Consider the following 271,330-nt stretch of genomic DNA (forward strand, 5'->3'; position numbering starts at 1 on the left):
TTTAATTTGGTTCTTTTGTTTTATGTTTTATATGTGTACGAAAAATGTCCTTAAATTTGAGCAGAAAATTCCAAGTCAGAACGTAGAGCAAGGCCGTATCCGGCGGGGTGTTTTAGGGTTTGAAGCCCCTCCCAGAATTTTGGTCTGGCTCATAAAAGCTAGCAAAAATGGATATAATCTAATTTCTGGTGCATTTTATAAAGTTTTTTTTATCCCTCCGAAATATTTCCCCCTGAACAAAAATCCTGGATATAGCCTTGACGTAGAGTATGTCCAACAATTCCACTTGGCTTACGTCCTATGTTCTAAATCCTGCCTTAGATACGGTCCACCTAGGTGCATCATTGGGGAAGGGGACAAGTGGGCAGGATGTGATGCCCCCCCTAAATCTGGAAAAACTCTTTTTGTTATTTTCATTCAAAATAAAAAGAACAATAAAATTTCTCTGCCTTGATTTCGGAAAGTACATTTGGCACTTGTTAATTATACAGAACATGCTCAAGAATTTTGATCTGCAAGATCTGACAAAAATCGGTTTAGCTATAAGTTTTCGGAAACAATTAGCTAAGGCTCAGTGGAAAAACTACGGGTAGCGTTCTATTAGCTGGGAGACCCGCAAGATACCGCATAGCGAAGATGATAAAGAAAAACTAGTCAAACTGGTTCTATAAACGGAGAATTCCTGTGCCGAGCATTGCAAACAGCGGTTTCTCACTGCGTTTACAAAATCTAAACTTTAGTTTTTTTGGGTTTAGGGGGTGGGGGTGGGAAGGTACCTAGGTTAGGTTAGGTTACGTATTTAATATATGCTATACTTTACCCCCCACCATCCCCCTAATGTGCAAATATATAGCCGAAATTTGTTCCTAAACTATTATATTTTCATTATATTTTGTTTTATTTCATAAGTATTAACCAAACTTCAATTCTCGCGGGTCTCCCAGAAGTACTAGTACTTTAAACGGGCTCTTTTATATACCGTATATGGAATGTCAAACGAGAGATGCTACAGATACCGGGACAAATACCCGGTACTAAAACAGTTGTTAGAGTGGAATTGAGTGAAACGGGTGATCTAATACGAATGTTGAAATTGACAATTTTGGATTTACCATTTATGTAGTTCTTATAATTTTGTCCATAAACCATTATAACCGGGTATCTGTCTCTGGTTAGGTTGCGCATTTAATATATGGTATGATTTACTCCTCACCACCCCCCCCCTAGTGTGCAAATATATAGCCCAAATTTGTTTATAAACTATTATATATTCATCCTATTTCATTAGCATTAACCAAAATTGACTTCTTTGGCAGTATATAGAAGTGTCCATATAATGCACCAGTACCCTCCCAGCTAATAGACCAGTGCCAAACTACGTTTTAGGTACATTTTAATTAAATATTTAATATATAGAATTGGTATTTTGGTTAGGTATTTAGTATAAAGCGTTCTGGGTGGCCAATTTTTCATATTTTTCTGCTGTAGTCCCCATAAAATTTTAAAATAGTGTTATATTTTCATCATATTTTAGTGTATTTTATTAGGATTAATCTAACTTCACCTCTTGGGTATGTTCCGTATAATTAACAAGTGCTCTACATTTTGTCTCTCTCCCTATGTTTTCATGGATTGACGCCCCTGAGTACACCTAATAAAACGCTTCTTTAGGGTTTAAAAATGATAATTTACGTCGACCGAATATTACACAGAAGATACAGCTTCCTGTCTATCGTAATAGAGTAGGCTATTTTGTACGGAAGATGCACTTAAATTTGAGCGTGGCATTCTAAATCGGGATGTAGAGGATGATTATAGTGTGTCTCGATTTTTAAACAAAATAGCAGCCTTTAGCTATTGCGTCAGTTTGGTGTTTTCACTGTAAATTACCAGCAGAGCTGCTGATCCGAGAACAGAGCTACTGGTTCCAGCAGTAGTGATAGTGAGTGTGTATGACGAGCATGTGAATGACTGTTCTGTGATGAGCTGAAAAGGATAACCAATATTGTTACGGATGTCATATGATGAGCAAATTATTGTTTCTAACTCTTTTACTAGGTAATTAAATGGCCGAGATTTTGTCTAATTTAGCACGGATTTACCGACATGACCAATTTGTTCTTTCTACATTGACCATAGGTCTTTTTTCGCGAGCTGGATAGCTTTCCATTGATCGGGACTGCGAAAATATGCAACACCGTTACCCTAGCCGAGTGGTTAGCGCTCCGGACTTGATTTCCTGAGGTCATGGGTTCGAGTCCTGCTATCGCTCGTTATTTGCTTTGGAACGGGGTCAAGGGTGTGACCCTGCAAGCTCAGCGAGAGTCGACCCTGCTCTAAACGAGAACCTGGTGAAATCTTGGGAAAAAACACGGAAGCATCGGATGATTTGCCCCCAACCACGCATTGCAGTCCCGCCCGAAGGCATCAAATCAGGTGATCGGTAACTGTGCAACGCAGACTCTTGGTCAGCATGTGATTTTTTTTTAAGTTTTAAGTTTAAGCTATTCATGAGAAGACAAGAAGTAAATAGACTTGGAAAGCGGACCCAGAACGCTAGTGAAAAGTGATTCTGGCTTTTGGGTTTTGGCGCTAAGTTTAAATTATTAAACTCAAGAATATTGCGACACTTCTAACTTTAACTTTTCTTTCTGTATGTTCTTATTAATTAAATCGCGGTTTTTTTCACTATTTTTTGTTTTTGTTATTAATGACTTCAAGTAATCAATAGAATTTTTGAAAACATTGCAAGAGAATTGTTGAGACCAATTATTATTGCTGGTTTATACACAAAAATCATTATAACAATAGAAGCATGGTCAGTTTCTAAATAACTTGCTTTTTCTGTCGATATTTGCGACATGCCCGTATAATTTTCAGTGGCCTTATAAGTCGGCTCTAATTTTTGTAATTAGCAGAATATTGAGATAGCTAAAAAAGGACATACCTTTAGGATCAGAATTCCATCCTGAATCTGAACATAACATTCATTTATGTTGCAAATTTACTTTACCCCCCCCCCCCTAATAGTCATGTGTTATATCTTTTATATTTTTTACACTCTTCACACTCTGTAATGATATAGCTAAGAAATAGCCATACATTTAGAGTCAGCATTTTATCCTAAATCGAAATATACCATCCATTTGCAACAACAATTCCTTCCCCCCCCCCCATGAATAAAAAATATAGCATATAACCATTAGGGACGGGGACAGAGTAAATTAACGCTGCAAATGAATGCTATATTTGGATTCAAAATGAAATTCTGATCCTAATGGTGCTTGATCCTAGTGTTTGTTTGGTACTTGTGTCTTATAGCTACCACACTCAAGTTCTGTCGAGAAGTGAAGTTTGGTTAATGCTAATGAAATAAAACAAAATATGATGAAAATATAATACTTTATCAACAAAATTATGAAAACTGCAACAAAGAATTATGGAAGGGGGGCCACCCAGACTGCATTATATTAAATACGTAACCTAAGCTAACTTAACCAAAATACTAACTAAATACTTAATTAAAATATAGCTACAATGTAGCTTCCCACCAAGCCGAAGCTAACATTGTCTGGTATAAAGACCATGAACACCGGTTATTGTCTCATGGTGGCTATACAAGATCTTGAGTGTGGTGGCTGTAAGACAAAAGTGCAGTTTGTTTCATGGATATCTTAATATACTGAGATAAAACCTGTTATCTCAAAGAGCTGAAAGAATATAAAAGATACAACACATGACCATCAGGTGGTAGGGGAGGGGGAGTAAATTTGTGATCCAAATGAATGTTTTTTTATTCAGGATGAAATTCTGATCCTAAATCTATGTCTAATTTTGGTGCTTATGCACTATGCGGTACCCACCGCTATATACTGTTGAGGAAACCAGACATGGAGACCCGTCAAACGGGTGTTTGTTATCTTAATTGATTGCAAAGCGTGGTTTCTTATCGAGTTTACTTATCTGTTGTATTTTCCGGCAGGAAAATACTACTTGTCTGTTAAACATAACATCCTAGAGAACTGAAGTTATCAGATAGACTAATCATAATGAAACACTTTAGTTTCTACAATGCTTTTGTTTATACAATAATATAATTTGGGCTATACATTTGCACATTATGGGGGCAGGGCTAGGGGTAAAGTAATCTAACCCCCAACCCCTCCTAATGTGTAAACATATAGCACAAATTATACGAGTTCAATGCATTTTACGACGCGTCATTTGTCTTTGTAGCTATGAAACCGGTTTTCTTTGATGTTACATTCAGCAAAATATACGTAATCCTTGAGAATGTTCTGTTTAACAGACAAGCATGGCCGTATCCAAGGGGGTCCCCCCCCCCGAAATGTTTGTCCGACTCGTAAAAACGTAAAAAAAATGAACATGAACAAATTTTGTATGCGTTTTTTGTGTTTTTTTTTTGTGTAGCGATATAGATATTCTAGGCGCTTCCGCTTTCACTCACTTTTTCTAAATTTTTTCAGGTTGCGAATCTAGATTCATTTTTTTCTTCTAAATTTCCACTTCTTCGACTTTAGATTTCATCGAGCAGCCCATTATACGATAATATGCATAAAAATTGTAGCCAACAGATATTCCAGGCACTTCCGCTGTCACTCACTTTTTCTAAATTTTTTCAGGTTGGAATCTAGATTAATTTTTTCTTTTAAATTTCCAATTTTTTTTACTTTCGGTTTCATCGAGCAGCCCGTTATACGATGCAACCCGAATCCAGCAGCACGTTATGCGACGCATCACGAGATGAAAAGCAGCAAAGAATTTTATAATTTAGGACTATATGGGACTTTCAGGGGGGTATACATTATCAGTATTAAAACTGTTACACTGAAAAGTTGCATGAAATAAGGAATCTAATGTTACTACTTTTATTAATATTAATTAAAAAAAAAAAACTTTTTCCACAAAATAGGTTTTTCAAAGAAAAGTAAAGAACTCCATTAAACAAAAAATGAGCAAAAATAAAATAAAATAATCTACCAAGCATGAAACTACGATAAATCAGCATCGATAAATAAATGAAACTCCAAAAGGACAGAAATTACAATAAATAAACGAGTCGAACTCAAAACGAGCAGAAATTAACATAAGTTGGGCTCAAAACCTCTATGTCTTTCCAAGCCTTATTATTCTTTGCGTTTAAATGAAAAAAATATAAATGAGTTAACCTTTATAACTTTAATACATCAAATAATACTGAGTTTTTTATTACTAATTATCAGTTTATGCATATTCAAGTGACATTGTATGTTCAATTGTATATTTGTCAGTAAAAACTTTCAATAAATATTTCAATAAAAACTTATATGCCCCCAGGGCATAACTTATAACCCTTGCTCTGAAGACTGTGAGCGGAGTGTCCTGCTCAAAGGGTATAATTTCTTGAACTTTAACTGCGTGGAACAAAAGGCTATTTCAAAATTTTGATTGGATGTGTTTGGGGAAATGGTGGGCGTGGAAGGGGTTTTAGTTCCCTTCCAATTATTTTCAACTCTTAAAAAGGGCACTAGCCCTTGCAATTTCAAATCGAATGAGCCCTTTTTGAATTTTCTACGACAACACTTTCAATAAGAACCTTTTGTGCCCCCAGAGCAAAACTTACAATCCCTGTCTTGACGGCTGTGAGGGGATTGTCATCCTCAAAGATCTAATTTCCAGAACTTTAAACTACGTTGAACAAAATGGCTATCTCAAAATTTTGATTGGATGTGTTTGGGGAAATGGTGGGCGTGAGAGGGGGGTTATTTACCGTCCAATCACTTTCGACTATTAAAATGGGCACCAGCCCTTAGAATTTCCACTCAAATGAGCCATTTTTGAAGTTTCTATGACAACGCATTCTATAAAAACGTGTATGCCCCCAGGGCATAGCTTACAACCCTTGCCCCTAGGGCTGTGGGGGAGTGTCCTCCTCAAAAACATATTTTCTATCTGGAAATCAACTACGATGAACAAAATGGCGATCTCAAAACTTTTTTCGTATGTGTTTGTAGTAATTATGGGCGCGGGAGGGGGGCTAATTGCCCTCCAATCACTTTTTACTATTAACCAGAGCACGAGTACTTTTAATTTCCAATCAAATGAGTCTCTTTTGAAGTTTTTACGACACTAGCTTCTTGCATGACCGTATTTGTACCCAGGGCACGAATTAAACCCCTTGTCCCGAGGGTTTTGGGGGAGTGTCCTCCTCAAAAACATATTTTCTATCTGTAAATCAACAACGCTGAAAGAAATGGTTATCTCAAAATTTTGATTGGATGTATTTGGGGGAATGATGGGCGTGGGTGGGGGCTAGTTGCCCTCCTGTCACTTTTGAATTTTGAAAAGGGCATTATCCTATAAAGTCTACATTTTATAGAGTCTTTATTGTGGTTCGTGCAATAACGCCTTATATAAAACCTCACATGCTCCCAGGGCATAACTTAAAACCCTTGTCCCAAGGGTTGTGGGAGAGTGTCCATCTCAAAAACAATTTTTCTCTCTGGAAATCAACTACGCTGAACAAAATGGTTATCTCAAAATTTTGATTGGATGTGTTTGGGGAATGATGGGCGTGGGGGGGCTAGCTGCCATCTAAACACTTTTGAAAATTAAAAAGGGCACTAGCCGATGCAATGCTAGATCGAATATACCCTTTTCGAAATTTCTACGACAACTCCTTCGATACGAAGTATCCGGGTATGGAGAACCAAAAAACAACACATTGTGCCCACATCGTTCTTTACTTAGGCAGCCCTAGCGCGCTGCATATGAAGTTTGCTTCAAAAGAGCCACTGAACTGCATTCTTACCAAAAATAGTAATGAAAAATTCATAAAACTGCTTTAACATAATCATAAATACTTCCTTAGGTCAATGTTAAAAGTGTATTGCTCTGCTTAACCCCCCCCCCCCCCATCACATGAATAAATAGGCTACACAGCCTAGCATAAATACTTAAACTAGTCGATTTTCAAACAGTTGTAAATAAGTAGCGACGCTTCTTAATATTAACCGAAAATATTAAAAACGGAAATTTAATAACAATAGATATATAAAAAGAATCGGCTTATTATGTTGATAAAATAAAAACAAGTTTTTTAACTGAAAGTAAGGAGTGACATTAAAACTTAAGACGAACAGAAATTATTCTGTATATGAAAGGGGCTGTCCCCTCCTCAACGCCTCGCTCTTTACTCTAAAATTTTTAATGGTTTTAAAAAATAGAGTTGCGAGAAAGAGTCTAACTTTAGCGTATGTTGGATGTGATTGTTGGATGTTGTTTCTTGATGATTGTTGGATTTTGGTTGATGGTTGTTGGTGATTTTTTTTGTTTGTTGGTTATGTTTGTTGATATTTGGTTATGTTTGTTGGTTATGTTTGATGGTTATCTGGTTTGATGTTTATGATTGCTGGATATTGTTTGTTTGTTACGTTTGATGTTTGTTGGTTGTTGTTTATTGGTTATGTTTATTGGTTGATGGTTATGTTGGTTGTTGGATGTTGCTTTGGATATATTTGAAAATAAATGCTGTTACTAGGCAATGCCACGCCTTGTTTCTAGGCAAAATTCCCTGGTGTTTTCCTCTTATACATGTCCAAATTGGCCTCCCCAGATAGTAGAGTCCCCCTCAATGTTTTTCTATTGAAAACCATAGAAGGCCATTATGGAACACGCCCAATATTTCCCCTTAGCCACCGCTATTTTTTAGCACATTAAATAAGTTGAGCTACCAGCCCTTCAAGCTGTTACATCTATACAATTTCGGTCAGCTGGCAATATTCCGAGCAGAGCCCTCTAGTCATCACACCTACGCAATGTGGTCACCGGTTCTATTAAAGGGAACATTCTTGGCCAGACTCCCATGACACACCCCTTTACACACCAATAATGTCACAACACACCCCGTTTCAAACGGTCAGGTCTAATATGCTTGACGCAATTTTATGTAACCCTACGTCAGGAGCCCATGGGAAATCCCCGCTTATAACGTAACGAGAGACATTATGCAATGATTGTGCATCACTGTCACGTAATACCTCTTCGACTTTTTTATTTTTCGCCTGAAACGCTCAATACATTTCTCTTTCTTTCATTAGTTGTCTTTTTGTACCCGCTAGGACTCGAAAGGTCAATTTTCTTCCCATGGATTTGTGCCCTAAGCAAGTCGTCCATGAAACCATTTCCAGTATTCTATAGGAGCTGTCGTACCTGTGGGCCATCGAAAATGCCGGCCTTCAGCTTCTCAATGGTCAGTCAAGGAAAGGCTCAGCACAGGTAGGTGAAGCACCTTCCATCCTTGTCCAGAGCGTGCGTGAACTGCTTCATTCTTCAAAGGTTTAATGTGTAGCGGTAATCCGCTACACATTGCATTCCAAGCATTAATCCAAGTTTCATGTGTAGCGGTGGGATTAATATCTTCTCCCAGTCAACAAGAGGTTCGTTTATGATGTTTATCGCCCCAGTTACTAACTGCTCTGGTGCCAGCGACCCTTTCTTTACATAGTGCCGGGATCTGTCTCGACTGCCCCACATACATATAAATCATGGTTACTTCGTGAACCCGGACTGCTGACCAAGTAGAAACTTCATCGTCTTAAAGTAGACACAGATGATCCATTGGTGAGGCTCATGTTGGATTTTGTAGTGCACGTACTTAACTGCTTCATATTTTTCTTTGAGAGGTGTGAAGTGCACAAGAGGGATTGAAGCGAATTGGTTACCGTTGTGGAGGATCACACACTTCAAAGAGCGCTTGTTGCTGTCAATAAAGAATTATCAGTCCCTCGGATAGTATTGAGGAGCGACGAGTGTATCAAGAAGACTGGCGACATCTCAGCATTACACAAGGTTTTACTCATGGCATAAGTACCCCATATAGTCCTCATGTCTTCTACGAAAGAAAGTGGTATGTCCATCTTCACTAAAAAAATTTTCTCATTGAGTCTGGACGCTAACAGCTCTGAGGAAATCTTCGACAAGCTGAGATCCTGGACCAAATCATTAAGCTTACATTGTGAAAAGGACTGCAGACTATCTTGTGCTTTATACCCCTCTTCTATTTATCCTCCCTCATCTGCACGGGTGGCCTTGCCGCCACTGTCGGGAAGCTCTGTGAACGCTGGTATAGGAATTTTTTGCAATGAGCAACTGGACGGTGAGCAGATGGAAGGTCGGGGTACTGGAGGCTGTGTCGATTCTTCTGGTTGATTCCAGTAGTATTGATGGCATAGAAGCAACAATCCGATGCATAGTCTAACGGCTCCCTCCAAACCATTGGAATTTCAACCTTCAGTGAAGTTTTCGACCCTTTGTCAACTGCTGGAGGTATTCCACACACGTCTTGCACACCATTTGCGGTGCCCAGGACTTATCTTGGTCACCCAGTTTGACTTCAAAGTAAGCCTTGTAGGCGTGCTTTACAAATCCTATGATGTTTCTCCTGTCCACTGACAGCGTGCAATCTCTGCAGATGTAGCAGAAAATGTCAGAATCATTCCTGCATGACCGTTGTTCCGAAGCCATATCGATCAAGTGAAAGAAACAGAAAAATGCTGGTTAATGTCAGGCAGTGAAATTTAGAATCAATTTGATTGGTTAAGGGTTAATCAGATAGCTTTGCAGTTACGTATACACGTATGCAGATACTTTAGAGAAAAAGAATAGTGTTGTAATTCGATATATTCTACAAGAAAAATATGATTGAAATAAAAACCCCTGATATTAGCATATGTATAGCTCGTTAGATTGGTCTATGGCTGTATCTCAAAAAGTTGACCTGATAGAGAAAAATGAATGTGATATTCAGATTCAGAACACCAAAATTAGGCTAAATCAGATGAGAAACCCCTGGCGATTTTTTTGCTGTTACCCTGTGTAATTATACCTATTGAAGTTTGGGCTTGCATAAGAAATAATTAATCGTTATTCCATTATGGAACGTAAATTTTTATTTTTAAAGTAAAAAGCTAATTTTTTATCATTCAGTGACCTAGAACTCATTTCATGTATATAAAAAAAAAAAAAAAAAAAAAAAAAAAAAAAAAAAAAAATGCATATTGTGACAAGGGAAACACCCCAAGGCTAGATCCGAAACTAAAGTTTCTTAGTAATTAATAACCCAATTAGAGGCTATATTTCTCACCTAAAATGTTTTTGTATCAATCAATAGAAAATTAAAAACAAAAGTAATGTATTTAGTTTTTAGTGTTGACAAGTACTTTCAAAGTTAAAAGACTTTGAAAACTTACCATGTACATATAGCAAGGGCGTATTCATGATTTTCGTTCGGGGTGGAGGGGATTTTTTTTCCTGAGAGGGGATACAAAAAGAAACGCATCAAAATTTGCTTATATGCAGTTTTGCTACGTTTTTACGAGTTGGACAATTTTTGGGCTAGGGGGATTAAACCCTGAAGTCCCCCCTGGATACGACCTTGACACTTGGCTATAATAACTGGAGAAATTTTACTAATATTTGTTATACCGTAACTTTTCCGTTTACTGACTAACACTCCATTTTGACTTGTAATTGAGTTAACTTGCTACCACTAACGTCCTAGATCTGGAAACAGTTTGTCTAATTAAAAGATTAAATATAAACAAAACTCAAATATTAACGTTTAATTATTTCCCGGCACTTGCGTTTTGAACAACACCAAAGATATTGGGTAGTATTTAGATGTAAATCACATCTTAATTTTTCAAACATACTCCATGCAAGCATAATCGAATGCAAAGTTGATTGGTGTTTAAGGACACCCTAGACGGTCAATCATTTTGATCAAAAGCTTCCGTCAATCAATTGATTAAAGCGTGATTGACCGTCTAGGAACCGATTGAGTCAGTCAAAATTTCTATCAAACACCATCAACGCTTGACTTACGCTTCAAACAGGCTCCTAGACGGTCAATAATGCTTTAATCAATTGATTGATGGAAGCTTTTGATCAAAACGATTTACCTTCTTGGGTGCCCTGTCGCCTAGGGGGCACATTCGTGTGCGAGCACAACAACATAAGTATGTAGTTGGGACGAAAGCGACTGCTAATCGGCCGTCTAGTGCGTGTTCAGTTAAGCGATGAGAGAAGTCTTCGAGTGCTGGGTATCGGTAGACTTTAAGACAATTTCAAGAATATTAGAAAAAGCAAAGTATTCAGTAAAATAAGAAGGGAATAGTTTTTACTAGTAGTAATTAAACAGAAAAGAATAGTGGTAATTAATTAACCAAAAAGTTCCGTTAATTTATTACAACATCTAACTTTTTCTTAGTTTGAGTCGTTGACTTTCTGAGTTTAACCTACAAGGAGGCAATAAGGTAATTCCGCTTGAAGAATATATACAGATAAACTATTTTAAAAGTATCTTTAAAATGGAAAATTGTGTTTCCATAGCATCAACCCGGTGGTGTCATAAATATCGGTTGTCTCCAGTTTGTCTCATTAGAGCTACAGCCTTGTCTCTACAATCATTCATCGTCAAAATTGTGACTGCTTAAAAATTAGTATTCATGAGATTAAAGAATTATTTGTATCCATACTCCGCCATTCCTTTATTATAAAACTGTGTTCAAATTGTGAAAAATTCTGGCTCTTCCCAATTTCTGGTGGTGTCCATAATTTAGTCAAAAATATTGATTCTGCTAAGCGATGGTGTTTTGAAAGATTATGAGGTTGCTCTTTGTCAAACATGACATGGACGACATTTTTTGGGGAAAATGACATTTTCCCTAAATAATTTGACGTTGTTTAAACTTGGGTTCTTGGAAATTCTGCCTGTTTCAAAATACCTGTCGTGAAATTTAGGAATTTGGTTGTATAACAGGAAAGGAAGGTGTTGATAAATACAATGATAAATTGCAAATAGGTATTGATAAGAATGGCAGAATTAGCAGTTGATCAGGCAACAACAGTTTTGATCGCAGAAACGTCAGCGTCGTCGAAACAATGCTCTATTCTGCACATAGTAGCAGAGTGGCCAGATTGGGCGCATTTGCGCCATTTTAGCGGTTTTTCAAGGCGTTTGCGTATTAACTTTTTCAATTTGGGAATATTTGTTTTTTTTGGGGGGGGGGGGGTGGTCGTTCACTCGGCGCATTTCCATTAGAAAAATTGAACTTTCGGCGCATTTTAACTTTTACGGTGGCGCAACTTTAAACCAAACATATGGCAACACTGCCTAGTAGACCTCAATTTTTCAGTTGCTAGATTAATATTTTTATATTTTCGATGTTTGTTTCTCAAGAATTTTCTTTGTTCATTGCTAACTTATTTGACGAAAGAAAGTCGATTGTCGGAAACTTCAGCTGCTAAAACTGGACACATCCTTTGGTCGGGGGGTCCTTAGTCGTCTGAATCGAAAGCAATGAGCACTTAGTGAAATGAGGATTTTTCGATGTTGGTTACCCAGGTCCTAGCTTCTTTGGTACATCGAAAAACAATCTTCCATGGAAACTTACTAAGCAAGGATTATGTACATAGATCCAGTGCACACGGACAAATTCTAGGAAGGAAAATCAGAGGAATTTCATTTTCAGGAAATTCTAACCCATTATTTTCCAATTTTCCAGGGTAGGGAGCCCTTCTGGCCAGTCTGAGGAGCAAAGCCCCACCTCGCCATTTGTGGGTACAATTATGTATATATCTTTAAAAAAAAGGCGTGCTGGTGTAATTTATCTTGACTTTTCGATAGCATTCTGAATTTTCTCTCCAGTTATTGTTTCTTCCGCTCTTGTGTGACCGACCATCAACTTATTATACGAACAACTTTGCCAATAGCTTTATTATTTCTAGTTCTCTTGATCTGCAAAGTTGTTTGAAATTTCTGGCTTAATGTAGAGCTGATTTTTTTTTTTCAGTATTTGGTCTTCTCTCGCCTGGATTTTGCATCTTTTTTCAAGAATCATTTCAAAATTCTCAAATCCAAAATATCAGTCAGTTTCGTCATGGTGACAACACCCTTGACAATGATCATGAAAATGTCGAAAAATCTCTGGAACAGCATAATGAAAAAACGATGGAAGTAGAAGATTTGAACAAAATTCTTGACACTGACCATGAGTATTTAGATGAGGAGGACGACATAGTTTTATGGAAGGCAGTTGTAACGAGTTTGGCAGAATGGAATTACTTAAAGCTTTTAAACAAAAAGAACGGAAGAGAGTAAGTAAAGAATTTTGTGTTTTTCAAAGGCATAATGTCACTACTATGCTTAAAGGTCGTAAGTGGCAGTATAATAGAGGGGGATCAATTGGGACGGAGGAGGACAGGGAAATATCATAGAAATAAAGGTCGTAGAAATCCTAATTAGAATTAAAATTTAATTAATTGAAAATGACAATATAAAGGGTGAACCTATCAAACAGTTTGGGGTAGCGAACTGTAAGTAAGGAGTCCATCAGCCAAATAGTAATAAAAAAACAGGATTTTGATAACAAAAGATACATCAAAAGAAGAGACATTTTATCAAGATTCCAAATTTGCAAAACTTATTAAGTTTAACGTTACTCGCCAAAAGCTACGAGCATGAGGAAATTTGCGTAGTTTTAGAAAAAGGGGAATTTTCCATGGGAGAATTGTTTCCCAGGGGAATTTTCCAAGGCGTAATTTGAATTTTCCAAATCCTGGCATGATTTGAAAAACGGTAGAAATTCAAAACGACTTTTTCCAGCTGAAAGCAAGGAGCAGAATTAAACTTAAAACGAACAGAAATTGGTGGGGGGGCTGCCCGTTCCTTAACCCTCACTCTTTACGCTACATTTTACCTTTTTGACATAATTCATTAAGAAAGACTGCTCAAACACCAGGGCCATTGAATTGGAATGAGAAGTATTCACAAAAACCTTTAAAGTTTAAGCGTAAAGAGCAAGGGTTGAGGAACGAGCAGCCCCCCTCAGATACGGAATGATTTCTGCTCCTTTGAAGTTTTAATGTTGTTCCTTACTTTCAGCTGAAAAAAACTTATTTTTTTTAATTAAAATTTAAGTGCTTTTAGAGCTTTCTAGCCTTCGCTTTTAACCTTAATCACCTATTTCCGTTTCTCCCTGAACAACGCCCAAAAATTCACTGTTTGGGTAGGCTAATCGAAAGCGGAAGATATCGCTAGGATCTGAACCCTAAAAGGGGCCAAGCGTCATTTTTAGTGCGTGCAGAAATATATAACTCAGTGACATATTTAGCCTACTACTTAAAATATGTGTAACTCACTGACTAGGCCTATATAAGTTATATACAGAAATATATAACTCAGTGACATATTGAGTCTACTACTTATAAATATGTGTAACTCACTGACTAGGCCTATCTAAGTTATATACAGAAATATATAACTGAGTGACATATTTAGCCTACTACTTATAAATATGTGTAACTAGATGACTAGGCATATATAAGTTATAAAAATAAATATATAAATGAGTGACATATTTAGCCTACTACTTATAAATATGTGTAACTCACTGACTAGGCATAAAGTTATATACAGAAATATATAACTCAGTGACATATTTAACCTACTACTTATAAATATACATAACTCACTGACAGGGCCTATATAAGTTATATACAGAAATATATAACTCAGTGACATATTTAGCCTACTACTTATAAATATGTGTAACTCTTATCTTATAAGAGGAGCGTGCGTAGCTGTGTTGGCCTCAGGCGGCTTGGTGCTGCGATGAGTTGTTAGTAGTAGTAGTAAATACATTACAAGCTTATTACGGTTTATTTGACTTACAATAGAAATATTTTTCTTTCACGTTTTAATGATATTTTATCCACTTTATAGGTTCTTAAAAAATCAAAAGGGGTATGTTTTCAAAACGTTAGAAAAGATTTACTCGATTTTATACAAATCGAAAAGTGTTCCTATATAATATAAGATAATATATATAATTTCAAACAAAAACACAAATAATTCAATGAGTAAAATAAGTAATCCCATAAAACCACATAACATTATTTGAACATTAAACTATTGAGCATTTAAACACATACAATTTAAGTTATTTTACTCTTAAACAGTAAATAAAAAATGACGGAGAGAGAAAAAAAGAGACTTCATTTAAATATAACAAACATAAATCTCAAATCAGGCGATATGACGATAAGACTCCACATACCTGGCAAAATATTTCACACATACAATTACGTATATAAATATGTGCATGCATATGTAACGCCTCCCCTTTATAATTGGCTGAAAATGAACCAAATTAAAAATAATCAATATTTGTGTAAAAAAGGAGTCATAATGAAAAATGTATCCAAATTATAAGAAGGAAAAATAATTAAATAAATAAATATAATTTAACTGCAACAATTTATAGATTAAAATAAGTCCTTAAAAGATACCACCAGACGTTTGAAGAAGCAAAAGGAGTGACAGCACCGTTCCATAGCTGGAAGTGCATTCCATACTTTTGAAGATGCCTCCAGAGGGCTTAATTCGGACCGAACGCAAGGTGGGACAGAGACTCATGTGATCTTTTGTAATTATTTCTTTTTTTTCCGTTGAATTGAATATTTAACGTCAAAACAGATTTATTGTTTCAAAAAATACATTGTTAGTTACAACCCAAACATATAATCGCAAGAGAGATTCAGGGTTGTGTTGTGTGTAGTTCTTTGCTTCCAATACCCAGACCCATTGATTTGTTACCCGTCACAATGGATTGTATTGGTACTGTATTACTCATTGGTGTCGATTCACAGAAATGCAGGGGAGGAGAAATGTGTTTTCCTTTCAAAATCTAGGGGAGGAGCAATTTTTTTTCAGTTTTTGACTGAAAATACTAAAACATGCATTTTAAAAATCTAAGAGGGAGCTGAAAATCTAGGTAGAAATCTAGGTAGAAAATTGCAATATTTTGTACACCCCTGTACCCTTCTTAAGTTTTTCATACCTGGAAACCACGATTTTCTAAGATTTTTCTTTCGTTCCTTCAAAATTAGGGAGATTTTAGGGCAGTTCCACGTTTTCTTCAGTGTTGCCTTATTGAATCGTGAAAACAACAATACAAATTAGTTAGATTTTGGCAACATTTGTTGTCTGCAAAATTAATGTATAAACTAACTATTGATTCCCAAAAACAACTACACACTTCAAAAGAAAGGCACGCCATCTTTATGTGCTATATATTTTTAGCTTGTTTTTGCTGACTTTCCATCAACATTTCTTATTTTTAATTTGGCACCCGCCAGGGTTGCCAACTACTGACGTCCAAAAAGAGTGCAAATCAAGGCAAAAAAGAATGATTTTTGCTAAAAAAAGAGTGCAAGTCAAAAATTTGTAAGCGCACGGCTGCCAAATCTTATGTATCACCTCTGAGGCATAAAAGGGTATATTTCAAATGAAAAGAGTTCAAGTTGGTAACACTGTTCCTTGGGACAAACTGAAAATTTACCAAATCCTGAGATCCATCTCCCGATTTTCTCCCGAATCCTAATAGCCATCTCTCGATTTTCTCCCGAAAATTGTCAAGATTCTACAGATTCTTTCAAAAGATAAGTGGAAACACTGTTAGAGACCCGCTTTGAGTTGCAACTCATGAAACTGATTATGACTGAAGCCAAGACGATTTCACGACCAAACTCCAAGGCTTAATTTTTTAGCAGCAAGATTTCCCACTCACTTTAAATACTTGATTCGAGGAGTCACAAACTTTCAAAAACTGTGTAGCCTACAGCAGGTAGCACGTGTCTTGTGTGGTGGAAGTATGCATCGCGTGGTTAGAAACGGTTTTGGTGTAGTGCGGAGAGGGGTGGCATCGCAGAAGTATGTCTCGTGGCAAAACTAGTGGCTCTCTTAATGTATACCAGGTGGCAGAAAGTGGGTGACCCATTGATTTGATTATGACTTAAATTCTTTTTTTTTATCAGGTAATTGTCAAACTTACTATTACATAAAAAAAAATTTTAATGATCCCTTTCAAATTTTCTCTATAAATTCAACTAGTATATTTATGTTATGATTTAAGTGTTTTTCAAAACTTTCGACTATTCTGCAATTATTAAATGATTAATTTAAACTTTAATTATTAATATTAATTTTAATGAAAATACTGAAAGTGCGTTTTGGGTTTATAGTTGGACATTGACGAACAGTTTTTTTTTTTTTTTTTTTTTTCAGTTCTGCCTACCCTTCAAGATATGGCCACGTAAGGCGTTTGAAGTCCTGTGGCAAATATCGGGAAACTCGAAAGTCAAGAACTTGTAGTCTAAACTGACGACTTGAACTAGTGACAGCAACCAAGGCTTTTCGGATTGTAGTCAACACAGCCAAAACCAAAGTTATGAGGGGTGTATCGTGACCCTGCTACAAGAGCTGTGCAGCTGACAATAAAAGGAAAACCAGCAGAAAATGTTAAGTCCTTTGTCTACTTAGGGAGCCTCATAACTTGTGACAACAACAGTTCAAAACTAATACGAAGACTTGACCTGGCAAGTGGCAGCTTCAAGAAACTTTTGCCAATTTGGAAAAGTGAGCGTCGTGTCTGTCAACTCCTCTAAAGATGTGGTTCTTCATCTCCCTCATAATCCCCATTACTTTATACTCAAGACAAACATGATAAAGGCTGATGAAGAGTGAAGAATTTCCTCATTTGAAACTAAATGCCTTAGACACATTGTGGGGATTACCTACGTTGACTGAGTCTCAGACCTCCAAAAACTGCTCTGTTGCCCCTGAGCCATCATTGACCGGATCAAAAGTCAACAACTCCACTGCCTTGGCCATGTTCAGCAAATATCAGCCAGTCAGCTACCAAACATCATCTTCAAAGGACGGATACACTTTCACAGCACTCGCCCCCGAGGACAACCTTGTAAGAGATCGACTGACAATTTCCTGGCCCATAACCTCCCCCAGATACTACGTGTAGTACCAAACAGATTGATTTACCGTCACCAAATTCATCGTCTGCTTAGAAGAGAACAAGCCCCAATACACCCACAAACGTCAGACCTAAGTCAAGTTAAGTCAATATCTAAAAATAAAACAGAAGGAGATTGTATGTTGTCTGCTGAAAAAAGGCTTTAGGAGTACATTTTCCTCCCAAGTTAGCATGCTCGCAATATTCTACGATCGACCGCTGACTCGATACAATTATATCTATACCAGTAAAAAATAATAATAGTAAAATAAACAAATCAAAAACACAGATTTGTGACCATGTTTTTCAGGAAAATATTATATTTTGCGTTTTTTGTAGATAGGGTCGTGAAATCCGCTCTATGGTGTTGGAGATGTTTGAATTGATTATATAATTTTTGTCAAGATTATACCCCTTTGATGGTGTTTCCCCCTTTTTCATATTTTTGTAATTTATCTTATTCTAGTAACTTTGTCAAGCTGTACTTTAATTAGTGAGCGTTGCATTTTTAGAATCGGCATAAAAATCAATTTCTTTTGATGTAAGAGTGTGTACTGCGAACTTCTGCTCCTTTCGAGGTCTGGTTTTGGTTCACAAAGCTTCCTCCATATTTCCTGCTCGTTCCTATGAACTGCTTGACTCATCTCAATATTTTGAAAGCCATTAAAAATAAGGAACTGTGAAAATGAAAGAGTAGGTCATCTTTTGACTCTAAGTTTACTTAGAGTCAAATTTAATCCGATGCCTCTTCTGTAAGAGCTCTGAGATGCATTGTTGAGCGTTATTCGTCACTTCCTCATTTCCTCACGTTATTTCCTCATTCCCTCATTTCCTTCCTCAATTCCTCACGTTATTCCTCACATGGGTGATGATCCAGCTTCTCTGACTTTAATGTTAGTTTAGCTACTTCATTTTGTATCGAGTTTATTTATTGTAGCGAGATTTTAATTGAAAACACCGTAGAAGACGCAGCCGGTAGCACTAGCATAATACATGATAAATAACAGTTTGAATAGGAACATACGATGTCTGTTCCTCTCTGTTTAATTTCGATTGAAATGCAGTCTCAAAAATTTTGAAATACTATCTCCAGAGTCTTTGGATCACTTTCGGAGAAGCGTTTGCTTTAATTTTCTTTAATTGCTTTAATTATCATCATATAGCGAAATATTTAATTGCTTTATTTATCATCATATAGCGAAATATTTCATTTACTGTTTTGAAGTGATTCGATGAAGAACACCATTTCTGTCTTTGATATCAAACGAGGCCAACCAACCGTCTGATCTTGACATGTGTCATCAGAGAAGTGCCATGCTGTTTCTAAATGCTGAGAAAAATATCTTTTTATTTGTTTGTAATTCTCCCAGAAGGAGGATTGGGGGCTAATACGATGTCTGTTCCTCTCTGTTTAATTTCGATTGAAATGCAGTCTCAAAAATTTTGAAATACTATCTCCAAAGTCTTTGGATCACTTTCGGAGAAGCGTTTGCTTTAATTTTCTTTAATTGCTTTAAGTTTCTTTAATAAAAGGTATCATGAAATTTGGTCGTAATGATTTACCGATGTCTAGTGCTTTTGTTTTCTGGAATATCTGCAATCTGAATCATCAATTGAAAATAAATATTTATTAAGCTGCATTAGTTAAGCTGCTGCCTATTTACGGGAGAAGAGATTGTAGTCTGGATACGTTTGTACTCCAAATTTCAATACATGTTTTTACCCCGAAATTTGGCATCTGTTCGACTAAATACCGGTAAAACTTGTTAAAAAAAATAATATTGTCTCATATAATGTTGATTATAATAATGTAAACTAATATTTTCATAACCATAATGTATGTTGTAACTTTTTTATTAAAATTTAATGAAAATTCTTTCAATGCAATGCCCCTGGCAATTCTCAACTAATTGTGTGAAAAGCAGCATTGTCAGACACTGAATTTCCGTTTGAAATAGTCTCCTATCGGGCGTCATCTTAGAAAACCCGTCGCGTGATTCCTTGACAAGGAAATCCGACAGACCCAGCCTTTTATATATAAAAAAAGAAAATATAGAAGAAGTTGACTAGCGACCCATAAGTCTTAAGCCTTAGCATTAAGCGGTCTTGATTTAAAAATAATGTCATAGAAAAGTCGTTTTTTAGATTTAGTTGATGAAGTTAGTTCAATAGTTAAATACTTAGTTAAATAATTTTTACTTGTAAAAATTAGTCGTGGGACCCTTCTTGGTTTTATTTTGCCTGCTGTCTGCATAATTTCCTCCGAAAAGTAAAAAAAAAAAATTATAAACGATTCAGCAAAATAATATACTGAATAATCGCCCTCTTTAACGATTCAGCCTCTGTAATGAATGGTTGATCCCACTTGTCGCAGAGATATGATAAAATCAATGGTTAAATCCAATTATTAGGATTTTGTAAGTACAATTGTTTTGATTGCTATTGACGAACAGTATTTTTTTACTAGGGAGGTTTTATCTAACCTTGAAATTATGAAGGACACGATTCTGATGTCAAAAGCTTGAAGTTCAAATTATTTCTGCATTTTAGAAAAGGACTCCTGACATATTTTAGAAAAAATATAGACTAAGCCTACTAAATTTTTTAGGACTCAAATAGGGTATGCTAACTTGGATTCGACCAATCAGTCGAGTGTACTTTCTTGCACAGGGTGAGGTACTTTCCCCTTTTCACTAAAGTGCCGGGTAGCGCCTTTTGAATTGACTCAAATGAATTATGGTTTGAATTTATGTGTTTTGCGGAAAATTATGGTAAATACCGTGTTTTAAACAAGGACGAAAAAAGGAATAAGTTTGGTGATGAAATACCTTAAGATTTTGGAAGGGGCTCCCTCCCAAAACTCCACTTCAACGTATACGCCTGATCACCAAGTCGCATATGGCTCGTCCTATTTGGAAACTCGAATTAAGGGTGATAGGAAATGGATGTGTCCCATTTGTATCCTTGTATTAAAAAAAAGTGACAAGTCACTCATTACGTTATGCAGGAAAACCCAAAAATTCTACTGATTTCTCTCCTTTATGCCTTTCACTTTCTTTGTGTCATGTCATTTCCGTCTTTTAAATCTTATTCTCCAGATAAGTTTGATTTAGTCCCTTCTTCTTAATTTCTTTTTAAGCTCTCGTGATGGGTTTATATGGAAAGGAATTAAAAAAAGGCATATGATATGAAATTTATGCTAACAACTCTAATAGACCATGGCAACAAACAAAATAGAAACAACAATTAATAAATAAATAACTCCTTTATAATAAATAACATAGTTAGATTAACCCACACACTAGCCATGTGTGTAGGGCTCCGTCCCACCTCAAATCCTAAATTTTCTAGAATTGCACGCCATTTCTTATTTAAATTATCAAATAAAATGTTTTTTATTGACTCCTCACCTCAATCGAAAAAATATCGAGCATACGTACGTACCACCTTGCTTAAAAGTGTCATGTAGTGCATTTTGAATTGCCCCGCCCCCAAGATTGCAGTTTGCATTTTGTGGAACATTAAAGTAAATGCTATGTTTCAAAAAAGGAAAAAAAGAATACATCTGATGATTTTGCAAACCTTACTTAAAGCAAATAAGCCAGAATTTATTTCGGGTAATCAAATTTTGGAAACGCAGAAAAATACGAAATAGACCAAGAAGCGGGGGAAAGTCGCGTAACTCTTGAGGTTTACCCCCCAAAATACTTATATCTTGAGACTTTGGAAGGGGCTCTGCCCCAGAAACTCCATCCCGTAAACCCCGTATATGCTTGGCCACCAAGCCGCATAGGACTCGTCTGAACTGTTGAATTGACTCAAGCTATTTTGCGAGGAAAATGTTTTGATGGCGGACAAAGTGACTTTAAACCACATAAGTATTAATTCATAACAGACCACAGACAGTTTGAGTTTTCGCAAGCTCCCTGCGCTTTTTTAGCGCAGGGAGCTTAAAACCTTAAAACAAACTCTAAAATTTGTTTAATGTAAAAAGTTTAGTGTTGATTTTAAAGTGTGCTTTTTTATATTGTTCTGTGGACTCTTATCTGTATTTCTTATTATTTTATTCGGCACCGAAGACAGTCGAGCGAAAGTCATGACCAAAACATTTGCATAGTCTTCTTCTGTTTTTCACTGGCTGTTATAATCCTCGTTTTCTCTTTCTTAAGATTTTTGTCGTTTTATGTTTTCCATATTATCTGGTGCAGCGTTACTAAGGCTTTGAAATAAATTGTGCTAGTTTTCAGACCAAAACTTTTATACCAACTGATCGACATTTTAAAAATTTGCGGTAACCAGAAGAAACTGGTGGATAAAATATAACTTGGACAAGATATCCGAATCAGAAAGGAACAAGTAAAGTGAAAATGTACCCGAAAATTTGTATTGTACCAAAAAATTTACAAATGTACCACGTTGTTTCAGGACTTCTAAACTGTATCAAGAATGGTACGATTGTACCGCGTTACAAACGCTCACTTTTAGGGCTAAACATATTTCATTTCCGGACGGAAACGAAACATCCGACTTGACCAGCCGATTTTAAAATTTAAATTAACTCTAATTTAGCGTGTTAGAGGTCCTTTCATATGAATTTTCAAACTATTTCCTGCGTCTAAATACGGATATTCTTTGTTTACATTATGAAAATATATTTTCTCTCATGGGCTGATGGCATTTTCAGATAATAAAGACACGGTTATAAAATCTTATGACATTGAATTCTGTCTGTCCCAGCTACCTAATTTCGCCCAGAAAAAGCTTGTGTCCCATTTGTATCCTTGTTTTAAAAAAAGTGACAAGTCACTCAGCAAGCTCTGCACGAGAACCTAAAATTCCACTGATTTCTTTCCTTTATGCCTTTCACTTTCTTTGTGCCATGTCATTTCCGTCATTTTCTTTCAAATTTTACTCTCGATATGAGTTTGACATAGTCCCTTCTTTTCAATTTCTCTTTTTAAGCTCTCGTGTTAGATTTATTTGGAATGGAATTTCAACAAAAAGTATATGACATGAAATATATGCACCAGGGCTTGGCAGCAAACAAACTAAAAACAACAGTTAATAAATAATTATATTATCAACATAGTTAGATTAACCTAGACACCAGCCATGTACGTAAGGTGCGGTTAAGAACCCCTCTCAAATCCTAAACTTTACTGAATTTCATGCCACTTCTTACATAAGTCATCAAATAAAATGTTTTTTTTAATTCCTCCCCCATCGAAAAAATCATCTGTACGTGTATAAAACTGGACATTAACACTCATACACCCTCGCACTGGGCCTGAATAAGCGCCTTTTTTCTCACATTTCTCGTGTATTTTCTCAGTTTTCTGAGAAGCAAGCCGTCAGCCTGTCTTTTTAATAGCCCAGCTTAGAGCATCCCTGTTTAAAATTAAATAAAAAAAAACAAGTTTAAAGTAAGGAGCGACATTAAAACTTAAAACGAACAGAAATTATTCCGTGTATGAAAGGGGCTTACCCTCCTCAACGCCTCGCTCTTTACGCTATTAAAAAAATAAAGTTGTGAGACAGAGTCAAACTTTAGCGTAAAGAGCGAGGTGTTGAGGAGGGGACAGCCCCTTTCATATACGGAATAATTTCTGTTCGTTTTAAGTTTTAATTTCGCTCCTTACTTTCAGTGTAAAAAACTTGTTTTTTTTTATTTAATTTCTGATCGTTTTTTAGTTAATGCAGCTTTTATTTTGGCTAACCGTCATTGAATAAGTTAAATAAATTTGCATAAAAAATTTGCTTTTCTTTTGATAAATGGATGTCTTTACAAATTAATTTACATAACTAACTTCTATATTCGTATATTTTTCTTCTGGCAAAAAATACAAAGTTGCAGATTTTTGCAGATATGAGCTTGAAACCTATGTAATAGGGTTTTCTGATACGCTGAATCTGACGGTGTGATTTTCATTAAAATTCTTTCACTAAGTTTCGATTACTATTGAGCCGTATCGCTTGTTTTTTTATTGTTTTTTTTTTATTACGTATATGTTATTACGTATATTAGTGTGTTGTCCCCGTAGTCAATACCACGCTCTTTACGTTAAAAGTTAAAAAAAAAAATTATTCAAAAACCCTAGAATAACAAATGCCGTTAAATTATAAAAGATAGCTCTTTTGAAAGCACTAAAAAAAAATGTAGCGTAAAGAGCGAGGTATTGACTTGGGGGAGAACCCCCTCACATATGTTATAATTTCTGTTCGTTTTAAGTTCTAATGTTCCTTATTACTTTCAGTTGAAAAAACTTGTTTTTTTTTATTTAATTTCTGATCGTTTTTTAAATAATGCGTGGAACTCAGGCACCTCCGTCCTAGACCTAGTCTGGATCCCAAACAAACATCCGCCCCGTAAAGATTCTCCAGAGGACTCCCAGCCACTCTCCCCCTCCCCCCGCCCGAAAAAATCCTTCCGGAAATGTCTGTATAATTACTCAACAACAATACAAAATTCAGTCAAGTCCGACGCCCCCTAAATGGCAAATTCCCTACCCCCAGGAAAAATTACTTCATGGAGAGATCCTCCAACATAACCCCCACCCCACCCTTCTCTCCCACTACCAGAAAAAAAAACCTCCTGAAAACTTCTGTATACTTCCCAATAACCAATACTATATGTTAACATTGGGTAAAGTTCATAACTTTTAGCCCTCCCCCTGGGGCCTTCGGGGAATTAAGTCATCATAAAAGACATATTTATCATATTTTCGACCATGTTGAACAAAATGGCTATCTCAAAATTTTGATCAGGTGACTTTGGGAAAAAAATAAGCGTGGGAGGGGGCCTAGTTGCCCTCAATCCATTTTTTTTGGTCACTTAAAAAGGGAACCAGAACTTTTATTTCAGTTCCAATGAGCCCTCCCACGATATCTAGGACCACTGGGTCGATACGATCACCCCAGGAAAAAAAACAAACAAACAAATAAACACGCATCCGTGACCTTTCTTCTGGCAAAAAAAGCAAAATTCCACATTTTTTTTTGTAGATAGGAGCTTGAAACCTATACAGTAGGGTTTTCTGATACGCTGAATATGATGGTGTGATTTTCATCAAGGTTCTATAACTTTTAGGGGGTGTTTCCCCCTTTTTTGAAAATCAGCCAAATTTTCTGGATGGGTAGCACTAAACTTGATGAAAGTTATATATTTGAAATCAGCATTAAAATCTGATTCTTTTGATGTATCTATTGGTATCAAAAACGCGTTTTCTAGAGTTTCGGTTACCATTGAGCCAGGTCGCTCCTTACTTACAGTTCGTTAACACGAACTGTTTGATCACTTAAATTCTCCTCAAATATTGGTGACAGCAATATCTTTTCAAAGATTCAGCTGCTTGCTTGTTTGCTTGCCATGCCTGATTTCCCGATCTCTCAAATATTGTCAACCTTTTTTTTAAATTAACCTTTTTAAAAGTTCCAATGAAGAAGCTTTTTAAAGAAAAGTGAAGAGCTATATTAAAACCAAAGATAAGCAAAAACAAAGTCAAATAATAGTCCAGACTTAAAACGAACAGAAATTACTCGAAACAAACAGAAATTAAAATGAATAATCAGATCACAATTAAAAGGAATAGAAACTACCACAAACAGGAATAGGGCTAACGCCCCTTAGCCCTTTCAAATACCAGAGCGTCATTTGTACTTTGAACGTTTAACTGGTCTTGAACATTTTTATTTGGTAATCTGTTTACCGCTAAATTGTTTTGCCGTACTTGGTTTTGTAGAACAAAAGATCAAATTACAGTATGGATTTTGAGAATTTTTTGCCTTGAAAAGTGATTAAAATTCTTTGTCTTCAATTTTTTACTCTCTATCAAGTGCGTCAATAGGGGAAGAGGCCTCTTCTTTGTTGCTTTACACTTTGAAAAATACTTTTTTGGTATTTTCATTGAAAAACGATAAAACAACAGAATTAACCCCTGAGATTTGAAAAACACCCCCACCTAATTTTTCGTGAACTGACCCCCCCCCCCCTCTATACTTTATCAATTATTTATTACCGTCCAAAAGATCCAGGGGGCAAAGAAGAGTTTGAACTGGAATACAGTTTTCTTTCGCGTTTTTATAACTACTACTTATGCTAACAACTCACCGCAGCACTAAGCCACCTGAGGCCAACACAGCTGCGGACGCTCCTCCTCCATCCCAATTTATTCAAAGCCTCCCTCTTTACACACTCCCAGTAAGTTCTCATTTCCTTTAAATCTTTATGACGTCCTCCCACCCCAGACGAAGACGACCTGCTTTTCGCTTAGCCCTAGATGGTTGGCCAAAAAGAACAACCTTTGGCAATCTGTCATCCTTCATCCGCACAACGTGCCCTAGTCATCTCAACCTTTCTTTCATTATAGCCCTAGAAAGCGGTATTTATACACTTTCCGTACTGCCTACTGTTTGAAATACCTTCAGTTAGCCGGGTACCCAGAACAATCCGTAAGCAATTTCTCTGGAAAACATCTAGCAAATCTTCATCCGCTATTCGGAGCGCCCATGCTTCAGAACCATATTTGACCACTGTCATCACTGTAGCTTCCAATATTCTAATCTTGGTTTGCAGACTTATCTTCCCATTCTTCCTAACTTTTTTAACTGTGAAAAAACACCCTGAGCCTTGGCTATTCTACGTTTAAAATCTTCACTGCTCCCACCGTCTTTACTAATAATACTACCAATGTAAGTAAAGCTGCCCACCTGATCAGTTTTTTCATTGCCCAACGTCACCTTTTCATCTTCACTTATTCCTAGCATTGGTGAATTAGTCTTCTTAACATTAATGTTCAAACCTAGTCTAGCACCCTGGACTCGCAGAACCTCTAAAACTTCATTCATTTTACTCGCGCTGTCATCTAGATGCTTAATTCATCAGCATAATCAAAGTCCAGGAGACTTTTTCCTCACCATTTGATTCCGTGGTCTCCCATTGCCTTTCCTGTGCTCCTTATAACGAGATGGTTGTAATTAAAAAAGGGAGTTCTTATTGCAAAATATGGAATAAAAGTTGATTGAATTTTAGCCTGTTTCCAACTAGCAAATACTTAGGTTGCCCTCCTATCAATTATGATTCTTAAAATGGGCACTAGAACTTTCAATTTTCAATCGAATGAGCTCCTTTTGAGGTATCTATCACAACTCCTTCAATGCAAAGTGCCTAAATAAAAAAAACATGATGAGCTAAATCTCGTTATTAGTAAAATCTCACTGTGAATTGGCCCTTAAACAATGTGAAACCACCATAATCCAATAATAGTACTGTAAATACTTAGGAATTCAAGTAATTAGTTTGGCTTACTTGTTTTCACGGCTCAACATGGTAACACTGACACAAATCTGATACTACCCCTAATAGATTCACAATTTTGAAACAACCTTAACAAAAATCTTGCAACATTGGAAAATCTTAAAAAAAATTATACTTTTCACGAATAGACCTTAAATGTTTCTTGGGGGGCAAAAACTATTTTTATTCAGATATCATTGGTACTTTAATCTCATTTAGAGGTTACACACTGTAAGCTTTTTGATTAAAGCTGCATTATTCAACAAAAGAATTAATAAGATAAATAAACCATGGCGATTCAAATTCTGATTCGAAATTCTGAATCCAAATCAGATTTAGTTTAAATGTCAATATAATTTATTGATTATGAAAATTTACCTATTGGCGCTGTAAATCATCAAAAGATTGGAGTTACAAATAGAACATGTTTTTTTTTTTTTTTTTTTTTTTTTTTTTTTTACAACGTTGCAAACAAACCAGTCATTATTGATAGTAATTGCAGATCGAAGAATATTTGACAACTACGCTATTAAATAAAAAAAAATCAACTGAAAGTAAGGAGCAACATTAAAACTTAAAATGGACAGACATTATTCGTTATATGAGGGTGGCTGCTCCTTCCTCATGCCTCGCTGTTTATGCTAAAGTTAAAAAAAAAATTTATTCAAATTCAACGGTCCTTGTGTTTAAGTAGTCTTTCTTAAAGAACTTTGAAAACATTCAAACTTCTTTTTACAGTCGAACTTTTGGTTTATTTTTTTATAGAATATGTTTTAAAATATATAAGTGATTTATTTATTTTATTAGTTTAAATATATTTAAATAATATTAATTTTGCAAACTATGCACGACCATTATTAATTCAGTCGACAAATTGCGGATGCCTAATTCCTTAGTAATTTTAAATGAAAAAAGGTTCAAAAAATTCCAAAGAAAAGTAAAGAGTTAAAGTAAAGTAAAACCCAAAGACGAGCAGAAATAAAAACGTGATAATTCAAACTTGAAACAAAAACAAATTATCATCAATGAATAAGTGGCGCCCAAAATGAATAAAAATTAAAATGAGTAATCAAGTCAACCTTGAAACTAACCGAAATTACGACAAACAGGAGTAGGGAAAACCCGTCTTAACTTTTCTAATGGCCAGAGCGTCACATAGGAGCTCACAGTGCAACAAAAAATTATTAATTTGTTTGGATTCGATAAGAAAAAAAATCGTTTAGCATGAAATTGAAAATTTTCATTTCCTTTTTTTCTCCACCCCCTCTTTCTCCAACAGTTTCTGAAAGTTTCAACTCCTTCTTGCAAGCAGTTCCTAAGATATAACTGACATGAAATTCCGGTGGCCTGAATACGCATAATGCCGTTTGACCTCCCCCCTCCTAAGTCAAACTATAAATCCACTTGGTGCTCCAATGCTCCTTCATAGTTTTAACTCCGTCGCTTAAGCCACTCCGAAAATATAATAAATAAGTTCACATATCAGGTACGCATGTTGTTTCCACAGTACACTTTTGGGGAACTCTGTGAATCTTGTGCTAGAACTATCTGTTGTAAAAAAATATAACTATGGGTCTACATAGCTTCAGTTGATTTACCTCCCTCTCCTAATTAAAAATTCAAAATCAACTTGAACTCCCTCCCCCTCCGGTACTCCCTCATAGATTCTAAATTTGTAAATAATTTGAAACATCAGGTGCGCATTGGATTTCTACACTACTAAATAAAAAAATTTTTTTTTTTAACTGAAAGTAAGGAACGACGTTAAAACTTAAAACGAACATAAATTATTCCGTACATAGAAGGGGCTGTCCCCTCCTCAACGCCTCGCTCTTTACACTAAAGTTTTTCATTGTTTAAAAAAATGGAGTTGCGAGAGAGTCAAACTTTAGCGTAAAGAGCGAGGCGTTGAGGAGGGGACAGTCCCTTTTATATACGGAATATTTTCTGTTCGTTTTAAGTTTTAACGTCGTTCCTTACTTTCAGTTAAAAAAACTTTTTTTTATTTAATTTTTGAACGTTTTTGAATTAATGCAGGTTTTGATTTTAGTAGAGGAGGGGGTACCAGTCGTGACATGACCACGTGGTTTATGGTTTTCTCAGTGAGAATGAAAAAACAGAATTTTTCTCACTTGAAAAACCATGAATTTTGTCACATTTATGGTTGTTTTCATGGATGGTTATGTGTGTTGGTCGATTTATTTGATGTTTTTCTCGGATGTCAACATCAAATTATGGATGTTTTATGGTTTTTGTCAATGAGAATTTGAAAAACATGAATTTTCTCACATTTATGTATGTTTTCTTGGATGGTTATGTGTATTGGTCGATTTATTTGATGTTTTTGATGGGTGTTTAATGGTTTTTGTCAGTGATAATTTGAAAAACAGGAACTTTGTCACATTTATGGATGTCAACAGCAATTCATGTCTGTTTTATGGTTTTCTCACTGAGAATGGAAAAACAGGAATTTGCCAAATGTCTATTGATACAAACAGGACCACGTGGTTTATTGTTTTCTAAGTGAGAATGAAAAAAAATGAATTTTATAACTTGAAAAAAAATTAAATTTTTAACATTTATGGTTTTTTTCATTGATGTTTATGTGTGTTTTTCGATTTATTTGATGTTTTTCATGGTTTTCAAAATCAAATTATGGATGTTTTATGGTTTTTGTCAGTGAGAATTTGAAAAACATGAATTTTCTCACATTTATGTCTGTTTTCATGGTTTTTGTCAGTGAGAATTTGAAAAACATGAACTTTGTCACTGAGAAAACCATAAACCACGTGGTCCTGTCAGCATTTTTAATGCTGAAGGGGCACCATATATGGGCATGGAATCCCCTGGGAAATTGATTGCATAATCGATGGAACACCTGTGCTGTCGACCTCAATTCACCTATTGTGAATCAATAATTCCCCTTAGAAACAACAAATTAATTTCCCCTTCTTGACAGATCAATCAATCAATGACATCATCTGTCAGACTTTAAAAATTTCCGCCTAGAAACATTTCTCCAGGAATAGATCCATATCATTAATGTCTTTGCCTCGGGAACAACTCTTTTGGTCGAACTCCAAAGGATATTAATAACCAAAGGCCATGGAAACAATTAGGCAAGAAACATCTTAGCGATGAATTGTTTTAGCGCGCGAGAAGGTTTCCTATTAATTTGAAATGCGTTAGCACAGAGATGCCAATAACAAAGGAACACTCTGAATTTACGTTTAGTGATTATTTGGGCGAAACCGTTTTAGACAGGTTATGGAACTATTTCGGCGAAACAGATAGAGACATTTTAAAAGAAGATTTTTGAAGATATTTTGGAGGAGGTTTTGAGTGTGGTCGTTATAATACACAAGTTTCATTTGAACAGTGTTGTGAGGTCCTCTAACCCAACCCCAAAGGGTTCCGATCCTCCTACCCCAACCCCGAAGGAAGCCCCCGGTCCTCAAAGCCCCCCAAGCTCCCAAAGGGACACCGGCGCCCCCAAAAGCCCACCCAGACCCCCAAAGGCCATCCCCAGGCCCCAAATGTCCCCCAGGCCCCCAACTGGCCCCCGGACCCCCAAAGGCCCTCCCTATGCCCCAAAGGTCCTCCTCCGGTCCCCAAAGGCCCATCGAGCTCCCAAAGGGCCACCGGTGCCCCAAAGGCCATCCACCGGTCCCCCGGCGCCCCAAAGGCCCACCCAGACCCCCAACTGCCCTCTACGGACCCCCAAGCCCATCCCAGTAGTGTTTGGTTGTGGTTTACCTTGTCACAGTTACATTTTCTTGATTTTTCAAAGTTCATTATGAATTTCTTTCGTTGAAATGCAAGAGTTGGACTATTTCAGTAGTGTTCGGTTGTGGTTTACCTTGTCACAGTTACATTTTCTTGATTTTTCAAAGTTCATTATGAATTTCATTCGTTGAAATGCAAGAGTTGGAATATTTCAGTAGTGTTTGGTTGTGGTTTACCTTGTCACAGTTACATTTTCTTGATTTTTCAAAGTTCATTTTGAATTTCTTTCGTTGAAATGCAAGAATTGGAATATTTCAGTAGTGTTTGGTCGTGGTTTACCTTGTCACAGTTACATTTTCTTGATTTTTCAAAGTTCATTTTGAATTTCTTTTGTTGAAATGCAAGAGTTGGAATATTTCAGTAGCGTTCAGTTGTGGTTTACCTTGACAAAGTTACATTTTCTTGATTTTTCAACGCTCATTTTGAATTTCATTTGTTGAAATGCTAGAGTTGGAATATTTCAGTAGTGTTTGGTTGTGGTTTACCTTGTCACAGTTACATTTTCTTGATTTTTCAAAGCTCATTTTGAATTTCCTTTGTTGAAATGCAAGAGTTGGACTATTTCAGTAGTGTTTGGTTGTGGTTTATCTTGTCACAGTTACATTTTCTTGATTTTTCAAAGTTCATTTTGAATTTCTTTAGTTGATATGCAATAGTTGGACTATTTCAGTAGCGTTTGGGTGTATACGACCGTGTCACGTTGACTTTTTCCTGATTTTTCAATGTAAATTTTTAATGTAAGGATTAGAAATTATATATTTGGAAGATTAGATTTGCGGTCTAATGTTGTTTAAATATTCTCTTTGCCTAGTTATTTATTGTTATCTCTTCATTTTTAATATACTTTTTTTACCAGAACTTTATGTACTATAGAATACGTTGTTGTTTGTGGTTTACATTGTCACACTTAAATTTTCTTGATTTTTAAAAGTTCATTTTTATTTCATTATTTTAAATTCCATTTGTTTAATATTTAATTATATTTTGTTTGGTGTTTAAAATTTAAATGTTACAATTTATTGATTTTTTCAAAGTTCATTTTGAATTTCTTTCATTGAAATGCAAGAGTTGGACTATTTCAGTAGTGTTTGTTCGTGGTATACATTGCCACAGTTACATTTTCTGGATTTTTCAAAGTTAATTTTGAATTTCTTTCGTTGAAATGAAAGAGTTGGACTATTTCTGTAGTGTTTGCTTATGGTTTACCTTGTCACAGTTACATTTTCATGATTTTTCAAAGATTATTTCGAATTTCTTTCGTTGAAAAGCAAGAGTTGGAATATTTCAGTAGTGTTTGCTGGTGGATTACCTTCTCAAAGTTACATTCGCATTATTTTTCAAAGTTCATTGCGTATTTATTTAATTGAAATGCAAGAGTTGGAATATTTCAGTAGTGGTTGGTTGTGGTTTACCATGTCACAGTTACATTTTCATGATTTTTCAAAGTTCATTTTGAATTTCTTTCATTGAAATTCAAGAGTTGGAATATTTCAGTAGTGTTTGGTTGTGGTTTACCTTGTCACAGTTACATTTTCTTGATTTTTCAAAGATAATTTAGAATTTCTTTCTTTGAAATGCAAGAGTTGGAATATTTCAGTAGTGTTTGGTTTTGGTTTACCTTGTCACAGTTACATTTTCCTGATTTTTCAAAGTTCATTTAGAATTTCTTTCGTTGAAATGTAAGAGTTGGAATATTTCAGTGGTGTTTGGTTAGAAAAAATGCAAAATGTTCCTTTATTACCTCTGCAATACAGCTAAAAATGACGAATTCATACGCATTTTCAACTAGCTAAGAGACATTCTGAATTCTATTCGAGTCATGCAATCGTGTTCAAAGAGTTCGTGTTAACGAATTGTAAGTAAGGAGCGCCCCAGCTCAATGGTAACCGAAACTCTTGAAAACGGGTGTTTAACTCCATGAAGGTAAAGCAAGTTGACATTTCTGTTAAAGAATCAAAGGCCCCTTTTTAAGTGACCAAAAAAATGGAGGGCAACTAGGCCCCCCTCTCACGCTCATTTTTTTTCCAAAAGTCACCTGATCAAAATTTTGAGATATCCATTTTGTTCAGCAGGGTTGAAATTATGATAACTATGTCCGTTAGGATGACTTAATTCCCCCACAGCTCTCGGGGGAAGGGCTGCAAGTTATAAACTTTGCCCATTGTTTACATATATGGACCATTCTGTTGCGGAAAACACACAAAGTTATAAAAAATACAAAATATTCCTTTAGTACCTCTGAAAAACGTCTAAAAATTAATAATTCATACACATTTTCAACTATCTAAGGCTAAGTTTTTTAAATATGAGCCACTCTGTTGCGAAAACACACAAAATTTAGAAAAAAATACAAAATATCCATATATTACCTCTACAATACGACTAAAAATTAAGAATTCATACACATTTTCAACTAGCTAAGGGTAAATGTTTTAAATATGAGACATTCTATTGCGAAAACAAGCAAAGTTAGAAAAAATACAAATATTCCTTTTATTACCTCTGAAAGACAGCTAAAAATGAAGAATTCATAAACATTTTCAACTATCTAATTTTAAATTTTTTAAATATGAGCCATTCTATTGATAAAACACACAAATTTAGAAAAAATGCAAAATGTTCCTTTATTACCTCTGCAATACAGCTAAAAATGAAGAATTCATACACATTATCAAGTAGCTAAGAAACATTCTGAATTCTATTCGAATCATGCGATCGTGTTAAAAGACTTAGTGTTAATTAATTGTATGTAAGGAGTGTCCCGGCTCAATGGTAACCGACACTCTTGAAAACAGGTTTTTAAATCCATGAAGGTAAATCAAGTTGACAGTTACGTTAAAGACTCAGATGTACCTTTTTAAGTGACCCAAAAATGTAGGGCAACTAGGCCCCTCTCCCACACTCATTTTTTCCAAGTCACCTGATCAAAATTTTGAGATCTCCATTTTGTTCAGAAGTGCGGAAATTATGATAACTATGTCCATTAGGATGACTTAATTCCCCCACAGCTCTCGGGGGACGGGCTTCACGTTATAAACTTTGCCCATTGTTTACATATATGGGCCATTCTGTTGCGAAAACACACAAAAGTTAGAAAAAATGCAAAATAGTACATTATTACCTCTGAAAAACGGCTAAAAATGAAGAATTCATACAGAATTTCAACTATCCAAGTGTAATTTTTTTAAATATTATCCAGTCTTTTTCTAAAAAACACAAATTCTCGAAAAAATGCAAAATATAACTATATTACATCTAAACAAAGTATAATATTTAATAATTAATACACAAAATAAAATATATCAGGTTCAGAGTTGAATATATTCTACGTAATAGTTATAACCCATTAACTAATTTTCAAAAATTAATACGTAATACACATTTTCAACTATATTAGTTTAATAGTTTTAACTATGTGTCAGTCCGTTGTGAAAACACACAAAAGTTAGAAAAAATTCAAATGTTCATTTATTACATCTGCAATACGGCTAAAAATGAAGAATTCATACACACAGTCAACTAGCTAAGAGACATTCTGAATTCTATTCGAGTCATGTGATCGTGTTCAAAGACTTCGTGTTAACGAATTGTAAGTAAGGAGTGCCCCGGCTCAATGGTAACCGAAACTCTTGAAAATATGTTTTTAGCTCCATGAAGGTAAAGCAAGTTGACATTTCCTTTAAAGAATCAGATTTCAATTCTGATTTTAAATATATAGTTTACTCCTACCCATCAAAAGTTACGCGCCTGAGAAAATAAAGTTAGAAAAAATGCAAAATGTTCCTTTATTACCTCTGCAATACAGCTAAAAATGAAGAATTCATACACATTTTCAACTAGCTAAGAGACATTCTTAATTTCTATTCGAGTCATGCGATCGTGTTCAAAGAGTTCGTGTTAACGAATTGTAAGTAAGGAGCGTCCCGGCTCAATGGTAACCGAAACTCTTGAAAACAGGTTTTTAGCTCCATGAAGGTAAAGCAAGTTGACATTTCCTTTAAAGAATCAGATTTCTATGCTGATTTTAAATATATAGTTTAGTCTTACCCATCAAAAGCTACTCGCCTGAGAAATATGTCTGATTATCGTACACTGGGTGACATACCCCCTAACAGTTATCAAAACATAATTAACCTCACATCATAAGATTCATCGTACCACAGGTTCAATCCCTGAACTTATCTAAGATTTTTCAATTTCATGAAAATATTACATTTAGACAAAATATGAAAATTTACCAAATTTTAAAGTGTTTGTGAGACAATATTGTATGAATTTTCATCATATTTTGATTATTTTCGTTGGAAAACACACTGAAATGACATATTATTGGACTCACATCAAACATTGTCGGATTTACATTTGAAGAACCTTCCATCATTTTCTATCTTGTCCTCTATTTCAACATATACTGACTTTCAAAGCTTTTCAAAGCTCTTAAATATACTTACCTAACGGTTATTTATTTACGAAATCGTGCAAACTGTTGATTTAGAACAATAATTACCTTTCTATATATCAATTAACACTCACTAGAATTGCAAATTTTCACTCGCTGAGAATGTTTTCAAAACAATACTTCTTACATCGCATAGACTAATTATGCCAAACGAGACACGAGACATCTTCAAAGCAGATTAATCAATTGCTACGTTCGATTTTCTTTGGACATAGGAAATCGTCAATGAGGGTGAGAATTTCTGTAAAACTATCAAAGATTGATCAACTCGATGATCTCACACTTCTTGTGAATCAGAAAGAAAAAAGAAGAAAAATTGATAAAAGTTATTTTGAAATATGCCCCAAAATCAGTGCTATTACAACTTAAATGACGCGAGGGGGGCATGAAAACTATGGTTTTTAACTTTGATATACAAGACTAGACAGAAAAGTCTATAGGAGTGGGGGTGCCACCCACCTCTACCATCGCTCTCGAAATCCCCCACCCCCCCTTCCCCCCCACTCCCCTTTTACCGCGTCGTCTAACATAACCTCGTCCCCCCCCACAAAAATATTTATAGTACCTACTTTTAAATGTATTTAATTTTTGTAGTTGTAAAACCTGCATACCGAAAATATAAAAAACGGAACTTTAGTAGCTAGTACGTATTTTCATCGTAGTTTAAATATTTTCATTGTAAAACACACTTAAAAGCCATATTATGCGATTTATTTGTAATAACAGTTTTGTTTTGTTTACCCTCTATATTTAATTCATCACACCCCAACTCCCCCAAACCAAAAATATATATATAAAATATAAAAAAAAAAAAAAAAAAAAAACGGAACTTATTTAGCTATAAAAAGAGATAAAAATAATTTAAAAAATTTCTGTTTAAAAAAACATTACAAGACAAAAACCTAGCGAATTGTTGTATAGTTGTGTATTCGATTAATAGGATTAAAAGTTGTGTGTCTTGTACAATCTCAATTGAAATCAACAAACACCACATCCAATCCAAATAAAATTGTAACTATTAGTTTATAATAATAACCTGACAAGAACGCGGAAGATAGCGCGGTGTGCTGGTCGGGGCGGGGCGAGGCTTGGTTGTTCTTAATCGAAATCGAAGTTGCTTTGATGGGATGAGGTACAGATAACTACACCAGTGCCACCCGGCAGACGGCTTCTGAGACTGTAGATAACTCACCAGATGTGGGTAGGTTACGTGAAGTGGTCTTAAACTATCCCAGGAGAGGTTAAGTGGTCTTAGCCTATCCCCGGTTAGGTTAGGTAACCTAACCTAACTAGGGTTAGCAGGTTAGGTTAGTTTAGTTTCGGTTAAGTGGCCGGCCACTTAACCGAACCTAACCTAATTCTTTATGATTCTTTAAAGGAAATGTCAACGTGCTTTACCTTCATGGAGTTAAACACCAGTTTTCAAGATTTTCGGTTACCATTGAGCTGGGGCGCTCCGTACATCCAATTCATTAACACGAAGTCTTTGAACACGATTGCATGACTCGAATATAATTAAGAATGTCTCTTAGCTCGTTGAAAATGTGTATGAATTCTTCATTTTTAGCTGTATTGCAGAGGTAATATAGGAACATTTTGCATTTTTTCTAACCAAACACCACTGAAATATTCCAACTCTTACATTTCAACGAAAGAAATTCTAAATGAACTTTGAAAAATCAGGAAAATGTAACTGTGACAAGGTAAACCATAACCAAACACTACTGAAATATTCCAACTCTTGCATTTCAATGAAATAAATTCGAAATGAGCTTTGAAAAATCAAGAAAATTTAACTGTGACAAGGTAAACCATAACCAAACACTACTGAAATATACCAACTCTTGCATTTCAACGAAAGAAATTCAAAATGAACTTTGAAAAATCATGAAAATGTAACTGTGACAAGGTAAACCACAACCAAACACTATTGAAATAGTCCAACTCTTGCATTTCAACGAAAGAAAATCAAAATGAGCTTTGAAAAATCAGGAAAATGTAACTGTGACAAGCTAAACCATAACCAAACACTACTGAAATAGTCCAACTCTTGCATTTCAACGAAAGAAATTCAAAATGAGCTTTGAAAAATCTTGAAAATGTAACTGTGACAAGGTAAACCATAATCAAACACTACAGAAATAGTCCAACTCTTGCATTTCAAAGAAAGAAATTCAAAATGAACTTTGAAAAATCAAGAAAATTTAACTGTGACAAGGTAAACCACAACCAAACACTACTGAAATATTCCAACTCTTGCTTTTAAACAAAAGAAATTCAAAATGAACTTTGAAAAAATCAAGAAAATTTAACTCTGACAAGTTAAACCACAACAAAACACTACTGAAATATGCCAAATCTTGCATTTAAATGAAAGAAATTCAAATGAACTTTGAAAAATCAAGAAAATGTAACTGTGACAGGGTAAACCACAATCTAACGCTACTGAAAAAGTCCAACTATTGCATTTCAAAAAAATAAATACACAATGACGTTTGAAAAATCAAGAAAATGTAACTTTGAAAAGGTAAACCACAACCGAACGCAACTGAAATAGTCCAACTCTTGCATTTCAACAAAAGAAATTCAAAATGAAGTTTGAAAAATCAAGAAAATGTAACTTTGACAAGGTAAACCACTACCAAACACTACTGAAATATTCCAAGTATTGCATTTCAAGTAAGGAAATTAAAAATTAAGTTTGAAAAATCAAGAAAATGTAACTGTGACAAGGTAAAACACAACCAAACACTACTGAAATATTCCAACTATTGCATTTCAACAAATGAAATTCAAAATGAGTTTTGAAAAATCAAGAAAATGTAACTGTGACAAGGTAAACCAAAACCAAACACTACTGAAATAGTCCAACTCTTGCATTTCAACAAAGGAAATTCAAATTGAGCGTTGAAAAATCAAGAAAATGTAACTTTGTAAAGGTAAACCACAACGGAACGCTACTGAAATATTCCAACTCTTGCATTTCAACAAAAGAAATTCAAAATGAACTTTGAAAAATCAAGAAAATGTAACTGTGACAAGGTAAACCACGACCAAACACTACTGAAATATTCCAACTCTTGCATTTCAACGAAAGAAATTCAAAATGAACTTTGAAAAATCAAGAAAATGTAACTGTGACAAGGTAAACCACAACCCAACACTACTGAAATATTCCAACTCTTGCATTTCAACAAAGGAAATTCAGAATGAACTTTGAAAAATCAAGAAAATGTAACTATGACAAGGTAAACCACAACCGAACGCTACTGAAATATTCCAACTCTTGCATTTCAACGAAAGAAATTCAGAACGAACTTTGAAAAATCAAGAAAATGTAACTGTGACAAGGTAAACCACAACCAAACACTACTGGGATGGGCTTTGGGTTCCGGAGATGGCATTTGGGGGTCTGGGTGGGCGTTTGGGGCGCCAGGGGACCGGTGGATGGCCTTTGGGGCACCGGTGGCCCTTTGGGAGCTCGATGGGCCTTTGGGGACCGGTGGAGGACCTTTGGGGCATAGGGAGGGCCTTTGGGGGTCCGGGGGGCCAGTTGGGGGCCTGGGGGACATTTGGGGCCTGGGGATGGCCTTTGGGGGTCTGGGTGGGCTTTTGGGGGCGCCGGTGTCCCTTTGGGAGCTTGGGGGGCTTTGAGGACCGGGGGCTTCCTTCGGGGTTGGGGTAGGAGGATCGGAACCCTTTGGGGTTGGGTTAGAGGACCTCACAACACTGTTCAAATGAAACTTGTGTATTATAACGACCACACTCAAAACCTCCTCCAAAATCTCTTCAAAAATCTTCTTTTAAAATGTCTCTATCTGTTTCGCCGAAATAGTTCCATAAACTGTCTAAAACGGTTTCGCCCAAATAATAACTAAAAGAAAATTAAGCGTGTTCATTTGTTATTTGCATCTATGTGCTAACTCATTTCAAATTAATAGTAAAACTTCTCGCGAGCTAAAAAAATTCATCGCTAAGATGTTTCTTGCCTAATTGTTTCAATGGCCTTTGGTTATTAATATCCTTTGGAGTTCGACCAAAAGAGTTGTTCCCGAGGCAAAGACATTAATGATATGGATCTATTCCTGGAGAAATGTTTCTAGGCGGAAATTTTTAAAGTCTGACAGATGATGTCATTGATTGATTGATCTGTCAAGAAGGGGAAATTAATTTGTTGTTTCTAAGGGGACTTATTGATTCACGATAGGTGAATTGAGGTCGACAGCACAGGTGTTCCAAATTCCCAATCGATTATGCAATCAATTTCCCAGGGGATTCCATGCCCATATATGGTGCCCCTTCAGCATTAAAAATGCTGACAGGACCACGTGGTTTATGGTTTTCTCAGTGACAAAGTTCCTGTTTTTAAAATTATAAATGACAAAAACCAAGAAAAAAGACATAAATGTGAGAAAATTCATGTTTTTAAAATTATAACTGAAAAAAACCATAAAACATACATAATTTGATGTTGACAACCATGAAAAACATAAAATAAATCGAACAACACACATAACCATACATTAAAACAACCATAAATGTGACAAAATTCATGTTTTTACAAGTGATAAAATTCCTGTTTTTTCATTCTCACTGACAAAACCATAAACCACGTGGTCCTGTTTGTATCAATAGACATTTGGCAAATTCCTTTTTTTTCATTCTCAGTTATAAAAACATATAACAGATATGAATTGCTGTTGACATCCATAAATATGTCAATGTCCATTTTTTTCAAATTCTCACTGACCAAATACATTAAACATCCATGAAAAACATCAAATAAATCGAACAACACACACATAACCATCCATGAAAACATACATAAATGTGAGAAAATTCATGTTTTTCAAATTCTCACTGACAAAAACCATGAAAACATCCATAATTTGATGTTGACATCCGAGAAAAACATCAAATAAATCGACCAACACACATATCCATCCATGAAAACATCCATAAATGTGACAAAATTCCTGTTTTTTCAAGTGAGAAAAATTCTGTTTTTTCATTCTCACTGAGAAAACCATAAACCACGTGGTCATGTCACGACTGGTACCCCCTCCTCTACTGATTTTGGCTCACCGTACATGAATAATTAAAAAAAATTGAATATTAATTTTACTTTTATTTGGTTAAATGGCATTCTCGAAACCTGTTTAATTTTATTAACGAACATTTTTATTAGTAATAAATATACGTAACTTACGAATTAACTTACGTAACGAACCTCTATATTCTTATATTTTTAATACGTATATTAGAGGGTTCGTCCCCTAGTCAATACCTTGCTCTTTAAGCTTAAGTTCAAATTTTGTTCCAATTCTTTAAAAATGACCCCTTAATCACAAAGGCCGTTAATTAGAATAAATAGCTCTTATGAAAGTACTAAATAATCTTTGGCATAAAGAGCGAGATATTGACTAAGGGATGAACCCAATCATATACGTAATGTTTTCTGTCGTTTTATATTTTGATGTTGCTCCTTACTTTCAGTTAAAAAACTTATTTTTTATATATAATTTCTGATATTTATTTTTAAAAATTAAACACGCATTTGTGATCTTTCTTCTGGCAAAAAATACGAAAATTTTTGATAATTATGACATTTATTGAGATGATTATTTGTACTATTTTTAAAAACTAATTTAGATAATTATTTTAGGCAAAAAATACTTTCTTCTGGCAAAAAATACAAAATTTATTGATAATTATGACATTTATTGAGATAATCATTTGTAATATTTTTAAAAACTGATTTAGATAATTATTCAGCTCAGCATGGGGATTTCTCACTTTCATTATGCCATCTTGTCTTAATTACGCATTTGAAGAACAATGTGTTATTCTCGGATGTTCAGCATTCGAGAACTAAACTCAAGTCGAAGACTACCTATTCAAAATAAATAAATTTTGGATAATAAATAAAAAAAATAAAATAAGTAAAATAATAAATAAATAAGATAATACAAATAAATGGAAGAAATAAATAAAATAATATGATAGCATTAATAAATGTAATAATATAATAAAAAAATCATATAATAGAAATAAATAAAATAAGTGGATCGCAAAATAAATTTTGCAATCTGCCAAAAGACACAAATAAAATAAATACAAAACATGACAACTTAGAGCAGGAGAAGAAGAAACAGGGGCGTAATTTGCTATGGGGCAGGGGGGCAACTGTCCTTCCCAGACCTCGCTTTGACTCCCAATCCCAAGACTTCAGTTTGCCCCCCCCCAGCTGAAATTTAGTTTCTTATTAAATCTTGTCAAAACTAAGATAAGCTTGCATAATTAAAGCATTACCGGAAACAGATCCGTTTTTTTAGTACATATCTACCTTTACCTTTTTGCTATAAGTTACCTTTATATAGTACTATTAAGTACCTTTATAGTATTTTTAAAGTACTAATTAGTACCTTTATGGCACCAAACGGCTTATTTTTTTAAGTTTTTACTGCCATTTTCACTTGATATGGGAAAATTGACTCCAACTTTGCCCCCCCCCCCCCCCCCAGGATTTTGAGGAAATTATGCCCCTGGGGAGAAAGGGATAAAAGAGCCTACCCCAGCGTAGCAAATTCACAATATTATACTTAAAAAAAAAAGAATAAGAAGCCCCTGTCATCAAGGGGTAAATAATATATTTTGTTAACTTTTTCTTTAAAAGAAATCGACTATTCAGATTTTTAAATTCATTATTTAAATCAAGCCTATTTGCTTTAAAAGGGGTTGGCAATTTACTGGGAAAGCCTACATGTTCCGAAACGAGCCGAATTAGTTGCAAGGGAGCAAGAGGGGATGGCAAAAATATGTGAATCATAAAAAAAAAAGATGTTGGGACTGAATATCGTAATGCCGAAAAGATAACTACAAATAGTTAAAGTAATAATCAATATATTTTTAGAAAAAGAGACAAAGAGCCTGTGTGCTACCAAAATGTTGGTTGCTTTCTCAACGATGGTCCTTATTCCCACCTAAGTCTCCCTTCAGCTCCTGAAGAGATAGATACTAAATTTTATCTCTACACACGGATGAAGGAGCAACCAGAGTTAATTTCCTACATGAACTTAACGTCTATAAGAGCCTCAGCATTTAATGCTACACATGCAATCAAAGTTATAATTCACGGATTTGGGAGCTCTTGTCGCAGAATTTGGGCGAAAGAGATGAGACTTGCCTTGCTTTCTGTGGTAAGTTTTGTGAAAGCTTTCTTTAATGTATGGGTATGAAGCAGGGCATTTTTTTTCAATATTTCTTCTTTTTCAGTTAGTAGTGATAGAGATAATCTTCATTTTTTAAGTTGAAAGATGCTTTCAGTGTTTCGATTTATTTATTTGAGAGTTCTTGTCGCAGAATTTGGGCAAAAGAGATCAGACTTGCCTTGGTTTTTGTGGTAAGTTTCAGGAAGAATTTCTTTATTGTATGGATATGAAGTGGAGCATTTTTTTCAATAGTTATTCTTTTCAGTTAATCATAGGCAACGCAATCGCACTGCCTAAGTGTTGGCACAATGAATTATTTTTTTCTTTAGACCAGGGCATTTTGTATCGAAGGAGTTGTCGTAGAAACTTCGAAAGGGGCTCATTCGATTGGAAATTGGAGTTGCTACTGCCCTTTTTGATAGTCGAAAGTGATTGGAAGGCAACTAACACCCCTTCCATTCCACCATTTCCCAAAAACACATCCAATCAAAATTTTGAGATCGCCATTTTGTTCAGCGTAAATGATTTCCAGATAGCAATTATGTTTTCGGTGAGGACCCTCCCCCACAGCCCTCAGGGCAAGCGTAGAAAGTTATGCCCTGGGGGCATATAAGGTTTTTATAGAAAGCGTAGTCGTAGAAACTTCAAAAAGGGCTCATTCGATTCGAAATACAAAGGGCTAGTGCCTTTTTAATAGTCGAAAGTGATTGGAGGGCAACTAACCCCCCTCTCACGCCCGCCTTTTCCCCAAACATATCCAATAAAAATTTTGAGATAGCCCTTTGTTCAACGTAGTTGAAAGTTCTGAAAATTAGGTCTTTGAGGATGACAACCCCCTTCCCACAGTCCTCAGGGCAAGGGTTATAAATTATGCCCTGGGGGCATATAAAGTTTTCATAGAAAGGTTTGTCATATAAACTTCAAAAGGGGCTCAATCGATTGGGAACTCAGAGGGCTAGTGCACTTTTTAATAGTAGAAAGGAAAAGGATAGCAACTAACCCCCCTCTCGCGTCCACCATATTCCCAAGCATATTCATTCATAATTTTGAGATTGCCATTTTGTTCAACGTAGTTTAAATTTCTGGAAATCATGTCTCTGAGGATGACAACCCCCTCAGAGCCCTCAGGGCTAGGGTTATAAATTATACCCTGGGGCATATAAGGTTTTTATTGAAAGCTTTGTCGTAGAAACTTGAAAAGGGCACATTCCATTTGAAATTCAACGGGCTAGTGCCCTTTTTAATAGTCGAAAGTGATTGGAGGGCAACTATCTCACCTGTCACACCCACCTTTTCCCCAAACAAATACAATCAAAATTTTTAGATAGCCATTTTGTTCAACGTAGTTGAAAGTTTTGGAAATTAGGTCTTTAAGGATGACAACCCCCCCCCCCCCACCACACAGCCCTCAGGGCAAGGGTTGTAAGTTATGCCCTGGGGGCATATAAGGTTTAATAGGAAGCGTTATCGTAGAAACTTCAAAAAGGGCTTCATTCCATTGGAAATTGAAATGGCTTGTGGCCTTTTTAATAGTCGAAAGTAATTGGAGGGCAACTAACCCCCCCTCTCACGCTCACCATTTTCCCAAACACATACAATAAAAATTTTGAGATAGCCAGTTTTTTCAACGTAGTTGAAAGCTCTGGAAATTATGTCTTTGAGGATGACAACCCCCCACAGCGCTAAGGAAAATGGTTGTACGTTATTCCCTGGGGGCATATGAGATTTTTAAATACAGTAATGTCGTAAGACGTCAAAAAGGGTTCTTTTATATGAAAATTTAAAGGGCTAATATCCTATGCAACTATTGACTGTTATCTAAAGGCCAATGATCCCCCTCTCACTTTCACACAATCTTCTCATACATCCGCTCCAAATTTTGAGATTTTTATTTTGCTCAACGTAGTTCAATGTTCTAGAAACTATGTATTTTAGAATGACACCCCCCTCAGAGCCTTCAGGGCAAGGGTTGTAAGTTATGCCCTGGGGCATATAAGGTTTTTATAGAAAGTGTTGTCGTAGAAACTTCAAAAAGGGCTCATTTGATTTGAAATTGAAAGGGTTAGTGCCCTGAAAGGGTTACTGATGTGTGTTAACTTTGTTTTTAATTACAAAGTTAAATATGCCTAAATTTTACGTCTATGTATGAATTTAATGTCATAGCCGAGTGGTTGGGGCTCCGGACTTGAAATTTTGAGGTCAGGGCTTTGAGTCCTGGTGTCGCTGATTATTTGGATTGGAAAGGGGGTCAGTGGTGTGACTTTGTAAGCTCTGCTAGAGTCGATCCAGCTCTAAATGTCTGCCCGGAAATATCTGGGGGAAAACACAGGAAGGGTCGGATGATTTGCCGCCAACCACGCATTGTCCTCTCGGCCGAAAGCATTGAATCAGCAAATCGGCACACAGAGGGGTCTGAAGAATAAACTAAGGTGCATTTACAAAATTGATCTTCGCTATGCGTATACATCACTGCAAACGCAGTGGGAGGATGCATTTTGACTCATCAAACCCATTCGCTGGACTGAAGTTGGCTGAACTTCTTAAGACCTCTTCCAAATGACGTTTTGCAATTTTTTGAATTAGGAAAGTATTTTTCATAGATTTCCTCTTTCAATTCCCTTTAATTATCACGTGATTCACCTTTTCAAATGAACAATTGTGTTTTTCTCTGTCTTGATTTTCAGCCTATTTTGGCTGCAACATTAGAAGTAGGCTATATTTCGTTTCGCTATATAGCCAAATAGTACCATGTTTGAGGAGGAATTGTTTCATTTTTTCTTTTTTTTTAATGTGCCCTACTTTTAATTCTTTAGGGACATTTGAAGTCTAATAGTAAATCAAATAGCCTACTATACGCTTCGAAAAATGACGTCCAGCATGTAAATATTAAGGCAAAATTTGATTTTTAATCAAGAAAAAAAAGGTTTAAAGTTTCGTTTGCTTAACCAGAGAAAAAGACAATTAAAAGAAAATTAATTTTAGGAAACTTTTCCACAAAAGAAGTACAAATTATGTTCTGGTCTTTAGAAGGTATGGGAAGCGTCAGCCCTGCTCTTCCTACGTTCTGTTTGTTTTGAGTTTCACCCGGTTATTTATTGTAATTTCTTTTTGTTTTGTATTTTATTCTTTATCGATGGTAATTAATGGTAGTTTTATACTTGAAAATTTATTTGACCTTTTTTCTGCTTATCTTTGGCTTAATGTAGCTGCTTAATTTTCTTTGAAAAACTTGTTGTGTGAATTTTTTTTTTTAAATTAATTCAAATGAAGGGAACATGCTCCGCATTTAAAATCAAGGGTGTTGAAAGGGGTACATCTTCTTGGGTACATCAAAGGGGTACATCAAAGGGGTACAAAGGGGTAAAATCAAAGGGGTTCGTCTCTTCTTGTTGGCTCCTGTTCACCCAAAATTATCTTCGGTCATCCTACCGAAGTATTAATCGTCGATTTATTGTATATAGCCATAATAGCCATTTTGTTCAGCGTAAATGATTTCCAGATAGAAATTATGTTTTTGAGGAGGACCCTCCCCCAACAGCCCTCAGGGCAAGGGTTATAAGTTATGCCCTGGGGGCAAATAAGGTTTTCATAGAAAGCCTTGTCGTAGAAACTTCAGAAGGGGCTCATTCGATTGGAAACTGAAATGGCTAGTGCCCTTTTTATTAGTCGAAAGTGATAGGAGGGCAACTAACCCCCCTCTCACGCCCACTTTTTCCCCAAACACATCCAATCAGAATTTTGAGATAGCCATTTTGTTCAACGTAGTTGAAATTTCTGGAAATTAGCTCTCTGAGGATGATAACCCCCACAGAGCCTTCAGGGCAAGGGTTATAAGTTATACCCTGGGGGCATGTAAGGTTTTTATAGAAAGCGTTGTCGTAGAAACTTGAAAAGGGCACATTCCATTTGAAATTCAACGGGCTAGTGCCCTTTTTAATAGTCGAAAGTAATTGGAGGGAAACTACCCCACATCTCACACCGACCTTTTCCCAAAACATATTCAATCATAATTTTTAGATAGCCATTTTGTTCAACGTAGTTGAACGTTTTGGAGATTAGGTCTTTAACTAGCTTGTGGCCTTTTTAATAGTCGAAAGTAATTGGAGGGCAACTAACCCCCCCTCTCACGCTCACCATTTCCCCAAACACATACAATAAAAATTTTGAGATAGCCAGTTTTTTCAACGTAGTTGAAAGCTCTGGAAATTATGTCTTTGAGGATGACAACCCCCTACAGCGCTCAGGACAAGGGTTGTAAGTTATGCCCTGGGAGCATATGAGACTTTTATAGAAAGCGTTGTCCTAAAACTTCAAAAAGGGTTCATTCGATTAAAAATTGAAAGGACTAGTGCCCTTTTTAAAAGTTGAAAGTAATTGGAGGGCAACTAATCCCCTTCTGACGCCCAACATTTCCCCAAACACATCCAATCAAAGTTTTGAGATATTCATTTTGTTAAACTTAGTTAAAAGTTCTGGAAATTATGTCTTTTGGGATGACACCTCTCTCACAGCCCTTATGGCAAGGATTTTAAGTTGCGCCCTGGGGCATAAAAGGTTTTTATAGAATCTTCTGTCATAAAAACTTAGTAGGGATCCATTCGACTGGAGATTGAAAGAGCTAGTTCTCATTTTAATAATTGAAAGTGTATTGTGAGCAAAAAACCCCCCTCTCACGCCCACCTTTTCACCAAACACATTCAATTAAAATTTTGAGATAGCTATTTTGTTCAACGTAGTTGAGCCTTCTTGAAAGTAGGATTTTGAGGATGACAAACCCCCCAAACCCTCAGGGCAAGGGTTGTAAGTTATTCCTGGGAGAAATAAGGCTTTTATAGAAAGCGTTTTCGTAGGAACTTCAAAAAGGGTTCATTCTATTGGAAATTGAAAGGGCTAGTGCTCTTTTTAATAGGCTAGTCGAAACTTATTGGAGGACAACTAACCTCCCTCTCACACCCATCATTTTCCCAAACACATCCAATCAAAATTTTGAGATAGCCATTTTTTTCAACGCAGTTGAAAGTTCTGGATATTATGTCTTTGAGGATGATCAACCCCCCTCCCCCCCCATCCCTCAGGGCAATGGTTGCAAGTTATGTCCTGGGGGCATATAAGGTTCTTATAGAGCGTTGCAATAGAAACTTTGAAAACTTCGAAGGTCTAGTGCCCTTTGTAATAGTTAAAAGCGATTGGAGGAAAACTAACACCCCTCCAACGTCCACCCGCTTTCAAGAAGTCTCGAGTCAAAAAACAGAGACAGCAATTTGCCTCAATGTAGTTCAGCGGTCTGAAAATTATGTCAGTGGGGATGACACTCCCCCTACAGCGCTCGGTACACGGTTGGTAAGCTATACCCTGAGGGCATGTGAGGTTTTTATAGAAAACGATATAGTAGAAGCTTTAAAAAGGGGCCCATTCGATTGGAAATGGAAAACCCTAGTGCCCTATTTAATAGTTGAAAGGGATTGGAGGGCAACTAACGCCTTTCTCAAGCCTACGCTTTCCCCAAACACATCCAATCAAAATTTTGAGATAGACATTTTGTTCAACGTAGTTGAAAGCTATGGAAATTAGGTCTTTACCAGCGTTGTCTTAGAAACTTCAAAAAGGACTCAATCAATTAGAAAATGAGAGGGCTAGTGCCCTTATTAATAGTCAAAAGCGATCGGAGGGCATACGCTCCCCCCCCCCCCCACGCCTATCATTTCCCCAAACACATCCGATCAATATTTTTACATAGCAATTTTGTTGAACGTTGTTGAAGGGCCCGGAAATTATGTTTTTCAGTATGACCACCCCCAAAGCCATCAGGGCTAAGGTTGTAAGTTATGCCTTGGGGGCATATAATGTCATATAGAAGCTGTTGTCGCAAAAACTTTAAAAAGGACTGTTTCGATTGAGAATTGAGTTGGCTATTGCTCTTATTCATAGCCGAACGAAACCGGAGGGAAAATACCCCCCCCCTCAACGCCCCTCATTTTTCCTAACATAGCCGACCAAAAATGTTATATGACCATTTTGTTCAACGTAGTTGAAAGGTCCGGAAATTATGTCTTAGAGGATGACAATCCTCCCCAATAGCCCTCATGACAAGGGTCGTAAGTTATGCCCTTGTGGCACATAACGTTTTTATAGAAAGTTTTGTTTTAGAAGCTTCAAAAAGGGTTCATTCGATTGGAAATTGAGAGGAATGGTGACTTTTTTATTAGTCGAAAGTGATCAGAGGGCAAATGTATCCCTGCATGCCTATCATTCCCCCAAACACTTCCAATCAAAATTTTGATATAGTCATTTTGTTAAACCTATCAGAAAGGTCTGGAAATTATGTCTTTGAGGATAACAAATCCTCCCAGCCGTCAGGGTAATGGTTGGAAATTATGCCATATGGAAATACAGGGTTTTTACAGAGTATGGTCATATAAACTTTGGATTGGATTGGTGATCAGACGCTCTAGTTCTTTTTTTAAGAGTCAAATTCATTAGAGGGCAGCTACCCTCTCCCCTTACACACACGTCATATTGTCCCGAAATGCGTCTAATAGAAATTTTGAGATAGCCATTTTATCCAAAATAGTCTAAATATCATATAACAAGGCTTTTGGGGTTGAAGCAAACCCCACAGATTAGGGGCAAGGGTTGTAAGTTATGCCCAAGGGGTATTAAAGGTTTTTATGGAAGGGATTATTGTTTAACTTCAGAAGAGGCTCAGTCTTTCTCCCTGAAAAAAGACTGTATCAATATAAAACGAAAAGAAATTAATCAAAAAAACTTTTTTCCACAAAATAGGTTTTTCAAAAAAAGTAAAGAACTCCATTAAACCAAAAATGAACAAAAATAGAATTGAATAAACTACCAAGCATACAACTACCACAAATCAGTATCAATAAATAAATGACACCCAAAACAAACGGAAATTAAAATAAGTCAAACTCAAAACGAGCAAAAATTAATCTGAGTAGGGTTCTAAACCCTATGCTTTCTAAAAGCCAGAATATAATTTTACTTGACTGAAAATAATTTTTTTAAATGTTTTCATTTATAACTTCAAGAAAACCAAAATTAATTAAGATTTTAAGGAGTAAATATCAGCACACGTCTGTTAAACTGACAATGCACATTTTTTTCAGTAAATTCATTTGAATTTTTCAGTAAAGTACAAATTATATTGTGGCTAATTAGAAAGCATAGAGTTTGATTGCTTCGAATGAACTCATATTTGTAAGTTATAGATTTGACATTTTGTACCTCCTGTTGTGGAATGTTGGTGCAATATAATAGACTTGCCTATATATCAGTAGTTGTTCTTTTCTTGAAGGGGGTTGCTTATTTGGATATCAAATGGAAGGCTTGTTTAACAATGTTTCGGGCTAAGTGTTTGGTAGTAATGAATATGTTTTCGTTATTTGTAAAGGCTTTGCACATAAGGCTTCGTTATAAATATGGCTTGGCACATAGCCAAAACTGTAAACTGTGGATGTGGGGGCTGTTTTTATATATTTTGGTTAAGGTTGCCCTAGACGGTCAATGATTTTGATCAAAACCTTCCGTCAAACAATTGATTAAAGCATGATTGACCACCTAGGAACATGTTTGGCGCCAGAGTCAAGCGTTGACGGTGATTGATAGAAAGTTTGAATGACTCAATCGGTTCCTAGACAGTCAATCACGCATTAATCAGTTGATTGACGGAAGCTTTTGATCAAAATAATTAATCGTCTAGGGTGTCCTTTAAAAGTTAAAAGGTTGGGCTAACGCTGCGGGGGGATTTTGAAGGGAGAGGACCCATTTTATTTGGATATCACGAGTACTTTTAAAAATGTTTTTCAGCGTGCAGCCTACACAGGTAAAATAAGACTTCATTTAAAGAAAAATAAATAAATAAAATATTCTAACGAAAAGAAAAGGATAAAACCATAAGGCTCACCCCACCCTTAGAGGTACTGGACCTTTAGACCATTTTGAGTTAAACGACTACATTGCAATCGTGATCCAGTGCCATGGGGAGGGGAAGGGGTACAGGGAAAGTGGGTGTCGGGGAAGGACTAAAAACGAACCTGAGAGGGGGTAAAGGTGCCCTCCTGATGGTTTCGATCCTTGATAAGGGTGCTAGAAATATTAGTGTCCGATCAAATGATCTCCCTCCAAAATTTCAACAACCATCCGCTCCATTGACGTCTGCAGGTGGGGCCAGGGAGGGGTTAATGTCCTTCCCTACCCCGAGGGAAAAGGAACACAGTAATATAATTTACTTTGGGATAAAAATTGTTGGGTGTTTCCTCCCCATATATCCTCAAACCTATATAAAACCAAATCACTTCCATTTCAATGAGGACCTATACTGGAAGTTATGAACAGTAGCAGTTTATCAAGGAAATTTAAGTTTCTCTTCCCAATTGCTGTTCGCGTGTCAAATTGGAAATTAACTGACTTGTCACCAATTTGTTGCTTATGATTTTTCCTCTGGCATTGCTCAACTTCTGTATCAAGCTCTTCACACGGATTTTTAGCTAAGTTTCTCACAAACAATAATTTTTTGTTGTTCTTAAGTATGCTCGTGAGCTTCCTGTTTTAGTCGCATAGAGGTGAAAATCCAGCCGTTGTGTTTGGAAATATTGCTGTGCATTGTTGACCTCTCGAAGGATTTCCGTATCATAGGCAGCGCTAGCGCGCTGCCTAAGTAAAGAACGATGTGGCCACAATGTGTTTTTTTCTTCTTCTTCTTCTTTCTTCGACAGGTACTTCGTATAAAAGAAGTCGCCGTAGAAACTTCGAAAAGGGCTGGTTCGATTAAAAATTGGGATGGTTCGGACTCTTTTTAATAGTCAAAAGTGTTTGAGGGGCTACTTGCCCCCCCCCCCCCACGCCCATGATTCCTCCAAACACATCCACTCAAAATTTCGAGATAGCTATTGTGTTCAGAGTGGTTAATTTCCAGATAAAAAATATGTTTTTGAGCAGGAAACTCCCCCACAACCTTTGGGGTCCCGGTTTTAAGTTAAGCGCTGAGGGCTTCTGAAAACAATATTGGTACAATGTACTATATATTATTTTTTTACTGTAAAGCAGGGCATTTCATATGGAAGGGGTCGTCGTGGAGACTTAAAAAGGGGCTCATTCGATTGGAAATCGAGAGTTCTAGGGCCCTTTTTAATAGTCGGAAGTGATTGGAGGGCAACTAGCCCCCCCCCCCCCCCACGCCCATCATTCCCCCAAACCCATCCAATCAAAATTTTGAGATAGCCATTTTGTTCAGCATAGTTGATTTCCACATAGAAAATATATTTTTGAGGAGGAAACTCCCCCACTACCCTCAGGGCAAGTGTTTTAAGTTATGCCCTGGGGGAATGAAGATTTTTATAGAAGGCGTTGTCGTAGAAACTTCAAAAAAGGCTCATTCGATTGGAAATTCAAAGGGCTAGTGCTCTTTTAATAGTCGAAAGTGATTGGAGGGCAACTAGCCCACCCCCCACGCCCAACATTTCCTCAAAAACATCCAATAAAAATTTTGAGATAGCCATTTTGTTCAGCGTAATTGATTTCCTGACAGAAAATATCTATTTGAGGAGGACACTCCCCCACAACCCTCAGGGCAAGAGTTTTAAGTTATGCCCTGGGGGCATATAAGGTTTTTATAGAAGGTGTTGTCGTAGAAACTTCAAAACAGGTTCTTTAGATTGAAAATTCAAAGGGCTAGTGCCCTTTTTAATAGTCGAAAGTGAATGGAGGGCAACTAGCCTCCCCCTCCCCACGCCCATCGTTCCCCAAACACATCCAATAAAAATTTTGAGATAGCCATTTTGTTCAGCGTAGTTGATTTCCATATAGAAAATATATATTTGAAGAGGAAACTCCCCCACAAACCTCAGGGGCAAGGGTTGTAAGTTATGCCCTTGGGGCATATAAGGTTTTTATAGAAGGCGTTGTCGTAGAAGCTTCAAAAGGGGCTCATCCAATTGGAAATTCAAATGGCTAGTGCCCTTTTTAATAGTCGAAAGTAATTGGAGGGCAACTAGACCCCCCCCCCACGCCCATCATTCCCCCAAACACACCCGATCAAAATTTTTAGATAGCCATGTTATTCAATTAGGTCTTTAAGGATTACAATCCCTCCCTCAACAGCCCCCAGGGCAAGGATTGTAATTTACGCACTGGGTGCATATAAGGTTTTATTGAAAGCGCTGTCCTAGAAACTTTAAAAGGGCTCATTCAATTGGAAATTGAAAGGGCTAGTGCCTTGTTTAATAGTTGAAATTGATTGGACAGCGACTAACGCCCCTCTCATGCCCACTATTTTCCCAAACACATCGAATTAAAATTTTGAGATATCCATTTTGTTCAACGTAGTTGAAAGTTCTGGAAATTTTCTCTTTTAGGATGATAACCCCCTCAGAGCCCTCAGTGCAAGGGTAGTAAGTTATGCCCTTAGGGCATATAAAGTTTATATCGTCAGCGCTGTCGCAGAAACTTCAAAAGGGATCATTCAATTGGAAATTGAAATGGATTGTACCCTTTTTTAATAGTTGAAAATGATTGGATAACGACTAACGCCCCTCTCCCGCCCACAATTTTCCAAAACAAATCCAATCAAAATTTTTAGATATCCATTTTGTTCAACGTAGTTGAACATTCTGGAAATTAGATCTTTTAGGAAGATAACCCCCTCAGAGCCCTCAGGGCAAAGGTTGTAAGTTATGCCCTGGGGGTATATAAGGTTTATATAGAAAGTTGTTGTATAAATCATAGGCAGCGCGATCGCGCTGCCTAAGTAAAGAACAGGGACACTCGAGAACGAGACAAGAAACGGGGAATAAGTAAAGAGGAGGACACTCACCCAAAACCCTCAGGGCAAGGGTTTTAAGTTATGCCCTGAGGGCATATAAGAACGATGCACAATGTATTATTTATTATTTTTTCCTTTAGAGCAGGGCACTTCGAATCGAAGAAGTTGTCGTAGAAACTTCGAAAAGCGCTCATTCAATTGGAAATTGGAATGGCTTGTGCCCTTTTTAACATTCAAAAGTGATTGGAAGGGAACGAACACCTCTTCCACGCCCACCATTTTCCGAAACACATCCAATCAAAATTTTGAGATAGCCATTTTGTTCAGTGTAGTTGATTTCCAGATAGAAATTATGTTCTTGAGGACAGTCCCCCACAGCCCTTAGGGCAAGGGTTGTAAGTTATGCCCTGGGGGCAAATAAGGTTTTTCATAGAAGGCGTTGTCGTAGAAACTCTTAAAAAGGCTCATTCGATTGGAAATTCAAAGGGCTAGTGCCCTTTTTAATAGTCGAAAGTGATTAGAGGGCAACTAACCCGCCCCTCACGCTCACCTTTTCCCCGAACACATCTAATAAAAACTTTGAGTTAGCCTTTGTATTCAACGTAGTTATAAGTTCTGGAGATTAGGTCTTTGAGGATGACACCCCCCCCCCACAGCCCTCAGGGCAAGGGTTGTAAATCATGCCCTGGGGGCGTATAAGGTTTTATTGAAAGCGTAGAAACTTCAAAAGGGCTCATTCAATTGGAAATTGAAAGGGCTAGTGCCTTTTTTAATAGTTGAAAGTTATTGAAGAGCGACTAACGCGCCTCCCACGCCCACCATTATCCCAAACACATCCAATAAAGATTTTGAGATAGCCATTTTGTTCCACGCAGTTCAAAGTTCTGGAAATTATACCTTTGAGCAGAACAATCCCCCCACAGTCTTCAAGGCAAGGGTTATAAGTTATGCCCTGGGGACTTAAAAATTACTGAAATTTTTCTAAAAATTGCTGAAAATATTTCAATATAAAACGAACAGAAATTAATTAAAAAAAAACTTTGTCCACACAATAATTTTTCAAAGAAAAGTAAAGAACTCCATTAAACAAACACTGAGAAAAAATAAAATCAAATAATCTACCAAGCGTAAACTACCACAAATCAGCATCGATAAACAAATGAAACCCAAAACGAACAAAAATTACAATGAATAACCGAGTCAATCTCAAAACGAGCAGAAATTAACATAAGTTGGGCTCAAAACCCCTATGCCTTCCCAAGGTCAGAATATAATTTGCACTTTACTGAAAAAAATGCAAATGAATATGCATTGTCAGTTTAATATACATATACTGATATTTAGTAATCAAAATGTTAATATTATTTGATTTATTAAAGTTGTAAAAATATTTATATTTTGTTCTGAAATTTTTTATTTATTTTTTCAGTAAAGTGCAAATTTTGTTCTGGCCTTGAGAAGGCATAGGGGTTTTGCGCCCAACTTATGTTAATATCTGCTCGTTTTGAGTTTGACTCGGTTATTTTTTGTACTTCCTTTTCGTTTTGGGTCTATTTTATTTGCCAATTTTGATTTGTGGTAGTTCAAAGCTTGGTAGATTATTTGATTTTATTTTTGCTCATTTTTGTTTAATGGAGTTCTTTACTTTTCTTTGAAAAACTCATTTTGTGGAAAAAGCTTTTTTAATTAATTTCAATACAATAGTTGTCTTTCAACGTTATAACTTTCTGTATCGTAATTTTCATATTATCTTTAACCATTGTAATTGCTATGTTTAAAAAAAAACAACAAAAAAAACAATGGGTCCCACGCATGTTGGTTAGGGACTAATAACTTCTTCTCAAGTCCACACAAAACAAAACCTGGCTTAGATGCGGAGAGCAAGAAGTACCTGGAACCTCCAGGTTGAATGCAGAGTAGGGTTTGTTCAAGCCATGGAAAACCTTAGTGAATGCATGGTTCTCCGCAATTGGCAATATGAGCTCATTAACAAGAGTTGACGTCCTGCATAAGTAATTTCAAATCTATTACCTGCGGTTCGCCATATATTTATGCCTGCAAATATTATAGTACACTGCAGAATCAGCCCAAAAAAGGACCAAACCATACAAAACCCGGAATAACTATTCCTCAATCAAAATCTAACACAATGCTATGTCGTTTACTCTGGTATAAGTTCCTCGAGGGCGCCACTCTTCAAGGTCATCCAGTAGTGCCGTTTTTGGTCACAATTTTAGTTTGGAAAACTAATGAAAGCCTCACTCCAGCTCAAATGTGAGAGCACACAGGCTGGTTTTCTCTTCAGGAGAGATAGAAGGAGGAATGAGCTTATGACAGAGTGAACACCGAAACTATTTCACAACACTGTAACCACCCCAACCTTTTATGCCAACCTACACTCGTCAGGGCATTTTCCAGGGTGACAATTGTCCCGGAATTATGTTTTTAGGAATTCCAGTTTTTTTTATGTTTTCACGGCAAGAATTTTTCAATTGTGCTTCAGCTTTAAGGTGCAATCTCTTTGAAGAAGAAAATGCATCCTTTTGAACAATCTATTTAAATATAGTTTGGTCCTTCTACGACACTAGTAATGTTACTCAAGCTTCAAACCTACAATAAAATAGCTGTTGACCGGCTGAAAATGCTGATAGGTGACTTCGTATTAACATTCTAGTAAATCAAAAAAAAAATCTCAAAGGCAAATTTTGGAGTTTGTTAAACCATGCTTCTGCCATCTTCCAGCCAAAAAAAGTTAATTTTTCCATTAATAATTGAGGATATTGTCTAGGACAACTCAAATGTTATCTGCGTTGACTGGGAAAAGGGTGCTGCCTTACCAAATTATCCTCGTGCAACATCGAATACAAGACTCGTTGGAAGGCAAGTGGCCATATTGATCAACAAAATCCACGAAATTTCTGGAACAAATAATTCAGCTGTTCATCTGATTGGCTTTAGCCTCGGCGCACATGTTTCTGGATATGCTGGTGCAGAGCTGAAAAATGTTAGCAGAATCACTGGTAAGTCTTTTCTGTTTTATATCGCCTAAATGTAGGCTATGTTACTTTTTTTGCAGAATTTATCTGCAATTTCTATTTTTATTTGTTTTATATTGAAAACCTTGTGAAATTAACACAAAACAGGACAGAGGACTTAAGAAAAAAGAGAAAAGAGACAAACTACAACAATTAAACTGACAGAGAAACGAAAAGAGAAACCAAAAATCGAAATGAAAAAGAAGTTATTGTTCAGCAGATGGGACCAGTCGGTTAAATCAACTTTCCTATTGTGCTTCGCTATCCGTCTAGTTACGGTGAAGTCAGGATCAGCGACCCTGATTTTGGAAGTTACTTGTGTATTCATGTAAACAAAATGTGAGGAAGAGCCAAAGCGTTGTATAGGCTAAAAAAAATCGATCACACCTAGTTGTCAGTAAACCTAATCAAAATCAGAAATTATGTTGTGTTTAAACTATTTCATGGGCAGAGGCTCCACTTCTGAACAATCGGGCTCCTTCAAAATACATTCCCTGTTTAATGGTTGTTACTATGGTACAATTCCATTGTCGCCATAAATCTACCTCCCCCACCCCACCCCGAAAGTTTCTTGCTCACGATTCCGTCTGAAAAATTCTCCTTAGCATACTCTCATTCGTAAAAAACACTTGATTTCATTTAATTTGTGATCGTTTTTCAGTTCATACCGGGAATCACCCCTATGTGGAAAGTTTTTCCCGGACACCCCCCCCCCGCCCGCCCCCTTCAATGGAAATTTTCTCCATGGAGAATAATTCCTGTTGATAATTCCCCAGGGAGAATTTCTCCCGCGGAAAATGAGTAAATTTTGTATATGAGTTCTGGTAAATTTTTCTCCGTGTAAAATTCTCTCTGGAAAATTCACCCCCGAAAACTTCCTTTCCAACGGAAAATTCCCCCATATAAATTACCCCTCCTCCACAGAAAATCCCTCCGTAAAATATCTGTATACTTCCCAATAACCAATGTTATATATAAACAATGGACAAAGTTCATAGCTTGAAGTCTTTCCCCTCAGGGTTTTGGGGGGTCAAGTCATCCTGAAAGACATAGTTATTAGATCTTACGACTATACTGAACAAAACGTCTATCTCAAAATTTTGATCGGACGACTTTGGGGCAAAAAGGGCGAGGGAGGGGGATAGCTGCCCTCCAATATTTTCTGGTCACTTAAAAAGGGCACTAGAACTTTTTATTTGCGATTAAATAAGCCCTCTATCGATCTTCTAGGATCACTGGTTCGATACGATAACCCATGGGAAAAACAAATAAACAAATAAAGACACGTCCATGGCCTTTATTCTAGCAAAAAAAAAAAAAAATACAAAAGTCCACTTTTTTGTACATAGAAGCTTGCAGCCTCTATTGCAGGGTTCTCTGATACCTGAATTTGATGGTGTGATTTTCATTCAGATCACTTGATGCTTGGGAGTTTTCCCCCCTTTTTCAAAAATTAGGCAAATTGTCTCAGACTCGTAACTTTTGATGGGTAACATTAAACTTGACGAATTTTATAGATTTTGAATAGCCATCAAAATTGAATTCTTTTGCTGTATCTATTGTTATCAAGACTCTGTTTCTTAGAGTATCTGTTACTTTTGAGCCGCATCGCTCCTTACTTACAGTTCGTTACCACGAATTGTTTGATTTTATAAAATTGCACAACGGTTAGTAACAGTTATAGTAACAGTTATGAAGCTTATAATATGTGAATGTAAATAATTTGGTCTCTCAACATTTTCACTATTCGAAAATTTTGCCCAAATACCAATTCTTTTGACCATCTGATTGCTGAATATGTATTGTCAGTGCTAATCTGGAATGTGAAGATTTTCTTTTCTTTTGATAATCACTGGTCAAGATTGTTTAGCAGAAACCCCGTAGGACTGTACAACAAAAGAAAAAAAACTTGAAAACCTGAATCTTTTTGTTCTGTTCGGAGTACGAATGAGCCCTAGAACTGCCATTCGAAGCCATTCATTTTTCTCTGAAATTGGAGCTTCGCTGGATTTAGTCAAAATGTCCAGAACCCAAAATTGATGATAAGCAATCTCTAACTAATCCTGACCAGTTTTTCACCAAGTGATTTACATTTTGTCGAAACATTTTCCACCAGTCTCGAGAACAATGTCACCCCCCGGGGGGGGGGGGTTACCGGGTTTATAACCTCCCTAGAAATTTTGTCCGAGTCGTAAACAAGTAACAGATATGTATACAAACAAATTGTTGAAGCATTTTGTCAATTTTCGTACCCCATATGCAAAATCTTATATATCAGATGCAACCTAGTAAAGAACCTACGATAAAGAGCAGTAATGAACCTTCTTTTTAATTTTCTCTTCATTGTTCATTCCTATGAACTTGGTTGAATTCACCTCTGAACGATTTAGTTGATAAATTTAAAGACACGGAGTAAACAAAAAGCTGAGTTAAAAAAAAGAAGCAGTGATTATATATTTGACAATGTAATGATTACCTTAGACCTTAATTCCTCCAACGCCATCTAGGGTGCAAAGGGCATCAGTTGGACTCTGCCATTCTTCTCGAAGCTGGGCAGCGGCTAATACATCCGCCCAGTATGGCACAATAGCAGTGTTTATTACTGCCTAGTCTTTTTGGTACGTCCGGCGTAGAGTATTCATCGGCCTGCCTCTGCTTCTTGAGCCCCCTGGATTCCATTGGAACGTCATCTTCGGTAGTCTACTTTCTGGCATGCGTAATACATGACCAAGAAAGCGCCAGCGTCTATACTTGATTACTTCTGTGACGTGTGGTTGCATGGTGCGGGTTTGTATGTGTTTGTTGGTAACTCGGTGGTACCAGCGGACATGCAACAATCGTCGGAGACAGTAGTTCTCAAAGGGTAGCAGACGTTTCTCTAGAGTTTGGTCGTGTTTCCAGGTTTCACATGAATAAAGCATTATGCTCATCACGTTGCTGTTGAAGAGTCTTATTTCAAGCCTTAATGAGAATTTTGGAGATTTCCATACTGATGAGAGCCGATTCAAGGCAGTCTTTGTCATCCCAATTCTGTTCTGGACCTCTTTAGCTATGCCGCCTTTCTGTTCAACTATACTGCCAACGTATCGAAAGCATGATACTTGCTCGACTCTGTCGCCCTTATGGAAAATCTCGAGAGGTTGATCGCTGAAAACAGCCATACATTTTGTCTTCTTTACGTTAACGTGTAGTTTCGCTCTTTCGGCTCGGTCCGTTACACAGTTAAAGAATTCTTGCAGGCTAGCCTTGTCTTCAACTAGGAGGGTTAGGTCGTCAGCAAATTCTACATCTGACAGTTGTTTTGAGCTGTTAAGGTCTTACTCCTTTGCCGTTAGAATTTTGGAGGATGAAGTCGATGACAATGATGAACAGGAGGGAAGACAACACGCATCCTTGCTTAACCCCGGAAGCAATTTTGAACCATCTTGTGTAACCAGTACTAGTACGAACACAGCATTCTGTTTCTTTGTACACGGCCATGATCAGATTTACAATTTTCTCTGGCAATCCATCGTGGGATAAAATATTCCACAGGGTTTCTCGATCTCGATTGAATGCTTTTTCTAAGTCTATGAATAAAATCAGCGATTTCCTCCTCCGTTCATTGCTCTCTTTAATCGCCATTTACATAATGAAGATAAGGTCAGCGAATGTTCTCCTAGGTCTAAAGACATTTTGTTCTTCGCAGATGTTTTGGTCGATCTGATTGATAATTCTATTTAGTAGTATCAGACTGAACAGCTTAGCAGCTACAGATGCAAGGGAGATTCGTCTTTAGATTCCACAAGACTTGCCTTCTCTTTTCTTACATAGTTTTACTATAATGCCTTTGCTCCAATCTTTGGGAACTCTTTCCGTTTCCCAGACTGTTCTGAAAAGTGTGAGGCAAACTTTCGTACATGTGCCCAATGGAACTTTTATCATTTCAGCAGCTGTGCCATCGGCACATGGTGACTTGCCATTTTTTTAACTTCTTGGCAGCACTTAAGATCTCAGTGGGAGAGATTGGGTCTAGGTTAATGCCTAAATCGAATAAAGGTACTTCTGGGATATGGGGTGTCTGAGGCGCTCTAGATCGATTAAGAATATACTCGAAATCTTTTGCCCAACGTTCCTTAACGTGCTCTTCGGAAGTTGGGAGGTTTCCTTTTCTGTCTTTCAGTGGGCCTTCGGCATTTTTTGCACACCCGACAGTGTCATTCGCTATATTGTAGACGAGTCTTAAGTCACCTTTTTTGGCAGCTTCCTCTGCTTGTTCAGCTTTGGCTTCGATAAATTTACGTTTGTCAATTCATGTCTGCTTCTTGGCTTCCTTGTTCTTCTGAAGGTACAGCACTAAGAGGCGAGCTTGGTGATCACCTTGTGCGCTATTCTTCTATCTCTTTAAGGCGGTGCGTTCAGCTATGGTCTTCCATGCTTCATCGGAAATCCATCCCTCTTTAGGTCTCCTTCGGGTGCCTAGGATCTATTTTGCAGATTCTGCATAGGCATACGAGAGTGCAGTCTATATCGATTCAACACTTCCTGCGTCTTCCGTGGTGTGGCTTCCCAGTACTTCAAACTGATTTTTTAGAGATAGGCAAAACTTCCTCTTCGTTGCTGCTTCTTTCAGTTTGTTCACATTAAATATCGTCTGAGTCTGTCTCCTTCGTTTCTAAGCTCCAAGTTAGATCTGGACCTTGGCGATAACTAGTTCATGGTCTGAACCTAAGTCAGCATTTATCATGGTTCTTACATCTAAGAGACTTCTTCTTCGAGCTTTACTCCAAAGAATATGGTCGATCTGATTTTGTTTCTGTGGTCCAGGGCCGTCCAAATGTATTTGTGAATGTTCTTATGTGGAAATAATATTCCATTGATCAACAACCCGTATTCAATAGCAAGATCGATCAATAGGGAGCCGTCTTCATTCAGGTTACCGACGCCATGCCTCCCAATAACGCTGGATGCGTATTTTGTATCGTCACCAACTGTGGCATTAAAGTCTCCGAGAACACACATGATGTCATGCCGAAGTGCAGCTCTTATCGCATCTTTCAAGGGATGGTAAAATTCCTCTTTGATATCGCTTTCTGCGTCATTTTTCGGCTCATAGACTGCAACCATGAGCGCCAGGCTGAATTTTAGGGGGGCTTACCTGGTCTAATCGGCACTTCCAGTGCTGTATAACTGGAATCCCAAGATAAAATATCATAAGCAGCGCGATAGCGTTGCCTAAGTTAAGAGCGTTGTGGGTCCAATATATTGTTTTGTTTTTTAGACCAGGACGCTTTTTATAGAAAGAAATGTCATAGGAACTTCAAAAAGACCTCATGGAGGGCAACCAAGTATAGTGCTTTTTTAAGTTATAGTGTTAGTTATAGTGATTTGTTGAGAGTTAAAATGATTGGAAATCAAATACCCCCCCCCCACCCAAACACGCACACGTAGCATTTTCCCCGAAGCGCATTTAAAAGAAATTTTAAGATGGCCATTTGTTGTCGTAGAAACTTTGAAAAGGGCTCAGTCGGTTGGTAGTTGAGAGGGCTAGTGCCCTCTTTAATAGTCAAAAGTGATCTACTATCTTCTCGCAATGTCCTTAAATTCCAGAATCCAAGACGTATGTGTTTTTTCGCATTCATATATATATATATATATATATATATATATATATATATATATATATATATATATATATATATATATATATATATATATATATATATATATATATATATATATATATATATATATATATATATATATATATATATATATATATATATATATATATATACATATATATATATATATATATAGAACATTGCGAAAAGATAGTAGATTTGATGAACTTGTCGAGCATGCATTGAAATTTAAGTTGGACCTCTTTGCAACGAGCGAGGTTGGTCGGCTCAGCTTCGGAACAGAAATACTGAAAGGACATAAATTCCTATTTTCTGGACGGGAAGACCACCACCGTGAGGGAGTCGGTCTACTTTTGAACACCAAAGCTTCCAAGGCTTTACTAGAATGGAAACCATTTTACAGCCGTATCCTCACAGCCAGGTTTGCTTCCCAACACGCTACAATGACACTGGTTTCAGTCTATGAGCTGACAAATGACACAGACAGCGATATCAAAGATGAATTTTACCATACCTTGAAAGATATGATAAGAGCTGCACTTCGTCATGACATCATGTGTGTTTTCGGAGACTTTAATGTCAAAGTTGGTGACGACACAGAATTCGTATCCAGCGTTATTGGGAGGCATGGCGTCGGTAACCTGAATTAAGACGGCTCCCTATTGATCGATCTTGTTATTGAATAAGGGTTGTTTATCAATGGAATATTATTTCCTCGTAAGAACATTCACATATACATTTGGACGTCGCCGGACCACAGAAACAAAAATCAGATCGATCGTATTCTTTGGAGTAAAGCTCGAAGAAGAAGTCTACTAGATGTAAGAACCATGAGAAGTGCTGAATTAGGTTCAGACGACGAATTAGTTATTGCCAAGGTTCAGATCCAACTTAGAGCTCAGAAACGAAGGAGACATACTCACTGAACGAAGCAGCAACGAAGAGAAAGTTTTGCCTATCTCTCAAAAATCGCTTTGAAGTACTGGGAAGCCACTCCACCGAAGACACAGGAAGCGTTGAATCGATATAGACTGCACTCTCGTCTGCCTATGCAGAATCTGCGAAATAGATCCTAGGCGCCCGAAGGAGACCTAAAGAGAGATTGATTTCCGATGAAGCACGGAAGAACATAGCTGAACGCACTGCCTTAAAGAGACGGACAAATAGCGCACAAGGTGATCACCAAGCTTGCCTCTTAGTGCTGTACCTTCAGAAGCACAAGGAAGTGAGGAAGCAGACACGAATTGACAAACCTAAATTTATCGAAGCCAAAGCTGAACAAGCAGAGGAAGCTACCGAAAATGACTCGTTTACAATATAACGAATGACATTGTGGGGCGTGCAAAAACTGCCGAAGGCCTAGTGAAAGACAGTTAAGGAAACCTCCTAACTTCTGAAGAGCAGGTTAAGGAACGTTGTGCAAAACATTTCGAGAATATTCTTAACCGATCTAGACCGCCTCAGACACCCCATATCCCAGAAGTACCTTTATTCGATTTAGGCATTAACCTAGACCCAATCTCTCCCACTGAGATCTTAAGTGCTGCAAAGAAGTTAAAAAAATAGCAAGTCACTATATGCCGATGGCATAGCTGCTGAAATGATAAAAGTTTCATTGGGCATATGTACGACAGTTTGGCTCACACTTTTCAGAACAGTCTGGGAAGCGGAAAGAGTTCCCAAAGATTGGAGCAAAGGCATTATAGTAAAACTATTTAGGAAAGGAGATGGTGTGGAAACTGGAGACGGATCATCCTTTCATCTGTAGCTGTGACCCATATATATCTTGTCAAAAACCCCCTCTGGCTACCTTGTATTATTCATCCATAAAATATGACCAAACTAATTAATATTTTTGTTCAGCTTATTGTTTGATATAGTCTATGAACCATAATTGAGACTTATCTCTTGAAATGTAACTCTGCAAACCAAAATTAGAATATTGAAAGCTATAGTGATGACAGTGGTCAAGTAGGCTTCTTGAGCATGAGCACTCCGAAAAACGGAAGAAGATTTGCTAGATGTTTCCAGAGAAATCGCCTACGGATTGTTTGGGTACCCGACTGACTGACCGAATTTCAAGCAGTTGGCTGTCCGAAAAGTGTGGTTCAATCCCGCTTTCTAGGGCTACAATGAGAGAACTGATGAGATGGCTAGGGCACGTTTTGCGGATGAAGGATGACAGATTGCCAAAGACTGTCCTTTTCGGCCAACCGTCTAGGGTTAAACGAAAAGCAGGTCGTCCTCGTTTGGGGCGGGAAGATGTGACAATGAACGATTTAAGTGAAATGAAAACTTCCTGGGTGTGTGTTAAAGGGGGCTCTGAATAGATTGCGATGGAGGAGGAGCTTACGTAGCTTTGTTGGCCTCAGGCGGCTTGGTGCTGCGGTGATTTACTAGAGGCAATAATAGTAGTATTTTTTAATACACGGCGTTCGAACTAGTAGGCCTATCCATTCTAACAATTCCTCCGGAAAACATTTAGCATACCCTCTTCAACTATTTGGAGGGCCTACATGTCGCCCGACAGCTGTCATTATCGCTGTTCCCAATAATCTAGCATTAATTAGAATACTTATCTTTCTATTTTTTAAAAACCCATTTTCCCCTGCAAAAAAGCACGAGGGACCTTGGCTATTTTACTTCTTACATCTTCGCTTCATCCACCATCATTACTAATAATACTCTCAAGGCAGCATATGAAATACAAGCACTATCAAATGTAAGGCTCAATTATAACTTTAGTTGTTTTTTTTTACGTATGGAATAGCACAAAGAAAATGTTTATTATGATTGCTTCATCTTCTTAGGAAGACAATTCATAAATTCGAGGGGAAAAAATGCATATTTTTTTGGATTTAGCAATGAAACAGATCTTTCCTTGGCCTTTTCTGATATTGTCTTGAAATAAATGTGACATATACACATGGCTGAATGATTTAACTATTCACTTTCTCGTGTGCTATCACGCGAAGCAGAATCAATATCAGCTTGATTTTTATTGTTTGCTTCGCACGAACTATGTAACTAAACGCTCTCGTTTAAAATGCTTCATTGGATTCCTCAAAACTTAGCAAATTTGCAAAGAATTCGAAAGCTTGTCGGTACTGTTTCTTTTAACATCACTGATAATCTTTTCACATGGATAATCGATGCGAAAAAAAAAGTCAAATAAAATTTGAATTGAATAGAGCAATGTTTCAAACAGTTCGTGGTAACGAACTGTAAGGAAGGAGCGACCCGGCTCAAAAGTAACCAAAACTCATAAAAATCGCAATTCTAATACCAATAGATGCAACAATAGAATCATGTTTTTATGCTGATTTCAAATATATAAGTTTCATTAAGTTTAGTCTTACCCATCAAAAGTTACGGGCCTGAGAAACTTTGCCTTATTTTCGAAAAAAAGGGGAACAACCCCTAAAATTCTTAGAACTTTAATGAAAACCACACCATCAAATTCGGCGTAGCAGAGAAACCTGCTGTAGATGTTTAAAGTTCCCATATCCAAAAATGTGAAATTTTGTGTTTTTTGCCAGAAGAAAGATCATGGATGCGTGTTTATTTGTTTGTTTGTTATTGTTTTTTTTCCCAGGGGTGATCGTATCGATCCATTAGTCCTAAAATATCGTGAGAGGGGTCATCTGAACGGAAATTAAAAGCTCTAGTGCCCTTTTTAAGTAACCAAAAAATTGGAGAGCAACTTGGCCCCTCCCACGCTCATTTTTTTCCCGAAGTCACCAATCAAAATTTTAAGATAGCCATTTTGTTCAGCATTGTCGAAAATCTAATAAATATGTCTTTGAGGATGACTTAATCCTCCGCAGTTCCCGGGGGAAGGGCTACAAGTCTTGAACTTTGCCCATTATTTACATATAGTATTGGTTAATGGGAAGTATACAGACGTTTCAGGAGGGATTTTTTTCTGGTGGGGGGGGGGCGGCGGGGGAGGATCTTTCCATGGAGGATGTTTCCGTTAGGGAAGGGACATTTTTATGAAGGGGGCGCCGGATTTCCCAGTATTATTTGAAAAACGATCAGAAATTAAATAAAAAAACAAGTTTTTTTAACTGAAAGTAAGGAGCAACATTAAAACAAACAGAAATTATCACGTATATGAGGGGGTTTGCCGCCTGGTCAATACCTCGCTCTTTGCGCTAAAGTTTTTTTTTAGTGCTTACAAAAGAGCTATCTATTATAAATAACTGACCTCTGTGATTCAGGGGTTTGTGATTCAAACAAAATTTGAACTTTAGCATAAAGAGCGAGGTATTGACTAGGGGTAAGCTCCACAATATACGTAATAAAAACATACAAATATAGAAGTTCGTTACGTAAGTTAATTCGTAAGTTACGTCATGACAAAATTTCGAGAAAGCCATTTAGCCAAAACAGCAAAATTAATATGTAAATTTCGTTATAATTATTCATGTACGGTGAGCCAAAATCAAAGCTGCATTAATTCCAAAACGTTCAGAAATTAAACAAAAAAAAAAGTTTTTTTTTAACTGAAAGTAAGGAGCGACATTAAAACTTAAAACGAACAGAAATTATTCCGTATTTGAAAGGGGCTGTCCCCTCCTCAATACCTCCCTTCTTACGCTAAACTTTGACTCTGTTACACAACTTTATTTTTTAAAACAATACAAACTTTAGCGTAAAGAACGAGGCGTTGAGGAAGGGACAGCCCCTTTCATATACGGAATAATTTCTGTTCGTTTTAAGTTTCAATGCCCCTCCTTACTTTCAATTAAAAAAACTTGTTTTTTTATTTAATTTCTGAATTTTTTTGAATTAATACAGCTTTGATTTTGGATCACCTAACAGGAATAATTACAATGAAATTTGCATATTAATTTTATTGCTTTGGCTAAATGGCTTTAAAAAATTTTTGTTATGACTTAAATTATGGATTAACTTCTGTAACGAACTTCTATATTTGTATGTTTTTATTACATATATTAGGGAGTTTACCCCTAGTCAATACCTCGTTCTTTACGCTAAAGTTCAAATTTTGTTCGAATCACAAACCCCCTGAATCACAAAGGCCGGTTAAGTTTTAATGTCGCTCCTTACTTTCAGTTAAAAAAAAACTTGTTTTTTTTATTTAATTTAAAACAAAAATTGAAATCAAAACAATAATGCCACAAGGGAGTTAACGGTGGGGCAAATCTTACTGCAAAATGTTTGTTATTTGGAAGATAAAAGTTGATGTGAATAATTTAGAAGACTGTCATTGGCATTATGACGTCACTTAGTTTTCAACCATGAAAACTAAATCAGCCATGATAAGGTCTTCCACACGCCGTATGACCTCCGGGGTCATCATTTCCAAAGGTGAACCGGACCTTGGGTCGTCTTCCAGGGATTGACGGCCCCACTTGAACTTTGCGGCCGATTTGGCGACAGTGGAATACTTGGGAGCATCTTGCTGGTACACCTTGGCCAACCGATCTGTGATTTCTCTAGCCGAAGAACCTTCTTTGACAAGGAATTTGATCACTGCTCGGTACTCGATCAGTGACAAATCCATTTCTACAGTGATTCAACGACTTTGGAGTCTTCTTATATCTGAAAGGACAAAGCAAAATGAACAGTTTTCAGGCTGTGAATATTATTTACCTAGATCAGCATGCATGCTGGGTTAGAACTTATTTCGTCATTTCTAAGTGTTCTTTTCTACGAACTTATTGAACGTCCCTCGTAAGTCCTGTGGAAACTGGAGACGGATCACCCTTTCATCTGTAGCTGTGACCCATATATATCTTGTCAAAAACCCCCTCTGGCTACCTTGTATTATTCATCCATAAAATATCACCAAACTAATTTTAACGTTTCTTTCATTGTAGCCCTACACATTAGGAGCAAACCATATTTTTGTTCAGCTTATTATTTGATATAGTCTACGAACCATAATTGAGACTTATCTCTAGATAACAAAATTAAGTAGGCTTCAAATTAAATAAAAAAACAAGTTTTTTCAACTGAAAATAAGGAGCAACAATAAAACTTAAAAAAAAAAAATTATTGCAAATTTCATTATAATTATGCATGTACGGTGAGCCAAAATCAAAGCTGCATTAATTCAAAAATCTTCAGAAATTAAATAAAAAAACAAGTTTTTTTTTAACTGAAAGTTAGGACGACATTAAAACTTAAAACGAACAGAAATTATTCCGTATATGAAAGGGGCTGTCCCCTCCTCAATACCTCCCTCTTTACGCTAAACTTTGACTCTGTTACACAACTTTATTTTTTAAAACAATACAAACTTTAGCGTAAAGAACGAGGCGTTGAGGAAGGGACAGCCCCTTTCATATACGGAATAATTTCTGTTCGTTTTAAGTTTTAATGTCGCTCCTTACTTTCAGTTAAAAAAAAAAACATGTTTTTTTTTATTTAATTTAAAACAAAAATTGAAATCAAAACAATAATGCCACAAGGGAGTTAACGGTGTGGCAAATCTTACTGCAAAATGTTTGTTATTTGGAAGATAAAAGTTGATGTGAATAATTTAGAAGACTGTCACTGGCATTATGACGTCACTTAGTTTTCAACCATTTTGGCATCAAATCCATGCATGCACATGTTAAGGTGTGTTCTTAGTACTATCTCCCCAGTGGCGGACCCAGGGGAGGGGCGAGTGGGGCACCCTCTAGCGTAGTCTAAAGTAGTGTAATTTACTTAATTAACGCAAGTTTGCCTTAATTAAACTTGCTCCTAAAGCAGGTTTATTGAATCAACCTATTTTGCCCCCCCCCCTAAAAAAATCTTGGATCCGTCCTTGTATCTCCCTTTGTTTTGTTTTTCTTTGAATCTGCCCCCTCCTCCACGCTTGAAATAAATTATTGTGCATACGTTCACATATTGGTTTATTACTCGATTAGAATTGAAGCTTTGATAAAAATAATTCCATAAAAAAATACATTGAGTTGCATAATTAATTTCCTTCGAACTTTTTTCCTCACTCTTAATGGGTTTCTGGGTTTTCGTTTTACTTCTATTTTCCATTTAAATCCCTTTGTTCATTTTATTCTTTACTTTTTTATATACGGGATTTATTCAAAAAACATACAACAACAAAAGACAAAGAAAACACACATAAAAGTCAATACAACAAAACACTTAACCCTACTTCAGCTCTCGCTTGCTTGGAGTAAACCTCTTAAACGCAAGAATAAAATTTAAAGAAGAGAAGAAAAGAAAGTAAGAGAAAAAAATATGCATTTGCATGGTACTGGTCGCAACAACCCTGCCTAACAACAACCCATTCCACCTACCAACGCACCCAAAAAAAAGCCATCAACTTAACAGGATGATTTAAATAAACATATCTATGCTTGCTGCCGGGCATGTGTAGTAATTTTTTATATAGTTTCATATTCATATAATTTGGAGTTAGAATATCAAATGTAATTAGATCACCTAGGGACCATGAAACAAAAATCTAGGGTTGAATTTAAATTTGGCCTATTTGTTGTTTGCAAATTTTGAAGCCCTTAATCAATTTCGAAGTTTGAGCGTCTTCATGGAATTTTCCCATGGTTTTCAGCTAGTTTATTGCATTGATTTTCATTTTGGCTACTTTTCTTTTCCCCTATTTTTGTTTGTGTTTTATAGTGGGTTTTATAGTGGGTTATTGCATTGATTTTCATTTTGGCTACTTTTCTTTTCCCCTATTTTTGTTTGTGTTTTATAGTGGGTTTTATAGTGGGTTATTGCATTGATTTTCATTTTGGCTACTTTTCTTTTCCCCAATTTTTGTTTGTGTTTTATAGTGGGTTATTGATAAATCACTACTAAACTGATTCAGCCACAGTAATAATATGGCTAATTCTGTTTGATTTAAATACGAACTATGCAAATAAATTTGATTTTATTTCATTGCATTTACTCCCCTCTTTTTTGTATTTATATAAATAAAATAGTATTAAACTTCTTTGGTCGCAGCAAAATTTGCTGCTATTTTTTTTTTTTATTTGCCTAAATTAACTTTATTTGTTTTATTATATTTACTCCACTTTTATTTGTATTTATATTTGGTTGTAAATAAACCACTATTAAGCTTATTAGGCCATAACAAAAATTCATGGCGATTTTTATTATATTTAAGTAGATCACCATAACTTTCAAAATCCTTAGCGTGATGAAGATTTTAAGAAAATAACCGTTATAAATATCCGTGAAAATCACGACTATTCTATTACTTGTATTATTATCAGGGCTTCTATCACTAATTTTGTCACTTTTAAGAATGATTGTGAATCACTTTCTCCACGGGTTGATTATCTGTTTGGTTGTATTTGTGATGGATGACTTAACCCCAGTTATCATTAACATTGTATCAATCAGTTTCTACAACCAGCCAAAATGTAATTGTGTAAATTCCTGCCTGTATAGGCTATTCACGCTGCTCTACTTTATACAATGTGATGTCACTTAGGTAAATTTCGTTTGAACAGGCTGACTTTGCACCTTTTGATTTATTCTAAACCCTTAAGGATCAGCGTTGCCAACACGGCACAATCGTACTGTTTTTGATACAATTTAGAGGTCCTGGTACATCACGATCACAGTATGTAAATATTAGATTATCTTTATACAGTGATCACGATATATATGGAAATTTTGAGGTAGAATCAAATTTGACAGTACATTTTGGTTTTACTTGTTCCTTTTTGATTCGAATTTCAGCTCAAGTTTTAGTGCATCAAAAATTCTCTTATTGCTGTGGTAAATTTTTAACCTGCTGCTCGGATGCTACAAATTGATCTCTGACAGTACAATTTTAGTCGGAAAACTTGTATAGTATATTTCAAGTTTTGACAACGCAGATAAGGATACAATTTAAACGAAAGACAGCTTGTCTCATTTACGCCCGAGTCATACCCACAGTAGAGAGAATATACAGTATCGACCACAGTTTATATAGTTATCCAGTATGATCTTTCCCTATCTCACCCATTATAAAAACCCGGACCAAGGTGCGAGTGCTCCAGAGAACGTTTTTGCAGATAGAAACATAGGCGGCATCAGATCTTTTCACGGGTAGACAAGTCAGACTGTGATCTAATCAGAAACAAGAGGAAACCCGCTATTACGAATAATTCACTTTGTTGGAAACAATCGGAAACAGACTAACCCGCTAATGCAGAAAGAAGTGGGAGGAGCTTTTTGTTCGTACCGAGAATGAAGACCAGAAATGATCTGCGATAAACTTACTGGATAATTCTATAAACTGTGGTATCGACAAAGGCTATACTCTCCGTTGAAAAAAAAAAACTGTAACACATTTAAAACTGCACAAGATTCATACTCCGCCTTCGCGTATGCGCGATTTTGATGTACACATCACGGTCTGCCTATGGAAAAACCTATTTTTTGCCAGGCAGCAACTGAACTAAGCTTGTGACGTATTTGCTCAGACCCTATACGCGTGGTATGAAATGTGTATTGTATTTGGAAAAAGAAGACGCTACAGTATACAGTTACAATGGTCGTACCATAGTCAGCATGTCTGTTGACAAAAACAAGGACAAGATTTATGAATAATATGTATTTTTCCTTGATTTCAACATCAGGCTTATGTTACAGAAATAGGAAATTGATATAGCAAAATTTTGAATATAAAGGTGTCAGCAACAATTTGTTCCCAAGTATTGCCTGCTAATACCTTGTATTTGCACCTTTTGCCAGATTCATCCAACAGATAAGAAAAGTGATGTTTCCATCTTTCTAAGCTTCCATCTTTTCTAACTAAAACAAAAATCTAAAGTGTTGACTCTGATGGGTATGAGTCAAAATGATTTACGCTTGAAAGTTGAGCATTTCTTAACTCAACAAATTACAAAGAGGAGACGTTATTGGTGCTGTAGTCAGGTTTGGTTTTTAGTTTATCCCAAATTTTGAGTATAATGAGGCGTGGCATTACGCTCCTGAAAAGTTATCTGATTAAGGACCGTTAATTGATTGCTAGATGGTTGCATGATGGGTGCATGATCTCATGATGGTTGCAGGGGTGGCTTTAACCTCTCATCATGGTTGTAGCCGTAACTGCAAGCTAGTAAAAAGTGAAGTTTTGTCTGTAGTGGCCGAAAAAATAAAATATATAAAAAAGAAGACTGTCTAGTGTCAAGCAATGTCTCTAATTTTCGTCACGGTAAGGGCAAAAATGCAGCGGTGTATTTTCATGGGAATTGGGGCGGGGGGGGGGGTAATGTATTTATCAAAATCTATGGGGGTCAATATTGTTATTGTTTCAACAAAAGTACCAAAAACCGAATTTTAAATAAGAATACCGGTATTTTAAAAATTCTGGGGGAGTGGACAAAAAATATTCAATAGGGGCAATGCCCATCCCTAATATACGCCACTACCAAAAGGTCGTCGCTTAAAAATTTGTCAGATAGCAAATTGATTCAAGATTATTGAAAAGCTATGTATTTCAATTCACAGGTTTTATGTATATGCTGAAACATTATGGTGCAGTAGTCTTGTGGTGGATTAGCAGGGCGGTGATTGCCCCCTGACTTTGGTGTCAGGATGGCTTTGGTGACTTTGGTGGCTTATACTTTCAATTATATGAATATGTCGAATAAAAAAAAAATCTGGGCAACTGTCTCCTTTCTTCTCAAGATTCTGGATCTGACACTTTGTATCATTGAAAGAAGCAAAATTTTGAAAATGCTATTTCTTTTTAATGTTCTAGTTGTGTCCATTGCAGTCGAGTAGGATTTCATTAGTTCATTGCAGCTGAGTCTGTTACGCGCTGGCCTCTGACACCATTTTCGCAAGGATATAGCTTCAAATCTGATAGAGGGCAATTTTTTCAAAATTTGTATTTTTCAGATTTTTTTTTTTACATTTTCAGGTTGCGTTTATGATGTCCACATGATAAAGCAAACCAAATATCGACCATCAGTTTGGAACATGAGACAGAAAATTATATTTATTTGGATTTTCTTTGCGTAAAATTCCCGGTTTTGAATTGCACTGCCTAAAATTCAAAATTAAATGAAAAAACAACCTACTCAAATTAATACCTATATTTAAAATAGGGAAAGAGGGACAATTTTGTGTTCGAAGTGTAGGGTTAGACCTCATAAAGGAGGGTAGTCCCTTTCATTTATGGAATAACAAAAAATCATATGCGCAAAATACTCAAAATTTTTGTTCAAATACAAGCAAAGAGTGACGTTAAAATTTCTAACAATCAAGATTTACGCAGAACGGAAGATGAGCCGTTGCTTCCTCCAACTCCCCAGTCATAACGCTCAAGGGATTGCTTGCTTGAACTTTACTGAAAACTTGTCTCACTACAGCAGATGCCCAGTTGGCAAGTATAAATGTCTTACTGGTTTCCAAAAAATGAAACTTTTGAAAATTGTCGATGAAAATATAAAAATATTGTTATCAGTAAAGCACCACAGCTTGGGCTTTGCTTTTAGGAAAGGAGTCTAAACCCAGACGCCCTCTGGGTGTCTCGAAAAAAAAATCCTAAAAACCTCGTTAGTTGTATCAATGCTGCATCCAGCGGGGAGGGGGGGATTTGAACATTCCGAAATGTTTTTGCGACTCGTAAAAACGTAAAAAAATGAATACAAACACATTTTTGATGCGTTTTTAAAATTTGTTGGTAGCCCCCCCCCTCCAAAAAAAAATTCTGGATACTTTCTTTAAGATCTTCTATTTGCTGCAATGTCAAGCGATGATTATTGTTTAATATTTCAACGACTATGTTATTTATTCACCCTTACCTGGGGCGGAATATTATATGGAATTATCTGAAACAGAATATAGCCTACGCCTAACTGTATCTTTATGAGGCATAGGATAATAAGACAAAGCCGTATGAGGCCTGGAGATATTTTATTTTGAATACTTAGTAACAAATTATGGCTTGAATGTGCTAGGTGCATCACAGCTGCCTTGCATTTGTGTCGGCAAGCTGTTAAAAGCTAGTGGGCCAAATACTAGAACAATGGCTATGTAGCTTAATAAATGATAAATGACTTTAATAAGCTATTTAAAACCTGCTATGTAATGTCCCAATTTTACTAAATTCAACAATCAACATGTATATATTTTTAAGGTGGGTTTCTTTTTAGACACTTTTTCACCTTTGGTGAAACCGGGACGTATTAGGGTTTAAGGAAGCCGTATTAGGGTGCAATATATCCAAATTTTACTGAATTTAGCTATCAACATGTATGCTTTTTGTGACACTTTTTCACCTTGGCGGACACCTGGACGTATTTTTTACCTTTGCACGTATTAGGAATACGTGACATCGGCACGTATTAGGAAGCCATTTATTAATTAAGGATTCTTACCCGTTTCGATAAGTGCTCCTTTTCTTAATTTTTCTTAAAGTGACAGCCTTCTCAAAAAGTTCGAATTTTAAGAAACCAGCGTCAGCAACTAGATAGAGCTGACGGTCATGAACTTCAGCTCGATCAAACAGTTCGTGGTAACGAACTGTAAGTAAGGAGCGACCCGGCTCAATAGTAACCAAAACTCTGAAAAACAGATTTTTGATACCAATAGATATATCAAAAGAATCAGCTTTTTATGATGATTTCAAATATATGTATTTCATTAAGTTTAATCTTTAGTCCAGTAAAAGTACGGTTTGTCCGGGACAAAATTGCAACAAAAGATTTTTTTTACACCAAAATGTTCAAGAAAAATCGTTCAACAACATATCCAAAATCCGCTAAAATCGCCCGTCAGAAAAACTTTTTGGGGCTGCTTAAAGAGGGTGGAAAGGGGCAAAAAAACAGGTTTTTCCATTTTTGACATTTAGGAAGCTTTTTTACACTAAAATGTCTAGAAAAAATCATTGAACAGCGTATCCGAAATCTGCAAAATTTCCCTTCAGAAAAATCTTCAACGGCTACTTATAAAAAAAGTCGTTTTTTTCTACTATGACAGTTAGGAAGCTTTTTTTTACACTAAAATGTTCATAAAAAATCGCTGAACAGCAGATCCAAAATCCGCAAAAATCGCCCGCCGGGAAAACCTTCTGGGGCTGCTTAAAGGGGTGAATTGGGTGAATTTTTTTTTTTTTGATTTTTGTTATTTCTGTACGTCCGGAGACTCGATTCTGGTATAAATCAACTCGCTGAAACCGAAATGATGTTACTACACGTCTGTAACTTATATTAAACTATAAATAAGATATTAATAACTCCATCGCAAAAATAAAGGAAATAGCTTTTCTTCCGAAGTGCTAGAAAGATCAGATCAATGAAAGCCTGAAATACTTCAAACAGCAACACAGGAAAATCTCGAACGGCAATTTAAAGGAGCAGAGAAGTGCTCCACTCTTTGTTGCTTCGCTAATCGTTGGAAACCTGGTTATCCGATGAGAATCAACCGTGTGAAGACCAGACTGCAGAAAAAGGAAAACTATAGGCATAGACGCATAGAAACTTGAAAAATCATTCTTATTATCGGCTTTGTTTACAATTGGAAAACAAAAACATTAACACGTCTATATATAAATCACAGTTTTGAAAATCATCATCTTTAGATCACATAATATTGAGAATCATCGTTTCATTAATGAGCACTACAAAAGAGCACAACCACCGTTATCGCAAAACACTAAAATTCTTCTTCTTCTAGAGATGTTGGTCCAGAGTTATTACAGCTTGTTCCCATCCACTCTTTGCAAGCAAGTGTGCAGGGCATGCCATTCTTACGGCAAGTGCATCTGGCTGTATCGCAACCTGATTTGCATTTGCAGCGGATAATTTGAAGAAGACTTTGGGAGCTGATTTCTTCTCCGTCATTACTGGAATGTAACTATCAGCAGAGAGTCGCCATCCCCAGTTCTCCGGTTTCATCGCAGTTGCCTCGCTTTTCCATTCCATTACCTGCAAATTTACGTGAAAAGAATGGAGCTTCGCAGCTGAGGGTGTGGGAGGCATCTGATCAGGGCAGACAAATGCGGAAGAGGAAGCGAGCTTGGCCAAGAACAGACGATGTCTCAAGGACACGAGAGTTTCTTCAGGCTTTCCTTTATAAATTCTACAATGACAGTCCGACAGATTTACCAATTCCTTGTAATCTCGAAGTGGTGTCACAGCCTAGGAACGCGTGCAGAAATAGAATTGCACCACACATGTCCCTTAGTTTTTCTTAGATGGAGCAAATACTCCATAGCTTATGTTCGTTTGAAGCTTTCGCCTCGGATCTGAAATACAGGCCTTTGTAGGCAGCAGTGACATGATAGAGGAGAAGGATAAGGAGGTCAGTGTCGTTGCCCATGAGACACTTGAACTGAGTTCTTGCACTATGAATGGCTGTGGTTGCAATCAGGAGATGCGCGTCAGCAGAGGCATGTTGTACCGAACAACCTGCTGATGACAATTTTCCTCCTATTGCTAGAATTATCCTAGATATATAGTATGCATGGCACACTTCATACAATGAATGGTACTCCCTGTTATATGTGGTACTCTTCTGTCACGTCACCAAAAGAATAATCGTCAGGCTATCCGATATAATATGAGTTGTAAGGATGTAAGGGATGGCTGAAGAAGAGTGTAAGGGAGGATATAAGGGAAGGACTTAGTAGGCAAAAATGATATGAGCATTATATACAAATTATAGAAAACTCAAAATTTTAAACTGGAACGGACTTTTTCTTTTGAGGACAGGGCCTTGAATATTAAATCCCCCGGCACACACAACTTTCTGTTATTAATGATTTGTACTAATTCAAGTAATCTTCAGTCCAATGTTTGTTGCTTACCAAAAATAAATGAACGGAAGACAACAAATCATTAACTATAAACAGATATAATATAGATGATCAAAAACTAGAAATAAGAAATTATTCATTTTTTATCGGTATTTTTAATTTTATTATTCTTCGCTTTTATTTGTACATATAGTGTTATATTTGCTTATTTTGTTTGTATTTTATTTCTATTGTTTTCAGGCCTGGATCCTGCAGGACCCATGTTCGAGAATCAAGATCTAGAAGCTAGACTCGACAAGACTGATGGAACCTATGTCGATGTTATTCATAGCAATGGTGAAAGCCTAATTATGGGGGGTCTAGGAGCCTGGGCTCCTATGGGGCATATTGATTTTTACCCAAATGGAGGACGGATGCAAAAAGGATGTTCTAATCTGTTTTTGGGAGCCGTAACTGATATAATTTTCTGTAAGAATACCTTTTTTTCAAAAATATTGCAAAGCTTACATTCCAGTGTGCAGCAGAATGTGCAGCAGTCCACTTTTTGAAGTGGTTAAAGGCTTTTGAGATAAATCTTGATGTGATGGGACGACCATTACCTCTTTGGGAGATAAGTATTGGATCATAATCTTCCAAATCATAAAAGCCAAGTATAGAAAATAAGAATATTGATTTAGGTGGCAAAAGTAAATACGTAGCCTCGCAATACCAAATTACTATAACGCTTTTCATAGTCATAAATGAGCTGTGATATCAGTAACTTTCAGTATATAATTAAAATTATCTTAAAAATTCAGGCATAAAATTAATTAGTTTAAATACATTACACAGCATATAAAATGATGGATTGATTTATCAGGTAACATCTTGGTCTCAGCTAGTATTACTCGAAATGAAGAACATATCAACCGTAATATGAACTCTGGAAATCCAGTTATTTCTCTCTATAAAAGGGAGAATTTTAAGTTGTTCTTCAAATTCTAAAACGAGTCTGTTGTTACCATTCTAACTTGTCTACAAAATAATCATGAAATGTCCTTTTCAGATCCAAAACGACTCTCAATCATTGAACTGAGCTCATTGTGCAGAAGTGATGCCAAATTAAACGAAAAAAATAAATATAGCAACAATCTAAAAATGCTTTACTTTTATACTATTAAAAGCGTCCTTAAAAGGTTCACTTTTACCGTATCAAAACTCCTATATTGTTTGGTGTTTTCAGTAAAGCGCTAGTTTTCTCTAACGTTACAAACATAGGGAAATATCACCAGTTGATTTATTTGCGCTAGTTTTATTGATAGATAGGCTGTGATAGTGATAGGCTGTGTTAGTGATAGGCTGTGATAGATAGATGTTAGATAGGCTGTGAAGTAATAATTTGTGTTTCTTTTTAAGTTTCAACTTCGCTCTTTACTTCCCTCGGAAAACTTTGTTTTTTTAATTAATCTTTCCTCATTTTTGATTAAAACTTAACTTAGAAACAATACTGCAATGGCCTCTTTTATTTAGACGGAATAATTTCTGTTAGTTTTAGATTTTAATGTTGGTCCTTAGTTTCAGTTAAAAACTTATTTTTTATATAATTTCTAGTCATCTCCAATTTCAGTGGTGGATCCGGGATTTTTCTAGGGGGGGGGCACAAAATAGGTTGATCCGATAAACTTGCGTTCGGAACAAGTTTAATTAACGCAAACTTGAGTTATTTAAATAATTACACTACTTTAGAATATGTTAGGGGCACCCACCCCCTCGCCCTCCTAGATCCACCACTGTTCAATCAAGGGGAGATAAGACACATCAACCCTTATTAAGGAGCGGAACAAAGAAGACGTACAAGAATTGAAGGCAAAAATAATCTTTAATGCTTTGTTTTAAAAAATTAAACTTAGTAGCTCTTAAAAAAGTAGCTCCAGGCGATTAGCTACGACACAAAAGGTTAACTGAGCGGACTGGTCCATGTATCTACATGCTTGCGGAAAATTTGGCTAGCTCAACAGAAATGTGCCTTTAGGCTTAGGGATTTATTTGACTTGTCCCTAAATAAAAAGCCACTCATTACTCAGAAATGAACGGAAATTTCAAAACAAGATCTTTTCTTGTGTAGGTACGATATATGGTATTATAAACTAAGTTTGTTTTCATTTAAAAAATTTTGGGAAAAATTACCTGAATTCCTAAAGAACTGTTTTCATTTGTCTTTGTTCCTCTTTGGATGCACAATCTTACGTATGGAGAAAATATTACTGTGGAATGTTTAAGTAAAGAATTTGAATAAGTAAGTGTAACAATAAGTAATCCTTCTTGTAATATACAACTTTGAGTGGTTCCAGAACCACATGCCTACAGTTCTCCAGCCACTAAGTGGTAGGGGGTCGGGTTCAGGGACGTAATTTGCTACGGGGCAGAGGGGACAACTTCCCGTCCCAGACCTCAGTTTTCCTCTAGACTCCAGTTTACCCCCCCCCCTCCCGCTCTCAGCTGAAATTAAGTGTCTCCAAAAATGTTGTTAAAACTAAGATAAGCCTGCATAATTACTATACGGCCCGTTTTTCAGTTTTCTCTATCATTTCACTTGATTTGGGAAAATTGGCTCCAACGTTGACCCCACCCCCCACAGGATTTTGACAAAATTATGCCATTCGTGGGGGTATGGACTTAGAGATCTACTTTGAATGTCATTGCAAACCATGGACTTACCTTAGATCTTAAATCCTCCTGTGCCTCCAGAGGCGCTTAGGGCATCCAAGAAGAGTCGCCAGTCATCTCTCATTGCTGTAGCTGCCCAGACATCTTCCCATTCAGGTTGGATTGAGGCATTGAGGTTTGCGAGGTCAGCCCGGTAGCTGCGTCGTATGGTATTTTTGGGGCGTCCTCTTCTTCTGGTACTACGTGGCTGCCACCGAAGGACGACATTCGGTAGTCGAGTTTCGGACATGCAGATAACATTGCCAAGGTATCTCCACTTCCTATATTTGATCACTTTGGTTACCAGTGGCTGAGAAGTCTTCTGTCGTATAGTAGCGTTTGTTACTTTTTCGGGCCAGTGGTTATTTAGAATGCGCCTTAAGCAAATGTTTTCGAACGCGAGAAGTTTCTTTTCAAGTATTTGATCAATGTGCCAAGTTTCAGAACCATAGCAAAGCGTTGAGAGGACGTTGCTGTTGAACAGCCTCAGCTTGAGTCGGAGAGAGTACTTCTGGCTGCGCCAAATTTTTAGACGATGTCCTGAAAGATGTATTAGCCTGGCCGATTCTTAACTTAACTTCTCGCTGACACGATCCTGAATTGTTGATGGTACTTCCTAAGTACTTGAACTCTACGACTTGCTCTATCGTCCGGTTATTGCATCGTAAGTCGAGTGGAGATCCAGTGTTCGCCATACTTTTTATTTTGTTGGTATTTATCTTAAGGCCAAAAGGTTCGGCAGCGTCCCTGACTTGGTTAAGATAATGCTGGAGCTTTTGTTTCCAGGAATCTAGGAGGCTCATATCGCCAGTGAAATCTACATCTCCGAGTCTTTTAATATTCAACTGGATTCAACGTCCGTCGCAGGTTCGAGGAATACAATTAGTGATAAGAATAAATAGCAGTGGTGACACCACACAACCTTGTCTCACACCTGTCATAATATGAAAGTACCGGCTACTCCTGTCACTTGTCTTCACGCAGCATTCTGTGTCTTTGTAGAAGGCTTCAATGATTCGAATGAGCTTACCAGAAATGCCGTAGTATTGGAGAATCTTCCAAAGCGTTTGGCGATCAACCGAGTCGAAAGCTTTCTCGAAGTATATAAAAACCAAGTAAAGCTTATTGCGCCATTCACTCGCTTCTTCTAGCAGCATTCTAAGAGTAAATACAAGATCAGCGCATGATTGGTTTGGCCGGAATCCATGCTGTTCCTCTTGGAGACTTTCACTTCACGCTGGATGGATTTTGTTAAGGAGTATAGTCATCAATAGTTTCCTAGGTATATATACACAAAGCCGAACCTTTCCCATTTTTGTACTTTGCAGCATCGCCTTTCTTGAATACTCTGACGAAAGTACTTTTTGTCCAATCCTTAGGAATTTCTTCTGTTCTGTTACGTTACGTTTATGCATGCATTTAATCATTTCAGCCGCAATTCGGTCCTCCCAGGGGACTTTCCAGACTTCAGCTTCTTAGCCGCCTTTAGTATCTCCCCACCAGAGGGTACTTTAATATCGACGGCTAGGTTTGGAAATGGCGTGTCTGGTATATCTAGAGGATCAGCAAGTGGTGGTGTACCGGGAGTAAAACACGATATATTTGAAATACCAAAATAAAGTTCCTTCTTTAATTCGGACTCCTATAATTAAGCTAAATCTAGTTTCGAAAATGAAAAAGTCTTTAATCAGCAAAGAAAAGAAATTGCAATATTTGGATTTCGCTAAGACAGTGAGCAATAAGAAAAGTGCTACGCACAATATTTTTAAGGAAGTTTAAACGATAAGAACCGTGTGAACGCCTAAATCATCAAAAATATTTAAGACGTAGTATTGGACGAGGGTTCGCGTCCTTGGGGCCCGTGAGCCAATGGCAGGCAGTCCCTAGAGCGCAGGACGAAAGAACTGCGTTTGGGAGTAGTTAAAATGTGTTTTTTAATTTTAATATGAGGTGAGATCTGAAACGTTTAGTACGAAATTATTTTGGTCACCATTTTTGTCTTTGATGTGACCCATTTCTGTACAACTGAGCATGTAAGTTTAATAAATCTATTGCCCTTTTTTATAAGTGTTCGTTTCTCTTGTATGTCTGAGTCTAGTCCGATAATAGGTAACTAGTTCGCCAGTCTCCAAGGTAAATGCTCCCAAAGGAATCTGATCTCCAAGTGGCGCTATAGGAGAAATCTCTATCGCCACGAACAAACCTTTTCAACCACCACAGACAATTCTTCAATGGTACAAATGGCGCGTGTCGGAAATTGGAGGAAAACTGCGAACTAGTTAGGCCATTTAAACTTTGTAATTCAAATTTAATTTTTGGAAAGATACAGACATATAATAAAATTTATTAGGCCTAGACCCGCTTGGATACTATTGTAAACCCCTTATATATATTTGTATATATTTGCAAACCAAAATATATTTTTATTAAATTTTTATTTTTAAAAAAACGCAAAAAAAAAAAAAAAAAATGGACGATATAAACTAAATAAAAAAATTTCAAAATTTATTAGCAAAAAAAAAATAGATTTAAAAAAATATAACGGAAAAAAATTTTAAAAAAGATATTGACGAATTTAATATCCAATTGACCCAGTTTGTACAATTAACAAAAACAGACGTTGGAGCGTTAAAAGACATGCTGCTTCTACGATTAAGAGGCCAGGCCTTAACCTTTCTAAAACAAGTCGAACATACCATAGTAAATAACGCCAACGTGACAATAAAGCCGGTTGATAAATTGTTAAAAGCATTCAAAGGGAGATTTATATAAACCAGTTCAATAAATAAACTAAAACATGGAGTAGTGAGCTTTGATTTATCACAGAATATAAGGGAAAACCTGGATAATATACGCATTTCTGTAGAAGCAAAATACGGAAGTGGTTCTGGGCAACTGTATGAAAAAGTCATACTAAATAACTTTTTGCAAGGGCTACCCCCAAAACTATATAGAGAAGTAATATCCAAGAATATTCAGACGTTGGATCTTGCAGTCCAAGAGGTAGAACGACTAATTGAAGTTGATAAAATGGTTGCTAATCATAGTAATACAAAAATAAACAGCCTAGGCGACTCAAACGCTAACATAATCTTCAAGGGCGATCAGACATCCCCCAATTTCTTTTCAAGGGATAACTCCCCAGTAGCAAAAAGAAACAAAACGCCAGAACCCGCTAGGCAGAAAACAGTACGTTTTCAGCCCATTAACCCTACAATAATAAGGTGCTATAACTGCAATCGTGTTGGCCACATAGCAAGAAAGTGCCACTACGTCACCAATCCCATCCCAAGAAATGCTGTCGGTAACACGCAAAATTACGGTAACCATTTGTTCAGAAGAACAAATTTTTGCACCGGTCGTGCAATAGGCTATAGCCGGGGGGATTGCGCCAATCAGTACCTTATAATGCGTACCAACCAAATTTGTATAGCCCTTTCCCCAACAGGCAAATTAATTACCGGATTGAAAACCCAAATATTCACCAAGGCCAATATAATGCGAGAATGCAATATAAGAATAATGAAAATTTGCCGAGGAGAAATGAAAATTTTACAAGCCAACAGCACTGGCACACATCGCCAGCACACGGCACTGACACGAGACATCCACGTTACCATAATAATACCTGGCGAAGACAGGCAGACGTAAATCATTTAAATATGCCTACGGAACCTAATACGTATGAATACCTGTTACAGGCAAAGAGAAATGATATAAAGTCTCAGGTAATCGCGTCAGGCCCCTCAGAAACAGACGTTGGACCCCGAGGTTGCCTGGGATATTTAGTAGGTCCAGACCAATACTAGTGCCTTCTGGTAGTGATATTATTAACAAGTTACCTATATTTAATGATTTTTTTGTAGAAAACGTTTACTTTACGGCCTTAGTTGACAGTGGTGCTACTGTAAATATCATAAACTCTTGCGTATTTAATACGTTGCCTCTGCACATTAGGCGACAAAAAAACCCTAATAATCCCAATTTAACAAGTATTACAGGCCATAAATTAAACGCAAAAGGGTCAATTTGCCTAAACGTAAAAAGAGACAACAGAACCTTCATGACAAATTTTATTATATGTGATAATCTCCCATATAAAGCTATTATAGGGGCAAATTTTCTAAGGTCTAATAAAATACTATTAGACATAGCCAACGAGAAGGTTGTATACCCAGCTAAGGTGGGGGAAAATATTTCTACCTTAAGAAATCGTAACAGAAGTTACGAAGATAACATAAAAGTAAAAAAAACTTCCAGTAGTATAATGTCAAAATACTTTGAAACTCATGTCTTGCAAAGGCAGATATTACTGGTAAAACTATCAAATTACCCCGAGAAATATCGCAGAAATGAATTATATTTAAATAATAGCAGTCTTGAATCTGCGAAAATAAAAATAGGAGATATGAGCCAGAATTGATCACATGAACGCAATAAAATAGTGGAATTGTGGAAAAACATAGTAGAACCCAACGTGACGCCACAAGATGCCGCAATGGCGCAGCATAGCGCCAGCATGAATCTAATAAACAATGAAAATGAAGAGAAGTATTACGGATTTGCGATAAGGAAAACAAAAGTCCCTCCCACAACTATTCAAAAAATCCAAATATCATAACTGGTCGAGCCAATAATTATCAAATCAGATATATGGTTTGCGACACAGTCTGAAAGTCCTGAAAATCTTTTATGATATGACCAAAGAATATCTGCTAAAAACGTGTACTTTTTTAGTTTTTTAAAAAACATAAATTAATATGATAATCTGAATATGATTTATTTTAAGTTTTAAGTAAAAATACATGTGGGAACATACAACGATCTACATAAATGTAACAATTATCAAAGACAACTCATCTGATGTCTTACTACTTAAGATAACGAATACCATTTGACTAAATCGCAATTTTTAAAAAAATTTAAAATGGATAATATTACGGATATGGAACTTAATAAAAAATTATACGAATTATTTTGTAATTTTATGTATTTATTTTCTGAATCTTAAAATGACATCGGTATGATCCAATTTTACCAGATTTAAATTTTGACGACTGGTAATCCCGTAGCAAAACAGCCATATCGTGTGCCGTATAAGCACAAAGAGTGGTTAAAAAATAAAATCTATGAATTAGAAAGGAACGAGATTATACGCCCAAGTATAAGTCCGTATAGTGCAACAGTAATCTTAGTACCAAAAAAGAATGGAGATCTTAGACTCGTAGTGGATTATAGGGCTCTCAACAAACCAGTAGTTAGCGACAAATTTCCTCTACCAAGAATAAATGAACTTCTTGACTCAATTTCAAGCAAAAACTAAATTTTTACCTCTTTGGACCTTACCCAAGGCTACCACCAAGGGAAAATAGCCGAAAAGGATGTCCATAAAACTGCATTTTCAGCATCTGAATATGGATCTTATGAATACTTGAGGGCACCATTTGGGCTTAAAACAAGTTCAAGCGCAATATGTAGACCCCTATTGCACCTGTTAAGAGGATTAAGGAATATAATTCATTTTGTTGATGATATTATATGCGTGGGGGAAAACACTGAGCAACACTTAGCAACTTCACCTAAGTTGTTCGAGAAGTTCAGACAAGGCAATTTAAAATGCCGGCACGATAAGGTAAATTTATTTCAACCTAAGATTACATTTCTAGAAGTATTAGTTACCCAAGGAAAGATATCCACAGACCTTGATAAAATAAGATGTTTTGAAAACATCAAGACCACCAGAACTATTAAATAAATAAGTTGCATTTTAGGACTTACAGGCCATTTTAGAAAATTCGTACGCAATTATGCCCAAATTGCTAAGCCAATCACGGACTTAAAGAAAGGACACTCCCATAATGTTACCTGGACCCAGGAAGCTCAAACTTCCCTAGACCGGCTCAAGAAGGCGCTCTCTTCTGAACCAATTTTATCACTCCCTGATTTCGAAAACGGAAAATTCATCGTTACCACTGATGCTAGCTCAAAGGGCATAGGCGCTATCCTTTCGCAAACAATCCCAGTAGAAAACCATAACCCTCTACAGGGAACACCTAAACAAATAGAAAAAGTTATATGCTATTCAAGTGAAACCTTATCGAAGGGCGAAAGCATCTATTCCGCCACTAACTTAGAATTGCTATCTATTATCTACAACTTGGACAAATTTAGGCATTATTTATTTTGTAGAAAATTTATATTGCGATCAGACCATAAAAGCTTGCAGTACCTTCACACATTTAAAAACCCCACGGGCATTCTAGCTAGATGGAGTATGAAAATCCAAGACCTAGATTATGAATTTGAACATTTAAAGGGAAAACAAAACGCAGCTTGCGACTTTTTGAGTAGATATCCAGAAAATGACCCGTCGGAAAATGAAAAAAATGAAGTTAATGCTATCAATGCTAAAAGCAAACATGGATATAAGAAAAACAAAGTCAAAGACGCAGTAAAAGAAAAAAAGATTAACTATTGTCCCTTGTCCTTGGAAAATATAAAAATAAAGCAAAAAAAGGACGAAATGTGCGTAGCACTAATTGATTATTTTGTGAATGATGAGGCGTTACCGGATAAATTCAAAACTATTAGAAAAGAGATAGATAATTTTTACTACGACCTTGATGAAGAAATACTGTGTAGAATTGTGACTGCTGAGACAAATAGAAACCAAACCTCGATAATACCTGTATTACCTCAAAACTTGATAGGGCCTGCATTTGAATATTTTCATTCGGACACAGGTGGACATTTAGGAGTTATGAAAACGTTCCATAAGTTAAAACAATACTTTTACGTACAATCGGCACTGACAAAACTTAAAGAATTTGTAAGTACATGCAAAGCATGTAACTTGAGAAAAACCCCCCCAGCTTATCCAAATCCTCCAATGGGAAGGGTCCCAGTAGCAAAGTACCCCTTCGATATTATCTCATTTGACCTATACGGGACAAGTGGAGGCTTACCTGTTTCTAGCAGAGGCCATACTTGTATTCTTTCGGTTGTAGATCATTTTTCCGGATTTACTTTTGCAAAAGCATTAAAAAATCAAGGTGCTTATGCCACAAGTAAGGCATTAGCAAAATTATTTTTACAATTTGGCATTCCTAATAAAATTTTGAGCGACAACTGGAGCAATTGTGTTGCAAAAGTAACAAAAGATTTAATGTTTTTCCTTAATATAGAGAAAATGGTGACAGCGCCGTACCATCCACAAGCCAATGGAAAAATAGAAAACAGACATAAAATATTTTCTAACGTTCTAAGTATTTATACAAAAGACAATAGGAGTGACTGGGATAAATTCTTACCTTACTTAAATACCTTAATCAACACTGCTTATTCCTAAGCAACCAGATATAATCATTTTTATTTACTTTTTGGTCGATATTTTATAATTCCTTATGATGATATTTTTGAATCTCGGCAATATTATAACGACTCAGAAGATTATAAACAATAATTCATAAATAGGATGAGGAAAACTTATAAAATAGTTAGGCAAGAATTGGAAAAATGTAAAATAAACCAAGAGCTAAGAAACCAAACCAAAGTCAAGTGGACTACTTATTTCAAAGTAGGAGACTTCGTTTACCTAAAGAACGAGACAAAAACGGAATGAAAAAAACTTTCCAACAAATATTCTGGGCCGTACAGAATAGTCAAAAAGTAAGATAATGAATATACGTTTAAAATGGAGAACCCCGATAGTGGAAAAACTTACAAGGCGCATGTTAGCCGAATAAAAAGAGCAAAATTTCCAGAGAGGTGGATGTCACATCCCTCTTCTACTGATTCGTCAGATTCGGAAAATGAGCCCCCTAGGTCAAGACTGGCAGAGCTAAAACCCTTTAATTTTAAACAAGATTATTTTGAAATTGACAGTGATGAACAAAACTTTGAAGAATTTTTAGCAATACAAAATCTAGTTGTCCCTAAGAAAAAATCCCTAATACCAGGATTTTTTCCTGAAATTAGAACGCCAAAAAGTACAAAAAGTTATCAATCGGTGAGCACTGGAGATTTATATTCTACACTATCTCCAAAAACACAATTCTGACCCGAGAGAATTCTGACCCCATATCCCTCCAACATATGTCCAGACAATATGGTTTCCCCTGCACCACCAATCTAAAGGCACCTGTCATTCCCGGCAGACTTTAACAGAGCTGTGGAACCCCCCGGTATTACTGTAAAGAAAACTCCTCCCAAAGATTTAACTAAAACAAACCTGCGAGAAGCTATGGAATTAATAAATTTTCCCATAAAAACGAGTCAAAGTACATTGCCCGGGAATAAAACTCCAAAGGACGACCAGCAAGGTCAATATCATGATATAACTGTGTCCAAGGTCAAACCTAAACACGACTGGACGTGGACTTCACGGAGGGAATCCCTATTGCAAAGAATGCCCCATCCCCCTGAAGACATGGCCTTCAAACAATGGAGGAACCCCGCAAAAACTATTGATTCCTCCCAAAGCTCTCAAGAATCTTTCAAATCCCCCGAGTTGAGAACTCAAGGCGAGGACTTAGAGAATAAACCTTCTACTTCCAGAGGAGCAGAAATTTACGAAGGAATGGCAGGTGATACCTCAAACAGTGCCACCTCTAAAATTTCTAATCCGGAGTCGTCGGACACCAGTTCTGAAGAGTCTGATGGAGTATCAGACCAAATAGTAGATAAAGAACTAGTGAAATCTAAGCCGACCTCATCAGCTGCACACGGTAAAAAAACTAAATTAAACGGGAAAGATTTTTTTAAAAAGAACTAAAAAAAATTTTACATTATTTCGATACACAACCCTAAAAAGAAAAAACCACAAGAACCCGCGTAGAAAAACACGACACAGTCAGGTAGAACGGTTAAAAAACATTAAAGATTTAAATATCAATAATTAACTAAAATAAAAATTTAAAATATAATAATTTACAACAATAATAAATTAGAAATTTTTAAATAAAATTTAACAAAGAAACTTTAAATGAAAAAAAAAAAAAAAATAAAATAATACGAGTAATTAAAAACAGTTTAATAAAACACAAAAAAAACACCGTTTGTAAGCACTTGGTATACTTAAACCGACAAAGCGCGTTGGACCAGGTGTTGTGGGAAGCCCGGGGCGTAAAAAACGCCCCATTATTTTTTTCTGTTTTTTTTTGTTAACAAGACAGCAGAAAGGGATATTTCTCAGTCCTTCAAGTGTAAGAAATTAGTATTTTTATGCCAACCAGGGCCAGTCAAAACAATACTTAAAGGTTGAATAGAAACTTCTGTGAGCTAGTTAAGTTTTCGTTTTTGAATCAGAACGCTTTGAAAGAGAAACAGAGAGTTTACTTTCTTATAGCTCCGAGAAAAAAAAAGTGTTTTAATATCATTATATTATATCTATGACGTATGCTGTCCTACAGCTGTGTTAAACATTACTTTCATATAGAAACAAAGGCATTTACGTCTTTAGCTACTTGTCGAAAAAAAAAAATTTAATTTCATTAGTTTATATCTATGACGTATAAAATAACAAAGAGATCACTGTTCTATAGTTCTGTGACAAAAATGTTCTTTAATTTAATTGGTCTATCTATGACATATATTTTGCTCTATTTTTTGTGGTATTTTTTCGAAAGTCAGTCACGTTATATATTACCTACAATAACTCAGGTCCCCCTCGTATTTTCTATGAAAAATCGACCCATTTCATAACCAAGATTGATATTATCAAAAAAAAAAAAACAAGAAATTATCAGTACGGAAGCGTCTAATTATATTAAATATTTTATATAATTGCAGATTATAATTATTTTAGGCCTACACATTGCTCATTCATGTGTTTCTTACTCGAGTAATATATGTACCAATAGCAAACAATTGGTAACTATAACTAAACAACCTATTGGTACGTTTATATGTAGAATTTCACGGAGGATGTGAAATTATATCTCAATAATAATACGTAAAATTTTAAAACCATTTGATCGGTTAAGATACATAGATTGAAACCATGTGTATGTCCAATGGCGACTAAGTAAAACCCACATGGACTTCCTTTTTAATGTGAAGGTGTTTCTCGCTTAACGGATTCTAATAAGACTTTAATATAATATTTATTTATTTAGTTCTGAAGGATTTGCTCAAACAATAGCCTTCTAAAAAAAAAAAAGATATCGATGCCAGTTCTTCATTATGCTTATATTCTTTGCCAAGCATTAACTGGAATCTACGGAGGCAAGCTTGGAAATCCTGCATCTAATGACCTTATCGAAAGGCGAATAAGAGGCACCAATGTTGACTTGCAAATACGGAAAATCCTGAGACTAAGAACCTCTGCATTTCAGCCGTTAAACCCGGAGCCCCATAAGAACATCTAAGCCAAGAAATAGGGAAGACATCAGAAAACTAGTGGGTATAGAGGTCTCCACTAGTCCTTGTTATGTCTGATTCCCTCATCGTAGTACCGTCTGCGTAAAACCGTGTGGTTATGACGCTGCCCAGGCGTTTCTTAAACAGCACGGACTTGTGTGAACAACGCAGGCATGAAAAACATCGTAAAAGTAGACCTCAAACTTAATAATGTAGGGTAAATTATGTTTATTTAATATCGATATTTTCGTTATCAAAACAAATTTGAAGAAATTTATGTTTTAGATTTTCATTGTGAGTACCAATATTAGTGTATTTACTTAATTCTGTCTCATAGCTAAGAAGTTATAACCCAATGAATGCGTGAATCATTGCAGGTGTATTTACTTAAAAGAACATTTGATTCTGCCTAACTATCTTTATTGAAGGACAGTAAATTGACTTTTTGGTCATCGAGTATTACAATAAGCTGACCATTACAGATACGTCCCAGTAACATCTAGTTTTATCATATCTCAAACAGCGAAGAGTACTCACCATAACTTCAGGCAAGTTCCATACCAGCTTCGTCTACGAAAACTACAGTTACCTTCTATCGTCGTTTCTACAACTATGAACCATATTATGTATCAGCTAACACTATACTTGAACCGCAGTATCGAGTGCTTTAACGAACTATATAATCACATGGACATTGAGACACCCATCAGTCAGTACAAGATATAAATACGTAGATATCGCTGTTGATACTCACTATGGACACCATAATAATTTGACAGTATAGTGATGATATTTGAAGCTAAACGATATTAAACAATATTTAAAGTTAAATGATACTTAAAGACATTTGAAGATATTTGAAGATGAAATTAAAGACAATTTGAAGTTTAATTCTGAGAACTCCATCGATCAGCACCTTATAAACTATATTTGAAGTTAAATGATACTTAAAGACATTACAAGATATTTAAAGACTAAATTAAAGACAATTTTAAGTTTAATTATGAGAACTCAATCAATCAGCAAAAGATAGACGATATTTGAAGTTAAAGGACACTTAAAAACATTTGAGGATATTTGAAGAAGAAATTAAAGACAATTTGAAATTCAACTCTGAGAACACCATCGAGCAGGGCAAGATAAACAATATTTAACGATATTTGAAGTTAGATGATAGTTGAAGAGATTCGAAGTTGAATTTAAAGACAATATATTAAGAGAGTCACTATAATATGACGACAACCCATTTCAAAAGGCACAAATGAACAATTTTACGCTAGAATACATTCTCTATGTGCCTCAAAAATCCTAAAAACGACATGCTGAGAAGAAAAACACCAACACCTATAGTGGGAAGAATCATTTCCCAGTTGACCAATAGAACGGTATTTAACGGTCATTTCCCAGTTGACTATTAGGGAAAACTTACCGTGTAAAGACAACTAGACTCAAACTGTTCCATGAAGAAACCATAACGTAAGTGCTTCGAAGTTTTTGCCACAACAAAAGGAGTGAAGGACAGTAATTTACAACAGAAGGGTGTAGTACACTAAGGACACGAAAGGTGATGAATAGATGTGAAGCTACATGTGTTACTTCCTAACAGCTTTGACAATGCAAAAAATCTAAATAGTGAAAGTGTTTTAATGTCATCTGTGAATATGTTGAACCAAATATTGTATGTTATAAATCATTTATGTTAAACCACAAGTAGAATCAGGTGTAATATTATTATGTTATTCATTTAACGTTGTGTAGATAGTATTTATTACGTCATATATACAGCAAAATCAAAAAAAAAAAAAAAAAAAACTAATGTAAAATTAGAATAGTCCCAACCTTATTAGAAAAGTAAAAGTAATCAGTGTTAGATATAGAAAAAAAAAAATCTTTAGTATAGTAGCTAACCTAGAACCAAAAATAATCTTAGTCCGGTAGATGAATTTTAGATAGGGATATAGAATAAAATAAGAAAAATAATTGAAAAATTTTAAAACTCCTGATGGGCAGTAACTAATGACGGGGCGTCATTATTTCATGGGAAGGGTGATATGTACCGGGAGTAAAACACGATATATTTGAAATACCAATATAAAGTTCCTTCTTTAGTTCGGACTCCTATAATTAAGCTAAATCTAGTTTCAAAAATGAAAAAGTCTTTAATCAGCAAAGAAAAGAAATTGCAATCTTTGGATTTCGCTAAGACAGTGAGCAATAAGAAAAGTGCTACGCACAATATTTTTAAGGACGTTTAAACGATAAGAACCGTGTGAACGCCTAAATCATCAAAAATATTTAAGACGTATCATTGGACGAGGGTTCGCGTCCTTGGGGCCCGTGAGCCAATGGCAGGCAGTCCCTAGAGCGCAGGACGAAAGAACTGCGTTTGGGAGTAGGGAAAATGTGTTTTTTAATTTGAATATGAAGTGAGATCTGAAACGTTTAGTACGAAATTATTTTGGTCACCATTATTGTCTTTGAAGTGACCCATTGCTGTACAACTAAGCATGTAAGTTTAATAAATCTATTGTCTTTTTATAAGTGTTCGTTTCTCTTGTATGTCTGAGTCTAGTCCGATAATAGGTAACTAGTTCGCCAGTCTCCAAGGTAAATGCTCCCAAAGGAATCTGATCTCCAAGTGGCGCTATAGGAGAAATCTCTATCGCCACGAGCAAACCTTTTCTATTACCGCAAACAATTCTTCAATGGTACAGTGGTCCAGGCTTCGTCCACATTATTAGGGTCAGTAAGAAGTCGTCCAAGCTCATCTTTGACAGGTCCATCTGTTTTTGGACGTTTTCCGACTATTTCATTGGTGATGCGGTATACTGACCGAGAGTCTCCCCGTCTAGCAGCTTCTTCAGCCTTCTGAGCTTTCTATTCAAGGCTACGGCGTTTATCAGTACGGACGCTCTTCTCTATAGCCTTATCAAACATAGCATACTCTAGTTCAAGAGGGTGTCTCGCATCAGGGGAAAGAGTGTTGAGAAGAAATTTCTTCTTGTCAGCCATCTTCTCGACCCATGGACTGGATGACCTCTATTCCCTTTTGAATCACAATGCTTGACCAAATACCTTCCTGGGACATGCGTTAAAAAATGAGTGCATCACATTTACAGCAACAGTGAAAATATCTAAAAATAATCGTATAGAAGGGATGAAACCGTGATTGAACAAAAAAAAACATCACGAGTCGAACAAAGGCCACTCGAATTCGAAGTCGAACGCTTTACCAAGAAAACAACACATCTAATAATCTAATTTGATCTATTAGTAGCTGTACCTTAGTTGGGTAGCTTATTAAGAGGGCTTGGAGGAGGAACATACGGGAGGTGTTTTTGAAAACCTCCGGTTAAGGGTTTTGGACCATAATTAATACAATATATACTTCCAAGCTTTTCTACTTAAGAAGTGACATCAAAAGTGTTGTTTTTAGTGCTATATCACCTTACGGATGGTAGAATTGATAAACATCACATAGATATGAAAAAGAGCTTTCAAATGAACCATCAGACGTCATTCTAAACTGTACTGGTAGGCCACTAACCTCAGCTTTTCCACTTGAGACATGGCACCAAAATTGCCATTTTTAGTGCCATTTGAAACTTGTTGATGGTGGAATTTATAGAAAGGACGTAGAAAGGGGCGTAATTTTTATGGGTCAGAGGAGGCAACTGCCTCCTCCAGACCCAAGTTTGCCCCCCCCCCTTCGACCTCCCCCCCCCCAGCAGAAATTTAGTTTCTGCAAAAAATCTTGTCAAAACTAAGATAAGCCTGCATAATTCAAGTAGTCAGAGAAACAGGTCAGTTTTCTTTAGTATATCTTTGCCTGTGTTAATATATGGCTCATTTTTCAGTTTTCGCAATCATTTTCACTTCATTTGGGAAAATTGGCTCCAAATCCCCCCCCCCCCCAGTATTTTGACGAAAGTACGCCACTGGACGTAGATGTGAGCAATATCTTTTATACGAGCTATTAAAAATCTGCCTAGATACCTGCGATACCAATACACCTAATAACAATACGCTCATACCGATACGCGTGATATAAATACGTCCGATACCGATACAGTGTCAGCCCTTTCCCCAGGGACTATGGAGGGTCATACCATCACCAAAACCAAAGATATTTGACCTTTGAACTATTTTAGACAAAATGGCTGCCTCAAAATTGTGATTCTATGACTTTAGGAGAGGGGGCCTTTAGAGAGGGGGGCTAGTTGCCCTCCTATCTTTTTGGTTACTTAAAAAGGGCACTAGAAAATTGAATTTCCGATCAAATGAGCTATTATACATCTCTCTATGATGTTCTGGTCACCCCCTAGACCTGCTAGAAAAAAAAACAAGAAAAAAAACGGGAGACAGATCGGTGCTACCCATGCAAAAAAGCAATTTTCTTTGTTGTTCAAGGAGGGGACTGTAATTTCCCTACAGATGGTTTTCGACAATGCTGATTCCAACGGTACACATTTCATTTTGATCTGAGGCCATTTTCGAGGTGTTTCAGGCTTTTTTTGAAATCACCATAAATTTCTTTTCGCAATAAACTTTTACTTTTAAGACAAACCGAAATAATAGTCATCATTCGTGAATCAGTGTCAGGAGGCAATTGTTTTCCACTAGGCAGCTTTTTTATAAATGTGGTTTTTAACTTTTGGTCTCTATGGGCTTTGGTTCACTCTTTACTAGGTTGCAGCTACCACTGCAACTATGATCCACGGAAAGTTCATTTGAATCTGTCAAAGTGTTACCATAAGCCAAGTAGAAAACAGCGCAGCCATTAAAGTGAATATACGAAGAATGTACTTTTTTTAGTGAAAATGTGTGAAGGTCTAATTAAAAAAAAAATTTTTGTTTTGATAAATGCGCTGGTTTGATGTTTAAATTCAATTCGTCATCAGGCAATTAGAATTCAGTGCAAGTACTGTTTCGTTTATTAAGCTATAATTTCCTTGAGGGGCGCTGGTGAGATGCTAGTAGCAGTAGTAATTCGCGATCGCCTAAAAGAGCTAAATTGACACAGGTGCATCTATATGGCAACGCTGACCCCGTCCCAATGACTCTTCTATTACGTTTTCCTCATTACATTTTTAATGCGTGTCGCTTTTGGCTAATTTACTGACCGAAAAAGTGTTGTATTTGGGTTATAATTTCCAACTAATTTGCTGGCACGCTTCGTTTTGTTGACATTTCAAACAGGAAAAATATCGAAAGTGAAAGTAGCTGTAAATGAAGACCCCTACTTTGGGTTTTTTTGCCAGGAATGACGTTCAATTCACTTTTAACTAGTAATGCAAGAATGCAAAATAAGGGTATACCCAGGAAGTGATTGCATAACGTATGAGAAGATATGGATATAAGGATAAAATACGGATGCATGAATACATTTTGGGAGAAAATTCGGAAGAATGTCATGCACTGGTTATTTAGGATCTGGTACCCCCCCCCCTTTGCTTAGGTGCCTGAAAGATAAGGATTCAAACTTATGTGCAATATGGTTGTCAGCGAAAAGAAACGGGGTTAATCGCAAAGCGAAAAGTTACCTAATTACCTTTATAAACCTTTTTCACTCCGATAGACGTTACAAACCGAAATGAAGTACATTGTATAATTGTGGTTAATCTACATATTTATTTGCCATGAGTGCTTGTAGATAGCCTCTCGGAGAAGCGAAAGCGGGAAAAAACTTTTTTGGTTTTAAGCATAAAATTTTTGCGAATAATATGCAGTATTAGCACTTTTTGAGTGTTTTTAGTCTTCTAAAGACATGTAAACACTCAGTATGCCCCCTCCCCTCTTATGGTAACTCATGTTATTTGCCCCTACACTAGCCAGAATATTGATCCCTATTCAGCCATTCTCACGAAGGTAGATTGCTTAGTTGATATCAGTAAAGGACACCATAGACGGTCAATCATTTTGATCAAAAGCTTCCGTCAATCGATTGACGTGTGCTTCAATCAACCTTCAATCGACTCTTCAATCATGACCAAAGCTAATTTGAAGTTTAATTTTAACTCACGGCCAGATTTTTAGTTTCAGTTCAGAGTTGGGTAGTGAAGTGTCTTTCGCGTGTATAATACCGATCCGGCTTTTCTTTTTCTTGCATGTACCTTGGTTGCGCTCAAGCGGGAAAAAAAGAAAATAGGAAACGTTGTTGGTCCAAGGAGTGGTACAAGATGAGAAATCGCTTCATTCATGATCATTTACTGAACGTTCTGCGTGATAAAGAACAAGAGGACTACAAGAACTTACCCCCCCCCCCGGAAAATACTAGGCGTTTACCCCCAGGAAAATACCTCCCCCACAGAAAATAAGGGTTTCAAATTTGAGAATTTTATTTGAGTTTTTTTTTAGTTATATAAACTTAAAAAAAGTAAGATCAAAATTTAGTAAGATAAAAATATAGGCGAAAAATCATCAAAATTAAGCTAAAAACATGCGGTACCAAAAAGTTTTAGAAGGTTTAGCTTGCCCTTGAAAGGATAATTGGTATTGGGAACCAACAAGTTCTTATTGTTTAAGCTTTTACGGACGAAAGCGTTGTCAATTTCAACGAGTTTTTTACGGATGGTGGAAAAGTTTTGTATAGAATAAAAAAAAGCTTATTACTCGAATTGAACAGCCATTGTGTGCCAGGAATAGTTCTTAAAGAAGTGGGGCAAAAAGTCAAACCTTTAACGTAAAGAGAAAGGTCTTGAATAGGGGACAAACCTTTTTATATACGTAATAATTTCGGTTTGTTTTAAGTTTTGATGTTGCTCCTTACTTTCAGTTGAAAAACTGTTTTAAACTTAATTTGTGATCGTTTCTAAATAATACCGGGAAATCCGGCTCCCCCTCCAAGAAAAATTCCTTTCTTCTACTGAAAATTCCTCCGCGGAAAGTCTTTTTCACGTAAAATGTCCTCCCCTTCCCTCACCGGGGAAATTTCAACTAGACAATTCCATCCTAGCTGAAAATTCCACCGAAAAAAATTCTTGCGGATGGACTCGGGTGAAAAAATTTTCTTAGCCCCCTTTAATTTGCAAAAAAATACTTTAATTTTGATAGTTTTTAAAATCATGCTAGTAATCCCTTCCTTGGAAAAGTTTTCATCAAAAACCCGGCGAAGGGGAGACGGGGAGTGTGCAACAGAAACTTTAAAAAATGTATCAAAACTGTGAAATCGATATCTGCTTCCTCGTGATTTCTGGGAATAATTCTGGTCTGCGCTGTTATTATGAAAGTAAAGAGTAACATTAAGCCCCAAAATGACCAAAATATATTCTATATAGGAGAGGGACTGCCCCTTCGTCATCCCTTCCTCCACCTCATGATCGCAGGAACTTCGGAGTGGGCTCATTAGATCAGAAATTGACGAGTTCTAGTCCTTTTTTTAAAGTGCAAAAGGATTAGAGACCAACCAGCCGCATTTGTTATTTTCCACGGGGAAACTTTCCGTGGGGGGGGGGGGTAAATGCCACCCATCAAATAATCGAGTTTCTCGATTAAGGCTGTAGGATGTCATCTGCTGACGCTCTAGACTTCTTTTTTTTGCTCGATCGCCTTGTATTCGCGATTGGAATTCGTTCTTAAAACGTTAATTTTCTTTTTTTTTTGTTCAGAAACTGTATAATCTGGTTTCAATGTCTTTACCGTCTGCAATATCCTGCCAAACGCTGCACTTTTTTTTCAGTTAAGATAGTCTTTACTTTTAACTTTCCATAGCTCAGGGTGATCCCCGTATAACTCTATTAATAAACAAATAAACCCAAGTTCCACACTTTTGCTTTCTTCCGGTATATCTTCCATTGTTGTTGGCGCGTGAATGACTCAATGTTTGAACAAAACTAGTCTAGAAGGTCAATCGCTCTCGTCAACCGATTGAGTCATTCAAATCTTCTATCAATCACCGTCAACGCTTGACACAAGCATCAAACAGGTTCCTAGACGGTCAATCATACTTGAATCAATCGATTGACCTAAGCTTTTGATCAAAATGATAGACCGTCTAGGGTGTCCTTAAGTATTTAAAATGTTGGACTTTAATTTCGAGCCTCCGGTATTGCCGGGTTTCTCAATATCTGTAAATTTTTGTACACTGTATCCATTCTTCTGAATCACCCTTCCCCCATTCTGCATTGAGTTCCTCTGCAGGGGGTCGATATTGATAATATTTCTAATATAGGGGGCTGCTCTAAAATTTGTTTGCGATCATTAGACCATTATCACGCCACAGAAAAGGCACACAGATCACACGCCACAGAAAACGCACCATGCGTAGCAATACTTGTGCGTAACATGGGACAAGTGCTTTTTGAAAGTGAGTAACCCCTTGGCAAAAATTCGGATTAAAATTTCGTTCAAAATCGAATAGGCCTACAGTTAAGTTAACTTATCCTCTCTTGAAGCATTGCGATGCAAAATTTAAACTTATATCATAGTCCTTATATTACTTACATACGAATATTACATTCACTTTAGGGGCATTAAGACGAGGAATTTTTTACATTTTACTTTGGCTTGAAGAGCAGTGGGGCTTAGCCCTAAGTTACGCTCCCTCTTCTCTTGTGCTTGTGCCTGATTCAAATTGGGCAACATTGTGAAAAAAAAATCGTGAAACCTCTCTAAGTAAATTTTAGATACTTACGTATTACAGCGACCACATTGCTGTTCTTGATCTGTTGTAAAACCGGTGTCTCTGTGTCCACTCGGAGCTTAGCTTTGAGTCAGATAAACTACTCTTCAGGTATATTTCAATTAAATATTTAATATATAGAGTTGGTTAGGCTAGGTATCATGATTGCAGTGGTAGCTGCAACCTAGTAAACAGCGAACCACAGCCCATAGTAACCAAAAGTTAAGAAACGCGTTTCAAAACAAACTGCCTAGTGAAAAAAAAATTTCATCTGACACTGACTCAGGAATGATAATTATTATTTCGGTTTAACTTAAAAGTAAAAGTTTATTGCAAAAAGAAATTTATAGTGATTTCGAAAAAAAGCCTGAAACCCCTCGAAAGTAGCGTCAGATCAAAATGAAAAGTGTACCCTTGGAATCAGCATGGTGGAAATCCTTATTCAGGAAAATTACAGCCCCCTCCTTGAACAACATAGCCCCCCTCCTTACAGGCCCCCCCCCCAAAGTCATCCAATCAAAATTTTGAGATAGCCATTTTGTTCAACATAGTTCAAAGGTCCAATATATATGGTTTTGATTATGATATGGCCCTCCATAGTCCCTGGGGAAGGGCTGTATGTGGTATCGGGCGTATCGATCTCGCGTGTATGGGTATCGGGATGGTATCGCATGTATCGTATCGGGAATATCGGTATTGATATCCGTTGTTTTTTTCAGTCATTTTCATAGACTCATTTTTTAAAGCATGCCCCAGCAAGGAATCATGGTTGCAGCGGTAGCTGCAATCTAGTAAAAGCCAACCACAGCCCATAGTAACCAAAAGTTAAAAAACACGTTTGAAAAAAAACTGCCTAGTGAAAAATAAATTGCCATCTGACACTGACTCAGGAATGTTAACTATTATTTCGGTTCATCATTAAAGTCAAAGTTTATTGTGAAAAGAAATTTATGGGGATTTCAAAAAAACCCTCAAACCCCTTCAGATCAAAATGAAAAGTACCATTGGAATCAAGATGGTCAAAAACCTTTTACAGGGAAATTACAGTCCCCATCCCTGAAAAACAAGGAGAATCACTTTTGCATCGGTAGCCTTGATCTGTCTCCTTTTTTTTTCTCTCTCTCCAGGCCTAGCGGGTTATCAGAACATCATGGAGAGATGCTTAATGGCTCCTTCAAAAGCTATTTCTCATATCGACGTGCTTTTGATAAATTCCGCCATCTGTAAGTGCCATATGGTACTAAAATGGAACTTTTGCGGCCATTTCTCAAGTGGTGGCACTAGCAGACTACCAGAACGTCATAAACAGATCTTTTATAGCTCATATAAAAGATATTGCTCATATCTACGTCTTTCATATATATTCCACTGTCAGCAAGTTCCAAATGGCACTAAAAATGGCATTTTTGTTGCCGTGTCTCAAGTGGAAAAGCTGGGGCTATTGGGCTAGCAGAACTTATAAGAGTGATGTTTAATGACTCATTTGAGAGCTATTGCTTGTATATACGTGCTTTTTTTTTTTTTTTCAATTTTACCATTCGTAAGTGCGATATAGCCCTGAAAACAACACTTTTGGTGCCACTTCATAAGTGGAAAAGCTCTGAAGTAAAAAACGGGTTCTATTGTAATAGCTATGTTCCAGAACCCTTAACTGGAAGTTCACAAGAACCCACCCCTACACTTCCCTCCCAGCCCCCTTAGTGAGTTTCATAAATCATCTGCTCATCAGTAAGCTATTGCTTATATTTACTAGGTTTTAAAAAAATTCTAGCATCTATTAGATTTCACAGAGTTTAATGTTAATTAGTTTCTGTGGAAAATTTGCAGTGAACTCTTTGTCATGGTTGAAGCATTAGCTGCAACCTAGTAAAGAGCGAACCACAGCGCATAGTAACTAAAAGTTTAACAAATGTTAAAATGGTTGTTTTTTCTTCTTTTTTCCAGGCGTAGCGGGTTATTAGAACATCATAGAGAGATGCTTAAGAGCTCATTCAAAAGCTATTTCTCATATGTATGTGGTTTATATAAATTCCGCAATGTGTGTGTGCCATATGGCATGAAAAAGGGCAGTTTTTATGCTGTTCCTCGAGAGATGGGGCTAGTGGGCTACCAGAACATCTTAGATAGATTTTCATAGCTCATATAAAAATATTGCTCATATCTACGTTCTTCATATTAATTCAACCATTTGCAAGTTTCAAATGGCTCCTAAAACGGCACTTTTGGTGCCATGTCTCAAGTGCAAACGTTGGGGCTAGTGCGCTACTAGAACTATTTAGAGTGATGTTTAATGGCTCATTTGAAAAACTTTGCTCATACCTACGTGCTTTTTATCAATTCCACCATTCGTAAGTGACATATAGCATTGAAAACAACATTTTTGGTGCCACTTCTTAAGTGAAAAATCTTGGAAGCATAGAACGGTATCATTGTAATAATTAAGGTATAAAACCCTTAACTGGAGGTTTGTAAGAGCACCTCCTGCAAATTCCTCCTCCAGTCCCCCTTAAATTAAATTATTAGAGGCGTGGTTCTGTCAGTACAGCGCTGGACTTAAAATTAGATTATCTCGTGTTCGATTCCAGCTTGGATTTCTTTTTCAATCATGGTTTGTCCCTACTTATGATTACTTTTCAGATAATCCACTATTTTTGAAAACGTGATGCAGTAATTTTTTAAGGCATATGCCGGGAAGACTGATTTTAATAGCACTAAAAACGGCACTTTTGGTCCCACTTCTTAAGTAGAAGAGTTTGGAACCATAAAACGGTACCATTACAATAATTATGGCCCACAGCCCTTAATTGGAGGTTTATAAGAACCCCTGACATATATTCCCCCTCCAGACCCTCTTAATAAGTTTCATAAATCGCCTACTCATCTTAGAAGTAAAAGATATTTGCGAAAACAAATTAACTAACTAAAAATCTAACAAACTTTTCAACTAAAAATCTACCAAAGTTAAGCTTGATTGATGAACAGTTTTGAATTGAACCTTGGAACTTCACTCTGCGATGAAGCTTGTGTGGTAGTTCTAACGGCGTTAATTGAGGGGAAGGGACGTCCTTGTACCCTTAGTTTTTGCTCTTGCCTAGGTTTTGAAAACACCTTTTTTTGGTCATTTCATTGGATAAGGCACTTGTTTCATTTAAAAGAGTTGGGGAAACAATCGAAAGTGCACTTTGTTGGAATGTGCTATCAAGTCAAATCTATAAGAAGCGATTAGGTATAAATATAAGCTTTCAAATGAGCCTTTAAACAGCTCTCTTTTGTTACAATAACCTTCTAGTTTTTGCTAGTCAGTAGGTGATTTAATAAGCCCTGTCTTCATTATGGCTTTTTCAGGTGAAGTCGGCCGAGTTAAAACAGCTTTTTGCTCATCGACAAACAAACCTTCCTAAAAAACATGTATTGTTTTGTGAAGTAAGGATAATGAACTTTATGTTATAGACTGAAAGTTTTATTAGCTGTCAAGGTTGTTTGCAGTATTTTCTAGAAGTGTCTTATCTCCCCTAGATCGGTGATAATTAGAAATTAGATTAAAAATTAGTTCTCAGCTGAAACTAAGAAGTGACATTAAAACTTAAAACGAACATGCATTATTTTGTATAAGCAAAAAAGATCATGGCAGGTTTGTTTCTACATTAAATTTTAATCAAAAACGAACAAAGATTAATTTAAGAAAACAAAGTTTCCCCGAGGGAAGTAAAGAGCGGAGTTGAAACTTAAAACGGACAAAAATTATTACTTCACAGCCAATCTAATATATATCAATAAAATTAGTACAAACAAACCAACTAATTATGTTTCCCTATGCTTTAAGGATTATACAAAACTAGCCCTTTACTGAAAACACAAAATAATATAGGAGTTTTGGTAGAGTAAAACCAAACCAATTAAGGACACTTTTTACAAAATAAAAATATTATCATTCCCTTTTAAGATCAATCCCTTGTAAGATAAAGCAACGATCCATTTTAGGATTTTTCTTTATTTTTTTTACGTTTAATTGGGTATCACTTCTCATGGCTCAGTTCAATAACTTGCTCTCGTTTTGGATCTGAAAAGGACATGTCATGATTAGTTTGTACACAAGTTCGAAGCAAAGCCATCTTGATAGCATTAGGACTATAAACTAGCTTTAGAATTTTGTATTATGGCTTGAAATTCACTGTTGTATAGAGAGAAATAATCCGATTTCCAGAGTTCATATTATGTCTTATTTAATCTTCATTTCAAGTAACACTAAAGCATATTTCTTACAATTTAAGACTGTATATTATAGACCCACTATTGGTATTATAGCTGACGAGACCAAAATGCTGCTTGATAAATCAATCCAATATTTCTGCATGCCGTTCAATTACTCCGCGGTTATTAACAAATATTTAGTTTTACGCTTGTGTTTTTAAGATAATTTTAATTGTATACTGAAAGTTACTCATGTCACAACTGGTGTAAGACTATGAAAAGCTTTATAGATTAGTTTAGTGTTGTCAGGCTACATACTTACTTTTGACTCTTAAATCAATATTCCTGTTTTTTATACTTGACTTTTGTGTTTACAGTAAAGCGCTAGTTTTGTATAATCCTAAAAGCATAGGGAAACATAATTAGTTGGTTTACTTGTACTAGTTTTATTGATATATACTAAATAGGCTGTGAAGTAATAATTTTTTTCAGTTTTAAGTTTCAACTTCGCTCTTTACTTCCCTCCGGAAAACTTTTTTTTTTAATTTAACATAATGCGTTTTGAGAGGTCTGCTTTTCATAATTCCCTGTTGTTGTTTCCATAATTTTGTTACTAAAGTATTACATTTTCATCATATTTTCATATATTTCACAATGATCAACCTAACTTCACTTCTTGAGTGTGGTCGCTATAATACGAGAGTACCTAATTTTATACTTACTATCTCCTACATATCCAAACAAGTGGGGTCTTATGTAAAATATAATGACTTTCAATTTTCGTTAATTTTAAAGGTCATTAATATCTATTGTTTTCAATATAGACAGTGCCTTTGAGACATACATATTCTCAACTTACTTTAAATCTGGATGGTCTGTTAATTAAAGTCAACAATTATACCCGTTCCGCTAAATGTCCATTCACTTTTTTCCAGCTTTACTAGTTAATTGTATTGTTACCAGGCTACATTTTTCATTCAAAAAATATAGCGTCACGAAATGTGTTTTCATTAAACCTGACCTATTTAGCGTCCTCATTTTGAAGGTGGTAACATTTTCTCTTACTTATGTTCCGTTCAAAATTCACTGATGTTCTAAGGCATGTAAAACAAGTAAATTCAGGCATAATTACCGAAGATCCGCCGGATCTCGTGCTCAAGAGCAGTGGTGTAGAATATGTAATGCCATCATATCTCAAATCAGCAGGTGTACCGCGTAGAATGGCATGGTGGATTGGTGGTTTACAAGGGACTTTTTAGGAGTAATCGAAGTTGTACCCAGGGTTGCCATTCCCTAGTGATTTATCACTATTTCTAGTGATTAATTAATAACAAAAATTTTTCAACAAAATAAGTTTTTCAAAGAAAAGTAAAGAACTCCATTAAACCACGAATGACAAAAATAAAATCAAATAATCTACCAAGCGTGAAACTACCACAAATCAACATCGATAAATAAATGAAACCCAAAACGAACAGAAATTATAATAAATAGCGAGTCAAACTCAAAACGAGCAAAAAATAACATGGGTCGGGCTCAAAATCCCTATGCCTTCCCAAGGCCAGAACATAATTTGCACTTTACTGAAAAAATATATAAATGTTTTTACTTTTATAACTTAAATTGACCAAATTAACATTTTGATTAATAAATATCAGTATATGTATTTTAAACTGACAATGCACATTTTCAGTTCGAATTTTGTTCCAATTCTTTAAGAACGACCCCTAAATCACAAAGGATATTTAATTGGTATAAATAGTTCTTTTGAAAGTACTAAAAAAAACTTTAGCGTAAAGAGCGAGGTATTGACGAGGGGTCGAACCCCCTCATATGCGTAATAATTTCTGTTTATTTTAATTTTTAATGTTGCTCCTTTCTGTCAGTTGAAAAAGCTTGTTTTTCTATTTAATTTCTGATCGTTTTTTAAATAACACTGGGAAATTCGACGCCCCCTTCATGGAAAATTTCCTTCCCCCATGAAGAATTCCTCCATGGAAAGATCCTTCCGTGTAACACCCTCTCCCCGACCCCCTCCACCAGAAACCACCCCCTGAAAACCTTTGTATACTTCCAATAACAAATACTATATGTAAACAATGGACAAAGCTCACAACTTGCAGCCCTTCCCCCGGGGACTGTGGGGTATTAAGTCATCCTCAAAGACATAGTTATTAAATTTTTCGGCTATGCGGACAAAATGGCCCTCTCAAAATTTTGATCGGGTGACTTTGGGGAAAAATGAGCGTGGTAGGGGGCCTAGTTGCCCTCCAATTTTACAGTCACTTAAAAAAGGCTCTAGAACTTTTAATTTCAGTTTGAATGAGCCTTCTCGCAATTTTCTAGGACCACTGGGTCGATACGATTACCCCTGGGAAAAAATTAAACACGCATCCGCGATCATTCTTCTGGCAAAAAATACAAAATTCCACATTTTTGCAGATAGGAGCTTGAAACTTCTGCAGTAGGGTTCTCTTATACGCTGAATCTGAAACTTATATACTTGAAATCATCATAAAAATCTGATTCTTTTGGTGAATCTATTGGTATCAAAATTCCATTTTTTAGAGTTTCGGTTACTATTGAGCCGGGTCACTCCTTACTTTCAATTTGTTACCACTAACTGTTCGATAACTCACATGTGTACCTAAGAAAAAAAACCCTAATAGATAGTCCTGTTGAATAATGATAGCTTTCCAGTGACATTTTTGGATTCAACATATGACATTTTTATATTTGACATATTATAATTTCAGACCCTATACGATTTTTCATAAAACAGTTCGGGGTAACGAACTGTAAGTAAGGAAAGTTTTGGTGTATCTATTTTTGGTGCCCTCAAAAGTTGCTTACAAGTTTCATTAAAAGTTCTAGTGCCCTTTTTAAATGACCAAAAAAATTGGGGGACAGCTAGGCTCCCTCCAACCCTCATTTTTCCAAAGACTCCGGATCAAAATTTTGAGATGGCCATTTTGTTCAGCAAAGTCGAAAATTATAATAACTATGTCTTTGAGGACGACTTAATTTCCCACAGTCCTTGGGGGAAGGGCTGCAAGTTATGAACTTTGCCCATTGTTTACATATAGTATTGGTTATTGGGAAGTATACAGACGTTTTCAGGGGGAGGGTTGCGTGGGAGGATTTTCCATGGAGGTCTTTTTCATGGGGGAACGGAATTTTCCATGAAAGGGGTGCCAGATTTCCTAGCATTATTTAAAGAATGATCAGAAATTAAATAAAAAACAAGTTTTTTCAACTGAAAGTAAGGAAAAACATTAAAACTTAAAACGGAAAGAAAATATTACGTATATGAGGGGGTTTGCCCCCTCGTCAATACCTCACTCTTTACGCTAAAGTTGTTTTTAATACTTTCAAAAGAGGTATTTATTCTGATTAAACAACGTTTGCGATTCAGGAGTCATTCTTACAGATTTGGAAACAAAATTCAAACTTTAGCTTCAAGAGCCAGGTATTGACGAGGGGAAAACCCCCTCATATAAGTGTTAATGTCTGTTCGTTTTAACTTTTAGTGTTGCTCCTTACTGTCAGTTGAAAAAACTTGTTTTTTTATTTAATCACTGTCTGGGTTATATATAATTAAACTTCTTGCAAGTAAAATCTTCGATATTTACGAGTTGTCATTGAGCCAATTGTCACTCTCTTCGTTAAAGCCTCTTCGATAGCCAAGTAAAAGTATTGAAAATGGCTGCAAAAACTTCAATTCCTGTCCAAGAGAAAGCCAAAGCACTTTAGTTAGACAAAAAATACATAATTTTTGAAGAATTGATTAAAAGAAGATACACTTCAGAAACTGTTTTCGAAAAATATATTAATCATAGAAAGGCCAGCCCCTCCCTGAAATCTTAAGATTGTTTATAATTACACACTTAATTTCCAAACTGTTTATAGAATTTGCTTGTTTTGTTGGATTTTTTCTTTTTACAATTCGAATCTGCTCGACTTGATATTTTCTATTTCAAAATCTGGTAGGCTCAACTGCATTTACTTTTTTTCTCTCTCACCAAAAACTCCTCATTGGAAATACATAAAAAAATGTTTTAAATGAAAGTAAGGAGTGACATTAAAACTTAAAACGAACAGAAATTATTCGGTACATGAAAGGGGCTGTCTCCTCCTCAAAGCCTTGCTCTTTACGCTAGTTTTACTCTCTTTTTTTCTTTTTTTTTATCCCACCTCCTCTCCTCTCGTGACATAATAATCTTTTTCACTTAATTTCAAACTTGAATGTTACCAGCACTAAATTAAAAACTTCTCTTATTTTTTAAATTGGGTAGCCAAAAATTGAAGAAGACAAGGTATACTAGTATAAATTTCAAAACCACAAAAAATAGCATTCCCGGTAATCCAGGGTTCCCTTCCGCCATAGGGCACCCCTTTCACCGTGGAAATACATTAATAATACATAAATGTTTTTCTTAAAACCTTGTTTTCAATCAAGTAGACATCATCCTCCATCCTACCAATCTTCTCTCAACCCCATAACAAACCTAGGAGGAGTAGAATACTGTCCCCTTACAATATCTTTAGGTGCGCCATTCTAATATTCTAATCCTTCTTTAATAACACACAAATAAACTGCTAAATCTTTTTAATACCCTTTTGGCTACTCAAAATTCATACATTAACCATTAAAATATAAATTAAATTCTTTTATCATTATACTAACTTCATTTCCTCAATTTTTTTTTATTTACAATTTAAAACTGTTTAGTTTGACTCTTTGTCGCAACTCTGCTTTTTAAAACAATAACAACTATTTATTTTCTGGACGTTTTTCAACTAGGAATGGAGGTTAAAATTTGGCTCACTGTACACGATAAAAATGCATATTAGTTTTGGCAGGTTTATTCCGTATAAGAAGGGTTGCCGCCTCCACGATACCTTGTTCTTTACGCTAAAGCTTTTAGCCCTTTTAAAAAAGCTTCCTATCCCAATTAAATGACCCCCGTTTTCAGTAGATGCTCTTAAGAAATTGGGACAAACAGTCAAACTTTAGCGTAAAGAGCAAAGTATTGAGGAGGGGGCAACCCTTCAATATAACCCTTCAACCCTTCAAATATCTCTGAAAAAGACCATGTCAATAAAAAATGAAGAGAAATTAATTTTTAAAATTTTTCCACAAAACAAATTCACTGATCCTATTGTTTTTTGTGTTTTGGGGGACTCACATTAAGATGTAGATCGAGGGCTTCAAGCTTTAGGATATTGAGAATAATGAAGTGATCAACCGTCTACTACACCTTTCAGCTTAGCTATAAGTCATTCCTAGGAAAAGGGCGGAAAACAGCCACATAAAACGGGGACATATTTTACAATCTTCTTTCAGACCCTTGGTTCACTCGCTTTTAATGTTTTTCTAAGGAGGCGGACAAAAAGTCAACTGAGGAAGACTGCTCTTCTCCAGCTAAGCGAATCACCACCTCCGGATATGTACTGTTTTGCTAACCTTTCTTTTTGCTATTCAACATTACCAACCAAGAGGAATCTGGTTTCAAGACTGTGGATGCAGCTCTTTTCACATGGGATCCGAGTTTAATGGATAAGCTATCACTTACAGAGCCCTTTTTCAAAAAGAAATGGAGCAACGTAACTTTGTCAACTGTCTTTTTGCAACTACAAGAATTGTGGTTAGTGACGTAAGTACAGAGTGTTCAGGAGGTGTAAAGTCAGTTAAACAGATATAAGGGATTTTAATACATGCTGAGTATCAGAACAGAGATGGTCACTAGAGTGCGTATCAAAGGTTGAGTTGGCTTTATTTCATTTTGGAACATTTCATGGTCTCGTATACAATTTGCTTTGTTTCACTGAACCCAACATCAACCAGACACTTTTTTTTCGTAGAAAACAGGCTTTATCCAAAATTTTACAAATCCAAAATTCATTCTGAAAAAATGTTAAGATTTAGATCTTTGTTCCTAAAAAACCAGGCGCATCTCACATCTCAATTGTTTTGTATCTCAGTCTTGTGTTTCAAATGGACCATACCTGCGCAGACACGAAATGGGGTTGTGAAACTGTGCATAGTGATACAAGCATTGAAACACATGTTATACATGCATTGAAACACCCAATGGAATATCCCCTGGTGCTAAAAAATCCGAGTGGATTTAGAATCATAGAAAAAGCACTATTTTTAGTAAGTTATGCAAAAGAAATATACACATTGTCCACATTGAGATACAGACCATTCTTTACGTAGAGAAATGATGTTTCATTTAAAAATCCATTCACGAAGTGCTCCCAATACCATCTTTTAAGAAGCTATGAGAACTCACCCAAAGCTGTTAAAAAAATGACATTGAATAGAATATTCCAGTTGTTAAATGTGTACAATATCTTTCAGTGCTTGTTACGTCAACATTTAAATCTGCTGCGACCCATTTTTGATCATGCGGCCATGAACCGTATCTGGTCTTCAGCTATAGTCCAGGAAGGGAACGGTTTGACTGGAAACAAATTGCAATAGAAATTATTCTTTCACTACCCGACTCAGAAAAATGCGCTGATTCCAAATATGCAAAGTTTGCTCATCTATCTGTTTCACAATTTTTTTTTTGAGGTTGAGGTTGATTTTGAGGAGGTGAAATTCGTGACAACAACAGAATTGATGTCTAGAATAGGGTATTAGATCACAGTGAGTATGAATATCACCTTTATTTGAACGTAAAATTAAAAATTTCATTTATCTTTTTAGGTTGAACGATGAACATATAGCGAAATACTAAAAATTATGTTTTTGAGGTTGATGTTGATTTTGAGGATGTTATATTCATGTTTTCATATTAAGGCGTACAACAACGAAATTAATGTCTAAAATAGGGTACTAGATCATCGTGATTATAAAATTACTTATATTTGAATGTAAAATTAGAACTTTCATCTAAATATTCCATCAGTTTCATAACCCTTTTGCGACTGACTGTGGATTGTTAGGTTAACTGGGATCTTCACCTTCAGGCAGTTGAAGCTATGTTGCCGTATTTCGCAGCGTCCAACCACTTCCTATATGCGAAGTCTGCCAGGGTGTACCTGAAAAATATGAAACAGCTGGAAACTACCAATCCCAACGCGTTTGACAATTGTCAGAATGGGAACCATTCTATCTGCAGATCTAAAATTTGTTGGTTAGGTTATTCATCAGATTTAGTCAATGAGCAGATCCTCATGTACTCGTTGAAATCTAAAAGTAACATTCCATGGAAATGTAGCAAGTATCATTTTCAAAGGCTGACTTGGTTAATTTCAGCACCAAGTTGAAGTGCAATTAATTCGTCTATACAAACTTTTGCCAAGATCCAATACAAGACGAGTAAACAGAATAAAGAGGCTAGAGGGTCTAGGATTGAACACGACAACCATGACACTAGCAAGCTCCTTTGCTTTCTTACTGAAAATACCCCTTTCGCAGAAGACCCGAGCTTGCGAAACATTACCTCTGGAGTTACGGCTGATGAAAAAGTCAACGTCGACACAGCTAGATCCGTCGGACAAGAAATCATGGATAGCATGACAGGGGAAAACGTCAACACGTACAAATTCAAGAAAAAGTTTGTGGCCGTAACGCTTGCTAATAAAGCTGCACCAGTTATTGACGGACAGTCAGTTGCCGTTGATTCAGCATTCATGTTTCAGTGGCTGGAAATAGCAAAGGCGATTTGGAGTCATACTTTAAGTATGAATTGTGTTCACCGCCTCCGTCACTTTTTGAAGCAAACGGACTTCCACGAACAGCCGATAAGCCTGCCCTCGCCGATGCGATGTGGCGTCTAGTTGTAGAGCAGCAGCCAAAAACTGAAGACTTCGTCAAAGATTTCAGTGACAAGCATATAGTTCTTGATGGTGGGGCACTGCTTCAGTGAATTCCTTGGGAAAAAAAAACTCAACTTATGATAGTATCTGCCAGAAGTACGTTGACTACGTTGCACGGAAATACGGGGCGCAAAGGACGTCGATGGTTTTCGACGGATACGACCAAGCACCTTCAATCAAAGACATCACCCATTTGAGACGGAAAGGGAAACGATCGTGCCCGTAGATTAATTTTAGCAGGAATATGGTCTGTTCTACAAAGAAAGAAGTGTTCCTAAGCAACTTCAAGCATAAGCATGCAATCATAGCCATGACCAGTGAGTACCTGACCAAAGCTGGGTGTCAGGTATACCAAGCAGAAGGGGACGCTGATCTTCTCATTGTTCTAGCCGCAGTTCGATCTGCTTCTCTTATGCCTACTGTCCTGGTTGGAGACGATGCAGATCTGCTTATACTCCTCTGTTATCACGCACAGACAGGTAGCCAAGCGATATAGTTTTACTCTGAGCCTCGAGCTGGAATCTCAAGGAATAGAATTTGGGATATAAATACAACAAAACTCAAACTTCGATATCGTATATGCAGCACAATCCTGTATGTCCATGGCTTCCTTGGGTGCGATTCAACTTCTCGTGTCTATGGTATTGGGAAGTCAGCGGGACTACAGCTTCTGATAAAAAACAACGAGTCTTACGAATCCGCTAAAGTTTTTATGGACCCACTATCCACCAAGCACAGCATTTCAGCGGCTGGGGAGAACGCAATGATGCTTTTGTTTAAATGTCCAGGCTCAATTTCAACCCTCAATCAGTTGCGTCATCTCAAATTCATCGAGAAAGTTACAGCATCTGCTTCGTATGTTAAGGCTAAAGTTCTCCCTCCCACCAGTGATGCTTGCAACTTCCACTCATTTCAAGTTTATTTGCAAATTAAATCGTAGAGAACCTTGGGATGCAAGCTTGAACAGGACCAGGTTGGTTGGGTACCTAAGAGTAGAATATATTGCCCAATTTTGGGTTAGCACTTCACAGCCTCTAACTTTTTTCTTAGAGTTCTCTGCGTTAACTGCGAAAACAACAGCTCAAACATATGATGCACTTACAAAAGAAATGGCAGGAAATGCACCTGGGCCTGTGGAGCTTGCAAGGGAACAAGTTGTGCGAACTGTGTGACAACTGAGTTTCTCGGAGTTGATGATCTCAAAGATAACGAAGGTCTATGAATACTGATATTTCATTTTTTTATCACATTTGTATATTATATAACTGAAAAAGTTGAGAATGCTTTAATCGTTAATTAAACCATCAAAATGGGTGATAGTTGTCATTCTACATTTTAAATATAGTCCTTCTAATGAATTTGCGTACGCCCCCGTACAAACAGGTTTTTCTGATAATTCTATTCTACAGGGGCATTACACTCTTTCTTTGTCAGGAGACTTACGCAATTTCAAAGTTCAATGTCTTTTTTTAGTGATAAATCAAAAACCAGCATGTCTTGTTTTCGCTGCTATGCAATTATTTTTTGTATATATTCGGGTTTCAAATTAGATTCTTCAACAGTTCTGAATAGTTTATTCAACTTAACACTAGTGACATTTTTTGTAAACATTTACATAGAAAATGGATAATTCTAAGCAATTTCTGGTGAGTAAAATTTTCTCATTATTATAATAAAAAGAAATTGTCTTGTCATTAAGTTAAGGAAGAAATTCTTTCCTTACACTAGAACTAAGGGTACTTATGCACTTAGAAACCTATTGTTTTTAGGAGCTGAAACCTCTACATAGTTCCCTTATAGGCTGAAATTTACGGTGCGATTTTTATCAAGATCAGTGGACCTTTTTTAGAGATGTTTTACGGGGATTAGTTAAATGGGGTCGAGTAGCACGGAGTTGAGAGACTCAGTTGCCTCATTCCGTGTGGTTTTTCTTGACTTGATGGTCATTAAAAACGAAATTTTTGTGTTAAATAAGTAGTTTTTGTATCTTTTAAAAGAGCTTTAAGGGGTTTGAGAGACTCAGTTGCCTGATTCTGTGTGGTTTTTCTTCACTTGGTGGTCATTAAAAACGAAATTTTTGTGTTTAATAAGTAGTTTTTGTATATTTTAAAAGAACTTTACGGGGATTGAGAGACTCAGTTGCCTAATTCCGTGTGATTTTTCTTTACTTGATGGTCATTAAAAACGAAATTTTTGTGTTAAATAAGTAGTTTTTGTATCTTTTAAAAGAGCTTTACAGGGTTTGAGAGACTCAGTTGCCTAATTCCGTGTGGTTTTTCTTCACTTGGTGGTCATTAAAAACGAAATTTATGTGTTAAATAAGTAGTTTTTATATCGTTTAAAAGAGCTTTACAGGGTTTGAGAGACTCAGTTGCCTAATTCCGTTTGGTTTTTCTTCACTTGGTTGTCATTAAAAACGAAATTTTTGTGTTAAATAAGTAGTTTTTGTATCTTTTAAAAGAGCTTTACAGGGTTTGAGAGACTCAGTTGCCTAATTCCGTGTGGTTTTTCTTTACTTGGTGGTCATTAAAAACGAAATTGTTGTGTTAAATAAGTAGTTTTTGTATCTTTTAAAAGAGCTTTACAGGGTTTGAGAGACACAGTTGCCTAATTCCGTGTGGTTTTTCTTCACTTGGTGGTAATTAAAATAGAATTTTTTTTGTTTATTTAGTAGTTGTTGTCACTTTTATTTTTTCGTGTCTTGGTTTGAGAGACTCAGTTGCCTAATTCCGTGTGGTTTTTCTTCACTTGGTGGTCTTTAAAAACAAATTTTTTGTTTTTAATTTGTTGATTTTTTATCTTTTAAAAGAGCTTTACAGGGTTAGAGAGACTCAGTTGCCTAATTCCGTGTGGTTTTTCTTTACTTGGTGGTCATTAAAATCTTAATTTTTTTTTTATTTAAGATGTGTTTATCAATTTTATTTGTGAGTGTCTTGGGTTGAGAGTCTCAGTTGCCTAATTCCGTGTGGTTTTTCTTCACTTGGTGGTCATTAAAAACGAAATTTTTGTGTTAAATAAGTAGTTTTTGTATCTTTTAAAATAGCTTTACAGGGTTTGAGAGACTCAGTTGCCTGATTCCGTTTGGTTTTTCTTCACTTTGTGGTCATTAAAAACTAAATTTTTGTGTTAAATAAGTAGTTTTTGTATCTTTTAAAAGAGCTTTACAGGGTTTGAGAGACTCAGTTACCTAATTCCATGTGGTTTTTCTTTACTTGGTGGTCATTAAAAACGAAATTTTTGTGTTAAATAAGTAGTTTTTGTATCTTTTAAAAGAACTTTACAGGGTTGGAGAGACTCAGTTGCCTAATTCCGTGTGGTTTTTCTTCACTTGGTGGTCATTAAAAACGAAATTTTTGTGTTAAATAAGTAGTTTTTGTATCTTTTAAAATAGCTTTACAGGGGTTGAGAGACTCAGTTGCCTAATTCCGTGTGGTTTTTCTTTACTTGGTAGTCATTAAAAACGAAATTTTTGTGTTAAATAAGTAGTTTTTGTATCTTTTAAAAGAGCTTTACGGGGGTTGAGAGACTCAGTTGCTGGATTCCGTGTGGTTTTTCTTTACTTGATGGTCATTAAAAACGAAATTTTTGTGTTAAATAAGTATTTTTTGTATCTTTTAAAAACGAAATTTTTGTGTTAAATAAGTAGTTTTTTTGTATCTTTTAAAAGAGCTTTAAGGGGTTTGTTGGGATGTGTAGTTTGCTTTTAGGACTTTTCAGAGCTATGATTCTTAGTTTCTCATAGGCGTTTGTTGTCTGAAACTTCTAATTTGGGATGAATAGTTTGCTGAGAAGTTAACTTTTAGTATTTTATGGTTTTATGTGCTTGAAATCATGAATTAGAATAGTTAATTAGCTGTTTAGGTTTTCAGACATAGTTTTTTAGATGTTCATGGGTGTTCGGTTCCTGGAGGGTTTTATGACTCCTCCACTCAATGAATTCAGATGGTTTTAGGACTCGTCCCCCTAGCCATAACTCCATTCAACCTTGAGCGAAGATATAAAAGTTTTCTACTTAACATCTACATTAATAACTTCCAAGATGATAGGACAGTATGACACAGAATTTATCAGTTACCGAGAGTTCAATGACTCCTCCCCACAATGAATTCAGATAGTTTTAAGACTCATCTCACTAGTCATAACTCCGTTCAACCTTGAGCGAAGGTATAAAAGTTTGATGAAGTATTTCTCTACTTAACAACTACATTAATAGCCTCCAAGATGATAGGACTGTATGACACCGAATTTATCAGTTTGAAAAAATCATCTTGTGGTGTTATATTCGAATGTGCTTTTTTTATTATTGTCTATGGATCTCGAAGAAATTGACTGTTATCATTGGTTAGTGAACTATAATCTGTTTGAGTATGATAAAAGCTTGTGGAGTACTACATTACCTTGTATAAACACACTGGGATTCTATGATAGAGTGATTACACCACTTAATAATACTGGTCAGGAACTGAGAAATGTCCAGGAGGAAGTCAGTGAAATTTGTAGCTTATTCGGAGTTGAAGCACTCTACGTAAAGGGCAATGTACCTACATATAAAGTTTTAATTCAAAAGTGTGATCTTAGGATTCCTCTTTTCAATCTAGAAGAGTTTAAGTGTCCTAAATTTTAAGGGGGTTATCACCGTCCTGAAGACGAGGTTAGGTTCTTTGCACAGTGGATACCTAGGAACATACCTGATCGTGATAAGTCCATAAGACATGGTAAAAACTATTTTATATCATGGGACCATCGTTTGTGTATTTTTAAGAGTTAACTCTAATTACTATTTTTATTCAAACATTTTTTTTTGTTTTTTTTTTCTCAAAAAAAACAAATCTGTTAATACGTTTAATCAATAAATATATTTAAGATTAAACCATCTTTGTTCTTTAGAATATTTCTATTGTAAGCAAGTAACAAAATCTTTCCTGAAGTCACCTTTTGGATACACAATACAGAAACTTCATTTAAGAAACTATGAAAAAAATTGTAAGGAAGTAAGTAACAAATTCTTTCTTAAAGTCACCTCTTGGATACACAATACATAAATTTTCATTAAAGAAATTATGAAAAAATTGTAAATAAGTAGCAAATTCTTTCTTGAATTCACCTGCTGGATAAACAAAGACATTTCGTTCAAGAAATTATGACAAAATTCTAAGTAAGTAACAAACTCTTTATTGTTTACATGACTTAGATACACGATGTAGAAATTTAATTCAAGAAATTATAAAAAAATTCTCAGAAAGTAACAATTTCTTTCTTGAAGTCATCTCTTGGATACACAATATGGAAATTTCATTCAGGAAATTCTGAAAATATTTGTAAGTAAGTACTAAACTTTTTATTGATTTCACCTCTTGGATATACAGTACAGATACTTCTTTCAAGAAATTATGAAAAAAAATCGCAAGTAAGTAGCTTTTTTTATCTTTATCACAAAAAATTTTCACTTAGCTAAATGATGTAGAAATTATTGAAAAATTCTCAGTAAGTAACAATTTCTTTCTTGAAGTCAACTCTTGGATACGCAATACGGAAATTTCCAAGGGAAAGGTGCCAGGTTACGTGCGCGCACGTAACCTCGTCTAAATTAACCTTAAAAAATGAAATAAAGCTATGTCGACTTTGCATGTCTCTCCTGATTGGTCCCTAAAAAACCAGTCTGGTTGAAAACGTGGAGTTTTCGTACTGTTCGCTTTTTGCAATGTTTAGGAATCAGTGGGGAATCCCCGCTCGTTTGGAAAGGTGCCAAGTTTTCGTACTGCACACTTTTTGCAATGTGTAGGAACCAGTGGGGTATCCCCGCTCGTTTGGAAAGGTGCCAAGGAAAGGTATGCAAATAGCATGTAGTTTCAAAACGTGTTTATTACTTACTTACAAATATTTTCATAATTTCTTGAAGGAATTGTACTCTATGCTTGTCCCTGAGACACGATGTGGCTTCTCATTTTTTCGATAATCAGGCAATTTTCTCAAGCTCTTTTCTCTAGGTCATAGCTTTTGACTGACAATACTAACATCAAAACTTAAACGGTCAGAAATAGAGGCTGGGCTGTTTCCAAAGATTTAGCTAAAAAACCAGTCTGGTTGAAAACGTGGAGTTTTCGTACAGCTCACTTTTTTGCAATGTGTAGGAACCGGTGGGGTTACTGAGAATTTTTTCATAATCTCTTTAATTAAATTTCTACATCGTGTATCTAAGTGAAAATTGTTTGTGATAAAGAGAAAAAAAAAAGTTACTTGCGATTTTTTTTTTCATAATTTCTTGAATGAAGTATCCGTACTGTATATCCAAGAGGTGAAATCAAAAAAAAAGAGTTTGTTACTTACTGAGAATTTAATCATAATATCTTGAATTAAATTTCTACATCGTATATCTAAGTCGTGAAAACAATTAAGAGTTTGTTACTTACTTAGAATTTTGTCATAATTTCTTGAACGAAAAAGAGTTTGTTACTTACAAATATTTTCATAATTTCTTGAATGAAATTTCCGTATTGTGTATCCAAGAGTTGACTTCAAGAAAGAAATTGCTACTTACTGATAATTTTTTCATAATTTATTGAATCAAATTTCTACATCGTGTATCTAAGTCATGAAATTCTTGAATGAAATTTCCATATTGTGTATCCATGAGTTGACTTCAAGAAAGAAATTGTTACTTACTGAGAATTTTTTCATAATTTCTTGAATTAAATTTCTACATCGTGTAGGTAAGTGAAAATTGTTTGTGATAAAGAGAAAAAAAAAGTTTCTTACTTCTTTTTATTTCATAATATTTTGAGTGAAGTACCTGTACTATATATCCAAGAGGTGAAATCAATAAAAAGGTTGTTTCCTAATTATAATTATTTTCATAATTTTTTGAAAGAAATCTAAGTATTTCGTACCAAAGAGATGACTTCAAGAACGAAATTTTTAACTACAGAGATTTTTTTTCATAATTTCTTGAATTTAATTTCTACATATTATATCTAACTCGTGAAAACAATAAAGAGTTTTTTACTTACTTAGAATTTTGTCATAATTTCTTGAACGAAATGTATTTTTGTTAATCCAACATGTGAATTCAAGAAAGAATTTGCTATTTAGTTACAACTTTTTCATAATTTCTTGAATGAAATTGTGTATCCAAGAGTTGACTTCAAGAAAGAAATTGTTACTTACTGAGAATTTTTTAATAATTTCTTGAATTAAATTTCTACATCATGTAGCTAAGTGAAAATTGTTTGTGATAATGAGAAAAAAAGTTACTTACTTGCGATTTTTTTATAATTTCTTGAATGAAGTATCTGTACTGTATATCCAAGAGGTGAAATTAATAAAGAGTTTGCTACTTACTTACAAATTTTTTCATAATTTCTTGAATGCAATTTCCGTATTGCGTATCCAAGAGTTGACTTCAAGAAAAAAATTGTTACTTACTGAGAGTTTTTCAATAATTTCTACATCATTTAGCTAAGTGAAAATTGTTTGTGATAAAGATAAAAAAAGCTACTTACTTGAGATTTTTTTTCATAATTTCTTGAAAGAAGTATCTGAACTGTATATCAAAGAGGGGAAATCAATAAAAAGTTTTGTACTTACTTACAAATATTTTCATAATTTCCTGAATGAAATTTCCATATTGTGTATCCAAGAGATGACTTCAAGAAAGAAATTGTTACTTTCTGAGAATTTTTTATAATTTCTTGAATTAAATTTCTACATCGTGTATCTAAGTCATGTAAACAATAAAGAGTTTGTTACTTACTTAGAATTTTGTCATAATTTCTTGAACGAAATGTCTTTGTTTATCCAGCAGGTGAATTCAAGAAAGAATTTGCTACTTATTTACAATTTTTTCATAATTTCTTTAATGAAAATTTCTGTATTGTGTATCCAAGAGGTGACTTTAAGAAAGAATTTGTTACTTACTTACAATTTTTTTCATAGTTCCTTAAATGAAGTTTCTGCATTGTGTATCCAAGAGGTGACTTCAGGAAAGAGTTTGTTAGATGCTTACAATAGAACTATTCTAAAGAACAAGGACGGGTTAAGCTTAAAGATATTTATTGCTTAAATGTATTAACAGATTTTTTTTTTGAGAAAAAAACCCAACAACAAATGTTTACATAAAAATAGTACTTAGAGTTCACTCTTAAACATCCACAGACGATGGTCCTATGATATAGAATAGTTTTTAACATGTCTTATGGATTTATCACGATCAGGTATGTTCTTAGGTGTTCACTGTGCGAAGAACCTAACCTCGTCTTCAGGACGGTGATAACCTCCTTCAAATTTAGGACACTTAAACTCTTCTAGATTGAAAAGTGGAATCCTAGGGTCACACTTTTGAATTAAAACTTTATCTGTAGGTACATTGCCCTTTACGTAGAGTGCTTCAACTCCGAAAAAGCTGCAAATTTCACTGACTTCCTCCTGGACATTTCTCAGTTCCTGACCTGTATTATTAAGTGGAGTAATCACTCTTTCATAGAATCCCAGTGTGTTTATACAACGTAATGTAGTACTCCACAAGCTTTTATCATGCTCAAACAGATTATAGTTCACTAACCAATGATAACAGTCAATTTCTTCGAGATCCATAGACAATAATAAAAAAAGCACATTCGAATAGAACACCGCAAGATGATTTTTTCAAACTGATAAATTCGGTGTCATACAATCCTATCATCTTGGAGGCTACTAATGTAGTTGTTAAGTAGAGAAATACTTCATCAAACTTTTATACCTTCGCTCAAGGTTGAACGGAGTTATGACTAGTGAGATGAGTCTTAAAACCATCTGAATTCATTGTGGGGAGGAGTCATTGAACTCTCGATAACTGATAAATTCTGTGTCATACTGTCCTATCATCTTGAAAGTTATTAATGTAGTTGTTAAGTAGAAAAATACTTCATCAAACTTTTATATCCTCGCTCAAGGTTGAATGGAGTTATGGCTAGGGGGACGAGTCCTAAAACCATCTGAATTCATTGAGAGGAGGAGTCATAAAACCCTCCAGGAACCCAACACCCATGAAAATCTAAAAAACTATGTCTGAAAACCTAAACAGCTAATTAACTATTCTAATTCATGATTTCAGGCACATAAAACCATAAAATACTAAAAGTTAACTTCTCAGCAAACTATTCATCCCAAATTAGAAGTTTCAGACAACAAACGCCTATGAGAGACTAAGAGTCATAGCTCTGAAAAGTCCTAAAAGCAAACTACACATCCCAACAAACCCCTTAAAGCTCTTTTAAAAGATACAAAAAAACTACTTATTTAACACAAAAATTTCGTTTTTAAAAGATACAAAAACTACTTATTTAACACAAAAATTCCGTTTTTAATGACCATCAAGTAAAGAAAAACCACACGGAATCCGGCAACTGAGTCTCTCAACCCCCGTAAAGCTCTTTTAAAAGATACAAAAACTACTTATTTAACACAAAATTTCGTTTTTAATGACTACCAAGTAAAGAAAAACCACACGGAATTACGCAACTGAGTCTCTCAAACCCTGTAAAGCTCTTTTAAAAGATACAAAAACTACTTATTTAACACAAAAATTTCGTTTTTAATGACCACCAAGTTAAGAAAAACCACACGGACTTAGGCAACCGCGTCTCTTCAACCCTGTAAAGCTCTTTGAAAAGATACAAAAACTACTTATTTAACACCCAAATTTCGTTTTTAATGACCACCAAGTTAAGAAAAACCACACGGAATTAGGCAACTGAGTCTCTCAAACCCTGTAAAGCTCTTTTAAAAGATACAAAAACTAATTATATAACACACAATTTTATATATTAATGACAACCAAGTGAAGAAAAACCATACGGAATTAGGCAACTGAGTCTCTCAAACCCTGTAAAGCTCTTTTAAAAGATACAAAAACTAATTATTTAACACAAAAATTTAGTTTTTAATGACCACCAAGTGAAGAAAAACCACACGGAATTAGGCAACTGAGTCTCTCAAACCCGGGAAAGCACTATAAAAAGAAACAAAAACAAAAAATAACAAACAAAACATTATTGTTTAAGGAACACCAAGTGAAGAAAAACCACACGGAATTAGGCAACTGATTCTCTCAAACCATGTAAATATCTATTAATATATAAAATATCTAATTATATAAATACCAAATTAATTTTTTATATTAAAAATATTTAAGACAATACACACTGACTTAGGCAACTGAGTCTCTCAAACCCTGTAAAGCTCTTTTAAAAGATACAAAAACTACTTATTTAACACAAAAATTTCGTTTTTAATGACCACCAAGTGAAGAAAAACCACACGGAATTAGGCAACTGAGTCTCTCAAACCCTGTAAAGCTCTTTTAAAATATACAAAAACTACTTATTTAACACAAAAATTTCGTTTTTAATGACTACCAAGTGATGAAAAACCACACGGAATTAGGCAACTGAGTCTCTCAAACCCTGTAAAGCTCTTTTAAAAGATACAAAAACTACTTATTTAACACAAAAATTTCGATTTTAATGACCACCAAGTAAAGGAAAACCAAACGGAATTAGGCAACTGAGTCTCTCAAACCCTGTAAAGCTCTTTTAAACGATATAAAAACTACTTATTTAACACAAAAATTTCGTTTTTAATGACCACCAAGTAAAGAAAAATCACACAGAATTAGGCAACTGAGTCTCTCAATCCCCGTAAAGCTCTTTTAAAAGATAAAAAAACTACTTATTTAACACAAAAATTTCTTTTAAATGACCATCAAGTAAAGGAAAATCACACTGAAATGGTCAACAGAGTCTCTAAATCACCTTAAATATAATAATAAATAAACAAACAATAATATAATTAAAATATTTGTTCGTATTTTATTAATACCAACTAAATAACAACCACACGGAATTAGGCAACTGAGTCTCTCAATCCCCGTAAAGTTCTTTTAAAAGGAACAAAACTAAATAATACCACCAAAAATTTCGATTTTATCGACCATCACGTACAAAAAAATAACACGGACATATGCAACTGAGTCTCTCAACTCCGTGCTACTCGACCCCATTTAACTAATCCCCGTAAAACATCTCTAAAAAAGGTCCACTGATCTTGATAAAAATCGCACCGTAAATTTCAGCCTATAAGGGAACTATGTAGGGGTTTCAGCTCCTAAAAACAATAGGCTTCTAAGTGCATAAGTACCCTTAGTTCTAGTGTAAGGAAAGAATTTCTTCCTTAACTTAATGACAAGACAATTTCTTTTTATTATAATAATGAGAAAATTTTACTCACCAGAAATTGCTTAGAATTATCCATTTCTATGTAAATGTTTACAAAAAATGTCACTAGTGTTAAGTTGAATAAACTATTCAGAACTGTTGAAGAATCTAATTTGAAACCCGAATATATACAAAAAATAATTGCATAGCAGCGAAAACAAGACATGCTGGTTTTTGATTTATCACTAAAAAAAGACATTGAACTTTGAAATTGCGTAAGTCTCCTGACAAAGAAAGAGTGTAATGCCCCTGTAGAATAGAATTATCAGAAAAACCTGTTTGTACGGGGGCGTACGCAAATTCATTAGAAGGACTATACTATTTTAAGACCTGTTTGTTTCAGATTCAGCGTGGTTTAACACTAGATGAGAAAATTCACCCTCCTCCCGCATACTTCCCCTTTAAATATTGATAACCGTTGTTTATCCTTGCAGTTAGAGATCATTTTCACATTCAGCGTACTTTATTACCTATAAATGCATATTGTTTTTCGTGGTTCTACGCATTTCTGCAAAAGACATATTTCTCCTCCTCGTTATTCACCTCAACCCCAAAAAAACATATTTGTGAAACAGCTAGATGAGCAAACTTTGTATATTTGGAATCAGCGCATTTTTCTGAGTCTGGCAGTGAAAGAGTCATTTCTATTGCAATTTGTTCCGGGTTAGGCCCTTTTTTTCACAAACTTTCTGGACTACTAGTTTTATAAGCGAAGTCGAGTTTCGCTTTGACTGCCGTATATCGCGTCATCAGAGGAAAAAAGATTTTTCATTTGGGTAAAATTTTTGTTGGTTAACTTTCTGTTGGGTTATCGTTTGTTTCGGATTAAAGTTAGAAAATTTGTTTTTCTGAACGACAACGTACTTATAAAAGAGCAACTTTCTGTCTATATAATAAAAATAATAAATTATTTGTTACCAACTATGAACAAAAAGAAGTGGAGTATATAAAAAAAAAGAAGCAAACTTGCACACTGGACAATTATTTACATAGAACGACGTAAATTATGGTGAGCAGTAAGACCTGCAGATTCCGACAGCTTTCCTGCAAGGACAGTCGCTTTATCCTGTAAATCAGGGAGGCTGAATCGCGATATTAGATGCTGGTTCCGGAATAAGAAGTAGTGACAACATCATTTTTCCATTTTCCATCTGAAACTTTCTTTTTCATGAAATTTTAGGGAGATTTCAGAGATTTTTTTTTTGTCAATTAGGTAAGTCAGCTGGAATTCTCATGGCGATGCCACATAGCCGTTTTCCCTTGATGAAATTGATTGTTTTATATCTGAACTTAATTGTAACTACGCTAGCATGAATTTGTGAGCCTTTGCAGAACCTTTATGCTTGCAGAACCTACCAAAGTAGAGTAAACGGATGGACCAACTGCCAGTGGACACAAGAGCGGTCATTTGAACGTTACAATTTTTACCAGTAACAATGATGTTGTTACGAATTACTTGTTAAACATAATATAGAATCTGGGAGTGAGGCCAGGCACATACGCAGGAATTTGTTTCAGGGGGCCCAATTTGTTTGGGGGGGGCCCAATTTGTTTCGGGGGGGGGGCAAATCCTTCAAACCCATTATTCTGTGAGAAAAATCAGAAAATTATGGGAAAATGAAAAAAATCGTGAGATTTCGGGGGGGGGCCGGCCCCGGAGGCCCCCCCCCTGCGTACGTCCCTGAGTGAGGCCCATTCCCACTTGTTAAACATAGTATGCTCAGAATCAGAGAGTGAGGCCCACAACCACTTGTTAAACATACTATGCTCAGAATCAGGGAGTGATGTCCACTCTCACTTGTTAAACATACTATGTTCAGAATCAGGAAGTGAGGCCCCCTCCCACTTATTAAACATACTATGCTATACTATGCTCAGAATCAGGGAGTGGGGTCCACTCCCACCTGTTATACATACTATGTCCTGAATCAGGGGGTGACACCCCCACTCTTTCTGTACCAAAAGATGAGATAGTCTTTGTAACTAATCGCTGCACGTGAAAAAATCAGCGTTGTTGCATGAACCTGCTGGTACGCTTAGTTGATTGTTGCTTAGTCTGAATGAATTTTCAATCGCACGATACTGAACGAAAAGGCGCATTTTGGCGCAATGATAGTATAACTTTCCTAAAGATCTTTAAAAACGGTACTGAAATCTTATATATAAGAATATGTCTATCCTGCATATAAGATAATTTTACCAAGACAAAGAGGCTGTCATAATTTAAAAGACCTTATCCGACACTCTTTGTCAGAGGTTTAATTGACATACAAATGTATTAAAATATATTGGATCTTTTTTGTTCTTGAATTTCGAGTTTCTAGTTTTTTTTTTTTTTTTTTTTTTTTTTTTTTTTTTTTTTGCTCAAAAATGTTTGATATGTTTGATATGACCAATCTAGAACACAAAAATAGTTGGCATTCTGAACGTCTAACATGGAACTTGTGTCTGTCCTATCTTAAAGGGTGGGCAAAACCTTCCGTGTATAAAATAAATATTCAACAATAACGATCGAAAAATATGTATCGTATTCTTTAGTTTATTCGTTCATCTGTAAAATTGATAATGTGTAACCTACCACCCTTTAAGTTATCGCAGCTCACCTGCTTGTAGAGCATATCATATACAGTGTCGCCGCATTATAAATCTTTTTAAGCGAACGACAGGCAGTGTGAATGGCAGATAGGGAGAGCTTGCAAAACCATTGCGACAGTTTAATGCGCAAACTGTTTGATTTTGTGAGTTCCTGTGGGAAGATTACTTGAGCATTCGATACCTCGATAAGAAGGGTGTGACCTTGCCCGATCAAAGGCCGGACTCAAAAGGTGGACGAGAGTGGAATGTTGATGTCGGGGGACCCCCACTTGTGTCATCTTGTTAATACCCATCGTCTCCTAGTTAGGTTTTTTTTCTTTATGTTTACGAGATGATCGCACATCTACTGAACAGGCACGACCAAGAGAGATTTGGAACTGCTAAAGAGAAAGGGAGGCTTGATCGGGCTCGTACCAGCAATTTTTTGCTGAGGTCGAGAGGTATTCTAAAAAAGTAAAAAGTGGCGAATTAAAAAAAAATAGAAAAGCAATAGGAAGAAAACATAAAAATCGTCAGATGCTCTAGTGAAACTGATTCTAGTGATAGGGAGCTCTTTTGTGTGTTTCGCATTAAAATTGCCTCGTCTTGTAAACGTTCTAATTTATACCCTAGCTAAGGTGCCTTTCCTCCTAGTCCAAGCCACCGCAGCAAGGCCGTACCCAGGTTTTTTTCGGAGGGGGGTTTTACTCAAAGATTTTTTTTCGGGGGGGGGGGGGGTTACGCGAAAAAACACATACAAAATTTGTTTATATCTATTTGTGATACGTTTTTACGAGTCAAAAAAACATTTCGGGAGGAGTTCAAACCCCCTTAACCCCCCCCCCCGTCTCCGGGTACAGCCTTGCACCGCAGGGATGTATTATAGACTGGTTCCCAGGTGCCTTACCTCCTAGTCCAAGCCATCACAGGGATGTGTTGTAGACTGGTTCCCCTCTACATATTTCTTGAAATTGCAAGAGAAAATTTAGAACAATGCAAATTTACATTGAAAGAACTTCATTATGAGAGATCATAGGTGAGGCGCTGACTCTAATTGCTTAGTTGAATGTTATGTTCTCTCAACATACTGTTGTGGTCGGGTGTTTATGCTTCCTTATTGTGGAGGAGGTCTAGGGTTCGAGTCCCAGTAATTGCAGATCGTTCATGAACGATCATTTTATCATTGTTCTGAAGGTCATAAACTGGCCTCTTTAGAATATACCTTATAATCTCGGCTCGCTTATTTTTATCAGTTAAGTCTAGATTTGAAATTCTCTTTGCTACTAAAATACCCTCTATTTAGAATTAAATTTTTGATGATCAGTTTTCACTACAGCTTTCATAGTTTAATGCTCAGAATTGCTTTGAATGATCATAGGCAGCGCAAAAGCGCTGCCTAAGAAAAGAACTGTGTTGGCACAATGTATTTTTTTTTTCCCATACCAGGGCACTTCGTATCGAAGAAGTTGTCGTAGAAACTTCGAAAAGGACTCATTCGATTGGAAATTGGAGTGGCTTGTGCCCTTTTTAATAGTCGAAAGCGATTGGAAGGCAACTAACACCCCTTCCACGCCCACCATTTCGCCAAACGCATCCAATCAAAATTTTGAGATAGCCATTTTGTACAGCGCAGTTGATTTCTAGATAGGAATTATGTTTTTAAGGAGGATATTCCCCCACAGCCCTCAGAGCAAGTGGTGTAAGTTATGCCCTGGGGGAATATAAGGTTTTTATATAAAGCTCTGTCGTAGAAACTTCAAAAAAAAGGCTCGTTCGATTGGAAAATTCAATGTGCTAGTGCCCTTTTTAATAGTCGAAAGGGATTGGAAGGCAACTAACCCCCCTCTCACGCCCACCTTTTCCCCAAAGACATCCAATCAAAATTTTGAGATAGCAATTTTGTTGAACGTGGTTGAAAGTTCTGGAAATTAGGTTTTTGAGAATGACAACCCCCCCCCCCACAGACCTCAGGGCAACGGTTGTAAGTTATGCCCTGGGGACATATAAGGTTTTTTATAGAAAGCGTTGTCGTATAAACTTTTTAAAGGGCTCATTTGATTGGAAATTGAAATGGCCCTTTTTAGAAGTCGAAAGTGATTGGAAGGCAACTAAAAACCCTTCCACGCACACCATTTATCCAAACACATCCAATCAAAATTTTGAGATAGCCATTTTGTTCAAAGTAGTTGAAATATACGGAAATCAAACAGTTCGTGGTAACGAACTGTAAGTAAGGAGCGACCCGGCTCAATGGTAACCGAAACTGTAGAAAACGGAATTTTGATACCAATAAGTACATCAAAAGAACGAGACTTTACTGTGGATTTCCAATAATCAACTTCCCTCATGTTTAGTCCTATCTGTAACTATAATAGCCAAAGAAAATATGGAGTCTCTTTAAAAAAACGGGGAAAGGACCCCTAAAAGCAATAGCAACCTAATGAAAATCACACCATCATATTCAGCGTATCAGAGAACCCTACTGCGGAGGTTTCAAGCTCCTGTCTACAAAAATGTGGAATTTTGCATTTTTTTTTGCCAGAAGAAAGATCACGGATGCGTGTTTATTTGTTTGTTCGTTTGTTGTTTTTTTTTCCCAGGGGTGATCGTATCGACCCAGTGGTCCTAGAATATCGTGGGAGGGCTCATTTGAACGGAAATTAAAAGTTCTAGTGCCCTTTTTAAGTGAACAAAAAAAGAGAGGGCAACTAGGCCCCCTCCCACGCTCATTTTTTCCCAAAGTGACCTGATTAAAATTTTGAGATAGCCATTTTGTTCAGCATGGTCGAAAATGTGATAATTATGTCTTTTAGGATGAATTAATCCCCCAAAGTTCCCCGGGGGGAGGGCTGAAAGTTATGAACTTTACCCAATGTTAACATATAGTATTGGTTATTTTTGAAGTATACAGACGTTTTCAGAGGGGATTTTATCTGGTAGTGGGAGGGGGGGAGTGGGTCGGGGGGTATGTGGGAGGATCTTACCATGAAGGAAGTTTTTATGGGAGAAGGGACATTGCTATGAAGGGGGCGCCGGATTTCCCAGCATTATATTGGATTTCCAGATTTCCCAGTATTGTATTGGTTATTGGGAAGTATACAGACATTTTCAGGAAGGATTTTTTTTCTGGTGGGGGGGGGGGGGCTTGAGGAGGGATTACACAGGAGAATCTTTCCGTGGATGATGTTTATTTGGAGTAAGGGACATTTCTATGAAGGGGGTGCCGGATTTCCAAGCATTATTTAAAAAACGATCAGAAATTAAATTAAAAAAAAAACAAGTTCTTTCAACAGAAAGTAAGAAGCAACATTAGAACTTAAAACGAACAGAAATTTTTACGTATATGAGGGGGTTCTCCCCCAAGTCTGTACCTCGCTCTTTACGCTACTGTTTTTTTTAGTGCTTTCAAAGGAGCTATCTATTCTAATTAAACGGCCTTTGTGATTCAGGGGTTTGTGACTTAAATTTTTTTTTTACTTTTAACGCAAAGAGCGTGGTATTGACTAAGGGGAGAACCCCCCTCATATACCTAATAATATATACGTAATAAACAAAAAAACAATAAAGAAAAAACAAGCGATACGGCTCAATAGCAATCGAAACTTTTAAAAACGGAATTTTGATGTCAATAAATGTATCAAAAGAATGGGCTTATAATGTTGATTCTAAATATATACATGTTATTAAGTGTAGTATTACTCATCAAAGGCTACGAGCCTGAGAAGATTTACCTGATTTTTTTAAAGAGGGAGGAAACATCACCTACAAGTGAAAGAATTTTAATGAAAATCACACCGTCAGATTCAGCGTATCAGAAAACCCTATTACATAGGTTTCAAGCTCATATCTGCAAATATCTGCAACTTTGTATTTTTTGCCAGAAGAAAAATATACGAATATAGAAATTCGTTACGTAAGTTAATTTGTAAATTACGTCAGAACAAAATTTAGAGACAGCCATTTAGCAAAAGAAAAGTAAAATTTTTGTGTAAATTTTGTTTACTTATTCAATGACGGTAAGCCAAAATAAAAGCTGCATTAACTAAAAAACGATCAGAAATTAAATAAAAAAACAAGTTTTTTAAACTGAAAGTAAGGAGCGACATTAAAACTTAAAACGAACAGAAATTAGTCTGTATATGAAAGGGGTGGTCCCCTCCTCAACGCCTTGCTCTTTACGCTAAAGTTTTTTATTGTTTAACAAAAATAAAATTTTGAGAAAGTAAACATTTAGCGTAAGGAGCGAGGCGTTGAGGAGGGGACAGCCCCTTTCATATAAGGAATAATTTCTGTTCGTTTTAAGTTTTAATATCGCTCTTTACTTTCAGTTTAAAAAACTTGTTTTTTATTTAATTATATCTAAAAGGATGACACTCTGCCATAGCCCTCAGGGTAAGGGTTATAAGCTATGCCCTGGGAGCATATAAGGTTTTTATTGAAAGCTTTGTCGTAGAAGTTTGAAAAATACCTCATTTGATTGGAAATTCAAAGGGCTAGTGCCTTTTTTAATAGTCAAAAGTGATTTGGGGGCAACAAACGCCCCTCTCACGCCCACCTTTTCCCCAGGCACATCCAATCAAAACTTTTAGATAGCCATTTTGTTCAACGTAGTTAAAAGTTTTAGAAATCTGGTCTTTGAGAATGATAACCCCTCAGTGCCCTCGGGGCAAGGGTTGTAAGTTATGCCCTTGGGGCATATAATGTTTTTATAAATAGTGATGCTGTAGAAACTTAAAAAAGGGCTGATTCGATTGGAAATGAAAAGCTTGTGCCCTTTTTAATAGTCGAAAGTGATTGGAAGATAACTAACACTCCTCTCACACCCACCATTTCCCCAAATACATCTAATCAAAATTTTGAGATAGCCATTTTGTTCGATGTAGTTAAAAAGTCTGGAGGATAAGATACAAAAGAAAAATTAAGACACCAACTCATACGGTATCAAATACTTGTAAGAGAGGTATCGTTTTTGGTGTGTGCCAAATGATTTTATGGCTTTAATGGATTCATTAATTGAGTTCCATACAGAAATACTCCTATAAGCTGGAGAGTGTTAAGACCTTGTAAGCCTTCTTCTCGGTAGCACAAAATTGTACTGGTTGCAGTGGAGAGCTCTTCCTCGATGGATTGTGATACAAAGTTCGAAGTACCTTGAAAAACCTTGAGGAATTCTATTCGATATTCCCGAGTGTGCTAAACGCAGATTAGTAACGTTGATTATCTCTGTTATATCTATTGTTTCAGTGTCTCTGTATAGGTCTGTTGAGGGGTATAGCCTGGGGAAGCAATATGTGGCCTTGACTGCAAGGCTTTGTGATCTCTTTAATGATTTTAGATGAGATTTGAATGTATTGCCCCCGACAGAACAGCAGTAGTTCAAGTAGGGTAAGACAAAAGCATTATAAAGCATGTCCATCATGTCAGCACTTAGAAGCAGGCTAGCTCTATGTAACATTGATGTTTGCCGTGAGATAGTTGAAGACAGCTGGGATATGTGACGTTTGAACGAAAGAGAGGAATCTACAAATGCACCGAGGAACTTTGTGACTGTGGTAATCAATGCGGTAATGCAAGTACTTCAAATCCATATCAAATGGGTAAGCAGATGTAAGTGTTTTTTTCAGGGGGGGGGGATTCACGAGCATAAAGGAGGGTAGTTAAGGATAATTTACATATTTCAATGAAGATACAAAAAAAATATATTTTCAAAATCCTGCCCCCTCCCTCCCAATTGGTACCCTTGGTTTTCTTCAAATCATTAGGAAAATATATGTGCAATTGATAAGCAGGCTTTTTCAGAGAAAAGGTGATGTGTTTGTGGCAAAAATCCACCAATATTTAATATTTTATTGAAATATTTTAATAAAAACATTCAAACATACTGATAAAATCCCTTAGACTAAAAAATCAGCCTGAAAATGAGCAGCCTGAATGCTCAAAATGAACGTTAACACTAGAAAGAAATCCGTGTTCGAAAGCTGGCATAAGATATACCCGTATTGAATAAATACGGTCCTTTTTTGCTTGAAAAACACTACGGTTGTCAAGTTGGCATTTAAGTTGGCTCAGCACAAGTGTATTCAAAATTTAACAATTATTTGAATCGAAATGATAATTTTTTTATTATCATTATACCTGTAGCAAAAGAGGCGCTCAATTCAGCTATTTGCAGTGTATCTGTACAAACGAGATAGGAGGCTTCTCGGTCTTCCCCCCCTGTATATTTTTCCGTTTTTTTTTCGTACTTTGCCATTCTGTTACAAATAATTTTTTCTTTCTTTTTTCAGCATCTACACCCGGTGATGGGAGGAGTTTATGTAATCATAGAAGAGCATATAAATTTTTTACTGATTCTGTTGTGCCAAAATGCTTATTTCCCGCCTTCCCATGTGAAAGCTATGAGAAGTTCCTCGCTGGAGAATGTTTCCCCTGTTCGGACGACAAATGTGGCAACATGGGATATTATGCAAACCAATCACCAGGAAGCGGTGTTATGTATCTGGCAACCAGAAATGAGGAGCCCTTCTGTGGTAAGTCGGTACAAATTGCACTTTTTTTCGGTGGCCGGCGTTTACCCGCCCGGAAAATACCTCTCCCCCCGGAAAATACCCCTCCCCCCTGAAAATGACCCCCTCCTCCCTGCAGAAAATCTTACCACGGAAAATACCACCCTTTGAAATACTCTACCCCTGCGGCTGGCTGGTCCAATCACTTTCGACTTATAAAAAAGGGACTTGAACTCTCAATTTCTGATCTAGTGAGCACACCCTGAGGTTTCTGCAACCATGAGGTGGAGGTTTGAATGAAGAAGGGGCAGTCCCCCTCGTATACGGAATAAGCTCTGCTCATTTTAGGGTTTAATGTTACTCTTTACTTTCATAATAGCAGCATTGTCTAAAATATTCCCTGAAGTCATAAGGAAGGAGATATCAATTTCACACTTTTGATGTTTTTTCAAAGTTTCTTTTGTACCCCGAACCCCCCTCCCTCTTTCTTTTGTACCCTGAACCCTCCTCCCTCCAAAAAATCCTGGTTACGGCTCTGGGGATTATACATCAATTTCTACCTCCACCCTCGCCTTGTCTCTTCCTTAGAACTAATTCTGTATTTATCTGATGGCTCAATGAGGGCTGGGATGTTCGGCATAAAAATGCATCCTTTGAGCTATCTCCCTCCCTCCCAAACTGCAAAATAATCAGAGAAACCCAGTGTAGAAGTTTAAGATCCTTTTTAAGTTTTGTAATTTGTACACTGCTCATATTATTTGTTATTGGGAAACAGACGGACATTTTTCGTGAGGGATTTTTCTGCAGGGGGGGTGTCAGGGGAAATTTTCAGCGGGAGTAAATATTTGGGAATAATTTCATTTCAGTAAGGATTTACTTTCAGGGAGACATTTCCCACGGAGGGGGGGGGGGATAATTTTCGCAGGGGGCTGTTTTCCGGTGGGGATAAACGCCTAGAACGATTTTTTCAAGCCTATGCAATAAATAACAAGAAATGCTTATCCTGGCCTCTGTTAGTGGGAAAAGTTTGGATAACTGTGTGTAACAACATTTTTGCTTCATTTTCTACAAGTTCTGTGTGCCAATACGTCTGGCCACCGACATGTAGGATGTATCTTGCCACCGACATGTAGGAGAGTAGCCTATATGACTATTCAAATGAGAAAATAGCCATAGGCTACAGTTATAGGCTAACATTCGTAGCCCATAATCGTCAGGAGGATCTAAGGAAAACTTTTTTTCTCAGTATTATCTATGATTTACACCAAATTGTAACTTTGGCGCGTTAGATAACAATAAATGGCTTATCCTTCCATCTATTAGCCAGAAACGTTGGATAACTATAATTTAAAGTACTTTCTTTCTTTTTCCCACAAATTTTGTGTACCATAACAATTTGTCACGATTATGACTTTGCCGCGGTTTGTCAGCAATTTCGCCACAATTCTTTTTCCGACGCTAAAAAACATTGTGGCATTAGGCACTCTAAACTAAAGATGCCCGGTATGCCACTACTCGCTTAACCTATTTTGTCACTAGGCTTTACGCATCCGTAGAACCAACGAAAAAGGGAATTAACTAATGGCTTTTGGATGGAACTGTCCCAAATGGATATTTAATATCTATGAATATTATGCATCGATATTTCTTTGTATAGGGTGCTCACAGGGAATGTTAGATCTTCTGCAAATTTACAAAAGCGTAAAATATAATATTTGGGAAATCATAAAATATTTTGGGCAAAAAAAATTAGCTTGTTTTTAAATCAAATAAACTTATTAGTGCTATAATTTAAACGCTAGGGTGGAATGATATTTTAGATAATTAATAAAATGGTATCAATTTACCTCTAATCGTCCAGCATATTCTAGCGTTAGGAGGGTAAATACTTTCCAAGACCACACTGGCTATACATGATATATGAAAGTAAAGAGTAAACGAACAGACATACTGTTCGTATCTTGTAGAGTAAACTCCAAAAGGTTAGATTTTTGTTGTTTTTTTCTCTTTTCTTTTTTGTTTAGCACTGTGGACGACTTGGCGGAGGTCCTCGTCGAAATATTTGCTTGTTTTTCGCCACCGGCTGACAAAATCCTCGTTTTCTCACCTTTTTTGGCTTTATTTTTCATTTATTATTTCCTTTCCTCTCTTAGCTTAATATATAGTGTTAGGAGGATAAATAGCTATAGCCAACACTTGTCTCATGACGCTTCACGGCTACTAATTCTTGGAAGTGGAATCTTTGATGTTACTATTGTATACAGAAATAGCGAGGACAGATAATATTGCTTAGGAGATAAGCAGTCATTGCGCGCTAATACATGCAAAATGTTTTCAAAACTGTGGGTACACACTACCCATCCCCCTCCACCCTCTCTGGATATTACGGAGTGCATTAAGGGTTGGAATCTTTAGAAAATTAATATATTTTGAAATCTGAAAACCGGTAGAGAAAACTTGTGCTATCTCGGCCTGCCCCCTCTTCTTGCCAATGGTTCATGACAATTTTCTTAGCAGTTTGCACAGACAGATAGATTGTGGAAAACTGAAATCATAACCTCAGAATATTAGCTGTAAAGCAGGGTTAAGGATAATAATCAAGGTCAAAATTCTTAAAAGTGCAAAAAATAGCCTTAAAAATAAATGTTCCATTGTTAAATCGCAAGATCCTATAGAGTTTCTCATACTCTTTGGTCAGCAAAATATTAAAAAAATTCACATTTTGGGGGTTTCGGGTCTGGACCCTTCATCAGTCTATGCGACAGCCTACAAATATAGCATAATAAGCAGACTTTACGATGCTTTCCACGTCCACTACATCATTAGGGACTTTTAATTTAACGCACAGAAAGAAGATTTGGATTTAAACGTACGTTGGTATTGCGGAGAGGCCCTCTGGCTTGTCCGGCCTAGTCTGACCTGCGTTTCAAACAGTTCGTGGTAACGAACTGTAAGTAATTAGCGACCCGGCTCAATGGCAACCGAAACTCTAGAAAACGGTATTTTGATGCAAATAGATACATCAAAAGAATCAGAATTTAATGATGATTTCAAATATATAAGTTTCATCAAGTTTAATTCTACCCATCAAAAGTTAGGTGCCTGAGAAAATTTGGCTGATTTTCGAAAAACGGGGGAAAGACCCCCTAAAAGTTATAGAAGCTTAATGAAAATCACACCATTATATTCCGCGTATCAGAGAACTCTACTATAGAGGTTTCAAGCTCCCATCTACAAAAATGTGGAATTTTGCATTTTTTGCCAGAAGAAAGATCACGGTTGCGTGTTTATTTGTTTGTTTGTTTGTTGTTTTTTTTTCCCCAGGGGTGATCGTATCGACCCAGTTGTCCTAGAATATCGTGGGAGGGCTCATTGAAATGGAAATTAAAAGTTTTAGTTCCATTCTTAAGTGGCCAAAAAAATGGGGGGCAACTAGGCCCCCTCCCACGCTCATTTTTTTCCCAGTCACCTGATCAAAATTTTGAGATAGCCATTTTGTTCAGCATGTTCGAAAATATTATAAGTATGTCTTTTAGGATGACTTAATCCCCCGAAGTTCCCGGGGGAGGGCTGAAAGTTATGAACTTTACCCAATGTTAACATATAGTATTTGTTATTTGGAATTATACAGACGTTTTGCAGGGGAGATTTTTCCTGGTAGTAGGGGGGGGGGGGTCGGGGATTATGTGTGAGGATCTTTCCATGAAGGAAGTTTTCATGGGGGAAGGGACATTGCTATGAAGGGGACGCCGGACTTCCCAGCATTATTTAAAAAAAAGATCAGAAATTTAATACAAAAAAACAAGTATTTCAACTGCAACAGCAGCAACGTCGAAACTTTAAACGAACAGAAAATATTACATATATAATTGGGTTAACTCCGTAGTCAATGCCTCGCTCTTTAAGCCGAAGATTTTTTATCACTTTCATATAATCTATTTATTCTAATTGATGGCCTTTTTGATTAACCGGTCATTTATAAAGAACTGGAACAAAATTCGAACTTTCGCTTAAAGAGCAAGGTATGTACTAGGGGGCGAACCCCCTAATAAACGTATTAAAAATATATGAATATAGAAGTTCGTTACGTAAGTTAATTCGTAAGTTACGTATATTTATTACTAATAAAAACGTTCGTAAATAAAATTAAACAAGTTTCGAGAAAGCCATTTAACTATAACTAAATAAAAGTAAATTAATATGAAAATTTTGTATTAATTATTCATGTACGGTGAGCCAAGATCAAAAGCTGTATTTATTCAAAAACGTTCAAAAATTAAATTAAAAAAACAAGTTTTTTAAACTGAAAGTAAGGAGCGACAATAAAACTTAAAACGAACAGAAATTATTCCGTATATGAACGGGACTGTCCCCTCCTCAACGCCTCGCTCTTTACGCTAAAGTTTGAATCTGTCTCACAACTTTATTTTTTAAAAAAAAAAAAAACTTTAGCGTAAAGAGCGAGGCGTTGAGGAGGGGACAGTCCCATTCATATACAGAATAATTTCTGTTCGTTTTAAGTTTTAATGTCGCTCCTTACTTTCAGTTTAAAAAACTTGTTTTTTTGTTTAATCACTTTTAAAAACAAGATTTGTTTGGCACAGAAGTTTTATTTTAAACATCTAAGATGTAATCAAATGCAAAAGTACTTATCCCAACTATTTTTCTAAAGGAGAAAAGAGAATACCGTATAACATTTTTTGAAAAATAACAAATTCTAAATATCTTGTCAACCAATTAAAATAGAATATAACTGATGTGACCAATCAAACATAACTTACTAAGTTTGGAAAAATGGCTCGTAAATAGAAATTCTAGAAATATTTCACAGCACACTTTGGAATTGCTGCATCCAGATTGTATTTAAGTGGTGACCTGATACAGGACAGATGGCCTTGAAGTGGACACGAGGAGTGGCCAACACCTGTAATGGATTACTAAAATTCGAACAAAATTATATAATTACGGACTAAATAGAATAATACTCGTATAGTAAATAAATTAAATATAACATAAGGTATACGATAATAACATCAGTTATTCTGCTTATTTTTCTGATCCAGCTGACGCACCAGACTCCATTTGAAATTAGCTTATTTAAGTCCAGAAAAGCGCTGCTAAGCTAACGTTGAATAAGCAATACAATTGTGAAATTAAATTGAATTCATAACAGTTGTCATGAAGACTGTATCCAGAGGGGGGGAGATTAGGAAGTTTGACCTCTCCCTGAAATTTTGTCCGACTCCTAAAAACAAATTTCTAATGCGTTTTTTGTACACCCCCTCTCAAAAATGCCCCCCCCCCGAAAAAATCCGGGATATAACCTTGGTTCTCGTGCCTTATTTTGTGTAGTCTTCTGTTCAGTATGCTTTCACTTTCTCTGAGTACTTTTTGATGAGGAGTTTTTCGTGAATCATATTTAAGTTTTTCATTCTTTTGGTAGATTGCACTTTCAGATATGTTATTTTATTATTAAGATATATTTGGTATATTAAGATATATTATTTTATTATTTTCTTGAGTTATCACAGATAATAAAATCGCTTATTTTGTGCAATTACTACTTTTTTTCTTTTATTGAGTAAGTATTAAATTTGACCTAATTTCTAACTATCAGAAACGCCCACACGAAATCACAGTGTAATTTTACAATTTGACTTTTTCTGTAGGGAAAGTTGACATGCATGCAAATATTCAACAAGCACGCTTTACGTTTGAATTGCATGGTTTCTTAAGCAAACGGGGTCAAAGATCTTCATTTAATTTATTTAAGTACCATTTTTAGTCTAATTCAAAGACTGCTGTCAGCAATTTTTTGGTACATGTCTTAACAAAATGTGGATTGCAAAGTATGTTCTGAATTTTGTAATTAGTTTGAATTGCAATTTTGAAGAAAAATTGTTTAAAATAGGGTTTATCAAATTTTTAGAGCTATTGGAGAATGTGGGCATCACCAAAAAAGGAAGAAGCCAGAACTAAATTTCGGAGTGTGCACCTTTTATACTTAAGTTGGCCCAGCAGTTAAGTAATTTCAGGTACATCAGGTACATATATAGGAGGAGAACCTTGGGGTATGTCCCTCCCCCCAAGTCCTTTTTTTTAATTTGTGGATATTTCCCACTCATGCAGTCAAATAACATTTTTTCTTTTTATTGCTACCCCATTCCCCCGAAAAAAATTATGTGTACGTGTACACATAATTGGTAGTAAATTTGGTACTAAATCAACATATAAAAAATACCGGTGGGACTATTTCTTGCAAAACTCTTATGCTAACAAAACACAAGTCAGTAATCAAACAGTTCGTGGTAACGAACTGTAAGTAAGGAGCAACCGAAACTCTAAAAAAAACGGAATTTTGATACCAATAGATTAAGTTTAGCCTTACCCATCAAGGGTTACAAGTCTAAGAAAATTTTCCTGATTTTCGAAAAAGGGAACAACAGCCTCTAAAAGTCAAATGATCTCATTGAAAATCACACCATCAAATTCAGCGTATCAAAGAATCCTGATGAATAGGTTTCAAGCTCCTATCTGCAAAAATGTGGAATTTTGTATTTTTTGCCAGAAGAAAGATCACGGATGCGTGTCGATTTGTTATTGTTTTTTTCCCTAGGGGTGATTGTGTTAACCCAGTGGCCCTAGAATGTCGAGACAGGACTTTTACGTACAATAACTACCATTTATAGTGCCATTTTAAGTGAAAAAAAATTGGAGGGCAACTAGGTCCCTCCCCCGCCCCTTTTTTCCAAAATCGTCCGATTAAAATTTTGAGATAGCCATTTTGTTCATCATAATTGAAAGGCCCAATAACTATGCCTTTGGATATAACGTGACTCTCCCCACAGCCCCAGGGGAAAGGTATATAGGTTATAAATTTGTCCATTGTTTGCGCATAGTATTTGTTATTGGGATGTAGGAATACATTTTTGGGTGGGGCTGGGGGACAAATTTTATTTTGGGAGTATTTCCACGGGGGAATTTCCCATAGGAAGGGAAGTTTCCAGGGAGTGAACTTGTCAGGGGAAATCATACATTGGGAGAATTTGCCAGAATTCTTAAACAAAATTATTTTTATATGTCTTGCTTTCGCTTTTCCGTCTCAATTTTACGCAGAGATTGGTTAAGAGTAATTTTCCGGCGTAAATTTTCACCGGAATTGAATTATCTAGAGGATATTTCCGTGGGCAGGGGGTTTCTCCGTGGAAGTGGGGCCAGATTTCCTGGCACTATTTAAAAACGATCAGAAATTAAATGAAAAAAAGTTTTTTTTTCAACTGAAAGTAAGGAGCAACATCGAAACTTAAGATAAATAGAAAACATTGCGTATATAAAGAGATATATCGCCTTCTTAGGGCCTTATGCTCTACTGTAAAATCTTGATTGTCCCTTAGTTACTAGGGAGTTACTTCTCGACTACGAACGCCGTTGTATTAGAGGTATAAGGAGTTTTTACAAAAGGGCTAAAAAACTTCAGTGTCTAGAGCGAGAAACTATGGAGGGGGCAACCCTCTTTATATGTGTAATAATTTTTGTTCTTTTTAGGTTTTAGTGTTGCTCCTTACTTTCAGTTGAAAAAACTTGTTTGTTTTTTTAATAAAATTTGAAGAAGACTGGGGAAATATTCGCTGATGTATTTAGAGCTGAAATTTCGGAAGGGTAATTACCTCCTGGAAAGTTATGACCTTGGTAGGTTCCAGGATGAGAATTTGAGACAAGAAGGGGCTTGTTCAAGAATTTTCTGAGTGTATTAAAATATGAACTAAGGAGGTGTGAAGTGGAGACCATGGATAAAATTGCCGAGAATCTGGAAGATGCAGCTAGACGGCATAATAATAAAATACTGCACTGGCATGTTAATAAATTGAGAAGGAGTAGTCAATCCAGACTCGTACCAGTTAAAGGTATGAACGGCGCTACAATTGGTGATAAGGAAAGAGTTAAAGAGAGATGGGCAGAACATTTTGAGAATGCAATATACCGGGATAGAGTTGCAGGAAAAGATGTAGAGGAAAATGAAAATATTTGTGATGCCTTGGATGTGAAGGAAGATTTGTCTTGTGAGGAAAAATTAGTGACAGTACTAAAAGGATTACAAAATAATAAGGCTCAAGGTGCTGATAGTATGGTAAATGAGTGTCTTAAATATGGTGGCTCTGAGGTTAAAAATAAGTTACTGAAGATTATGAACATAATTTTTGAAAAAAGTGAAGTACCTAACGATTTTAGGAAAACTTTAATTAAACCACTGTATAAGAAAGGTGATAAGAGTGAGTGTAGTAATTATGGAGGTATTAGTCTGGTCTCTGTAGGTAGCAAATTACTTAGTAATATCATTCTTTTTAGACTGAGAGATACTGTAGATAAGGTTTTAAGAGAAGAGCAGTGCCGTTTTAGGAAGGGTAGAGTTTGTGTCGACCAAATTTTCACTCATAGGTTAATAATTGAGAAGTGTCTGAGTTATCAAACGCCATTAGTCCTCAGTTTTATAGATTGTGATCAAGCGTTCGATTCTGCTGATAGAAGATCTTTAGCAAAGGTCTTATCCTTGTATGGTGTACCAGACAAATACATTTAAGTGATTAGTGATACGTACGAGAATAACACCGCTGCGGTTAATGTAGAAAATGAGGTTAGCAGCTGGTTTCGTATTAAATCAGGAGTCAAGCAGGGGTTGTTTTCTATCCCTCTTTTTATGGACCATTTTGATAGACTTCGTCTTATGGAACACAGGAAAGGCAATGGGAGAACACGGAATCAAATGGGGAAGAAAAAATTTCCTGGACTTAGATTATGCTGATGATTTAAGCATCCCAGATGAAAGTGTGAGCAAAATAAATGAACTCTAAGATGTTTTGCGAGTTCAGGGTGCTAGAATAGGTTTGAAAATTAATGCTAAGGAGACTAAGTCGCTAAGGCTAGGAATAAATGTAGATGAAAAGATCACGTTGGGTAACGAAAAGATCAATCAAATGGACAGCTTCACTTACCTTGGTAGTATTATTAGTAAAGACGGTGGGAGTAGCGAGGATGTTAAAAATAGAATAGCCAAGGCTGAGGGTGTTTTTTTTTACAATTGAAAAAAGTTTGGAAGAATAGAAAGATAAGTCTGCGAACCAAGATTAGAATATTGGAAGCTACAGTGATGATAGCGGTCAGACATGGTTCTGAAGTATTAGCGCTCCCAAAAACGGACGAAGATTTGCTAGATGTTATCCAGAGAAATTGCCTACGGATTGTTCTGGGTAACCGGCTGACTGGCCGTATTTCAAACAGTAGGCTGTTCGAAAAGTGTGGTTCGATCCCGTTTTCGAGGGCTATAGGGAGAGAAAGGTTGAGATGGCTAGTGCACGTTCTACGGATGAACGATGACAGATTGCCAAAGATTGTCCTTTTCAGCCAACCGTCTAGGGCTTAACAGAAAGTAGGTCGTCTGTGGTTGTGTTGGGAGAATGTGGTAAAAAAACGATTTAAGGGAAATAGGAACTTCCTGAGAGGGTGAAAAAAGGGAGGCTTTAAATAAATTGGAATGGGGGAGGAGCGTGCGTAGCTCAGTTGCCCACAAAATTAAGATCAATATTAAGTCACAAGATTAAAAATAAACTGGCTATGACCCAATGAAATTTAAAATGTAATGCAGAATTTCTCAGTGCCACGTATAAAACTTGTTAGACCCAAAAACACGTTTTACTTAAACATTTTCGAGGGATCACGTGGAGCTCTTAATATATAGGGAGAGGCTATCGGGGTATATGTTCATTCTATCAGATTTTAATTTGACCGTTCAGCTTCAGAAGCCTTTGGGTCCTGAAACTAGCGAACTTCTGCTCCGATTTTAGATCCCAAACGGCAGCCCTGCTGGGGACCTCTATTTTACTTTACATAATTGGCAAGTGCCCATAACACCCAGCCAATCAGTTATCTGAACACACTCATGTGACCATACAATGGGCAACTGAAGAAAGTATTTTTCTAAAGTAATTTCACAATTTGATTAGAAGGTTTTTGGATGTAGGAAGGGCGTATGTGTTTTTGCCTATGACTAAAGCCTAAAGGTAAGTGGGTATTTCTCAGTATAGAGGCTGCATGCGGTCAATTAAAGGTGATAATTGCGAGATTGCTCGTCTCGTGGCTGGGGGATCAAGCAAAAACTTTCAAGCAAAAAGATTTTTGAAGGGGGGGGGGTAGAAGGACGTGAAATTTTCGTTTAGAGGAAGGGGACATAATATTTTATACCCGGTTGGCTCAAAAGAGTATTGAATCTCTTTTACCCCTGACATTGGCCAGGCTCTTTGGCTAGTATACGGCCTTAGAATTGCAGTTATCAGATGAATTAAACTGGAGTTATTCTGAAATGCACTTAGTATTAACTTAATATAAAATAGTTGACTTGGATATATACTGGTATTAAACTTTTCAACCCGCCGGTCTACTTTGGGATCGCATGATTTCTGAAACAAACAGTATCCAAGGTCATTTAATCCATTTAACTGGTTTAAATGTTGTGCTTTTTCTGATTCATTATGTTTTGATTTTTTTTAACCATTGGCATATAATGGATAAATACGTAAAAAAGTAATAATTATTCATTGTTAATTCATTGTTTGAATCGCTTGAAGGAGGGTTTTCAATCGTTTGTGTACCCAGCGCAGTAAGAGTACCACCACTAGATTTCACCCGATTTATGCAATTGCTACCGGGAATATTATTTTCATCATAATTCTTATGACTGTATTCCCCTTTTTCTCCGTTGACACATATTTTGAAATGCCTTCTTGGTTCCCAGAGGGGGCCAACCCCTCTCTGATGGTGTCAATGCTGTACAGAGTTTTCAAGCGGTCTACTGATTTCTTGCCTTCTATTTCTTTTACTGATTTGTTTCTTGAATAAACTTATGAAACCAAGAAAAAAAAATCGAACCTTTCGAAGTGAATCTAACAAGAGCGGAATACATTCACTTCGAAATGTTAGATTTTGTTTGTTTGTTGTTTTTCTTTAGTACTGAGGACGACTTGGCGGAGGTCCTTGTCGAAATATTTGCTTGTTCTTCGTCTTCATATTTTGCCATTGGCTGACAAAATCCTCGTTTTCTCGGCTATTTGACTTTATTTTTCATTTATTGTATCTTTTCCTCTCTTTGCTTCATACATCATGTATAGCCAGTGTGGTCTTAGAATGTATTTTCTTTCTTCAGGTAGTTTTCAGAAAATGCTACTTTGTTAAAAAAAAAATATAGGTCTTTTGAAATTTGTAGGTTAGAATCTATTTGTACACATATCCAATAATGTCCGTCAGTATGTTTGCAGTTATTGAAAATAAAATAAAAATTAGAAAAACCCACTACCCCCAAAATCTGAAATTTTAACAATTTAATGACCAGAGTCTGAGAACCTGCTAAAAGTAGAATCTTGCGACTTAACTTGCGATTTTACAAGAGGGGATTAAAAAAAAAAAACATTTAGGCTACTGCAACGTCTGTGGACTAGATTAATAAAGTAGAAACTTTCACAGAGAGTTAGATAATTCAGGTTATAAATCAGCTTTTTTTATAGTGTAAACCTGAGATTTTTCAGTAGGTGAAAATGAATCAGAATACTTTTGTTTTCAAAATTGTTTTAACTCACAACTCAGCCAATAGAACAATCCTTATTTCAGGCTATGTGTTTTATTTCTCCTAATATCGAAAGAAAAAGAAAAAAAATCACCATTATGACCAATATTACTAAAAAAAACACAAATGAATGTGAATTGCCAGTTTAATATATGTAGCCTACTAATGCTCGTTCATGAAAGTCTTAATAGTTTTGGATTTATTAAAGTTAAAAAAAGAGAAAACATTTAACATATATTTTGTTTTAGGTAAAGTGCAAACTATGTCCTGTTCTTGAAAAGCCACTAGGGGCGTCAGCCCTACCCCTATTAGTTTCTGCTCGTTTTAAGTTCGAATCGGTTATTTATTATCGTTTTCGGCTTCATTTATTTATAGATGGTAATTATGGTAGTTTTACGCTTCTAAAATTATTTTATTTCTGATTAACTTGCCTTAAATGTAGCTCTTTATTTTTTTAAAAAAAACTTCTTTTGTGGATTTTTTTAATCAATAGAAAAAAAGTTGGGCTAGTAGCCCTCATCGTTAGGCTGGTTTGGGCTGGTTATGGGCTGGTTAGGCTGGTTTGTAGTTGCCCTCTCGCCCGGTTTTGAAAACCGCTTGTATAGAGCTTGTCTAGAGCCCTAATTTTTCAACACTTTCTTCTATAAATGTACCACTTTTTGTGCTTCTATGAATGTGCTTTTTGAGGGAATCAAGTTTTCTATGAGCGTCAAAATGTTATACAAATAATAGCTCAAGCTTGTTGTAATTGTTTCTACTTCCATTCGGGTTAGACTAAGCTTTTTATTTTCTTAGAACTAAGCATTATGTTTTCTACTTTTGAATGGCAAATTTTTCCACAAATTCAAAATTATTTCAAAACGTTATTACTGAATGTCTATTGAAGTTTTTTGAAAGAAAGTGAAAGGGTATTGCACACAACTAAATAGAGAAACTATTCATCTTTTTGTTACCTGTTCTTACAATTGTCATCAATGGACCTAAATGTATTCCTAAATACAAGTTAAGATAAAAACTTCACCTAAATGTTATATTCACTATAATGAAGAGTTTTTTAATTTGAAGTTTTAAAGGTATTTTGAGGGGTTCCTATTTTTTTCTAAGTGTATTGCGTGTCCTCTCCCAACATTCAGAAATAATTAGAATTTCAGCTTTAAGTAGTGATTTTTATATGATAGTTTTTTTTTGTATTTAGGCCTAGTTAGGGTAGTAATCTCCTTTATAAGCTTAGCTTCTGGATTTTTTTATTTTTGATAGATGAATAAACCTTAATTTAACTTAAAAAGAAATTAAAAAATTAAAAATTAAAAAAAAAATTCGTAACCAAATTGATCAATTGGTCAATAGAGCTGACAATATCTTAATGAACCAAGATTTACTCCGGGGTATCCCGGGGTATCTTCACCCGTATATTGTAATCAGCATAGACCCTCCTTATCAATCAGCCTCCTTACAAGGAATTGAACCTCCTTATTAATCAGCATTAGGCACGTATGTAGGTGTTTTTTGGGTCAGAAATCACCCCTTCAGAAATCACGAAATTTTTACGATTTCCCAGAAAATTTCCTGTATTTTGCATACAAGTTTTTTCTTTGCTTTTTCTAATATAACATCTCCTAGTAAGTTCCTGCCTACTGTGGTTACCTACCTTATCAGTTATCCCATCATCAAATAGGCCTATAATAGGGAGCTTTGTCTTTTTGTTCCAAAGATAGAAATCCTTATACAAAGTGTGAATGTAATTTTGTAATTTAAATGAAAGAAAATGAAATGCAAATACGATTTTGGGAATGTTTCAATTGCAAAATATATACGGCTATTTGTTGAAAATTTGATTTTCAAGTGAGTTGCAAGACATGCACTATATCAGATCAATTTTCAGGGAAGGATTATTTAGAGAGGGAAGAAGCTTTGCAGTGGTCAAAGCCGTATCCAGAGGGAGGGGGTTTGACCCCTCCCCAAAATGTTTGTGCGACTTGTAAAAAACGTAGCAAAAATGAATATAAAAAAGTTTGGTGCGTCTTTTATAGCCTTTTGTACTGTGTTTTTTATTATTGTTATTATATATCATTCAATTTTAGAAAAGGACACTACATGTTTCGTGAAAAAAATAGGAACTTATGATTAATTTGGGACCTAAATGAAATATAGTGACGCAGATTAGACCAATCGATGAATAGTCGCATCATACCTTTTTAAACACTATAACCAAGCTGGCTTGGATAATTTGCAAGGAATTCTCTGGTATGGTTGTTAAAAAGCTGTTTTACGGCACACCATAAATTTTGGAGGAAAACAGAAAAACTGAAAATTAAATTTCAGATTTTTTTTTTTTTTTACTGTCATTGATGACTAATTGTTTGAATCAGGAAGTTTTTAATGCTTCCACGATAAGAAGTTAAAACCTCTTAGATACTAAGTTTCAGTTTTCGACTATTTATGTCGAAACGTCTAAGTACCCTAGAAACTAAATTGAATAGGGGTACATATTCACGATACGATGGGGGGAGGGGGCTGGAATTTGTTTTTCTTTTTGAACATAAAGCTTAAAAAAAAAGTATTATTGAAAATGTCATAAAAAAAAAGTCGGCTTCTTTTTAATTCAGAAGGTAGGAATTGACGTTCCGATGTTCTTCTCCCCATTGACGCCCCAGAAATTGGATACGTAAAAATTTGGCAATCAATCAAAGGACCTGTGGCTGTGGGAGTCTAACTAAGTGAGCTACAGACTTGTTAGTTGTATACAAGTTTTACGTAATACGTTTAAATTGCCACAACCATCATTTGTGAGGAGTTGGAAATAGTAAAGAGAAGCTTAAGATGGCCGAGAATTTAATGTTAGAGGCTTGGGAGGCAACCGCCAGAAGTACATACTGCTAAGCAGCACATCCAGTGGAGCAGCAGACCTAGGAAGCAGCAAGCGATGAGACGGAAACCCATGCAGTGGCGTCGTTTGGGGTGGCATGGGGGGGCTGTTGCCCCCCCCCCCCCCCCAAAAAAATGGAAAAAAGCTTTTATATACCCCATGCCCCTTGACTCTCTGGATGTGGAACTTTTTTGCCCCCTCAATAAAATGCTAGAGCTACGCCCCTGAACCCATTTATTGGTTTAACCGAAATTGAGTGAACAAATTTGTCTCCTTTCTATCCCAACTAAAACAATTAGCACTAAAGACAGGGATGGGTTCAATGACCCTTAGTAAATAAAACACCCCTCCACCTATAAAAACTATCAAAAATGAGTCTATAGTTAAGTACTGATAGAAGAAGGTGACTTGGTCTCTCTGGATCTTGTCTGACCAGCTGCCCCCATAAGAAAAAGCGGTACTTACGTATTATCCCAACCACACTCAAGAAGTGAAGTTAGGTTAATCATAATGATATATACCAAATTATGATGAAAATATATTACTTTATTTACAAAATTATAGAAACCACAACAGAGGATTATGGAAAGCAGGCAGCCGAGAACGCACTATATTAAAGCATAGCCATACCAACTCTAAATATTAAATATTTAACTAAAATATAACTGCATAATAGTTACTATTTTTATTTACAAAACTTAGAACGAACTATATCTGTCTAGTTTTTTCTCAGCTCCTGTGCAGTCGCTTCTCCTATAGAAAGTTATCCTAAAGTATATTTCAAGTTGTTCAGAAAAATTTTAAAAACATTTTTGGCTTCTTAGAAGCTATTTTTATCTATTTATTTTTTTCTTATATATGTTATTTTATTGGAGTCTATTTAATTTAGTTTTTGCGTTCTATAGTTTTTAGTTTATTTTTAGTTTATTTTTCTCCTTTTACTCTTGTCTCTGTGAGTAAGTGATTCTTATTATTTTTGCTCTGAGTAAGTGATTCTTATTATTTTTGCTCTGAGTAAGTGATTCTTATTATTTTTGCTCTGAGTAAGTGATTCGTTTGTCTTCACCCCTTCTTCAAAGGCCAATGAGCCTTTGGGGGAATAGTAAAGTGTAATATCGTATGTGTATTTCATGATGAATAAATCTTATCTCAATGTCCTTTAAAATTTAAAATCCTTGAAGAACCAAGGACACCAGAGCAAAAATAGTTTTTGCCCCCTAAACCCAACTCAAGTCTATTCAAACCTGAAAACCGCTAAATTTTTTTTTTTTTTACTTGCTTTTGGTTATTTCATAATTGTGAATTTTTTAAGGCAGTACTCCCAATAAACAGTGAAATTAAATAAGGAAAGCTAAACAGTTAAATTTGACAACGCTTTTCCCAGGGGCTGTCAATTGGAGGTAGAATGAAGTGCATATTCCCCTAGATTTTTTTTGCCCTCTGCGCCAATATTTTGAAAAACAGCTTTTTATTGAAACACGCCATATTTTGGCATTTTCCTTGAAAACATTTTAAAAAAAAAACTTGCCTTCCTCTAGATTTTGAGAAACATATTTTGCCTCTCTCCTAAATTTCGTGAATCGGCCCAGGGGCGGATCTAGAGTAAAATCTTGGGCGAGGCCCAATGTGACAAGGACGCCAATGAGCAAAATCTTTTTTTTTGGGGGGGGGGGAATTTGGCAAAGGTGCCAATAATTGGCCAAATTGACAAATGTATTCTAAAAAAGTTAAAAAAAAACAAGGAGTGAGGGCGCCAGAAAAAATCTTAAGGGGCAGCCCCCCCTCCGTTCCCCTGGATCCACCACTGAATTGACCCCACTGGTTTTTCTTCCGTAAAAACTTAAACATTAAAGACAATCTGTTGATTCTCTGACCTGTTACTGTTGCTACATCTTTATAAACTACACAATACTCACCTGTTACACCTGTTAGTGTTGCTACATCTTCATAACTTTATAAACCACACAGTATGTTGATTCTCAAAGACAACTTCAACTTCAAAGGAAAGTTACACCTTCCTAACCTGTTACTACACCTGCTACTGTTGCTACATGTTGATAAACCACATAGAATGTTGATTCTCAAAGACAACTTCAACTTCAAAGGAAAGCTACACCTTCCTAACCTGTTACTACACCTCTTACTGTTGCTACATCTTCATAACTTCATAAGATAGATAGATAGATAGGTTTATTTTTCATATATCAGTAAAATAATTACACAACAATCTGCAAATCCCCACAAAGGCTCCATGGCCTGTAGGAGGGGGATTATGAAAATATCACATTAACATTAAACATTTAAACGCTTAAAATTTAAACAATATAGGCATAACATTAATATTTAAACATATAATATTAAAAAAAAAAAAAAAAAAAAAAAAAAAAAAAAAAAAAAAGGACGGTTCACAAAAAAAAATTTATAAAAAAACTTTGAATAAAAACATAAAAAAAAAAAAAAAAACAAAAAAAAAAAAAAAAAAAAAAAAAAAACTATTGGCAGCAGGCAAGAGTATAGAAAATTAATCACATCAAAAAAAAAATTTTTTTACTAGTCTTTTGAAGGTGCCAAACGAGTGGCATTCTCGAGCAGAATCGGGAAGGATGTTCCATGTCAAATGACACGCAACAAGAGGATTAAAATCGGATCTTATTGTTGGTGTATGGGGAATTTGGATATTTAGAGAACTACAGAGTTGATAATTTGACCGATCAGATACAAAAGAAAACGTAAACCTAAGGGTCCTAGGAATATCACCATGGAGCTGAAGAAAAGCGAAAGAGGCACAGGAAAGAATATAAAGTTTTTTAATATCAAGTAACGGTTTAGTTGCCGAACGATTTACATCCTGGATAAGATTTAGAGCTTTATCACAAATATTCGAAAGCGGTTTGAGGAAAGAAGGGAAAGTAGACATCCATATGACTGAACAATAGGAAACATAAGAATGAATTAAGCTATGAAATAGGATTCTTAGAATTGGTCCTGGAAAGATATGCTTTAGTTTTCTTAGAATACCAAGGTTTCTGCATACCTTCATTTTAATCAAATCAATATGGTGTTTGATCACACAGTATGTTGATTCTCAAAGACAACTTCAACTTTAAGGAAAGCTACATCTTCCTACCCTGTTACTAGACCTGCTACTGTTGCTACATATTCATAAACCACACAGTATGTTGATTCTCAAAGACAACTTCAACTTCAAAGGAAAGCTACACCTTCCTAACATGTACTACACCTGTTACTGTTGCTACATCTTCATAACTTCATAAACCAAACAGTATGATGATTCCCTAAGACAACGACCTTCAAAGAAAAGCTACACCTTCTTAAGCTGTTTTATGAAACACATAATTAACCTAAATTTGCAATTTTTTTTTCATTTACGTTCATTTTGGTTTTTGGTTTTTTTAGCACCCGCTACTACCAAAAACTGTATAAGGAGGTATTCATAAATATCTCCGTGTAATTCATAAATAACTCCGTATAATTCATAAACATCTCCGTAATTCATAAAATATAACAAAAAATTGAATTTCTGATTTTTCCTCACTTTAAAGTATAGATAGGATTTTATTATTTTTTACTAAACCATTTAAATAATAAACTCCATTTTCGTTGTGCATCGTCCTTTAATATACCCTTTCGAAAATTTCGTAAAGCACTTATGTAAATTTAGAACATAGCTTGCATAAATAAAGACCAAAAAAGAACAAAAAAAAATCCTGGCTTCGATCCGAACGAAAGTGAATATAACTATCATTGATGGATCTGGTTTAATGGGCACTGTCTGTCACTATCTGTCACCTTGACATAGTGATTTAATCATTGATGGATCAATGTAGTGATGGATAGTGATGGATGGAATTGTGATTTAATCATTGTGATTTAATCATTGATGGATCAATGTAGTGATGGATAGTGATGGATGGAATTGATGGATAGTGATTTATAACTATCATTGATGGATCTGGTTTAATGGGCACTGTCTGTCACTATCTGTCACCTTGACATAGTGATTTAATCATTGATGGATCAATGTAGTGATGGATAGTGATGGATGGAATTGTGATTTAATCATTGTGATTTAATCATTGATGGATCAATGTAGTGATGGATATTGATGGATGGAATTGATGGATAGTGATTTATAACTATCATTGATGGATCTGGTTTAATGGGCACTGTCTGTCACTATCTGTCACCTTGACATAGTGATTAAATCATTGATGGATCAATGTAGTGATGGATAGTGATTGATAGAAGTGTGATTTAATCATTGTGATTTAATCATTGATGGATCAATGTAGTGATGGATAGTGATGGCTAGAATTGTGTTTTAATCATTGATGGATCAATGTAGTGATGGATAGTGATGGATGGAATTGATGGATAGTGATTTATAACTATCATTGATGGATCTGGTTTAATGGGCACTGTCTGTCACTATCTGTCACCTTGACATAGTGATTTAATCATTGATGGATCAATGTAGTGATGGATAGTGATGGATAGAATTGTGATTTAATCATTGTGATTTAATAATTGATGGATCAATGTAGTGATGGATAGTGATGGATAGAATTGTGATTTAATCATTGATGGATCAATGTAGTGATGGATAGTGATGGATGGAATTGATGGATAGTGATTTATAACTATCATTGATGGATCTGGTTTAATGGGCACTGTCTGTCACTATCTGTCACCTTGACATAGTGATTTAATACTTAATTTACTTTCTTAGAAGCAGGCATACCATGTGCTTCTTTTCGGCGAAATAAATGGAAGAAAAAATTCACCAACGACACCGGTTAACAAACACAAAATACTTTATTATAACTATTCTGAAACTTGGGCACCTTGGATGACCGAGGAGAATTTACTAGATGTTTCATAGAGGAATTGTCCTGGGTTCTACCCGCTTTCTAGGGCTATAATGAGAAAAAGGTTGGGATAGATAGGATCATTTGTGGATGAAGGATGACAGATTGCCAAAGTTTGTCATTATTGGTCAACCATCTACGGCCAAACAAAAAGAAGGTAATCCTCGATTAAGGTGGGAAGAGGCCGTAAGGAAGGATTTAAAGGAAATTGGAAATTTTTTGGAGGATATAAAGAGAGAGGCTTTGAATAAATTGGGATGGAGGAGGAGCAACAGCTATGTTGGCCTCAGGCGGCTTGGTGTTGCAGTGAGTTGTTAGTAATAGTACTATTAATCTATGCTAGTTTTAAATTAGCCTTTTAGATTTTGTGCGGAACAAGCATGGACGCAATAGGAAACCTTGGATAGGGGAAGGGGCTAAAATAAGTAACGACAAAGACCTGCCTTTCATTCATATAAAGAACAGAAGTCCCATATTTTGCGAAGGCAGGGATCAGAACAAATATCTTGGTTGTTCATTCAACAGCCATACTGAGCGAGGACTGAAAACTAAATACAATTTTACAAAAGCACAAAAACCGAAAATAGCATTCTACTTAATTTCTTGTTCTTTGTATATGGAAGTTGTAGTTTTCCAGGTCAATCTCTAAATCACACGCGGATGAAAAAACGTAAAAATAGAACAAATAGACTTTGGAAACTACGGGAAAAGACGTGAACTGGTACGTACTTGAGCTCAGGTTTGCCCCAAATCATTACAAAAAAATAATTTCTTCAAAATTCTGCATTCTTTTTCGATGAAGCACACATCGTAATCAGAAGTAGGCTACTTCAAAAGGTGTTTTGTGCCACTTTTTGTCAAAGAAGGATTTGCAACCTAATCTATTAAACAAAATACGCTCGATTTACTCTCATTCGTGTTCCTATTTCTTGTTTCAATCTCGAGATAATTAAGAATTTTGTTTTTATAAAAAGTAGAAATAGATGGAATTTTTAGCATTCGACTTTAAAATTGTATTCGTCATATCTTGAAGGCTAGAAAAACTTCAATTGTACAAAAAAATTATTTGTCATTTAGCTTACAGTCGAAGAGCTCAAATTGCTCTGACATCGCTTTGTGTTTCTACTTCATAAAAAAAAAATTAAATCATCAACTATTCTCCTATTCACGTCAGCTTATCAAAAAAGGTATTCCGAAACATTTAAAATGTTTGCGGGTAAAAGCAATAAATTGAAAAATTTACTATTAAATGATAATTTTCGAATTGTATTATTAAAATTGTTAATAAATAAATATTTTGCATAATACAGTGTAACTAGATTACATTTTTAAAATTATTTCTAAGATAACAAAAAAAAAGTCACAATAAACCGTTTGTACAACTTCATGAGATAAAAAGAAATAATCCAAGTTTATGTATTTAATTTTAAATTGGAAATATATAGCTAAAATGTATAATTTTTGAAATGCTGAATTGACCAAAGATTGACACCCTGATCTTCATCAATAAGCACAAGACGAGGGTTGCCTCTCGAGTAAAATTAATTGTTCTAAACGCATTAAGAGAGTTTTTACTCTTCGATAAAATGATTAATGTGCCACCTAGTGGCGTCAATTGGGGAAGGACAGGGGGGGCAAAATATTGATGCCTCCTCCTAGATTCTGTATTAACACTGTTTTTATATTATCATGTATAACACTGTTTTTATATTATCATTTTTTCTTTTTCTTTTTTAATTGAAAAACAGCATAATCCCCCCCCCCCCGATTTTGAAACACACACCGGCGCCACGGGTACCGCCCATAGTTGAATTTAAAAACATACACGAGGCAAGAATGGTATAAGCAGTGTTGTGGGGTAAAGCTAAAACAAAAAGTGTTGCAATATCCGGGGAGCGGGATTAGAGCCTTGGTAAGATTTACGGGTCAGCACGACCGCAATCAAAATATTAAATGCTTAAATTTAAAGTCTATATATTTTTGGTTTTACTGGAAGGGGTTTCTTGTGTTAATTTTTTTTTTTTTTTAAATAAAGTTTTTCTGAGCCATTCATTACTCTGAAATGAATGGAAATTTCAAAAAAGATAATTTCTTGTGTAGGTACGATAAATGGTATTGAAAAATAAGTTTGTTTTCATTTCAAAAATTTTGGGAAGAATTAACTGAATTATACAGAACTGTTTTCATGTGTCTTTCTTCCTATTTGGATGCACATTCGTACGTATGGAGAGGACATTACGGTGAAATTATCAAGTAAATAATTTGAATAAGTAAGTATAACAATAAGAAATCCTTCTTTTAATATACAACTTTGAGGGGTTCAAGAACCACATGTCTTCACTTCTCCGATCAATAAGGTGTAAGGGGTTGGGATCATGGGCGTAATTTTCTATGGGGCAGAGGGGGCAACTTCCTCTCCCAGTCCTCAGTTTTCCTCAAGACCCCAGTTTGTCCTCCCCCCTCCCAGCTGAAATTATTTTCTCCGAAAATGTTGTCAAAACTCAGATAAGCCTGCACAATTCAAGCATCCACTGCAACAGGTCAGTTTTCTTCAGAATATCTTTACCTTTTTTATTTCTATACGGCTAGTTTTTCAGTTTTCTCTGTCATTTTCGCTTGATTTGGAAAAATTGGCTCCAGCTTTGACCCCCCCCCCACAGGATTTTGACAAAATTACGCTATTCGTTGGGGTATGGGTTTAGTGATCTACTCAGAATGTTGTTGCAAACCATTAGCTGGATGACCTCTATTCTCTTTTGAATCAAAATGATTGACAGAATACCTTCCTTGGAAATGCTTTAAAAGATGAGTGCACCACATTTACAAAAACAGTGTAATTATCTGAAGATGATCGTATAAAAGGGAGAAAACCATGATTGAAAAAAAAACACCCAAGCAGGAATCGACCGCAGTAATTTGAAGTCGAAGGCTGTATTAACAGAACCACCCCTCTAACAATCTAATTTGATATATTAGTGTTTTTACCTTAATTGCGTAGCTTATAAAGAGAAAATAGACGAGAAACACACCAGAGGTGTTCTTGCAAACCTCCAGTTAAGGGTTTTGGACCATAATTACTACAATGATGATATCGTTTTATGCTTCCGAGCTTTTCTACTTAAGAAGTGACATCAAAAGTATTGTTTTTAGAGCTATATTGCACTTACGGATGGTAGAATTGAGAAAGATCACGTAGATATGACCAATAGCTTTGAAATGAGCCATTAGACGCCACTCTAAAAAGTTCTGGTAGCCCACTAGCTCCAGCTTTTGAGATATGACGCCAAAACAGCACTTGAGACATGTTACTAAAAGTGCCGTTTTGAGTGCCATTTGGAACTTGCTGATGGTTAAATTTATGGGAAGGACGTAAATAAGAGCAACATCTTTCATATGAGCTATTAAAAATTTGTGTACATACCGGCGATACCAATACGCCAATACCAATACGCGTGATATCAATACGTTCGATGCTGATACAGTGTGCAGCCCTTTCCCCATGGACTATGAAGGATCATATCATCACCAAAACCAAAGATACTTGACCTTTGAACTTTGTTGAACAGATTTGATGTCTCAAAATTGTGATTGGATGACTTTGTGGGGAGAGGGGCCTTTAGGGAGGGGGGCTAGTTGCCCTCCAATCTTTTTGGTCGCTTAAAAAGGGCACTAGCAAATTTAATTTCCGTTCGAATGAGCTATTACGCATCTCACTATAATGTTCTGGTCACCCCATAGCCTTGCAAAAAAGAAAAACGAAAAAAAACGGTAGACAGATCAATGCTACCCATGCAAAAAAGACATTTTCCTTGTTCTTCAAGGAGGGGGGTTGTAATTTCCCACAACTACGTTTTTGACCGTGCTGATTCCAATGGTATACTTCATTTTGTATTACGCCATTTTCTAAGGGTTTCAGACTTTTTTTTAAATCATCATAAATTTAGAGCAAAATCTTGGGGGGGGAGTAATGCGACCTGGGTGCCAATAATTGAAAAAATTGACAAGTCTATTTAAAAAAGAGCAAAAATGGTTGAGGGTGCCAAAAATTCTTGGGGGGACTTGGGTCCCCCCTTGATCCTCCTTCTGCTGGATCCTCTTATACATGGTTTCCGACCATACTAACTCCAATGGTGCACTTTTAATTTGATCTGATGCCATTTTTTATGGGGGTCTTGGACAAATTTGTTTTCAAATATAAGGAAACCATAGAAAACGTTGGAAATATCGGAAAACCATGATTTAAAAAAAGCACCGGCTACTAATATTCCCGGTCTCAATACCTGCCTAATATCAAAAAGGTCATTTAGTCACTTAAGAAGGGCACTAGCAAATTTAAGGGGAGACAATAGAATCGGCCAATGTGCAAATGTGTATATAATTTAATATATATAATAATTTATTATATAATATTTTATTTAATATATATAATATTATAATAATTTAATACATTTATGAATGACCACAATAAAGGAAACTTATTCATTTAAAGTGATTGTAAAAAGTAAAATTTGTTTATTTGAAAGATAATTTCCCAGAATTTACTTACTTCTTGTTTTTTCATCACCGCTGTTTTAGTTTAATTAGCAGTCCAATTTGTAATTAATTGAAGTGTTTCACAGAAAAATAAATACAAAAAGACAATATAGCATTACGAATTTAGTAGCAAGAATGGTTCAAGTTATTTTAATATGAAACTATAAATAGTTTTTTTTTTATATTGAAGAAGAAAAAGAAAACTAGCTCAGGTACTTGTCTATTATAGCAACCACACTCAAGTTTTGGATCTGAGTTAAACCAGTTTCTCTGTCTGCATTCGGAAATATAGAAACCGGTTTTACTCAGATCAAGAACCAAAGTGGGGTCACTATAATAGACAAGCAATGTGCCTCAAAACAATTCTAACAAAGAAAAGATTTCATCTTGAAATGATTATAAAAAGTGAAATATTGTTTATTTGAATGTTGAGCCTCCTGATTAATCATATATTTCACTTTTCGCCTAGCAAATCAATTCAGGGTTATAGTCTACAGCTCATACAATTATCCTGAAGCACTATCTCGGGGAAAAATTGAAGTGGCGTTTTCAAGGGACGAAGAATACTCAGAAGTCTTCTATATGACTAAGTAAGTATCATCATTTATACATGAATTAATTGAAAAAAAAATTTCCACAAAATGTATTTTTCCAAAAAAAAGTAAAGAACTCCATTAAACCAAAAATGAACAAAAACAGAATCAAATAATCTACCAGGCATACAACAGCCACAAATCAGTATCAATAAATAAATAAAACTCAAAATAATCAGAAATTAATATGAGTACGGTTCTAAACCCCTATGCTTTCTAAAAGCCGAATATAATTTGTACTTTACTAAAAAGAATTCAAATGAATTTACTGAAAAAAATGTGCATTGTCAGTTTAATATACATATGCTGATATTTATTCCTTAAAATCTTAATTAATTTTTGATTTCTTAAAGTTATAAAAATGAAAACATTTGAAAGAATTTTTTCAGCAAAGTACAAATTATATACTGGCTTTTAGAAAGCATAGGGGTTTAGAACCCTACTCATATTAATTTCTGCTCGTTTTGAGTTTGACTCGGTTACTTATTTTAATTCCTGTTTGTTTTGGGTTCCATTTATTTATTGATACTGATTTGTGGTAGTTGTATGCTTGGTATATGCTTGGTATTATTTGATTCTATTTTTGTTCATTTTTGGTTTAATGGAGTTCTTTACTTTTTTTTGAAAAACTTATGTTGTGGAAAAAGTTTTTTTAATTAATTTCTATTCGTTTTATATTAACATATTCTTTTTCAGTGAAAAAGACTGAGCCTCTTCTAACGTTAAACAACCATCCCTTCCATAAAAGCATTTAATAACCCCTGGGTATAACTTACAACCCTTACCCCTAATCTCTGGGGTTTGTTTCAACCCCAAAAGCCTTGTTATATGATATTTAAACTACTTTGAATAGAATGCCTATCTCAAAATTTTATTAGATGTATTTCGGGACAATATGTTTGTGCGTGTGTGGGGGGGGGAGGGGAGGGGTAGCTTCCCTCCAATCACTTTGACTCTTAAAACAAACACTAGAGCGTCTGATTACCAATCCAATGACACCCCATGTTTATATGACGATGCTTTCTATAAAAATCATATATGCCTCCAGGGCATAAATTACAACCCTTGCCCTGAGGGCTGGGGTTTTGTTATCATCAAAGAAATGATTTCCAGACCTTTCAAATATGTTGAACAAAATGGCCATCTCTTTACTTTAGTAACTAGAACTTATGAGACTCCCACAGGCGCCATTTCAGCCAAACCTTAGGGTGGGCAAGCAATCGACATGGGCCCCGAAGCAGGCTTGTATTAAAAAAAAAAAAAAATTGCCTCTAGCTTTATCCGAAAAAAAACTGCCTTCCGTGGGAGTTACCGTAAAAATTAAGGAAATTGTCTCAATTGCTTTGCCTTTCCTTCTTTCGCTCTTATGCCATAGGTTCGGACAGGGCCGTATCCAGGATTTTTGTTCGGGGGGGGGGGGGTTACCCGATTTTTTCCCGTGGACTTGGTCTAACATCCTCGAGCAACATTACGTTAGCTCGAGACCGTTAGTCCGCCCCTTGCGAACGTGGACGCGTCCACTAGGCATACTTTCGTATCTTAAGGGGCATTTTTTTTTTTTTTTTTTTTTTTTTTTTTTTTTTTTTTTTTAGTAACGCAAAAACAAGAGAAGTATTTACATACAGTTAAATACTACAAGCTAATTTTTTTTTTTCGCAAAAAGAAGCCAAATAGTAGGCTAGAAGTAGTCTATATATTTTTTAGTTTTTTTTTTTTAGCTAAAAGTAAGGGCAAATATCTCTAAAAAAAAATCCAGGTAATGATTTTTCTCCTCTGCAAAAATGTCGATGACCTTGTCAGGGCAGATGTCATCGTCCCTATGGACTGCAAGGAGGGCTAAGCCACTCAATCGTTCTTCTCCTGTTGAATTTCTCAGCCAGGTTTCGAGCCTTCTGAGCGTTGAGAAACTTCTTTCCGGAGTAGCAGTGCTAACAGGTAACGTCCTAAGAACAGCCAGAAGAAGAAAAACATTTGGAAAAAAGCTAGCGTCGCATGCCTGAAGCGAAGACACAGCACATGTAGGCCTCTCTGATACGGGAACATTCTCCCACTTGATGCGCCATAGCTCAATTTCTTGCTTCAGACAGTCTGGCTCGGGAAGAATATCGCCATACAATTCAATCAATGACTCCAGGTTTAATGCCTTCGGATCGACAGAAACAATTTTGGCAGGAGAAAGGACGCTGAGATTTGACAGCAGTTTCTGGTGAAGCACAAATCGTTGTTTCAGCTCGGAAGTGAAGTGGTCCAGGAAAGGAATAAAGAGCGAGGCTCTATAGTGGTCGAAAAGGTCTGCATCGTCTGCATGCATACTCTGGCCACCTCTCGTCCTTGGACGAGTCATCTCCAGTCCTAAGTCACTGGCAAAACACTGAGCTTCGTCGACTTAGACGTGATAGCAGTAGCAGCAACAATTGGTCGCAACTTCTGGTGATTTTCTTGAACCTGCGCTTTCCTCGCCGCGTCTAGTTGGTGCACGATATTGTCCTGCCTTTTCCGCGAGACAGAAATGAAGTTTTCAGCCGATTCGATGCAGTTTCTATGAAAATCTGCTTTTTTGTGAGCTGTGAAGCACTCTATCGCACCCTTCCAGTTCCTGAATGGTTTGGTGACTAGATTCCCCAAGCGCTGTTGGCAGCCTTTGCCATCTGTCTCTGACGAGAACAGAACGTAAAATCTGCAAAAAGCAGCGTTCTCAGGCGGAGAGTAGGACAACCAACTGAAACGAGTGAGCCAAGCTAACTGAAACTTCAGCTTCCGTTCTTCAGATACTGGAAAAATGTAGGAGACATTTGGAGTCCAAGGGCTCTTCAGCAAACGGAGTTTAGAATTTGAATCGAGACTGGATGATTTGTTGACAAAACGACCGATGTCATTTGCAAACAACGACAAAGACTGGGTTGGTGCAAGTGCGTGTTGCGTCGTGGTTGGTTCCAGTGTGCGTGATTCAGAAGCTTCAACTATGGCTCCAGTGTCCTTCAGATCCACAGGTGTAGATGAATGCTCCGCAGACAGGTATTTTTTAGACTAATTTTCGACTCGGTCAAAAATTTCGGGGGGGGGGGGCTCAAACCGGGTAACCCCCCCCCCCTGGATACGGCCTTGGGTTCGGAAAAGGCCAGATATCTGAAGAAAGCGGAAACGGTATGTGCGATGTAAAAAAAACAGCCGTTTGGGAATCTTCCACTTTTCCAAACCTATAACTTGACGAAAGCCGAACCTCTGTAGAAACTCACGCTTTGACTAAAGTATATTCTGTAGCAGAATTATTCAGCTCGCTGCTTACAGTAAATACCTTAGTCCAAGTTGGAGTCACGCTCTGGCTATGACGATGCAAAACTTTGCTCGATCAAGTATATTTATAAAATCAAAAAATACAAAAAAATTTTGAAACAGATCAGTGAACACTCAAGGCAACAAGGGGAGCCGTCGTGGCTTCATCTTTGCAAAGTCGTCAACAAGCTGGTCAAAATCCAAGTTTTTAACTACATCCTTCTCTGCAAAGATCAAAAGCAGGTGACTAAGACGATCGTCTCCTGTGGTCGAGCGCAGATAGTTCTTCACTATTTCCCGCCGAGAAAACAAGCGTTCATTGCTGGCTGTCGTGACAGGAAGTGTGGCAGCAATATGAAGAAATTTTATAATTTCTGAATAGGCCACTGGAAGTGTCTCGATATTATCGATAACATCCATGAAGTTTTACGGTTTTGCCTCCTCCTCGATCAAAAACCGCTTGGCAATACCAGCTTGGGCCTCAAGAAGAATCTGGTCAATGTCCATTTGAGAATAAAGTTCAGAGAATTGCTTGAGGAGCCCTGCATCCATGAACTTGGTAGAGCTGGGGTCCAGAGCTTCGAGTGTACTGAGCACTGGAAGGTTATCTGTAGTCTTTCGAATTCCGCAATCAGACGATCTACAATCTCCAGGTATTCTCTTTTCAGTTCTTCCGCTAGAGTTGGAGCTCTATTGTCAGATTCAACAAAGTTTTTTCCTAACGTCGAAGTGGTCATGAATTCTTTCAATTGTTTGATAATTTTTTGGGTTCTTCTAGGTCGTCTCCTCTGACCTACCGAGGAAGATCCGGTTGCAGGTCCATTCACGTCAGGTACTTCAATTTCAAGACCTTCAGCAAACTCTTCTGCCTTATCCAAAAGCGATGCAAATGAAGTGTCAAAGCGCAGTTCAGCTATTTCCTTCCTTGTTGCTTGAATCAAGGTGCGGGACCTATATATTACCAGATCAGCTGCCTGAAGCTGCTCAGAAAGGGAGTTTGTCGTCTTCAGAATTGCTTCCATATAGAACAACTGGAATATAACTGTGAAAGATTCCATTTTTCTCTGGAGCCCAGCTACTTCTGCTCGAGCTTCACTATCAGCTCCCTCGCTGACTGCAGACAGTACAGCCAGAACACATTCATATCGGAGTCTTATATTCAATATTGATCGATATCTCTATGACCATCTTGTCACAGTACTCCTTTCTAATTCTAGGACTGCCAGTTGAGTAGCCTTTTGGGACTCAACAAAAAACAGATGTCTGGTGTTGTTGTTGGAAATGAACGTGTACAGATTTTGGCCTCACGAAAAAAATAAGCCAACAGTTCCATAACCTTCAACGCAGTTTGCAATGACCAAATTTAGTCTATGCGCATGGCAATGAATGTATAATGCTTTTGGAGCTTTCGCTCTCAGTCGTGCTTGAACACCAGAGAAGGGCCCTCTCATCACGCTTGCTCCATCGTAGCACTGAGCAACACAATAGTTCCAGTCGAGACCAAGTTTCGCCACTGTGTCGTGAATGAAGCTGGCTAAACTCTTAGCATGCAGACTTTTCATATGCTAGCATCCTATTGGTCTTTCTCGTGCTTTTCCCTCCTCAAAGCACTTCAAGAGACTGGTGAGCTATTCTGTCTTCGAATTATCTTTTGTCTCGTCGAAAAGAACAGCGAAGAAATTAGCATGCTTAACTTCTTGCAATACTGTAAACCAGAACCTAGATTTTATCACTGAAATTATAATGTTCTGGTGTTCGTTAGAAGTATAATGGCCGTATCGTCTTTATAGCTTGTTAAAAAGCTTGGAACAATACTCGGCGAGAAGATTGCAAGTTTCGACGAAATGTCCTTTGTTTACCGAAGATTCAGTCTCATCGTGGCCGCGAAAGGCTGTACCCAGTCGCCCAGTAGGGCCGTTATTTTCAGTAAAGTCCTTACGTGTTTCCTGTTTTCATTCATCTCCTTATTCCTGTCCGTTGACAAAACAGATGCGATGGGTTGCATCTACTTGGCTTGTATAGCTTTGAACTTCGTCCACGAAACTGCACTGTCCCTATGGCGGTCACTTTTCGCATGCTCTTCTAGCAAGGTTGAGATGCCCTTCCATCTTCAAAAGCCGGTCTCGATGAAAGGCTTTGCTCTATATCTCTGTCTGTGAAAGGTTGACGGCCCACCAAAGTGTCTTCAGCTGAAACAGAAACCGAGTTTCCCTTAACTGAGTACTCAAGCCAAGGATGCTTTCCATAATACGAAATATTAAATGACCGTCCTAGCTTGCCGTTTTCTGAAACCTGTGCAGGGTACCGTAGCAGCTGTGGTTGACTTGGATGTTCGTGGGAGGATGAAGAAATATTAGTAGGATCACTTGAACGATGGTGCTCTTCATCTCGATTCGTATCTTGTTCAGATTGTGCCTCTTGAGCAGTGACAGGCGCAGTGTCTCTTTGAGTCGTCTCGTTTTCTACTATCTCGGTCTGACCGACCACTACGTCCTTCGAAGGACCCAAAGCGATGGCAATGGATTATTCGGGTGCTGAGTCAGGCACCTGAAAGATATACCCAAAGGTTAAAAGCCACTCTTGTACTTTGAAGCACTATTGAACTCATTTTCAACATTTAAACAGTTGCTTTTTTTAGTATGTTAAGTCCAAACTGCGTAGCAGTTTCCGCTTTCGGCACAGAAGTTCGGGAAAAATAGTGCTAGAACTCCTCCATGGTGTGACAGTTTACTAAAGTATATCGAACTTAGGAGAAAAACAGGAAATTTCAGCAAAGCCAAAGAGGGTGTTTTTCGGATAATTATACATGCGTTGATCCTTATCTACCCGTAAAGACAATAATAGAAACTTTGGGCTTAATGCAATAGCAACCCAAATCGCAAAAAGCCTTTGCAGTAGTCCTTGAATGAATGATTCGGATATCAAGATAGATCGCAAATAAGCTAAGGGCGCGTTCAATTTGCTGTAGATTCAGTTACGTCCTGCTCTATTGTAGGCTTATTTGCTTTCTTTCTGTGACGTTCTCCCATTTAGCCTGAAGAACTACTGATAATGTGACCGCCAAACAGGTTCATAATTTAGGACCAAATGGCGAAACGTGAACCGTGACTACAGCAAATTGAATGCGGCTTCATATCACCAGTCGGCATTTTAGCAAATCTAATGCTATAAGCACTGCAAAACTTTGTGGTTCCAAAAAAAAAAAAAAAGAAAGAAAAGAAAAAAACGACAATCTTTGGCTTATGCCCCTCAACCCATGTAGCATTGTTATCCATAAAATTAACAGTGCTTTGCAGAAGAAAAAAGAACAAAACAAAACTAACATAGAGGTAATCTTAATCAAACCGTTCGTGGTAACGAACTGTAAGTAAGGAGCGACCCGGCTCAATGGTAACCGAAACTCTAGAAAACGGGTTTTTGATACCAATAGATAGATCAAAAGAATCATATTTCAATGCTGATTTCAAATATATAACTTTCATCAAGTTTAGTGCTACCCATCAAAAGTTACGCGCCTGAGAAAATTTGGCTGATTTTCAAAAAAAGGGGGAAAGACCCCCTAAAAGTGATAGAACCTTAAAGAAAATCACACCATCATATTCAGCGTATCAGAGAACCCTACTGAAGAGGTTTCAAGCTCCTATCTACAAAAATGTAGAATTTTGCATTTTTTGCCAGTAGAAAGAAAGATCACGGATGCCTGTTTATTTGTTTTTGTTTTTTTTGTTTTTTTTTCCCAGGGGTGATCGTATAGACCCAGTGGTTCTATAATATCGTGGGAGGGCTCATTGGAACGGAAATTAAAAGTTCTAGTGCCCTTTTTAAGTGAACAAAAAATGGAGGGCAACTAGGCCCCCTCCCACGCTCATTTTTTTCCCATAGTCAACCGATCATAATTCTGAGATAGCCATTTTGTTCAGTCTGGTCGAAAATATAATAACTATGTCTTTTAGGATGATTTAATCCCCCAAAGTCCTTGGGGGAAGGGCTGAAAGTTATGAACTTTACCCAATGTTAACATATAGTTTTGGTTATTGGGAAGTATATAGAAGTTTTCAGGAGGGTTTTCTTCTGCTAGTGGGGGGGGGTCGGGGGTTATGCCGGAGGATCTGTCCATGAAGGAAGTTTTCATGGGGGAAGGGAAATTGCCATGAAGGGGGCGTCGGACTTGCCAGCATTATTTATTGGTTATTGGAAAGTATACAGACATTTTCAGGAAGCATTTTTTCTGGAGGGGGGCTAGAGAATGGGGTTACTCAGGAGAATCTTTCCGTGAAGGATTTTTCTTTGGGGTAAGGGACATTTCTATGAAGGGGGCGCCGGATTTCCAAGCATTATTTAAAAAACGATCAGAAATTAAATTTTTTTAAAAAAGTTTTTTCAACTGAAAGTAAGAAGCAACATTAGAATTTAAAACGAACAGAAATTATAACGTATATGAGAAGGCTCTCCCCCAAGTCAATACCTCGCTCTTTACGCTAAAGTTTTTTTGGTGCTTTCAAAAGAGCTATCTATTCTAATTAAACGTCCTTTGTGATTCAGGGGTTTGTGAATTAAAATTTTTTTTAACTTTTAACGTAAAGAGCGTGGTATTGACTAAGGGGAGAACCCCCTCATATACGTTATAACATATACGTAATAAAAAAAAAACAATAAAAAAATCAAGCGATACGGCTCAATAGTAATCGAAACTTTTAAAAACGGAATTTTGATGTCAATAAATGTATCAAAAGAATGGGTTTATAATTCTGATTCTAAATATATAAATTTTATTAAGTTTAGTATTACTCATCAAAAGCTAAGAGCCTGAGTAAATTTACCCGATTTTTTAAAGAGGGGGGAAACATCCCCTAAAAGTGAAAGAATTTTAATGAAAATCACACCGTCAGATTCAGCGTATCAGAAAACCCTATTACATAGGTTTCAAGCTCATATCTGCAAAAATCTGCAACTTTGTATTTCTTGCCAGAAGAAAAATATACGAATATAGAAATTAGTAACGTCAGTTAATATGTAAATAATGTAATAACCAAATTTACAGACATCCATTTAGCAAAAGAAAAGTAAAATTTTTATGCAAATTTTGTTTACTTATTCAATGACGGTGAGCCAAAATGAAAGCTGCATTAACTAAAAAACGATCGGAAATTAAATAAAAAAAAACAAGTTTTTTAAACTGTAAGTAAGGAGTGACATTAAAACTTAAAACGAACAGAAATTATTCCGTATATGAAAGGGGCTATTCCCTCCTCAACGCCTCGCTCTTTACGCTAAAGTTTGACTCTGTCTCACAACTTTATTTTTTTAAACAATAAAAAACTTTAGCGTAAAGAGCGAAGCGTTGAGGAGGGGACAGCCCCTTTTATATACGAAATAATTTCTGTTCGTTTTAAGTTTTAACGTCGCTCCTTACTTTCAGTTTAAAAAACTTTTTTTTGTTTAATTTATTGGAAACCAGGTCTACTGAATATCCAGTATTATTTTGTATTTATTATTTTTCAGTAAAAGGCTAGTTAATTTTAAAGATAACTATACTGCATTGGTTGAGGGGCTAAAATTTTTCTTTTATTAAAGAAGAATTAAATGGCAGAAAAAAAGGACAGATCTAAGGAAAAAACTAGAAAGTAAAAGAGGATACCTAACATCTGAATTAGCTTTTTCATAGCAGTAAAAAAGAATTAGCTTTTTTTAGCGCCATAGGGAGTTCCCAAAGGGACCAAGCTGGTCAACTGGTAATTCCTTTGAGGTGATTTTAGGCATTTTCCTAGCAGGTATGCTGGAAAATTTTGAGGGACTGTCCTTTTCTGAACTTTAAGAAGAAAATTTACTCCGATTAATAGAAAAAATAAAGAATAGGCTTTCCGATGATTTATGTTTCATTAAAACTGAACATCTCTATCTCCGGGACAAACCGCGAGAAGTTATATCGTTTTTTTAAGATTTCCGGGAAAGTAGGTGTCAGCTTTTAGTTTTGTGTCGATTATTCGGATCTTTTATCCAAGCTCAACAAGACAGGGCAAGACAGCTCAATCAATTCTAAATAGTTTGGCCAGAAAAACTAAAATAATTCTATAATGGGCGAGATAGGGTGAACATTTAAGGTACCGCATCCCCTTAACACCATATAAACTACCCAGCGCGGTTCAGAATAGTAACTTTGGTCAACCAGATCGCTAAAAAAAACAAACGACTTAATAAAACACAAATACTGTAGGTTACTTACTTGCCGAGTCGGTTCACTTTGCTTTTGCTTCTTAATCCATCTGTTCAGAGAAACTTGCTTTTCTGCTTCTTTCTCCTTCTTCAATGCTGCCAATTTACGCTGTTGAGCTCCTGACAAACTCATGAATTCTCAATGGCTCTTCAAATACTGATAGTAGATAGTAAACTGGCGATTGGCGAACTGGGCGAATAATAAATGGGCTATATATGGATGGCCTTAAGGTTTTAAAAAAATTCATTCATTTAAACTGATCTTTATAATTTCCCGAATTTCCCTTTTGCCGCTCCCGACAAAGATGCCGCTTCTAAAAACAATTGCACCCTTCCATTCTATAAGACATTATAGGATTACAATTCAATGGAATCAAAACCAAAATACTTGGCCGGCACGAAAACTTAAGCCTCCAAAAATAAGTAGAAAGTAAGTAGATAAATAGATTTAACATTTGGAAGTAGAAGAGTCCAAAAATAAGTATTCTACTACCAAAATAAGTAGAAGTGGAAACACTGCTCATGATAGCACATAAGAAAGATGTTGAATCAATAAAATCAGAAACTGATCTGTCACTTCAACCCTTGCACGACCCAGTTGCACTATTATCTAAGTTAATCTACATATTGACTTCAAAATTTCAAAATTTTCAAAATTCTGAAATTTCAAATGAGTTTCAAAATTTTGACTAATTGCTAATTGTAATTTTGTTCCTGTATATTTTGTAAAAAAAAAGCCCTTTTTGGGAGGTAACTTGGGCCCCCCAGAAAAATTAGGGTGGGCCCACCCCTGCCCCCCCCCCCAAATGGCGCCCCTGGAGACTCCTCTAAAGTTCTTGTGACCACTCCTTCTATTTGAAGGGAAAAAGACTGGTCATATTTTTGTGACAAATTTTTTAAAATGAAGATTTTAAGTAATGGACAATGAATGATCTATTCATTCTGTCAATTTCATTTACATTCTTTAGTCGGTTTTAAGTATAATTAAATAAAAAAAGGTTTTTTTTAAACTGAAAGTAAGGAGTGACATTAAAACTTAAGACGAACAGAAATTATTCCGTATATGGAAGGGGCTGGCCCCCCCCCCTCAACGCCTCCTTCTTTACGCTAACGTGTGACTCTTTGTCATAACTCTATTTTTTAAAACAATAAAAAACTTTAGCGTAAAGAGCAAGGCATTGAGGAGGGGACAGCCCCTTCCATATACGGAATAATTTCTGTTTATTTTAAGTGATAATGTCGCTCCTTACTTTCAGTTAAAAAAACTTTTTTTTTTTATTTAATTTCTGAACGTTTTTTTAAATAATGCTGGGAAATCCGGCGGCCTCCGTCAAAGAAATATCCCTTCCCCCATGACAATATCCTCCATGGAAAGATCCTCCCACATAGCCTCGTCCTTTGACCCCCCTCCCCACCAGAAGAATTCCCTCCTGGAAACATCTGCATACTTCCAAGTAACATATACTATATGTAAACAATGGGCAAAGTTCATAACTTGGAGCCCTTCCCGGGGACTGTGGGGGATTAAGTCATCCTCAAAGACATATTTAATAGGTTTTCGACTACGCTGAACAAAATGGCTATCTCAAAATTTTGATCGGCTGACTTTGGGAAAAATGAGCGCGGGAGGGGCCTAGTTACCCTCCAATTTTTGGTCACTTAAAAATAGCACTAGAACTTTTAATTTCCGTTTGAATGAGCCCTCTGGCGATATTTTATGACCACTGGATCGATACGATCACCCCTGGGAAAAAAATATATATATAAAAAACCTAAACATTTTTGCTGGTAGGAGCTTGAAACCTCTATAGTTGGGTTCTCTGATACGCTGAATATGATGGATTGATTTTCATTAAAATTCTATCACTTTTAGGGGGAGTATCTCCCTTTTTTCAAAAATAAGGCAAATTTTTTCAGGATCTTTTGAGGGGTAAAACCACAGTTTATATAATTATCCAGTATGATCATTCCCTATCTCACCCATTATAAAAACCCGGACCGAGGTGCAAGTGCTCCAAAGAACGTAAAAACATAAGCGGCATTAGATCTTTTCACGGGTAGACAAGTCAGACGCGAAAAAATCGGAAATAAGTGGAAACCCGCTATTACGAATAATGCACTTTGTAACCATTTCTCATTGATAGACGCAGACACACTGATCCATGAGTGAACAAATAAGTGGGAGGAGCTTTTTGTTCGCACCGAGAACGAAGACCAGAAATGATCTGCGATAAACTTACTGGATAATTCTATAAACTGTGGGTAAAACTAAACTTGATGAAACTTTGATATTTTAAATCAGTATAAAAATTTGATTCTTTTGGTGTATATACTGGTGTCAAAATTCTGTTTATTAGAGTTTTGGTTACTATTGAGCCGGGTCTCTCCACGAACTGTTTGATAATAAAAAAAAAAGTTTTGTTCAACTGAAAGTAAGCGGCAACATTAAAAATTAAAACAAACAAAAAATATTTTGTACATGGGGGGGGGGACTTCCCCCTCCTCAATCCCTCGTTCTTCACGCTGAAGTTTTTTTTAGTACTTTAAAAAAGCTTTTCTTTTTATTAAACGGCCCTTGTGTTTCAGCAGTCGTTCTTAAAGAATTGGGACAAAAAGTCAAACTTTAGCGTAAAAAACGAGGTATTGAGGAGAGGGCAGCTCCCCTCATATACAGAATAATTTATGTCTGTTTTAATTTTTGATGTTGCTCCTTACTTTCAGTTGAAAAGCTACTGTGTAAAAAAAAAAGTCTAAAACTAACAGATGACAGCTAAGATAAAATATTCACACATTGAAAGAAACGGAAGTGACCGGTATGTCTGAAGCTTTGAAGACAACCTCTAATATCTTGATGATCTACCTTACAGCCATTCAATAATTTATTTACCACCTGGCGTATGCTGAAAATAGTAAATTAAGTCATAAAAGTAGTTATGATTGAACTTTAGTTTGGGTAACAATCTTTTTTCCCTAAAGCCTTTGTTCGCCTAAATCCAATTGATTAAGAGAAACCACATCTTATTTTCTTTTGGCATTAATTAATTAATTTCTTTTGGCATTAATTTATCGCATCAGGCTCTGGGGTGCTATTAAAACATTTATTTATTACTTTTCCAATTAACCCTTATCACTTTTGAACAACTTTCACGACCTCCGATTGCAGCCGTTCTTTTAGTAGGTTATTTGCATATGCTGTTCTTATATTATAAGAAATTTATTGATAAATCATCATAACACATTAGAGTGAAATAAATTCTTCCTACAGACACCACATAGCTCGTACAGCCGGGTATAAATCTCTTATTGAATGTAACCATGTTAGTATTACACAAGACTGAAGAGATCGAAGATGGCACTACCTCCTGATCCATAGGGGCAGACAAAAAAAAGTGGTTCATACTGTTACACTGGGGCAATTTATAATTTAAAATTTAGGAGATAAGAACGTGTTCAAGAGAAGACAGGAAATATTTTTGTTCTTGTCGACATGTAAGACGAGTAGGAGTAGGACCCACGTAGGTATATTTTTTTCTGGAAGAACAATTTTGTGTGTGATTTTGTTCTTTTATTTCTGCAAGTCGTAACTTCTTCTACGGATTGTATGGTGATAGTGTCATTAAGAATCATACAATTGGTCTATGTTGCAAAAAGATGTCACTAATCCCAGGATAAGAGAATACAATAGTATATTCGAAACATTATTTGGAAACAATTGGAGAAGGTTTAGCTTATAAACAAGCTATTGTAAGTGTTGATGTTGGCCAAAGTATCAGTTCCCTTAAGCATAGAAATTTGACCTGCGTTGCAATGAAAAGTTGTAATATATGTCAAGCTAAGTGATGACACCAAATCATCATTCTGATTTATAGAGAAAATAGTTTCCCAGTGGTGCTTTCCGAAGTTGAATAAGCACCTCTCAAAGACTATCTAGTTCTTGCAGCCAATGTGTGTTACAGTATTAAAAAGCTTACCAGTGGTGCTTGCCCAAGTTGAAGAAGCACCTCTCAAAAACTATCTAGTTCTTGCAGCCAATGTGTGTTACAGTATTAAAAAGCTAGAAACTCGCAAGTATGTGCATATTTATGCTGTTGCAAGTGGGAAAGACTTTGCGGTACGACCAGCGGCTTAGAATAGAGATGATACGAACGTTTCGGAATGACTTGTCAAATTTGATGGCCTCATCCCAAGTCGTAGCTAACAATGACCAGTTTATCATGGACAACGTCTTTCAATAGGAATATTGTTTCAGAATTTCACTCAAATGCGAAAAGTGTGACCATTAACAGGATAACCCGTGCTTCTTTAACGGATAATAGTTCGAGTCTTTAAATGTGACGAGACTGGTCGGACGACCGCTCATATTCCTCTCAAAATCCTTGCTCTGACTGGTAAGAACTTCCGCCTTTGTAGCAAGGGAGGCAAAGAAAAGCAAGAGGAAATGAAAAAATGAAAGCAATAAAAAAAAACAATTAGGCTTTGAAGAAAATTTGGTTTGGTGACAGCACTTCAGTGAAAATGACACTAGAAAATATTCAGGCTGTAATTGTTGATGACAACTTCGACGATTTTCTAAGGATAAATAGTGAAAATAACTGTGAACTTAGTTCTGATTCGTTTCATGTGTTGTAATAGTCATCTATGGCAGCTGATTAATTTCCTGGTATTATTAAGGACAAGACAGAAACTACTGCAAAGATCAGCTCGATGATGTTGAATGGTGGGAGAAGCAACGTATAGAAGTTGCAGGAACAGTCCGACTAAATATACTTCTCGAAAGACGATTTACTGAAGAAGCTTGGGAACCAAATCTCATTCACAACATTTTCAAAGGCATCGTCGTTCTTTACATTCACTGACTTTTCAATTGCTGAATGCTCAATTGCGTTTTTTATTACCAAATTGATCTCAAAGTTTTGATCTGAATCTGAAATGAATATCTGAAGGATCTGGAAATTCAAAGATTAAGCTGCCCAATGATGGGCTATATTCTGTCCTATGTCCCACCGCAGGTCATATTAATGTCCCACTTTAGACCATTGAGTAATTCATACTGGTTTAAGTGGTCCATGTGAATTTCGATAAAAAAAAATATTGGAAGCTAATACAGATAAATAGGACAAAAATCACTATGTAGAGCTGGACCTTTTGTATAGTAAAAAAAAAAAAAAATCATCAGCTCTCCAATTTACAAAAATAGAACCAAATTAAAAAAACGTCCGAGTATGGACCAATCTCCCCTATAAGCTTCATAAAGCGTTTTGTTTTCATGGTCATCAATCTATATTTTTACCCACTGAGGACAGTTGAAAGGAGTCTGTTGCCAACAGGGGCGGATCTAGAGAAACATCATGGGGGAGGGGGGTTGAGGGGGTAGTGTGACAAGGGCACCAATGAGCAAAATCTTGATGGGGGGGCGGCAATGTGACAATGGTGCCTATAATTGACCTAATTGACAAATTTATTCTAAAAGAAGTGAAAAAAAAAAAAAACAGGGAAAGAGGGTGCAAGACAAAATCTTGGGGGGCCTGCCCCCCCCCCGGCTCCTTCTAGATCCGCCTGTGGTTGCCAAAGCTCTTTGCATTTTTTAACTGTCTTCATTGGTTTTGATTTTTTTTTATTTTTTTTATTTTTTTGTCCTACCAGTGGCGGATCCAGGGGGGCGAGGGGGCGCCCCTCCCTCCTCCCAACGTAGACTAAAGTAGTGTAATATACGTAATTAACGCAAGTTTGCGTTAATTAAAATTGCTCTTAATGGAAGTTTATCGGATCAACCTATTTTGCCCCCCCCCCCCTAAAAAAATCTTGGATCCGCCCCCATGTCCTGCTCTTTCTATTATTGTCAAATTTATGTGTGCCTGTGGGGGAGGGTGGTAGAGGAGGAGGGATTTATCTAGAGAAAGTGTTTTTCTTAGCTATTACAGAGCCGAGAATTTTGTATTTTTGTGACATTTTTTGTACTTTTTGGGGGTAGAGGATCAAAACCCTATACGCTCTGACTACAGCCTTGCGTGGGTATAGCTATTAGGGATATATGGAGGGCGAAAGAAGGATAGAACTAGGGGAAATAAACACAATAGCAGTTATAGTGCCGACTCTTCATTACAGTGACTGCTGAAACTAATATTTAATGATACACATTGAAAAAACACTGATTACTAATCGTATTATTAAATTCAATAAGGTGCTTATGCCAAGTCGTACAAGCTTATTATTATTTTTATCATTATTTATCAAATTTATTAAATTGTTATTTATTATCATTAATTATTATTTTTTATTATTTTTATTATTATTTATTAAATCTTGATGCTTTCTGATAATTTGTAAAAAAAAACCAATAATTTATGACAAAAAAAAACATTAATATATGCGAATAAACTACTTAAAGAACGGCTTCAATCGCAAGTCGTTAAAGTCGTTCAAAAATGATAAGGGTTAATTGGAAAAGTAATAAATATTTTAATAGCACCACGAACAAGATACGTTAAATGAACGTCATAACGATGCCAAAAGAAAATGAGCTGTGGTTTCTCTTAATCAATTGGATTTAGGCGAATAAAGGCTTTAGGTTAAAAATGTTGTTATCCTGATTATAGTTCAATCACATTTCTGCCTAAGTGTTGTTTCAGAACTAATTTGCATGTAAAAATTGAAAACTTCTGCAACCTTCTCCCTCCTTAGATCAAAACTCGGCTAGGTTCCGGGACATTCAATATCCTATTTCGTGAAATTTAGACCGTTGCAGTTAGTTGTTCATTTTTTAATTAATAATTTTTTTTTTCAGGGGACCTGACGATGAGCTTCGAAGTGGTGGAAAATTAGTAAGAATGGTAGTGTCTCACCCCCTCCAAGAACTACCGACCAAAATACGTATTGTTTACACTGCCTACAGCGGATGGTTAAGCAGTGGTCTTGCTTATTGGAGTATTGACAAGCTTGTTATTACGGATAGCTTTGGAAAAAAGTAATTTTGGTCTCTTTTTTCGTTTAATCGTAAAAATAACACCGAAGTTCATTAATTTAAAGGGTGATATGTTACATAAATTTTACAGGGAGGTAAAAACACTGAATTTTTTTTTTTTTTTTTTTTCGGCGAACTATTGGTGAAGAACTGCTGATCAACTGTTGAAACACCGTTTATTTCTGGAAATCTGGACTTATTTGTGGTTCTCTTGGCGGCAAGCCAAGATGGGCAAAATTTACACTTAGAGTCAATAAACTCGGCAAAAGAAAAAAAAAACAAAACGAATATAACATAGCTAGTTAGGAAAAGAAAAATCAAATGTCAAAAACGTTATAAAAATGTCAAAAAGAATTAGAACTGGCAGAATTAAAAGGGACTAAGCCAAATCAAACAGTTCATGGTTACGAACTGTAAGTAAAGAGCAGCTCGGCCGAATAGTAACCGAAACTCTAAAATCAGAATTTTGATAATAATAAATACATCAAAAGAATTGGTTTTTTATCTTGATTCCATATATATAAAATTCATTAAGTTTAATGTTACCCATCAGAATTTTCGAACCGAAGAAAATTTGCTTAATTTTTGAAAAAAAAAGGGGGGACTACCAAAAAGTCAAGAAATCTTAGTTAAAATCGCATGATCAGGTTTAGAGTACTACTGCAGAGGACTGAAGCTCCTATCTACAAAACTATGAAGTTTAGTATTTTTGCGAGAAGAATGATCATGGATACGTTTTTTTTTCTTCCCATGGGTGATACTATCGAACCAATGATCCTAGAATATCGGAAGAGGGCTCAATCGAACAGAAATAAAAATTTATAATGCCATTTTTAAGTGACCAAACTGGCCCCCTTCCATGCCTCTGTTCTTCAAAATCATTCGATCAAAATGTTGAGATAGCTATTTGCTTCATCCTAGTTGAAAAATCCATTAGCTATGCCCCTGGGGATGACGTAACCCCAATAAATACATTCTAAGACCACACTGGCTATACATGACATATGAAACTAATAGAGGAAAGGAATAAATGAAAAATAAAATAAACAAAGGTGAGAAAACGAGGATTACATATATATATATATATATATATATATATATATATATATATATATATATATATATATATATATATATATATATATATATATATATATATATATATATATATATATATATATATATATATATATATATATATATATATATATATATATATATATATATATATATATATATATATATATATATATATATATATATATATATATATATATATATATATATATATATATATATATATATATATAAAGAAATTATACAAATATATATAAACTATCAGCAGTGAAGGTTAGCCATGAAAACTAAACAAAAGAACCACAGAATAAACAAAAGCTTAGTAAACAATAAGTTCACAAAAAAAAAAACTAAATGAACACGATTGAAGAACGCTTGGTGAATATATTAGGCTTAATAATATACAACAACAAAAATTAGTCACGCATAAAAACTCAAGGGACTGTTTATATTTCCATAGCTATTAATCACTATTTTTAATAGGCCGGTAATTTTGAACAATACCATTGTGTGAATAATTATGTCAGTGACCATAGATATATTTTTCGGTGCTTTTGAACATCCCTCGAAACCGTATGCAGGGGGCGGGTTTAGAGGGCTTTCAGATTTGACCCTCTCTCCCCTTCCCCCGAAATTTTGTCCGACTCGTAAAAAACGCTACAAAAATGTATATAAACACATTTTTGATGGATTTAAAAAAAATTGTAACATCCCCCCCCCCCCCGCTGAATAACATCCTGGACATCCTGGATACGCCCTTGCTTGGAAAAATGGTATCTTTTGAAATTCTGTATCTTCTGCTAATGTTAATATCCACCTAAACAAATTCTTTTGCATAGCACTTTTTTACTTAAGTACTGGCAATTTATTAATTGATATGTTTTTATTTCAGTGCTTCTTACTGCAAGAATGGACTGCTTCTGCCATCTAGCATCAGTACAACAATTACTCTAAATCAGGGAGACTGTATCCCAGTTATTTATGATATTTATTCTCCAAATATTGACCAAATATGGAAAATTCCAGATATTAATAACAAGGTGATTTTGTTTTTATATTTGGTGACGTTCACATAACAAGTATGGGCAAGGCTAGGATCGGTTGTGCGTGGGTTATTTTCCCGCTTCCCCCAGAAAACTCACCTCTCCACAGAAAAGTGCATGTAAAACTAAATTTGGACAGAATACCGAAAATCCCCCTCCCTCTTTCCAGCTGGTTGCCCCCCCCCAGGGAAAATTTCTAACTCCGTCAATGCTGGCAAATACACAGGAATATATTATAGGATTACATCTTTTGAGTTTTGTGTATTTATCTTATTTTCTACTGGGAAATTGGAAAAATTTTCTCTTAAAAAAATAAAAATTAAATATGGTGAACATTATTACTACGAAAAAAGTAATATAACTAGCATTCATTTAAAGTACAAAAATCATACCTTGTATACCTTCTCTACAAGACAGAGGCAGAGACATGGAGGAAAAAAAATGCAGAATTAAAAATATAACTAAAAATGACAATTTAATTAATATCATAGGGTCTTATGAAATTTGCATCCTAATTACAAAGGTCACTACAAATTTGTTTCTAGTCCTTATAGTCTACAGATTTTCTAAAGGGGCTCCTCTAGGGGCAACAAGATTGCCTATAGAAATTGTCGAAACTATTTGGTAGCCGTATTAACAAGAAGAACTAAAGCCAAATAAAGTTCTAGGTAACACTACAAACTTTTTGAGGAGAGAGGGGGCAAGGGTTATTCTCCTCAGACTTGGGGGAATAGTTTGGGACGTGGAAAAGACCTGGCAAAGTTTGTGAAGTACTTACAGACACGCACTCCTCCTCTTTCTTTCTATCTCCTTCGCCCTCCCTCTTTCTCTTTTTTTCTACCACTCTTACTCATCCCATAAAAACTTCTTCAGTCAGCTGAAATCATTAAGAATGAAAGTGAAAGGGATTTATCCAAAAACAAAAACCTTCTATTCTTTTGGCAGGATACACCATTCTTATGTCACAGTTTTACACCCATTTGTCTTAGGGTGTTACACGATGCGTCAAATGTGAAGTAATTATCCTCTCAGACGGACAAAATAACTTTCAAATAAAAAAAATAGAGCTACTATTTTTTAATTCAAATTCAGTCTTTTTCCTTGTACTCCGTTATATATATCTTTTTATTAACAATAGTAGTCAAGGAAAAAAAATGAATAGTGACATTTCAATAAAATTTCCTCATACCATGGATCAATTGTCCTCAAATCAATTAAATAACTTTTATATTTAGTCAGGTTGTCCTTTTCCCCTCACGAGAAACAAAGCTGGACTATACTATATGAGAGTGCGCAGAAATGAGCTATATCACAGAGATAGTGCAATAGTGTTCATATTGGAAAGATTGATGTGTCTATGTATTTTCCCCCCATACTACTTCCTATTAAACGGGCGTAGGGGTGATAGAAACTTGGGAGGCGGCTTATTCGATTAACAATTGGACACTATTACAGCACAAATGAAGTGCAATATTATTGACTTTGGAAAGAGATATTGTCTAGCATGTATTTTTCCCCCGGGTCACTTCCTTTGCAACGGATGTTTATAGAAACTCGGGAGGCAGCTCATTCAATCGACTACTGCTAGTGCCTTTTTTAAGGGCCAGAAGTGTTTGGTTCCCTTCGCAACTCTCAATTTTGTCAGGTGAAAGTTCAACTATGAATGAAGTAGCCATTTCTTTCGAACTGGCTGACAGGTTCAAAAATTTAAATTGGTAGAAGGCGGACATAGTGCAAGGTCAAGGCCCTAGATTGTGCAATTAGTCTATTCTTCACAAATGCATTTTAGTGGGAATGGAATTAAGCCCCGACTTTCTGCAAAAGCTAGCTTAGTCCAAGCCACAAAGTTTTGGTGATATGGTACAAAACGAACTAAGTAAAATCAGAATACACACGAGTGAAGCCCAAGCTACTGGTACACTCATTACAAAAACCGGGTTAGCCCTAATTTTGTGCAAAAATGGGCTAAGTTTGAGGGCTAAGTACACAATTAACAAAGTTCGAGCACGAAATCAAAACGTAGTCAGCCGATATTTTGCAAATGGTTATAATTCCAACTAAAATTAGCATTTTAGGGCTGTTGTAATTATTAACTTCAGATAAGAGAATGAATTAAAAAAGGAGCAGCAAAGCTGCCGAGCAAAGGGGCAATAGACTATAAAATAGTTTACACAAGCTAAGACTTGAGAAATATTTGATTGATTTACCTGGAAATGATGCCCTGTGGCTAGTAGCCTCTGTGGTAGCTTTACAGTGAAGTGACTGGAAAATCAAAACTGCTGACACACTTTAAATTTGACACGAAGAAAGACGTTCCCCAAGAAAGGCTAAAAAAATGATGCCTACAATCCGGGCAATGGCAGGCTTTAAAATATCACAGTTTGGCGACTCCCCAAATCTTGAAATATTAATGCCGACTAGCGTCTCGACCAAAAAAGCTAGATGTGTATTGAAGCCACGATACTAAAGGGGGAAGTCATTGAAGTTACATTATTAAAAGAAGAAACCATTGAAGTCACAATAATTGGTCGAATACGTATTTAAGTTGCAAATTGCAGTTAACCAACGTTTCTTTTGCAAAGAAGCACAAATACCAAATCTGTCTCTTTTTTTTTTGCCGTATCCTGAAACTTGGACTGGAGGGAGGACCTAAGACCCAATATAATTTCTGGGAAAGGGTTTGTTTACTCACAAATGCATAAATCATTTGAGGAGAATAATCAAAGTCACAGCACTTACTCAAACACGTCTTATAAACTTCGAATTTTAATTTGTCAACATTTCTTTTGCCAAAAATTAAAATTAACAAGTGATAAAATGACAAAACTATCGAAGTATTAAAATTTTCATAAGTATTCAGAGATTTTTTTTTTTTTTTTTTTTTTTTTTTTTTTGGCAAAACTGTGAAAGCGATAATAGACAAAAAAATAGTTAAACTTTGCGCCACCATTTTACTGATTGAAATTTTTTATACAACTGGCTGAAAAAATTGGGAGAAGGGCGTCCTCCCTCCCCCATACATGATGGCCTGCCAACAACTGTAGAACACTATACTAGTTCACCCCTTGTGGTCGAGAAGGCGTCCACTAGACGTGTGTCAGAAGGTTTTCTCATCTGAGGTACCTTTGAGGGGCAGTTTTTTCTAATTTAATTTTAATAACAAGGACCAAGCAATGATTTAACTAAAGAAACTTTTCAAAAAGTCATCAAGCCCAGTTCACAGAAAAGTATTGGATATCGTCTACTAAGCGTACATCAAAAGGTTTTCCAGTCTCAAGTACCTGTATTTATATGGACTACGTAACTTTTCAGGAACGAATACGCAATCTTGAGGCATTACTTCCTGCACAACTGGGAACCTCCATATATAGTTTTTAGATACTTTCCAATTTATTTTGCTGTCTCACAGTTTATAATCGATAGAAACTTGGTCCACTATGTTGTAGTTATGTACCAGAAAATGGCAGAATACGTCACTTTCCCGTGGGAAAATCTTTTTGACCAGTTTAAAAGGGTTTTAGATTTTAATTTTCGTTTGAATGAGCCCTCTTCCATTGTTCTAAGACAATCAGTTCGATAAGATGAACCCTAAAAAAACAATAAATAGACACGCATTCATGATCTTTCTTCTGAAAAAATAATAAATTTTGTATTTTTATAGATAGGAGCTTTAGACGCCCATAGTAGGGCTGTCTAATATTTTGAATTTAATGGTGTGATTTTTACTAATATCTTGGATTTTGGGGGATATTTTCCTCATTGTTCGAAAATCAGACAAATTTTCTGAGGCTCGACGCATTTGATGCGTGGCATTAAACTTAATGAACTTTATATATTTGGAATCAGGATAAAAAGATAATTTTTAAAATTTAGTAATTCTTATGTTTTTTTTATTTGGAGTTTGGGTTACTAATGGCCTGAGCCACTCCTTCATTCTATGCCTTATATTTTATATGTATTTCGGAATATAGGTAGAATTTCTGTTATCCCTTATTTTCTTCGTTGTTTTAATTTGTCTTAATTTTTCTTTGGATGCTTAATTTTACGTATGGGGAGGATTTTCCAGGGGCAAACTGTTTAGGATATTTTTCACCGGGGGAGGGGGGTTCCTAGTGGGGTTTGGGAATCATCTGAGGGGAATACGCCGGATCTCGTCTGCATGAAACTTACAAAGTGCGTGTTAAGATGATTGTGCATGCCTACACTAGGTGATTAATTCTGAAACACTATCGATACTTCATTGAACTTGTCTTAAAACTCGTCCAGCCCTGTTAAATTTTTAGCCAATCACAAGACAAATTGTGGTTAATATTCATTTTGGTCAGCTATTTTGTATATTTTTTTAAGACTGAGTTCAGCGCTTTTGAGTTATTAGTATCTATTTCAAACCAAAACAGAATTTAGTATCTGAAACACTTTAGAGACAACGCTCAGACATTAATTGAATTTGTATTTTATAGGTTGTGAGTCTTTACGGTGACGTCAATATTGGAGATCAGAAACTTCAGCTTCTTGATCCTGCAACTGGTCGTCTGCTCAACTTGAACACCACCCAGAGAATTTCAGACGCAAACGGAACTGCTGCTATCTTCCCTTACGGAGCTGTTCCAGTTAGTTTACTGCAGCAGCACATTCCAGCAAACATAAGAGTGGCCAACAGAAAATCCCTTATTCCGCGTCTTAGATTCATATCATCTTTGCAAAGACACTTTAGATCAAGACATAAGGGACCAAATAGGGCTAGGCCAGAGTTTTATCCCCCACCTGGCTCCAAACCTATCCAGGAATTAAACATCGACTTTAAAGAAGAGTCACTCAATCGGGAACCAGAGCGAAACAGTAATTACACAATTGAAGTATACCCTTTACCTAGACCTGCGTCTCAAATTGCAACGGCTCCACCGAAAGGAGATCTTTCAGTTCCTGCGGTAGAAAGCGTTTTTGCCCACAATAAAAACAACTACCAACAGTCATATGCCCATGAGCCTCCAAGAGGTGTACTTCCTTCAAAGACTTCTGAGTTCCCTCCTGAAGTTGTTTATGTAAATGCTCCAGGACAATCTCCGTTTACTAACAATAAAGCAACCCTTCAGGATTATTTTATTCAAGACTCAGCACCTAAGGCCGAAACAGTCAATGAGCGAAGAGAGGTAAAGAAACAGTTTGGTACCTCAAACATAAAATTTGACTATCAGCACCAAGAAAACCCTAGAAATAGATACCGTGAACAGTTTCATCAACAAAATGAACCGAACGTGCAAAGTTACAGAGAATTTAGACCCCATTATCCAGAGCAAGAAGATATTAAGTATTCGCAATATGTGGATGAAATGCCGAAGATGAACTATAATGATAATGGTCAACATCATCAACCTGGTGACTATACCATTGATGACTCGAACTTTAATGATAAATATTATGACACTTTTGATGAAAGTTTTAGGCCTCATGATATTTCTAATCTAGAAAAGTTACCTGACAATAAGAACAGACAGCTACAGAAGAACAACTTAATTCATCAAACTGAACGTACTTTAATTTATCGAAACGCTGATGGGTCCTTAAAAATGATGGTAGCGCCAAACCAGACAGAAGAATATGAAGATCAAACTGCTGCTTTTACTGAAAGAGATGACCTACTTAGTGACACTGACTTAGAATATCAATACTATGATGATGAATATGAAGATGAAACGGAAGCTCAATTTTCTAATAATGATAGATCTGATAAAGATTACAGTCTACAAATTTCAACAATCAGAACTGTAATTACCAGTCCTCAACTTATAAAAGGTACATCAAACGATAAGCTCGGAATAGGTGATCCTTACCTTTCAAGATATTCGGTAAAAAGACATACATCGTCCCCACTTAACAGTGGTGTGTTGAAGGGTGAGCCTCCTGGTAATTTTGTGGCTATTTTAGACAATATAAGCACAGTGCAAGATAGTGAATTTACTAACAAAACACGCCGAAAGACTGAGACAGAAAGAAATAGAAAAGAAGAGGCACACTTAAATCGTAGTTCAGACAAAAAAGCAAGCCTACATCTAATTGAAAATACTAAGTTAGATGAGTCACAAGATGAGCTTCAGCATAATATTCCATTACCGTCTATACTCCCTAAGAATAACTTAAGCAGTGATGCATCACTTCTTCCCAATGCTGTTCGAATCGAAACTCTGCCAGTACACACACTATCAGGAGCTCTAACAGGATTAAACGTATCTAATATTGAATTTAACCGTCTAGTAGGTGAGGAACAAGAACCAAGAAAAGACATCGAAAATATCACGAAAAGACGGGAAGACCCTGCAAGACAGCTTCTTTTTAATGCTTTTTCACCGCTACAACTAAATTTTAATAACACTGTTAATAGCATTAACCAACTTGCTTTGAACATTACTCAAAGTTCCACACAGTTTGTTCACAATCTAAGCAGCTTACCACCATTAAACCTTCCCAGTCTTGAAACAGTTCTACCATTGAATGCGCCGCTTCTCAACCTCACAAGTCATAATTTAGGTAACATTTTAAATGAAAGTATGAAGCTTACAACATCTATTTTCAATTTAAATAATTTGCCTGAAATAAAGCCTTTGAATTTTAGTGGCCTAGATACACTTAGAAATTTTAGTGGTCTCTCTAATATATCTTCTTGGAATCCTAATAATATATCTAACTTAACAAGCTCAAATATACTTGGGTCGACGCCAAACATTCCTACAAACCTTAGTAGTTTAATAAAGACGCAAGTTGAAAGTTCAAGTAAAATACCTTCAGCTGCAATCAATCCAGAGAACGTTCCAAGCGGTCAATCTTTAAATTTTCAAAAAACCAGAGATCGTCGCCTTTCAATCAATGTTTCACCTAATACTACTAACCATGGCACAAAAGAACCTCTGCAAGACAAAAATCAGCACAGCAAAAATGATTTGAAAACACGTCTTGTTACCATTATGGCATCTGTAGAGCTAACAACTTCAGTACCACCGATTGCCACAGAGATTCCTGATAATGCAAGCCTTATTGTGGCTCAGTTAGTCAATGTAGGTCAAACAGAAGTGCGGCGCTCTAGAGCTCAAAGCCTGTCAAGAAAGGAAAACTTGATCAGTGAATTGCCAAAAGCAAATGCTGTGACTGAATTACAAAATGAGACCGTTTTATATACAAGCATGCAGCGTAATTTAGAATCCCTTCAGTCACAAGTGGGAGCCTCCGTAACTTTTTCACCAACAGAACAAAAAGAAGAGAAAGGTTCAGTTGTTAAATCACAAGGTACAAGTTCTGTTATAGATGATTCTTTTAAAACTACATTGCCATATAAGTCAATATCAACTTCCACTGAAACCACTCACGATGCTGTACAGCCTCTAGTTCCATATGATCTGCCAGAGCTTAGTGGTGCGGCTGCTCCAAGAGAGTATCCAAAAGAAAACAGCGAATTTTTGGGTAAGTATTTGGGGCAGATACAAGGCAGTAGGGTCAGCAACAAAAAACAGTACCAGCAACAGCCAGTAACCCTACTGAAATTTAGAGCAGAAGATCGAGTTACGGAGTCTAGTCATAAGTCCTTGACGGCTGAGACTGCACTTGTTGAGTATAAGCCTCATGATGTTTTGTTACCAACGATACAAAGCAGTCAGAATTTATTTTTTAAAACCTCAAAGATAGATAAGAATGATGAGAAGCAGTTGGGACATTTTATTGATGAACGTAATAAATCCCCTGCTATAAGTAATCCATTTGGAATTCCGGTTGAACGAATAAACCATCAAATATCTCCACACACGTTTTTATATCTTTCAAATAAAAAAAGGAAGATAAGCTCCCCGTTGTCTTTGAGGAGGAATAGAGGTCACAAAAAAGTAGCAACTCTGGTGTATAATCCTAAGGAGCAAAGACCAGGGAAAAAAGAACTTCGACCCATTCCATTCACGACTGAGAATAGGGACCCTTTTGACGAAGTCGGCTTAACTAAACAAAACTTTGGAGCTGATGAAATAATTGAAAGGGCCGACACAATGAATTACAGAAAAACAGAACCATGGGTTTATCAGTCTCCAGGACCTAGAGCTGCTAGAATGGAAGACCATCCAAGACCGCAAGCTTTGTCACTCGATCTGATTCCTCCTTCTTCTGAAATAGAATTGCCAGCTAACAAAAGGCGATCCAAGTTATATAGATATGGCTCTTGGATCCCAAATTTTTGGAGTTATATAAATCCATTTAGCTCAAAACAAGATGAACAGGAAATGAGGTTCATTAATAATGGACGGACGAGCAGTGTTTGGACGCAGAATCCCAATCCCGGTTTCAACAATCCCAGTGTCCCCTTGAGTGATAGTGCACAGGCTGTTCAGCCAATAAACACGATACCAGTGAAAACAAACATTAAACTGTTGGACCGAAGTAGGCCACATGATACCGGTATTTTACCTTCCGAGTTTCTGTCAGGAGCCTGAAGGATTATTTTATATTAAATTATTTAATTTTATAGTGCCTATTATATTAATTAAATTTTATTATATATTTTAATAGTCCTTTAAACTTGTGGGGAATTCAGTATAACGGTGCCTAAGCATCATAACTATAATCTTTAAGTACTCAAACAGTCTTTTATTTCCTCTAGAGCTGTATAAATCCGAAACATGTAAATAGGCAAAATATACACACAAAAATACAACCTGAAGCAGCCAGTTAGTGAGCCTGAAGATTGCGAGTTAGTAATATAAGGTTTTCCATAAGTTCATTTTCATTCTTCTTGGAATTATTTTTTTTGTAATTTTCCACAAAAGAAGCTTTTAAAAGAAAACTAAAGAACTATATTAAACAAAAGACGAGATGAAATAAAGTCAATAATTTGTCAACTACCATAAATCACCATCAATAAATAAATGAAAACAAAAGAATGTGGATTAATATTTTAACATTTACTGATTCATTCCTAAAAAGTCTTAATTATTTTGAATTCATTAAAGTTAAAAAGAGAGAACGTTTAAACCCTATTCTGTTTTCAGTAAAGTGCAAAATGTGTTCTGATCTTAAAAAGTCGCAAGTAGCGTTAACCCTATTTGACTGCAGTACCGATATTATCAACCCCTAAACCCTGTAAATTATTAAAATTTTTATCACACTTTTGAATCTTGGTATAAAATATTTTTCTTTTTTAGAGTATTGTTGTAACGTTTATGATACGTGATTCTATGGTAGGTCTAAACTTTAAAAGTCTCATTTTTTCATGCAGTCAAAAAGACCCTTGGCAATCCCGATCAATCATATATTATTTGAAGCTATTAGAATTTGCTATAATTGGGTTTTCAATTTATTTTTTTTTTGCCAATCTTATGTTAGCTCAGTGTTAAAAGAAGAAAACTGGGAAGTGGTCCGAGGCATCTGACACCACAACATGTCCTGAAGTGCGAAAACGTTGTTAATATTAATGATGTGGAAAAACGTTGCTAATATTAATGTGTGGTGATTGTACAGCACGAGTAAGATTACTTTGCAGAATGTAAACTATAATCAGCCCTAGTTCAAATAAACAAGTGCTGAAGTGGGGAAAGTTGTGGGAAAACGTTGTCAATATTAGTGTGTGGCGCTTGTACAGCACGAGTAATATTACTTAAGCAACAGGTGCTGAAGTGGCAAAAAATGTGTAAAATTTAAATTTATAAATTTTTCATCAAATATGACACTGCCTAGCACATTGACGATGTGGTTGACAGTGTTTTCCGCTTCTCCTTATTTAGAAAGAAGAATGTTTACTTTACGACTCCCCTACTTCTTAATTTAAAAATCTACTAACCTACTTACTTTCTACTTCTTCTAACTTTTTTTTGGAATTTGCTTCATTTTCTTTCTATAAACAATCTAATATCGTCTGCCTGCAAGGGACAACGATGGATCTTCATTTAGAAAAAAAACTGTGAGTTGCTCTGTGTTTCTTTCTGCGCTTGCTGGAACAAATTTCCAAAACTAAACACATTTGATATTCTTCGCGCTTCGGCTTCCGTCTTCAAAAATTAGTTTAGCATGGACGCAGCAGGTCCTTCTTTTCTTTTTCCCTGATCCCTCTATTCTTATCAGTATTCTTCAGGGAAGACAACTACGGCTGACAACTATGACACTATTACATACAAAAAACTTGATTTTGATCCTACAGATAAATATGTAAAATCAACAAGAAAGAAATTTGAGTCAATGAAAAATAATTTTCGTATTACCCCACAGTTTTAGAGCAAATATTATCATAGGAGTTATGTGTTCAGCCCCCATGATTTATGATCTACCAAATGTTCAAAAGACTGGCGTCCCCCTCCATCCTACTGTTTCAAATTTTCCGGCAACTATTTCGAAATTGGGAAAATGCTTGTTGTTAGCATTACATCCACTTTTGGGAACACAAAAATCATATTTAAAAAATTCGACTGATCTTACTAATAAATTGCGAAATTTCATGTTGGAGGATAGGTCAATTCTTTGCAGTTTCGATGTTGTGTCCATGTATTCAAATTGTGATTTAAAAAGTTGCGAGGACATTTTAAAAAGTAAATTAGAAAAACACTTTGATTTAATACTAGATGTGACTTTAGCCAGTTTGGATACTGAAGTCATTATGAGACTAATTATTCTAGTAAATGAATTTTCTTTTCATTTTGGTTTTAGAGGGGAGTTTTATAGACAAATTTTTGGGTTACCTATGGGGGCTTCTCTTTCTCCTTTATTGGCAAATCTTTTCATAGATGCCATTGAAACCTCCGCTAAAAACAGTTTTAGAATCTCCCCTTGTTTTTGGGGTAGGTTCATGAATGATAAGGTGTGCGTTTGGAAACATGGATTGGACTCCTTAGACATATTCTGCAAATATTTAAATAGTTTTGATAATAATATTAAACTTACAGTCGAGTTTGAGTAAAATAATAAATTACCTTTTCTGGATATATTATTAATTAAAAGGGATCTCCATTTACTTTTCTCGATTTACAGAAAACCAACGCACAATGATAGGTATTTAAATTTTCATTCTTGCCACCGTAAGTCAGTGAAACGGGGGGTTGTAATTTCACTAGTGGATAGAGCCTTTAGAATTTGTTCCCAGGAATTTCCGGGTTTGGAATTGTTATACTTGAGGGATATTTTGTTTTGTAATAGTTACCCAATTAAGTTCATTGACAAAATAATTGAAAATAGACGGGTTAAACATGATAGTAGGGTTATTGGGGTGTCTCAGTCTTTAGATTTGTCAAAAAGTTTCATTTCATTACCATATGTACCTGGTTTGGGTGAAACTTTCAAGGGTTTTACGTAAATTTGGTATTGATAAATGTTTCCAATCGTTGAGGCCAATGGGTAGTTTCTTTAGTTCTGGTAAGGATTTAACCCCGGGAAATTTAGTAAGTGGGGTGTATAAAATTCCGTGTTCTTGTGGCAAGTTCTATATTGGTAGGACTCACCAACAATTTGTTGAAAGGTTTATTGAACACTGAAATTAAATAGAAAAAACCCTACAATTAAGCAGGCATCCAGAAACTTTTTTTTCAGCTTTAGCAGAGCATATTTGGTTTCAACCAGATCATTTTGTAAAATTTGATTAAGCCTTAGCTATTTCAAATGATAAGGGTTACACTCAATGGGCGAGGGAAGCCATAGAAATTAAAAAACATATGTTTGCGAACCTTTCGATAAATAGGGAAACAGGTAATTTAAATATTGACCCAATTTATGATAACCTTCTAAAGAGTGAATCAACAGTCAATAAGGGAGTTGAGATTTTAAATAATCACCAGGGGACTATTTTACCTGCTAGACCAAAACGATTTGCTTCAGTCATAGCTAACAAAAGGATTATTTTGCAACAGAATAATTAAAGTAATTTACAATTTTTTTTTTATTTTTCCTCAGTTACTCTGGTGTCCTCACTGAACTAACTCTATAATAGCATCTTTTCCCTACGTGGATCAGTTTGCGCCAATTGTACATTTTTTTTTTTTGTGGTGGTTTTATTTGTTTTTATTTTTATCTTGTTTTTTTTTTTATCCTTTTCTTCTTGTGTTTCTTTAGTGCTGAAGATGCCTTGTTTGGATACAGGCGATATATCCGCGTTGTTTTACATTTGTCTTTTCTTTTCTCTCCACTGGCCACAGTCTCGTTTGTTTGTTTTTTTGAGATTTTTCTCTTCGTTAGTTTAAGTAAAATAAATAAATACTTTCAAGACTATAAATTAAAGATCTAAAGCCAAACTGGCCTACCATGACAAGACAAAGAGAGAAAAAACAAAACAATGGGTCTGTGGCAAGTACAAAGAAATGAAAAGAAAATCATAGTGAATATTGCCATTGTGTGAAACTAGGTGTCTTCAGTCGTAAGAATATGAATAATCTAAAACATAAGAATTAAAAAAAAATAGATAAAACCTAAAGTAAAAAAGAATGAAAATATAAAAATCAAACCAATTTATACACTAATTCTATTCCATGGCGAACACAGCATATGCAATTAACAAGGTGCCTCTATGAACACACACAAGCAACTGGATAAATATAAGAAAATGGAATTAATTGTGTTTTCATTCCATTTTCTTATATTTATACAGTTGCTTGTGTTTTTATAGAGGCACCTTGCTAAGTGTATATTGTCTGTGCTGCATCATACAGCAGAATCTGTGTATATATTGGTTTTGATCTTTTTATTTTCATTCTTCTTAATTTTATATTTTGTCCCTTTTCTTTTTAAGTTGTTATGTTTTAGATTATTTCTTTTCTTAATGCTGAATATGCCTAATTTTACCATAATTTGCGCTGAATTCATTCTCTTAACATTAACTAGGCTATTATACAAGATAGCAAAAAAGCTCCTTGTCTATAATTGGTAAATTATCAGTTTTCTTTATTAACTCAATAGCTAGACTTTTGTCCTAACTTTAAGACCCTGTGTCTAAAATTGGGAAGTGTTTTCTTAATTTAGGCTCAAGCTTAAAGTGTGTCACAATTAGGCTCCACTGTTGACTATCAGTACATTCAAAATATTTAGCATCATATACAGTCCAACATATCTAAACTAATGACATAAACTACATATTAAGGAACTTTAGACAAATCATAGGCAGCGCAATCGCGCTGCCTAAGTAAAGAACAATGTGGGCACAATGTATTATTTATTATTCTTTTTTGGGGGGAGAGGGGGGGGGTTTAGACCAGGGCACTTTGTATCAAGGGAGTTGTCATAGAAACTTCGAAAAGGGCTCATTTGATTGGGAATTCGAGTGGCTAGTGCCCTTTTTAATAATCGAAAGTAATTGCGAGGCAACTAACACCCCTTCCATGCCCACCATTTCCTCAAACACATCCAATCAAAATTTGGAAATTACCATTTTGTTCCGCATAGTTGATTTCCAGATAGAATTTATGTTTTTTAGGAGGACACTCCCCCACAGCCCTCAGGGCAAGGGTTATAAGTTATGCCCTGGAGACATATAAGATTTTTATAGAAAGCATTGCCACAGAAACTTCAAAAAAGGCTCATTCGATGGAAATTGAAATGGCTAGTGCCCTTTTTAATATTCGAAACTGATTGGAGGGCAACTAACCCCCCTCTCATTCCCACATTTCCCCAAACATATCCAATCAAAATTTTGAGATATTCATTTTGTTTAACATAGTTAAAAGTCCTGGAAATCAGGTCTTTGGGATGACAACCCCCTCAAAGGCCTCAGGGCAAGGGTTGTAAGTTATACTTTGGGGGCATATACGGTTCTTATAGAAAGCGTTTTCGTAGAGACTTCAAAAAGGGCTCATTCGATTGGAAATTGAAAGGGCTAGTGCCCATTTTAATAGTCAAAAGTTATTGGAGGGCAACTAGCGTCTCTCTCAAGCTCACCAATTCCCAAAACACATCCAAATCAAAATTATGAGATGGCCATTTTGTTCAATATAGATGAAAGTTCTGGAAATTAGGTCTTTGAGGATGACACTCCCCCCAAGAGCCCTCAGGGATAAGGTTGTAAGCTATGCCCTGGGGGCATATAATGTCATAATATGGGGGCATATAAACTCAAAACGAGCAGAAATTAATCTCAGTAGGGTTCTAAACCCTATGCTTTCTAAAAGCCAGAATATAATTTGTACTTTACTGAAAAACAATATCTTTTAAATCTTTTAACTTTTTTGTTTTGGGTTTCATTTATTTATTGATACTGATTTGTGGTAGTTGTATGCTTGGTAGATTATTTGATTATACTTTGTTCATTTTTGGTTTAATGGAGTTCTTTACTTTTTTTGAAAAGCTTATTTTGTGCAAAAAGTTTTTTTGATTAATCTAATAGTAAAAAATCTAACTTCTAAATAACATAATAAAGCCTTTACAGTGAATTAAATGTCGAGGTCATGATAAGCTGTTAAAGTAGCCAACAGGGTATCTTACCCTAGCTTAATTTAGGCTCCAAAATATTCCTAAAATTTCTATTCAAATTGGGCTAACTTAAATATATAGCAGTTGGCCACTTCTGAAGGGAAGATACTAAACAGATATAATTCTTTCTATAAACAATCTAATATCGTCTGCCTGCAAGGGACAACGATGGATCTTCATTTAGAAAAAAAAAACTGTGAGTTGCTCTGTGTTTCTTTCTACGCTTGCTGGAACAAATTTACAAAACTAAACACATTTGATATTCTTCGCGCTTCGGCTTCCGTCTTCAAAAATTAGTTTAGCATGGACGCAGCAGTTCCTTCTTTTCTTTTTCCCTGATCCCTCTATTCTTATCAGTATTCTTCAGGGAAGACAACTACGGCTGAATACAGAAATCAAAAGTTAATTAAATGTTCCATGCCAACAGCTAATTCATTTTAAATTTATAGGGAAATGTTCACCAGGAACACACTCAGAGCAGTCTTCCTACCAAGAACAAATCTTGAGAGAGAGGTTTTTAAGGTTTCTGTAAATGTTTTTTCCTTTGAAAAATAATTATTATCTTGCTAAGTTTTATTCAGTTATTTTTAAAACCATTTCAACTTTCAAACTAATTACTTTTTCACCTAACCTACGCCTTTTTGGACTGGACCAACTGGACACGGTGGTATTTGAGACCATTTGAAATTATTCTTTTTACCCTCCCAAGCATTTTGTTTATTCTCAACGGTTTGCTCAGAGAGGCTGTTCCAAAGCTGGACAGCAGGGATAGGTTTTACCAAGAAAATTTAAAACTTTGTCTTTGGCCTCCCCATTGGCGCCCATAAGCTGTATTTTAAAGGGGTGCTTAGCTGGTCTAATCGTCACTTCCAATGCTGTATAATGGAAATCTAAAAACCAAAATATAAAATGTAAGGCGACATCATTTAGCCAGGGGGGCCCATATAAACACCCATGCACCTCCCTAGTGATTGACAAAGAAGAGTAAGCATGGGATTTCAATCATTGAAGTTATGACGTTGAGTAGTCAACTAGATTCAAATAAGAAAAAAAAAGATCTTAAACTTTTTTTAATTCAAAAGTCGCTGTATAAATCATTTAAATACGACTTTTATCATCATCAAATATATACGACTTATAATCATCAAAATACGACTTATAAAATAATTACTCTCACTAGCCTATTAAGTCAGCTATATCCTTTATGGCAGTACAAGATAAAATGCTTTCTACGTCCTCTTTCGCTTTGGGCTCTGCTTTGTAGAAGTCATACTTTAGTGTCATCTATTTGAAAGCCTTTTCCAGAGATAGGCAATTATTTATCGTTTTGAACCCTTTGATGAAGAGGCAACATATAAAATCCACTTTCCTTCATAATCATGCTCCTTGGGAAGGCAGTTTCATCAACAGTGCTACGCAACTCAACTCTTTCAAGTATAGAAGACTTAAAGATGCATAAATACGTTTTTAATACTAAAGTGCGTTCTGCTTTACATTACGGAGGCGAGCTCTGGGGATATGATCCGGCAGAACAGTTGGAATCAATACAGCTGCAGTACTTTCGATTAAATTTTTTAGTTTAATAACGGGGTATATTCAAGAAAGTAAACAACACCAAAAAACACAAAAAAAAACAATACAACAGAACAATTAACCCTCCTTAAGCTTTTACTTGCTTGGAGTAATGCCTGAAACATAAAAATAAAATTACCCCCTGAGAAGGGAGATACTAATTACCAAATGCTAGGCACCATCTCCCCATTACCAAGTGACCTTTCTGAGGACTCAGACTCCAATGAAACCATGGTCACTGTCCACTCTGAGGACTCAAATCTCCATGATGATGGCTTCAAAACAGTCACTCCTAAAAGATCCAAGAGAAAACGGTACACCAGTTTCTCCCCATTAAAGACAGTTTCTACAACACCCCCATCTTTTTTGGAAGAAGAGCACTTCATCCACATTCTGCCTACCTCTCCTGAAACCATGTTCCAAATAAAAAACATCCAAACAATTTGACTTGAGCTCTTCAAAATCCTGAAAATAAATTTCAACCTCAATATCAACAGAGATGGTTCAATCTTAATATCTATTCAAGCAGGCTTTGAAAATTCAAAAACATCTCTTTTGTCACTTAACACCCTTGGAGGCATTAAAGTCCATTCAAAGCAATGGATTCGCCCTCCCCCTGCCCAAACAAAAATTGTCATATACAATATCCCTAATGGTATTCCTGAAACTGACTTAAAGGATGGCCTTATGAACTGCAAAGGCCAAAAAATATCAGTATCAAAAGTCACCAGACTTGGAAAACCCAACAATGATGGCATATACACATCTAAATCCTAACTTTTCACCGTGGACTCCACCCTAGAGAACTTCAGTGAACCTATATCCCTATTTGGACAGATAAAGCCCTACAAATAGTACAAGGATAAGAAAATACATTGTGAAATATGTCTGATAAAGGGTTACACAAAAAAGCACCGCAAAGAAAACCTGAAGATGTGCAACCTTTGCAAACATCTCCATCCTCCACACACAGCACACTGTGCACACAAGAAATTATCATGAATTAATTGCAAAGGCCTCCATTCTTCTCACAACAGATCTGTATGCCCAAAATACAAGGCAAGATCAATGGCTCTCAGGTTGTCTGAAAAAGAAAATATCCCATTTCAGTTTGCAAAAATTAAACTCATGTTGCACAATGCAGATACTCCTGAATTCTCTGAACCAAACACACAACCTAATCAAAAAACTCTACAGCAAAAAGCTACAAGGACCAAACCACAAAAAACATTCCCTGGAATCAAGACCTTAGACTTTCCCCCTTCCAGCCAGAGACCAAGACCCTGAATCTTCTATAAGTAAACCTACAAAACCAACCTCATCAAAATCGCCAAAGGAAATATCAGAAGAAAATCCAACTCTACTTCCAAACTTATGCCTCTACATATTCAACTTCAACTCACTCTCCAGAACATCACTCACAGAAGATCAAAACTCCTCAATTCTAGAAGAGATGGCTAATACATACTTCCCAAAAAATCTTAAGGACACAGCCAACACAAATTTCAGAACAATACTCAATAAACTAAATCTATCTATCAATGGCTAACCCTCAGTTACCTCTATCCTCCTCAATTTTGCAATGGAATGTGAGATCATTAAATGACTATAAAATCACTGACCTTCTTAAGTACACTTCTTCACACAACATAGACATACTATGCCTCCAAGAAACCCATTTAAACTCATCAGTTAATCTAAAAATTCCTGGTTATGATGTCCTAAGAAAAGATAGAACTTTCAGTAGAATTGGTGATGGAGTTGCCATTCTTGTAAGATCTCTCCTGAAATTCTGTGGTATAAGCCTCCTTGATTCCAGTCATGACATTGATGCAATTGGTGTAAAGTTGTGTCTGTCAAACATGGAGGTTACTGTTATTAATTTATGTAACCCAAACGGTAATAACAATGGACAAGATTTTTTCAATTTGATTTCTAATAATTTCTCAAACTCAAATCTAGTGGTTGTTGGGGACTTCAATGCCCATAGTTCTATCTGGGGTTATTTACCTCAAAATAATGCTGTAAAATACATAGAGGAATTCCTCACCAATTTTACCAATATAGTACTAGCGACTCCTAGACACCTAAATACCTACTTCAGCAAAAGAAGTGGGAGTTATTCAACTATTGATCTTCAATTAGTTTCATCAAGTCTAATAAATAAAACTACTGTCAACAGAATAGACAACCTCCTAAGTGACCATTTTGCCATATGCACAAAAATTGGTGACCCAGCCATCATTGACAATTTCATTTCCCACTATGTGTGGCAAAAAGCAGACTGGCCAAACTTCTCCCACATTTTCTCAAACTATGACTACTCTTCACTCTCCACTGACCCAAACCAACTCTCCAAAAATCTCACATCACTACTTTTTGATGCTGCAAAACTTACCATACCCCAGTCCCAATGCCCTAAAACACTGAAAAATAACAAACCCCCTAAGCCATGGTGGACATCCTCTTGCCAAGAGGCTTGGCACAATAAAAGGAATGCCATCAGATCCTTCAAGAGAAATCCATCCACTAGAAAATATATTGCAAAGCTACAAGCAGAGGCAAAACTTAAGAGAACAATTAAACTTGCAAAAGAAGAGGCTTGCAAAAACTTTCTCTTATCTGTGTCCCACAAAAAGCAAGAGTCAAAGATTCATAAATTCCTAGACAAGATGTGTGGCAAATTCTCCACACAGAACCCCTTCCATTACCAGCTAACTCTAAATGGTCAGCAGCTGGAAACCAACGAAGAAAAGGCTAAATTTTTAGCAGATTTTTATGAGAAAAAATTCAAAAACACCTCTCATAATCCACATCAGATCAGCCTAACACCCCATTTTGACTTGCCTGGGTCCCAGTATCTACTCCAAGATTTTACAATGATTGAGCTGAATAAAGCAATCAATTCAATCAAACCCAAAACAACTTGCAGCCACGACCAGATCCATCCATCTTTGCTCCAACACCTTCCAATAGAGTTTAAAAAAGTACTCTTATCTCTCTTCAACAATGCCTGGAGCAACTCCTTCTTCCCATCTGCTTGGAAAACATCACTCATCATCCCCATATTAAAACAAAATAAACCCAAAGAGGACCCCAACTCCTTCAGACCCATTATGATTACCCCAGTTCTGGGAAAATTATATGAGAAGATAATCCACTCCCGATTGTATTGGTCTGCTGAGTCTAACCATCTCATCCCACATACCCAAACAGCATTTAGGAAATATTATTCTTCCATTGATGCATTTGTTCGCCTAACCAACGCCATATCTGAGTGTCTGAAAGACAACCAAATCCTAGTTGCAGCCTTTTTAGACTTCCAAAACGCATATGATAATATCCAACATCCACTCCTACTGCAAAAATTATCAAAAATGGGTTTTCCAATACCTGTAGTGAATTTCTTTAAAAGTTACCTATCTGAATGCTCTTTTGTTCTCCAAGTAAATTCCTACATCACTTCCAAAAAGTCTGTCTCCAAAGGCCTTCCCCAAGGTGCTGTCCTCAGCTGTCTCCTGTTTTCACTATATTTATGGGATCTCAACCTACCCCAAACAAATATTCAGTTTGCAGATGATATAGTCCTATGGTCTACCTCAAATGATTTTGAACTAGCCCAATCCAAGTTACAAAAGTCGCTTTATGCCTTTGAATGTTTCTCCAACAATTCATGCATACCCACCACCCACCCCATCAAAATCAGCTATAGTACGGTTTCATAACAAGAGAAATCCCCAATCTGCCCTCCTAACCCTAAATGGTGTTGTCATCCAAGAGCAACAACACACCAAATATCTTGGCCTCACTCTAGACCAAAAACTAACCTTCAGGCTCCACATTGAAAATGTGAGAATAAAATGCCTCAGGAAAATGCGTATCTTACAAAGGCTACTCAATACGCCTTGGGGTTGCCATGAAAAAACTCTAATAAATGTCAATAAGACTTATATTAGATCTCAGATTGATTATGGACTAATTGTATATGGCTCATGCTCAAATACCCTACTATGCAGTCTGGAGACCGTCCAGAATACTATGATCCGTGCTGTACTTGGCCTCAGGACTCACACCAAAACCAACTTCCTCCTCAGTGAAAGTGGTCTCACCTCTATTGCCATGCGTAGAGACATTCTACTTGCCCGCTACTTTACAAAAATTGAAGGTAACAGTTCCCATAGATTACATGACTGGCTAAGAAACCCTGGAGCTTCTAGGGGCCTTGCACGGGAATTTGCAACCACCCAAATGACCTACCCCATACCTTCATCTTCTTTATTTCAAATTTACCCCCGGATACCTTCCTGGGCTAACCTCTACCCAGAAGTGAACCTTTTGTTTGCGCCAGCTATTAAAACAGACCCTTCCCTTGCCTATGTAAAATCATTATTTCATGAATTTGAGTCTCAGAGATATATCCACCACCTCCCAATTTTTGTGGATGGCTCAAAAACAGATTTCAGGACTGCTTGTGGAGTCCACTTCCCATCTTTAGGTACAGCAGCTGCTGAAAGGCTCCAAAATGATGTGAGTATCATGACAGCTGAAATAGCTGCCATCAACATTGCATTGGAAACCATTATAAAGATGCCAAACCCCCCAAGAAACACCCCTCTTATAATTTATTCAGACTCAAAATGAGCCCTTGCCTCAATATCACCAGAACATTCAGATTACCCAGACAATGATACCTCCACCACTCTTGTACTATTGAACCAACTACTTAAACAAGGTATATCCACAAAATTCCAGTACATCTCAAGTCACATGGGTATAAAAGGGAACCACAAGGCAGATGAAATAGCTAAATCTGCCCTTCAGCTTGAAATAATTTCTGGAAGACCTATCCCAGTAAGAGATGTAAACCATTGGCGCCTAAAAATTTACCTAGCAAACCAATGTCCACCAAACCTTTCTCCATTTACATCCCGGAAAGACTCAAAGATGTACCACAGAATACGATCAAATGCTACTGGACTTAACAGCCAAACTTACCACTATCAACACACCACCAGTCCAACAGTAATGAGCCCTCTTTGCCTCCTATGTCAAACCTATGATGAGACCATCAACCATGTTCTTTTTGGTTGCCCTGTGGCACCTCTCAACCATAAAAAAGAATGGCTAACTTTATCTGCTATATTCAAGCGCCTCAAGCTAACCCCTAATATTGACCAACTAACACAAAGGAGACACTCTTCAACTGATGATGCTGAATTGTTCAAAGCTGTCTTTAACTGCCTAAATATAGGTGGTTCCATCAATGATGTATAAAGCCTATTATTGAATAATAATAGTCTAATCTCTATATTTGATTTCCCAGGACACCCCTGACATAATCATACAATACGAAAAAGGTTAAATGGATTCATCCCAAGCCTATAATTGAAGAAGAAGAAGAAGAAGAATCATAAGGTTATGTACAACAACTAAAACACACCCACAGCAGTCATCACAACAGCAACTCTATAAGAAAATTAAAACAAATTTTCTTGTGAATTATTATCGCTTCTAATCAGCAGTTATACCAAACCAATCCTGCTCAACTCATCCTCAGGGCTATACTGTGGTGTTCTCCTCCCCATAGTATAGTGCAGACGGTTTGATATCATTCCATTTTCCCTTCTTGCTTTAGTTTTGTTTTTCTCTGTTTAAAGCTTTTTCCAATAGGCAATGTTTAGAAGTCCTCCAAAAAAAATGTCCCCCCAGATCCCAATTCAAATTCCAGTGAATGTGCCATAGTGAAAGATACCCATCTTGGCTGGTCAAGCACACTTTCTCAAAGTTCAAATGATAGCTCCAGTTCAGAGAATAGGACAATGATAAGTGTAGGGGCTAATGTAACCATAAATGATGATAATGGGTTTCAAGAGGTCCTCTCTAGAAGTTTTAAAAAAAGGAAAAAAATCTCCCCAATTAAAAGCATTTCCCCTCTCCCTGCCCAAGATCCTCCCTCCAAAAACTTAGGAATTTACCTTAAAATTACTCCCACTACCCCCTTTGAAATAAAAATGATCACTGCAATAAGAGTTGCAATTTTTAAATTGCTAAAATCAATGTTCTCTCTTAACATTAACCGTGATGGATCTCTGCTAATAGCTGTAGAAGATCAGAAATCAGCAGATACAATAATTAACCTTAAATCCCTTCTGAATATCTCAATTATTGCATCTAATTGGAACCCAAAACAATCACCAACAAAAATAGTAGTTTATAATGTTCCCCCAGAGATATCTACTCAGGAGTTAAAAGAAGGCCTTTCAGATAGGGCTGGAAACACAATCCCAGTTGAGGATGTTACCCAACTTGGAAAACCCAACTCTAATGGCCTAAAAACTAGTAGATCCTTCTTATTCACACTGAAGAATAAAATTGATATCCCAGAAAAATTATTCCTATTTGGGCAAATCAAACCACACAAGGAATACAAACCTAAGCCTATTCAGTGTCAGAAGTGTTTCAAACTGGGACTCACAACAAACAAATGCAATGAAATTCTCCAAGAGTGTAGTAATTGTAAATCTTTCCATCCTAAAGAGCTGACAACTTGCAACAACACTCAGCCTACATGCATCAATTGCAAAGGCCCACATGAATCTACAAATAAATCATTATGCCCTGCATACAAGAAAAGAGCTCTAACACTCCAAATATCAACAGAGAAGGCAATCCCATACCCCTTTGCAGCAATGGAAGCAAATGCTGCCCAACAATACCAAATAAAACATGTAATGAAACCAACCAAAACCCCAAAGTCAAATGCCCCCAATGCATCAAGCACCCCATATAAAACACCATCTTCTAAGCCCCCTAGCTCAAATCCCTATCAGAAGCACTCACCAAGCCAACAAGCCTCCTTGTCCGGTGAGATAAGGCCAGCCTGGCCCTCCCTCCCAAGAAGAAACAAACCAGAAACACTACCAGGAATCAATCCATTAACCAACAAACAGGATGCACTACCAAAAATGCAATCCCCAAATATATGCTTATTTATTCTAAACTGTAATGCAGTTCAGGCCATGAACATACATCAACTACAGAAAACAAAAATTATTGCAGAATTGGCAAAAATTTACATCCCAGATGATGTGCTCATTCAAGCAAAAAAAGATCTTGCTTTACTCTTAACAAAGCTGAACATTGATACACATTCATATGAAGAATAAATCAACAACACAAAATTTATCAATGCTCCAATGGAATGTAAGATCACTCACAGAAAATAAGCTAAATGAACTAACATCATTTATGAATAATAATTCAATTAATATTGCTTGCCTCCAAGAAACTCATTTAACCCAAAATCAACAAATTAAGTCTCTGGGATATACTATCCTGAGAAAGGATAGATCTTCAGAGAGAAAAGGAGGTGGTGTAGCTTTATTAGTTAATAATAATATAAAATTTTGTGGCATAAATTTTCCAGGTTTTGAAAATGATGTTGATGTAATTGGTATAAGTGTTTGGCTGAATAATTTAAAAACCTACATAATAAGCTTTTATAACCCTAATGGCCAAACTACAGATGCCAAGGATTTCTTTAATTATATAAATAATTCTAATATGTTAAAAAATATCATTATTTGTGGAGATTTCATTGCCCAGAGCCTTTTGTGGGGGAATAAACCAGCAAATAAAGCTGGTAAATTTATTGAGCATATGACTTCAAATAATAATGAATTAGTTGTTGCTACCCCTCCAAACCTGAATACTTATTTCAACCCCAAAAGTGGCAATTTCTCCACAATTGACCAACAAATTGTGTCTTTAAATTTTTTGAACAAAATTCACATAAATAAAATTGATAGTCTATGTACAGACCACTTTGCTATAGTTTGCTCCCTAAATGAACCTGCTGAAACTTTATCTTATACATCCAAATATATCAACACTAAAGCAAATTGGTCTATTTTCCAAAATAAGCTAAATGATGAAATTACAAGTTTCACCCAAAGTTCATGCATTTCTAAGACAACAGTTGACACACATGCTGAAGCATTAACATCTTTACTAATAAATACAGCTAATCATGCTATCCCCAGGACAACACCTAAGAAAACATTCCCTAAACAAATTCCTAAAGCATGGTGGACAAATGAGTGCCTAAATAAATGGAGGATAAAAAAGGCAGCTAGGACAGAATTCATAAAAAAACCAACACCTCCTACATATTTAAAAAAATTACAAGCAGAATCTAATCTAAAAAGGACTATAATAGATGCTAAATATAAATACTGGAATAATTTTGCAAATAATCTCTCCAGAGAAACAAATGAGCCAATTATACATAAAGTCATAAGCCACATATGTGGGAAAAAGACTTCTCCCAACCCACTCCTGTATGATCTTATACATAATAATACCCATTATGACAATGATAACGAAAAGGCTAACCTATTTGCAACTCTTTTTGTTAATAAGCTAACATCAAATAATCAAAGCAAGCTGTCCACAATTCCTATGAACCCTAGTTACCAACGACGCCCAGGATCCGAGTACATAACTAATCCATTTTCAATCCAGGACTTGAATAATGCAATACATCATATTAGGCCCAAAACTAGCAGTAGCTATGACAATATACACCCTACATGGATAAAGAATCTCACACCTTCATACAAACAAGAACTGCTAAATTGTTATAATCACGCTTGGGCATCTTCTAGGTTCCCCAATATATGGAAATGTTCGTCCCTCCTACCAATCCTAAAGAAAAATAAACCAAAAGATAACCCTGAGTCTTATAGGCCCATAATGATTACACCTGTGATGGGGAAAATAATGGAGAAAATGATTTATCACAGACTCCTCTGGTTTGTTGACAAAAATAACATGATCCCACACACTCAAACTGGATTCAGGAAATACCACTCCTCAACAGATGCTTTCATTTTGCTAACAAATGCAATAAATGAATCTTTCTCAAAAAATAATATCCTAGTGGCAGCTTTCCTAGATTTTGAAGGAGCTTATGACAATGTGAACCACCAAATCCTTTTAAATAAACTTGCAAACCTTGGAGTACCTCCTAAGCTAGTATCCTTTATTAAATCCTTCATAGAAGTGCGAAGTTTCATTGTTTGTGTTGGTTCAGCCTCTTCACTCCAAAAGACAATATCCAAAGGCCTACCTCAGGGAGCAGTCCTCAGTTGCCTCCTTTTTGCCCTATATCTCTGGGACATGAACCTACCCCACACGAATCTACAATATGCTGATGATCTGGTGCTATGGTCATCTGGCAACACCTTTCAGATAGCACAGTCAAATCTGCAAAAGTCACTTTTCCAGTTTGAAAATTCTCTCAACATTCAGATTTACCCATTGCACCCACCAAGTCAAAAATAATCCAATTTCACCGGAAGCGAAACCATGTTAATGCAAAACTAACTCTAAATAAAACAACTATTCCATAAGATAATAATATTAATTACCTAGGTCTCATGCTTGACCAAAAAATTAATTTCAACATCCACATTTCAAAAACAATAAAAAAATGTTATATAAAAGCAAATATACTAAAAAGACTTCTTTCCACACCCTGGGGTTGTAAGGAGAAAACCTTACTCCAGTTTTTTAAATCACATATAAGACCCCATATTGACTATGGGCTCATCGTCTATGGTGCATGTGCAACGACCCAGATTCAAAAAATTGAAACAACACAAACTGATATAATACGTCTCATATTTGGTCTTAGGAAATCCACAAGCACAAAGTTTCTGCTTATGGAGAGTTGAGTAACAACACTAAGGGACAGACGTCGATTAATCTTGACAAAACATCTTACAACAATTTAATCAAATAGCTCACACACATTACATAATTGGTTAAGAAATCCAGCCATGTATAGAGGTATTGCAGATGATTATGCCAATATTCTAAAGAAGTTCCCTGTACCAGCGAAGTCTATTGAACCTACTTTCCCTCAATCCCGTCCATGGAATTGGTCACTTTCCATATTAGATACTGAATTTTCAAATTGGAATAAAGATTTAACCCCCATTGCTTTTGTCCAGAAAAAATTCGCCGAACTTAATACAATTACCTATAAAAATCACTTCCAAATATTTGTTGATGGGTCAAAAATGGATGAGAAGGTTGCAAGTGGTGTTTTCCTTCCTCACCTGAAAATTGCAATGGGCGAGAGATTATTTAATAATTTATCTATAATGTCTGCTGAGTTAAATGCCATAATCATGGCATTAGAACACCTTAAGCAAAACCAACCTTTGATTGAAAATTCGAATAATATTATCATCTATTCCGACTCTTTATCAAGCCTTGAGTTGCTGGCCTCAGCTCCTCAATATAAGTTGGACATTGACACTTATCATTGTCTCAGTATTATTGATAATCTTGCTTCAAATGGCATAAAAACTTACTTTCAGTACATTCCTAGCCACTCGAGCATAAGTGGTAATCATCAGGTTGATGAAATAGCAAACAATGCTATAAATATTGACCAGCCAAGTGGGAGATCAATCCCAATTAGAGATATTTACCCATGGAGGTTATTAGATATTAATTTTAATAAAATTAATCCTATCTTTTCCCCCTTTCCCAATAAGTATCTTTCTAAAATTTATCATAAAATTCGTTCTGGAACAAATGGACTAAATTTCCTTGCATTCTCTTATAAGCTTTCTAATTCAAGTGGCTCAATTCCCCTGTCCCCTCTTTGCAGGCATTGTAATATGAATAATGAAACAATTGACCATTGCCTATTTGAATGTAATATGCTGACGTCTGCACAACATACCTTGCTTTGTAAACTGTTAAAATACTTCAAACACCACAAAATCCCACTATCAGCCAAGAGCCTAGCCAACTATACCTGCACACAGAGCATAGAAATCGACATCTATCATCTTATATTGGAACTCCTAGAGTCAAAAGATCTGCTGAAAGATATCTGAATATATCTAATAAATATGAGGCAATCAAGCCAGTAGCTCTGTAGCCCATAGAGTGACGCAAAAGGAAAAGGGCTTAAAAGTTATACTGAAAAGCCCGCCTGCTGTTAAATAGAAGAAGAAGAAGAAATAAATTCAGGTAGGCAAGTTGTCTCTTGTTATTTAGAATCTTGTTAGTTGTCTCATGTTAAATAGAAGAAAGAAGAAAAAAGAAAGTTGTCTCTTGTAATTTGATAAATTAAGATGAAATTTTCAAAAGTCCGCCATGCAATAATTTTTTGGTTCAAAATAGCATAGGGAAAGGATAGGCTAAGAACATTGCAAGAAGCAGAGCTGAAAAGTAGGCTAACACTAAAAACGAAAACTAAACATTGGCTACCTAGCTTAGGACAATGCTTCAAGTAGCCTACCAACACAGTGATGTTCAAAGTCTGGGTAATTGTGGTTGGCTGCTTGCCAAAAGTAACTAAAGTAGAATTTTACCCCATTCAATTCCTTTTTTATGCTGATTACAAATATAACAATCATTTCTATCAGAAATGAATTTTAGCCCTCCCCCCTATATATGCCAATTCAGGGTATATATTTCTACATTAGGGGGGAGTGGGGGTAAAGTGTAAACTTACCTCCCATTTACATCAGAAATAAAATTTGCCCCCCTCCCCTAATGTAGAAATATATAGGCCTACCCTGAATTGGCATATATAGGGGGGGGGGGGGGCAAAAATTCATTTATGTTAGAAATGATTGTTATATTCATAATAAGCAAAAAAAAGGCATCAAATGGTGTATCCACTTTATTTGAAACTCAATAATAATATTCAGTAAATATTGACCAAACAAAACTTTATTTGAAACTCAATAATAATATTTGGTAAATATTGACCAAACAAAACTTTCAGGGATGGGTCTAGAGGCTGAGGTATGATCTGGGAAGGGATTTGAAGTACCTACCTCCACTCCTTCTCCCTATAGAGTGTTCTGAAATTTGCCTACATGACAGGTCTATCTATACCTATTGAAATTTTGACAAAACAATATTTACCTTAATTTTCAGTTGTCAGTTTCTATTTCTCTGGCTTTAGTTCTGAAAATGCAATTCCTGTTATTTGAGTAGAATTTTAAGCCCTATCAATGTTTTTTTTCAAAATTTAGGAATGTATTCTTTAAATCCTTATAAATTAAGATTGAGCAAAGTTCTGAAGCTGAAAACAATTTTGTTGTACTTCATCTCTATTTTGCAAGGTTTCACTTTTATAGCACATGGATTCTTAAAAGTCAGGACCCTCTAGAGAAAGAAGGACTGGATGTAGGTACTTCAAAATACCTTCCCAGGACATACTTTAGCCTGTATACCCATCCCTGAGTTTCATTTTCTTAACCTAACCCCTAAACTAAAAGGAAACATTAAAGTAAGGAAATTAGTACTTTATATTATGCAATATGTTTCTATTAATCAGATTATCATGCTTTCTTCCAATTTTATCCACTTTCTGGAATCATTTCAAGTAATATTCAAGTGCATTTTGAGTGCACCAGAAAATAGGTCAATGTAGCTTTATTAACCAAGCAACAAAATTTTGGAATTTTACTGAAAATTTTGGAAAATTACTGTAGTTTCTGTGCAAACAGTGTAACCATTTAAGAGTACTCTTGTTGAAACTGAGTTCTATGAAAAACGGTTTCTCTAATATAGTTGTTGTATAGTTTTTTTTACTGATGAATATTTTTGTTTTTATTTTTTGTTTTGGAGTGTTGCTGTTTGAGCTGTCATTTCTTGTGTTTGTATTGCAACAAGCCTATGGATTTATCCTTTATTGAATAAAATAAATAAAATATCTTGGTGTGTGTTCTACTCATTCCATTATACAGGCATTGAAGGATTGCTCTTTGCGTAATGCCTGCCAGTTTTAACTTCAAAGTCTGGTTGAGGATTCTTGGCTATTCTGGTGTAGATGCCACTCTGTTTGCTCCAAGTCCCTGTCCTCATCTTGCTTGAATATTTCTTGGCTTTTAGATGTGATTGCTCAGGGAGTTCCAAAGCAAAGCAATATGGTTGAGGTGCAAGTGGTAGTGTTCTCTGTAGTTAGTGGTTTGTTAGGAAATTTTTAAATGAGTAAATGATACTTTTTCTTACAAACAAACTTTCACAACATTAAACTGTGAAATTTTCTGGGAGTTTCCCCTGATTTTGTGGTTAGGGTTGATGGATAGAAGGCTTGAAGCTTGACACTTTGAATGCTTGATTGACTTACCAATCCTGTTTGAATGCTTACTGTTCTTACTGAATCCTTCCTTACTGTTTGAATGTTGTGATGGCATCACCTCTTTTTCTATGGTAGGTAAGGGTTGGAATTTTTAATACTGCAAGCTTTCATAGTCAAGGAGGATTCTCAGGTTATATGGTATTTTGGTGGCACACCACTGGACACTTCTAAGGAGCTGCTTATCTCCCATGAATTATGGGGAGAACAGTGTCATACTAAGCCAAATGTTATTTGACATATAATGACAATTGTTATTTTGTGTGCTAGGCTTATTTCAGATAGCAGATAGAGGGCCAGATAGCAGAAAAGGAACCAAGAGTGAGACTGATTGCTGCCCAGTTGCTTTTGGTGTTTAAAAAAACTTGAAACATTGATCAGATGTCCTAAGGAGTTACAGAAGGGCCATATATCAAAAAGGTGTTCTAGAACAGGGGCTGGTTGCTCTCCAATCACTATACTTAAAACAAAAGAACTCAATTTCTGATCAAATGAAAACAACCACATAGAGTCTGAGGAGAGGGTAGCCCCCTTCCTGTACAGAATAAACTCAGCTTGTTTTGGGGTTTAATGTTACTCTTTACCTTCACAATAATGAAGTTAATTTCTACCTCCCCCTTTCCTTGAAACTAACTATGATTATTTGAAGGCTCAATGAGAGTTACAATGTTTTGGCATTGAAATAAACTATGTGATCCATCTGCCCCCCCCTCTCCTTCCTGCCTGCAAAATGATCTTCCAACTCCCTTCATAACAGCTGCATTTGTACTTACACATTATTGAATATGTTTTATATGACATATGAAGCCAAGTTAGTTTAGTTAAATGAAGCATTAAAATACCTATCAGAAATATTTTCAGCAATAAGAAGGGAGGTATCACCCTTATTCAGGCTTATTCTAAATGAAAGAAGATGAGCAATTAACTCCTACCCCCCCCTCGCCAGCCCCTTACTTTATTTATCTGAAGGACCATGGAGATTTTTACAAAATGGTAATTCAAATGTGCTCTTTTTGGTTTCTGGCATCCTTCTTGTCTGGACAATGACCCCCCCCCCCTCTGTCATAATAGCTGATGTACAATTATATACTTTTCTTCATTCTTTGTAGTTGTCTTAATTTACTTTGGCTGTTCAATCTTGTATTTGGAGAGGATTTTTTAAAGGGGAAATATACTGGACCCTCCTCTTTTGGTGGCGCCAAGACATCACCTTGCACTTGCAACAAGTGATGAGGAATCCTGATGGAATTTCAGCTGATTGTCTACCCTGCCTCAAAGGTCATGCTCCTCCTCTGTTGGTGTTATTCTAGAGTGGCTACCATGTCTGGGATTAAGTAATGGGCACTGCTGCTTACAGGTGTTAGGCTAAGTTGGAGCACCTTGTATTTTTCAACATTGTACTCTTGCAACCACTTTTCTGACCAATGTGCTCGGCTTCCAGGTCTTCCTGCAGGGAGGCACTTGCTTCAGCAGCATTGGCTGCCCTGCAAGCTTAGAACAATCAGCATAGAATTTTTTTTTTATTTTTTGTTCAATCAAGGGCATCACTATTATAAATGTTGAACAAAGTAGGGCCACTTTACAGGCCATTGGAGGTATAAACAAGAACAACCTGCATTCTGTCCATCAGGAAGACCATGATCCAACCTATGACTTATTCATTTAATTGGTGGCATTCCTGTTTAAGCTTCAGTCTCCAATATGGAACCTTCTCAATGCTTTAGCCTAATCAAGGAGGAAAACACTGCAATCCCTTTGTCTATGAGCTGAGTAATTCTTTGGTTGCATCAAACAAGTTTGAGTCTATTAACCTGCCCTTCCTAAAACCATGTTGACAGTTGGGCAATACATTATTGGCTGTCAGGTGTTGTGTGATATATTATTAGGGCTAAACATGAAACCATAAGTTGAGCAGAGTGTGCATTGTCAAAGTAGTGACCATTATGTAAAAAAGGAGCATGAAATGAGGAATTTATTGGTGCTACTTTTATTTTATTCATGTGTTGTCTTCAGAAGAGTAGTACTTTTAGACTGTTACCTTAGTCTTGATTACCTCAATTTGCACTTTCAAGCAACATTAAGGTCCATACATGATCTGTTTTGCTCCATGTCAATGATGGCAATATAATGTAATGTCACTGTGTTAAGGGTCCAGTGATGTGCTGTAAGAGAGATTTGCTGGAGAGATGCAATTAGTAATAGTGGCCACAAGGTATGGTCCATAAGGATCATTCTCCAGTGGTTTATATTTGACACCACTGCACAATAGCAACTTCAGATAGAGTGTGCAGGATGGTTGGGAGTGACAAGCAGCATCAGCCTTCTAGCAACACACGTAAAATTTGCATCAATAATCATTGGTTGGCTGAATGGGACAAACAGTCCCACTCATGTTTCCACAGCTTGTTGCTCCATTCTTTGTCAAGTATAGACTTGAAAGATGCAGTTGTGGGTGCAGTCACCATTTCATCTTGAAGGCTGTTCCAGTTATTAATGACATTTTCAGCAAAATAGTTTTCCAGTATTTGTGTCTTCACTGTATGTTTAGAAAGTTTTTGCAAATGGCTCTTGTATGGTGCTGACTTACATGTTTTGCTGGCCATTATATTTTTAGGTCAGCATTGCATCACCATGTTGGCATCTTAAGATGAGTGTTGGGAGTTGTAGGTGCTCCAGGCTCTTATTGTATGGAATATATTGTTTACTATTTATGCATTTTTTGGCATGCCTTTGAATATCTTTGACTAGGCTAGTGTTGCTCTTATAGGAGGGGTAGGTAAGGCACGTCCCAAAATCCAGAATGGGCCTGACAACAGTCTCAGGAAGACAGACCAAGAGTGACTGGTGATTTCCATTTGAGCAAACCAAGACCTTAATTTGCTCTTGATACTGCTGATAGCCAATGTTCATGGAATTTAAGTTGATCATCAACTATAACACCCAAATCTCTTTCATCATGGTTAGTCTGCAGCTGGATATAAGAGTGTGACCCCTTGTCAAGCATCATGTATTTATGGCATAGGTTATTATTGCCAAGTGGAGGATGCTACAGTTTGTAATGCTAAATTCCAACAGCCAATCATTTGCTCAGGTTTGGATTTTTAGGAGACCAGACTGTAGGCTTTGTTTGTCTTCTGGTCCAAATAGCTTGGAATCATCAATGTAAAGTATGATGTCATTTTTGACTTCCTTCATCATATTATTGATGTAAATTAGAAAAAGGCTAGGGCCCAAAACAACATCCTGAAGGACTCCACTGACAACTTCATATGGTAGCAAAATGACTTTGTCACCATTATTCATAAAAAGTTGAACCTGCTTCTTCTGATATGTTTAGAAATTCATAACCCATTTCACCATGTCAGTATGGATGCCAACAGCTGATAATTTTGCCTTAAGACAATTGTGTGGTAACTTGTTGAATGTTTTGGCAAGATCAAGTAGTATCAAATTGACTGGTATTCCCTTGTCCAGGAGGTCAGTAATGATATGATATGTCTTAAGCAAGTTAGTCTCTACTGACTTACCAAGAGGAAGCCGTGTTGGTCTGGGGACAGAATGCTGTTGGACAGGAGATGTGACAGGATTGCTGCATTGACTATATGCTCCAAGGTTTTGGCTACAGCTGAAGTCAAGCTGATGGGTCAACAATTTTCTGCTTTTGTCCTGTCACCTTTTTAAATATTCGGGTGATATGCATGTTCTTTGAGTCTGCAGGTACTGTCTTTGATTCAAAGGACTTTTGAAATATTTGACAGAGTGATGTGCATATTTCATTTGCTAATTCCTTCTGAAGTCTTGGGTGAATGTTGTATTGCCTTGCAGATTTGTTAGCATCTAGTGCCTTGAGTTTTTCCTTGATAGATTTGGGGGAATGACAATAGGTGGCATAGGGCTGGGTACAACAGAAGTTGCAGTGGGAGGGAGGAGGGGTTCTGGCTCTTTAGTAAAAACTGATGCAGGTATTTCTTGCAGGTCAGTAGTTTCAGTCCTGTCAGTTGTCTTCAGAGTCTTTACTGAATGTCTACTGTGGTCTTTGTTGGATATGTAGTTCCAGAACCTCTTTAGATTTTTCTTACTATCTTCTGCAAGCTTGGACTTGAATTTAGAATAGTGTTGTTTAGTAAGATTACAAAGTTTATTTTGAGCCTTTGCAAATTTATTATAATCATCATTGTTTCCCTTTTGAGCATACTTTCTCCAGTATTGGCTTTTCCAGTTTTGTTCTCTGTGTATCTAAGAAGTCATATGAGGGAGTGTCTTGGGCTTTGGTATGATTTTTGTTGATGTGTATATTACCTGAAGCTTAGTTAACTTCTCTAGGAAATTCACCCATTGTTGATCTACATTCCCTAGTCCATGTCACTCAACCTTTCACTTTTGCTTAGCAGGGGCTAGTAACTTAAGTTCTGTAGCAGCTCTTTATTTCCAAGGAAGACAAGATGAAGGGAGGGTTGGTTTCTGGAACATTTGGCGCCTAGTAGGTTTTTCAACTATCTGGGATAAAGCCAGGGTCTGGAGGTACTTGATGATTCAGACCACCCCTATTCAGCTGGGAAGAATCAAATGGTAATCCATCTCTCCAAGCAGGAGTTGGGAAATTGATGTCACCAGTGACCATTATATTACCTTTGAAATTCATAACTCCATTATAAAACATTTTAGCTATTGCTCTTTCAGTTTCAAGGTGATCTGGGGCAGATATACTTCTGTACATGCAGCCTACTCTAGTTACAACCATATTTTCATTATCATGAAGGTTAAACCATATTGCCTCAACATAATCTAAATCATTGGGCACACTAAACTGTTGGGCACTGTAGCATGCCTTGGGAAGCACCAAAGTGCCGTGCCTACATCCTGGCAAATTCAGATTTGAGATGACAAAATAACTGGGGACTTAAATGTGGGATTCATCCAACTTATTACTATAGACTTTAGACAGACTTCAGTTAGTAGAACCAGATTATAATTTTTGGGTTAACAGCTGATTTCAACTCGTTTAGTTTGTTAGTAAGCTGGTCAACTTTAGTGATAAGAGCAGAAACCAGTCCAAAAACTTTCCAATTTTGTTTCAGATCTGCAGTTAAATCTGCAACAGATACAGTTGAAAGTTTTCAAGAGATGCAGCTCTACTGGATATTTTCTTTTCTATCAAATGATTCTTTCAGGATTTGTTTCTTGAGTTGGAAAGAAGACACTGTACATAAAAGTGGCAGGAGAGTGTTTGGTGATTTGCTTGTTCCACTGCACATTTATATGTTGGACATAACTAATAGGGCAGCATGCAATTCTGTACTTGCTTAAAAGGAAATTTCAGAGAGCCCTGACATCATTGTTTGATATTTCAATACCAGAAGCAACAATGTTGCTCTTTTGTGCTTTGCAATCTTTTTTGGCACAAATAATTTGATGCACATCTGTCTCAAGCAACTGCTGAAGATTCACACCCAAAGCCCTCACCTCTTCCTGTATAATTTGCTTAGTTTCAGCAGCACTGCACTTAGATGATAGGGCTGCCTCTACACTGTTAACCTTGTCTCTTATAGCACTTAATTCTGCTCTAAGCGCACTTTCAGATTGCATAATTGCATTTTCCAGGTTTGCTTGCATGCTGGATATAGCTTGGGTAATCACCTTTGTAATGTCCTGAATGGTGGCTGCAGACTGGACAGGAGCTGGAAGTACAGGTGTGGATACCTTGCACTAAGGGCAAGTCCATTTGAAGCCACTTTTATGTTCCATCTTGTTTAGGAGAATATATTCATTATTGCTTATACTTAGAGAACTGCAACACATCCATTTTTTACAATTGTCATAATTTAGCACACTAGAATCTTCATCAAGGTCCAGGTTACATAACACATATTTATCCACATTTTTATTTGGACTTTCTCTCTGGCGTTTAGCATTCCGTGATGACATCATGTTTTAATTTGATAAAGCAGGCTTAACAATTTGGAATACAACAATCTAGAATTCTAGCACTGGGTCCTTATTTATTTCAATTATCTTTGACACTGAAGATTTACTTCACTTAATTAAATAGGCAAAAATATCCAATAATTATATAATCCCTCAATTCAATTGATAAATATAGGTCAGTATTATATTACCATACGTTATTAGGGATCTTTCTAAGACCACCCGGGGGGGGGGGGCGATTGTCAGAAAAGTGACCATGACATTTAGAAATATTATCTCATGGTTTTATCTGTTTAGTATCTTCCCTTCAGAAGTGGCCAACTGCTATATATTTAAGTTAGCCCAATTTGAATAGAAATTTTAGGAATATTTTGGAGCCTAAATTAAGCTAGGGTAAGATACCCTGTTGGCTACTTTAACAGCTTATCATGACCTCGACATTTAATTCACTGTAAAGGCTTTATTATGTTATTTAGAAGTTAGATTTTTTACTATTAGATTAATTAAAAAAAATTTTTCCACAAAATAACTTTTTCAAAAAAAGTAAAGAACTCCATTAAACCAAAAATATACAAAAATATAATCAAATAATCTACCAAGCATACAACTACCACAAATCAGTATCAATAAATAAATGAAAAACAAAACAAAAAAGTTAAAAGTGAAAAGATTTAAAAGATATTGTTTTTCAGTAAAGTACAAATTATATTCTGGCTTTTAGAAAGCATAGGATTTAGAACCCTACTCAGATTAATTTCTGCCCCCATATTATGACATTATATGCCCCCAGGGCATAACTTACAACCTTAGCCCTGAGGGCTCTGGGGGGAGTGTCATCCTCAAAGACCTAATTTCCAGAACTTTCATTTACATTGAACAAAATTGCTATCTCAAAATTTTGATTTGGATGTGTTTGGGGAAATAGTGAGCTTGAGAGAGAGGCTAGTTGCCCTCCAATCACCTTTGACTATTAAAAAGGGCACTACCCTATTCAATTTCCAATCGAATGAGCCCTTTTTTGAAGTCTCTACGAAAACGCTTTCTATAAAAACCTTATATGCCCCCAGAGTATAACTTACAACCCTTGCCCTGAAGCCTCTGAGGGGGTTGTCATCCCAAAGTAACTATGTTAAACAAAATTAATATCTCAAAATTTTTGATTGTATATGTTTGGGGAAAAGGTGGGAATGAGAGGGGGGTTAGTTGCCCTCCAATCAGTTTCGAATATTGAAAAGGGCACTAGCCATTTCAATTTCCATCAAATGAGCCTTTTTTGAAGTTTCTGCGGCAATGCTTTCTATAAAAATCTTATATGTCTCCAGGGCATAACTTATAACCCTTGCCCTGAGGGCTGTGGGGGAGTGTCCTGCTCAAAAACATAAATTCTATCTGGAAATCAACTACGCTGAACAAAATGGCTATCTCAAAATTTTGATTGGATGTGTTTGGGGAAATGGTGGGAATGGAAGGGGTGTTAGTTGCCTTCAAATTACTTTTGATTATTAAAAAGGGCACTAGCCACTCCAATTCCCAATCAAATGAGCCCTTTTCGAAGTTTCTATGACAACTCCCTTGATACAAAGTGCCCTGGTCTAAACCCCCCCCCCCCAAAAAAAAAAAGAATAATAAATAATACATTGGGCCCACATTGTTCTTTACTTAGGCTGCGTGATTGCGCTGCCTATGATTTGTCTAAATTTCCTTAATATGTAGCTTATGTCATTAGTTTAGATATGTTGGACTGTATATGATGCTAAATGTTTTGAATGTACTGATAGTCAACAGTGGAGCCTAATTGTGACACACTTTAAGCTTGAGCCTAAATTAAGAAAACACTTCCTCATTTTAGACACAGGGTCTTAAAGTTAGGACAAAAGTTTAGCTATTGAGTTAATAAAGAAAACTGATAATTTACCAATTATAGATGAGGAGCTTTTTTGCTATCTTGGATAATAGCCTAGTTAATGTTAAGAGAATGAATTCAGCCTAAATTAAGGTAAAATTAGGCATATTCAGCATTAAGAAAAGAAATAATCTAAAACATAACAACTTAAAAAAGAAAAGGGACAAAATATAAAATTAAGAAGGATGAAAATAAAAAGATCAAAAGCCATTATATACACAGATTCTGCTGTATGATGCAGCACAGACAATATACACTTAGCAAGGTGCCTCTATAAAAACACAAGCAACTGTATAAATATAAGAAAATGGAATGAAAACACAGTTAATTCCATTTTCTTATATTTATCCAGTTGCTTGTGTGTGTTCATAGAGGCACCTTGTTAATTGCATATGTTGTGTTCACCATGGAATAGAATTAGTGTATAAATTGGTTTGATTTTTATATTTTCATTCTTTTTTACTTTAGGTTTTATCTATTTTTTTTAGTTCTTATGTTTTAGATTATTCATATTCTTACGACTGAAGACACCTAGTTTCACACAATGGCAATGCTCACTGTGATTTTCTTTTCATTCCTTTGTACTTGCCACAGTCCCATTGTTTTGTTTTCTCTCTCTCTGTCTTGTCATGGTAGGCCAGTTTGGCTTTAGATCTTTAATTTATAGTTTTGAAAATATTTATTTATTTTACTCAATTTTGGATTGTAACCACCTTCTTTTATAAATCAATGGCAGCTCTGAATCTCATCCATAATTAATAGCTGACAATATGAAGGTCATGTTCACATATCTGCAATTGGCTACATATTTATCTGTAGGCTCTTCTGAAGAAAACACTACAATAGCAAAATTGTAGTACCATTTGTTTCCGAATCAACTATCTTTCCAAATGTAGTGGTTGCTACTATGACAGTTGTGCCCCATCCCCCCTTCCCCTAATGGTGCCACTTATAACCATAAGTAATGTAAGTTGGTTTTTCATTTCCTCTTCAGTGAGTGTTGGTTCTGAGTTTTTATGTCTTGCATTAGGATTGCACTCATCTGTCTGGATTTGAAAGTACAGCTGAAAAGTGAGCTAAATAATTTGGCTTTGTCTAGTTGTGAGGCTACTGACATACAATCCTTATTAATGAGAATGGGCGTTTCTCTTCTAGTAGTGATTTTTGCATTTACATGCTTCCAGAATTTTTGGGGGGCTAATTTTGCGTTATTAGAAATCTTCTTCTCTAATTCTTTTTCTTGGGCTCTTGTAGTATTGTTTTGTTTTTGTTTTGTTTTTTTGCTCTGCTATGCTCTTTTTTACTAGCCTCAGTTTTTGTTTTTTCAAGTCTTGAACTTTCTATTTTTAATGTTAGTGAGCTGATTCAGTTTTGGATTAAATAAAGCATTGTTTATGGTAGAGGGACACAGATTCCTCAACTCTGGGTTAAGGTTTGTCTGAATAATTTAAATTTTTCTTAGTTGTTTTTTGCCATTTGAAAATACTACTAACTACTACTACTAACAACTCACCGCAGCACCAAGCCACCTGAGGCCAACACAGCTACGCACGCTCCTCCGCCACCCCAATCTATTCAAAGCCTCCCTTTTTACACCCGCCCACGAAGTTCCCATTTCCTTTAAATCATTCTTGATGACGTCCTCCCACGCCAGACGGGGACGACCTGCTTTCCGTTTAGCCCTAGATGGTTGGCCGAAAAGAACAATCTTCGGCAATCTGTCATATTTCATCCGCACAACGTGCCCTAACCACCTCAACCTTTGAGGTGAAAATAAGATCAGTTGATTCATTGTACTGTTTCTCTGAATTTAACTTTGTTTAGCCACTTCAGTTCTTTTCTACCATGATACTCTTTCTAGTTCAGGCATAAGTTGGCTAGTAAAATGGCATGGTTGCTTTTCCCAATTGAGTGCAATGATATTTATATAGTTCACATATTCAGGTCTACAAATTATGATTAGGTCCAGGATATTTTCATTCTCATTTCTCTGTATATAGTTGGCTCTGTCATAATTTGCGTTTAATAGTGGTCATTGAGGATAGAGACAAAAGTGTTGCTTCCATTCCATTGAAGTTCTGGGAAGTTAGTATCTAAGGCTTAGGCTATTGAGGCTGTAAGGCTATTTCTAAGGCTTAGAAAATTGAATAAAGCACAGGTCTTGATATACCTGTCTGGACTTTGGAAAAAAGTTGTTTTCCCTTAGTTTTGTTTTACTTTAGATTTGATATCACAGTTCCAGTGATCTGAGTAGGATTTTTTCCAAGTTATGTTTTCTTTTCAAATTTGAGAAACATTTTCCAAATTCTTTAACTTCTTGTAAATTAGGATTTAGGAAAGTTATGAGGTTGAAGTTTCTTTGGTGGGGGGGGGGGTGTAGTTATGTTCTTCAAAAAACCTTCACGGGCATAGTTTAGGGTAAAATTCTAGATGGTTGGCTTTTTGCTACCTTGCAAAGTAGTTGAGTTTGGTGCAAGGAACTTTCACGAATAGGTCTGGAGCCTTTCTGAGGCCAAACGAAAGTGTTTTCTTCTTATTTTGTTATTAGAGATGGCATTGTAAAGTAATTTAGTGGGGATTATTAGTTTATGGGAAGATTGGGTTTTTAATAATTTAGACACTTGGGTTGGTTAAAAAAATAACCAGAACAAGTTTTAACAAAAGAATATTATTCACAAAAGGAGATTATTGTTCTCACACCATTTGCCAAAGTAACCTTTGGAAGATTGATTTGTTCAGTCATGAACATGAATCCCTTAGGATTGTTTTATAGTATAAATATTGCCATTGCTCTCTCCAAAGACATTTGACAGGGATTGCTGTGGCTTCTGTAGATTGAACTAAGTACTGAATGTAAGTCTTAAGTATAGATAAAACACTAAGTTGCTTCCACTCACAATGAATAAATCATTTATGTACTCATGAGTGGACACGTAGATCAGCGTCACCTAGATTTTGTCTTGAAATAGGATAGCTAAACCTCTTCCCCAACCAGAATCAGACACATTACTTACCATTCTAATAGGTTTTGGGCACAAGGGTTCTTTTGGTAGTACAAACTTGCAGCTTTTTGGGTAAATGTCTCTTATTGTTACAGCTTTTACCTTATTTAACTCAAGCACACCCTTCAATTCCAGCATTTCACTGTTCAGAGTATCAACATTAACTGACATGATGTTAGGAGCATCATGGCATAGGACTAATAAAACTCAGTTTATGTTCATTTATGGACAATGTACTAATAGAATAACTGTTTCTTGAACTAAATGAATATGTATTGTCATTGGAACTTCCAGAACTAATACAAATTAGAGCAGTCATACTAAAACTATTTACATCAGAGGAGCTCACTTTAAAGCCTCAATGTTTGAGTGTACCAGAATTGAGGCTGCCATTTTTGTGCCTTTTATTATTTGGGAGCCAGACCACTTTAACCATTTAGCTGCCTTAGTTTCAGCTCCTCTTTTAACGCCATTATTCTATTGCAATCTGCCTTGGTTGCATCACCATAAAACAAATTGATTCTCAATGTTGGGAAAATGCAGGTAAAATCAGTCTTTTAGTAGGAACATTTAACAACTATAGTTAATGTCTTGGGGGTATGCCTGCATCAACAGGGGTAGATGACAGGCTTTTACTACTACTACTAATAACTCACTGCAGCACCAGGCTGCCTGAGGCCAACACAGCTACGGAAGCTTCTCTTCCATCCCAATCTTTTCAAAGCCTCCCTCTTTACACCCTCCCTGGAAGTTCTCATTTTCCCTCAATCTTTCTTTATGACTTCCTCCTACCCCAACCGCCGATGACCTGCTTTCTGTTTAACCCTATATGGTTGGCTGACAAGGACAATTTTTGGCAATTTGTCATCTTTCATCCACAGAATATGCCCTAGCCATCTCAAGCTATCTCTCATTATAGCTCTATAAAGCAGGATTGAACCACACTTTTTGTACAGCTAACTGTTTGAAATACGATCATTCAGTTGGGTACCCAGAACAACCCCTTAGGCAATTTCTCTGGAAAACATCTAGCAAATCTCAATCCTTTTTTGGAGCGCCCATGCTTCAGAACCATGTTTGACCACTGTCATCACTAGCAGTGTCCAACTTCCAATATTCTAAACTTTTGATGTCATGAATTTGGGTTATGATTGCAAATTTGTTTAATAGGTATTGAGTGAATCATCTTTGTGTTCTTGAATTCCATACTCCACAGTATTTAATATCCTCCTTTGTTTGCCCCACTACCTCCATACTATGGGCCTTATTTGGATTTCAAGGGTTACTGGTGCAATACCCAAAATTGCGGGAAAATGACAGAATCATTTTGACCCACTTTGTGTACATTTGGTTTCAAGTTTGTCACAGATATTTACTTGAGATTTCAACATCTTTTACTTTGTTAGTTACAGAAGGTGTCACCTCAGCAAGATTTGACTTTGTGTCTGCCTTAAAAGTTGCATTTGATTTTTGCATTTGATAGTGCATCAGTAACAGTATTTTTGCATTTGATAGTGTATCAGTATCACATACAGTTTTGATTGACATACAGTAAAGACAATTCCAGGAATAGTCTGCAGCAGCATTCATATCATGGTTCTAGTAAAGAGCAAACCCCAGCCCATAGTAACGGTTTAGCAAAGTGCAATGTTCTAACTGAGCTCTTGTTTGGGTTTACTGTGTAACTTACACAGGGGAGGATACAGAATTTATGTTTAGGGATGAAGCAACAAAACATGAGCTTCCCTATTGGCATTTTCCCCCTCTGGACTTATAATTAAGCTACCTTTTGACCTTTTTGAGGGGTACATGTCTCTGCGTTGCCTGGGTCCACCCCTTGAATAGGGGCATTTGTAATTTCCATGTACTTGACTAGAACATTTCCTTTTTAAGTGTCATCTACCATTTTTTCTGGCTTTACTGTCCCCTATTTTTTACAATACAGATGCTATAAATCACACACCTTTACTTTCTGCATTCAGACTAAACTATGAAGCTAGATTTGGTGGGAGGGTGTGGAAACTTTTACCACAGTAACCAATAATTAGAGCCCTAGTCCTAAAATTGGTCTCAATCAGAAACTCTTATTGCTGTCTAAATTCACAAAGTGCAAAGATTTTCAAACAGAGGTCTTTATTCTATAAAATTCAGGAAGGGTCTGACAATTCCATACGAAAAACATTCATTCAAAACGAAACTAGCTTATAGCTCGGCTCTTGGCCAAAACAGGTAATTAGCCTTTTTCAAGTCACACAGTTACGAACTACGAACTGTTTAGTAAGATTACAAAACAGGTAATTAGCCTTTTTCAAGTCACACAGTTACGAACTACAATCTCAGAAAATAAATATCACAACTTGAAAATAAGAAAAGAAAAATTATAAACCATCACATCCCTTCCCCCTCAGGCACGGTTTCGTGAGTTCTTCCTTCGAGGCCTCATTAATGACCAGGAAAAAGGAAGGGCCACTTTGAACACTATTTACAAGAGAGGCACCACTTTGGCTTAACCCTATGACACACGTGTGACTACAGACTAACCCCGTCTCAACTGGAGTGCCTGACAATGGTTACACTTCTTTCTGTAATTTTTGATATCTGTGAATAACCCAGGCCAAAAGTATTCCGGCAGGATACAATCAGCCACCTCCTTGTCGGACTTGTGAAAACCATCTTGTCTGATGTGCCACTCCATGATTAGGCACTCACGGAAAAATCCCATGTGCACAACGATTTGGGAAAGTTGATCGTTGAAGAACCTTAAGATTCCTTGCTCATCCCATGCATATTTCGCGTCACTTTGATCTCTCATTTCAAACGCCGCCAGTTCTACGTAATACTGTAGGGTGCCGTCTGCTACTTGTAACCGGCTTACCTCGCCGTAGGTGAATCCATACAGGTGCTCCGGCAGATCTATATTTTCCGCGACGACAAGGCGTCAGCATTAGCTTTCGCAACCTCTGGACGGCTACCAATGGTTAAATCATATGTCGGTAGGGCGAGAATCCACCGAGCTAATTTCTCGTTCTGATTCGACATCAAATGAAGCCACCGTAACGGATCATGGTTAATTGCCAAAAAAAAAAAAAAAACCGACCCGCCAGGAAGTAGTGGAACTTGGATATTGCCCATTCTATTGCTAGTACCTCCTTCTCGATCGTGGAGTATCGACTCTAAGCGGGTGTCAGTTTCCTGCTAATGAAGCGAATAGGATGTTCCTCCCCGTCAGTCCACTGGGTCAAGACTGCCCCAGTCCTTTGCCGCTCGCATCAGTTTGTAGTATGAAGGGTTCCTTATAGTTCGGATTTCTCAAAACCGAAGCTGAACACAACGCCTCCTTCAGAGACTCAAATATCAGTTCTGCATTGGCAGTTCACTCGACTACCTATGAGGACTTTTTGGTCGTCACCTGGCTGAGTGATTCGGCCATAACTGCAAAATTCTGGATAAAGCGACCATAGTATCCAACTAGTCCCATAAATGCTCGAACGTCCTTTTTCGAAATGGGCCTTGGATAACTGACAATCCCCTCGACCTTGGTTGTCGATGGCTTAACAAATCTACCTCTTACTGTATGTCCCAAAAAATCCACTTCTGTATCTCCGAACTTGCACTTCCTTGGATTGACTGTCATTCCTGCTGACTGCAATCTCTGCAGCACCATTTCGATATGTCACAGGTGGTCCTCGAAAGTGTCACTGAAGGTCACAGTACCGTCGATGTAGCAGTGACAGAATTTCAAATCTCTGAGAACACGATCCTTGAGCTTTTGGAATCGTCCACTTGCTCCTTGAATCCCGAATGGCATTACCAGAAACTCGTATAGACCATTTGGCGTCACAAATGCTGTCTTGTGTATGCCAATTTTATCTGCCAATACCCTCGAGTTAAATCAAGCTTGCTGATAAATTTAGCCGTTCCCATTCCCTCAAGGATCTCATCCGTGCGAGGTAAAGGGTAACAATTCTGCCTTGAAATTTTATGTAATTCCCGATAGTCGGCACAAAACCACACCGTCCAATCTGCCTTTGTTACTAGTACTATCGGTGACGCATAATCACTCTCTGATGGTCTTATAATCCCTTCTTGCTGTATCTTAGCCACTTCGGTTTCTACCAGGTGCCATTTCACTGCTGGAACTTGGTAGGGTTTTTTTCTGCACCGGTGGGTTACTGCCTGTATCGATCTTATGCATCACGAGATCGGTTTTCCCAGGTCCGTCCGAAAGGGTCGTTCTGTATCTTCTCAAGATTTTAGCCAAATCCTTTCTCTAACCATGACTCAAAATTCCATTCATGGATGTCTGGAGGGCTTCTTCGAAGTCTCCGTCATTTCCTGCACCCTTATAGTCCGTTCTCTCTCCCAGGCCTATACCCACATAGGCCTCTGCTTAAATAAATAAGATTTCGCTTGGGTTGTTCATGTGGCACTTTCTAAGAAGCTTTGCATAGAGAAGTCGTGCTCTGTTTCTCTCTTTGGGAAATTCCACCAGATAATCCACACATCTAGATCTTTTCAGGATCTTGTATGGGCCTTGCCACTGTACCTCAAGTTTGCTTTTTCCACACGGTAAGAGGACCAGCGCTTCCTCTCCCGCTTCAAACTCTCTGGGTTTCTGGTTGAGATCATGCCAGGTCTTCTGTCATTCCTGACTTGCCAATAAGTTTTGATGTGCAATCTCGGTCTATTTGCTATGGCGTTCCCATATATTGACCAGCTAACTGATTACCGATTCAGATGCGTCATTCTACTTCTCCTCCCACTCCTCTCGTAACACATCTAGTGGTCCTCTGACGTGATGCCCATAGATCAGCTCGAATGGTGAGAAACCTGTCGAAGCCTGTTTAGTCTCCCTGTAGGCAAACAAAAGATAAGGAAGATACTGATCCCACTTCTTCGGGTTGTCTCTGACTAATTTTCTTAGCATCTGTTTTATGGTCCCATTTAACATCTCAACCAATCCGACCGTCTCCGGATGGTAGACATTGGTACAAAGGGGTTTACTGCCAAGGGCTACGTACGTTCTCTGCGTCGCTTGGAAAATGAGGAAATTTCAATTGCTGATCAGACTGTCTGGAGTTATTCCCTCTCAAGAGGAAAACTTGACCAAGTCGTCAGCTATCTTATGTGAATGGGCCGAGCGAAGCGGTGTAGTCTCCAGGTATCTACTTTCATAGTCGCTTGTTATTAGGATCCACTTGAAACCAGTTTTACTACGCTCTAAAGGTCCCACCAAGTCCATTCCTATTTTGTGGAAAGGAGTTTCAATGATTGGGATGGGTTTTAATGGCACCTTCTCTATCTGGCGTTTTCTGGCTGTCATCTGGCAATCATGACACTGTTGACAATATATTGCTACGTCCAGATAAACATTGGGCCGAAAGAATCTTTTAAGAATCCTGTGGGTAGTTCGTTTCCTGCCCATATGCCCTCCCATAGGTGAACTATGGGCCAGTTTTAGCTCGTTTGTTCTGTAAGCTGAAGGAACCACTAATTGACACTTCTGCTCGTCCCAATCTTCATCATTGACTACTCGGTAAAGGATCTCATCCCTTACAATGAAATATTTTGCCTCTGTTGGTTCGGCCTTAGACCGCACCCAGAATTCTTGCAAGGTCTCATCCATCCTCTGTAACTTAGCAAAACTTTTTCCTTTCTGTCCAGATTTCATGGGAGCCTCCTCTCCGTCTGACTTGCCCTGAGAAGCGGCCTTCCTTTCTCTACGCTTCTTCCCCCGACTCTTCTGTGCTTTTCCTCCTCCAGAAAATATTGTGTCGTCGAAGTCAAACTGTCTTGCCTCTGAAATATCCGTTTGTAACTCACCCAGCTTGCTTGCTCTGGCTCTCGTTGTCACAAGCACATCAACTTCCGAATCTACCAGCCTCAAGAATTTTGGAAAATTTCTCCCTACCAGGAACTTCTTTGGGATCCGATCCGAGACTGCAACCTTCATCAACAAGTAAACCATCTGCCTGTTTCACCCGTACGTCCACTACTGCTGTAGGGTTTTCGTGTGTGTCGCCATGTGCATATCTTAAGCTTCTAGGCTCCTCCCAGCACCATGACTCTTTTGGTACCAACTCCGAGTGCAGAACTGTTATGTCCCCTCTGTTGTCCACCAGCATTTCAACATTCCTTCCGTCTACTTTGCCATGAAGCACTACCGCATCCCCTGCCGAGTCCTAGTGATCGGGCCTTTCCGGGCTCTCAGCCAGGAAACCCTGCCGCGTATTTTCTGGCTGTTGCTTTTTCCTCGGTCAGTTCTTCGCAAATTGTGACATGTCATCACACACAAAGCAGGCTCTCCTGTTTCCTGCTCGGTGACACTCGCTCGAGCTTCCTTCCTTAGACACAGACCTTGCTTAATGACTGATCACTCCTCATTTATGGTTGCTGTCAAAACTCCTCTTTTCCTTCCCTCCTTACCCGGACAGTGATCTTTGTTATCGCTAACCGTCTTCAAACAATCTTTCTTTGTTTTACGAGCTAGGGCGCTAGCTTCCGCAAAAGAAACAGCTTCCTTAAGAGTTGTAAACTGCCTCTCCGAAGGGCTACCTGTAGGTGGTACGGCACTGCCTTGCCTCTGTAAACTGTTCCACCGGCAAAAGCTCAAAAATTTCTTCTACATCCTTCAGTGGCACTACCACTCTGGCTGGCCGGGTGCTTGTTGCCGCCAGGTTCTCTGCCTGCACTCTCAGCGATGTTATACTGAGCCATCTATTGAAGTTGGTTGCCAGCTTCCTTCTGAATTCTCCGTGGGACTCCTTTTCTTCTTTTCTTCCACTTCGGAAGCGCATGCGATGCGTTTCATTTGTGAGAGAATACTTATCAAGTATTGCTGTCTTAACCACGTCATAATCAGCAAATGTATCCGCCGATAAACCTGACATCGTCTCCAATGCGGGACCGGATAGAACTGGATACAGTTGTGTAGCCCAATGTTTCCTAAGCCAGCCACTTGCCGTCGCCTTGCTCTCAAGCATGCTTGAAAACGAGTGTATGTCGTTACCATCTGTCAGCTACATTAGCTTGGGCCTAATTGTGGATTGTACTGCAGTAGGCTGCTGCTGATCTGCCGCAGGTTGACCCTCCATGTCAGTTGTTAGGGCGTTTAGTGCTGCTATAAGCTGATTAAGCTGTGCTGCATCCATTGGAGTCGGATTTTTTATACCCAAGATCTGAATACTTGCTGAAACTTCTGGCAATACTTCTATCCCTACCTTTCCTTCCGCTTGATATGTCCTTGCCTAACTATCTTCTGTTTCAGAAATAGCCTCAGGCAAAAACTTCACATTCTGTTGTTCTCCCTTCTTGTACGGACACCTGATCCCCTCCGCCGGGCTCTCAGCCCCACCTACAACCTCTGTTATATGTTGCTGAAATACCTGTTCCGTCTCAGAGTTAAACTATTTAAGAGGGTCTACTTTAGTCCTCCTCTTAGGAATCACTGATGCTCCGTTGTTTAGAGTGTCGGGTAATTTAACGTGACCTCGCCCCAGTGAACTAGACCTAGTCTGTCTCACAGACTCGGTAGGATTCTCGGGCATACGACTTCACCCACATTAGGTTACAATTTTTTTTATACTAAAATATAATTCCTATAATCTCTCTAAGGTTTACGAAAATATTGCCTTTCTTTACCGCCCCATTACCGGAAAAATGCCACTCCAATTTTTCGACAATTAGGAAATCGGCCACATTTGGTAGCTGAGTTTCAAGATATAATCAACTGAAAAGCGTAGACTATTCTCAGAAGTCTAAACTCTGAAAGGAGAACTGAAATGCTATAAAAACAGCAAAATTGTCGTAACGTGAATTCCTTAATCAAGTTTAAACTTTTCTCAAAAGCCTAAATGGAAAACTGCAGTTCTTAAAAAAAAAAAAAACAGGAAAATATCGGTAAGGTGAATTAATTAATTAGGTTTAGACTTTTCTTAAAAGCCTACGCCGAAAACTGAAATTGCAAAAACAGCGAAATGTCGGTAACGTGAATTAATTGATTAGGTTTGGACGTTTTTCAAAAGCCTAAACGGAAAACTAAAATCGTACAAAACAACAAAATGTCGCTAGCGTGATTAAATTAGTTACCATCAAATCAGGAGCTCTTCAAACAGGTTCACTTGCAGGAATAGTAGACGCTCTGTCCCTATTCCAGATCCACCGTTCAACGACTCTCCAAATTCAGGGATCTTATCTCGCCGCCAGACACCAAATGTGGCTACTTTTATCACAGCAACCAATAATTAGAACCCAACTCCTAAAATTGATCTCAATCAGAAACCCTTATCGCTGTCTAAATTCACAAAGTGCAAAGATTTTCAAACAGAGGGCTTTATTCTACAAAGTTCAGGCAAGGTCTGACCATTTCATACGAAAAACATTCATTCGAAACGAAACTAGCTTCTATCTTGGCTCTCCGCCAAAACAGGTAATTAGCCTTTTTCAAGTCATATACGAACTACAATCTCAGAAAATAAATATTATGACGTGAAAATAAGAAAAGAAAAATGATAAAGCATCACAGAGGGGCAATTAAAAGGGGCAGAGGTGAATGCAGACAGTGGTTGTCGAGGGGCTAATAACTGACCGTCGCAGGTGTCCCTTCCTTCGTGCCTCCGGCTCTGCCTCCGTGCTTCCGGCACACCTGAAACAGCGTGTTCCTGGAAGCGAAGGAACTCAGTTTTATCTTTGGCTTATGGAAAGCGTACGGCGCTTTCTTTACGACGGCAAACTTTCTCCTCTTGAGAGGCTATCTTTACTTGGTCGTGTTGTTTACTGCCTTCGACATTGGAGATCCTGGGTCCTAAAACGTGGACATTATGCTTTGAATGAGAATTCTATTACCACAAACCTTTACCATTGCCTAGACATAAATATGCAGTCCCTAGTGCTTCTCATTCGTCGATTCAAACGGCTTGGGCTCGAACGTCTTTTCAAACTCCCCGACATGAATAGCCAACCGTGTGAAGATTTTTTTAGGAAGATGCGGTCTCAAACCAGCACTTAGAGTACTGTAATAAACTTTTCGTTCCTCCAACTTCTACATCGATTTCGTCTATTTGAAAGTATAACGGATTTTGAAGCTCAGTATTCTAATGAACAGCTGTCCATGCCCAAGGCCAAGCGAGTTAGATCCATTGGTGTTGTGTCTGTCAGTTCCGATTTTTCTTTGCCCGGGGACGATGAAATGAAGCTCGAGCTAGGGCGAGCTCGTATTGAAAGCCAGCGAATAATGAAAGCCTTGATACCCGACGACGTACTTTCTGCTTTCGGTCACCAAGTACCGAATGTTCGTCTTTCTGTACTTCACGACAGTGACTCAGACGATGACTCAGAGGAAAATACTCTGTCCGACAAGCAGGAAAAGGCTTTTGCGACTGACACTGAATCGGGCTCGGAAAGTGACGGCATCTTTGAAGATTTGCCAGTGATTGCTCACTGTGTGAAACACCAAGTTGAGAAAAATTGGGTTAGTGAGCCTGTGACAAACATAAAGTATTCTAGGTTTTGTCTCGTCTAGACTTCTGATGGCTACACAACATCAATGAAAAAAAGTCAAGCTGTTGTGGCTTCTGAGGAAAGGCTCTGAGAAGCTGAGCAGTAACCGGTTAAAACGGGTGATGGTCCAGGGCTGACGAATAGGACTACGCGAGTCGCCGCAAACCAATGCAGAGGTCGGTGTGAAATCGGAATTGCGTATCGGTGAATGGTGCGTTTACAGACCGGTTGGCAGGGGAAAGAGAGTATTAATTGGGCGGTTCATACAGTTTGGCTACTTGTCTGGGCGAAGATGCCACTCTGTTGACACGCAGAATATGGCGATGCCGTTCCCTGACGACATAGGAATTCTGTGCCAGTGGTTCCGGCTGAATGCTGATCTCACATTAACTGCCGCATTGGTAGACCACGGTTACTGTGACTCCAGCCTGTATATCATGCATTCAGCAGAACCCATTTCTATGGAAATCGGCACCAACATTGTCTTTGGCTTTGACTCAGACGTCTTCACAAAGCTGAATTCATTTATCCAGAAGAAAGGGTTCCACTTTTTTGATGTCTCTTCAGCATCGCAATCATCATGTTAAAAATGGCACATAAACCCAAAACTGACCTCAAGACAATAACCACCACCATCACCATGTTCTGTGTGTCAACAGAAAGAATTTTGTTTAAAATTTTTCAAAGGTAGTTGTTATTTTTTTCCCCTCCCCTCCTCCTCTCCACTTGGTGATATTTTAATACGGAAACATATAAATCTTACAACTTTATACATTATCACATCACCTAAACTTCAAAAAAAAATAATTTATTATATACCAGTCAATGTATTAGTGGACATGAAGGCACACTACCATTTAACTTTTTTCTTGCCAAATACCTATCGCTCCCCCCATTCCAGGGTGTCCTTCCCCCTCTATGAGACGCTTTTCCGGTGGCATTTTTACTTGTATTTCTTAAAATTCATATCCTTCAATTTTCACTAATACGAATTCGAGTTTTAAAGGTGGTCTTCCAAAAGGCTTACTCTTACAACTTTAAAATTTACAGCTCAGTAGAAGACTTAGTTGTAGAAGACTTAGTGTTTATACTTGTGCTAACCGAGCTTAGTTTGATTTACTGAAGCTCATTTGTCCAGTTTCTTAGGGTTTTCATTTGAGCTGTGATTATCGAGATGATTACTGATATGTACCAATAAATATCTGAGAAACTAGTTATTTTTTTTAGTTGGTTGCTTTACTTAGCACTTTTTACTAATAACTCGGCAGTAACAGTTTTTCTGACTGTTGCTTTACAGTTTTCTCTTCAAATATTCAAAGGTCTGGGTTTAATACCAAGAAAGTTGGATTCTAAGTACAGTCGGGAAAAATGGTTCTGTGCTTCTTTGTGATACTTTTATGTCAAAGCAGCAGATTCCTTTTTTTTCGTACAATTAAGAATCCAAGATCCAGGGGTGCGTCTTAGTACATCCTCTATATATAAAAGAAGGTATGATAAAAGGGAAAGGGGCGTGTGAAGACGTTATAAAAGGCAACTTTTACCGCTGGCCAAACCATATTGAATAGGGCTGCGAAGCGTGACGTCAATTCTTGGGCGGGAAATTCAAATAACGATGAAACGTGAATGCGTAGACACGTTTTCTCAGAACTTTTGCGAATTGTTTTGGCCTAAAATATTTGTCGTAGATCCTAATAATCCACCAGAACGTTTTCATGTCGAAATAATACTAGGAATATTGACAATCAGTTGTTAGTAACAACTAGAAACCACGTTTCACGGTACTTTGAATTTCGCACCTTGCTTTTTACGTCATCACCGCGCAGCCCTATGTTGTATAACGTAAAAACCGTGTTCCGGGATTTTTTTTTGAAGAAAAATCGGAATTTTATTTTTGAGCTGGTGGCAACACTGCATGTGCAATAGGAAAAAGTGACACCATCAGTGCCATCGTAGGTTTACCTAGTTTTTGCATGGATATCAACAACTTGCAGTCCTCCGTTCTACTTCTTTAGGTACATATCAGTTGTTTTCAGTCTTGGGAGTTCTTTTCCTTGCCAAATATACCCGTAAATGATTTTTTCCAAGTTTTAAAAGATCGCTTTTGATGGTGCTGAAATATTCGACAGATACCAAATAACAGGCAAGCTGTATATATTTACATGTTTTGCCATATGGAATATACCTCCGGTGGGTCTCTGGAGGCAGGCCTCCATGCCTCATGCATCCAGGTGCCCCTCAAAATGCCTAATTGCTAACCCCTCGGTGGTTGTATCTTTGCCTTCCTTGTTTTCTTTTATTGTGCTTACAAAAGACTAAGTCTTATCTAATATTTATGGGTCTAAGTCAGTAGTAAGGGTGTATGCACTTGAAAATACACATGCACTTTCACAAGCCTGAGGCATGGATATGTGTGTGTATTTTCAAGTAATTGGGTTACCAGGGTCATTTACCTATTACAATGAACGATACTTACCTTACCAGACGGGGTTTTCTGAGGTAACACTCATTTTTTGGAGGTCAAACTCATGGATACATGTTTATTTTTTATTTTATTTTTTTAAACTAGTATTTTTTCAATGAAGCTCATAACACTTTGCAGAAACCCGTGAATGTAGGACTGAAAGTCCGTTCGTAGTATATCTGAATCCAATTACTAATCAAGTTAGTGTGACCGCCATTTTTTGATCTGGTTAGGTGGGTATAATCTGGTTTGGTCCGTTATTGCGAGAGGCTTACTCAATTTACATCTTAGTGTTAACTGGGCGATGACTTAGTCTAATTGCGTAGGTACTAAAGGAACATTTGAAGGTGGAGAAAAAACGGGGTAATTAGTGATTGGATAATTGTAACAGGAAATGACTGAAAAGTGTTTTGGAGGAGATGGGATGAATGTGTACTGTATAATACACAAGTGATGATTTGCACAGTGTTGTCAATTTTAAATAGTTTAGAAATAAAAAAAAAATAACAAGAAATGGCTGAAAAGTGTTTTGAGGGAGTTTAGTTGCACGAGGGTTCACTTGCACGAGGATTCAGTTACATACGGATTCAGTTACACGGGGATTAGTTAAATTGGGTTGAGTTGCACGAGGATTCAGTAGCACGGAGGTTCAGTTGTATGGGGTTTCGGTTATACAGGGGTTCAGTTACATGGGGGGTTCAGTTGCACGGGGGGGGTATCTGCTATAAAAAACACTTCATTCTAAACAAATACGAACATTTTGAAAAGCTGAAAAAAACTGGACACTATAATTAGAATTATTTGATTAATATTTAAAAAGGGGTAATGAGATATGTGATCTGTATAATACACAAGTGATGTTTGATAAGTATTGTCAATTTAAAATAGGATCTAATGTTCCCTTCGTTCCCCCATTTCTGAGGGGAGGGAGGGGAGGGGTCAATTTTGGAGGGAAAACATCTGCATCAAGGGGAAGGCTAAGACACCCTTCGTTCCCACATTTCCGAGGGCAGGGGAGGGGGAGGAGGTGATCGTATTTCAATACAAAAATTCAAGCGTAATATAATTTATGCTCCTAGTGGAAGCTCGTCAAACCCTTCCTCCTCCACGCGCTAGGATTATTGCCTTGCTGTCCCTCTAGATACATAGACTTAAGGTGATAGTATTCCGATACAATAAGTCTGGTATACTAGAATTTATGCTCCTAGAGGAAGCTCGTAAAACCCTTCCCCCTCCCCGCGCTAGGGTTATTGCCTTGCTGTGACAATGGATATTATCTCTAAATACAGAGAATTAAGGTGATAGTATTCCGATACAATAAGTCATTCCGATACAATAAGTCAAGCATACTAGAATTTATGCTCCTACTGGAAGCTCATAAAACCCTTCCCCCTCCCCACGCTAGGATTATTGCCTAGCTATGACAATGGATATTACATCTAAATAGAGAGTATTATGGTGTTAGTATTAAGATACAATAAGTCAAGTATAATAGAATTTATGCTCCTAGTGGAATCTCGTAAAACCCTTCCCCCTCCCCGCGCGAGGATTATTGCCTCGCTGTGACAATTGATATTACCTAAAAAAACATAGAATTAAGGTGATAGAATTCCGATACAATAAGTCAAGTATACTAGAATTGATGCTCCTACTGGAAGCTCGTAAAACCCTTCCCCCTCCCCGCGCTAGGATTATTGCCTAGCTGTGAAAATGGATATTACCTCTAAATACAGAGAATTAAGGTGATAGTAGTCCGATATAATAAGTCAAGTATAATAGAATTTATGCTCCTAGTGGAACCTCGTAAAACCCTTCCCCCTCTCCCGCACTAGGATTATTGCCTAGCTGTGACAATGGATATTACCTCTAAATACAGAGAATTAAGGAGATAGTATTCCGATACAATAAGACAAGTATAATAGAATTTATGCTCCTAGTGGAAGCTCGTAACATCCTTCCCCCTCCCCGCGCTAGGATTATTGCCTACCTATGACAATGGATATTACCTCTAAATACAGAGAATTAAGGTGATAATATTCCGATAAAATAACTCAAGTATAATAGAATTGATACTCCTACTGGAACCTCGTAAAACCCGTCCCCCTCTCCCGCACTAGGATTATTGCCTAGCTGTGACAATGGATATTACCTGTAAATACATAGAATTAAGGTGATATTATTCCGATACAATAATTCAAGTATAATAGAATTTATTCTCCTAGTGGAAGCTCGTAACACCCTTCCCCCTCCCCGCGCTAGGCTTATTGCATAGCTATGACACTTGATATTACCTCTAAATACAGAGAATTATGGTGATAGTATTCCGATACAATAAGTCAACTATAATAGAATTGATGCTCCTACTGGAAGCTCGTAAAACCCTTCCCACTCCCCGCGCTAGGATTATTGCCTAGCTGTGACAATGAATATTACCTCTAAATACATAGAATTAAGGTGATAGTATTCCGATACAATAAGTCAAGTATACTAGAATTTATGCTCCTAGTGGAAGCTCGTAAAACCATTCCCCCTGTAAAATCTGAGCTAATAAGGGTTTTTGACTGTAAACTCTAGTTTGTTGAAAGAAAATTATGGAAAATACAATTCTCTGGTTTAAATGTGAAACTTAAGTCCTTTTTTGGATTGAAAAATAAAACTATATCCTTAAAATCTTAACTAATACTTCAATATTTTTTTCATACAAACAAACAATTTTTTTTTTTAAACTTTGAAATTTTTAAACTTTATTTATGTTTTTCTTTTTGTATATATATTAAAATGTAAAAGTATGCTTACGGTTCTAACAATTGCACTCTATGATTGGTCAGAGACACGATGTGGCTTTCCGACTGGTATTCTATGACCACTTATCGTCACTACCTAGTCTACTGCATGTATTAAATCAGTATTTTTTACACAGTGGAACGATAAACACATAAGTCATATCTTTTAAAAAAGAAGTGAAGATGGAACATTTTAATAGAGTGTGTTCACATAACAAGCTTATTGTAGCATTGAATGCCGACAAGGAGAAGTATTTAAACTATGAAACAAGTACAAGTGGTAGCACTATTGGAAATGTATGCATGCATTGTCATGACAGTAAGGAATTAAATTTTTTTGGGAGACCGAAAAATTCAACTCTTATGATGGTGGTTATGCGAGATTGAGATCTCCAGAGATGATTGCACTCAAAGAGAATGCTAACATAAAAATAATTGTTGATGAGAGGACAACTCCTTGCTACTGCTGCAGGTAACACATTACCTACGGATACATCCAATCATCAGCTTTCGGGTATTAGCATTCAACGGAAGGCTAATAAAAGAAAGGCCTACTCTGCTACTAATATCGTAAACCATATCTTGTTTACGTGCCGAAACTGCTACCTGTGTAAAAATAATGTGTTAATAGACAGTGAAATTGCAAGAAAAATAAAAATGGCATTGTCAAAAAATATCACTACGGAATGTAAAGATCAAACGATGAAGAACAAAGCACCAGCAAACATTACTGGCATTGATCAAACAGTCAATGAATCAAATAATAGCAAAGACGAAAAGCATATTGAGCCTGTTCATGAGACACCAGTAAAAATTGTGTATGATTCAAAATGGAATAGTGATTATTCTACTGATTACGAACTAAGAGACGACAATAACTACAATATCCAGAGAGAACATGGTGAACTATTTTATGGAACAGATTCAAAATGTCCAAAGTTAATCATTGATATTAATAATGTATCATAATATATTTTTGTATTAATATTCTACATAGCATTATTTCATTAAAAATATTACATTGTTGCGTGTTCATTATTTTTTAGAGTAAGCTAGCGTATCAAGCGTTTAGAATGTATATTAAAACATCGGAGATGTAGGAAAAGGAATTTGCGTACATCTATTGTCAGACACACTATTTCCGTAAAATCTGAGCTATTAAGGGTTTTTGACCGTAAACTCTAGTTTTTTTTTTTGTAAGAAAATTATGGAGATACAATTCTATGGTTCAAATGCGGAACTTAAGTCTATTTTTGGATCGAAAAATAAAACTATTTCCGTAAAATCTGAGCTAATAAGGCTTTTTCGACCGTAAACTCTAGTTTCTTGTAAGAAAATTATGTAAAATATATTTTTTTACGTATCTTAAAATGACAAAATATCATTCTTGAATTCACCTCTCGGATACACAATACAGAAATTATAAAAAAAAAAATTTATACTTCCCCCCAAACTCAAATTTTCCAAAATTCTACTGTAGAAGCTTTTAAAATATTTCTAAAGCACTAATAGATAGAGTGCTAAAACATCAGAATCGACTTCAGAGGACACGTTATATCACGGGAAGTGGTTTTGAAAACCCCCCTTCCCCCAAAACTCAAAAGTTTCCAAAATTTTACTTTAGAAGCTTTTAAAATTTTTCTAAAGCACTAGTAGATAGAGTGCTAAAAACATGAGAATCAACTTCAGAGGACATGTTATATCACGGGAAGAGGTTTTGAAAATCCCCCTTCCCTCCAAACTCAAAATTTTCCAAAATTCTACTTTAGAAGCTTTTAAAATATTTCTAAAGCACTAATAGATACAGTGCTAAAAACATCAGAATCGACTTCAGAGGACACGTTATATCACGGGAAGAGGTTTTGAAAATCCCCCGTCCCCTCCAAACTCAAAATTTTACAAAATTTTACTTTAGAAGCTTGTGTGTGTCTCTTTGGGCTTTTTGTGTCTCTTCGGACTGTGTGTATGTCTCTACAAATGTAGAAAAACCCGTGTGGGTGAGTTGAAATAAAAAAAATTTAAAAAGAAATGACTGAAAAGTGTTATTCTTTGGTTCAAATGTAGAAAAAACCCGTGTGAGTGAGTTGAAATAAGAAATTTTTTTAACAAGAAATGACTCAAAATTGTTTTGGAGGAGATGGCTTGATTGACAGAAGGATGTATTAGCGAAGTTATAGTGGCGGGCGACAATGTCTTCAAAGTCAAGGCTATAAGAAAAAAAAGTTCCGAATATTTTTGTCGGTTGGTAGTTTACCCACTAATATCAATATCAGTAATGATTCTATTTGAACTTTCTCCAAGTTGATCAAATTGGTCTCTAAACGGTTCATGATAAAAAAATAGTTTGAGACAAGAAAAAAAATTAAAATAATGTCATGAAATCACTTTCAACACTCAGAGAAGAGTTTTTTTTTTGTTTTGTTAGTTTTTATTTGTGTTTGTGTAAGTTGTGTGTGTGTGTGTGTAAGTTTTTTTTTTGTGTGTGTAAGTTTTTTTTTGTGTGTGTGTAAATTTTTTGTGTGTGTGTGTGTGTGATTTTGTATGTGTGTTTTATTTTTTTTGTTTTTTTTTGTGTGTGTTTATGTTTTTTTTTTTGTGTAAGTTTTTTTATGTTTGTGTGTAAGTTTTTATGTGTGTGTAAGTTTTTGTGTGTGTGTAAATTTTTGTGTGTGTGTGTATGTTTTTGTGTGTGTGTAAGTTTTTGTGTTTGTGTAAGTTTTTTTGTGTGTGTGTGTTAGTTTGTGTGTGTGTGTGTGTAAGTTTTTATGTGTGTGTGTAAGTTTCTGTGTGTGTGTGTGATTTTTTACCATAAACTCTAGTTTCCTATAAGAAAATTATGGAAAATACAATTCTATCGTTCAAATGTGAAACTTAGTTCCATTCTCTGGTTCAAATGCAGAAAAACCCGTGTGGGTGAGTTGAAATGAAAAAAATTTAACAAGAAATGACTGAAGTGTTTTGGGGGAGATGGTTTGATTGGCGGAAGGATGTATTGGTGAAGTTATGGTGGAGGGCGACAAAGTCTTCAAAGTCAAGTCTATAAGAAAAAAAAGTTCTGGATATTTTTGTAGGTTGGTAGTTTACGCACTAATATCATATCAGTAACGATTCGAGGATGTTTCACCATTTATCGATAATAAGGCAATTTTTTCAAGCTCTTGGTCGGAAATAGAGGCTGTTTCCAAAGATTTAGAATAAGAAAAAATTGTCAGGTGTGGGACTCAAACCCACGACCCCATATAGGGTTGATGTTAGTGTTGTCAGTCAAAAGCTATGACCTTGAGAAAAGAGCTTGAGAAAATTGCCTGATTATCTAAAAATGGGGGAAACATCCTCCATAAGTCGACAGGAATGCTCCCCTCCAGCGCTTTCTCGGATATGTTGAATAAAATATGCAAAGTCGACATAGCTTTATTTCATTTTTTTCGGTTAATTTAGACGGTTACGTGCGCGCACGTAACCTCGTCTAAATTAACCTTAAAAAATGAAATAAAACTATGTCGACTTTGCATATTTTATTCAACATAACCGAGAAAGCGCTGGAGGGGAGCATTCCTGTCGACTTTTGGAGGATGTTTCCCCCTTTTTTCGATAATCAGACAATTTTCTCAAGCTCTTTTATCAAGGTCATAGCTTTTGACTGACAAAACTAACATCAACCCTATATGGGGTCGTGGGTTCGAGTCCCACACCTGACAATTTTTTTCTTATTATAAATCTTTGGAAACAGCCTCTATTTCTGACCAAGAGCTTGAGAAAATTGCCTGATTATCGATAAATGGGAAAACATCCTCGAATCGTTACTGATATGATATTAGTGCGTAAACTACAAACTTACAAAAATATCCAGAACTTTTTTTTCTTATAGCCTTGACTTTGAAGACTTTGTCGCCCTCCACTATAACTTCACTAATACATCCTTCTGCCAATCAAACCATTTCCCCCAAAACACTTTTCAGTCATTTCTTGTTAATTTTTTTATTTCAACTCACCAACACGGGTTTCTCTGCATTTGAACCAGAGAATGGAACTAAGTTTCAAATTTGAACGATGAAATTGTATTCTACATAATTTTATTATAGGAAACTAGAGTTTATGGTCAAAAATCACACATACACACACAAAAACTTACACACACACGTAAAAACTTACACACACACACACACACACGCACACAAACTAACACACACACACACAAAAACTTACACACACACAAAAACTTACACACACAAACACAAATTTACACGCACACAAAAAATTACACAAACATAAAAACTTACACACACAAAAAAAAAAAAACTTACACAAAAAAACAAAAACAAATAACACACACAAAAAAAAAAACTTACACACAAATAAAAAATCACACACACACACACACAAAAAAAAATTTACACACACACAAAAAAAAAACTTACACACACAAAAAAAAACTTCCACCCACACACACAAAAAAAACCCATACACACAAAAAAAATTACACACAAAAAAAAAAACTTCTCTGAGTGTTGAAAGCGATTTCACGATATTATTTTATTTTTTTTTTCTTGTCCCAAACTATTTTTTTATCATGAACCGTTTAGAGACTAATTTGATCAACTTGGAGAAAGTTCAAATAGAATCATTACTAATATTGATATTAGTGGGTAAACTGCAAACCGACGAAAATATTCGGAACTTTTGTTTCTGATAGCCTTGACTTTGAAGACATTATCGCGCTCCACTATAACTTCGCTAATACATCTTTCTGTCAATCAAGCCATCTCCTCCAAAACACTTTTCAGTCATTTCTTGTTAAAAAAAAAAATTTATTTCAACTCACTCACACGGGTTTTTTCTACATTTGAACCAAAGAATAACACTTTTCAATCATTTCTAGTTAATTTTTTTTTTATTTCAACTCACCCACACGGGTTTTTCTACATTTGTAGAGACGTACATACAGTCCGAAGAGACACAAAAAGCCCAAAGAGACACACACAAGCTTCTAAAGTAAAATTTGTTAAAATTTTGAGTTTGGGGGGGAAGGGGGATTTTCAAAACCTTTTCCCGTGATATAACGTGTCCTCTGAAGTCGATTCTGATGTTTTTAGCACTGTATCTATTAGTGCTTTAGAAATATTTTAAAAGCTTCTAAAGTAGAATTTTGGAAAATTTTGAGTTTGGGGGGCAGGGGGATTTTCAAAACCTCTTCCCGTGATATAACATGTCCTCTGAAGTCGATTCTGATGTTTTTAGCACTCTATCTACTAGTGCTTTAGAAATATTTTAAAAGCTTCTAAACTAGAATTTTGGAAAATTTTGAGTTTGGGGGGAAGGGGGATTTTCAAAACCTCTTCCCGTGATATAACGTGTCCTCTGAAGTCGATTATGATGTTTTAGCACACTATCTATTAGTGCTTTAGAAATATTTTAAAAGCTTCTATAGTAGAATTTTGGGAAATTTGAGTTTGGGGGGAAGTATTACAATTTTTTTTATAATTTCTGTATTGTGTATCCAAGAGGTGAATTCAAGAATGATATTTTGTCATTTTAAGATACGTGTAAAAATGTATTTTACATAATTTTCTTACAAGAAACTAGAGTTTACGGTCGAAAAAGCCTTATTAGCTCAGATTTTACGGAAATAGTTTAATTTTTCGATCCAAAAATAGACTTAAGTTCCGCATTTGAACCAGAGAATTGTATTTCCATAATTTTCTTACAAAAAAAAAACACTAGAGTTTACGGTCAAAAACCCTTAATAGTTCAGATTTTACGGAAATAGTGTGTCTGACAATAGATTCACGCAAATTCCTTTTCCTACATCTCCGATGTTTTAATATACATTCTAAGCGCTTGATACGCTAGCTTACTCTAAAAAATAATGAAAATGTAACAATGTAATATTTTTAATGAAATAATGCTATGTAGAATATCAATACAAAAATACATTATGATACATTATTAATATCAATGATTAACTTTGGACATTTTGAATCTGTTCCATTAAATAGTTCACCATGTTCTCACTTGATATTGTAGTTATTGTCGTCTCTTAGTTCGTAATCAGTAGAATAATCGTTATTCCATTTTGAATCATACACAATTTTTACTGGTATCTCATGAACAGGCTCAATATGCTTTTCGTCTTTGCTATTATTTGATTCATTGACTGTTTGATCAATGCCAGTAATGTTTGCTGGTGCTTTGTTCTTCATCGTTTCATCTTTATATTCCGTAGTGATATTGTTTGACAATGCCATTTTTATTTTTCTTGCAATTTCACTGTCTATTAACACATTATTTTTACACAGGTAGCAGTTTCGGCACGTAAACAAGATATGGTTTACGATATGAGTAGCAGAGTAGGCCTTTCTTTTATTAGCCTTCCGTTGAATGCTAATACCCGAAAGCTGATGATTGGATGTATCCGTAGGTAATGTGTTATCTGCAGCAGTAGCAAGGAGTTGTCCTCTATCATCAACAATTATTTTTATGTTAGCATTCTCTTTGAGTTTAATCATCTCTGGAGATCTCAATCTCGCATAACCACCATCATAAGAGTTGAATTTTTTCGGTATCCCAAAGAAATTTAATTCCTTACTGTCATGACAATGCATGCATACATTTCCAATAGTGCTACCACTTGTACTTGTTTCATAGTTTAAATACTTCTCCTTGTCGGCATTCAATGCTACAATAAGCTTGTTATGTGAACACACTCTATTAAAATGTTCCATCTTCACTTTCTTGTTTAAAAGATATGACTTATGTGTTTATCGTTCCACTGTGTAAAAAATACTGATTTAATACATGCAGTAGACTAGGTAGTGACGATAAGTGGTCATAGAATACCAGTGGGAAAGCCACATCGTGTCTCTGACCAATCGTAGAGCACAATTGTTAGAACCTTAAGTATATTTTGACATTTTAAGATACATACAAAAAGAAAAAAATAAATAAAGTTGAAAAATTTCGAAGTTTAATAAAAAAATAGTTTGTTTTTATGAAAAAATATTGAATTATTATTTCAGATTTTACGGATATAGTTTTATTTTTCAATCCAAAAAAGGACTTAAGTTTCACATTTGAACCAGAGAATTGTATTTTCCATAATTTTCTTTCAACAAACTAGAGTTTACAGTCAAAAACCCTTATTAGCTCAGATTTTACAGGGGGAATGGTTTTACGAGCTTCCACTAGGAGCATAAATTCTAGTATACTTGACTTATTGTATCGGAATACTATCACCTTAATTCTATGTATTTAGAGGTAATATCAATTGTCACAGCTAGGCAATAATCCTAGCGCGGGGAGCGGGAAGGGTCTTACGAGCTTCCAGTAGGAGCATCAATTCTATTATACTTGACTTATTGTATCGGAATACTATCACCTTAATTCTCTGTATTTAGAGGTAATATCCATTGTCATAGCTAGGCAATAATCCTAGCGCGGGGAGTGGGAAGGGTTTTACGAGCTTCCACTAGGAGCATAAATTCTAGTATACTTGTCTTATTGTATCGGAATACAATCACCTTAATTCTCTGTATTTAGAGGTAATATCCATTGTCACAGCTAGGCAATAATCCTAGTGCGGGAGCGGGGGAAGGGTTTTACGAGGTTCCACTAGGAGCATAAATTCTATTATACTTGACTTATTGTATCGGAATAATATAACCTTAATTCTCTGTATTTAGAGGTAATATCCATGGACATAGAAATGCAATAATCCTCGCGAGGGGAGGGGGAAGGGTTTTACGAGATTCCACTAGGAGCATCAATTCTATTATACTTGACTTATTGTATCGGAATACTATCACCTTAATTCTCTGTATTTAGAGGTAATATCCATTGTCATGGCTAGGCAATAATCCTAGCGCGGGGCGGGGGAAGGGTTTTACGAGCTTCCACTAGGAGCATAAATTCTAGTATACTTGACTTATTGCATCGGAATACTATCACCTTAATTCTCTTTATTTAGAGGTAATATCCATTGTCACAGCCAGGCAATAATCCTAGCGCGGGGAGGGGGAAGGGTTATACGAGATTCCAGTAGGAGCATCAAGTCTAGTATACTTGATTTATTGTATCGGAATACTATCACCTTAATTATCTGTATTTAGAGGTAATATCCATTATCATACCTAGGCACTAATCGTAGCGCGGGGAGTGGGAAGGGTTTTACGAGTTTCCACTAGGAGCATCAATTCTAGTATACTTGAACAATTGTATCGGAATACTATCACCTTCATTCTCTGTATTTAGATGTAATATCCATTGTCATAGCTAGGCAATAATCCTAGCGCGGGGAGGGGGAAGGGTTTTACGAGCTTCAACTAGGATCATAAATTCTAGTATACTTGACGTATTGTATCGGAATACTATCACCTTAATTCTTTGTATTTAGAGGTAATATCCATTGTCACCGCTAGGCAATAATCCTAGTGCGGGGGAGGGGGAAGGGTTTTACGAGGTTCCTTTAGGAGCATAAATTCTATTATACTTGACTTATTATATCTGAATACTATCACCTTAATTCTCTGTATTTAGAGGTAATATCCATTATCATAGCTAGGCAATAATCCTAGCGCGGGGAGGGGGAAGGGTTTTACGAGCTTCCACTAGGAGCACCAATTCTAGTATACTTGACTTATTGTATCGGAATACTATCACCTTAATTCTCTGTATTTAGAGGTAATATCCATTGTCACAGCCAGGCAATAATCCTAGCGCGGGGAGGGGGAAGGGTTTTACGAGATTCCACTAGGAGCATAAATTTTAGTAAACTTGAATTATATTATTTGAATACTATCAACTTAAATCTCTGTATTGAGAGGTACAGACAGGCAATAATCCTAGCGCGGGGAGGGGGAAGGGTTTTACGAGCTTCCACTAGGAGCATAAATTCTATTATGCTTGAATTTTTGTATTGGAATACTGTCACCTTCTCCCCCTCCCCTGCCCTCGGAAATGTGGGAACGAAGGGTCTCTGAGCCTTCCCCTTGATGCAGATGCTTTCCCTCCAAAATTGACCCCTCCCCTCCCTGCCCTCAGAAATGGGGGAACGAAGGGAACGTTAGATCCTATTTTAAATTGACAATACTTATCAAACATCACTTGTGTATTATACAGATAACATATCTCATTACCCCTTTTTAAATGTTAATCAAATAATTCTGATTATAGTGTCCAATTTTTTGTCTGCTTTTCAAAAAGTTCGTATTTGTTTAGAATGAAGTGTTTTTTATAGCAGATACCCCCCCCCCCCCGTGCAACTGAACCCCCCATGTAACTGAACCCCTGTATAACCGAAACCCCATACAACTGAACCTCCGTGCTACTGAATCCTCGTGCAACTCGACCCCATTTAACTAATCCCCGTGTAACTGAATCCGTATGTAACTGAACCCTCGTGCAACTCAACTCCCTCAAAACACTTTTCAGCCATTTCTTGTTAATTTTTTTTTATTTCTAAACTATTTAAAATTGACAACACTGTGCAAATCATCACTTGTGTATTATACAGTACACATTCATCCCATCTCCTCCAAAACACTTTTCAGTCATTTCCTGTTAAAATTATCCAATCACTAATTACCCCTTTTTTTCTCCACCTTCAAATGTTCCTTTAGTACCTACGCAATTAGACTAAGTCATCGCCCAGTTAACACTAAGATGTAAATTGAGTAAGCCTCTCGCAATAACGAACCAAACCAGATTATACCCACCTAACCAGATCAAAAAATGGCGGTCACACTAACTTGATTAGTAATTGGATTCATATATACTACGAACGGAATTTCATTCCTAAATTCACGGGTTTCTGCAAATTTTTATGGGTTTAATTGAAAAAATACCATTTAAAAAAAAAAAAAAAAAAAAAAAAAACATGTATCCATGAGTTTGACCTTCAAAAAATGAGTGCTACCTCAGAAAACCCGTCTGGTAAGGTAAGTATCGTTCATTGTAATAGGCAAATGGCCCTGGTAACCCAATTACTTGAAAATACACACACATATCCATGCCTCAGGCTTGTGAAAGTGCATGTGTATTTTCAAGTGCATACACCCTTACTACTGAAGTCTAAGTCTCTTTAATATACAACAAATGATAGTTGCTTGTGAATTTAATGTTACTTTGCTTTCTAGTACCTTATAAATCCAGGGCTTACAATTGCTGATGATCTAAAAGGAAAATTCAATGTTTCTGGTTTGGCCAGGCTAAAATTAAAAGTTTTTATCAAGGCAAAACTGTTTTGTGGCACCCTGGTTCAAAAGAGACCTATTGGAATTATTCAGGGACCTTGGTGGAGAAATGCTAGAATCATTAGATTTATTATCTTAGAAATGAAACCTCATTCTGGCTATGAACCAAGTGTCTTGATTCTGATTTTGGTTTGCCCGTTCCCCCTTCAGAGACACAAAATTGATTATAATCAGTATCACGAATAATTATTCATGATAGTAGACTGAATAAGCAAAGTGCTCTTAAACTTGAGCTGACTGAATATCCAATTGTTGAAAGGGACAGGTACCTTAGTTCATTTGTTCTATATCACAAATTATTTCATATTCAATTTTCTCTCTTTTTGACCTGCTATACTAGACCTACAAACTTTGACTGTTGTCTAGTAGCTAGACCTGATTTTATTTTGCTGTATTTTCGCAAGTGTATTATCTATTGTATCTAATAAAGATAAATTATATTCTATTTTAAGATATAAAGCTTGACAAGGCCTATTCACCAGCCTAAAATGCTATTTACAGCTCTTACCACGAGCTGTTTCATGTAGAAATATGTTCTCTTTTTTGCTGATTACGCTATTGTCTTACGAGGGCTTTATTAGATACGTAATGATAAAACAAACAATGCCGTAAGCGTGAGGATGATAATTCTTGAGTGATTATAAGATATATTCTTGTCATTATTCATTATTAAATTGATTTTTGTGCTGTAACTATTTTTGTGCTAAATCCTGGTATGTTTTTTTTTTTAACATGTTTTTTGAAGTATTGATGCTAGTCATGGTTGTACCATGGAGGATTTTGGGGTGGAATCATGAGGCTTGCTGGGGTAAATAATTGTACACGCTTGCATTAAGGGGGCAAACTGTGGTCTGGGGGAGCAGGTTTTCCTGCCTCATAGCAAATTACGCTCTCAAACAAAAAAGGATACCGTCTTAATATACCTATACAGATTGGTCTGATTCCTTTCTCCTCATTGAGGTTTTCTGAAAGACCCATCGCCGTTTTTTTTAGAAACATTAAAAAATATAGTTGCCTGGAATGTGATTCTTCTAAATTCTTCTCCCTCTCCAAGAAAACTGACCCCGCCCCCTCCATACCCAAAGGAGTGGACCTGTGTGGGCTTCTGCCCACGGAAAGCCACAAAGGGTAATTTTTTTTAGAAAAAATAAATAAATAGCTAGTTTCCCTGTTGGAATTTTGCCTCTGCCTATCCATCTATACATTTGCCGCATTGCAAAGTATCCATTCATATCTATATCTCGTCCATTATAAATTTTTTTAGTTTGTGTGGCCAAACTATTTAGAATTGATTGGGCGGTCTTGCCATAACTTGTAGAGCTTGGGTAAGCGATCCAAATAAACGACAGAAAACTAAAAGCCGACATCTAATTTACCTGAAATTTTCGAAAACCCTTGCAACTTTCTCTTGTTTTGTGCTGGAGATTAGATATTTTTAGTTTTAGAAAAACTTATGTAATTAGAAAGTTTAAATTTTTTTTTTCTTTTTAAAATTCAGGTAAGGGTTGTCCGGTTGTCCCTAAAAACATTCTAGTATACCTGCTTAGAAAATGTCCAAAATAAAACTCCAAAGAAATGTCATTTGATCAGTTTGACATCTCTTAGAATTTTATATGGTGCAACCCGCTTTGACTGAAAACTTTGCCGACAGAATTCCATTGTCTTTTCAATAAAATTCCATAATCAAGTCAGAAATTTGCTATAGGTTTCAATGATCAGTAGTCTACTGGGAGAATTCGCTAATGGACCATTTGCCTTTGAGACAGTCAGCCGACATTGGGGCTCACAAAATGATGTCTAAGGTATCGAATCCTCTGAAATGGACAAAACACAAAAATGGGAGAAATGATAGCTTTCACCTAAGTGAACTGTGTACCCGGGATTTATCTTGAGGGACGGGGATCCAAATTTAGGCTTAAAAAAAGGTGAATTGCGTGAAAAATAGGGTAAATTATACAAGCATTGAAATTTTGAAGATTTTAAAACTCTACAGCCATACAAAATACTCTGGTAATGCTGTCTGCTCAGTTTTTGTACCTAGATTTCTATATTACAAAGTTGTGGATCACATAGAGAATTGCCTAAACTCCCACACCATGCTGTTAATTTATCAACACCTATTCCCATAGTCCAGGTAACTGGACAAAACTTTGATACGGAGTTGCACATCATCGGTGCTGGTAAGAAGAGGAGGTAATGCCTCCTCCGGGAAACAAGAAGACATAAAAAAATTTGTAAATATAGAAAAATGATAAATATTTCCATTTAAATCTTATTTGAAACAACGCTCCTGGTTGCACTTGTTCTCCTAGGGAATTTTTTGGTGGTGACGAAGCAGAAAATAAAAGGCATAACCCAGAATCAGAAGAAGTAAATTGTTCAATCAGAACTGTAAAATTCTCCATATGTCAAATTTAATTAGGTTTTTTTCATTTTTTACAATTAACTGGTCATGGTAAAGAAAGCGGTTAAAATTGATTTGCGAATTGTCACTTCAATTTTGTGTTTCAGGTGATCCACAATGGGAAGAAGGAAAAGTAAACGAAAGCCTCCTCCAAAGCGCAAAGCAATTCAACCATTGGACATTCTATTCAACTGTCCCTTCTGTAATCACGAAAAATCATGTGAAGTAAAGATGTAAGTTATCACGTTTTAAATTTATTTCCAATCGGATAATGTGTTTTACACGGGTAGTCTTGTCTGACATATATTCTGAAATTTGTTTTGGGAGAGAAAGGGGGTATATTTTCACTCCCACTCTAGAAAAATAATACTATAAATGCGGAAAACACAAATGCCTTGTTTTTTTTTGGGGGGGGGGGGCATTTCGCTTCTGATAAGTACTAGGTTTTTTTTTGAAGGCTTGATGCCGATACGACTTGTGAGATTTGTGAGGGAAAAAATTCCCTCACAAATATAATCCAAAATAGAGGCACCAATTCACGATCATTTAGGGGGGGGGGGCAAGTATTTTTTTCTATTTTTTTAAGGGAAGATTCAAACAAAGGAAGTTTTCACAATCTAGGAGGGGGGTAATATTTTTTAATTTTTCAATGGAAGTACCAAATAAAAGTAATTTATGAAAATGATAATTTATTAAACCAAATTGGCCTGACACCACATAAAGAAAGAAAAACGAGCAAAAATGGGGTTTTTATAGGCCAAATCAAGATACTGAAAAAACGAAGCGAATAATTCGAGAGAACAAACGCCTCTCTTCTTCAGCGCGAAACGAAACGATGCATCAATAAAAGCCAAAAATTAAAAGAATTAAAACCAAATACCTAACAACCATAAAAGCGAGGCGAAGAAGAGAGGCGTTTGTCCTCTCGAAATATTCGCTTCGTTTTTTCAGTATCTTCATTTGGCCTATAAAAACCCCATTTTTGCTCGTTTTTCTTTCTTTATTTATGAAATCTAAGGGAGAAGGGGTTAAAAAAAAAAAACCACCCGATAGGTGCCTCTCACCAAAAATCACTTAACCAGAGATAAGTAGTTATTCACTTCGCGTCCTCATTTGGCCGTTTCTGTAAAAATCATCATACTGATTTTCAGCCTTTTGAAAGGGTTTGGGTGTAAACATCAGCATTTTTCCTTTTGGTATGATTTCAGGTTTGATTTTGTATAATTCTGAAGCCAAAAAAGGCTTTCAACTACAATTCAACTATATTAAAAAAAAGACAAACTATACCTCTGGTCCCCAGCGCCCATGGAGTGCTGCAGCAGTTGTGACTCATGGGTCATAGTTACGGAGCAGCAGATGCAACTATATCTTGCAGTTAATAAATTTGTATGCTCCCGTATACATTTATAGATGCGTTATGATTGCTATAAGTTATTATTTGTAAGGTTAAAGTGCAATTAGAGATCATCTGAATAAGTTTTGTGTGTTCAAATTAAACGTCAAACTCTATCCTTTGTTTTTGTTTCTGCCTATATTAATACTATGCACTATTTACTGTGATTAATGAACACCGAACGGTTCATTTTTAAATTTATTTCCTAGTGTGCGGTTAATTTTATATAATAATTATTAATAATTTTATATAATAAAATTAATAATTTTCGGATATAGAAAACAATTCTACCTTGTCAAAAAACAAAAAACAGTTGCCTCTAAGATGCAAGGAAATTGATGACAATTTTCGAAACTATTTCTTTAGTGTACAGTTCATTTTCAGATTGAGAAGAGTACATATCTCCTTGCTTACTTTCCTTGGCAATAAACGCCTAAAATATCATAAACATCAAAATCGATACTTTAGAAAAAACAAAGAAATAGGAGCTTCTGTGTTTAGATATCATGATGTACGGTATTAATTTCAAAAAAATTACGAGAAATACTTTGCTTAAGTTTTAGATAGATAATATAAAGTTATGTGATTGTTTAAAGTTACTTGATTTTTCAAGAGTTTAGCTTCGAAGCTAGTAAATTTTACTTAGACAAAATGTAGGAAATTTGCAAATCATAAACTAAAAAATAGAAGAAATCTCAGAAGAAATTTTATTTTAAACAACCAATTTCAGATCCAGTTTAAAGATCAAGGTCTGTCTATCCACCTAGAAAAAAAAGTCTGCCTAGTCTAGAAAGAAATTTGCTTCTAGGATATCAATAAAGTTAGATACGTTATGACAGCTTTGACATTTATCAGAGGCAACGCTGTAGCGTTGCCTATAGTAAAGGCCATACGGCTCCAATATTTTATTATTATTATTATTTATTTTTTTTTTCCAGAGGCACTTCATATGGAAGGGGTCGTCGTAGAAGCTTCAAAGGGGGCTCATTCAATTGGAAATCGAGCGTTCTAGTGCTCTTTTTGATCGTCGAACGTTATTGGTGGGCACAAAGCCCCCCCCCCACGCCCATCATTTCCCAAAGCATATCCAATCAAAATTTTGGGATAGTCAGTTTGTCCACAATATCTTATATCCGGATAGAAAATATGTTTTTGAGGAAGATACCCCCCCCCCCCACAACCCTCAGGGCACGGGTTTTAAGTTATGCCCTGGGGGGCACATAAGGTTTTTATAGAAGACGTTGTCGTAGAAACTTCAAAACAGGCTCATTCAATTGGAAATTAAAGGGGTAGTGCCCTTTTTAATAGTCGAAAGTGATTGGAGTGTAACTAGCCCCCCGCCCCCCCACCCCATGCCACCCATTTGCCCGACAACATCCCATCAAAATCTTCATATAGCCCTTTCGTTCCGCGTCGTTGATTTCCAGATAGACAATATATTTTTGAGGAGGATACTCCCCCACAACCCTCAGGGCAAGGGTTATAAGTTATGCCCTCGGGGCATATAAGGTTTTTATAGAAGGCGTTGTCGTAGAAACTTCAAAACAGGCTCATTCGATTGGAAATTAAAGGGCTAGTGCCCTTTTTAATGGTCGAAAGTGATTGGAGTACAACTAGCCCCCCCCGCGCCCAACATTTCCCCAAACACATCCAATCAAAATTCTGAGATAGCCATTTTGTTCAGCGTAGTTGATTTCCAGATAGAAAATATGTTTTTGAGGATGAAACTCCCCCAGAACCTGCAGGGCAAGGTTTTAAGATATGCCCTGGGGGCATATAAGGTTTTATAGTGGGCGTTGTCGTAGAAACTTTAAAAAGGGTTCATTCGATTGGAAATTCACAGGGATAGTGCCCTTTTTAATAGTCAAAAGTGATTGGAGGGCAACTAGCCCCCCACCCTCCCTACGCCCATTATTCCCCTGGACACCTCCTATCAAAATTTTGAGATAGCTATTTTTTTCAGCGTAGTGGATTTCCGGATTCAAAATATTTTTTTGTTGAGAACACTCCCCCACAACCTTAGGGGCAAGGGTTTTCAGTTGTGCCCAGCGGGCAGGTGAGGTTTTATAAAAGGCTTCGTCGTAGAAACTTCAAAACAGGCTCATTCCATTGGAAATTAATGGGCTAGTGCCCTTTTCAATACTCGAAAGTTTTTGGAGGATAGCGTCCCCCCCGCCCTACACCCATCATTTCCCCAAACACAACCAAAGAAAAGTTGGGGACAGAACTGTTGGTCCATGTTTTAGCTTTTCATACTAACGATATGTTTTTGAGCACAAATCTCCACAAGAACCAACAGGGCTAGGGTTTCCCGTTATTCCCTGGGGGCATATAAAGTTTTTATAGAAGGCGTTGTCGTAGAAACTTCAAAAAAGGTTCATTCGATTGGAATTTCAAAGGGGTAGTGCCCTTTTTAATAGTCAAAAGAGATTGGAGGGCAGCTAGCCCCCCCCCCCTACGCCCATCATTTCCCCAAAAACATCCAATCAAACTTTTGAGATAGTCATTTTGTTCAGTGTATCTGATTTCCAGATATAAAATATATTTTTGAGGAGGACGCTCCCCCACAGCTTTCGTCTAGTGTTTTAAGTTCGGCTCTGGGGGCATGTAAGGTTTTTATAGAAAGCATCATCTTAAAAACTTCAAAACAGACACACTCAGTTGAAAATTAAAAGGGCTAGTGCACTTTTTAAGAGTCAAAAAGGATGTGAGGGCAACCAGCCCCCCCCCCACGCCCATCATTCCCCCAAACACATCCAATCAAAATTTTGAGATAGCCATTTTGTGTAGCGTAGTTGATTTCCACATAGAAAAAATGTTTTTGCGGAGGACAATCCCCCACAACCCTCAAGGCAAGGGTTTTAAGTCATGCCCTGGGGGCATATAAGGTTTTTATAGAAGGCGGTGTCGTAGAAACTTCAAAAAAGGCTCATTCGATTGGAAATTCCGAAGGCTAGTGCCCTTTGTAATTGTCGAAAGTGATTTAAGGGCAATTAATCCCCCTCTCACGCCCACCTTTTCCCCAAACACATCCAATCAAAATTTTGAAGACAGCCATTTTATTAAACGTAGTTTTAAGTTCTGGAAATTAGGTCTTTAAGGATTACAACTCCCCCAAAGCCCTCAGGGCAAGGGCTGTAATTTAAGGATTCTCCGAATCCTTCATATTATTTCTTATGGAAGGATGCTCGTATAAACTTTAGAGAGGGCTCGTGTGATTGGAAATTGAAAGTTTTTGTTCACTTTTTAAGAGTCAAAAGAGATTGAATGGCAACAAGCCCCTCTTCCTCCTCCACGCCCTCAATGCATCAGATAAAAATTTTGAGATAGACATTTTGTTAAAAGAGTTCAAAGTTCTGATAACAAGAACTCCGGCGTCGACACAGCCCGCCAGGGCCCAGGGGTAGGCGTTGTAAGTTATGCCCTGGGGCATAACTTATTAAGGGGGCTTATAACTTATGGGAATGGGTTTTGTAAGGCAAGAACACATAGTAAATCTATTATAATTATACAAATATACGGTTAAAAAACATACTCCGTGATAGATGCAAAATTGCTTTGGTACACAAATTCCTATTAAGGTCAATTCCAAGCAGCCTTGATCCCTTTGTGTCAGCAAGTGAAATGGTCTAAACCCCCTTATTGGAGCTATTTTTTCAATCCATTCATTTTTGTCAATCGCTGTCCACAAGTTATGCAAGCTGTCTATTGTTCATGTATAAGGTTTTTATCAAAGAGGTAATCGTATAGACTTTGATAAAAGCCTCATTCGATTTAAATTGAAAGTTCTAGATCCGTTTTTTAAATTCAAGAATAATCGGACAGTAAGCACCCCCCCCCCATGCCAAAAAAAACTTGAAACTTTTTGCAATCAAAAACGAACAAAAATTAATTAAAAAAAAACTTTCCGAAAAATAAGTTTTCAAATAAAAGTAAAGGTCATTTTAGAACTTAACCTCACGAGATACAAATGCCTGTTAAAATTGAAACTCAAAATGACCAGAAATTACTATTAAAGAATACATAAAACCCAAAACGAACAGAAATAAAATAAACAATCATAGGAGAAAACATACAGCGAGTAATAATATAAATGAAAAACTAGATCTTAAAGGGAGTAATGCTTAGATTGAATATGAAAATCTAGCTTAAAAAGAAAATAAATATTTTGCTATTAAAGTATAAATGAAACTTAAAACGAACAGAAATTAAATAAAAAATCAATGCAAAATAAAAAATGTGCATTGTTAATTTAATATACATATGCTGATATTTATTCCCTAAAATCTTAATTAATTTTTGATTTCTTAAAGTTACAAAAGTGAAAATATTTCAAAGAATTGTTTTCAGTAAAGCGCCACTGACGCAGTAGGTTTGAGGCTTCTGCAGTGATACGATACCCAAACTCTTGTTTATATTTATTTTCATTTAATTCAAACTTGATTCACATATTTAATCTAAGTTTCCCTCATTTTAAGATCTATTTATTAATTTACATTAATAAATATTGTACGTTTTTTTCGCACTGACTTTTTATTTAATTTCTTTTAGTTTTAATTTTCATTTATACTTCAATAGCAAAATATTTTTTTTTGTTTTAAGCTTTATATTCATATTCATTCTAATCATTAATCGATATAAGATATAACTATTCATTTATATTATTACTTGTTATATTTTTTTCGCTATTATTTTTTATTTAATTTCGATTCGTTTTGGGTTTCATTTATTCTTTAATAGTAATTTCTGGTCGTTTTGAGTTTGAATTTTAACAGGTATTTGTATCTCCTGAGGTTAAGTTTAAAATGGCCTTTACTTTTCTTTGAAAAACTTATTTTTCGGAAAGTTTTTTTTAATTAATTTCTAAGTAAAGGAAGACATTTTATATATAAGAAATGTCATGTCATCTTGCTTACTTTTACATAATATTACTTGATTGAAATACAAAAGGGTATCAAATAAAAAATTTAGAAAACAACCCAAAAATCGGAATTTGGCACTCGAGATCGACTTTTTTTTTCAAGAAATATAGAAGGGTACGGAACTTCGTTGTCCAGTTTTCAGAGAGAAAATTCAATGTTCTCTTGGGGTACAACATAAGATTGTTCTGAAAAAGTTCACTTTCGTAGCTAGGTTGTTCTCTTTTGGCTATATGTACAACACGAGGAAAAAAAAGTTTCTTTTTTTGCAAAACTTATGTACCATTTTACGATTCCCTGACTGAGGAAAAAATTTTTAGTTTGTATTTTACTATCTCGGAGCTGCATGCCGCTGATTACGAGGAAAAAACTTGTAAAAGCAGTAGTGTTGTTCCGCAACATAATTACTACAAAAAGAAATGTTGTCAGTAGCAAAGCAAAGTGAGTAGAAGTGGCAACAAATCGCTTGGGTGGAAACTACGGTATTCAATACACTTCGCCCTACTACTTTGCTTGCCACAAAATTTTCACTTTCGTAGCTAGGTTGTTCTGTTTTGGCTATATATACAACACGAGGAAAAAAAAGTTTCTTTTTTTTTGCAAAACTTCTGGGACTTTTCTGCATCATTTTACGTTTCCCTGACTTAGGAAAAAATTTTGAGTTTGTATTTTACTACCTCGGAGCTACATACCGCTGATCACGAGGGAAAAAACGCTGTAAAAGAGTAGTGTTGCTCCGCAACATAATTACTACAAAAAGAAATATTGTCAGTAGCAAAGCAAAGTGAGTAGAAGTGGCAACAAATCGCTTGGGTGGCAACTATGGTATTCAATACACTACGCCCTGTTATTTTTCTTGTCCCTCTGTTCCTAAGAAAACTTTATCTTTTACACTGTAAATGTATTTTCGATAAGAGCACGTTATCTTTATTTTAAATGAATCAAAAATTCATTTTAAATCGATTTAGACATTTTTTAGATTCTGAGAAGAGTTTTGAGGATTCTCAAAATGTTTAAATGACTTTAAACTTCATTTTTGCTTTATTCATAGTAAAGAATCCGAAATCCGATTTTTGGCTGATGAGATATGCAAGGTATGCAAGATGAGTGACGGTCTGGTGAATTTAGTGGACAGTTAAATCATAAGGTTTTGACCTAAGTCGGGTTTTTGTTTGTGTATTCGGGTTATTGAAGGAAGGGGTTGAGGGTGTCTCCATTTATACTCAACCATTTAGTCCATGTTAACTTAGAGTAGGCCTTAATTAATTACCTTATCTCAGGGCCATACCAAGAATTTTCGTTCGTTGAGGAGAGGGGGATAAAAGATGCTTTTAGACTAGGTGGGGGTTTACCAAATTAATTTCTCTGCGGGAGGGGGTGAAGTTTGCCCAAAGAATTGTCGTTTGGAGGAGGAGGTTATTCAAGTCCGATTTACGAGTCGAGAAATATTTTTTAGCGTTTTAAGAGTAGCCGTTTGACCCGCATTTTTACGACTAATTTATTAGTCGAGTGGATATTTCGAGGAAGAGAGTAGGGTAAGAAGTTCCATTTCTACGGGCCCTATGTACCAAACAGGTTTTCTGGTAGGTATAATCTGGTTTGGTAGGTACAATCTGGTTAGGTGGGTATAATCACATTGCCTATTCAAAGGTAGCGTGCAATTTAAACTGTATCAATTATTTTATTCCAGTTTTTCTAAACCAGTATTGTCTATAACTTAATTTACGTAGGCTAAACTTCCGGTGGTTAAGAAAGCGTAACGAGTAATTAAAGTATGAGAAATGGGATGCTATAATTAGAATGGTTTTAAGTTGAAAATTGTGACGTAAAAATAACTCAGTTATTTGCTTGCGTGTATAGGAAATCCCATGTTATTTGCTTGCCTGTATTTTGTTTTAAATAAGTAGTTTTTGTATCTTTTAAAAGAGCTTTAAGGGGTTTGAGAGACTCAGTTGCCTGATTCCGTGTGGTTTTTCTTTACTTAGTGCTCATTAAAAACGAAGTTTTTGTTTTAAATAAGTAGTTTTTTTATGTGTTAAAAGAGCTTTAAGGGGTTTGAGAGACTCTGTTGCCTGATTCCGTGTTGTAGAAATTTAATTTAGAATAGTTTTATTCATTTCATTAAATTATGAAGAAATTGTAAGTTAGTAACAATAGCTTTCTTGAATTCGCTTCCTGGACACAATACAGATATTTAATTCAAGAAATCATAATAAAATCGCAAACAAGTAATAAAGTCTTTATTGTTTTCACCTATTGGATACACAATACTGAAATTTCATTCAATAAATTATGAAGGAATTCTAAATAGGTAACACACTCATGTTACCTCATGGATACAAAATTCAGAAATTTAATTTAAGAAATTATCAAAAATTGTAAGTAAGTAGCAAATTTCTTCTTGAATTCGTCTCCTGGGTAAATAAAAAAGACAGTTCATTAAAGAAATTAGGAAAAAAATGTAAGTAAGTAGCAAATTCTTTCTTGAGTTCACCTACTGGATAAACAAAAAAGACATTTCGTTCAAGAAATTCAATATAGCTTTATTCAATAGCTTTATTTTATTTTTTAAGGTTAATTTAGACGAGGTTACGTGCGCGCACGTAACCTCGTCTAAATTAACCTTAAAAATGAAATAAAGCTATGTCGGCTTTGCATATTTTATTCAACATAACCGAGAAAGCGCTGGAGGGGGGCATTCCTGTCGACTTTTGGAGGATGTTTTTCCCATTTTTCGATAATCAGGCAATTCTGTAAAGCTGTTTTCTCAAGGTCATAGTTTTTGACTGACAACACTAACATCAAAACTTAAACGGTCAGAAATAGAGGCTGGGCTGTTTCCAAAGATTTAGCTAAAAAACCAGTCTGGTTGAAAACGTGGAGTTTTCGTACTGGCCACTTTTTTGCAATGTGTAGGAACCGGTGGGGAATCCCCGCTCATTTGGAAAGGTGCCAAGGAAAGGCAAGCAAATAGCATGTAGTTTCAAAACGTGTTTAATCACGTTTCTTGAATGAAGTATCTGTACTGTATATTCAAGAGGTGAAATCAATAAAGAGCTTGTTACTTACTTACAAATATTTTCATAATTTCTTGAATGAAATTTCCGTATTGTGTATCCAAGAGTTGACTTCAAGACATAAATTGTTACTTATTGAGAATTTTTTCATAATTTCTGGAATTAAATTACAACATCGTGCTTCTAAGTGGCAATTGTTTTGGGTAAATAGAAAAAAAAAAGTTACTTACATACGATTTTTTCATAGTTTATTGAATTTATTATCTGTAATCTATATCGAAGAGCTGAAATCAAAAAAAGAGTGTGTTACCTACTGAGAATTTTTTCATAATTTCTTGAATTATATTTCCACATCGTATATCTAAGTCGTGAAAACAATTAAGTTTGTTACTTACTTAGAATATTGTCATAATTTCTTGAACGAAATGTCTTTTTGTTTATTCAGCAGGTGAATTCAAGAAAGAATTTGCTACTTACTTCCAATTTTTTCATAATTTCTTTAATGAAATTTCTGTATTGTGTTTCCAAGAGGTGACCTCAAGAAAGAATTTGTTACTTACTTACAATTTTTTCATAGTTTCTTAAATGAAGTTTCTGCATTGTGTATCCAAGAGGTGACTTCAGGAAAGGGTTTGTTACTTGCTTACAATTTTTTCATAATTTCTTAAATGAAATTTCAGTATTGTGTATCCAAGAGTTGACTTCAAGAAAGAAATTTTTACTTACTGAGAATTTTTTCATAATTTCTTGAATCAAATTTCTACATCGCGTATCTAAGTCATGAAATTCTTGAATAAATTTTCGTATTGTTTAACCAAGAGTTGAATTCAAGAAACAAATTGTTACTTACTGAGAATTTTTTCATAATTTCTTGAATTAAATTTCTATATCGTGTAGCTAGGTGAAAATCGTTTGTGATAAAGAGAAAAAACAGTTACTTACTTTCGATTTTTTCATAATTTCTTGAATGAAGTATCTGTGCTGTATATCCAAGAGGTGAAAACAAAAAGAGTTTGTTGCTTACTTACAAATATTTTCATAATTTCTTGAATGAAATTTTTTATTGTGTATCCAAGAGTTGACTTCAAGAAAGAAATTGTTACTTACTGAGAATTTCTTCATAATTTCTTGAATTAAATTTCTACATTGTATATCTAAGTCGTGAAAACAATAAAGAGTTTGTTACTTACTTATAATGTTGTCATAATTTCTTGAACGAAATGTTTTTTTGTTTATCCAGCAGGTGAATTCAAGAAAGAATTTGCTACTTACTTACAATTTTTTCATAATTTTCTTTAATGAAATTTCTGTATTGTTTATCCATGCGGTGGGATAAAAAAAGAGTTTGTTTCTTACTTAAAATTGTTTCATAGTTTCTTAAATGAAGTTTCTGCATTGTGTATCCAAAAGGTGACTTCAGGAAAGAGTTTATTAAATGCTTACAATATTTTATTTGTTTCTTAAATGAAATTTGCGTATTGTGTATACAAGAGTTGACTTCATGAAAGAAATTTTTACTTACTGAGAATTTTTTCATAATTTCTTGAATTAAATTTCTACATCGCGTATCTAAGTCATGAAAACAATAAAGAGTTTGTTACTTAATTGGAATTTTGTCATAATTTCTTGAACGAAATGTCTTTTTTGTTTATCCATCAGGTGAATTCAAGAAAGAATTTGCTACTTACTTACAATTTTTTAATAATTTATGTAATGAAATGTATTTTTTATTTACCAAGGGGGCGAATTCAAGAAAGAATTTTCTACTTACTTAAAATTTTTGATAATTTCTTAAATGAAATTTCTGCATTGTGTATCCATGAGGTAACATGAGTATTTTACCTATTTACAATTCCTTCATAATTTCTTGAATGAAATTTCAGTATTGTGTATCCAATAGGTGAAAACAATAGACTTTATTACTTACTTGCGATTTTATTATGATTTCTTGAATTAAATATCTGTATTGTGTCCAGGAAGCGAATTCAAGAAAGCTATTGTTACTAACTTACAATTTCTTCATAATTTAATGAAATGAATAAAACTATTCTAAATTAAATTTCTACAACACGGAATCAGGCAACAGAGTCTCTCAAACCCCTTAAAGCTCTTTTAACAGATACAAAAACTACTTATTTAAAACAAAAACTTCGTTTTTAATGAGCACTAAGTAAAGAAAAACCACACGGAATCAGGCAACTGAGTCTCTCAAACCCCTTAAAGCTCTTTTAAAAGATACAAAAACTACTTATTTAACACAAAATACAGGCAAGCAAATAACATGGGAATTCCTATACACGCAAGCAAATAACTGAGTTATTTTTACGTCACAATTTTCAACTTAAAACCATTCTAATTATAGCATCCAATTTCTCATACTTTAATTACTCGTTACGCTTTCTTAACCACCGGAAGTTTAACCTACGTAAATTAAGTTATATACAATACTGGTTTAGAAAAACTGGAATAAAATAATTGATACAGTTTAAATTGCACGCTACCTTTGAATAGGCAATGTGATTATACCCACCTAACCAGATTGTACCTACCAAACCAGATTATACCTACCAGAAAACCTGTTTGGTACATAGGGCCCGTAGAAATGGAACTTCTTACCCTACTGAAGAGAGTGTGAACCCGATATTCCCGTTCCTCTGGGCCTGACTCTGCCCCATTTGACAAAAAAGAGCAGACTAATAATTCCGCTGAAAACTGAAACAAGTCTTCCCTGAATTCACACAGATGAATACGAAGGATTTAACTTTGCCTTCATCGCAATCCGGTTGCCAACTTCGGTTATTTTAGCTAACTGAAGCGGGAACTGTTCAGCTTCAACCCGGTAACTAAGCGGAATTTGTTGGCAAAAAGTAGCAACAGTAAATGAAAAGACGTGTCAGAGTAATTATTTACAAGTAAAAGAAAAATTATCGGAAAGAATTGGCGTTGGTGGCAGTCGAACCATCATAGACTCTGGTAATCAGCAAAAGCTCCTACCAAGCAAACATGAGGAAGCTTTATCATAGCGTTTTATATATACTTTATAGTCCAAGTCAAACAAATCAATAACTTTCATAACATTTCAAGTGCAGATTTTTTTTTACATTAAAGAAATCTGTCGAAATGCACACATTTCTTTTCTGGCTCTATCTTTTTGACTTTCTGCGGGCCTATTGGTATTTTATGTATGCTGGGCTTAGTTAGGCTGGCCGAAAGTGCAGCTCTTGGTACTTAGGAGGGACTTGCTCCCCTCCCCGAAATCTTAAGTTTTTTAATTTCTGCGCACTTCTTGTTCGGATTAACATAAAAAAAATTATTGTCTTTTTTTCTGAAAACAAACTTCTCTTTATGTATCTGGTCTTACTCATAAAAAAGGAAGAAATAGTAGCCTTTTGGCTTTGGCGATTCAGAAGGTGATGTGTGACATTTTTAAAAGTTAGATTTACATCCTACACTTTCAAACACAGCATTGATTCAATCTTTTTGTTCATACTTGGCTTTTAAGATATTTTTAGCATTCGCCGTTAAGATATTTTCAGGAGGAGGTCATCTTATCTCGCTCAGTTAAATAGCTTGAAATTGATGCTTTTTATATCAAATTTGTTTTATTGTATATATAATGGCAAAAAAAATCTGTTTATAGCTTTTGAATAACAAAGAAAAACACATTTCCAGTTTGTCTACTCTTCTCTAAAATTTATGGTGTATAACAAATTATTTCCAAATTTCTGTAGTACAGCTCGTAGGACTCTTCTTCTTTCGATTACTCACAGATTTGATCAGTTATTATGTGATTGACAAGCTATTCTCGGGTACCCAGTTCAGTTAATATATTTACTGTCAACACTTTCTTTATTGAAAAAAAATAAAACGATTTAGCTACTGTGACTAAATGATCGAATTACTCTTTTTCCTTCTTCCTTTACTTGTCATCTTGCTTCTTTCTTTGCTTTGGTCTGTTCTTTTCTTTCTCTTCTTCTCTCAGGTACTGATAACAAGAGACTTAATCTAAAACCTCATGTAATTTTATATCAACCTTTTTCTTTTCATTTTGAAAGTTTTTATGGGGTATAAGCAGGATGACGTATAAATCATGTGTGAGAATGAGAAATTAAAAGTACCCTGCACGAAATTGATTTAGAAAGTAATTGTTCTTTCCTCCTTCTTACCAGTTTCTTTGCTTAAGCAACAGTTCTTAATAAACATAGATTTACCAAGACCCACACAAATGCTCATCTTTACCCGAGTAAGGTATTTGAACTGATTCTTTAATGTTTTTCTTCAACTGGATGTACTGCTCTTTTTAAAATATTGAAAAGTTTGTCCAGAAAACGATTACTATCCCTAATACTGAACCAATAACAAAAACCAGCCAAGAACAAAAAAGTTCTTTTTTTTGTAAATGACAGAAAGGTAAAAATGTTACTTGTTGCTCCTGCTACACGAAAAAATTTTTTTAAGAGAGTGTTCCAAGAAAATAGTATGAAATGCGTAAAACAGAATATGTCCCGACATCGCCTGACGCTTTTTGGCAGACTTTTAAACCATCTGCGCTGGGGACCAATTCCAGGGACGATATATTGTAACTAATTTTATTTTCCAGGGACAAAACAAGGAATACTGGACGAGTCACATGTCGTATATGCCTCGAAGACTACCAGACTACTACTAATTTCCTCTCTGAGCCTATTGATGTTTATAATGATTGGATAGACGCATGTGAAAGCGCTAATTAACTTACTGTCATTTTTATTTCTTTTGCACATATCTAAAAATTTTAGTTAATATAATGCTTAAATTTCCAATTTTATTTACTTGCAAATTGTTAGCGGCCGGGGAAAAGCGACCGAGCATAGTCTTCATTTGGCAAAAGTGAGCAGGCCTCTGGCACATCTTGTAATAAGCGTAATATGAGCCATCCAGAAGCTGAATTAAGTTTATATTTTGTAATTTTCATATTTTAGCGTCAAAGCGCTTGATTTTCTCCCCCCTCCCTCCTCCTAAGAGTGCTCCTCAGTGCCTACAAATAAACACTAATAAAGTTGGGAGCTGATGCTGTTTATAGGCCAAGTAGCTAATGATATTAACATACGTGACGACAGGGAAAGCAAGAATTTCGCTCAAAGATTTGTCTTTAGAGATTGATATCCCCACTTAATACTGAAAAACCAAAAAAATTGCCCAATAATGTAGTTTTTGTACTTCTATATGAGCTTTATTGTATGATGTATGAAAATCAAGACCACGGTTTGAAATATCTTCTTTTTAAGTTTCTTTGTTGTGTATTTGGAGGACTTCATTGATTTGCCTCCTGAACAGGTCACATTTCAGTAGATGAATGGTCTTAATTAGGTATTCATCATTTTAGTTTACTAGAATAAAAATCACCACATCATTTAGTCCCAACATTGATAAATTCAATACATATACATCAATACATCTTACCACAGAGGTAGAATGGGGGTGTAATCCATCTATACATTGCCAGGGACCATAGATAAAATACCTTAAATTTATGGAATAAGTGGCCATGGAGCATTTTTGTGCATTTAACCTTGTGCTCCTGGGTTAACCACTTTCTGTGCCCCGGAGCAATCCTTTGATACCCTCACGTTGCGGCTATCTATGCCAATGAATGTAACCTTATAACATCCCTCTGCCTTAGTTATTAGCTAGAAACTTAAATGAAAACCTGTAGCTTTTAAAACATTTGATTAGTTAAGTTGGCGGAGCAAACCCCAACGGGTGTTTAGTAGTGACTAAGTAAACTCCACTAGGCATAGAAACTCTAATCAGGCGAATCTAGAGATCGTCAGGTTCTAGGGACTACCAGTAGTTACTAGAGGTAAAATTTTAAACGGAAGAAACATGAGCCATCCTGTTAATTCATCAAAGACCCTATCCTCCCACCTAAAGTGAGGAATAAAGTACAAGACCGTATGGAATAGAATAACTTCTCCCTAAAAAAGTATATGTTTTTTAATATTATGAATATATTTTTTAATATATTATTTAATAAATTAATATTATGAAAAAGACATCTGCTTTTCGTTTTGCCCTAGGCAGATGGACAAAAACACAATCTTTGTCAATCTATCATCTTTAAACAAACTGAAACGTAAAGTTAAAATGAAATGAATCATTCATACCAAGGAGGCTGCCTCTCGCCTCAACTCTCCACCCTTTACTCTAAAGTTGGATCCTCCTTACAATCCATGTAAAGCTTGCATTCCTAGATTGGTTTCGTCCTTTCCCCTGTTTATAATTTGGGACTTTGAGGGTGCTCCCAAAATGTCTTGCATCTCCTTTCCTCAGTTGCTGAAATAGCTAGAAGATGGAGCTTTTCATCTTAAAATGTTTTTTATGTATATATGTTTAAAATTCTGAAAAAAAAAGAAGATAAGGCCTTTCGATGTCATGCTCGGGCTTTGCGAAGCAGAGCACATGGTAATTTTTGATAGAACATCTGTATACCTCTGACTAAACCAGAAAAAAATTATCACTGATACAGATACAAATCCTTTATCTAAAATTTGTTTAAATTCGTCTCAGGAACCTGACAAATGCTAAGCATGCTAATTGTTAAGCTATAAATTTTAAACTACACATGCACCTTTTGAATTGCCAAAAAATTAATTCGTCCATGGTCCTTTTTCTTTGTCAATTAAAAAACTTGATACAGGCAAAAAAAACATCCAGGGGTGGCTTAGTAGTAATCCCCGACAAAATGTCTTGTTTGGGTATTTTTTAGCTATGTCGGAAAAATTACCAGAAAAATTTATGGCTGTGAAACTTCTGTAACAGCTCAACTTGTTTTAATTCTATAGTGCTTTGGATTTTAATTCAACTTTGACATCTTTTTCAAAAAACCGTACCGTCTTTTTGACCAAAATTATTTAATACCGTCTATAAACTAGGTTGAAAAGCTAAAGCTGCGTTTAATCCGTTTCATCGATAGCTGAGACGTATTTTAGAGAAATGCATATATAAATCAAACAAAGACATTGGCAACCATACCATATAAAAACAAACGGAATACATACTATAAACCTTTTCAGCTCGATATTTAGCAGCCCAAAACTGCCAAACGTGTTTTTAGAAGACGAGTTCAGTAAATTTCCGAAATTGTTCTCAAAGCTCGTTGCTGGTATTAATTCTTTATTTGAAAAGTCATAGCATTCTAACAACATGTAAGATAAAAGGATCAACTCTAACTTATCAAAAACTTATAAATACCAATAGAATAAGTGACTAGCGTTGTCAGAATATACTAAAGCAAAAAAAAAAAACGACAAAAACCTCAGATTCCTAGTCGGTCGTACAATATCCGAGAGTCTGGAAATAGACTATCTAGCAGCACGTAGAGAAAGGTAGAGCAAAAGTTTTAACCAAAAAAAAACACAAATATTGCGTTATTATCTTGTTATCATGTTCACGTTCATATCCTTAGGGGCTTCGACACAAGAGCAACGTACCTTTACCTGTTCTACATAATTTCTTGATCAGATTTACTAATCAAAATTGTCAACGGAAGAGACATTAGCCATCCTGTTAATTCATCAATAGGCCCTGCCCTCCCACCTAAAGCGAGGAATAGAGTACAAGACCGTGTGGAATAGAATAACTCCCCTTAAAAAAGGTATATGTTTTTTTAATATTATGAAAAAGACACCTGCCCCAGACAGACGGACAAAAACACAATCTGTCATCTTTAAACAAACTGAAATGCAAAGTTAAAATGAAATGATATCATTCATACCAAGAAAGCTGCTTCTCGCCTTAACTCCCCACCCTTTACTCTAAAGTTAGGTCCTCCTTCCAATCCTTCTTTCTTGATTTTGAATTGAAAATCAAGTGTTTTGTAGTAGGCATCAAGACATGGCTAATTGTAGAAAAAACACAGATCGTACTACATAATTTCTTGATCAGATTTACTAATCAGAAGTAAATAAATTTATCTGGTAAACTAGATGATCATCTGCTGTCCTGTTTCTTCCTCTCATCCAGTTTTGTTAATCCCCCTTCAGCAGGGTTGCTAATTCTGTACCGTGAGTAAAATGCAATATATTTAAGATACCAAAATAAAGTTCCTTCTTTCTAAAGATAATTCCGACTTCCTCTAATAAAGTTTAAATCTAGTTTCAAAAAGAAAGAAAAGTCCTTCATCAGCAAAGAGAAAAATTGCAGTTAGCCTCAGACAAAGAACGGCGCTATCCAGCTTTGGATTTCGCTAAGATAGTGGGTAATAAAAAAGATGCTACGCACAATATTTCTAAGGAAGTTTAAATTATAAGTGCCGTGTGAACGTTTGAATCATCAGAAATATTTAAAACAATTTATTGGACGAAGGGTTCGCATCTTTGGGCCACTTGAGCCAATTGTGAGCCAGTTCTTAGAGCGCAGGACAAAAAAAAAACTACGTTTGATAGTGGGGTAAAAGTGCATTTTGGAAGGATTCGTAAATCAGATTCAGGATCATTCAGATAGAATTATTTCGGCGTTAGAGCTCTGCGATTCTATCATTATTTTTGTATCTCAGTCACCGTTGTTGTCATTTGAAGTGATCCACTGCTATTCACCTAAATATGTAAGTCTCAATACATCTATTGCTTTTTATCTGTGTTTATTTCATTTTATATGTCTGTATCAAGTCTAATAACAGGTAATTAGTTCGCATATCTCCAAGGTACGTTCCCAGGAATCTGATCTCCAGATAGCTAAAGGAAAAGAGGTCACATTTATATTTTTACACATTTTATTTTCTCTCAATAATTGAGGGTGGCACGGTCATAAATTTACTTCACTCCCCATTGCTGTGGCGCAGGCCTTGATGGCACAATCTTTAGCGTTACAAGCGGCGCTATCGGAGAACTTATAAGGTGTAATTTCGCAGCTTTAAAGTACGATATTACATTTGACGCGGTCAATATTTATTACCAATTAAGCCCAGTCCCTTTCTTTATAGCCACAAAATTTCAATTATCGCTACATATGGCGCGGCGGAAATTGGAGAAAATCATGCGAACTAATTACGCTATAAACTTTGTAATTTGAATTTAATTATTGGAGAGATACTGACATATAAGTAAAGTGATTAAGCCTATAACCGCTAAGCTACTACAGGAAACCCTTTAAAATATCTCATAGGAGATAATAGCCTCCTCCAAAATAGGTTAAGTGAAATAATAAATTTATTTCGAGTTGATTCAAAAGCAAAAAAAATGCCAGAAGATTTAGAAGAACAATTAATAACGCAAAAGTTGGTCGCGAAAAATATAGAAATAGCAAAGTCTACCCCGCAGTACAGTGTTCAATCAGATATTGACGAATTTAATATCCAATAGGCCGAGTTTGTAGAACGAACAAAAACAGAGCTAGAAACGTTAGTCGATATGCTTCTAATACGATTAAAAGGCCAGGCCTTCACCTTTCTGAAGCAGATTGAACATACTATAGGCAACGACGCCAGCTTGCCAATAAATACAGTGGACAAATTGTTAAAAGCATTTAAAACATATTTATCGAAACCAGTTCCATAAATAAAGTAAAACACGGAATGGTGTGCTTTGACTATTCACAAAATATAAGAGAATATCTTGATAATATACGCATTTCAGTAGAGGCAAAATACAGAGGTTCAGGACAACTGTATGAAAAAGTCATACTAAATACCTTTTTGCAAGGGTACCCCCAAAACTATATAGAATGGTAATATCCAAAAATATTCAGACGTTGGATCTTGCAGTTCAGGAGGGAGAGCGACTGATCGAAGTCAACACGATGGTCGCAAATCACAGTAAAGCAAAAATAAATAGCCTAGGCGAATCAAACGCAAACATGACCTTCAAGGGCGATCAGGATTGTCCCAATTTCTTTTCAAAGGAAAACTCCCCAGTACCACAAATAAATAAAACGCAAGAACCAGCTTGGCAGAAAACAGTACGTTTTCAGCCCATCAAACAATGTAGTTATGAAAATAACCCTACAACAAAAAGGTGCTATATTTGCAATCGACCTGGGCACATCGCGAGAGAGTGCCATTATGTCCCCAACTGCATACCAAAAATTGCTGTCGGCAGTAGGCAAAATTATGGCAACTATTTGTTCGGAAGAAAAAATTTCAGCGCTAGTGGTGCATTAAACTATAACCTGGGGAGATTGTGCCAATCAGTACCTTGAAGGGCGTATCAAACAAATTTGTATAACCCTCCCCCAATTAGACAAATTAATTATCGATTTGAAAACTAACAAACTCGCCAAAGCCAATATAGTACGAGAATGCTCTACAGAAGTCATAAGAATGTGCCGACGAGGAAAGAAAACTTTGCGATTCAATGGCATTGGCAGTCAGCGCCAGCAAGCGGCACTGACGCAGGACATCCAAGTTACCATAATAATACATGGAAAAGGCAGACAGACGTAAATCAATTAAATATGCCTATGGAACCTCATATATCTGAATATCCGTTGCAGGCACTGACACATGAAATACATCAGCAGGAACACGTTCTGGGCCCCTCGGAAAAATAAATTGAATCCGGAGATCGCTCAGATTGTTTAAATGGCACATAATAAGAGTAGTTCCGTCTTTTAGTGACAGCATTACAAAGCCACTAAGATTCAATTATTTTTGTGTAGCAAATATTTTCTATAAAGCCTTAATTGATGGTGCAGCATCGATTAATATTATAAGCTCATGCATATTTAATATGTTAACTCTAGAAATAAGGCAAAAGAGGAACCGTAAAAATCACAACTTAACTAGCGTGAGAGAGCATAAATTGAATGCAAAAGGCTCAATTTGCCTAAATATAAAAAGGGACACTAGGATCTTTCCAAAAAATTTTATAAAATGATACAACTCTCCGTACGAGGCACTTATAGTTAAAAATTTTTTAAGGTCTAATAAAGTACTATTAGATGTGGCTCATGAAAAGCTTGCCTACCCGGCTAAGGTGAGGGAAGAAATTTCTACCTTAAGAAATTGTAACAGGTTACGAAGACAACGTAACAGTAAACACAATTTCTGACGGTATAATGTCGCAATCTTTTGAACCTCATGTCTCGCAAGGAGGAAAAGGAACAATCAGAAACTTGTCCAATTATTCTGAGAGACATTGCAGAGATGAAGTAAATTTAAAAAATAAGGGTATTGAATCTGCGAAAATAAAAATAGGAGATATGTGACAGTACAGGTCAAACGAAATTAAGAAAATAGCGGAATTATGGAAAAAAATAGTAAAACCCAACTAGACGCCACAAGATGTCGAAATGGCGCAGCATTGCGTTAGAATGAATCTAATGAATAATGAGAATAATAATATATATTATGTATTCAGGACGAGGAAAACGAAAGTCCCTCCCAAAAAAATGCAGAAAATTCAAATATAACAGAGGATTGAACCAGTGATTAACAAATTTAAGTCATGGTTTACGACATCGTAAAACGAAATTACTAGAAACCTACAACGCGAGGACGAGATTATATCTTATGACAAATGAGAATTTTTTATTTTGGTAACTAATAACCCCGAAAATGACACATTTACAATAAAAATGGGGGCACATTTAGTCCAAATCCAGGTTTTATCGGTAGATGATTTAAATACATGGGAAAATTCTAAAAGAAACCTAGTTAACGGTAGTAAAACCTCTAATAACAAATATCCTCTAACTAAATCGCAATTTTTAAACAAATTCAATATGGATCATATTACGGACTTAGAAATTAAGAAAAAATTATGCGGATTATTATGGAATTTTAAAGATGTATTTTCCGCATCTGAAGATGACATCGGACTGATACCGTTTTATGAACACTCAATTTTAACGACTGGTAATCCCGTAGCAAAACAGCCATATCGTGTGCCATATAAGCACAAAGAATGGTTAAAAAATAAAATCCATGAATATAGAAAAAAATGAAATTATACGCCCAAGTATAAGTCCGTATAGTGCACCAGTGATCTTAGTGCCAAAAAAGAATGGTGATCTTTAGACTTGTAGTAGATTGTAGAGCCCTCAACAAACAAGTAGTTAGCGATAAATTTCCTCTACCAAGAAAAGATGAAATTCTTGACTCAATTTCAAGCAAAAAATTTTTTTTACTTCTTTGGACCTCACCCAAGGCTACCACCAAGTGAAAATAGCCAAAAAAGATGTCCATAAAATTGCATTTTCAGCGTCTGAATATGGTTCATATGAATACTTAAGGGTACCTTTTGGACTTAAAACAAGTTCAAGCGCGCTATGTAGACCCCTATTACACCTGTTAAGAGGATTAAAGAATATCATTCATTTTGTTGATGACGTCATATGCGTGGGAGAAAACACTGAAAAACACTTAGCAACATTAGCTAAGGTGTTCGAGAAGTTCAGACAAGGCAATTTAAAATGCCGGCCTGAGAAAGTAAATTTATTTCAACCTAAAATTAAATTTTTAGGGGTAGTAGTGACACACGGAGAGATGTCCCCAGACCCTGATAAAATAAAATGTGTTGATAACCTCAAGCCCCCCAGAACTATGAAAGAATTAAGGGGAATTTTAGGCCTTACTGGCTACTTTAGAAAATGCGTGCGCAATTACACTCAAATTGCAAAACCCCTCACGGAATTAACTAAAAGGAACTCCCAAAATGTTAACATGTCCCACAAAGCTCAAACTTCCGTAGACCGTCTCAAAAAGGCACTCACTTCTGAACCAATATTATCACTTCCTGATTTCGAAAACGGACAATTTCTGGTCACAAGCGATGCTAGTTCAAAGGGCATTGGCGCTATTCTTTCGAAAATAATCCCGGTAGAAAACCCTAATCCTCTAGAGGGAACGCATAAACAAACACAAGCAGAAAAAGCCATATTCTATTTGAGTAGAACTTTATCAAAATCCGACAGTAGTTATTTCAGCACGAACTTACACTGGGTATCTACAAGTCATTACTTGGACAAATTTAGACGCTATTTGATTTGGAGAAAATTTATGCTACGAACAGACCATAAAAGTTTGCAGTACCTGCGCACATTTAAAAACCCCATGGCAATTCTAGCTAGATGGATTATGAAAATCCAAGATCTAGATTACCAATTTGAATATTTAAAAGGTAAACAAAATGCAGCTTGCGACTTTTTGAGTAAATACCCAGAAAATATTCCGTCGGAAGCTGAAGAAAATGAAGTTAACGCTATCAATGCTAAGAGCAAACATAGACGTAATAAAAACAAAGTCAAGCACACGGTAAAAGAAAATAAGGTTAACTATTGTCCCCTGTCCTTAGAAAATATAAAAAGAAAGCAAAAAAGGACGAAATGTGTTCAGCAATTATTAATTATTTTGTGAATGACGATGCGTTACCGGATAAATTCAAAACTCTTAGAAAAGAGATAGATAATTTTTACTATGATCTTAATGAAGAAATAATATGTAGAATCGTGACTGATGAGACAAATAGAAACCAAACCTCAATAATACCTGTGTTACCACAAAACTTAATAGTGCCTGCATTTGAATATTTTCATTCAGATACAGGTGGACACTTAGGAGTAACGAAAACTTTCCATAAATTAAAGAATATTTTTACGTACCGGCGGCAATAACAAAACTTAAAGAATTTGTAAGTACATGCGAAGCGTGTAACTTAAGAAAAATCCCCCAAGCTAATCCTAATCCTCCAATGGGAAGGGTCCCAGTAGCTAAGTACCCCTTCGATATTATCTCATTTGACTTATACGGAACAAGTGGAGGCTTGCCTGTTTCCAGCAGAGGCCATACTTGTATTTTTTCGGTTATAGATCACTTTTCAGGGTTTACTTTTGCAAAAGCATTAAAAAATCAAAGTGCTTACGTCACCAGTAAGGCGCTAGCGAATTTGTTTTTACAATTTTGCGTGCCAAATAGGGTTTTGAGTGATAACGGAAGCAATTTTGTTTCAAAGGTAACAAAAGATTTAATGAGTTTTCTTAATATAGAGAAAATGGTGACAGCTCCGTACCACCCACAACCTAATGGTAAAATAGAAAATAGGCATACCATATTTTCGAATGTATTAAGTATTTATACAAAAGACAATAGGAAAGACCGGGATCAATTCTTACCTTGTTTAACTAACGTAATCAACACTTCTTATTCAGAAACAACCAAAGACAATCCATTTTATTTACTTTTTGGTTGTGATTTTAGAATCCCCTATGACGAGATTATTGAATCTTGGCAGTATTATAATAACTCGGAGGATTACAAACAAGAATACATAAATAGGATGAGGAAAACTTATAATATAGTTAGGCAAGAGTTGGAAAAATGTAAAATAAACCAAGAGCTAAGAAACCAACCCAAAGTCAAGGGGAGTATAGATTTCAAAGTAGGAGACAGCGTCTACCTAAAGAACGAGGCAAAAACGGAAGGAAAAAAACTTTCCAAAAAATATTCTGGACAGTACAGAATAGTCAAAAAGTACGATAACGATTATACTTTAAAATGGAATACCCTGGTAGCGGAAGAACTTACAAGGCACATATTAACCGAATAAAAAGAGTCAAATTTCCAGAAAGATGGGTACCGCGTCCCTCGTCTACCGATTCGTCAGATGCAGAAAATGAGCCCCCTAGATCAAGATTGGCAGAGCTAAAACCCTTTAATTTCAAGCGAGACTTGAAGATGACAGTGATGAGGAAAATTTGGAAGAATTTTTAGCAATGAAAAATCTAGTTATTCCTAAGAAAAAATCCCTAATACAAGGATTTTTTCCTAAAATAAAAACACCAAAAGATCCAAAAAGTTATTCGTCGGCGAGCGCAGGAGAATTAGATTATACAATATCTCCAAAAACCCAATTTTACCCGATAGAATTTTGACCCCATGTCCCCCCAAAAGATTTCCAGACGATATGGTTTCCCCTGCAACACCAATAGAAAGGCCCCTGTCTTTACAGGAGGAATTAAACAGAGCTGTAGAAACCCCCGGTATTACTGTAAAGAAAACTCCTCCCAAAGATTCAACTAAAACAAATCTGCGAGAAGCTATGGATTTAATAAATTTCCCCATAAAAACGAGTTAAAGAACATTCCCCGAGAATAAAACTCTCAAGGATGACCAGCAAGACCAAGATCATGATATGACTGTGTCCAAGGTCAAGGCTAAACAGTGGACTTCATGGAGAGAAACCCTAGTGCAAAAAATGCCCCATCCCCCTGAAGACATGGCATTCAAACAGTGGAGGAACCCCGCAAAAACTCTTGATTCCTCCCAAAGCTCTCAAGAATCTTTCAAATCTCCCGAGTTGAAAACTCAAGGCGAAGACTTAGGGAATAAACCTTTTACTTCCAGAGGAGTAGAAATTTACGAAGGAAGGGGAGGTGATACCTCAAAAACGCGAGGTGCAACCTCTAAAAGTTCTAATCATCGGAAACCAATTCCGAAGAGTCTGATGGCGAATCAGACCATATAGTAGTTAAAGAAATAGGAAAATCAAAACCGATTTCAGCAGCTGCGCACGCGAAAGAAACAGAATTAACAGGCAAAGAAGTTGTGAAAAAAACAATACAAGAAATTTTACATTGAACCGAAAGCAAAACCGAAAAGGAAAAAACCGCAAGAAGTCGATGAAAAAATACCAACGTAACCGTATAGTACGGTTAAAAACCCGTTATATTGACATACACTTAATCGATTTAGGATTAAGATATTTTTATGGATAAGTGTCTTAAAGGAATAATCATATAAAAAAACTTTTAATTTACGAGTAAAAATCATACAATTATAAAACGCTATAGAAAAATTTTGTTCAACGTATATCATGGCTTCGCATGAATCAAAACCGTCTGATACAGTCTGTTCAACATGCATCAGTTCCCGAAAACAAATTCTAATTAAAAATTTGCATATAATTAATTCGAATAATTTCCTTTAATATAAAAAATCTACCCGTACCATTCCAGTACGATGCATCCAGTCTAACTGAAAGAAGCTGTGATAGAAAGTACTAAGCGAGAAATATCCATACACCTTAGAAATGATCTTTGGTTATATTTTCTTACAAAAGCAACTGTTGGAACCTTGCCTTGTTATATTAATTCAGAAAGAATAGACCCAAGCAATAAGACAGAAATATTGTTACAAGGTGTGGGTACGGTAACCATAAAACAAGGATGTCAACTTATAACTAAAGAGTCAACCGTTCGAACGCCGTTAATTACTACGAGCACAAAGATAATGAGTCCCAAAATAATCAATTTCAAGGCCATTGACCCGTCGTACACTATTCCCAATATAGAAAATGAAGAAATGAGAACGTCAATATGGTCCAAAATAGAAAAAAATAAAAGAACATTAAAGCTTACAAAAATAAAAGAAGCATTAGAATCCCAAATTCCCCTATTTACAAATGAAGACCAAAGATTAACGTATGTGGATGATAGATACGGATTATTCTCATCCAATTTCTGGTGGAACATACTACTGACCGTATGTTTCGTGTTCGTGATTTCCCTGACCAGGAGATTCTTACTGACTTATAATTATATAAAAATCCTGAGACTAAGAAAGCGAAAACCAAGAGAAGAACACGGGGAAACAGCTGAAATGCAGAGGTTAAATCAGGAACCCAATGAGAACGTCTAAGTCAAGAAAAAGGGAAGACATTAGAAAACGAGTGGGTGTAGAGGTCTCCACTCGTCCTCGCTATGTCTTGTTCCCTCTTTGTAGTATCGTTTACGTAAAACCGTGCGGTTACGATGCTTCAATATGCGTTTCTTAAACAGCACGGACGTGCGTGAACAATGCAGGCATGAAATATGTTGTAAAATTGGACCTCAAAATTAACCATGTAGCATAAACTCTGTTTAAATGATTATTTTAAATCTAATGTAAAATTAGTTAAGTGTTGAAAGAAGTTAAAATAAAGTGTATGTAGTAGTGTATATTAGAAAGCATAATAAGAGACCACACTTAAAGTTAAAGAATTAATCTTTTATATCGTCGTTAGGCTATAACAACTTAGAAAAAACTTCTATGTATTGAATTTCCCAATGGGAACTTCACACATATATTTTATCCAACAGGGTAAAAATTTCGTTTTGTGTACTAATATTAGTGTATTTATTTAACTCTGTCTCGTAGCGTAAAATTCATGTACCCAATCAATACGTGACTTATTTGTACTATGAGTGTTTACTTTAAAGAAGGTGTGATTCTGCCACGTTATTTTGATTACAGGAAGTGGATTGACATATTGGATATCGAGCATTACAATGAGTTGTCCAGTGCAGATACAACCTAGTAGCATCTATTTTCATCACACCTCAACCAACGAAGAGTACTCACCATAGATTCCTGCCAATTTTCATCCCAGCTACGCCTACGAAAACAACAGTTACTTTTGATCATTGTTTCCTCGACCATGAACCATATTACGTATCAGGTAACATTATATTTGAATCTCGAACTATATAATCAGTGCATTATCGAACTATATAATCACATAAATCCTGAGAACCCCCTCAAACAGAACAAGATATAAGTACCTAAATATAGCCCATGATAATCCCTATGGGCACATGAACCATTTGACTGTATAGTTATGATATTTGATGATCCTGAAAATTATTTGTATAACACGGATTCACGCATCGAATTCCTTTCGACCATCTCGCGGAATCCATCCTATCCCTTCTTTGTGGAAAGTTTATATCTCTGTTATCCCATAAATGTGACGAGATAGTTTCTAAAAAATGGACCTGGAAACCAAAATTAACCCCAGTGACCAACCCCTCAGTGACAATATGCCCCTCCCACTAGTTAAAGACAATATGTTGAAGGAGTCACTATTGTTTGATGTCAATTTGTTCCAAATCCAAACTGCAATTCCCCCGTGATTAACCTAAGAATCACCCCAAAGGTGAATAGACGCAAGCCATGATCTACCAATTTTATAATAGATAAGAACGAACAATTTTATACAAGAATAAATTCTCTTTGTGCCTCAAAATATCCCAAAAATGATATGCTGAGAATAAAATAAACGCAATCCCAGTGTTCGACCCCTTAATGATCAGGCACCCTATGAACTATCAAAAATCAGGTGAGAATGAACTCTGATAGTATATTACCATGCCTGTAATTGGAAGCATCATTTCCCAATTGGCAATTAAAGAAAGCTTGTCGTGTGAACACAATCGTGCTTGAACTGTCCTATGAAGAAACCATAACGTAAGTGCTTTAAAAATTTTTGCCAAGACGAAAAGAGTGAAGGACAATAATTTAGAACAGAAGGATTAAGTACACTAAAGACTCGAATGGTGATGAAATAGATGTGAATTTACATATTTTACTTCTTAATAACTTTGATAACTCAAAAATCCCAATATCCTATCATTAACGTTGCGTAGCAAACATCCCCGGTGAACGTGTTCAAATGTTACCAGTGAACATGGTAAACCCAATATTGTGTGTTTTAAATCGTTCTCGTATGTAGTGTTAGATGACCAGATAGAGTTATACGTAGTGTTGCCGAGCTATTCATTTAATTTAGCGTAGATAGAAAGTAATGGGCCATATAGACAGCAAAATCAAAAAAACAAAGGCTTGTAAAAAGGGAATTAAAAAAAATCTTATGTGAAGGTAGAATAGACCAAACCTTGTTGGAAATGTAAAAGTAATCAGTGTTAGATATAGAAAAAAATCTTTAGCATTGTAGCTAGCCTAGAACCATGAATGATCTTAGTCCAGTAGATTAATTTTAAATTGGGACGTAAAATAAAATAAGAAAAGTAATAGAGAAAATTTTTAGGACTCCAGAGTAAGCCAAAATACAAACATGAAATAATTCAACGCCAAAAAAAATTATGTAGAATAAATTGCTCATAAGTTTCGAACATTTCAAAAGCCCAAAGGCAAACAAATCTTAATGTCGGGACGTCATTAATTTATAGGAAGAGTAATATGTACCGTGAGTGAAATGCAATATATTTAAAATACAAAAATAAAGTTCCTTGTTTCTGAAGATAATTGCGACTTCCTCTAATTAAGTTTAAATCTAGTTTCAAAAAGAAAGAAAAGTCCTTAATCAGCAAAGACAAAAATTGCAGTTAACCTCAGACAAAGAACGGTGCTATCCAAGCTTTGGATTTCACTAAGATAGTGGGCAATAAAAAAGATGCTACACTCAATGTTTTTCAGGAAGTTTAAATTATAAGAGCTGTGTGAACGTTTGAATCATCAGAAATATTTAAAACAATTTATTGGACGAAGGGTTCGCATCCTTGGGCCACTTGAGCCAATTGTGAGCCAGTTCTTAGAGCGCAGGACAAAAAAACTACGTTTGATAGTGGGGTAAAAGTGCTTTTTGGAAGGATTCGTAAATCAGATTCAGGATCATTCAGATAGAATTATTTCGGCGTTAGAGCTCTGCGATTCTATCATTATTGTTGTATCCCAGTCACTGTTGTTGTCATTTGAACTGATCCACTGCTGTTCACCTAAATATGTAAGTCTCAATAAATCTATTACTTTTTACCTGTGTTTATTTCATTTTATATGTCTGTATCCAGTCTAATAACAGGTAATTAGTTCGCATGTCTCCAAGGTATGTTCCCAGGAATCTGATCTCCAGATAGCTAAAGAAAAAGAGGTCAGATTTATATTTCTACACATTTTATTTTTTCTCAATAATTGAGGGTGGCGCGGTCATAAATTTACTTGACTCCCCATTGCTGTGGCGCAGGCCTTGATGGCACAATCTTTAGCGTTACAAGCGGCGCTATCGGAGAACTTATAAGGTGTAAGTTCGCAGCTTTAAAGTACGATATTACATTTGACGCGGTCAATATTTATTACCGCAACTAAGCCCAGTCCCTTTCTTTATAGCCACAAAATTTCAATTATCGCTACAATTCTTGAGAAAGATCTGTTTGGTACTGAGACGCCAGTTAAAATATTGAAATGAAGATAGCTTTTGAAACTGGTTTTTTTTCGTTTGATAACTAAGAAAGTTTACCTCGCAGCCAAGGAAGTTTGCAAAGGAATAAGCAATCCTAGAATGTACCACCAAAGCTGTTAGAACCACATCGAACATTCTAATTCTTTTTGCCAGTGAAACCTTGTCCAAAACACTGCTAGATGTGAGTTTCTCTTAACCACATTCTGTATTGGTAAGGATAGTCTCTTCTGGTGTACTATTTCCTTTTGCTGCGGTGCCGTTTTCGAGGGGTTTCAGGCTCTTTTAAAAGCGCCTGCAAATTTGTTTTCAAAATAACATTTTACTGTTAAGATTAATCGAAATAATTGTTGTCGTTTCTGAATCAGCCAAAAATGGCAATTTTTGGCACTAGACTATATTTTTAAAAGGTGTTTATAAACTTTTGGTTACTTTGGGCTATGGTTTGCTCTTTACTAGGCTGCTCCTGTCACTGCAACCATGATAAGAAGCTTTAAAAATCTTGTTTTAGTGCCAAAAACATCAAAGTAGCTAAAGGGTGTTGCCTTTTTCAGTGATTGATGTCATGTATGAAATACATTGTAGAAAGTTTAGTGCTAATAGCTCTGTCATAATTAAGCACGAGCCTATCAACTGGGTATTAATTCCTCGTTTTATTTTTCTTGCTCACCAAATGAGCAGAAACTTTTTTTTCATTTTTTAATCACAATCTCTGTTCTACTTTACTGGGAAACTAGTCCTCCTCCTACGCCCTTTTAGCTACCCATCCGGTAACTCCCAAAGACATACGATCAGCAATTGAGATAGCTATTTTTTTCTAAATTGTCGTAAGGTCCAATAAATAGGCCTCCAGGA

At 36.2% G+C, this 271,330-nt stretch overlaps 2 protein-coding genes across 3 annotated transcripts; both read left to right on the forward strand.

The window, feature by feature from the left end:
• Positions 1 to 1,927: 1,927 nt before the first annotated feature.
• LOC148944792 (uncharacterized) lies at positions 1,928 to 182,378 on the forward strand. The gene is made up of 10 exons (XM_089100315.1): positions 1,928 to 2,058; positions 12,855 to 13,158; positions 42,321 to 42,606; positions 56,184 to 56,415; positions 77,005 to 77,232; positions 130,563 to 130,805; positions 155,150 to 155,270; positions 171,544 to 171,723; positions 173,690 to 173,837; positions 178,301 to 182,378. Exons 1-10 carry the CDS (start codon positions 2,022 to 2,024, stop codon positions 182,303 to 182,305), a joined length of 5,784 nt encoding a protein of 1,927 aa, XP_088956441.1. The 5' UTR covers positions 1,928 to 2,021; the 3' UTR covers positions 182,306 to 182,378.
• A 12,859-nt stretch (positions 182,379 to 195,237) lies between these two features.
• On the forward strand, positions 195,238 to 255,352 carry LOC148944793 (transcription elongation factor 1 homolog). Of its 2 annotated transcripts, none has more exons than XM_089100317.1 (3): positions 195,238 to 195,255; positions 241,324 to 241,454; positions 255,151 to 255,352. In XM_089100317.1, exons 2-3 carry the CDS (start codon positions 241,339 to 241,341, stop codon positions 255,281 to 255,283), a joined length of 249 nt encoding a protein of 82 aa, XP_088956443.1. In that variant the 5' UTR covers positions 195,238 to 195,255; positions 241,324 to 241,338; the 3' UTR covers positions 255,284 to 255,352. The 2 variants fall into 2 exon arrangements, with proteins under 2 accessions (XP_088956443.1, XP_088956444.1); XM_089100318.1 differs by lacking the exon at positions 195,238 to 195,255 and adding an exon at positions 239,510 to 239,530 and having other exon boundaries at positions 241,329 to 241,454.
• Positions 255,353 to 271,330: the final 15,978 nt, after the last annotated feature.

Source organism: Artemia sp. Qi Xiang Cuo, chromosome 14 (assembly GCF_049724085.1).
Source record: "Artemia sp. Qi Xiang Cuo chromosome 14, ASM4972408v1, whole genome shotgun sequence".
Taxonomy (NCBI): Eukaryota; Metazoa; Arthropoda; class Branchiopoda; order Anostraca; family Artemiidae; genus Artemia; species Artemia sp. Qi Xiang Cuo.

Excerpts from the sequence above, each read along its gene's own strand:
- LOC148944792 (XM_089100315.1), top strand. The coding sequence starts at position 2,022 with ATGATGAGCAAATTATTGTTTCTAACTCTTTTACTAG. Across the intron at positions 42,607-56,183 it reads GACTTGCCTTGCTTTCTGTG|GACAACTCAAATGTTATCTG; the intron begins GTAAGTTTTGTG and ends GATATTGTCTAG. Across the intron at positions 155,271-171,543 it reads GAAGTCTTCTATATGACTAA|GGGACCTGACGATGAGCTTC; the intron begins GTAAGTATCATC and ends TTTTTTTTTCAG.
- LOC148944793 (XM_089100317.1), top strand. The coding sequence starts at position 241,339 with ATGGGAAGAAGGAAAAGTAAACGAAAGCCTCCTCCAAAGCGCAAAGCA. Across the intron at positions 241,455-255,150 it reads AAATCATGTGAAGTAAAGAT|GGACAAAACAAGGAATACTG; the intron begins GTAAGTTATCAC and ends TTTATTTTCCAG.